Here is a 207,500-nt window from a genome sequence, read left to right on the forward strand (position 1 = left end):
GGGGCATCTGTACTGTTGAGTCAGAACCTTAACAATCAGCATTAAGTTCATATTGGGGGGGGGGCATCTGTACTGTTGAGTCAGAACCTTAGCAATCAGCATTAAGTTCATATGGGGGGTGGCATCTGTACTGTTGAGTCAGAACCTTAACAATCAGCATTAAGTTCATATTGGGGGGGGGGGGCATCTGTACTGTTGAATCAGAACCTTAACAATCAGCATTAAGTTCATATGGGGGGGCATCTGTACTGTTGAGTCAGAACCTTAACAATCAGCATTAAGTTCATATTGGGGGGGGGCATCTGTACTGTTGAGTCAGTTTATAAAACAATCTGTAGTTTATAAACAATCTGTAGTTTATACAACAACCTGTAGTTTATACAACAATCTGTAGTTTATACAACAATCTGTAGTTTATACAACAATCTGTAGTTTATACAACAATCTGTAGTTTATAAAACAATCTGTAGTTTATACAACAATCTGTAGTTTATACAACAATCTGTAGTTTATACAACAATCTGTAGTTTATATAATTTACACAACTTCAACATAATTTTTCACCTGTAGCTTTTTGGGGGCCCCAAGCTAGATTTGTACTGGTATGCAGCCCTAGGACAAGTCAACTGGAACAAAGTCTCGTTGTTATCTGGTAAATATTGAAAATCTAATGAGGTGAAAGAAGTATCATACAAACAACCTACCCTGTAAAGACATTTATTATACACAGATTTAAAATATCTATCGATAACAAATGTGTATTTTGTGGTTGTGACCCAGAACTGGGACTCTTCTTATATCAGTGTGAGTCAGAAGATGTTGGAGTGAGTCAGATGATGTTGGAGTGAGTCAGATGATGTTGGAGTGAGGAGTGAGTCAGATGATGTTGGAGTGAGTCATATGATGTTGGAGTGAGTCAGAAGATGTTGGAGTGAGTAAGAAGATGTTAGAGTAAGTTCAAAGATGTTGCAGTGAGGAGTGAGTCAGAAGAAGTTGGAGTGAGTTAGAAGATGTTGGAGTGAGTCAGAAGATGTTGGAGTGAGTCAGAAGATGTTGGAGTGAGGAGTGAGTCAGAAGATATTGGAGTGAGTCAGAAGATGTTGGAGTGAGTTCGAAGATGTTGGAGTGAGTCAGAAGATGTTGGAGTGAGTCAGAAGATATTGGAGTGAGTTAGAAGATATTGGAGTGAGTCAGAAGATGTTGGAGTGAGTCAGAAGATATTGGAGTGAGTTAGAAGATATTGGAGTGAGTCAGAAGATGTTGGAGTGAGTCAGAAGATATTGGAGTGAGTTAGAAGATATTGGAGTGAGTCAGAAGATATTGGAGTGAGTCAGAAGATGTTGGAGTGAGTCAGAAGATGTTGGAGTGAGTTAGAAGATATTGGAGTGAGTCAGAAGATGTTGGAGTGAGTTAGAAGATGTTGGAGTGAGTCAGAAGATATTGGAGGGAGTTAGAAGATGTTGGAGTGAGTCAGAAGATGTTGGAGTGAGGAGTGAGTCAGAAGATATTGGAGTGAGTCAGAAGATGTTGGAGTGAGTCAGAAGATGTTGGAGTGAGTTAGAAGATATTGGAGTGAGTCAGAAGATGTTGGAGTGAGGAGTGAGTCAGAAGATGTTGGAGTGAGTCAGAAGATGTTGGAGTGAGGAGTGAGTCAGAAGATATTGGAGTGAGTCAGAAGATGTTGGAGTGAGGAGTGAGTCAGAAGATGTTGGAGTGAGTCAGAATATGTTGGAGTGAGTCAGAAGATGTTGGAGTGAGTCAGAATATGTTGGAGTGAGGAGTGAGTCAGAAGTTGTTGGAGTGAGTCAGAAGATGTTGGAGTGAGTTAGAAGATATTGGAGTGAGTCAGAAGATGTTGGAGTGAGTCAGAAGATATTGGAGTGAGTTAGAAGATATTGGAGTGAGTCAGAAGATGTTGGAGTGAGTCAGAAGATGTTGGAGTGAGTCAGAAGATATTGGAGTGAGTTAGAAGATATTGGAGTGAGTCAGAAGATGTTGGAGTGAGTCAGAATATGTTGGAGTGAGTTAGAAGATATTGGAGTGAGTCAGAAGATGTTGGAGTGAGTCAGAAGATGTTGGAGTGAGGAGTGAGTCAGAAGATATTGGAGTGAGTCAGAAGATGTTGGAGTGAGGAGTGAGTCAGAAGATGTTGGAGTGAGTTCGAAGATGTTGGAGTGAGTCAGAAGATGTTGGAGTGAGTCAGAAGATGTTGGAGTGAGTCAGAAGATGTTGGAGTGAGTCAGAAGATATTGGAGTGAGTTAGAAGATATTGGAGTGAGTTAGAAGATATTGGAGTGAGTCAGAAGATGTTGGAGTGAGTCAGAAGATGTTGGAGTGAGTCAGAAGATATTGGAGGGAGTCAGAAGATGTTGGAGTGAGTCAGAAGATGTTGGAGTGAGTCAGAAGATGTTGGAGTGAGTTAGAAGATGTTGGAGTGAGTCAGAAGATGTTGGAGTGAGTCAGAAGAAGTTGGAGTGAGTCAGAAGATGTTGGAGTGAGTCAGAAGATGTTATTTGAAAAGAAACGACTATTAATGTTAATCTGAGAGACTGTTATTATGTGTTATTGTGATCCAAATGATACGGACCCTGATATAACTTACATTGTTAATGTGTTTATCTTTCATGGAAGATTCTTCATCCATAAAACGAAGTGGACAAAGAACAAACCCCTCTTCACATTATTTAAGATATAATTTAAATATTATTTAGAATTGATCGGTAAATCTAAAAAACAGAAAAGCAATACACACCATAAAACATCTTAACAAATTGAAAATGTATCTCGATATGTAAAACCCCCGTCTGTCAGGTTTATGTACTCTGGTTTGTGTAAAACCCCCGTCTGTCAGGTTTATGTACTCTGGTTTGTGTAAAACCCCCGTCTGTTAGGTTTATGTACTCTTGTTTGTGTAAAACCCCCGTCTGTCAGGTTTATGTACTCTGGTTTGTGTAAAACCCCCGTCTGTCAGGTTTATGTACTCTGGTTTGTGTAAAACCCCCGTCTGTTAGGTTTATGTACTCTGGTTTGTGTAAAACCCCCGTCTGTTAGGTTTATGTACTCTGGTTTGTGTAAAACCCTTGTCTGTTAGGTTTATGTACTCTGGTTTGTGTAAAACCCTTGTCTGTTAGGTTTATGTACTCTGGTTTGTGTAAAACCCCCGTCTGTTAGGTTTATGTACTCTGGTTTGTGTAAAACCCTTGTCTGTTAGGTTTATGTACTCTGGTTTGTGTAAAACCCCCGTCTGTCAGGTTTATGTACTCTGGTTTGTATATTTCTGTTTTTGTATTTATTGTGTTCATAAAACAACGTAAAATAAAATATGAAGGCCGACAGGGCAGATTAAATGTCCACTTTCCAGTCAATCCAGCAGGGAGCGCTCTATCATTGTCAATGTTTATCCTAATTACTTGGGAACGGATCTAACGTTAACCGTCTTAATTGGCGGGTGTCAATTAACAAATGAGCAAAAAACATTAGCATACCTAATTAGACTATCAATACGCGATTCCTCAGTTAATATTAGGCTTCGCCCAGCATTTTTTTTCCCCCTCCCAAGTGTTTAGTAAGTTTACGGTTTCCGCCGAACTAGCAGTTTGAATCGTCTCAGTTTAACTGCTGTGCCAGCTGTAGCTCTGTCTATTTCCATCTCATGAGTCACTCATTCTCAACTTCCAGCAGCAGTTCCAACCCCTCACACTCCGCTTCCTGATACCTGACGTCACACGGTCACCGCAAGGGGTTGTCCGCTGGTGTGTTCTGTACAGCAACAGTTTCCCTTTTAACACCGAGAGAAAGAGCGTCAAGCGGGGAAGAACAAGTCGCCGCGTTTTCCTTCTTTATTTTAAAATGGAAGTTTAGGACAAGGGGAATATATCCGCAGGGCCACAGCTCTACACCGCGACTGACAGCAGAGAAACGTTATCCCCAGCCGGCTGAGGAAAAGCAATGGCCATTATAACCTGCCGAGTGCAGTATCTGGAGGACTCGGACCCTTTCGTCTGTACCAACTTCCCGGAGCCACGGAGACCGCCGCCCTATGATCTGGACGAAAACATCGCCTTGATTGAGCAGATAGCCGGGGTTCACAAACTCCTGGAGGCACCGCTGAAGGTAAGTTTTAAATTGGACAGCCTTATCGTCTTTCTAAAATAAATTGGTGCGTTCGGATAATATGCTGAAAGCCACCAGCAGCCGACCTACACAGGTGTGATCCCCCATGGTGATTGACTGGCTGATTGACTGGCTGACTAACCCTAACCCATGGTCATGTCATCCACAAGACGGGGTATCCTTGTCAAAAGGAGCCTACCGGTACTTGATTGACAGTCCAGTTGTTGCATATTTCAAAAAGAAGGTAGCCTTTATAAATGAATAACTTACCTCGGGAAAGTTATCTAAACTTGAACATGCAGGTGAATAGATAGTTGATCAAGGACTGTTTCATTATCTAGATTGCTGAAGTTTGTTGAGTAAAACATATTTAGCTAAAATACAAATGTTGATTTAACCCCTCTTTGTTAACCCCCTTCCAACTCCTCTCTGTTAACCCAACCCCCATCCAACCCCTCTGTGTTAACCCCCTTCCAACCCCTCTGTGTTAAGCCCCTTCCAACCCCTCTGTGTTAAGCCCCTTCCAACCCCTCTGTGTTAACCCCCTTCCAACCCCTCTGTGTTAACCCCCTTCCAACCCCTCTGTGTTAACCCAACCCCTCCAACCCCTCTGTGTTAACCCAACCCCTCTGTGTTAACCCAACCCCTCCAACCCCTCTGTGTTAACCCCCTTCCAACCCCTCTGTGTTAACCCCCTTCCAACCCCTCTGTGTTAACCCAACCCCTCCAACCCCTCTGTGTTAACCCAACCCCTCCAACCCCTCTGTGTTAACCCAACCCCTCCAACCCCTCTGTGTTAACCCAACCCCTCTGTGTTAACCCAACCCCTCTGTGTTAACCCAACCCCTCTGTGTTAACCCCCTTCCAACCCCTCTGTGTTAACCCCCTTCCAACCCCTCTGTGTTAACCCCCTTCCAACTCCTCTGTGTTAACCCCCTTCCAACCCCTCTGTGTTAACACTAACCCCCTTCCAACCCCTCTGTGTTAACCCCCTTCCAACCCCTCTGTGTTAACCCCCTTCCAACCCCTCTGGGTTAACCCCCTTCCAACCCCTCTGTGTTAACCCAACCCCTCCAACCCCTCTGTGTTAACCCAACCCCTCTGTGTTAACCCAACCCCTCTGTGTTAACCCAACCCCTCTGTGTTAACCCAACCCCTCTGTGTTAACCCCCTTCCAACCCCTCTGTGTTAACACTAACCCCCTTCCAACCCCTCTGTGTTAACACTAACCCCCTTCCAACCCCTCTGTGTTAACCCCCTTCCAACCCCTCTGTGTTAACCCCCTTCCAACCCCTCTGTGTTAACACTAACCCCCTTCCAACCCCTCTGTGTTAACCCCCCTCCAACCCCTCTGTGTTAACCCCCTTCCAACCCCTCTGTGTTAACACTAACCCCCTTCCAACCCCTCTGTGTTAACCCCCCTCCAACCCCTCACAACCCTGTATTTCTCCTCGGTGCATGATTAAAAACTAGAGACTACTTGTCTCCTTTTAAAAACATTCCTTTACAAATCTGCCTAATCACTCCCTTGCCCCGGGGTGAGTCCCGCCAGATCCCAAATGGCACCCTATTCCCTTTATAGTGCTCTACCCTAAGGGCTCTTGGTCAACAATAGTGCACTAGGTAGGGAATAGGGTGCCATGTGGGATGTAAACAGATACTTCCCGGGCTGTTAGAGAGATAGCATGGAAATGTCCATAATGTCTAAACCTGTCTTGTATCAGATTAATGAGTCTTAACAGTTATTTCAGCGTCGTAGGACTAAACAATGATGGTTTCTTTTGTTGCTCTGTTCCTTATAGTTTGTTTTTTGTGGGAATTGTGTTTTTATTATCTCAACATAATATTAACATAATAACCGGAATGTTTTTTTTCCCTCTGTTCTTCGTTTTAGTTTGTTAGTATATTATGGGAAAGTGTTTTCTGGATCAGTCGGTGTTTTGACCCCCCCTCTCTTCCTCTCTGGATGTCAGTTTAGTCTAAGTGGAGTTAATACCCAAGGAAAGGGTGGGATCTGTAAACACGATACGCTGCAGATACCAGCCCTGTATGTACCAGCTCTAGATGCACCAGTCTGGTACCAGCCCTATATGCACCAGTCTGGTACCAGCCCTAGATGTACCAGCTCTAGATGCACCAGTCTGGTACCAGCCCTATATGCACCAGTCTGGTACCAGCCCTATATGTACCAGCCCTATATGCCCCAGTCTGGTACCAGCCCTATATGCACCTGCCCTATATGCACCAGTCTGGTACCAGCCCTGGATGCACCAGCCCTGTATGCACCAGCCCTGTATGCACCAGCCCTATATGCACCAGCCCTATATGCACCTGCCCTGTATGCACCAGTCTGGCACCAGCCCTATATGCACCAGCCCTGTATGCACCAGTCTGATACCAGCCCTATATGTACCAGCCCTATATGTACCAGCCCTATATGTACCAGCCCTATATGTACCAGCCCTATATGTACCAGCCCTATATGTACCATCTCTATATGCACCAGTATTATATGCACCGGTCTTATATGCACCGGTCTTATATGTACCAACCCTATATGTACCCGTCTGGTACCAGCCCTATATGTACCAGCCCTATATGTACCAGCCCTATATGCACCTGCCCTATATGCACCAGTCTGGTACCAGCCCTAGATGCACCAGCCCTATATGCACCAGCCCTGTATGCACCAGTCTGGTACCAGCCCTATATGCACCAGCCCTATATGCACCAGTCTGGTACCATCCCTATATGCACCAGTCTGGTACCAGCCCTATATGCACCAGTCTGGTACCAGCCCTATATGCACCAGGCCTATATGCACCAGCCCTATATGTACCAGCCCTTTATGCACCAGTCTGGTACCAGCCCTATATGCACCAGTCTGGTACCAGCCCTATATGCACCAGGCCTATATGCACCAGCCCTATATGTACCAGCCCTATATGTACCATCCCTATATGCACCAGTCTGGTACCAGCCCTATATGTACCAGCCCTATATGTACCAGCCCTATATGCACCAGTCTGGTACCAGCCCTATATGCACCAGCCCTATATGCACCAGCCTTATATGCACCAGTCTGGTACCAGCCCTATATGTACCAGCCCTATATGTACCAGTCTGGTACCAGCCCTATATGTACCAGTCTGGTACCAGCCCTTTGCTATGAGACTCAAAATTGATCTCAGGTGCTTCCTGTTTCCATTGATCATCCTTGAGATGTTTCTACAACTTGATTGGAGTCCACCTGTGGTAAATTCAACTGACATGATTGGACATGATTTGGAAAGGCACTCACCTGTCTATATAAGGTCCCACAGTTGACAGTTCATGTCAGAGCAAAAACCAATCCATGAGGTCGAAGGAATTGTCCGTAGAGCTCCGAGACAGGATTGTGTCTAGGCACAGATCTGGGGAAGGGTACCAAAACATTTCTGCAGCATTGGCGGTCCTCAAGAACACAGTGGCCTCCATCATTCTAAAATGGAAGAAGTATGGAACCACCAAGACTCTTCCTAGAGCTGGCCACCCAGCCAAACTGAGTAATCAGGGAAGAAGGGCCTTGGTCAGGGAGGTGACCAAGAACCGGATGGTCACTTTGACAGAGCTCCAGAGTTCCTCTGTGGAGATAGGAGAACCTTCTAGAAGGATAACCATCTCTGCAGCACTCCACCAATCAGGCCTTTATGGTAGAGTGGCCAGACGGAAGCCACTCCTCAGTAAAATGCCCATGACAGCCCACTTTGAATTTTCTAAAAGGCACCTAAAGACTCTCAGACCACGAGAAACAAGATTCTCTGGTCTGATGAAACCAAGATTGAACCCTTTGGCCTGAATGCCAAGTGTCACATCTGGAGGAAACCTGGCACCATCCCTACGGTGAAGCATGGTGGTGGCATCATGCTGTGGTGATGTTTTTCAGCTGCAAGAACTGGGAGACTAGTCAGGATCGAGGGAAAGATGAACGGACCAAACTACAGAAAACCTGCTCCAGAACGTTCAGGACCTCAGGCGGGGTCAAAGGTTCACCTTCCAACAGGACAACGACGCTAAGCGCAAAGCCAAGACAACGCAGGAGTGACTTTGGGACAAATCTCTGAATGTGCTTGAGTGGCCCAGCCAGAGCCCGGACTCATTGTACCTAAAATATATGTGTAAACATGTATACGCAGGGCCCAGCTGTCAGAGACCTTGGTCTCAGTCTGTGTTCCTTGTTGAAATAAAGGTATAATATTTGAATCCGATCTAACATCTCTGGGGAGACCTGTGCAGCGACGCTCCCCATCCAACCTGACAGAGCTTGAGAGGATCTCTGGAGAAGAATGGGAGAAACTCTCCAAATACAGGTGTGCCAAGCTTGTAGCGTCATACCCAAGAAGACTTGAGGCTGTAATCGCTGCCAAAGGTGCTTCGACAAAGTACTGAGTAAAGGTTCTGAATACTTAAATGTGATGATTTGTATTTTTAGTAAATTAGCTAAACTTTCTAAATGTATTTTGGCTTTGTAATTATGGGGTATTGTGATGTCATTATGGGGTATTGTGATGTCATTATGGGGTATTGTGATGTCATTATGGGGTATTGTGATGTCATTATGGGGTATTGTGATGTCATTATGGGGTATTGTGCATAGATTGGGGGGGGGGGGGGGGGCGATTTAATCATTTTTAGAATAAGGCTGTAACGTAACAATGTGGAAAAAGTGAAGGGGTCTGAATTCTTTCTGAATGCACTGTAGTGCACTAACTTTACAGACGTATTGCACACCTATGGGAGACTAGTCAGGTTGCTATTTGGGACACATCAAGGCATGGGAAGCCACAGGCACTATTGGAATAGTGTGGATGGTATTATAATAGTGTAATATTATGGTGAGATCAGGTATTAGAATGCTGCTTCCTCCTAGTTCTAGTCTGGTCCCAGATCAGGTATTAGAATGCTGCTTCCTCCTAGTTCTAGTCTGGTCCCAGATCAGGTATTAGAATGCTGCTTCCTCCTAGTTCTAGTCTGGTCCCAGATCAGGTATTAGAATGCTGCTTCCTCCTAGTTCTAGTCTGGTCCCAGATCAGGTATTAGAATGCTGCTTCCTCCTAGTTCTAGTCTGGTCCCAGATCAGGTATTAGAATGCTGCTTCCTCCTAGTTCTAGTCTGGTCCCAGATCAGGTATTAGAATGCTGCTTCCTCCTAGTTCTAGCCTGGTCCCAGATCAGGTATTAGAATGCTGCTTCCTCCTAGTTCTAGTCTGGTCCCAGATCAGGTATTAGAATGCTGCTTCTTCCTAGTTCTAGTCTGGTCCCAGATCAGGTATTAGAATGCTGCTTCCTCCTAGTTCTAGCCTGGTCCCAGATCAGGTTGTACTCTTGCGAACTCCGTTACTTATTGAAGTCACAGTTGCTGAAGGAGTTGACAGAGCAGAAACCGACCCAGGCTAGCTTCCTCCCTCCTCAAGCTGAAGGAGTTGAGATAGCAGAAACCGACCCAGGCTAGCTTCCTCCCCCCTCAAGCTGAAGGAGCAGAAACAGACCCAGGCTAGCTTCCTCCCCCCCCCCCTCCCCCCTCAAGCTGAAGGAGCAGAAACAGACCCAGGCTAGCTCCCCCCCCCCCCCCCCCTCAAGCTGAAGGAGCAGAAACCGACCCAGGCTAGCTTCCTCCCTCCTCAAGCTGAAGGAGCAGAAACCGACCCAGGCTAGCTTCCTCCCTCCTCAAGCTGAGGGAGCAGAAACAGACCCTGGCTAGCTTCCTCCCCCCTAAAGCTGAAGGAGCAGAAACAGACCCAGGCTAGCTTCCTCCCCCCTAAAGCTGAAGGAGCAGAAACAGACCCAGGCTAGCTTCCTCCCCCCTAAAGCTGAAGGAGCAGAAACAGACCCAGGCTAGATTCCTCCCCCCTCAAGCTGAAGGAGCAGAAACAGACCCAGGCTAGCTTCCTCCCCCCTCAAGCTGAAGGAGCAGAAACAGACCCAGGCTAGCTTCCTCCCCCCTCAAGCTGAAGGAGCAGAAACAGACCCAGGCTAGCTTCCTCCCTCCTCAAGCTGAAGGAGCAGAAACAGACCCAGGCTAGCTTCCTCCCTCCTCAAGCTGAAGGAGCAGAAACAGACCCAGGCTAGCTTCCTCCCTCCTCAAGCTGAAGGAGCAGAAACAGACCCAGGCTAGCTTCCTCCCTCCTCAAGCTGAAGGAGCAGAAACAGACCCAGGCTAGCTTCCTCCCCTCCTCAAGCTGAAGGAGCAGAAACAGACCCAGGCTATCTTCCTCCCTCCTCAAGCATGGTGCTTACTGGAGCTCAGTTCCTTCTGCAGTGTTTGGATACCTGGTTAATTGTGGTATGCTTGGTTTTTATTTTTTTTCTTCCTTGGTTGGCATTGTTGTCATTCTGTCAAGACAATCTGGATTGGTTGGTATTTAAAGGTTGTGAGGCTGCATAATGTGATCATGTCTGTGGAAAGTATGTAACCTACTGTACATGTCTACAGTTTAGACACATCTACTCATTCAAGGGTTTTCTTTATTTTTACTATTTTCTACATTGTAGAATAATAGTGAAGACATCAAAACTATGACATAACACATATGGAATCATGTAGTAACCAAAAAAGTGTTAAACAAATCAAAATATATTTGAGATTGTTCAAAGTAGCCACTCTTTGCATGCTCTTGGCACACTCCTAACCAGCTTCACCTGGAATGCTTTTCCAACCGTCTAGAAGGAGTTACCACATTATGCTGAGCATTTGTCGGCTGCTTTTCCTTCACTCTGCGGTCCGACTCATCCCAAACCATCTCGATTGGGTTGAGGTTGGGTGATTGTGGAGGCCAGGTCATCTGATGCAGGACTCTATCACTCTCCTTCTTGAACAAATAGCCCTTACACAGCCTGGAGGTGTGTTGGGTCATTGTCCTGGTAGCCATGCTGGTTAAGTGTGCCTTGAATTCTAAATAAATCACTGACAGTGTCACCAGCAAAGCACCCCCACACCATCACACCACCTCCTCTATGCTTCACGTTGGGAACTACACATGCGCCGAACACAAGTGTAGACTTTACCGTGAAATGCTTTACTGACAAGCCGTTAACCAACAGTGTAGACCTTACTGTGAAATGCTGACTGACAAGCCCTTAACCGACAGTGCAGTTCAAGAAGAATAAAATATTTACCAAGTAGACTAAAATAAAAAGTCACACAATAAGAATAACAATGTGGTACAGAGTCAATGTGGAGGCTATATACAGGGTATTACGGTACAGAGTCAATGTGGAGGCTATATACAGGGTATTACGGTACAGAGTCAATGTGGAGGCTATATACAGGGTATTACTGTACAGAGTCAATGTGGAGGCTATATACAGGGTATTACGGTACAGAGTCAATGTGGAGACTATATACAGGGTATTACGGTACAGAGTCAATGTGGAGGCTATATACAGGGTATTACGGTACAGAGTCAATGTGGAGGCTATATACAGGGTATTACGGTACAGAGTCAATGTGGAGGCTATATACAGGGGGTACCGGTACAGAGTTAATGTGGAGGCTATACACAGGGTGTTACGGTACAGAGTCAATGTGGAGACTATATACAGGGTATTACGGTACTGAGTCAATGTGGAGGCTATACACAGGGTGTTACGGTACAGAGTCAATGTGGAGACTATATACAGGGTATTACGGTACTGAGTCAATGTGGAGGCTATACACAGGGTGTTACGGTACAGAGTCAATGTGGAGACTATATACAGGGTATTACGGTACAGAGTCAATGTGGAGGCTATATACAGGGTGTTACGGTACAGAGTCAATGTGGAGGCTATATACAGGGTATTACGGTACAGAGTCAATGTGGAGGCTATATACAGGGTATTACGGTACAGAGTCAATGTGGAGGCTATATACAGGGTATTACGGTACAGAGTCAATGTGGAGGCTATATACAGGGTATTACGGTACAGAGTCAATGTGGAGACTATATACAGGGTATTACGGTACAGAGTCAATGTGGAGACTATATACAGGGTATTACGGTACAGAGTCAATGTGGAGACTATATACAGGGGGTACCGGTACAGAGTCAATGTGGAGGCTATATACAGGTGGTACCGGTACAGAGTCAATGTGGAGGCTATATACAGGGGGTACCGGTACAGAGTCAATGTAGAGGCTATATACAGGGGGTACCGGTACTGAGTGAATGTGGAGGCTATATACAGGGGGTACCGAGTCAGTGTGGAGACTATATACAGGGGGTACCTGTACAGAGTCAATGTGGAGGCTATATTATATACAGGGGGCACCGGTACCGAGTCAGTGTGGAGGCTATATACAGGGTATTACGGTACCGAGTCAGTGTGGAGGCTATATACAGGGGGTACCGGTACAGAGTCGGTATGCGGGGGTACAGTTTAGTTGAGGTAATTTGTACATGTAGGTGGGGGTGAAGTGACTATGCGTAGATAATAAACAGCGAGTAGCAGCAGTGTACAAGGAGGTGTCGACGTAAATTGTCTGGTGGCGATTTTTATGAATTGCAGTCTAATGGCTTCGGGGGTAGAAGCTGTTGAGGAGTCTTTTGGTCCTAGACTTGTCTTTACCTTAGGTGACTGGAGTCTCTGACAATTTTCTGGGTTTTCCTCTGACACATCCTGGTATAGAGGTCCTGGATGGCAGGAAGCTTGGCCCCAGTGATGTACTGTGCCGTTCCCACTACCCTCTGTAGCGCCTTGCGGTCAGATGCCGAGCATTTGCCATACCAGGTGGTGATGCAACCGGTCAGGATGCTCTCGATGGTGCAGCTGTAGAACCTTTTGCGGGTCTGGGGACCCATGTCGAATCTTTTCAGTCTCCTGAAGGGTCTAATGCACATTGGTGGTGGTTCTTGGCCCAAGCAAGTCTGTTCTTCTTATTGGTGTCCTTTAGTAGTGGGTTTCTCTGCAGTAATTCAACCATGAAGGCCTGATTCACACAGTCTGTAGAAAGCAGGTAGCCTATGCCTGTATATTCCATATAAAGTGAAGGCCTGATTCACACAGTCTGTAGAAAGCAGGTAGCCTATGCCTGTATATTCCATAGAAAGTGAAAGGCTGTTGTATCCTGACTCAGAACAACAGCTCGGAGGGGGGGGGGCTCAGGAACAATGCCTGTGTAATCAAGCTGATGACATCATCAATGCTAGACATAGAGAGTATTTATTCTAACCTCTGAATCAGATGGAAGACGGACTCTTTCTATGTTAGAACAATGATACCAATGTAAAGATATCAAAATTAGCCTCCCGAGTGGCGCAGTGGTCTAAGACACTGCATCGCAGTGCTAGCTTTGCCACTAGAGATTTTGGGTTCGAGTCCAGGCTCTGTCGCAGCCGGCCGCGACCGGGAGACCCACCGGGCGGTGCAAGCGTCGTCCGGGTTAGGGGAGGGTTTGACCGGCAGGGATGTTCTTGTCCCATCGCTCACTAGCGACTCCTGTGGCGGCCCGGGTGTAGTGCACGCTGACACGGTCGCCAGGTGGACGGTTGTTTCCTCCGACACATTGGTGTGGCTGGCTTCCGGGTTAAAGTGGGCATTGTGTCACGAAGCAGTGCGGCTTGGTTGGGTTGTGTTTCGGAGGACGCACGGCTCTCGACCTTCGCCTCTCCCGAGTTCTTACCGGAGTTGCAGCGATGAGACAAAACTGTAACTACCAATTGAAGGTTAAAAAAACAAGTAATAAAATATGAAAATAGTCTCTCCTGTTGTTGTTGTTGTTGTTGACTAATGTTGACTGTGTTTATGCCTGTTTGCGTAAATATTTCACTACACCCCGCTAACATGGCTGTCCCTGTCTTTGTTCCGCCCCAGTTGGAGGAGTGTGCTCTGCAGATGGCCCCCAATGGGAACTACCTGGACCTGGACCTGTCTCTGGGGGAACAGAAAGATGATGTGGAACAGCTCTATGACGACGTGGGGTAAGGACACCTCTCCTCCTCTCCCTTCCTCCTTCTGGTTTACCTTTCCTTCACTGATCTCCTCCTCTCCTTTCCTCCTTCCGGTTTACCTTTCCTTCACTGATCTCCTTCTCTCCTTTCCTTCTCTCCTCTCTTTGACCTTTCCTTCACTGAGCTCCTTCTCTCCTTTCCTTCTCTCCTTTTCGTACACACTCACACGTAAACGCATACGTTTTTTTCTGCCAGCTCAGACAATCATGTAGGGAAACAGGAAACCCCTGTCAGACAGTTCTACAGCAACACAACATGAAGACACAGTCAGGGTGTCAGTCATGTAGGGAAACCCCTGTCACTTCTTTCATTCAGGGTGAACTATGAGTTCATCAGCAACATGAAGACACAGTCAGGGTGTTTCAGGGTGAACCATGAGTTCTACAGCAACATGAAGACACAGTCAGGGTGAACTATAATTTCTACAGCAACATGAAGACACAGTCAGGGTGAACTATAATTTCTACAGCAACATGAAGACACAGTCAGGGTGTTTCAGGGTGAACCATGAGTTCTACAGCAACATGACAGGGTCAGGGTTCCTAGTCGTTGATGCTACAGTATCTCTGTCTGTCTTCTGTCCAAGCTGAGTTTCCAGCTGAGTTTAACAGGCCTTGTCCATGTTGCAAGATGAAGTGAGTCATTTTACTGAGATAGGAAATGTCACTGACTGGAGAGATGCCACGTAGGAGTTAGGTAGAGAGAGGGACTTTACTGATGAAGACATTGTGTTAGTTTTAGGTGTGAAATGCAGAATGATTGGACCAGTTCCTGTCCAAGTTGTCTTTCTACTGTGCTTCAGTAGTAATCCAGCTTTCTATCCACCAGTCTCCTTCTCTGTGTAGGGCATTCTAGAGCTGTGTAGGGCATTCTAGAGCTGTGTAGGACATTCTAGAGCTGTGTAGGACATTCTAGAGCATTCTAGAGTAGTGTAGAACATTCTAGAGAAATGTAGAACAGTGGTTCCCAACTTTTTCTGGTTACTGTGCCACCAACTGCATTTCGCTCTGCCCTGAATTACCCCTCGTGTATTTTACCAGTAGGCCTTTGGTCTCGCGAGTCTTCTCAAGTACCCCCCTGAGGATAGGCCAAGTACCCCCCTGAGGATAGGCCAAGTACCCCCCTGAGGATAGGCCAAGTACCCCCCTGAGGATAGGCCAAGTACCCCCCTGAGGATAGGCCAAGTACCCCCCTGAGGATAGGCCAAGTACCCCCCTGAGGATAGGCCAAGTACCCCCCTGAGGATAGGCCAAGTACCCCCCTGAGGATAGGCCAAGTACCGATAGGCCAAGTACCCCCCGGAGGATAGGCCAAGTACCCCCCGGAGGATAGGCCAAGTACCCCCCGGAGGATAGGCCAAGTACCCCCCGGAGGATAGACCAAGTAACCCCCCCGAGGATAGGCCAAGTACCCCCCCCCCCCCTCCTGAGGATAGGCCAAGTACCCCCCCCCCCCCCCCCCCCCTGAGGATAGGCCAAGTACCCCCCCCCTGAGGATAGGCCAAGTATCCCCAGGGGTCATAGTATCCCTAGTTGGGACTCATTGGTGTTGAGCATGGAGCTGTGAGGAGAGATGCTGGGTGTCTCATGGAGCTGTGAGGAGAGATGCTGGGTAACACGGTGTTCTGCTGTGCTTCAGTCTCTCTCTGTTGCTCATGTCCAGGCGGGTGTGTCAGTCATCATGTCCCTGTGATCTCTTGCCACTCTCCTCACATCTCAATCAGCTAGAGGAAACGCAGAGGGAGAAGGAAGGGGCAGAAACACACACATACACGCAGACAGACGTATGGCCACGTGAAAACACACACACACTCCACCAGCTAGTTGCTCGAGTGGAAAGGTGTCAAGTTCCAACAGACAACCGTATTATTGTTAATGACAAGCTAGTCCTCTTTAAACTCACAGGATGAAAATAGAGTCTGGGGGGGAAGTGTGAAAAATACCTTTCTAGAACACAGGTAGATGTGATTACTACATAGAACCATTCTAGAGGACTAAAGACCTTTCTAGAAGACAGATGTGATTACTACATAGAACCATTCTAGAGGACTAAAGACCTTTCTAGAAGACAGATGTGATTACTACACAGAACCATTCTGGAGGACTAAAGACCTTTCTAGAAGACAGGAAGGTGTGATGAGACTGCGGGACATACGAGTCTGTCAGTGGGTTGATACGGGGGACATTCGAGACTGGGGGACCTACGAGTCTGTCAGTGGGATGAGACTGGGGGACATACGAGACTGTCAGTGGGTTGATACGGGGGGACATACGAGTCTGTCGGTGGGTAGAGACTGGGGGACATACGAGACTGTCGGTGGGTTGGTACTGGGGGACATACGAGACTGTCGGTGGGTTGGTACTGGGGGACATACGAGTCTGTCGGTGGGTTGGTACTGGGGGACATACGAGTCTGTCGGTGGGTTGGTACTGGGGGACATACGAGTCTGTCGGTGGGTTGGTACTCATACAAAACGTTTCCTCCTCCGTATTCATATAGACATCAAGTACGTTTCTCCCCAGAACAGACTGTGATTGTCTTACTGCAACTAGCGCTGTTTATCATCTATGGGCCCCATTCATTAACTTGTGCCTGAATCTGATTTGAATCTGATTTGACCTCACAAAGCCTTCTGTCTTTCCTCTCTAGTTCACATGACGTTGTCTGCATCCCACATAGCACCCTCTTCTCTATACAGAACACTACCTTTCGCTAGAGCCCTATGGGAATAAGGTGCTATTTGGGATGTAGACAGAGGTGTTTTGTCCCGCTGTTCCCTGTGACGGTGACTTTCTCTCGCCCCTCCGCAGGAGGCGGGGCCCGGATCATTCATATCCACATCCCCTCAGTCTAGAAGCAGCAGCTACATCCCCTCAGTCTAGAAGCAGCAGCTACATCCCCTCAGTCTAGAAGCAGCAGCTACATCACCTCAGTCTAGAAGCAGCAGCTACATCACCTCAGTCTAGAAGCAGCAGCTACATCACCTCAGTCTAGAAGCAGCAGCTACATCACCTCAGTCTAGAAGCAGCAGCTACATCACCTCAGGCTAGAAGCAGCAGCTACATCCCCTCAGGCTAGAAGCAGCAGCAGCAGCAGCTACATCCCCTCAGGCTAGCAGCAGCAGCAGCAGCTACATCCCCTCAGGCTAGAAGCAGCAGCAGCAGCTACATCACCTCAGTCTAGAAGCAGCAGCAGCAGCTACATCACCTCAGTCTAGAAGCAGCAGCAGCTACATCCCCTCAGGCTAGAAGCAGCAGCAGCAGCTACATCCCCTCAGGCTAGAAGCAGCAGCTACATCACCTCAGTCTAGAAGCAGCAGCAGCAGCTACATCACCTCAGTCTAGAAGCAGCAGCAGCAGCTACATCACCTCAGTCTAGAAGCAGCAGCAGCTACATCCCCTCAGTCTAGAAGCAGCAGCAGCGACATCACCTCAGTCTAGAAGCAGCAGCAGCGACATCCCCTCAGTCTAGAAGCAGCAGCTACATCACCTCAGTCTAGAAGCAGCAGCAGCGACATCACCTCAGTCTAGAAGCAGCAGCAGCAGCGACATCCCCTCAGTCTAGAAGCAGCAGCAGCGACATCACCTCAGTCTAGAAGCAGCAGCAGCGACATCACCTCAGTCTAGAAGCAGCAGCAGCAGCGACATCACCTCAGTCTAGAAGCAGCAGCAGCAGCGACATCACCTCAGTCTAGAAGCAGCAGCAGCTACATCACCTCAGTCTAGAAGCAGCAGCAGCTACATCAGCAGCTACATCACCTCAATCTAGAAGCAGCAGCAGCTACATCACCTCAGTCTAGAAGCAGCAGCAGCTACATCAGCAGCTACATCACCTCAATCTAGAAGCAGCAGCAGCTACAACACCTCAGTCTAGAAGCAGCAGCAGGCTGACAACATGAATGGGAGAGACCTACCTGCCTCCTAAAATGACCGAACCGACTCTGAGGGGAAAACGTCACGATCAGACATCTGTAGTGTGTTTGATTTGGAAGCAGGTCTCCCCTGTTAGAACTACTGGGACATGTTACCTATGTTGTGGTTGAAGCCGGAGTCCTTGTCAGCCTCCCAAATGCCAGCCCTTTCCCCCTTTTTATAGTCCACTACTTTTGACCCGGGGGCCTTTAGGTCTCTGGCCACAAGTAGTACACTGTTTAGGGCATAGGCTGCCATTTGTGACACACCCCTGGTTAACTGGTCTTATGAACATGGAGATCACAGGAGAGCTGGGACAAGGGCACGTTGTGTGGAACAGTGTGTGGTCACACAGCTGAAATACTGGGAGGGAGAGAGGGAGGGGAGGGGAGGGAGGGAGGGGAGGGGAGGGAGGGAGGGAGAGGGAGGGAGGGAGGGGAGGGAGGGAGGGAGAGGGAGGGAGGGGAGGGAGGGAGGGAGAGGGAGGGAGGGAGAGGGAGGGAGGGAGGGAGGGAGGGAGGGAGGGAGGGAGGGAGGGAGAGGGAGGGAGGAGGAGGAGGGGGGGGTTGGCACAGAAGAAATACGTCATTTGAAGGACCTGGAAAACGGCAGGGTGCTAATTGTCATGTGAGTGGGTCAACTTGTATATGTGATGAAGATGTTAAGATTTGATGACACACACACACACACACACACACACACACACACACCCTGACACAGCATAGTCTCCATACCTCTCTGCTCTTCTCCTCTGCTCTCCTCCAGAATCTTTCATAGTATATAATCCCTGCTGGACCAGCCGTCACAGCCAGGCCATTGTTGTGTTTATTGTGATGGCACTCAGGGTAGCAGGAGATATCTACAGTCTAGCCCCGTCTGTTTCAGCACTCAGACAGAGGAGAATCTCAACTCTGTGAACCTCTCCAGCACTCAGACAGAGGGAAATCTCAACTCCGTGAACCTCTCCAGCACTCAGACAGAGGAGAATCTCAACTCCGTGAACCTCTGAGCACTCAGACAGAGGGGAATCTCAACTCCGTGAACCTCTCCAGCACTCAGACAGAGGGAAATCTCAACTCCGTGAACCTCTCCAGCACTCAGACAGAGGAGAATCTCAACTCCGTGAACCTCTCCAGCACTCAGACAGAGGGGAATCTCAACTCCGTGAACCTCTCCAGCACTCAGACAGAGGAGAATCTCAACTCCGTGAACCTCTCCAGCACTCAGACAGAGGAGAATCTCATCTCCGTGAACCTCTCCAGCACTCAGACAGAGGAGAATCTCAACTCCGTGAACCTCTCCAGCACTCAGACAGAGGAGAGCCACGTCCTCTGTGCTCCGTTCCCCTGGCAGTAGGCCGTATTGAGCCCTGTCCTCTGGGCACCGTTCCCCTGGCAGTAGGCCGTATTGAGCCCCGTCCTCTGGGCACCGTTCCCCTGGCAGTAGGCCGTATTGAGCCCCGTCCTCTGGGCACCGTTCCCCTGGCAGTAGGCTGCATTGAGCCACGTCCTCTGGGCACCGTTCCCCTGGCAGTAGGCTGCATTGAGCCACGTCCTCTGGGCTCCGTTCCCCTGGCAGTAGGCTGCATTGAGCCACATCCTCTGGGCTCCGTTCCCCTGGCAGTAGGCCGTATTGAGCCACGTCCTCTGGGCTCCGTTCCCCTGGCAGTAGGCCGTATTGAGCCACGTCCTCTGGGCACCGTTCCCCTGGCAGTAGGCTGTATTGAGCCCCGTCCTCTGGGCTCCGTTCCCCTGGCAGTAGGCCGTATTGAGCCCCGTCCTCTGGGCTTCAGGCTCCGTTCCCCTGGCAGTAGGACGTATTGAGTCACGTCCTCTCCATAGATATTTCTCACTATGACCTGATGTTATTGACAAACTGATACTGTCACTTCTTTATCGTCCGACTAGCCTTCTCTCTCTCTCCTCTTCACTAAAGTATTCTCTCTCTCCTCTTCACTAAAGTATCCTCTCTCTCCTCTATTCACTAAAGTATTCTCTCTCTCCTCCGCTCTCTCTCCTCTATTCACTAAAGTATTCTCTCCTCTTCACTAAAGTATTCTCTCTCTCTCTCCACAGTAGAGGGAAGAAGCCCATCCTGATCCTGAGAACTCAGCTATCTGTCAGAGTCCACTCCATTCTAGGTAAGATCCTGCTCCTCCTTTTCCATCCCTCTGTCCCACTTGAAATTAAGTCCATATCTGTAATGGACTCAGCCACCGTGGCCTCCAGTGACCAAGTCCCTAATGTCTTCCTATTCCTGATAAGGTTCTGGACAAAGTAGTGTAGTATATAGGGAATAGGCTGCCATTTGGGATCCTTCCAGTAGCTTCCATTGACCTCTATGAGATGTAACTCTCCATGTGGGATCCTTCCAGTAGCTTCCATTGGTCTCTATGAGCTGTAACTCTCCATTTGGGATCCTTCCAGTAGCTTCCATTGACCTCTATGAGCTGTAACTCTCCAGTTGGGATCCTTCCAGTAGCTTCCATTGGTCTCTATGAGCTGTAACTCTCCATTTGGGATCCTTCCAGTAGCTTCCATTGGTCTCTATGAGATGTAACTCTCCATTTGGGATCCTTCCAGTAGCTTCCATTGACCTCTATGAGCTGTAACTCTCCAGTTGGGATCCTTCCAGTAGCTTCCATTGGCCTCTATGAGCTGTAACTCTCCATTTGGGATCCTTCCAGTAGCTTCCATTGGCCTCTATGAGCTGTAACTCTCCATTTGGGATCCTTCCATTGGTCTCTATGAAATGTAACTCTCCATTTGGGATCCTTCCAGTAGCTTCCATTGGTCTCTATGAGATGTAACTCTCCATTTGGGATCCTTCCAGTTGCTTCCATTGGTCTCTATGAGATGTAACTCTCCATTTGGGATCCTTCCAATAGCTTCCATTGGTCTCTATGAGATGTAACTCTCCATTTGTCACCGCAGCGCTGACATCATCATCATCACACTCCTCTTAACTCCTCTTTTCCACTCCAGGCGTAAAACTGTTTTATTTTCCAAGTGCATTGTGGGTAAGGGGGAAAAAAAATGCCCCCGCCCGTCCAAGGCAGTAGTGTTTAACTGGCTCCGATGATTCTTCTGGAGTTTTCTTTCCCTATAAACCCCCCCGACTCAGATCTTCCCCCTTTCCATTAATCCACCAGTGTTTCCAACCAGTGACGTCAGCAGCGGTCTAATGTTCTGCTGACTGCTGCAGTTTATTGTAGTAGGTGCAGCTGATGGCCGTATAATTACATAGTCATTTAAAAAAAAAACTTATGTCCCTTTTTAAATGTACTACCTCTGTACGAACTGTGATGCTGAAGTTGAGCTAGACTATATTTCATTGTGGTTCAGGGAAAAAAAACATTGCTTGTTTGATGAGAAACCTTGCCTGAGACCTAAAGACTGAGGCTTCAGCTCAGCAGGCCTTGTATTAGCTCTCTGAGAGAATGTCTCAAGGCTTCAGCTCAGCAGGCCTTGTATCAGGTCTCTGAGAGGATGTCAAGGCTTCAGCTCAGCAGGCCTTGTATCAGGTCTCTGAGAGGATGTCAAGGCTTCAGCTCAGCAGGCCTGGTATCAGCTCTCTGAGAGAATGTCTCAAGGCTTCAGCTCAGCAGGCCTTGTATCAGGTCTCTGAGAGGATGTCAAGGCTTCAGCTCAGCAGGCCTTGTATCAGGTCTCTGAGAGGATGTCAAGGCTTCAGCTCAGCAGGCCTTGTATCAGCTCTCTGAGATAATGTCTCAAGGCTTCAGCTCAGCAGGCCGACACAGTCTTCAAACACGTATACCCGTGGTCCTGGACTGGTCCGGAACACGTGTGTGTGTGTGTGTGTGTATATATATACTAGTGGTTCTGGACTGGTCCGGAACACGTGAGCACACTGAGACCTGACTCGGACCACCCATAGAGAGAGAGACAGAGACAGGTAGTGCCAAGTGTAAACAAACAAGATGCCAAGTCATTATACCTTGGAGCTGTAGCAGAGTGGGCAAGATGCTAAGTCATTATACCTTGGAGCTGTAGCAGAGTGGGCGAGATGCTGACATGTCATTATTCATTTCCTACTTCTTAAAGTGGCTTTGTGTGTACTGTAGTTTAGTATAACTCCTCCTGACTTGTCCAGGCCTGTAGCTCCTGACAGTCTGTTCCCTACTGTTCCACAGGGTTATAGTATGGAGCTGGCCCCCTGTTCCCCACTGTTCCACAGGGTTATAGTATAGAGCTGGCCCCCTGTTCCACAGGGTTATAGTATGGAGCTGGGCCCCTGTTCCCTACTGTTCCACAGGGTTAAAGTATGGAGCTGGCCCCCTGTTCCACAGGGTTATAGTATGGAGCTGGCCCCCTGTTCCCTACTGTTCCACAGGGTTATAGTATGGAGCTGGTCCCCTGTTCCACAGGGTTATAGTATGGAGCTGGCCCCCTGTTCCCTACTGTTCCACAGGGTTATAGTATGGAGCTAGCCCCCTGTTCCCTACTGTTCCACAGGGTTATAGTATGGAGCTGGCCCCCTGTTCCACAGGGTTATAGTATGGAGCTGGGCCCCTGTTCCCTACTGTTCCACAGGGTTATAGTATGGAGCTGGTCCCCTGTTCCACAGGGTTATAGTATGGAGCTGGCCCCCTGTTCCACAGGGTTATAGTATGGAGCTGGGCCCCTGTTCCCTACTGTTCCACAGGGTTAAAGTATGGAGCTGGCCCCCTGTTCCACAGGGTTATAGTATGGAGCTGGCCCCCTGTTCCCTACTGTTCCACAGGGTTATAGTATGGAGCTGGTCCCCTGTTCCACAGGGTTACAGTATGGAGCTGGCCCCCTGTTCCACAGGGTTATAGTATGGAGCTGGCCCCCTGTTCCCTACTGTTCCACAGGGTTATAGTATGGAGCTGGCCCCCTGTTCCCTACTGTTCCACAGGGTTATAGTATGGAGCTGGCCCCCTGTTCCACAGGGTTATAGTATGGAGCTGGCCCCCTGTTCCCCACTGTTCCACAGGGTTATAGTATGGAGCTGGCCCCCTGTTCCACAGGGTTATAGTATGGAGCTGGCCCCCTGTTCCACAGGGTTATAGTATGGAGCTGGCCCCCTGTTCCCTACTGTTCCACAGGGTTATAGTATGGAGCTGGCCCCCTGTTCCACAGGGTTATAGTATGGAGCTGGCCCCCTGTTCCCTACTGTTCCACAGGGTTATAGTATGGAGCTGGCCCCCTGTTCCCTACTGTTCCACAGGGTTATAGTATGGAGCTGGCCCCCTGTTCCCTACTGTTCCACAGGGTTATAGTATGGAGCTGGGCCCCTGTTCCCCACTGTTCCACAGGGTTATAGTATTGAGCTGGCCCCCTGTTCCACAGGGTTATAGTATGGAGCTGGCCCCCTGTTCCCTACTGTTCCACAGGGTTATAGTATGGAGCTGGCCCCCTGTTCCACAGGGTTATAGTATGGAGCTGGCCCCCTGTTCCCTACTGTTCCACAGGGTTATAGTATGGAGCTGGCCCCCTGTTCCCTACTGTTCCACAGGGTTATAGTATGGAGCTGGTCCCCTGTTCCACAGGGTTATAGTATGGAGCTGGCCCCCTGTTCCACAGGGTTATAGTATGGAGCTGGCCCCCTGTTCCCTACTGTTCCACAGGGTTATAGTATGGAGCTGGCCCCCTGTTCCCTACTGTTCCACAGGGTTATAGTATGTAGCTGGCCCCCTGTTCCCTACTGTTCCACAGGGTTATAGTATGGAGCTGGTCCCCTGTTCCACAGGGTTATAGTATGGAGCTGGCCCCCTGTTCCCTACTGTTCCACAGGGTTATAGTATGGAGCTGGCCCCCTGTTCCACAGGGTTATAGTATGGAGCTGGCCCCCTGTTCCACAGGGTTATAGTATGGAGCTGGCCCCCTGTTCCCTACTGTTCCACAGGGTTATAGTATGGAGCAGGCCCCCTGTTCCACAGGGTTATAGTATGGAGCTGGCCCCCTGTTCCACAGGGTTATAGTATGGAGCTGGCCCCCTGTTCCACAGGGTTATAGTATGGAGCTGGCCCCCTGTTCCCTACTGTTCCACAGGGTTATAGTATGGAGCAGGCCCCCTGTTCCACAGGGTTATAGTATGGAGCTGGCCCCCTGTTCCACAGGGTTATAGTATGGAGCTGGCCCCCTGTTCCACAGGGTTATAGTATGGAGCTGGCCCCCTGTTCCACAGGGTTATAGTATGGAGCTGGCCCCCTGTTCCACAGGGTTATAGTATGGAGCTGGCCCCCTGTTCCACAGGGTTATAGTATGGAGCTGGCCCCCTGTTCCACAGGGTTATAGTATGGAGCTAGCCCCCTGTTCCCTACTGTTCCACAGGGTTATAGTATGGAGCTGGCCCCCTGTTCCCTACTGTTCCACAGGGTTATAGTATGGAGCTGGCCCCCTGTTCCCTACTGTTCCACAGGGTTATAGTATTGAGCTGGCCCCCTGTTCCACAGGGTTACAGTATGGAGCTGGGCCCCTGTTCCCTACTGTTCCACAGGGTTATAGTATGGAGCTGGCCCCCTGTTCCACAGGGTTATAGTATGGAGCTGGCCCCCTGTTCCCTACTGTTCCACAGGGTTATAGTATGGAGCTGGCCCCCTGTTCCCTACTGTTCCACAGGGTTATAGTATGGAGCTGGCCCCCTGTTCCCTACTGTTCCACAGGGTTATAGTATGGAGCTGGCCCCCTGTTCCACAGGGTTATAGTATGGAGCTGGCCCCCTGTTCCACAGGGTTATAGTATGGAGCTAGCCCCCTGTTCCACAGGGTTATAGTATGGAGCTGGCCCCCTGTTCCACAGGGTTATAGTATGGAGCTGGCCCCCTGTTCCACAGGGTTATAGTATGGAGCTGGCCCCCTGTTCCACAGGGTTATAGTATGGAGCTGGGCCCCTGTTCCCTACTGTTCCACAGGGTTATAGTATGGAGCTGGCCCCCTGTTCCCTACTGTTCCACAGGGTTATAGTATGGAGCTGGCCCCCTGTTCCACAGGGTTATAGTATGGAGCTGGCCCCCTGTTCCCTACTGTTCCACAGGGTTATAGTATGGAGCTGGCCCAGCTGACTCAGGAAGTGACTGTACAGTTGTAGTCTAGCTGACTCAGGAAGTGACTGTACAGTTGTAGTCTAGCTGACTCAGGAAGTGACTGTACAGTTGTAGTCTAGCTGACTCAGGAAGTGACTGTACAGTTGTAGTCTAGCTGACTCAGGAAGTGACTGTACAGTTGTAGTCTAGCTGACTCAGGAAGTGACTGTGCAGTTGTAGTCCAGCTGACTCAGGAAGTGACTGTGCAGTTGTAGTCTAGCTGACTCAGGAAGTGACTGTACAGTTGTAGTCTAGCTGACTCAGGAAGTGACTGTACAGTTGTAGTTGAGTCAGGAAGTGACTGTATTGTCCGTGAGGTTAAAGTGTGAGGGTCAATCCCCAACCTAACCTAACCCTAACCTCTGCAGTCATCGGTTGACTAAACGGTTGGAGACCTATGTTGCATATTGTTTTCACAGGTCATGTGTCTGATGGCTAGGCGTGCGATACATTCTTCTAGCCCCTGTTCTATCAAACTCTGTTCAGCGTGGGTAATGATTTGGATAGACGTTTCCTTTTTATTAAAAGACGTTCCTGTGGAGAGTTTGTCCAGGTGGTTATTGCAGACTGAGTGAACAGGAGAGTATCTTTTTAAGTGAAGAGAGAAATGTGGTTCACCCTGAAAGACTGCTTCTTTATATAGGTCAACAACACCTGCCCGTACTGGATCAACAATATTCAACAGTATTCTGTAGCTCTGACAGCTCTGTCTGACTCTATACACTAGAGGGAAGAATGTGGGGAGCTTGGCGACGTCTTACTGCTACCCCCTGTATTGATGCACAGACAATGTTTGCTTCTCAAATGGAGCCCTATTCCCTATATAGTGCACTACATTAGACCAGAGCCCTATTCCCTATATAGTGGTATTACTATAGACCAGAGCCCTATTCCCTATATAGTGGTACTACTATAGACCAGAGCACTATTCCCTATATAGTACACTACATTAGACCAGAGCCCTATTCCCTATATAGTGGTATTACTATAGACCAGAGCCCTATTCCCTATATAGTGGTACTACTATAGACCAGAGCCCTATTCCCTATATAGTGGTACTACTATAGACCAGAGCCCTATTCCCTATATAGTGGTACTACATTAGACCAGAGCCCTATTCCCTATATAGTGGTATTACTATAGACCAGACCCCTATTCCCTATATAGTGGTACTACTATAGACCAGACCCCTATTCCCTATATAGTGGTACTACTATAGACCAGAGCCCTATTCCCTATATAGTGGTACTACTATAGACCAGAGCCCTATTCCCTATATAGTGGTACTACTATAGACCAGAGCCCTATTCCCTATATAGTGGTACTACTATAGACCAGAGCCCTATTCCCTATATAGTGGTACTACTATAGACCAGAGCCCTATTCCCTATATAGTGGTACTACTATAGACCAGAGCCCTATTCCCTATATAGTGGTACTACTATAGACCAGAGCCCTATTCCCTATATAGTGGTACTACTATAGACCAGAGCCCTATTCCCTATATAGTGGTACTACTATAGACCAGAGCCCTATTCCCTATATAGTGGTACTACTATAGACCAGAGCCCTATTCCCTATATAGTGGTACTACTATAGACCAGGGCCCTATTCCCTATATAGTGGTACTACTATAGACCAGAGCCCTATTCCCTATATAGTGCACTACATTAGACCAGAGCCCTATTCCCTATATAGTGGTATTACTATAGACCAGAGCCCTATTCCCTATATAGTGGTACTACTATAGACCAGAGCACTATTCCCTATATAGTACACTACATTAGACCAGAGCCCTATTCCCTATATAGTGGTATTACTATAGACCAGAGCCCTATTCCCTATATAGTGGTACTACTATAGACCAGAGCCCTATTCCCTATATAGTGGTACTACTATAGACCAGAGCCCTATTCCCTATATAGTGGTACTACATTAGACCAGAGCCCTATTCCCTATATAGTGGTATTACTATAGACCAGACCCCTATTCCCTATATAGTGGTACTACTATAGACCAGACCCCTATTCCCTATATAGTGGTACTACTATAGACCAGAGCCCTATTCCCTATATAGTGCACTACATTAGACCAGAGCCCTATTCCCTATATAGTGGTACTACTATAGACCAGAGCCCATTCCCTATATAGTGCACTACATTAGACCAGAGCCCTATTCCCTATATAGTGCACTACTATAGACCAGAGCCCTATTCCCTATATAGTGGTACTACTATAGACCAGAGCCCATTCCCTATATAGTGCACTACATTAGACCAGAGCCCTATTCCCTATATAGTGCACTACTATAGACCAGAGCCCTATTCCCTATATAGTGGTACTACTATAGACCAGAGCCCATTCCCTATATAGTGCACTACATTAGACCAGAGCCCTATTCCCTATATAGTGCACTACTATAGACCAGAGCCCTATTCCCTATATAGTGGTACTACTATAGACCAGAGCCCATTCCCTATATAGTGCACTACATTAGACCAGACCCCTATTCCCTATATAGTGCACTACTATAGACCAGAGCCCTATTCCCTATATAGTGGTACTACTATAGACCAGAGCCCATTCCCTATATAGTGCACTACATTAGACCAGGGCCCATTCCCTATATAGTGCACTACATTAGACCAGGGCCCTATTCCCTATATAGTGCACTACTTTAGACCAGAGCCCTATTCCCTATATAGTGGTACTACTATAGACCAGAGCCCTATTCCCTATATAGTGGTACTACTATAGACCAGAGCCCTATTCCCTATATAGTGGTACTACTATAGACCAGAGCCCTATTCCCTATATAGTGGTACTACTATAGACCAGAGCCCATTCCCTATATAGTTCACTACATTAGACCAGAGCCCTATTCCCTATATAGTGCACTACTATAGACCAGAGCCCTATTCCCTATATAGTGGTACTACTATAGACCAGAGCCCATTCCCTATATAGTGCACTACATTAGACCAGGGCCCATTCCCTATATAGTGCACTACATTAGACCAGGGCCCATTCCCTATATAGTGCACTACTATAGACCAGAGCCCTATTCCCTATATAGTGGTACTACTATAGACCAGAGCCCTATTCCCTATATAGTGGTACTACTATAGACCAGAGTCCTATTCCCTATATAGTGGTACTACTATAGACCAGAACCCTATTCCCTATATAGTGGTACTACTATAGACCAGAGCCCTATTCCCTAAATAGTGGTACTACTATAGACCAGAGCCCTATTCCCTATATAGTGGTACTACTATAGACCAGAGCCCTATTCCCTATATAGTGGTACTACTATAGACCAGAGCCCTATTCCCTATATAGTGGTACTACTTTAGACCAGAGCCCTATTCCCTATATAGTGGTACTACTATAGACCAGACCCCTATTCCCTATATAGTGGTACTACTATAGACCAGAGCCCTATTCCCTAAATAGTGGTACTACTATAGACCAGAGCCCTATTCCCTATATAGTGGTACTACTATAGACCAGAGCCCTATTCCCTATATAGTGGTACTACTATAGACCAGAGCCCTATTCCCTATATAGTGGTACTACTTTAGACCAGAGCCCTATTCCCTATATAGTGGTACTACTATAGACCAGAGTCCTATTCCCTATATAGTGGTACTACTATAGACCAGAGCCCTATTCCCTATATAGTGGTACTACTATAGACCAGGGCCCTATTCCCTATATAGTGGTACTACTATAGACCAGAGCCCTATTCCCTATATAGTGGTACTACTATAGACCAGACCCCTATTCCCTATATAGTGGTACTACTATAGACCAGACCCCTATTCCCTAAATAGTGGTACTACTATAGACCAGAGCCCTATTCCCTATATAGTGGTACTACTATAGACCAGAGCCCTATTCCCTATATAGTGGTACTACTATAGACCAGAGCCCTATTCCCTATATAGTGGTACTACTTTAGACCAGAGCCCTATTCCCTATATAGTGGTACTACTATAGACCAGACCCCTATTCCCTATATAGTGGTACTACTATAGACCAGAGCCCTATTCCCTAAATAGTGGTACTACTATAGACCAGAGCCCTATTCCCTATATAGTGGTACTACTATAGACCAGAGCCCTATTCCCTATATAGTGGTACTACTATAGACCAGAGCCCTATTCCCTATATAGTGGTACTACTTTAGACCAGAGCCCTATTCCCTATATAGTGGTACTACTATAGACCAGAGTCCTATTCCCTATATAGTGGTACTACTATAGACCAGAGCCCTATTCCCTATATAGTGGTACTACTATAGACCAGGGCCCTATTCCCTATATAGTGGTACTACTATAGACCAGAGCCCTATTCCCTATATAGTGGTACTACTATAGACCAGGGCCCTATTCCCTATATAGTGGTACTACTATAGACCAGACCCCTATTCCCTATATAGTGCATTACTTTTGAACAGAGCCTGGCACTATATAGGGTATAATTTGGAACGCAGGCAATACTCCTTGGGAAGTAGAACGGTTTCCCCCAACTCATTTTGTTAGCAGCTGACTGGCTATTCTGAAATGACTCGGTCACTGTTGATACTGAGGTTTTATATCCACTATTCTGAAATGACTCGGTCACTGTTGATACTGAGGTTTTATATCCACTATTCTGAAATGACTCGGTCACTGTTGGTACTGAGGTTTAATATCCACTATTCTGAAATGACTCGGTCACTGTTGATACTGGGGTTTAATATCCACTATTCTGAAATGACTCGGTCACTGTTGATACTGAGGTTTTATATCCACTATTCTGAAATGACTCGGTCACTGTTGATACTGAGGTTTTATATCCACTATTCTGAAATGACTCGGTCACTGTTGATACTGAGGTTTTATATCCACTATTCTGAAATGACTCGGTCACTGTTGATACTGAGGTTTTATATCCACTATTCTGAAATGACTCGGTCACTGTTGGTACTGAGGTTTTATATCCACTATTCTGAAATGACTCGGTCACTGTTGATACTGGGGTTTTATATCCACTATTCTGAAATGACTCGGTCACTGTTGATACTGTAAGGAGGTTTAATCATGAGACTTTGAAAAGAAACCTTTCTCTTTCTTAGAGGGAGGAGTGTTTTAAATGTTTACTGCTTCCACTGTTTCTCCATGTTGTTTATTTTATTTTGAGTTCTCTAGGAGTGAGTCACATCCTGGTTTGGTTTCCCTTTCTGGTTTCCCTCTTCAAGTAGATGAGGCTTTCCCCTCCTTTTTCTTTTCCTGTGAGTAGAGCTGGCTTCCCTCCAAGTAGGAGAGGCTTTTACTGTGAGTAGAGCTGGCTTCCCTCCAAGTAGGAGAGGGTTTTACTGTGAGTAGAGCTGGCTTCCCTCCAAGTAGGAGAGGCTTTTACTGTGAGTAGAGCTGGCTTCCCTCCAAGTAGGAGAGGGTTTTACTGTGAGTAGAGCTGGCTTCCCTCCAAGTAAGAGAGGCTTTTACTGTGAGTAGAGCTGGCTTCCCTCCAAGTAGGAGAGGGTTTTACTGTGAGTAGAGCTGGCTTCCCTCCAAGTAGGAGAGGGTTTTACTGTGAGTAGAGCTGGCTTCCCTCCAAGTAGGAGTGGGTTTTCCTGTGAGTAGAGCTGGCTTCCCTCCAAGTAGGAGAGGGTTTTACTGTGAGTAGAGCTGGCTTCCCTCCAAGTAGGAGAGGGTTTTACTGTGAGTAGAGCTGGCTTCCCTCCAAGTAGGAGTGGGTTTTCCTGTGAGTAGAGCTGGCTTCCCTCCAAGTAGGAGAGGGTTTTACTGTGAGTAGAGCTGGCTTCCCTCCAAGTAAGAGAGGGTTTTACTGTGAGTAGAGCTGGCTTCCCTCCAAGTAGGAGAGAGTTTTCCTGTGAGTAGAGCTGGCTTCCTTCCAAGTAGGAGAGGGTTTTCCTGTGAGTAGAGCTGGCTTCCCTCCAAGTAGAAGAGGGTTTTCCTGTGAGTAGAGCTGGCTTCCCTCCAAGTAGGAGAGGGTTTTACTGTGAGTAGAGCTGGCTTCCCTCCAAGTAGGAGAGGGTTTTCCTGTGAGTAGAGCTGGCTTCCCTCCAAGTAGGAGAGGGTTTTACTGTGAGTAGAGCTGGCTTCCCTCCAAGTAGGAGAGGGTTTTACTGTGAGTAGAGCTGGCTTCCCTCCAAGTAGGAGAGGGTTTTCCTGTGAGTAGAGCTGGCTTCCCTCCAAGTAGGAGAGGGTTTTACTGTGAGTAGAGTAATCTGGTCATCTTTTACCATCAGCACAGCTATCAGTCTATGTAGTAGTCTACATAGTGACCATACATACCATAGTAATATGACTGAGTAGTCTACATAGTGATATGACTGAGTAGTCTACATAGTGACCATACATACCATAGTAATAGGACTGAGTAGTCTACATAGTGACCATACATACCATAGTAATATATGACTGAGTAGTCTACATAGTGACCATACATACCATAGTAATATGACTGAGTAGTCCTCATAGTGACCATACATACCATAGTAATATATGACTGATTAGTCTACATAGTGACCATACATACCATAGTAATATGACTGAGTAGTCTACATAGTGACCATACATACCATAGTAATATGACTGAGTAGTCTACATAGTGACCATACATACTGTAGTAATATGACTGAGTAGTCTACATAGTGATATGGCTGAGTAGTCTACATAGTAATATGACTGAGTAGTCTACATAGTGACCATACATACCATAGTAATATGACTGAGTAGTCTACATAGTGACCATACATACTGTAGTAATATGACTGAGTAGTCTACATAGTGGTATGACTGATTAGTCTACATAGTAATATGACTGAGTAGTCTACATAGTGACCATACATACCATAGTAATATGACTGAGTAGTCTACATAGTGACCATACATACTGTAGTAATATGACTGAGTAGTCTACATAGTGGTATGACTGAGTAGTCTACATAGTAATATGACTGAGTAGTCTACATAGTGACCATACATACCATAGTAATATGACTGAGTAGTCTACATAGTGACCATACATACCATAGTAATATGACTGAGTCGTCTACATAGTGACCAAACATACTGTAGTAATATGACTGAGTAGTCTACATAGTGATATGACTGAGTAGTCTACATAGTGATATGACTGAGTAGTCTACATAGTGACCATACATACCATAGTAATATGACTGAGTAGTCTACATAGTGACCATACATACTGTAGTAATATGACTGAGTAGTCTACATAGTGATATGACTGAGTAGTCTACATAGTGACCATACATACCATAGTAATATGACTGAGTAGTCTACATAGTAATATGACTGAGTAGTCTACATAGTGGTATGACTGAGTAGTCTACATAGTGACCATACATACCATAGTAATATGACTGAGTAGTCTACATAGTGACCATACATACCATAGTAATATGACTGAGTAGTCTACATAGTGACCATACATACCATAGTAATATGACTGAGTAGTCTACATAGTGACCATACATACCATAGTAATATGACTGAGTAGTCTACATAGTGACCATACATACTGTAGTAATATGACTGAGTAGTCTACATAGTAATATGACTGAGTAGTCTACATAGTGACCATACATACCATAGTAATATGACTGAGTAGTCTACATAGTGACCATACATACCATAGTAATATGACTGAGTAGTCTACATAGTGATATGACTGAGTAGTCTACATAGTAATATGACTGAGTAGTCTACATAGTGATATGACTGAGTAGTCTACATAGTGATATGACTGAGTAGTCTACATAGTAATATGACTGAGTAGTCTACATAGTAATATGACTGAGTAGTCTACATAGTAATATGACTGAGTAGTCTACATAGTGACCATACATACCATAGTAATATGACTGAGTAGTCCTCATAGTGACCATACATACCATAGTAATATGACTGAGTAGTCTACATAGTGACCATACATACCATAGTAATATGACTGAGTAGTCCTCATAGTGACCATACATACCATAGTAATATGACTGAGTAGTCTACATAGTGACCATACATACCATAGTAATATGACTGAGTAGTCCTCATAGTGACCATACATACCATAGTAATATGACTGAGTAGTCTACATAGTGACCATACATACCATAGTAATATGACTGAGTAGTCTACATAGTGACTATACATACCATAGTAATATGACTGAGTAGTCTACATAGTGACCATACATACCATAGTAATATGACTGAGTAGTCTACATAGTGACCATACATACCATAGTAATATGACTGAGTAGTCTACATAGTGACCATACATACCATAGTAATATGACTGAGTAGTCTACATAGTGACCATACATACCATAGTAATATGACTGAGTAGTCTACATAGTGACCATACATACCATAGTAATATGACTGAGTAGTCTACATAGTAATATGACTGAGTAGTCTACATAGTGACCATACATACCATAGTAATATGACTGAGTAGTCTACATAGTGACCATACATACCATAGTAATATGACTGAGTAGTCTACATAGTGACCTGAGTAGTCTACATAGTGACCATAGTAATATGACGGAGTAGTCTACATAGTAATATGACTGAGTAGTCTACATAGTGACCATACATACCATAGTAATATGACTGAGTAGTCTACATAGTGACCATACATACCATAGTAATATGACTGAGTAGTCTACATAGTGACCATACATACCATAGTAATATGACTGAGTAGTCTACATAGTGACCATACATACCATAGTGATATGACTGAGTAGTCTACATAGTGACCATACATACCATAGTAATATGACTGAGTAGTCTACATAGTGACCATACATACCATAGTGATATGACTGAGTAGTCTACATAGTGACCATACATACTGTAGTAATATGACTGAGTAGTCTACATAGTAATATGACTGAGTAGTCTACATAGTGACCATACATACCATAGTAATATGACTGAGTAGTCTACATAGTGACCATACATACCATAGTAATATGACTGAGTAGTCTACATAGCTATATGACTGAGTAGTCTACATAGTAATATGACTGAGTAGTCTACATAGTGATATGACTGAGTAGTCTACATAGTGATATGACTGAGTAGTCTACATAGTAATATGACTGAGTAGTCTACATAGTAATATGACTGAGTAGTCTACATAGTAATATGACTGAGTAGTCTACATAGTGACCATACATACCATAGTAATATGACTGAGTAGTCCTCATAGTGACCATACATACCATAGTAATATGACTGAGTAGTCTACATAGTGACCATACATACCATAGTAATATGACTGAGTAGTCCTCATAGTGACCATACATACCATAGTAATATGACTGAGTAGTCTACATAGTGACCATACATACCATAGTAATATGACTGAGTAGTCCTCATAGTGACCATACATACCATAGTAATATGACTGAGTAGTCTACATAGTGACCATACATACCATAGTAATATGACTGAGTAGTCTACATAGTGACTATACATACCATAGTAATATGACTGAGTAGTCTACATAGTGACCATACATACCATAGTAATATGACTGAGTAGTCTACATAGTGACCATACATACCATAGTAATATGACTGAGTAGTCTACATAGTGACCATACATACCATAGTAATATGACTGAGTAGTCTACATAGTGACCATACATACCATAGTAATATGACTGAGTAGTCTACATAGTGACCATACATACCATAGTAATATGACTGAGTAGTCTACATAGTGATATGACTGAGTAGTCTACATAGTGATATGACTGAGTAGTCTACGTATTAATATGACTGAGTAGTCTACATAGTGACCATACATACCATAGTAATATGACTGAGTAGTCTACATAGTAATATGACTGAGTAGTCTACATAGTGACCATACATACCATAGTAATATGACTGAGTAGTCTACATAGTGACCATACATACCATAGTAATATGACTGAGTAGTCTACATAGTGACCATACATACCATAGTAATATGACTGAGTAGTCTACATAGTAATATGACTGAGTAGTCTACATAGTGACCATACATACCATAGTAATATGACTGAGTAGTCTACATAGTGACCATACATACCATAGTAATATGACTGAGTAGTCTACATAGTGACCATACATACCATAGTAATATGACTGAGTAGTCTACATAGTGACCATACATACCATAGTGATATGACTGAGTAGTCTACATAGTGACCATACATACCATAGTAATATGACTGAGTAGTCTACATAGTGACCATACATACCATAGTGATATGACTGAGTAGTCTACATAGTGACCATACATACCATAGTAATATGACTGAGTAGTCTACATAGTGACCATACATACTGTAGTAATATGACTGAGTAGTCTACATAGTAATATGACTGAGTAGTCTACATAGTGATATGACTGAGTAGTCTACATAGTGATATGACTGAGTAGTCTACATAGTAATATGACTGAGTAGTCTACATAGTGACCATACATACCATAGTAATATGACTGAGTAGTCTACATAGTGACCATACATACCATAGTAATATGACTGAGTAGTCTACATAGTGACCATACATACCATAGTAATATGACTGAGTAGTCTACATAGTGACCATACATACCATAGTAATATGACTGAGTAGTCTACATAGTGACCATACATACCATAGTAATATGACTGAGTAGTCTACATAGTGACCATACATACCATAGTAATATGACTGAGTAGTCTACATAGTGACCATACATACCATAGTGATATGACTGAGTAATCTACATAGTAATATGACTGAGTAGTCTACATAGTGACCATACATACCATAGTAATATGACTGAGTAGTCTACATAGTGATATGACTGAGTAGTCTACATAGTGACCATGCATACCATAGTAATATGACTAAGTAGTCTACATAGTGACCCTACATACCATAGTTAAGTCACTTCAGTCATATTACAAGGTAGATTGGACTAAGACACTTTAGTTTCCTGTTCAGTCAATTGGTTCTGAACACACACACACACACACACACACACACACACACACACACACACACACACACACACACATTCACACACACACACACACTACTCTGCCCTGAGAACTCACGTATGCACACACACACACTACTCTGCCCTGAGAACTCACGTATGCACACACACACACACAAACACACACTACTCTGCCCTGAGAACTCACGTATGCACACACACACTACTCTGCCCTGAGAACTCACGTATACACACACACACACACTACTCTGCCCTGAGAACTCACGTATACACACACACACAGACAGACTGTCCCAGAACACACTGTGACCACCTCACATGACTATAGTTTAGGCCTTTAGCCAGGACTAGAGTGTTCCATTGGTTCAACATGGTCTGCCTCCCCAATGGCACCCTATTCTGTAATATAGTGCACTATATTAGTTATGGGCCCATAGAGTAATACATTTGATATCGTGAATAGGATGCTGTTTGGGACACAGCCATGTTTACTGTCTGTGCCAGCTGGCCAGTCCTCAGGGTCTTATGGGAAATTATTTGCCCCCTATAGCCTCCTAAAAGGACTGGAGTGGAGAATGTCATCAATGACTGAGGCCTTTTTAGATAGACTGGCAGGGCCCCTGGGCTGCTGTGTTGTTCTGGTACTTTTAGAAAGACTAGCAGGGCCCCTGGGCTGCTGTTCTGTTCTGGTACTTTTAGAAAGACTAGCAGGGCCCCTGGGCTGCTGTTCTGTTCTGGTACTTTAGAAACACTAGACTGGCAGGGCCCCTGGGCTGATGTGTTGTTCTGGTACTTTTAGAAAGACTGGCAGGGCCCCTGGACTGCTGTTCTGTTCTGGTACTTTAGAAACACTAGACTGGCAGGGCCCCTGGGCTGATGTGTTGTTCTGGTACTTTTAGAAAGACTGGCAGGGCCCCTGGACTGCTGTGTTCTGGTACTTTTAGAAAGACTGGCAGGGCCCCTGGGCTGCTGTGTTGTTCTGGTACTTTTAGAAACACTAGACTGGCAGGGCCCCTGGGCTGCTGTGTTGTTCTGGTACTTTTAGAAACACTAGACTGGCAGGGCCCCTGGACTGCTGTGTTGTTCTGGTACTTTTAGAAAGACTGGCAGGGCCCCTGGACTGCTGTGTTGTTCTGGTACTTTTAGAAACACTAGACTGGCAGGGCCCCTGGACTGCTGTGTTGTTCTGGTACTTTTAGAAAGACTGGCAGGGCCCCTGGACAATAGAGAGGGGGGGAAGACATGGACAATAGAGAGGGGGGGGAACATGGACAATAGAGAGAGGGGGGGGAACATGGACAATAGAGAGAGGGGGGGGAACATGGACAATAGAGAGAGGGGGGGAACATGGACAATAGAGAGAGGGGGGGGAACATGGACAATAGAGAGAGGGGGGGGAACATGGACAATAGAGAGAGGGGGGGGAACATGGACAATAGAGAGGGGGGGGGGGGACATGGACAAGAGAGGGGGGGGGGGACATGGACAATAGAGAGGGGGGGGGACATGGACAATAGAGAGGGGGGGGGAACATGGACAATAGAGAGGGGGGGGAACATGGACACTAGAGAGTAGGGAACATGGACACTAGAGAGTAGGGAACATGGACAATACAGAGGGGGGAACATGGACAATAGAGTTGGTATTCATTGAGGACTGAGGCTTTTTAGAGAATAGACTGGGCTGGTACTATAGCTATGTCCCAATTCTCCACCCTTTTCCTGAAGTGTACACTGTGTACACACACTCCGCCATGAATGAATGAATTCCATGTCCGTCTCAGATCTCCCGTTGGCGACCCATCCCTTATGGGATTTAAAGGGATTGGTGTAAGCATTGGGAGGAGGGAGCTTCCACCATTTTTGGGGGTTAAATCCATGCAAGAAAGTGTGTACAAAGTGTACACTTTGGGAGAAGGGTGGAGAATCAGGACATAGCCTTTTGAGGTGTTCTGAAGAAGGGTGGGGAGGGAATCTGAGGTGATTTTAAAAAAGGCTGACAGTGTCATTACTGTTGACTCGCTGCCATTCTGTTGTTAAAGGACAGGTGAAACATGTAGGGACTATTCCCATTCTGTTGTTAAAGGACAGGTGAAACATGTAGGGACTATTCCCATTCTGTTGTTAAAGGACAGGTGGAACATGTAGGGACTATTCCCATTCTGTTGTTAAAGGACAGGTGGAACATGTAGGGACTATTCCCATTCTGTTGTTAAAGGACAGGTGGAACATGTAGGGACTATTCCCATTCTGTTGTTAAAGGACAGGTGGAACATGTAGGGACTATTCCCATTCTGTTGTTAAAGGACAGGTGGAACATGTAGGGACTATTCCCATTCTGTTGTTAAAGGACAGGTGGAACATGTAGGGACCATTTCATGATGTTTCTGGTAACTGTGGGCTGGAACAGTTCCCTGTTATAACAAGCATGTGAGAACATATCTATATAGTTAGTGCAGTACTTTTTAGCCAGAGACTCATAAGGGTTCTCCGTTAGGAATAGGCACTAGTCTGCTTCCTACATCACACCCTATTCCCTGGTTAGGGCACTACTTTTAACCAGAGACTCCATTAGGAATAGGCACTAGTCTGCTTCCTATATCACGCCCTATTCCCTGGTTAGGGCACTACTTTTAACCAGAGACTCCATTAGGACTAGGCACTAGTCTGCTTCCTAAATCACACCCTATTCCCTGGATTAGGGGACCTTTTTGTGCTCTCACTTTGATGCCCTGGCCTTAAGTGCTGCTCTATGTAGAGAATAGGGTCCCATTTTCAGAGTGGTCCCTAAACAGAAACTATACGTGTGCTTGAGTTGTTGTTTCTGCAGGATGTTCCTCCCTGACGCTGTACGTTACTGTGCCTGGAACTGACTCGGAGTCAGTCTTATCTCCTGCTCTGTTGTTCGTTACTGTGCCTGGAACTGACTCGGAGTCAGTCTTATCTCCTGCTCTGTTGTTCGTTACTGTGCCTGGAACTGACTCGGAGTCAGTCTTATCTCCTGCTCTGTTGTTCGTTACTGTGCCTGGAACTGACTCGGAGTCAGTCTTATCTCCTGCTCTGTTGTTCGTTACTGTGCCTGGAACTGACTCGGAGTCAGTCTTATCTCCTGCTCTGTTGTTCGTTACTGTGCCTGGAACTGACTCGGAGTCAGTCTTATCTCCTGCTCTGTTGTTCGTTACTGTGCCTGGAACTGACTCGGAGTCAAGTCAGTCTTATCTCCTGCTCTGCTGTTCCTTTGTTGTGCTGTGATTTGCTGACGACACACTGCTTCCTGTTGTTGCCTGGCTGTGTGTCAATATGCTGAGTTGAAATTGCAGACCGTTCACCTTTTCCCTACTTTGGGAGGGACGTTAGACCGTTCCTCCAATCAGAATCTTTCCAGGTCCTTGATATCCTCACTTATGGACTGTCCTCTTCAATTCAAACCACATTTTTTTCAATGGAGACTGAAAATGCCATTTCTTTGTGGATTTTTGATGTGTTGCTTGGCGTCCATTGTCCTGCTGGAAAATGACAGTTGTGGATTTGTGAAGTCTCCTAGCAGTTTTGACTAAAATGTCCTGTTACTGGGTAGTTCATGATCCTGTTGACCTTAACAAGGGCCCCATAACATCAAGGACCCCTCACCATATTTTACAGGAGGTATGTCCCATAACATCAAGGACCCCTCACCATATTTTACAGGAGGTATGTCACATAACATCACGGACCCCTCACCATATTTTACAGGAAGTATACCCCATAACATCAAGGACCCCTCACCATATTTTACAGGAGGTATGTCCCATAACATCAAGGACCCCTCACCATATTTTACAGGAGGTATGTCACATAACATTAAGGACCCCTCACCATATTTTACAGGAGGTATGAAGTTCTTTTCTGCGGAGGATTCCTCTTTTCGATGCCACTGGTGTCCGTGGCCAAAGAGCCTAATTTTCCTGTAATTTTACCAAAACACCGGTCCCAATCCAAGTGCCAAACGCCGTTTAGCCAACGCCGTTTAGCCAACGGCGCCAATAATTATGGACCTGATTTCAGGGTGCCAATAATTATGGACCTGATTTAGGATGCCAATAATTATGGACCTGATTTAGGGTGCCAATAATTATGGACCTGATTTAGGGTGCCAATAATTATGGACCTGATTTAGGGTGCCAATAATTATGGACCTGATTTAGGGTGCCAATAATTATGGACCTGATTTAGGATGCCAATAATTATGGACCTGATTATAGGGTGCCAATAATTATGAACCTGATTTAGGGTGCCAATAATTATGGACCTGATTATAGGGTGCCAATAATTATGAACCTGATTTAGGGTGCCAATAATTATGGACCTGATTTAGGGTGCCAATAATTATGGACCTGATTATAGTTACTTTACTGGGCTTGTTTGTTCTTGGGAGTTTTTAGTCTTTTGGAGCACAAGTCCAGACAGCCATGTGCAATCATTTCCTTTAGATGAGTCACCTTCAAAGAATACACACTGTGATGGGGCAATGTGTGTGTGTGTGTGTGTGTGTGTGTGTGAACACACTTGGCTAGAACGCTGATGATGATGGTCACATTTACCAATGTGACCATGGGTGTGCCTCTAATGGCACCCTATGCCCTATGTAGTGCCCTACTTTCGACCAGGGCCGTAGGTTAGGGCACCCTATTCCCTATGTAGTGCCCTACTTTCGACCAGGGCCGTAGGGAAGGTTCTAGAAGGAGCCACATTGAGTTGGGGTTAGGGAAGGTTCTAGAAGGAGCCACATTGGGTTAGGGAAGGTTCTAGAAGGAACCACATTGAATTAGGATTAGGGAATGTTCTAGAAGGAGCCACATTGAGTTGGGGTTAGGGAAGGTTCTAGAAGGAACCACATTGAATTAGGATTAGGGAATGTTCTAGAAGGAGCCACATTGAGTTGGGGTTAGGGAAGGTTCTAGAAGGAGCCACATTGGGTTAGGGAAGGTTCTAGAAGGAGTCACATTGAGTTAGGGTTAGACTACAGAGGGCTCATGGTCTGTGAGTCTGATCTCTGTGATCTCTGACATGGAGGCATAGATCAGACTCATTTAAATACAGAGACAGGAAATGCCAAACTAGCTAATCATATCTGGGTCAACTCCACAGGGCAAAGGCCTCCTGTCTCTCTCTCTCTCTCTTTCTGTCTCTCTCTCTCTTTCTGTCTCTCTCTCTCTTTCTGTCTCTCTCTCTCTCTTTCTGTCTCTCTCTCTTTCTGTCTCTCTCTCTCTTTCTGTCTCTCTCTCTGGCTTTTTCTCCATCTCTCATTCTAGGTTGTGTAATCTTTCTTACCTTGAAACTCATGTAATTGACTTGTTATCATACTTGGGTAATGTACATGGCAGTTGGGATAGATGTTGGAACACTAGCCTACTTGTTTGTTAAACTCTTATCAAAGGACTTTAATTTCCCTCCTCCCACACAGCCTGCAAGGGCTCCGTTCCACAATGCTGCAGTTTCAGAGATCACCAATCACCTGGGCCTCGCCTGGGCCTCGCCTGGGCCTCGCCTGGGCCTCGCCTGGGCCTCGCCTGGCCGTCGCCTGGGCCTCGCCTGGGCCTCGCCTGGGCCTCGCCTGGCCCTCGCCTGGCCCTCGCCTGGCCCTCGCCTGGCCCTCGCCTGGCCCTCGCCTGGCCCTCGCCTGGCCCTCGCCTGGGCCTCGCCTGGCCCTCGCCTGGCCCTCGCCTGGCCCTCGCCTGGCCCTCGCCTGGCCCTCGCTGGCCGTTAGCGACAGTGACTAAGTTCATGGCAGGGTACTGGGTGGAGGCCAGCTAGCGACAGTGACTAAGTTCATGGCAGGGTACTGGGTGGAGGCCAGCTAGCGACAGTGACTAAGTTCATGGCAGGGTACTGGGTGGAGGCCAGCTAGCGACAGTGACTAAGTTCATGGCAGGGTACTGGGTGGAGGCCAGCTAGCGACAGTGACTAAGTTCATGGCAGGGTACTGGGTGGAGGCAGGCTATTGATTTGATATTTAACAGTCTGATGGCCTTGAGATAGAAGCTGTTATTCAGTCTCTCGGTCCCTGCTTTTATGCACCTGTACTGACCTCGCCTTCTAGTTGGTAACGGGGTGAACAGGCAGTGGCTCGGCTGGTTGATGTCCTTGATGATCTTCTAGTTGGTAACGGGGTGAACAGGCAGTGGCTCGGCTGGTTGATGTCCTTGATGATCTTCTAGATGATAGCGGAGTGAACAGGCAGTGGCTCGGCTGGTTGATGTCCTTGATGATCTTCTAGATGATAGCGGAGTGAACAGGCAGTGGCTCGGCTGGTTGATGTCCTTGATGATCTTCTAGATGATAGCGGAGTGAACAGGCAGTGGCTCGGCTGGTTGATGTCCTTGATGATCTTCTAGATGGTAGCGGAGTGAACAGGCAGTGGCTCGGCTGGTTGATGTCCTTGATGATCTTCTAGATGATAGCGGGGAGAACAGGCAGTGGCTCGGCTGGTTGATGTCCTTGATGATCTTCTAGATGATAGCGGGGTGAAGAGGCAGTGGCTCGGCTGGTTGATGTCCTTGATGATCTTCTAGATGATAACGGGGTGAACAGGCAGTGGCTCGGCTGGTTGATGTCCTTGATGATCTTCTAGATGATAGCGGAGTGAACAGGCAGTGGCTCGGCTGGTTGATGTCCTTGATGATCTTCTAGATGATAGCGGGGTGAACAGGCAGTGGCTCGGCTGGTCTCCTGTGAAGTATTGACTCGCGACCTACGGCCTCGTTCCCTGATACGGGTCTCACCTACTCCCATCTCCCCTGCAGCCCCCCAATAGCAGAGACTGCCCCCCCCCCCCCCAGACTGCCCCCCCCAGACTGCCCCCCCCCAGACTGCCCCTCCCAGACTGCCCCCCCCCCCCCCCCCCCCCCACCAGGCTCCACCCAGACTGATCCTCCCAGACTGCTCCTCCCAGTCTGCCCCCCTAGGCTCTTCCCAGACTGCCCCCCCCCCACCAGGCTCCACCCAGACTGATCCTCCCAGACTGCTCCTCCCAGTCTGCCCCCCTAGGCTCTTCCCAGACTGCCCCCTCCCCCCTAGGCTCCTCCCAGACTGCCCCCTCTCCCCCAGGTTCCTCCCAGACTGCCCCCAGCTTCCACACCTAGTAGGTAAAGGCTGTCAAAAGGCAATCTATCGATGGCTGGTCAGGGCCTCCACACCCAGCTGACAGAGGCTATATCCATCTATTTTGTCATGGCTGAGGTGTTTTAGTTTGATCTCCAGGGCTGTGGTCAGAGGTGAGGTATTTCTCTCTTCCCTGTGACACACGGCTCCTGGCTCCTGTGGTGGAGTTGCATGGTTTCATGCTATTGGTGCTCGTCTTGTTGTCTCATCAGTCTTCTCTTCCTTAGATCACTTGCCCCCTTATCAGCTGGCGTTGTTCCTTGGGCAGAATTCCAAATCAATTCCTAGCCAGTAGCCACTCCTGTAAACCTGAAGACATTAGACATGTGTGAGCAATTTACCCTACTGCTTACTTAACCCAATGCTTTCAGATCTGATAGACCGGTCAGCAAGCAGGGTCTAGGGATATTCAGTGATGAGCTCAGGTCTTCTTGGATAGCTCTTCTTCTCAGCCCTCTCAGCTGTTGTTGTGGACCCCCCCGGCATCCGCCAAGCGCCCCTCTTTAATGATGTGGTTTGGGACGAGGTCAGGGCCGGGCAGTGCTGTGTTTGGGTCAGGGTCACGTGTTGTTGCTGTGTGACTCATCTGCCCTGTTTATCACCCTGTATACACACACCGTATCAGTATCAGAGGCATTAGCTAGTTTTACACCCGAGCCCAGTGGCCTTGAGACTCCATCCATAGCTCAGCCACTCCTGTCTCTATATATCCTGTCTCTTTCCACGGCCTGACTCTCTACGTATCCTGTCTCTTTCCACGGCCTGACTCTCTACGTATCCTGTCTCTTTCTACGGCCTGACTCTCTACGTATCCTGTCTCTTTCCACGGCCTGACTCTCTTTCCACGGCCTGACTCTCTACGTATCCTGTCTCTTTCCATGGCCTGACTCTCTACGTGTCCTGTCTCTTTCCACGGCCTGACTCTCTACGTGTCCTGTCTCTTTCTACAGCCTGACTCTCTACGTGTCCTGTCTCTTTCTACGTATCCTGTCTCTTTCTACAGCCTGACTCTCTACGTATCCTGTCTCTTTCTACGTATCCTGTCTCTTTCTACGGCCTGACTCTCTACGTGTCCTGTCTCTTTCTACGGCCTGACTCTCTACGTGTCCTGTCTCTTTCCACGGCCTGACTCTCTTTCCACGGCCTGACTCTCTACGTATCCTGTCTCTTTCCACGGCCTGACTCTCTACGTATCCTGTCTCTTTCTACGGCCTGACTCTCTCCGTATCCTGTCTCTTTCCATGGCCTGACTCTCTACGTATCCTGTCTCTTTCCACGGCCCGACTCTCTACGTATCCTGTCTCTTTCCACGGACTGACTCTCTACGTATCCTGTCTTTTTCCACGGCCTGACTCTCTACGTATCCTGTCTTTTTCCACGGCCTGACTCTCTACGTATCCTGTCTCTTTCCACGGCCTGACTCTCTACGTATCCTGTCTCTTTCCACGGCCTGACTCTCTACGTATCCTGTCTCTTTCCACGGCCTGACTCTCTACGTGTCCTGTCTCTTTCCACGGACTGACTCTCTACGTATCCTGTCTCTTTCCACGGCCTGACTCTCGTCTCTACACAGTTTATTCTGGAAGTTTCAGACCCCTTCCCTTTTCCACATGTTGTTAAGTGACAGCCATATTCTAAAATAGATTAAATAAAAACATTTCCTCATCAATCTGCAAACAATACCTCGTTATGACAAAAATAAAACAAGTTTTTAGAAATGTTTGCAAAGGTATTAAAAATAAAATAAACACTTTTAAAACACCTTATTTACATAAGTATTCAGACGCTTTGCAATGAGACTCTAAATTGAGCTCAGGTGCATCCTGTTTCCATTGATCATCCTTGAGCTGTTTCTACAACTTGATTGGAGTCCACCTGTGGTAAATTAAATTGATTGGACATGATTTGGAAAGGCACACACCTGGCTATGTTGGATCCCATAGTTGACAGTGCATGTCAGAGCAAAAACCAAGCCATGAGGTCGAAGGAATTGTCCGTAGAGCTCCAAGACAGAATTGTGTCGAGGTACAGATCTGGGGAAGGGTAGCAAAAAATTTCTGCAGCATTGAAGGTCCCCAAGAACACAGTGGCCTCCATCATTCTTTAATGGAAAGAAGCTTGGAACCACCAAGAGTCATCGGGAGAGAAGGGCCTTGGTCAGGGAGGTGACCAAGATCCCGATGGTCACTCTGACAGAGCTCCAGAGTTCCTCTGTGGAGAAGGGAGAACCTTCCAGAAGGACAAGCATCTCTGCACCAATCAGACCTTTATGGTGGAGTGGCCAGACGGAAGCCACTCCTCAGTAAAAGGCAAATGACAGCCCGCTTGGAGTTTGGGGTTTGAACCTAAAAGACTGACCATGAGAAACCAGATTCTCTGGTCTCAATGAAACCAAGATTGAACTCTTTGGCCTGAATGCCAAGCGTCACGTCTGGAGGAGACCTGGCACCATCCCTACGGTGAAACATGGTGGTGGCAGCATCATGCTGTGGAGATGTTTTTCAGCTGGGACTGGGAGACTTGTCAGGTACGATGGAATTATGAACGGAGCAAAGTACAGAGAGATCCTTGATGAAAACCTGCTCCAAAGTGCTCAGGACCTCAAACTGGGGCAAAGGTTCACCTTCCAACAGGACAACGACCCTAAGCACACAGCCAAGACAACGCAGGAGTGGCTTTGGGACAAGTCTATGAATGTCCTTGAGTGGCCCGGACTTGAACCCGATCTAACATCTCGGGAGAGACCTGAAAATAGCTGTGCAGCGGCGCTCCCCATCCAACCTGACAGAGCTTGAGAGGAAACTCCCCAAATACAGGTGTGCCAAGCTTGTAGCTTCACACCCAAGATGACTGGAGGCTGTAATCGCTGCCAAAGTGCTTCAACAAAGTACTGAGTAAAGGGTCTGAATACTGATGTACATGTGATATATAACTTATTTTCTATTTTTTACAAGCATTTCTAAAAAAAAACTTTTTATTTAGTTTTGTCATTGTGTGGTATTGTATATTTAGATTAATGGGGGAAATGATTTAATCCATTTTAGAATAAGGCTGTAACGTAACAACGTGGGGGGAAATCAAGGGGTCTGAAAACTTTCTGAATGCCACTGTGTTCTCTGGCTTGGACTCAGAGGTCAGAGAGTTGGCAGCGTACACGGAGATATGAGATGTGGTGGTGGTGGTGTGTTCTGCCATTAGAAACACCCACAACATACTTTGATTTTCTGGGAGAAGCAGCTAATCCTTCTCCATGTGTGCCCTGCTCATGACTCCTGAACAATGACGTGATCTGACCTGTTGAATGTATGGAATGTTCTCGTTGGAGTGATTCCAGATACCTCGTCCTCCTGTATCCTAAACATGACTGTCAGATCAGGAGAGAGTGGAGCAGGTATCCAGATACCTTGTCCTCCTGTATCCTAAACATAACAACAGTCAGATCAGGAGAGAGTGGAGCAGGTATCCAGATACCTCATCCTCCTGTATCCTAAACATAACTGTCAGATCAGGGGAGAGTGGAGCAGGAATCCAGATACCTTGTCCTCCTTTATCCTAAACATAACAACAGTCAGATCAGGAGAGAGTAGAGCAGGAATCCAGATACCTCGTCCTCCTGTATCCTAAACATAACAGTCAGATCAGGGGAGAGTGGAGCAGGTATCCTGATACCTCGTCCTCCTGTATCCTAAACATAACAACAGTCAGAACAGGGGAAAGTGGAGCAGGTATCCAGATACATTGTCCTCCTGTATCCTAAACATAACTGTCAGATCAGGAGAGAGTGGAGCAGGTATCCAGATACCTCGTCCTCCTGTAGCCTAAACATAACAACAGTCAGATCAGGGGAGAGTGGAGCAGGTATCCTGATACCTCGTCGTCCTGTATCCTAAACATAACAACAGTCAGATCAGGGGAGAGTGGAGCAGGTATCCAGATACCTCGTCCTCCTGTATCCTAAACATAACAACAGTCAGATCAGGGGAGAGTGGAGCAGGTATCCAGATACCTCGTCCTCCTGTAGCCTAAACATAACAGTCAGATCAGGGGAGAGTGGAGCAGGTATCCAGATACCTCGTCCTCCTGTAGCCTAAACATAACAGTCAGATCAGGGGAGAGTGGAGCAGGTATCCAGATACCTCATCCTCCTGTAGCCTAAACATGACTGTCAGATCAGGAGAGAGTGGAGCAGGTATACCTCGACTTTCACTTAACAGACCTGGCCCAGGTCTGACCTGAGTCAGTGTTTTATGTGTTTCACCCTGCCAGATAACAGGGTCCAGGTCTGACCTGAGTCAGTGTTTTATGTGTTTCACCCTGCCAGATAACAGGGCCCAGTATTGTTACAATGCTTTCCCCACCGTGTGTTTCTAGAGAGCAGTTCACTATGTAATAACATTAACTTAAGCGCTTATCGCAAATGAAAAAGCTGGCAGGACTGACAGAGTTCTTCCTGACGTTGCTGCTCTTGGCGAGGCTCAACAGAACAGGCTGCTGTCCAATCAAATTAGCCCAGTACCACACACCTCCTGAGGGAAAGATGGTATTGGGATGTTTTTGTTGGATCTTTTTTGTTGATTGGCCAATTGGTTTGCTTTAAACCAAGCAGGGGGTTTGTGTTGTTGGTTGTCTTGGTTTCTTCGTTGACGCCCGCTCAGTTCCAGTCAACTGACACGTTGTACTGTAGTTGAATTCAATGCTTTTAAGGAGTGGTTGTGTTGCCTTGAAGTTCATCTTGGTATCTCTGGACTCTGAGGTTGTAGCTAATCTTAGTAGCTCCAGAGGGTTTGTGTTGTCAAAGGTAGCTGTGGGCGGGGTCTGTGGGCGGGGTCTGTGGGCGGGGTCTGTGGGCGGGGTCTGTGGGCGGGGTCTGTGGGCTGGGTCTGTGGGCTGGCTCTATGGGCGGGGTCTGTGGGCAGGGTCTGTGGGCTGGCTCTATGGGCGGGGTCTGTGGGCGGGGTCTCTTGGCTCGGTCTGTGGACTGGGTATACACGTCTATCTTCAGTGGGTTAGTGATGATCACTATCAGATGGCATTGTGCTGCTAAGCTGAGTAAAGTAGTGCCAGATGCCTAGCAGCAACAGCAGTAGCAGCCGAATCCTAGCCCTGTGGCCACAGCCATTATCACATTATCCATGGATGCTGAAACACATTGTACGTCATTGTATAGCGTGTCACGGTGCTACCGGGCTGAAAGAACACACTGTACGTCATCATATAGCGTGTCACGGTGCTAACGGACTGAAAGAACACACTGTACGTCATCATATAGCGTGTCACGGTGCTACCGGGCTGAAAAAACACACTATTGGCGAAGAGGGTTTTTGTTGAACTCGGGGTCTAGACTAGTGGAACTGTCTCTCGGGGTCTAGACTAGTGGAACTGTCTCTCGGGGTCTAGACTAGGGGAACTGTCTCTCGGGGTCTAGACTAGGGGAACTGTCTCTCGGGGTCTAGACTAGGGGAACTGTCTCTCGGGGTCTAGACTAGGGGAACTGTCTCTCGGGGTCTAGACTAGGGGAACTGTCTCTCGGGGTCTGGACTAGTGGAACTGTCTCTCGGGGTCTAGACTAGGGGAACTGTCTCTCGGGGTCTAGACTAGTGGAACTGTCTCTCGGGGTCTAGACTAGTGGAACTGTCTCTCGGGGTCTAGACTAGTGGAACTGTCTCTCGGGGTCTAGACTAGTGGAACTGTCTCTCGGGGTCTGCAGTGAGTCTTACTGATTTGGCAGGAAGTGTGTTTTGCAAGTACTCCTTTGACTGTTATGGTGGTGGTGGTGGTGTTGATGATGATGATGGACTATGTTCCTGTTCTCACTGACTCATGGACCTGGTTGTGTGTGTGTGTGTGTGTGTGTGTGTATAGTGTGTGTATAGTGTGCTACTTATGATGAACAGCCCTAACGGCACCCTATGGGCCCTGGTCAATAGTGGTTAGTGGTCCACTATGGGAATAGGGTCTCATTGGGAGAGCAGACCTGTAGCTGTAGTCTGGGTAGGGCTACGGTATATCACCAGGTAGGTGGTAACAGCTCCTATAACTGTAGACTGGGTAGGGCTACGGTATATCACCAGGTAGGTGGTAACAGCTCCTATAACTGTAGACTGGGTAGACTGGGTAGGGCTACGATATATCACCAGGTAGGTGGTAACAGCTCCTATAACTGTAGACTGGGTAGACTGGGTAGGGCTACGGTATATCACCAGGTAGGTGGTAACAGCTCCTATAACTGCAGACTGGGTAGGGCTACGGTATATCACCAGGTAGGTGGTAACAGGCTCTTGTAACTGTAGACTGGGTAGGGCTACGGTATATCACCAGGTAGGTGGTAACAGCTCCTATAACTGTAGACTGGGTAGACTGGGTAGGGCTACGGTATATCACCAGGTAGGTGGTAACAGGATCCTATAACTGTAGACTGGGTAGACTGGGTAGGGCTACGGTATATCACCAGGTAGGTGGTAACAGGTTCCTATAACTGTAGACTGGGTAGGGCTACGGTATATCACCAGGTAGGTGGTAACAGGATCCTATAACTGTAGACTGGGTAGGGCTACGGTATATCACCAGGTAGGTGGTAACAGCTCCTATAACTGTAGACTGGGTAGACTGGGTAGGGCTACGGTATATCACCAGGTAGGTGGTAACAGGTTCCTATAACTGTAGACTGGGTAGGGCTACGGTATATCACCAGGTAGGTGGTAACAGGATCCTATAACTGTAGACTGGGTAGACTGGGTAGGGCTACGGTATATCACCAGGTAGGTGGTAACAGCTCCTATAACTGTAGACTGGGTAGACTGGGTAGGGCTACGGTATATCACCAGGTAGGTGGTAACAGGATCCTATAACTGTAGACTGGGTAGACTGGGTAGGGCTACGGTATATCACCAGGTAGGTGGTAACAGGTTCCTATAACTGTAGACTGGGTAGGGCTACGGTATATCACCAGGTAGGTGGTAACAGGATCCTATAACTGTAGACTGGGTAGGGCTACGGTATATCACCAGGTAGGTGGTAACAGCTCCTATAACTGTAGACTGGGTAGACTGGGTAGGGCTACGGTATATCACCAGGTAGGTGGTAACAGGTTCCTATAACTGTAGACTGGGTAGGGCTACGGTATATCACCAGGTAGGTGGTAACAGGATCCTATAACTGTAGACTGGGTAGACTGGGTAGGGCTACGGTATATCACCAGGTAGGTGGTAACAGCTCCTATAACTGTAGACTGGGTAGACTGGGTAGGGCTACGGTATATCACCAGGTAGGTGGTAACAGGATCCTATAACTGTAGACTGGGTAGGGCTACGGTATATCACCAGGTAGGTGGTAACAGGCTCCTATAACTGTAGACTGGGTAGGGCTACGGTATATCACCAGGTAGGTGGTAACAGCTCCTATAACTGTAGACTGGGTAGGGCTACGGTATATCACCAGGTAGGTGGTAACAGCTCCTATAACTGTAGACTGGGTAGACTGGGTAGGGCTACGGTATATCAGCAGGTAGGTGGTAACAGCTCCTATAACTGTAGACTGGGTAGGGCTACGGTATATCACCAGGTAGGTGGTAACAGCTCCTATAACTGTAGACTGGGTAGACTGGGAAGGGCTACAGGCTCCAGCAGCTTTGAAGGAGTGACTTGCCAAACGATCACATTTCATTATCAGTCTGGCCTTCGACAGCTGCTGAACTGAACCTATTTACTGCGTCCCCAATGGCACCACAGTCCCCTTTTGTAGTGCACTACTCTTTTCCAGGACCAATAGGGAATAGGGTGCACTACTCTTTTCCAGGACCAATAGGGAATAGGGTGCACTACTCTTGACCAGGACCAATAGGGAATAGGGTGCACTACTCTTTTCCAGGACCAATAGGGAATAGGGTGCACTACTCTTTTCCAGAACCAATAGGGAATAGGGTGCACTACTCTTGACCAGGACCAATAGGGAGTAGGGTGCACTACTTTTGACTAGGACCAATAGGGAATAGGGTGCACTACTATTGACCAGGACCAATAGGGTGCACTACTATTGACCAGGACCAATAGGGTGCACTACTTTTGACCAGGACCAATAGGGAATAGGGTGCACTACTCTTTTCCAGGACCAATAGGGAATAGGGTGCACTACCCTTTTCCAGGACCAATAGGGTGCACTACTCTTTTCCAGGACCAATAGGGAATAGGGTGCACTACCCTTTTCCAGGACCAATAGGGTGCACTACTCTTTTCCAGGACCAATAGGGAATAGGGTGCACTACTCTTGACCAGGACCAATAGGGAGTAGGGTGCACTACTTTTGACCAGGACCAATATGGAATAGGGTGCACTACTATTGACCAGGACCAATAGGGTGCACTACTATTGACCAGGACCAATAGGGTGCACTACTTTTGACCAGGACCAATAGGGAATAGGGTGCACTACTGTTGACCAGGACCAATAGGTTGACCTACTTTTGACCAGGACCAATAGGGAATAGGGTGCACTACTTTTGACCAGGACCAATAGGGAATAGGGTGCACTACTGTTGACTAGGACCAATAGGGAATAGGGTGGACTACTGTTGACCAGGACCAATAGGGAATAGGGTGCACTACTGTTGACTAGGACCAATAGGGAATAGGGTGCACTCCTTTGGACCAGGACCAATAGGGAATAGGGTGCACTACTGTTGACCAGGACCAATAGGGAATAGGGTGCACTACTGTTGACCAGGACCAATAGGGAACAGGGTGCACTACTGTTGACTAGGACCAATAGGGAATAGGGTGCACTCCTTTGGACCAGGACCAATAGGGAATAGGGTGCACTACTTTTGACCAGGACCAATAGGGAATAGGGTGCACTACTTTTGACTAGGACCAATAGGGAATAGGGTGCACTCCTTTGGACCAGGACCAATAGGGAATAGGGTTCCATTTGAGAGTCATCCCTTGGCCTTGGTATTGGTCCTCCCAGATTGTGGGAATAACTCAGATTGTTCTGCTCTGCAACATGTTTGGCAGCTCATAGAAGAATGCTGTTATTTTTAATGACCTGGGACTCTGTGTTGTTTTTGTGCTGTTTCCTTATACGGAGCTTAGTTTTTATATATTGAGCCTCACCTTGACACTGGTTGTATGTAGTGTATGTACTTTTGACCAGAGTCCCTAGTGCGCTATTAAGGGAATTAGAGTCTACCAGCCTCTCTCCCTCTCTCTTTGTGTAGGAACATGCGGAGTGTCCAGACCCGGGTTTAAAAACTATTTTGAAATCATTTAAAATGCGGTGTATATGTGCTTGATTGAGCTTGCCTGACTTAATGGACCAATTAAATAGTCCCAAAACTGTAAACCCTGCCCATAACCGCCCCACCCCTCCTCCTCCCCCCTCCTTTCACCCTCCTCTCCTGTTAGAAGCCCTCTCCTCCTCCTCCCCCCTCCCTCCTCTCCTGTTAGAAGCCCTCTCATCCTCCTCCTTTTCCCCCTCCCTTCTCCCTCCTCTCCTGTTGGAAGCCCTCTCCTCCTCCTCCTCCACCCTCCCTTCTCCCTCCTCTCCTGTTAGAAGCCCTGGGGTGAGATCCACCGCTCTGAAGAGACTGACTGGGGGTTAGATCCACCGCTCTGAAGAGACTGACTGGGGGTTAGATCCACCGCTCTGAAGAGACTGACTGGGGGTTAGATCCACCGCTCTGAAGAGACTGACTGGGGGTTAGATCCACCGCTCTGAAGAGACTGACTGGGGGTTAGATCCACCGCTCTGAAGAGACTGACTGGGGGTTAGATCCACCGCTCTGAAGAGACTGACTGGGGGTTAGATCCACCGCTCTGAAGAGACTGACTGGGGGTTAGATCCACCGCTCTGAAGAGACTGACTGGGGGTTAGATCCACCGCTCTGAAGAGACTGACTGGGGGTTAGATCCACCGCTCTGAAGACACTGACTGGGGGTTAGATCCACCGCTCTGAAGACACTGACTGGGGGTTAGATCCACCGCTCTGAAGAGACTGACTGGGGGTTAGATCCACCGCTCTGAAGAGACTGACTGGGGGTTAGATCCACCGCTCTGAAGAGACTGACTGGGGGTTAGATCCACCGCTCTGAAGAGACTGACTGGGGGTTAGATCCACCGCTCTGAAGAGACTGACTGGTCTTAGTTCCACCAAATATATTAGCCACAGACAACTCTCCCTGACACCAGAATGAATGTCTCTCTCTTGGCTATTAGTACCTGCCTTCACCCTCTCCTCCTCCCGGGCCCCTCTGGGCTCCAGAGGGAACCGCTCATCTCACCCTGACTAAACTCATTGTGTCTGACTCTAGGAATGTGCTGATCCTCTAGACTCTCTGCTCTGCTCACAAGTGTTATCTTTCTCTCTCTCTCTATCTTGCTCTGATCTGACCTCACTCTTTTCTGACCATGATTCCGTCAGGGGAATGAGAAGGTAGCAGGATGGTGGTTCCCCCAGGGGAATGAGAAGGTAGCAGGATGGTTCCGTCAGGGGAATGAGAAGGTAGCAGGATGGTTCCGCCAGGGGAATGAGAAGGTAGCAGGATGGTTCCGTCAGGGGAATGAGAAGGTAGCAAGATGGTTCCGTCAGGGGAATGAGAAGGTAGCAGGATGGTTCTGTCAGGGGAATGAGAAGGTAGCAGGATGGTGGTTCCCCCAGGGGAATGAGAAGGTAGCAGGATGGTTCTGTCAGGGGAATGAGAAGGTAGCAGGATGGTTCTGTCAGGGGAATGAGAAGGTAGCAGGATGGTTCTGTCAGGGGAATGAGAAGGTAGCAGGATGGTTCCGTCAGGGGAATGAGAAGGTAGCAGGATGGTTCCGCCAGGGGAATGAGAAGGTAGCAGGATGATTCCGTCAGGGGAATGAGAAGGTAGCAGGATGGTTCCGCCAGGGGAATGAGAAGGTGGCAGGATGGTGGTTCCCCCAGGGGAATGAGAAGGTGGCAGGATGGTGGTTCCCCCAGGGGAATGAGAAGGTAGCAGGATGAGGGTTCCGTCAGGGGAATGAGAAGGTAGCAGGATGGTGGTTCCGCCAGGGGAATGAGAAGGTAGCAGGATGGTTCTGTCAGGGGAATGAGAAGGTAGCAGGATGGTGGTTCCCCCAGGGGAATGAGAAGGTAGCAGGATGGTTCTGTCAGGGGAATGAGAAGGTAGCAGGATGGTGGTTCCCCCAGGGGAATGAGAAGGTAGCAGGATGATGGTTCTGTCAGGGGAATGAGAAGGTAGCAGGATGGTGGTTCCGCCAGGGGAATGAGAAGGTAGCAGGATGGTTCTGTCAGGGGAATGAGAAGGTAGCAGGATGGTGGTTCCCCCAGGGGAATGAGAAGGTAGCAGGATGATGGTTCTGTCAGGGGAATGAGAAGGTAGCAGGATGGTGGTTCCGCCAGGGGAATGAGAAGGTAGCAGGATGGTTCTGTCAGGGGAATGAGAAGGTAGCAGGATGGTGGTTCCCCCAGGGGAATGAGAAGGTAGCAGGATGGTTCCGCCAGGGGAATGAGAAGGTAGCAGGATGGTTCTGTCAGGGGAATGAGAAGGTAGCAGGATGGTGGTTCCCCCAGGGGAATGAGAAGGTAGCAGGATGGTTCTGCCAGGGGAATGAGAAGGTAGCAGGATGGTTCTGTCAGGGGAATGAGAAGGTAGCAGGATGGTGGTTCCCCCAGGGGAATGAGAAGGTAGCAGGATGGTGGTTCCCCCAGGGGAATGAGAAGGTAGCAGGATGGTGGTTCTGCCAGGGGAATGAGAAGGTAGCAGGATGATGGTTCCATCAGGGGAATGAGAAGGTAGCAGGATGATGGTTCCGTCAGGGGAATGAGAAGGTAGCAGGATGGTGGTTCCGCCAGGGGAATGAGAAGGTAGCAGGATGGTTCTGTCAGGGGAATGAGAAGGTAGCAGGATATGGATAATGTAGTAGATTATAGATGTCCTGTCTGTGGCTGGTAGTGTCCCAGTTGTAATGTCTGTGGTTAATATAGTATATTGGACTCCTGAGACATGGATCTGATGCCCACATGCGTAAAGGAAAAAGCCCAGGGCACAGAAATGAGAAAAGGCCGAGCTGAAAATAGTTGGTCCTCATCCGTGTGTCAGACTCTTTATTTATAAACTCTGACTTGGGAAAAGATTTCTACTGCTGATCGCCAGTCCAAAGTTGGGACCCTATTGCCTATATAGTGCATAATGGCCCATAGGGCTCTGGTCTAAAGTAGTGCACTATATAGGGAATAGGGTTCCATAGGGCTCTGATCAATAGTAGTGCACTAAATAGGGAATAGGGTTCCATAGGACACATTCAGTATCACATGACAGGGCCTGTGATGAGCACTTGGCTGTTATCATATTATATAATATTAGACTGATGTAACCACATGACAGGGCCTGTGAAGAGGACTTGGCTGTTATCATATTATATAATATTAGACTGATGTAATCAATCAATCAATGTGTATTTATAAAGGAGATGTCACAAAGTGCTGTACAGAAACCCAGTCTAAAACCTCAAACAGCAATGCAGATGTAGAACCATTTCCCACCAGTCTCTCTTGTTATTGTATTGAGTACTGTAGCCTACTGCTGGGTCAGCCACTGTCACATGACGAGGCCAGTAGAGAGCGGTCCGCTGTCACATGACGAGGCCAGTAGAGAGCGGTCCACTGTCACATGACGAGGCCAGTAGAGAGCCGTCCACTGTCACATGACGAGGCCAGTAGAGAGAGCGGTCCACTGTCACATGACGAGGCCAGTAGAGAGCGGTCCGCTGTCACATGACGAGGCCAGTAGAGAGCGGTCCACTGTCACATGACGAGGCCAGTAGAGAGAGCGGTCCACTGTCACATGACGAGGCCAGTAGAGAGCCGTCCACTGTCACATGACGAGGTCAGTAGAGAGCGGTCCGCTGTCACATGACGAGGCCAGTAGAGAGAGCGGTCCGCTGTCACATGACGAGGCCAGTAGAGAGCGGTCCGCTGTCACATGACGAGGCCAGTAGAGAGCGGTCCGCTGTCACATGACGAGGCCAGTAGAGAGCGATCCACTTCGTTTTATATAATCCCGTAATAATAAGTAATGTATTAGACAAGTCAGAGAAGTTCCCACCATTCTGTATGACTAAGTCATAGTCATTGGCAGAATGACTCCTGCGCTATGGGCCAATCTCCTCCCTGTTTCTGTAGTGAGACAGCTTGATGTAGCAGGACACCCCCTGGACAGGACACTAGTCTATCTCCTGTTTCTGTAGTGAGACAGCTTGATGGACAGGACACCCCCTGGACAGGACACTAGTCTATCTCCTGTTTCTGTAGAGAGGCAGCTTGATGTAGCAGGACACCCCCTGGACAGGACACTGATGTAGCAGGACACCCCCTGGACAGGACACTGATGTAGCAGGACACCCCCTGGACAGGACACTGATGTAGCAGGAAACCCCCTGGACAGGACACTGATGTAGCAGGACACCCCCTGGACAGGACACTGATGTAGCAGGACACCCCCTGGACAGGACACTGATGTAGCAGGACACCCCCTGGACAGGACACTGATGTAGCAGGACACCCCCTGGACAGGACACTGATGTAGCAGGACACCCCCTGGACAGGACACTGATGTAGCAGGACACCCCCTGGACAGGACACTGATGTAGCAGGACACCCCCTGGACAGGACACTAGTCTGTCAGAGTATTGTTGAGTACATATCCAGCTGGTCTGTTTATTAATCTACATTCTAGGCCTTTCTTCCTCTTTTCTAAATGGTGTCTATTTGTGTTGGGAGCATCCTGCCTGCTGCTCTACTGATAACACTGTGTGTGTGTGTGTGCACGCTGTGTGTGTGTGTGTGTGTGTGTGTGTGTGCACCCATGCTTGTATCCTTTAGTTTTGTGCTTGTGTGGTTGATTAGTCTCCTTCCCAGCATCCGTCTTCTCCTCTAAGAGATTCTAGTGTTGTCTTCTATACAGAGCAGCTTCCTGTGATATAGCATGTCTGTCAGATATAGCAGCTCTCTGTGATATAGTGTCTGTCAGATATAGCAGCTCTCTGTGATATAGTGTCTGTCAGATATAGCAGCTCTCTGTGATATAGTGTCTGTCAGATATAGCAGCTCTCTGTGATATAGTGTCTGTCAGATATAGCAGCTCTCTGTGATATAGTGTCTGTCAGATATAGCAGCTCTCTGTGATATAGTGTCTGTCAGATATAGCAGCTCTCTGATATAGTGTCTGTCAGATATAGCAGCTCTCTGTGATATAGTGTCTGTCAGATATAGCAGCTCTCTGTGATATAGTGTCTGTCAGATATAGCAGCTCTCTGTGATATAGTGTCTGTCAGATATAGCAGCTCTCTGTGATATAGTGTCTGTCAGATATAGCAGCTCTCTGTGATATAGTGTCTGTCAGATATAGCAGCTCTCTGTGATATAGTGTCTGTCAGATATAGCAGCTCTCTGTGATATAGTGTCTGTCAGATATAGCAGCTCTCTGTGATATAGTGTCTGTCAGATATATAGTATAGCAGCTCTCTGTGATATAGTGTCTGTCAGATATAGCAGCTCTCTGTGATAGTGTCTGTCAGATATATAGTATAACAGCTCTCTGTGATATAGTTTCTGTCAGATATAGCAGCTCTCTGTGACATAGTGTCTGTCAGATATAGCAGCTCTCTGTGACATAGTGTCTGTCAGATATAGCAGCTCTCTGTGATATAGTGTCTGTCAGATATATAGTATAGCAGCTCTCTGTGATATAGTTTCTGTCAGATATAGCAGCTCTCTGTGATAGTGTCTGTCAGATATATAGTATAGCAGCTCTCTGTGATATAGTTTCTGTCAGATATAGCAGCTCTCTGTGACATAGTGTCTGTCAGATATAGCAGCTCTCTGTGATATAGTGTCTGTCAGATATATAGTATAGCAGCTCTCTGTGATATAGTTTCTGTCAGATATAGCAGCTCTCTGTGATAGTGTCTGTCAGATATATAGTATAGCAGCTCTCTGTGATATAGTTTCTGTCAGATATAGCAGCTCTCTGTGATAGTGTCTGTCAGATATATAGTATAGCAGCTCTCTGTGATAGTGTCTGTCAGATATATAGTATAGCAGCTCTCTGTGATATAGTGTCTGTCAGATATAGCAGCTCTCTGTGATATAGTGTCTGTCAGATATAGCAGCTCTCTGTGATATAGTGTCTGTCAGATATATAGTATAGCAGCTCTCTGTGATATAGTTTCTGTCAGATATAGCAGCTCTCTGTGATAGTGTCTGTCAGATATATAGTATAGCAGCTCTCTGTGATATAGTTTCTGTCAGATATAGCAGCTCTCTGTGATAGTGTCTGTCAGATATATAGTATAGCAGCTCTCTGTGATATAGTTTCTGTCAGATATAGCAGCTCTCTGTGATAGTGTCTGTCAGATATATAGTATAGCAGCTCTCTGTGATATAGTGTGGATCCTGTGGATCCAGCAGACGTATTTGGGTTCTGTATTGGATCCTGGGTTCTGTATTGGATCCTGGGTTCTGTATTGGATCCAGCAGACGTATCGGTGTTCTGTATTGGATCCTGGGTTCTGTATTGGATCCTGGGTTCTGTATTGGATCCTGTATTGGATCCTGGGTTCTGTATTGGATCCTGTATTGGATCCTGGGTACTGTATTGGATCCTGGGTACTGTATTGGATCTTGTGGATCCAGCAGACGTATCGGGGTTCTGTATTGGATCCTGGGTTCTGTATTGGATCCTGGGTTCTGTATTGGAACCTGGGTTCTGTATTGGATCCTGTGGATCCAGGAGATGTATTGGGGTTCTGTATTGGATCCTGGGTTCTGTATTGGATCCTGGGTTCTGTATTGGATCCTGGGTACTGTATTGGATCCTGGGTTCTGTATTGGATCCTGTGGATCCAGGAGACGTATTGGGGTTCTGTATTGGATCCTGGGTTCTGTATTGGATCCTGGGTTCTGTATTGGATCCTGTGGATCCAGGAGACGTATTGGGGTTCTGTATTGGATCCTGGGTTCTGTATTGGATCCTGGGTTCTGTATTGGATCCTGGGTACTGTATTGGATCCTGGGTTCTGTATTGGATCCTGTGGATCCAGGAGACGTATTGGGGTTCTGTATTGGATCCTGTGGATCCAGGAGACGTATTGGGGTTCTGTATTGGATCCTGGGTTCTGTATTGGATCCTGGGTTCTGTATTGGATCCTGGGTTCTGTATTGGATCCTGGGTTCTGTATTGGATCCTGTGGATCCAGGAGACGTATTGGTCTTCTGTATTGGATCCTGGGTTCTGTATTGGATCCTGGGTTCTGTATTGGATCCTGGGTTCTGTATTGGATCCTGTGGATCCAGGAGACGTATTGGGGTTCTGTATTGGATCCTGGGTTCTGTATTGGATCCTGGATTCTGTATTGGATCCTGGGTACTGTATTGGATCCTGGGTTCTGTATTTGATCCTGTGGATCCAGGAGACGTATTGGGGTTCTGTATTGGATCCTGGGTTCTGTATTGGATCCTGGGTTCTGTATTGGATCCTGGGTACTGTATTGGATCCTGGGTTCTGTATTGGATCCTGTGGATCCAGGAGACGTATTGGGGTTCTGTATTGGATCCTGTGGATCCAGGAGACGTATTGGGGTTCTGTATTGGATCCTGGGTTCTGTATTGGATCCTGGGTTCTGTATTGGATCCTGGGTACTGTATTGGATCCTGGGTTCTGTATTGGATCCTGTGGATCCAGGAGACGTATTGGGGTTCTGTATTGGATCCTGGGTTCTGTATTGGATCCTGGGTTCTGTATTGGATCCTGGGTACTGTATTGGATCCTGGGTTCTGTATTGGATCCTGTGGATCCAGGAGACGTATTGGGGTTCTGTATTGGATCCTGGGTTCTGTATTGGATCCTGTGGATCCAGGAGACGTATTGGGGTTCTGTATTGGATCCTGGGTTCTGTATTGGATCCTGTGGATCCAGGAGACGTATTGGGGTTCTGTATTGGGGTTCTGTATTGGATCCTGGGTTCTGTATTGGATCCTGGGTTCTGTATTGGATCCTGGGTTCTGTATTGGATCCTTGGTTCTGTATTGGATCCTGGGTTCTGTATTGGATCCTGTGGATCCAGGAGACGTATTGGGGTTCTGTATTGGATCCTGGGTACTGTATTGGATCCTGGGTTCTGTATTGGATCCTGTGGATCCAGGAGACGTATTGGGGTTCTGTATTGGATCCTGTGGATCCAGGAGACGTATTGGGGTTCTGTATTGGATCCTGGGTTCTGTATTGGATCCTGTGGATCCAGGAGACGTATCGGGGTTCTGTATTGGATCCTGGGTACAGTATTGGATCCTGGGTTCTGTATTGGATCCTGGGTTCTGTATTGGATCCTGGGTACTGTATTGGATCCTGGGTACTGTATTGGATCCTGGGTACTGTATTGGATCCTGGGTACTGTATTGGATCCTGGGTTCTGTATTGGATCCTGGGTACTGTATTGGATCCTGGGTTCTGTATTGGATCCTGTGGATCCAGCAGACGTATTGGGGTTCATTCCGTGTCTCCATATGGACCTCATGTACTGGAGTCAAATAACCTTCCAGTTGGACTTTCTTTCTGACGGAACCAATCAGGGTTTTCTGTCTGACGGAACCAATCAGGGTTTTCTGTCTGACGGAACCAATCAGGGTTTTCTGTCTGACGGAACCAATCAGGGTTTTCTGTCTGACGGAACCAATCAGGGTTTTCTGTCTGACGGAACCAATCAGGGTTTTCTGTCTGACGGAACCAATCAGGGTTTTCTGTTGACTGGCAGCGTTTTGAATTTACCCGCACATTTTAATAAATGTTCATTACTTTCGTCACCGGATCAGGGCTTCCGCCCAGGTCGCCGGATCAGGGCTTCCGCCCAGGTCACCGGATCAGGGCTTCCGCCCAGGTCGCCGGATCAGGGCTTCCGCCCAGGTCGCCGGATCAGGGCTTCCGCCCAGGTCGCCGGATCAGGGCTTCCGCCCAGGTCGCCGGATCAGGGCTTCCGCCCAGGTCGCCGGATCAGGGCTTCCGCCCAGGTCGCCGGATCAGGGCTTCCGCCCAGGTCGCCGGATCAGGGCTTCCGCCCAGGTCGCCGGATCAGGGCTTCCGCCCAGGTCGCCGGATCAGGGCTTCCGCCCAGGTCGCCGGATCAGGGCTTCCGCCCAGGTCGCCGGATCAGGGCTTCCGCCCAGGTCGCCGGATCAGGGCTTCCACCCATGCTGCTCAGAATGCCAGAAATCACATTTTGTTTATGGTAATTAAGAACATGCATATCTGATGCAACAGCGTGCGTCATTCTTACTGAATTCCGATGAGCAATTTGAAATGTGAAATGAAGTAAATATAATTACATTTCCCAAATCATATTGCCTAAATAGCTTGGCCTCTACTGGCCCCTCTGGCCTCTACTAGTTTCTACTGTCTACTGGCTTCTCTGATCTCTACTGGCCCCTCTGGCCTCTACTAGTTTCTACTGTCTACTGGCTTCTCTGATCTCTACTGGCTTCTCTGATCTCTACTGGCCCCTCTGGCCTCTACTAGTTTCTACTGTCTACTGGCTTCTCTGATCTCTACTGGCTTCTCTGATCTCTACTGGCCCCTCTGGCCTCTACTAGTTTCTACTGTCTACTGGCTTCTCTGATCTCTACTGGCTTCTGTACTCCTGCCTCTCTGTTCTCTGTACTCTGGCCTCTTTGGGCTGTTCTGGCCTCTCTGGCTCTGTACTCTGGCCTCTTTGGGCTGTTCTGGCCCCTACTGGCCTCTCTGGCTCTGTACTCTGGCCTCTTTGGGCTGTTCTGGCCCCTACTGGCCTCTCTGGCTCTGTACTCTGGCCTCTTTGGGCTGTTCTGGCCCCTACTGGCCTCTCTGTTCTCTCTACTCTGGCCTCTTTGGGCTGTTCTGGCCCCTACTGGCCTCTCTGTTCTCTGTACTCTGGCCTCTTTGGGCTGTTCTGGCCCCTACTGGCCTCTCTGTTCTCTGTACTCTGGCCTCTTTGGGCTGTTCTGGCCTCTGGCTCTGTACTCTGGCCTCTTTGGGCTGTTCTGGCCCCTACTGGCCTCTCTGGCTCTGTACTCTGGCCTCTTTGGGCTGTTCTGGCCCCTACTGGCCTCTGTTCTCTGTACTCTGGCCTCTTTGGGCTGTTCTGGCCCCTACTGGCCTCTCTGGCTCTGTACTCTGGCCTCTTTGGGCTGTTCTGGCCCCTACTGGCCTCTCTGTTCTCTCTACTCTGGCCTCTTTGGGCTGTTCTGGCCCCTACTGGCCTCTCTGGCTCTGTACTCTGGCCTCTTTGGGCTGTTCTGGCCCCTACTGGCCTCTCTGTTCTCTCTACTCTGGCCTCTTTGGGCTGTTCTGGCCCCTACTGGCCTCTCTGTTCTCTGTACTCTGGCCTCTTTGGGCTGTTCTGGCCCCTACTGGCCTCTCTGTTCTCTGTACTCTGGCCTCTTTGGGCTGTTCTGGCCTCTGGCTCTGTACTCTGGCCTCTTTGGGCTGTTCTGGCCCCTACTGGCCTCTCTGGCTCTGTACTCTGGCCTCTTTGGGCTGTTCTGGCCCCTACTGGCCTCTGTTCTCTGTACTCTGGCCTCTTTGGGCTGTTCTGGCCCCTACTGGCCTCTCTGGCTCTGTACTCTGGCCTCTTTGGGCTGTTCTGGCCCCTACTGGCCTCTCTGTTCTCTCTACTCTGGCCTCTTTGGGCTGTTCTGGCCCCTACTGGCCTCTCTGTTCTCTGTACTCTGGCCTCTTTGGGCTGTTCTGGCCCCTACTGGCCTCTCTGTTCTCTGTACTCGTCCACCCCCCACTTCCTTCCTTCCTTTCCTTCCTTCCTTTTCCTTCCTCAGCTCCTCTTATAGTGTGAACTCTGCTTCCTGCACTGTGCTGTCATCTGCTATCTCTCTTAGCTCAGTGTCCTGTCATCAGGATCAGTTTGACCTGCCGATATGTTACTCTGCATGACGCCGCAGCACAACATGAACCCAGGTATCTAAGACTTAGCTGGCAGTGTCAGTTCAAGCAGGACAACGGTAGACAGTTGCTGAACAATCCAATATGTTTTTAAACATTCCTTAGTAGTAAAGAATAAACAGTAATGTAGATGTGTTTTACAGTGCCAGGTGTTCAGCTGACAAATGAGACTGGTCGTTATTTACCCGTCTGTACGGGTAAACATCTTTTATAGTTACACCATCGTTGTTCTGTTCATTTCCCATGTCAGTTTTATATTTGATTTCACCTTCATTTAACCAGGTAGGCTAGTTGAGAACACCTTTATTTAACCAGGTAGGCTAGTTGAGAACACCTTTATTTAACCAGGTAGGCTAGTTGAGAACACGTTCTCATTTACAACTGCGACCCTGACCAAGATGAAGCAAAGCAGTTCGACACAAACAACAACAGAGTTACGCATGGAGCAAACAATAAACAAGGCAATAACACAAACAAGTCCATGACACATAAGAGAAAAGACAGTCTATATGCAGTGTGTGCAAAAGGCATGAGGAGGTGGGCAATAAATAGGCCATAGGAGTGAATAATTACAATTTAGAAGATTAACACTGGAGTGATAGATGAGCAGATGATGATGTGTAAGTAGAGATACTGGTGTGCAAAAGAGCAGAAAAGTAAATAAAAACAGTATGGGGATGAGGTAGGTAGATTGGGTGGGCTATTTACAGATGGACTATCAGAATCATAAAACACGGGATGAGATGTTAACTGTCCATTGTGCCAATAGATGGTGTGCACTCACATGAGAGATGGACTATGTACAGCTGCAGTGATCGGGTTAGCTGCTCAGATAGATGATGTTTAAAGTTGGTGAGGGAAATAAGTCTCCAACTTCAGCGATCTTTGCAATTCGTTCCAGTCACTGGCAGTAGAGAACTGGAAGGAAAGGAGGCCAAATGAGGTGTCTACCTCTGCCTGACAACAGAGAGAAGCAGGACAACAGAACTCTGTTTCCCATGTCAGTCCTCTACTCTGCCTGACAACAGAACTCTGTTTCCCATGTCAGTCCTCTACTCTGCCTGACAACAGAACTCTGACCCCTTAGAGGAAGAAACAGGAAGTGTCCATATTCCGTTTTGGAAAACCCCACCGGTCGTCGTCCTGAGTTAAATGGATGCTGATTGTGTTGTTTGGTGTCTGGGGACGTGACTCTCTTTCAGAAGCCAAGCAAGGAGTCGCTGTTAAAGGATCTACTGATGATATGGAGGCTGCATCCTCATGTTTTAGATACGGGTCGTAGGGAGGATGTTATAACGTATTGAGGATGTTAGGGAGGATGTTACCATAAGGTATTGATACGGGTCGTAGGGAGGATGTTACCATACAGTATTGATACGGGTCGTAGGGAGGATGTTACCATAAGGTATTGATTGATATGGGTCGTAGGGAGGATGTTATCATATAGTATTGATACGGGTCGTAGGGAGGATGTTACCATACAGTATTGATACGGGTCGTAGGGAGGATGTTACCATAAGGTATTGATATGGGTCGTAGGGAGGATGTTATCATATAGTATTGATACGGGTTGTAGGGAGGATGTTACCATACAGTATCGATACGGGTCGTAGGGAGGATGTTATCATATAGTATTGATACGGGTCGTAGGGAGGATGTTACCATACAGTATTGATACGGGTCGTAGGGAGGATGTTACCATACAGTATTGATACGGGTCGTAGGGAGGATGTTACCATACAGTATTGATACGGGTCGTAGGGAGGATGTTACCATAAGGTATTGATACGGGTCGTAGGGAGGATGTTACCATAAGGTATTGATACGGGTCGTAGGGAGGATGTTACCATTATGTATTGATACGGGTCGTAGGGAGGATGTTACCATAATGTATTGATACGGGTCGTGGGGAGGATGTTACCATAATGTATTGATACGGGTCGTAGGGAGGATGTTACCATAAAGTATTGATACGGGTCGTAGGGAGGATGTTACCATAATGTATTGATACGGGTCGTGGGGAGGATGTTATAAAGTATTGATACGGGTCGTAGGGAGGATGTTACCATAAAGTACTGATACGGGTCAGTTTGAGGATGTTACCATAAGGTATTGATACGGGTCGTGGGGAGGATGTTTTCATAATGTATTGATACGGGTCGTAGGGAGGATGTTATCATATAGTATTGATACGGGTCGTATGGAGGATGTTATCATATAGTATTGATACGGGTCGTAGGGAGGATGTTATCATATAGTATTGATACGGGTCGTAGGGAGGATGTTATCATATAGTATTGCTACGGGTCGTAGGGAGGATGTTACCATAAGGTATTGATACGGGTCGTAGGGAGGATGTTACCATAAGGTATTGATACGGGTCGTAGGGATGATGTTATCATAAAGTATTGATACGGGTCGTTGGGAGGATGTAAATCACATTCCTGAACACTGATAGGCCACTAGATACTGTCTGATCTGTGTAAATCACATTCCTGAACACTGATAGGCCACTAGATACTGTCTGATCTGTGTAAATCACATTCCTGAACACTGATAGGCCACTAGATATTGTCTGATCTGTGTAAATCACATTCCTGCACACTGATAGGCTACTAGATACTGCCTAATCTGTGTAAATCACATTCCTGAACACAGATAGGCCACTAGAAACTGCCTGATCTGTGGTGTTCAGTGTTGTTTAGGGGTTGTTGGTATCCATGGTGACAGCAGTGAATGGTGGTAGTACGCCAAGCATGGTTTACTGCTATGACCACATCTGTCTGTGTGTGTGTGTGTGTGTGTCACAATATTTGCAATACAAACACACACACACACACACACACACACACGGATCCCCTGCGGTGTGTAACCACAGCCACGGCTCATAATCTTCTGACAGTTGTTTAGATGGCTGGTTTCTCTCTCTGAAAGGAGATATGCTCTGTCTCTCTGTGTCTATCTTTCGGTCTGAACTTGATCTACTGCAGAGTCTGAATCTGGGCTTTACAGTCTTGAGGCTCCACGTCTCAAGGTTTCAGAGTAGAAGTACTGATTTATGATCAGTTCTGCCTTTTTAGGTCCCAAATTAATCAGATTGCATGGACAGGTGGTGTGGGACGTCTCCCCGGTCGTGTGGGGACGTCTCCCCGGTCGTGTGGGGACGTCTCCCCGGTCGTCTCCCCGGCCGTGTGGGGACGTCTCCCCGGCCGTGTGGGGTCGTCTCCCCGGCCGTGTGGGGTCGTCTCCCCGGCCGTGTGGGGTCGTCTCCCCGGTCGTGTGGGGTCGTCTCCCCGGTCGTGTGGGGTCGTCTCCCCGGTCGTGTGGGGTCGTCTCCCCGGCCGTGTGGGGACGTCTCCCCGGTCGTCTCCCCGGCCGTGTGGGGACGTCTCCCCGGTCGTCTCCCCGGCCGTGTGGGGACGTCTCCCCGGCCGTGTGGGGACGTCTCCCCGGTCGTCTCCCCGGTCGTGTGGGGACGTCTCCCCGGCCGTGTGGGGACGTCTCCCCGGCCGTGTGGGGACGTCTCCCCGGCCGTGTGGGGACGTCTCCCCGGTCGTCTCCCCGGTCGTGTGGGGACGTCTCCCCGGTCGTGTGGGATGTTATTGTTAACCTCATCACTTTGATCTCTTTCAGAGAAGCTGTACAACTCTCATGGACCTGAGCTCCGGAGGTCCCTGTTCTCCCTCAAGCAGCTCTTCGAGGTAAAGACCAGTATATTATCTCTGGTAGAGACCAGCATATTATCTATGGCAGAGACCAGTATATTATCTATGGCAGAGACCAGCATATTATCTCTGGCAGAGACCAGCATATTATCTCTGGCAGAGACCAGTATATTATCTCTGGCAGAGACCAGTATATTATCTCTGGCAGAGACCAGTATATTATCTCTGGCAGAGACCAGTATATTATCTCTGGCAGAGACCAGTATATTATCTCTGGCAGAGACCAGTATATTATCTAGAGAGCGAGGGGGGAGACTGGGAGAGAGCGAGGGGAGAGACTGGGAGTGGGAGAGAGCGAGGGGAGAGACTGGGAGTGGGAGAGAGCGAGGGGAGAGACTGGGAGAGGGAGAGAGCGAGGGGAGAGACTGGGAGAGGGAGAGAGCGAGGGAGGAGACTGGGAGAGGGAGAGAGCGAGGGGGGAGACTGGGAGAGAGAGAGAGAGGGGGGAGATGGGGGGAGACGGAGAGAGAGGGGGGAGATGGGGAGATTGGGAGAGAGAGAGAGTGAGGGGGAGACGGAGAGAGAGAGAGAGCGAGGGGGGAGACTGGGAGAGAGAGAGCGAGGGGGGGGGAGACTGGGAGAGAGAGCGAGGGGGAGACTGGGAGAGAGAGAGCAAGGGGGGAGACAAAGAGAGAGAGAGGGAGAGAGAGAGCAAGGGGGGAGACAAAGAGAGAGAGAGAGAGAGAGAGAGAGAGAGAGAGAGAGAGAGGGAGGAGACTGGGAGAGAGAGCACATGCCAGTCATGCCAGAGACTTCATTGTAATCATTTGAGAGATGAAGGCTTGATAATTGAAGGTGACGTAAATGTACAGGCCGTGTCCCCAATAGGGTTGTGTGGAGAAGCTAACAGTTTGTTTGTTTTACATCCGTTGAGAATGACAATAGTTCCTCATGTACGTTGAAAATCCTTCCCAGCGGTCTCTCCCTTTTCCAGAACCACTCAGCAGCGTGAAACAGGGAAATGTGTCCTGCTCTGATCCAGTGGAAACGTCCTCAAACAGGGACCTACCTGACTACTTCTTATCAGTGCTTGACTTGGACTGAAACAGGTTACCCGGTACTCATTTCTGGGTGCTGGTACCGGTTTTATATTTAGGGACAGGAAATAGTTTTTGAGCTAATATTCTATATCAGAGGGAACAGGAGCTCCAGCTGTAGAACATGTTTGAGGTGCCGGTACTCGGCTCCGGTGAGCTCCTGCCAAAGGTCAAGCACCGCTTTTTATCGCCTTGATCAAATGGTCTCCAGCTGTGTCTGTCCAGAGCTCACTGGGCAGGGACACTCTGAGGGACCAGGATAGGTGATACAATGTTGCAAGTTTACTAGTGAGACCTTCAGGCTGGAGCCATTTTTAGTTAATAGTTGAATCAATGTTGCTAGTTTGTTGGTGAGACCTTCAGGTTGGAGCCATTTTTAGTTAATAGTTGATACAATGTTGCTGGTGAGACCTTCAGGCTGGAGCCATTTTTAGTTAATAGTTGATACAATGTTGCTGGTGAGACCTTCAGGTTGGAGCCATTTTTAGTTAATAGTTGATACAATGTTGCTGGTGAGACCTTCAGGTTGGAGCCATTTTTAGTTAATAGTTGATACAATGTTGCTAGTTTGTTGGTGAGACCTTCAGGTTGGAGCCATTTTTAGTTAATAGTTGATACAATGTTGCTGGTGAGACCTTCAGGCTGGAGTCATTTTTAGTTAATAGTTGATACAATGTTGCTGGTGAGACCTTCAGGTTGGAGCCATTTTTAGTTAATAGTTGATACAATGTTGCTAGTTTGTTGGTGAGACCTTCAGGCTGGAGCCATTTTTAGTTAATAGTTGATACAATGTTGCTGGTGAGACCTTCAGGCTGGAGCCATTTTTAGTTAATAGTTGATACAATGTTGCTGGTTCGTTGCAGAAAGGCTGTGTGTGTTTTATTTTTATCAGGATATTTTCTACCTGCAGGATGCAATATTTTAATCTGTTGGCTTTTTATGGAGGCTGTTTTTACATAGTTGCCAATGGCAACAGAAGTTACTTTTTAGGTTTGTCATTTACATTCTGGATAGAGTTTTGATTAACTACATGACAATGTTTTTGAGATACTTTTGTGTGTATCTAAAATACAAAATACACTATATACAAAAGTATGTGGACACCCCTTTAATTTAGTGGATTCGGCTAATACAGCCAAACCCGTTGCTGACAGGTGTATAAAATCGAGCACACCGCCCATGCAATCTCCATAGACAAATATTGGCTGTAGAATGGGCCGTACTGAAGAGCTCAGTGACTTTCAACGTGGCACCGTCACAGGATGTCATCTTTCCAACAAGTCAGTTCGTCAAATTTCTGCCCAGTTACATCTGCCCCGGGCCAGCTGTAAGTGCTGTTATTGTGAAGTGGAAACATCTAGAAGCAGCTCAGCCACACAAGCGTGGCCGCTGAGCGCTGAAGCCCGTAGCACGTAAAGAATCATCTGTCCTCGGTTGCAACACACTACTCTAGTGTGCGGGGAACATTTAACTGTCTGTTTGGGGTCTAAACTGTGTCTATGCAGGAGTTCTATGACATGGTATCCTCTCTGTTAACAATCTGCTGTGTGGTTGTGGTGTGTTGTAGGACGATAAAGACCTGGTGCCAGAGTTTGTGAATTCAGAAGGCTTGACGTGTTTCATCAAGGTTGGAGCGGAGGCCGACCACAACTATCAGAACTACATTCTCCGAGGTGAGTACGATCTCAACAATAATTTTAATTTAACCTTTTAACTAGGCAAGAACGACAGATTTTTACCTTGTCAGCTCAGGGATTCGATCCAGCAACCTTTTGGTTACTAGTCCAACACTCTAACCACTAGACTACCTGCTGGTTACTAGTCCAATGCTCTAACCACGAGACTACCTGCCTGCCCCACTCATCTAACAGACTCACCTACCTTATATATCACTTTAATAGTTTTCTCATATGTACATATTTCAGAACAAGTTTGCAATGAATGTTACACAGTAAATAAATACCTCGATACTTTTACAATTATTAGTGTTACCAATCAGAACAAAGATACTGAGGATACTGAACGTTAGGGCTTTAGTATCGTGATACTGAGGACGCTGAACGTCAGGGCTTTAGTATCGTGATACTGAATGTCAGGGCTTTAGTATCGTGATACTGAGGATGCTGAACGTCAGGGCTTTAGTATCGTGATACTGAGGATACTGAACGTTAGGGCTTTAGTATCGTGATACTGAGGATACTGAACGTTAGGGCTTTAGTATCGTGATACTGAATGTCAGGGCTTTAGTATCGTGATACTGAGGATGCTGAACGTCAGGGCTTTAGTATCGTGATACTGAGGATACTGAACGTTAGGGCTTTAGTATCGTGATACTGAATGTCAGGGCTTTAGTATCGTGATACTGAGGATGCTGAACGTTAGGGCTTTAGTATCGTGATACTGAATGTCAGGGCTTTAGTATCGTGATACTGAGGATGCTGAACGTCAGGGCTTTAGTATCGTGATACTGAGGATACTGAACGTTAGGGCTTTAGTATCGTGATACTGAATGTCAGGGCTTTAGTATTGTGATGCTGAACGTTAGGGCTTTAGTATCGTGATACTTCTATAATTATGACTGTTACCGATCAGAACAAAGATACCGAGGATACTGAACGTTAGGGCTTTAGTATCGTGATACTGAACGTTAGGGCTTTAGTATCGTGATACTGAGGACACTGAACGTCAGGGCTTCAGTATCGTGATACTGAACGTCAGGGCTTTAGTATCGTGATACTGAACGTTAAGGCTATAGTATCGTGATACTGAGGACACTGAACGTCAGGGCTTCAGTATCGTGATACTGAACGTCAGGGCTTTAGTATCGTGATACTGAACGTTAAGGCTATAGTATCGTGATACTGAGGACACTGAACGTCAGGGCTTTAGTATCGTGATACTGAGGACACTGAACGTTAGGGCTTTAGTATCGTGATACTGAGGATACTGAACGTTAGGGCTTTAGCATCATGATACTGAAAGTTAGGGCTTTAGTATCGTGATACTTATACAATTATTACTGTTACCGATCAGAACAAAGATACTGAGGAGACTGAACGTTAGGGCTTTAGTATCGTGATACTGAGGACGCTGAACGTCAGGGCTTTAGTATCGTGATACTGAACGTCAGGGCTTTAGTATCGTGATACTGAACGTTAAGGCTATAGTATCGTGATACTGAGGACACTGAACGTCAGGGCTTTAGTATCGTGATACTGAGGACCCTGAACGTCAGGGCTTTAGTATTGTGATACTGAACGTCAGGGCTTTAGTATCGTGATACTGAACGTCAGGGCTTTAGTATTGTGATACTGAACGTTAGGGCTTTAGTATCGTGATACTGAGGACGCTGAACGTTAGGGCTTTAGTATCATGATACTGAGGATACTGAACGTTAGGTCTTTAGTATCATGATACTGAGGATACTGAACGTCGGGGCTTTAGTATCATGATACTGAACGTTAGGGCTTTAATATCATGATACTGAGGATACTGAACGTTAGGGCTTTAGTATCATGATACTGAGGATACTGAACGTTAGGGCTTTAGTATTGTGATACTGAGGATACTGAATGTCAGGGCTTTAGTATCGTGATACTGAGGATGCTGAACGCCAGGGCTTTAGTATCGTGATACTTATACAATTATTACTGTTACCGATCAGAACAAAGATACCGAGGATACTGAACGTTAGGGCTTTAGTATCGTGATACTGAGGACACTGAACGTCAGGGCTTTAGTATCGTGATACTGAGGACACTGAACGTTAGGGCTTTAGTATCGTGATACTGAGGATACTGAACGTTAGGGCTTTAGCATCATGATACTGAAAGTTAGGGCTTTAGTATCGTGATACTGAGGACACTGAACGTCAGGGCTTCAGTATCGTGATACTGAACGTCAGGGCTTTAGTATCGTGATACTGAACGTTAAGGCTATAGTATCGTGATACTGAGGACACTGAACGTCAGGGCTTTAGTATCGTGATACTGAGGACACTGAACGTCAGGGCTTTAGTATCGTGATACTGAGGACCCTGAACGTCAGGGCTTTAGTATCGTGATACTGAACGTCAGGGCTTTAGTATCGTGATACTGAGGACGCTGAACGTCAGGGCTTTAGTATCGTGATACTGAGGACGCTGAACGTTAGGGCTTTAGCATCGTGATACTGAACGTCAGGGCTTTAGTATCGTGATGCTGAACGTTAGGGCTTTAGTATCGTGATACTTCTACAATTATTACTGTTATCGATCAGAACAAAGATACTGAGGATACTGAACGTCAGGGCTTTAGTATCGTGATACTGAGGATACTGAACGTTAGGGCTTTAATATCATGATACTGAGGATACTGAACGTTAGGGCTTTAGTATCATGATACTGAGGATACTGAACGTTAGGGCTTTAGTATCATGATACTGAATGTCAGGGCTTTAGTATCATGATACTGAGGATACTGAACGTTAGGGCTTTAGTATCATGATACTGAGGATACTGAACGTTAGGGCTTTAATATCATGATACTGAGGATACTGAACGTTAGGGCTTTAGTATCATGATACTGAGGATACTGAACGTTAGGGCTTTAGTATTGTGATACTGAGGATACTGAATGTCAGGGCTTTAGTATCGTGATACTGAGGACACTGAGCGTCAGGGCTTTAATATCATGATACTGAGGATACTGAACGTTAGGGCTTTAGTATCATGATACTGAGGATACTGAACGTTAGGGCTTTAGTATTGTGATACTGAGGATACTGAATGTCAGGGCTTTAGTATCGTGATACTGAGCATGCTGAACGCCAGGGCTTTAGTATCGTGATACTTATACAATTATTACTGTTACCGATCAGAACAAAGATACTGAGGAGACTGAACGTTAGGGCTTTAGTATCGTGATACTGAGGACGCTGAACGTCAGGGCTTTAGTATCGTGATACTGAGGACGCTGAACGTCAGGGCTTTAGTATCGTGATACTGAACGTTAAGGCTATAGTATCGTGATACTGAGGACACTGAACGTCAGGGCTTTAGTATCGTGATACTGAGGACCCTGAACGTCAGGGCTTTAGTATCGTGATACTGAACGTCAGGGCTTTAGTATCGTGATACTGAACGTCAGGGCTTTAGTATTGTGATACTGAACGTTAGGGCTTTAGTATCGTGATACTGAGGACGCTGAACGTTAGGGCTTTAGTATCATGATACTGAGGATACTGAACGTTAGGGCTTTAGTATCATGATACTGAGGATACTGAACGTCGGGGCTTTAGTATCATGATACTGAACGTTTGGGCTTTAATATCATGATACTGAGGATACTGAACGTTAGGGCTTTAGTATCATGATACTGAGGATACTGAACGTTAGGGCTTTAGTATTGTGATACTGAGGATACTGAATGTCAGGGCTTTAGTATCGTGATACTGAGGATGCTGAACGCCAGGGCTTTAGTATCGTGATACTTATACAATTATTACTGTTACCGATCAGAACAAAGATACTGAGGAGACTGAACGTCGGGGCTTTAGTATCGTGATACTGAATGTCAGGGCTTTAGTATCGTGATACTGAGGATACTGAACGTTAGGGCTTTAGTATCGTGATACTGAGGACGCTGAACGTCAGGGCTTTAGTATCGTGATACTGAGGACCCTGAACGTCAGGGCTTTAGTATCGTGATACTGAACGTCAGGGCTTTAGTATTGTGATACTGAACGTTAGGGCTTTAGTATCGTGATACTGAGGACGCTGAACGTTAGGGCTTTATTATCATGATACTGAGGATACTGAACGTTAGGGCTTTAGTATCGTGATACTGAGGACGCTGAACGCCGGGGCTTTAGTATCATGATACTGAACGTTAGGGCTTTAGTATCATGATACTGAGGATACTGAAGGTTAGGGCTTTAGTATCGTGATACTGATAATACTGAACGTCAGGGCTTTAGTATCGTGATACTGAGGATGCTGAACGTCAGGGCTTTAGTATCGTGACACTGAACGTCAGGGCTTTAGTATCGTGACACTGAACGTCAGGGCTTTAGTATCGTGACACTGAACGTCAGGGCTTTAGTGTCTTTGTGTAGCAGCTCCTAATCTGATTTTTGTGTAGCAGCTCCTAATCTGATCTTTGTGTTACAGCCCTCAGTCAGATCATGCTGTTTGTAGATGGGATGAACGGTGTGATCGACCACAATGACACTGTTCAGTGGCTCTACACTCTCAGTGGCAGTCTGGTGGGTATTACATACAGTAGAGACCTGACCGCAGTGTACACACACACACACACACACACACACAGACACACAGAGAGTCTACTGTCCGTAATGTCAGAGAGAGAGAGAGTCTACAGAGAGAGTCTACTGTCCGTAATGTCAGAGAGAGTCTACTGTCCGTGATGTCAGAGAGAGTCTACTGTCCGTAATGTCAGAGAGAGTCTACTGTCCGTAATGTCAGAGAGAGTCTACTGTCCGTCATGTCAGAGAGAATCTACTGTCCGTCATGTCAGAGAGAGAGAGTCTACTGTCCGTCATGTCAGAGAGAGAGTCTACTGTCCGTCATGTCAGAGAGAGAGTCTACTGTCCGTAATGTCAGAGAGAGAGTCTACTGTCCGTAATGTTAGAGAGAGTCTACTGTCCGTAATGTCAGAGAGAGAGTCTACTGTCCGTAATGTCAGAGAGAGTCTACTGTCCGTAATGTCAGAGAGAGTCTACTGTCCGTAATGTCAGAGAGAGAGAGTCTACTGTCCGTAATGTCAGAGAGAGAGAGTCTACTGTCCGTAATGTCAGAGAGAGAGAGTCTACTGTCCGTAATGTCAGAGAGAGTCTACTGTCCGTAATGTCAGAGAGAGTCTACTGTCCGTAATGTCAGAGAGAGTCTACTGTCCGTAATGTCAGAGAGAGTGTCTACTGTCCGTAATGTCAGAGAGAGAGTCTACTGTCCGTAATGTCAGAGAGAGAGTCTACTGTCCGTAATGTCAGAGAGAGAGTCTACTGTCCGTAATGTCAGAGAGAGAGTCTACTGTCCGTCATGTCAGAGAGAGAGTCTACTGTCCGTAATGTCAGAGAGAGAGAGTCTACTGTCCGTAATGTCAGAGAGAGAGAGTCTACTGTCCGTAATGTCAGAGAGAGAGTCTACTGTCCGTAATGTCAGAGAGAGAGTCTACTGTCCGTAATGTCAGAGAGAGAGTCTACCGTCCGTAATGTCAGAGAGAGAGTCTACCGTCCGTAATGTCAGAGAGAGAGTCTACCGTCCGTAATGTCCGAGAGAGAGTCTACCGTCCTTGATGTCAGAGAGAGTCTACTGTCCGTAATGTCAGAGAGAGAGTCTACTGTCCGTAATGTCAGAGAGAGTCTACTGTCCGTAATGTCAGAGAGAGTCTACCGTCCGTAATGTCAGAGAGAGTCTACCGTCCGTAATGTCAGAGAGAGTCTACCGTCCGTAATGTCAGAGAGAGTCTACCGTCCGTAATGTCAGAGAGAGAGAGTCTACCGTCCGTAATGTCAGAGAGAGAGAGTCTACCGTCCGTAATGTCAGAGAGAGAGAGTCTACCGTCCGTAATGTCAGAGAGAGAGAGTCTACCGTCCGTAATGTCAGAGAGAGAGAGTCTACCGTCCGTAATGTCAGAGAGAGAGAGTCTACCGTCCGTAATGTCAGAGAGAGAGTCTACCGTCCGTAATGTCAGAGAGAGAGTCTACTCTCCGTAATGTCAGAGAGAGAGTCTACCGTCCGTAATGTCAGAGAGAGAGTCTACTGTCCGTAATGTCAGAGAGAGTCTACTGTCCGTAATGTCAGAGAGAGAGCGTCTACTGTCCGTAATGTCAGAGAGAGAGAGTCTACTGTCCGTAATGTCAGAGAGAGAGAGTCTACTGTCCGTAATGTCAGAGAGAGAGAGTCTACTGTCCGTAATGTCAGAGAGAGTCTACTGTCCGTAATGTCAGAGAGAGTCTACTGTCCGTAATGTCAGAGAGTCTACTGTCCGTAATGTCAGAGAGAGAGTCTACTGTCCGTAATGTCAGAGAGAGAGTCTACTGTCCGTAATGTCAGAGAGAGAGTCTACTGTCCGTAATGTCAGAGAGAGAGTCTACTGTCCGTCATGTCAGAGAGAGAGTCTACTGTCCGTCATGTCAGAGAGAGAGAGTCTACTGTCCGTAATGTCAGAGAGAGAGAGTCTACTGTCCGTAATGTCAGAGAGAGAGAGTCTACTGTCCGTAATGTCAGAGAGAGAGAGTCTACTGTCCGTAATGTCAGAGAGAGAGAGTCTACTGTCCGTAATGTCAGAGAGAGAGAGTCTACTGTCCGTAATGTCAGAGAGAGAGAGTCTACTGTCCGTAATGTCAGAGAGAGTCTACTGTCCGTAATGTCAGAGAGAGAGAGTCTACTGTCCGTAATGTCAGAGAGAGAGAGTCTACTGTCCGTAATGTCAGAGAGAGAGAGTCTACCGTCCGTAATGTCAGAGAGAGAGTCTACCGTCCGTAATGTCAGAGAGAGAGTCTACCGTCCGTCATGTCAGAGAGAGAGTCTACCGTCCGTAATGTCAGAGAGAGAGAGTCTACCGTCCGTAATGTCAGAGAGAGAGTCTACCGTCCGTAATGTCAGAGAGAGAGTCTACTGTCCGTAATGTCAGAGAGTCTACTGTCCGTAATGTCAGAGAGTCTACTGTCCGTAATGTCAGAGAGAGTCTACTGTCCGTAATGTCAGAGAGATAGTCTACTGTCCGTAATGTCAGAGAGAGAGAGTCTACTGTCCGTAATGTCAGAGAGAGAGAGTCTACTGTCCGTAATGTCAGAGAGAGAGAGTCTACTGTCCGTAATGTCAGAGAGAGTCTACCGTCCGTAATGTCAGAGAGAGTCTACCGTCCGTAATGTCAGAGAGAGAGAGTCTACCGTCCGTAATGTCAGAGAGAGAGTCTACTGTCCATAATGTCAGAGAGTCTACTGTCCGTAATGTCAGAGAGAGAGTCTACTGTCCGTAATGTCAGAGAGAGAGAGTCTACTGTCCGTAATGTCAGAGAGAGAGAGTCTACTGTCCGTAATGTCAGAGAGAGAGTCTACTGTCCGTAATGTCAGAGAGAGAGAGTCTACTGTCCGTAATGTCAGAGAGAGAGAGTCTACTGTCCGTAATGTCAGAGAGAGAGAGTCTACTGTCCGTAATGTCAGAGAGAGAGAGTCTACTGTCCGTAATGTCAGAGAGAGAGAGTCTACTGTCCGTAATGTCAGAGAGAGTCTACTGTCCGTAATGTCAGAGAGAGAGAGTCTACTGTCCCCCCCCCCCCAACGCCTGCCCCCTCTCCAAAACATGCCCCACCCCTCCAAAACATGCCCCCCGCCAACGCCTGCCCCCCCTCCAAAACATGCCCCACCCCCCTGATGTCTCTAAGAGACTTAAACACTAGTGTCTCTCAGCAACTCTCTCGCTCAATATATGTTTGTAAATCAATCACCTTGCAGCTGCTATAGCTCTGATTTCAGATCTCCTTTTTAAACAGGGAAGTGAGAACAGCCAATGAGATGTGACAGATAGGACAGGGTGTGAAACTAGAATATGGTGAGAAACTCTTGTTACATAAGACTGTTAGAATGAAGACGGTTACTGTAGTGATGGAGACAAGGTTCAAGAAACTATACTGTAGTGATGGAGACAAGGTTCAAGACACTATACTGTAGTGATGGAGACAAGGTTCAAGACACTATACTGTAGTGATGGAGACAAGGTTCAAGACACTATACTGTAGTGAAGAGGTTCAATACTCTATACTGTAGTGATGGAGATGAGGTTCAAGACACTATACTGTAGTGATGGAGACGAGGTTCAAGACACTATACCGTAGTGATGAAGAGGTTCAAGACACTATACCGTAGTGATGAAGAGGTTCAAGACACTATACTGTAGTGATGGAGACAAGGTTCAAGACACTATACCGTAGTGATGAAGAGGTTCAAGACACTATACTGTAGTGATGGAGACAAGGTTCAAGACACTATACCGTAGTGATGGAGAAGAGGTTCAATACTCTATACTGTAGTGATGGAGACGAGGTTCAAGACACTATACTGTAGTGATGGAGACAAGGTTCAAGACACTATACTGTAGTGATGGAGACAAGGTTCAAGACACTATACCGTAGTGATGGAGACAAGGTTCAAGACACTATACCGTAGTGATGAAGAGGTTCAAGACACTACTGTAGTGATGGAGACAAGGTTCAAGACACTATACTGTAGTGATGTAGAGGTTCAAGACACTATACTGTAGTGATGTAGAGGTTCAAGACACTACTGTAGTGATGTAGAAGTTCAAGACACTACTGTAGTGATGTAGAGGTTCAAGACACTATACTGTAGTGATGTAGAGGTTCAAGACACTATACTGTAGTGATGTAGAGGTTCAAGACACTATACTGTAGTGATGTAGAGGTTCAAGACACTATACTGTAGTGATGTAGAGGTTCAAGACACTATACTGTAGTGAAGAGGTTGAAGACACTATACTGTAGTGAAGAGGTTGAAGACACTATACTGTAGTGAAGAGGTTGAAGACACTATACTGTAGTAAAGAGGTTGAAGACACTATACTGTAGTGAAGAGGTTGAAGACACTATACTGTAGTGAAGAGGTTGAAGACACTATACTGTAGTGAAGAGGTTCAATACACTATACTGTAGTGAAGAGGTTCAAGACACTATACTGTAGTGAAGAGGTTCAAGACACTATACTGTAGTGAAGAGGTTCAAGACACTATACTGTAGTGAAGAGGTTCAAGACACTACACTGTAGTGAAGGGGTTCAAGACACTATACTGTAGTGAAGAGGTTCAAGACACTGTACTGTAGTGAAGAGGTTCAAGACACTATACTGTAGTGTACTACATCCCCCCCCCTCCCCCACCCATTTTCACTTATTGTAATTAAATGTAGATACTTCGAATACTCTGCAATCTTATTTTACTGGGTTTGCTGGGTTCAATGGGAAATGTTGTGTATTTGAGGTGTAATATCGCCACCTTGTGGAGAAAATGTCTAACTGACTCTCTGTACTCTCTCACTCCCTCCCTCCCTCCTTCCCTTTCTCTCTCTCCTTCCTCCCTCAACATCCCTCTCTCTCTCTCTCTCGCTTTCTCTCCCTCTTTCTCTCCCTCCTCTCTCTCTCTCTCTCTTCTCTCTCTCTCTCTTCCTCCCTCTACACCCCTTCTCTCTCTCTCTCCTCTCTCCCCCCTCCTCAGTCTCGTCTGGTGGTGAAGACCGCTCTGAAGCTCCTGATAGTGTTTGTAGAGTACACAGAGTTGAACAGTCCTCTACTTATCCAGGCTGTCAACACTGTGGATGGCAAGAGAGGTACACACACACACACACACACACACACACACACACACACACACACACACACACACACACACACACACACACACAGTGCTGTTCTACTTATCCAGGCTGTCAACACTGTGGATGGCAAGAGAGGTACACAGACAGTCTCTCACACACACACCACACATACACACACACACCACACACACACACACACACACCACACATACACACACAAACACACACCACACACCACACACCACACACCACACACACACCACACACCACACACCACAAACTGATGAATCAACTGAGATCAGATGGTCTCTAAAAGACTCACTGCAACGTGTTGTACCTGCTGTGAACAGTGAACAGATGAATCAACTGAGATCAGATGGTCTCTAAAAGACTCACTGCAACGTGTTGTACCTGCTGTGAACAGTGAACAGATGAATCAACTGAGATCAGATGGTCTATAAAAGACTCACTGCAACGTGTTGTACCTGCTGTGAACAGTGAACAGATGAATCAACTGAGATCAGATGGTCTATAAAAGACTCACTGCAACGTGTTGTACCTGCTGTGAACAGATGAATCAACTGAGATCAGATGGTCTGTAAAAGACTCAACTGGACCGTGTTGTACCTGCTGTGAAACGAAGAATCAACTGAGATCAGATGGTCTCTAAAAGACTCACTGCAACGTGTTGTACCTGCTGTGAACAGTGAACAGATGAATCAACTGAGATCAGATGGTCTCTAAAAGACTCAACTGGACTTTTGTTAAACGGTTAAACATTTTACAACACCTACACATTCTCAGTTTTATTTATTTCAAAAAAATATTTTCTACATTTGTAGAATAATAGTGGAGACATCAAAACTATGAAATAACACATATGGAATCATGTAGTAACCAAACAAGGGTTAAACAAATCAAAATATATTTGAGATTCTTCAAAGTAGCCACCTTTTGCCTTGATGACAGCTGTGCACACTCTTGGCATTCTGTCAACCAGCTTCACCTGGAATGCCTTTCCAACAGTCTTGAAGGAGTTCCCACATATGCTGAGCACTTGTTGGCTGCTTTTCTTTCACTCTACGGTCCTACTCATCCCGAATCATCTCAATTGGGTTGAGGTCGTGATTGTGGAGGCCAGGTCATCTGATGCAGCACTCCATCAATCTCCTTCTTGCTAAAATAGTCCTTACACAGCCTGGAGGTGTGTTGGGTCATTGTCCTGTTGAAAAACTATTTCTTAACTAATTATAATCCCACTAAACCCAAACCAGATGGAATGGTGTATCCCCTGCAGAATTCTGTGGTAGCCATGCTGGTGAAGTGTGCCTTGAATTCTAATTTAATCACAGACAGTGTCACCAGCAAAGCACCCCCACACCTCTTCCTCCATGCTTCACGGTGGATATCATATGTTCACCCACAGCGCGTCTCACAAAGGCGGTTGGAACCAAATATCACAAATTTGTACTGATCAGACCAAAGGACAGAGTTCCACCGGTCCAGCGGTGGGCGTATCTATCTGGGAGTCAGGTGTGTGTCAGATTCATCTAAGTGTGTGTGTGTGTGTGTACATGACTACTCTAGCTCTCTGTATCTACAGGTGTGAAGCCGTGGTCATACCTGACAGAGATCCTGGAGGAGAAGAACGGATCAGACACCGAGCTGTTCATCTTAACCATGAACCTCATCAACAAGGTTAGTTAGACTGAGCTGTTCATCTTAACCATGAAGCTCATCAACAAGGTTAGACTGAGCTGTTCATCTTAACCGTGAACCTCATCAACAAGGTTAGTTAGACTGAGCTGTTCATCTTAACCATGAACCTCATCAACAAGGTTAGTTAGACTGAGCTGTTCATCTTAACCATGAACCTCATCAACAAGGTTAGACTGAGCTGTTCATCTTAACCATGAACCTCATCAACAAGGTTAGACTGAGCTGTTCACCTTAACCACGAACCTCATCAACAAGGTTAGACTGAGCTGTTCATCTTAACCATGAACCTCATCAACAAGGTTAGACTGAGCTGTTCATCTTAACCATGAACCTCATCAACAAGGTTAGTCTGAGCTGTTCACCTTAACCATGAACCTCATCAACAAAGTTAGACTGAGCTGTTCACCTTAACCATGAACCTCATCAACAAGGTTAGTTAGACTGAGCTGTTCACCTTAACCATGAACCTCATCAACAAGGTTAGTTAGACTGAGCTGTTCACCTTAACCATGAACCTCATCAACAAGGTTAGACTGAGCTGTTCATCTTAACCATGAACCTCATCAACAAGGTTAGACTGAGCTGTTCACCTTAACCATGAACCTCATCAACAAGGTTAGTTAGACTGAGCTGTTCATCTTAACCGTGAACCTCATCAACAAGGTTAGACTGAGCTGTTCACCTTAACCATGAACCTCATCAACAAGGTTAGACTGAGCTGTTCATCTTAACCATGAACCTCATCAACAAGGTTAGTTAGACTGAGCTGTTCACCTTAACCATGAACCTCATCAACAAGGTTAGACTGAGCTGTTCATCTTAACCATGAACCTCATCAACAAGGTTAGACTGAGCTGTTCACCTTAACCATGAACCTCATCAACAAGATTAGACTGAGCTGTTCATCTTAACCATGAACCTCATCAACAAGGTTAGACTGAGCTGTTCACCTTAACCATGAACCTCATCAACAAGGTTAGTTAGACTGAGCTGTTCACCTTAACCATGAACCTCATCAACAAGGTTAGACTGAGCTGTTCATCTTAACCGTGAACCTCATCAACAAGGTTAGACTGAGCTGTTCATCTTAACCGTGAACCTCATCAACAAGGTTAGACTGAGCTGTTCATCTTAACCGTGAACCTTATCAACAAGGTTAGACTGAGCTGTTCACCTTAACCATGAACCTCATCAACAAGGTTAGACTGAGCTGTTCATCTTAACCATGAACCTCATCAACAAGGTTAGTTAGACTGAGCTGTTCATCTTAACCATGAACCTCATCAACAAGGTTAGACTGAGCTGTTCACCTTAACCATGAACCTCATCAACAAGGTTAGTTAGACTGAGCTGTTCATCTTAACCGTGAACCTCATCAACAAGGTTAGACTGAGCTGTTCACCTTAACCATGAACCTCATCAACAAGGTTAGACTGAGCTGTTCATCTTAACCATGAACCTCATCAACAAGGTTAGACTGAGCTGTTCACCTTAACCATGAACCTCATCAACAAGGTTAGACTGAGCTGTTCATCTTAACCATGAACCTCATCAACAAGGTTAGACTGAGCTGTTCATCTTAACCATGAACCTCATCAACAAGGTTAGACTGAGCTGTTCACCTTAACCATGAACCTCATCAACAAGGTTAGACTGAGCTGTTCATCTTAACCATGAACCTCATCAACAAGGTTTGACTGAGCTGTTCATCTTAACCGTGAACCTCATCAACAAGGTTAGACTGAATTGTTCACCTTAACCATGAACCTCATCAACAAGGTTAGACTGAGCTGTTCATCTTAACCATGAACCTCATCAACAAGGTTAGACTGAGCTGTTCATCTTAACCATGAACCTCATCAACAAGGTTAGACTGAGCTGTTCATCTTAACCATGAACCTCATCAACAAGGTTAGACTGAGCTGTTCACCTTAACCATGAACCTCATCAACAAGGTTAGACTGAGCTGTTCATCTTAACCATGAACCTCATCAACAAGGTTAGTTAGACTGAGCTGTTCATCTTAACCATGAACCTCATCAACAAGGTCTCTGTCTCTCTCTCTCTGACTCTCTCTCTCTGACTCTCTCTCTGACTCTCTCTCTCTGACTCTCTCTCTGACTCTCTCTCTCTGACTCTCTCTCTCTGACTCTCTCTCTCTGACTCTCTGACTCTCTCTCTCTGACTCTCTGACTCTCTCTCTGTCTCTCTGTCTCTCTGTCTCTCTGTCTCTCTTTGTCTCTTTGTCTGTCTCTCTCTCTCTTTGTCTGTCTCTCTTTGTCTGTCTCTCTGTCTCTCTTTGTCTGTCTCTCTGTCTCTCTTTGTCTGTCTCTCTGTCTCTCTTTGTCTGTCTCTCTCTGTCTGTGTCTCTCTCTCTGTGTGTCTGAACTCAGACCCTTGCAGCCCTCCCGGACCAGGACTCATTCTACGACGTGACCGATTGTCTGGAACAGCAGGGGATGGAACACATTATGCACAAACATATGAGCAGCAAGGTCACTGAGCCAGACCTGAAACAGCAGTTCACCATATATGAGGTAACACACACAGAGATGTTCACCCAGGTCTTCCTCCTCTCCCTCCTTCCTCTTTTACTAACTGGAGGTTTCCTCTGTCGTGTCCAGAGGGCTCTGAGGCACGAGGACGGAGAGATGGATGCTGCTCCTCACGTTAGGAAGGAGAGGAGGAAGGTGACAGCCAGCGAACAGGAGGGCAGGAGGATCAGGAGATCCTCAGCTCAGAACCTCCCCGACATCCTCTCCTCCTCACCTACCACATCCAACACTATCTCTCCCTCCTCCACTCTCTCCCCTTCCACCCCCTCTCCTTTCTCTCCCTCCTCCTCCACTCTCTCCCCTTCCACCTCCTCCCCTTTCTCTCCCTCCTCCTCCTCTCCCTCTAACAGTCCTACAGCCGGGCTGAGTAGGACCTCCTCCCCTCTCCCCTCCTCCTCTCGTAGCGCCTCACCCCTCACCCCAACCTCCAGCCCATCAGACTCTGGTTCTCAGAGGTCCTCTCCTCTACCGCCCCCTGAGGTGACCAACGGTACTGCAGCCTCCCTGTCTCCCACCGAACAGGAGCCCAAGACAACGTCTAATCTGTAAGGAACTAACCAACACACCTGTGTGTCTCTGTGTGTCTGTGTCTCTGTGTGTCTGTGTCTCTGTGTGTCTGTGTCTCTGTGTGTCTGTGTCTCTGTGTGTGTGTGTCTCTGTGTGTGTGTGTGTGTCTCTGTGTCTCTGTGTGTGTGTGTGTGTCTCTGTGTGTGTGTGTGTGTCTCTGTGTGTGTGTGTGTGTCTCTGTGTGTGTGTGTGTGTGTGTCTCTGTGTGTGTGTGTGTCTCTGTGTGTGTGTGTGTGTGTGTCTCTGTGTGTGTGTGTGTCTCTGTGTGTGTGTGTGTGTCTGTGTGTGTGTGTGTGTCTCTGTGTGTGTGTGTGTCTCTGTGTGTGTGTGTGTCTCTGTGTGTGTGTGTGTGTCTCTGTGTGTGTGTGTGTGTCTCTGTGTGTGTGTGTCTCTGTGTGTGTGTGTGTCTGTGTGTGTGTGTCTCTGTGTGTGTGTGTGTGTCTCTGTGTGTGTGTGTGTCTCTGTGTCTCTGTGTCTCTGTGTCTGTCTGTGTGTGTGTGTGTGTGTCGCTCTGTGTGTGTGTGTGTCGCTCTGTGTGTGTGTGTGTCTCTGTGTGTGTGTGTGTCTCTGTGTGTGTGTCTCTGTGTGTGTCTGTGTGTGTGTGTGTCTGTGTGTGTGTGTGTCTGTGTGTGTGTGTGTCTGTGTGTGTGTGTGTGTGTGTCTGTGTGTGTGTGTGTGTCTGTGTGTGTGTGTGTGTCTGTGTGTGTGTGTGTCTGTGTGTGTGTGTCTCTGTGTGTGTGTGTGTGTGTGTGTGTGTGTGTGTGTGTCTCTGTGTGTGTGTGTAAGTGTGTCTGTGTGTGTCTCTGTGTGTCTCTGTGTGTCTGTGTGTGTCTCTGTGTGTCTGTGTGTGTCTGTGTGTGTGTGTGTCTCTGTGTGCCGCTCTGTGTGTGTGTGTGTGTCGCTCTGTGTGTGTGTGTGTCGCTCTGTGTGTGTGTGTGCCGCTCTGTGTGTGTGTGTGCCGCTCTGTGTGTGTGTGTGTGCCGCTCTGTGTGTGTGTGTGTGTGCCGCTCTGTGTGTGTGTGCCGCTCTGTGTGTGTGTGTGCCGCTCTGTGTGTGTGTGTGTGCCGCTCTGTGTGTGTGTGTGTGCCGCTCTGTGTGTGTGTGTGCCGCTCTGTGTGTGTGTGTGCCGCTCTGTGTGTGTGTGTGCCGCTCTGTGTGTGTGTGTCGCTCTGTGTGTGTGTGTGTGTGTGTCGCTCTGTGTGTGTGTGTGTGTGTGTCGCTCTGTGTGTGTGCGTGCGTCTGTGTGTGTGTGTGCGTGCGTCTGTGTGTGTGTGTGCGTGCGTCTCTGTGTGTGTGTGTGTGTGCGTGCGTCTCTGTGTGTGTGTGTGTGTGTGCGTGCGTCTCTGTGTGTGTGTGTGTGTGCGTGCGTCTCTGTGTGTGTGTGTGTGTGTGTGTGCGTGCGTCTCTGTGTGTGTGTGTGTGTGTGTGCGTGCGTCTCTGTGTGTGTGTGTGTGTGTGTGCGTGCGTCTCTGTGTGTGTGTGCGTGCGTCTGTGTGTGTGTGTGCGTGCGTCTCTGTGTGTGTGTGTGTGTGCGTGCGTCTCTCTCTGTGTTTGTTTCTCTGACCGCTCACCAGCATGTTGTCATGGTGACCTGCAGGCTGTGCACCAGCATGTTGTCATGGTGACCTGCAGGCTGTGCACCAGCATGTTGTCATGGTAGGTTGACCTGCAGGCCGTGGACCAGCATGTTGTCATGGTGACCTGCAGGCCGTGCACCAACATGTTGTCATGGTGACCTGCAGGCCGTGCACCAGCATGTTGTCATGGTGACCTGCAGGCCGTGCACCAGCATGTTGTCATGGTTTCTCTAGGTCTTTGTTTGTGTTGTTGCTGTAGTGCTGATTGGCTGAACGTGCTTCATGCTCTGTCTGTGTGCAGATAAATGAACGTCTGTGAATGTAGAGAACCTTCGCTGTCCAACGTTGACACGTCCTGAAGCTGTTAGGAATCAGGAGCGTAAATCCTGTTGCCCCTTTTTCCTGAAATACTTAAGTCTCTTTCTAGCTTTCTCCGTCGTGCACGATCTATCTACGTTCTGTTTCTGGGTTGCTGCTATTCTCTGTCCTCTAGCCTGTCTGTCCTCTGTCCTCTAGCCTGTCTGTCCTCTAGCCTGTCTGTCCTCTAGCCTGTCTGTCCTCTAGCCTGTCTGTCCTCTAGCCTGTCTGTCCTCTAGCCTGTCTGTCCTCTAGCCTGTCTGTCTGTCTGGTGTTGTGGGTCTGTCTGCCTCCTTGGTTTCTCATTTGGTGTTAACCCTCTTTTCGATTGTGTCTGAAATATATGGCACCCTATTCCCTATATAGTGCACTACTTTAGTCTGGGGCCCTATGGCACCCTATTCCCTACATACAGTGCCTTGCGAAAGTATTCGGCCCCCTTGAACTTTGCGACCTTTTGCCACATTTCAGGCTTCAAACATAAAGATATAAAACTGTATTTTTTTGTGAAGAATCAACAAGTGGGACACAATCATGAAGTGGAACGACATTTATTGGATATTTCTAACTTTTTTAACAAATCAAAAACTGAAAAATTGGGCGTGCAAAATTATTCAGCCCCTTTACTTTCAGTGCAGCAAACTCTCTCCAGAAGTTCAGTGAGGATCTCTGAATGATCCAATGTTGACCTAAATGACTAATGATGATAAATACAATCCACCTGTGTGTAATCAAGTCTCCGTATAAATGCACCTGCACTGTGATAGTCTCAGAGGTCCGTTAAAAGCGCAGAGAGCATCATGAAGAACAAGGAACACACCAGGCAGGTCCGAGATACTGTTGTGAAGAAGTTTAAAGCCGGATTTGGATACAAAAAGATTTCCCAAGCTTTAAACATCCCAAGGAGCACTGTGCAAGCGATAATATTGAAATGGAAGGAGTATCAGACCACTGCAAATCTACCAAGACCTGGCCGTCCCTCTAAACTCCCTCAGCTCATACAAGGAGAAGACTGATCAGAGATGCAGCCAAGAGGCCCATGATCACTCTGGATGAACTGCAGAGAACTGCAGAGATCTACAGCTGAGGTGGGAGACTCTGTCCATAGGACAACAATCACTCTCCTCTCTTCATCTCCTCTCTTCACCTCCTCTCTTCACTTCACCTCCTCTCTTCATCCTCTCCTCTCTTCACCTTCTCTCTCAACAATCAGTCGTATATTGCACAAATCTGGCCTTTATGGAAGAGTGGCAAGAAGAAAGCCATTTCTTAAAGATATCCATAAAAAGTGTTGTTTAAAGTTTGCCACAAGCCACCTAGGAGACACACCAAACATGTGGAAGAAGGTGCTCTGGTCAGATGAAACCAAAATTGAACTTTTTGGCAACAATGCAAAACGTTATGTTTGGCGTAAAAGCAACACAGCTCATCACCCTGAACACACCATCCCCACTGTCAAACATGGTGGTGGCAGCATCATGGTTTGGGCCTGCTTTTCTTCAGCAGGGACAGGGAAGATGGTTGAAATTGATGGGAAGATGGATGGAGCCAAATACAGGACCATTCTGGAAGAAAACCTGATGGAGTCTGCAAAAGACCTGAGACTGGGACGGAGATTTGTCTTCCAACAAGACAATGATCCAAAACATAAAGCAAAATCTACAATGGAATGGTTCAAAAATAAACATATCCAGGTGTTAGAATGGCCAAGTCAAAGTCCAGACCTGAATCCAATCGAGAATCTGTGGAAAGAACTGACAACTGCTGTTCACAAATGCTCTCCATCCAACCTCACTGAGCTCGAGCTGTTTGGCAAGGAGGAATGGAAAAAAATGTCAGTCTCTCGATGTGCAAAACTGATAGAGACATACCCCAAGCGACTTACAGCTGTAATCGCAGCAAAAGGTGGCGCTACAAAGTATTAACTTACGGGTCCTGAATAATTTTGCACGCCCAATTTTTCAGTTTTTGATTTGTTAAAAAAGTTTGAAATATCCAATAAATGTCGTTCCACTTCATGATTGTGTCCCACTTGTTGTTGATTCTTCACAAAAAAATACAGTTTTATATCTTTATGTTTGAAGCCTGAAATGTGGGAAAAGGTCGCAAAGTTCAAGGGGGCCGAATACTTTCGCAAGGCACTGTATATAGTGCACTACTTTAGGCCAGAGCCCTATGGCACCCTATTCCCTATATTGTGCTCTGGTTTAAAGTAGTGCACTATTTTGGGTGCCATCTGATAAGCAGCCATCATGAACCCATGGTTGTTACCCCTCTCCTCTCTCTCCTGTCCTGTCCTGGCCACTAGGGGGCGATCATTCCTCAGTCACCACATGTCCGCCTTGGGGATCAGTAGGAGGTCACGGCACTTTAACAAGGCTGGTTCCATCTCTGAGGAACCTGCTCCTTCTGCTTCTCGAGCCGCAAGCAGGTCTGACTACACCTCCATCACCCTCTGTCTCTCTGTCTCTCTGTCTCTCTGTCTCTCTGTCTCTCTCTGTGTCTCTCTGTGTCTCTCTGTGTCTCTCTGTGTCTCTCTGTGTCTCTCTGTGTCTCTCTGTGTCTCTCTCTGAGTCTCTCTCTGAGTCTCTCTCTGAGTCTCTCTCTGAGTCTCTCTCTGAGTCTCTCTCTGGGTCTCTCTGGGTCTCTCTGGGTCTCTCTGAGTCTCTCTGAGTCTCTCTGAGTCTCTCTGAGTCTCTCTGAGTCTCTCTGAGTCTCTCTGAGTCTCTCTGCGTCTCTCTGCGTCTCTCTGGGTCTCTCTGAGTCTCTCTCTGGGTCTCTCTGAGTCTCTCTCTGGGTCTCTCTGAGTCTCTCTCTGGGTCTCTCTGAGTCTCTCTCTGGGTCTCTCTGAGTCTCTCTCTGGGTCTCTCTGAGTCTCTCTCTGGGTCTCTCTGAGTCTCTCTCTGGGTCTCTCTGAGTCTCTCTCTGGGTCTCTCCGAGTCTCTCTGGGTCTCTCTCTCGATCTCTCTGGGTCTCTCTCTCGATCTCTCTCTCAATCTCTCTCGGTCTCTCTCGATCTCTCTGGGTCTCTCTCTCGGTCTCTCTGGGTCTCTCTCTCGGTCTCTCTGGGTCTCTCTCTCGGTCTCTCTGGGTCTCTCTGGGTCTCTCTCTGGGTCTCTCTGGGTCTCTCTCTCGGTCTCTCTGGGTCTCTCTCTGGGTCTCTCTCTCGATCTCTCTGGGTCTCTCTCTCGATCTCTCTGGGTCTCTCTCTCGATCTCTCTGGGTCTCTCTCTCGATCTCTCTGGGTCTCTCTCTCGATCTCTCTGGGTCTCTCTCTCTCTCTCTCTGTCCCTCTGTCTCTCTGTCTCTCTGGATCTCTCATTCATTCACGTACTCACCATCTCATTCACTCACTCATGTTTCTACTGTGGTAAAGTCCATTAAAGCTTCCTGAGAACCTGGGACCACAGAGGTCTGACTAATTAAAGTGGCAGTGAAAGGAGAGGATCAGTCTTAACCCACTGAAGAGGGCTTGTGCCCTGCTCTCGCCTGGTTTGAGTCCCAAATGGCACCCTATTCTCTAAATAGTGCACTACTTTTAACCAGAGCCCTATAGGGAATAGAGTTCCATTTGGGATGCAGACCAGGAGAGAGCCATGGGCTCTGGTCTAAAGTAGTGCACTACTAGTGCTCTGCCTCTGGTCTAAAGTAGTGCACTACATAAGGGAATAGGGTGCGATTTGGGACTCTGCTCTGTGCTTTAACACAGCTGGAGAAAAGCACTTAGTTCATCCTTTCTCTTAGATGATGTCAGCCTAGTCAACAGGTATTCAGGAGAGGACCGGTTCAGTAATGTTGTCTGGTGATGTCAGCCTGGACAGGAGGTATTCAGGAGAAGACCGGTTCAGTAATGTTGTCTGGTGATGTCAGCCTGGACAGGAGGTATTCAGGAGAGGACCGGTTCATTAATGTTGTCCGGTGATGTCAGCCTGGACAGGAGGTATTCAGGAGAGGACCGGTTCAGTAATGTTGTCTGGTGATGTCAGCCTGGACAGGAGGTATTCAGGAGAGGACCGGTTCAGTAATGTTGTCTGGTGATGTCAGCCTGGACAGGAGGTATTCAGGAGAGGACCGGTTCAGTAATGTTGTCTGGTGATGTCAGCCTGGACAGGAGGTATTCAGTAGAGGACCGGTTCAGTAATGTTGTCTGGTGATGTCAGCCTGGTCAACAGGTATTCAGGAGAGGACCGGTTCAGTAATGTTGTCTGTTGATGTCAGCCTGGACAGGAGGTATTCAGGAGAGGGCCGGTTCAGTAATGTTGTCTGGTGATGTCAGCCTAGTCAACAGGTATTCAGGAGAGGACCGGTTCAGTAATGTTGTCTGGTGATGTCAGCCTGGACAGGAGGTATTCAGGAGAGGACCGGTTCAGTAATGTTGTCTGGTGATGTCAGCCTGGACAGGAGGTATTCAGGAGAGGACCGGTTCAGTAATGTTGTCTGGTGATGTCAGCCTGGACAGGAGGTATTCAGGAGAGGACCGGTTCAGTAATGTTGTCTGGTGATGTCAGCCTGGACAGGAGGTATTCAGGAGGGGACCGGTTCAGTAATGTTGTCTGGTGATGTCAGCCTGGACAGGAGGTATTCAGGAGAGGACCGGTTCAGTAATGTTGTCTGGTGATGTCAGCCTGGACAGGAGGTATTCAGGAGAGGACCGGTTCAGTAATGTTGTCTGGTGATGTCAGCCTGGACAGGAGGTATTCAGGAGAGGACCGGTTCAGTAATGTTGTCTGGTGATGTCAGCCTGGACAGGAGGTATTCAGTAGAGTGTCTCCAATGTATCCAATGTCTCCAGATACAGTCACTAGCTAGTTAAACCAATGTCTCCAGATACAGTCACTAGCTAGTTAAACCAATGTCTCCAGATACTAGTTGGGTCCAGTCACTAGCTAGTTAAACCAATGTCTCCAGATACTAGTTCAGTCACTAGCTAGCTATACCAATGTCTCCAGATACTAGTTCAGTCCCTAGCTAGTTAAACCAATGTCTCCAGATACTAGTTGAGTCCAGTCACTAGCTAGTTAAACCAATGTCTCTAGACACTAGTTCAGTCACTAGCTAGCTAAACCAATGTCTCCAGATACTAGTTCAGTCACTAGCTAGCTAAACCAATGTCTCCAGATACTAGTTCAGTCACTAGCTAGCTAAACCAATGTCTCCAGATACTGGTTGAGTCCAGTCACTAGCTAGTTAAACCAATGTCTCTAGACACTAGATTAGTCACTAGCTAGCTAAACCAATGTCTCCAGATACTAGTTCAGTCACTAGCTAGCTAAACCAATGTCTCCAGATACTAGTTCAGTCACTAGCTAGCTAAACCAATGTCTCCAGATACTGGTTGAGTCCAGTCACTAGCTAGTTAAACCAATGTCTCCAGATACTAGTTGAGTCCAGTCACTAGCTAGTTAAACCAATGTCTCCAGATACTAGTTCAGTCACTAGCTAGTTAAACCAATGTCTCCAGATACTAGTTCTGTCACTAGCTAGCTAAACCTATGTCTCCAGATACTAGTTGAGTCCAGTCACTAGCTAGCTTAACCAATGTCTCCAGATACTAGTTCAGTCACTAGCTAGTTAAACCATTGTCTCCTGATACTAGTTGAGTCCAGTCACTAGCTAGTTAAGGACACCCTCCACTGTGACTGACATCATGTGTGACCGCTCACAGTCCCACACACTGACAAACTAGCGCCTGCTGGAAAAACAAGTTACAACTATTCTGTCTCGTAGAAACGATGAGGCACTCACACACACACACACACACAAACAAAGACACACACACTCACACACACACACACACACACAAACAAAGACACACACAAACACACACACACACTCACACATACTCACACACACTCTCGCTCACACAAACACCCTTTTTCTCTCTCTGCACCCCCCTTGTTTTGGAGCCCTGTCTCAGAGGAGTAACAGGAAACACTTTTGTGTGGAGACGCTGAAGTGTGTGTTGTGTACTGCTGTTGCCTTGGCAACCCTTGCTCCTCACTCTCTCCCTCTGTGTGTGTTTTTCCCTCCCGTCCGTCGGCCCGTCCTCAGCCCGTCTCCTACTGACTTGGCTGGCCCTGAGAAGCAACAGCAGCCCCAGACGGTCCCGGTGCAACACGGGAACAAGACAGAGAGGAACACCTTCAGGTGAGTTCTGATACTGAACAGACTGGGGGGACAGAGACCAGGGGACAGAGACCAGGGGACAGAGACCAGGGGACAGAGACCAAATGAAATCAAATGTATTTATATAGCCCTTCGTACATCAGCTGATATCTCAAAGTGCTGTACAGAGACCGGGGGGGACAGAGACCGGGGGGGACAGAGACCGGTGCGGACAGAGACCGGTGCGGACAGAGACCAGGGGACAGAGACCAAATGAAATCAAATGTATTTATATAGCCCTTCGTACATCAGCTGATATCTCAAAGTGCTGTACAGAGACCGGGGGGGCCAGAGACCGGGGGGGCCAGAGACCGGGGGGGACAGAGACCGGGGGGGACAGAGACGTTTATCAGCGTTATGATGAAAGCAGGGGGGGGGTTAAATACCTGCTGAGGGTCACTGTTGTTATGATGAAAGCGGGGGGGGGGGTTTATACCTGCTGAGGGTCACTGTTGTTATGATGAAAGCAGGGGGGGGGGGGGGGGTATATACCTGCTGAGGGTCACTGTTGTTATGATGAAAGCGGGGGGGGGGGTTTATACCTGCTGAGGGTCACTGTTGTTATGATGAAAGCGGGGGGGGGGGGGGTATATACCTGCTGAGGGTCACTGTTGTTATGATGAAAGCAGGGGGGGGGGTATATTCCTGCTGAGGGTCACTGTTGTTATGATGAAAGCAGGGGGGGGTTATATACCTGCTGAGGGTCACTGTTATTATGATGAAAGCAGGGGGGGGGGGTTGTTATATACCTGCTGGGGGGGGGAGGTTATATACCTGCTGAGGGTCACTGTTGTTATGATGAAAGCAGGGGGGGGGGGGGGGGTTTATATACCTGCTGAGGGTCACTGTTGTTATAATGAAAGCAGGGGGGAGGGGGGGGTTATATACCTGCTGAGGGTCACTGTTATTATGATGAAAGCGGGGGGGGGGGGGGGGGTTATATACCTTCCAGTGTTGTTTCACTAATAGGAATAGCCATCACACATTGTTATAGATAACCTTCACCAGTGTTTGGCAGAGTGGTGACTAGTATATTATTTGAGATGCCTGATGTCCACATTGAGCTTTTAAATGCGCTGCTGTTTTGGATGGACAACCAGCTCACTGACATGACATCATTTGTTGGTGATCATTTTAAGAGACATCGTCTTTTGTCTTCAACCTCCCTTTGTTTCTGCTAGATGTTATAAATAGTGAGTGTCTAATGGTTTGTGTCATTGACTCTACATCATCTTTACTGAATTACCAGTCCTAACTTCCCTCTCTATTCATGTCAGCTTTGTCTCTGACTCTCTCTCCCCCTTCTGTGTGTTTTACTCCCTCTTTCCTCTTCTGTCTCTCTCTCTTCCTCCTTCCCTCTCTCCTGTCCTCATCTTCCCTCTCTCCTGTCCTCATCTTCCCTCTCTCCTGTCCTCCTCCTTTCCCTCTCTCCTGTCCTCCTCCTTTCCCTCTCTCCTGTCCTCCTCCTTTCCCTCTCTCCTGTCCTCCTCCTTTCCTTCTCTCCTGTCCTCCTCCTCCCCTCTCTCCTGTCCTCATCTTCCCTCTCTCCTGTCCTCATCTTCCCTCTCTCCTGTCCTCATCTTCCCTCTCTCCTGTCCTCATCTTCCCTCTCTCCTGTCCTCATCTTCCCTCTCTCCTGTCCTCATCTTCCCTCTCTCCTGTCCTCCTCCTTTCCCTCTCTCCTGTCCTCCTCCTTTCCCTCTCTCCTGTCCTCCTCCTTTCCCTCTCTCCTGTCCTCCTCCTCCCCTCTCTCCTGTCCTCCTCCTCTCCTGTCCTCCTCCTCTCCTGTCCTCCTCCTCTCCTGTCCTCCTCCTCTCCTGTCCTCCTCCTCCCCTCTCTCCTGTCCTCCTCCTTCCCCTCTCTCCTGTCCTCCTCCTCCTTCCCCTCTCTCCTCTCCTGTCCTCCTCCTCCTTCCCCTCTCTCCTGTCCTCCTCCTCCTTCCCCTCTCTTCCTCTCTCCTCTCTCCTCTCTTCCTTCTCTCCTCCTCCTTCATAATGTCTGGTTGCCATCCTGATCTCTTTCCTTGCTGTTGTGGTTGCCCAAAATTCCTCTCGCCCTCCCTCCCTCCCGCCCTCCCTCCCTCCGTCCATTCTTCCTCTCCTTGTGCAGCTCTGAGCAGGCCAGCCACAGTGCCGTTTGGTGAGTAGCCCTCTGCACGGCCAAAGAATGTGACTTTCTGTGAGGTGCTGTTGTGATTTTAAATCATTATGATAGTTAGTCATTTAAAGGAATGAGACAGAGAGAGAGCGGGAACGAGATGGAGGAAGAGAGGAGGGAAGGATGGAGGGAGGAAGAGGGGGAGGGATTAAGCATGGATGAGGGAGGGAGGGAGGGAGGGAGGGAGGGAGGGAGGGAGGGAGGGAGGATGAAGCATGGATGGGGAGGGAGGGAGGATGAAGCATGGATGGATGGGGAGGGAGGGAGGGAGGGAGGGAGGGAGGGAGGGAGGATGAAGCATGGATGAGAAGGGAGGGAGGGAGGGAGGGAGGGAGCATGGATGAGGAGGGAGGGAGGGAGGGAGGCGCCACGCTGTTCAGACTTCCTGACAACAACCAACAGATGGACCCGTCAATTCAAATCCCCAATTAGAGACTTGTATTCAGGCCTTATGTAAGAGGGCTGGTACGTTAGCTTTATAGCTAAAGAGGTTTACCATATTCTGGTACGTTAGCTTTATAGCTAAAGAGGTTTACCATATTCTGTCACTGGTACGTTAGCTTTATAGCTAAAGAGGGTTACCATATTCTGGTACGTTAGCTTTATAGCTAAAGAGGGTTACCATATTCTGTCACTGGTACGTTAGCTTTCTAGCTAAAGAGGTTTACCATATTCTGGTACGTTAGCTTCATAGCTAAAGAGGGTTACCATATTCTGTCACTGGGTACAGTATCTAGCATCACATTGAGGCTTAATTATGGTATAACATACAATATAAATGATTGTAACACCCCATTCTGTTGATAGAACCATATAGGGCAAAAGGTTTAATACCCGGAGCAAGACTGATTCTGGCAACGGGTGAAACAACATTGGAAAAATGCTTGCTACGCTGCTCCAATTTTCAGCTATTTTCTTTCCCTGGCCTGTCTCTGTTTCTGTTCAGATGTTTAAACCCTCTCTTCTCTTTCCTGCCTCTGTTTCTGTTCAGATGTTTAAACCCTCTCTTTTATTTCCCTGGCCTGCCTCTGTTTCTGTTCAGATGTTTAAACCCTCTCTTCTCTGTCCTGCCTCTGTTTCTGTTCAGATGTTTAAACCCTCTCTTCTCTTTCCCTGGTCTGCCTCTGTTTCTGTTCAGATGTTTAAACCCTCTCTTCTCTTTCCCTGGTCTGCCTCTGTTTCTGTTCAGATGTTTAAACCCTCTCTTCTCTTTCCTGCCTCTGTTTCTGTTCAGATGTTTAAACCCTCTCTTCTCTTTCCTGCCTCTGTTTCTGTTCAGATGTTTAAACCCTCTCTTCTCTTTCCTGCCTCTGTTTCTGTTCAGATGTTTAAACCCTCTCTTCTCTTTCCCTGGCCTGCCTCGGTTTCTGTTCAGATGTTTAAACCCTCTCTTCTCTTTCCCTGGCCTGCCTCTGTTTCTGTTCAGATGTTTAAACCCTCTCTTCTCTTTCCTGTCTCTGTTTCTGTTCAGATGTTTAAACCCTCTCTTCTCTTTCCCTGGCCTGTCTCTGTTTCTGTTCAGATGTGTAAACCCTCTCTTCTCTTTCCCTGGCCTGCCTCTGTTCAGATGTTTAAACCCTCTCTTCTCTTTCCCTGGCCTGTCTCTGTTTCTGTTCAGATGTTTAAACCCTCTCTTCTCTTTCCCTGGCCTGCCTCTGTTTCTGTTCAGATGTTTAAACCCTCTCTTCTCTTTCCCTGGCCTGTCTCTGTTTCTGTTCAGACATTTAAACCCTCTCTTCTCTTTCCTGTTTCTGTTCAGATGTTTAAACCCTCTCTTCTCTTTCCCTGGCCTGCCTCTGTTCAGATGTTTAAACCCTCTCTTCTCTTTCCCTGGCCTGTCTCTGTTTCTGTTCAGATGTTTAAACCCTCTCTTCTCTTTCCCTGGCCTGCCTCTGTTTCTGTTCAGATGTTTAAACCCTCTCTTTTCTTTCCCTGGCCTGCCTCTGTTTCTGTTCAGATGTTTAAACCCTCTCTTCTCTTTCCTGCCTCTGTTTCTGTTCAGATGTTTAAACCCTCTCTTCTCTTTCCCTGGTCTGCCTCTGTTTCTGTTCAGATGTTTAAACCCTCTCTTCTCTTTCCCTGGTCTGCCTCTGTTTCTGTTCAGATGTTTAAACCATATCTTCTCTTTCCTGCCTCTGTTTCTGTTCAGATGTTTAAACCCTCTCTTCTCTTTCCTGCCTCTGTTTCTGTTCAGATGTTTAAACCCTCTCTTCTCTTTCCCTGGCCTGCCTCGGTTTCTGTTCAGATGTTTAAACCCTCTCTTCTCTTTCCCTGGCCTGTCTCTGTTTCTGTTCAGATGTTTAAACCCTCTCTTCTCTTTCCTGTCTCTGTTTCTGTTCAGATGTTTAAACCCTCTCTTCTCTTTCCCTGGCCTGTCTCTGTTTCTGTTCAGATGTTTAAACCCTCTCTTCTCTTTCCCTGGCCTGCCTCTGTTCAGATGTTTAAACCCTCTCTTCTCTTTCCCTGGCCTGTCTCTGTTTCTGTTCAGATGTTTAAACCCTCTCTTCTCTTTCCCTGGCCTGTCTCTGTTTCTGTTCAGATGTTTAAACCCTCTCTTCTCTTTCCCTGGCCTGTCTCTGTTTCTGTTCAGATGTTTAAACCCTCTCTTCTCTTTCCCTGGCCTGCCTCTGTTTCTGTTCAGATGTTTAAACCCTCTCTTCTCTTTCCCTGGCCTGTCTCTGTTTCTGTTCAGACGTTTAAACCCTCTCTTCTCTTTCCTGTTTCTGTTCAGATGTTTAAACCCTCTCTTCTCTTTCCCTGGCCTGCCTCTGTTTCTGTTCAGATGTTTAAACCCTCTCTTCTCTTTCCTGCCTCTGTTTCTGTTTAAACCCTCTCTTCTCTTTCCCTGGCCTGCCTCTGTTTCTGTTCAGAACCTCTCTTCTTTTTCCCTGGCCTGACTCTGTTTCTGTTCAGAACCTCTCTTCTCTTTCCCTGGCCTGCCTCTGTTTCTGTTCAGATGTTTAAACCCTCTCTTTTCTTTCCCTGGCCTGCCTCTGTTTCTGTTCAGATGTTTAAAACCCTCTCTTCTCTGTCCTGCCTCTGTTTCTGTTCAGATGTTTAAACCCTCTCTTCTCTTTCCCTGGTCTGCCTCTGTTTCTGTTCAGATGTTTAAACCCTCTCTTCTCTTTCCCTGGTCTGCCTCTGTTTCTGTTCAGATGTTTAAACCCTCTCTTCTCTTTCCTGCCTCTGTTTCTGTTCAGATGTTTAAACCCTCTCTTCTCTTTCCTGCCTCTGTTTCTGTTCAGATGTTTAAACCCTCTCTTCTCTTTCCTGCCTCTGTTTCTGTTCAGATGTTTAAACCCTCTCTTCTCTTTCCCTGGCCTGCCTCGGTTTCTGTTCAGATGTTTAAACCCTCTCTTCTCTTTCCCTGGCCTGCCTCTGTTTCTGTTCAGAACCTCTCTTCTTTTTCCCTGGCCTGACTCTGTTTCTGTTCAGAACCTCTCTTCTCTTTCCCTGGCCTGCCTCTGTTTCTGTTCAGATGTTTAAACCCTCTCTTTTCTTTCCCTGGCCTGCCTCTGTTTCTGTTCAGATGTTTAAACCCTCTCTTCTCTGTCCTGCCTCTGTTTCTGTTCAGATGTTTAAACCCTCTCTTCTCTTTCCCTGGTCTGCCTCTGTTTCTGTTCAGATGTTTAAACCCTCTCTTCTCTTTCCCTGGTCTGCCTCTGTTTCTGTTCAGATGTTTAAACCCTCTCTTCTCTTTCCTGCCTCTGTTTCTGTTCAGATGTTTAAACCCTCTCTTCTCTTTCCTGCCTCTGTTTCTGTTCAGATGTTTAAACCCTCTCTTCTCTTTCCTGCCTCTGTTTCTGTTCAGATGTTTAAACCCTCTCTTCTCTTTCCCTGGCCTGCCTCGGTTTCTGTTCAGATGTTTAAACCCTCTCTTCTCTTTCCCTGGCCTGCCTCTGTTTCTGTTCAGATGTTTAAACCCTCTCTTCTCTTTCCTGCCTCTGTTTCTGTTCAGATGTTTAAACCCTCTCTTCTCTTTCCTGTCTCTGTTTCTGTTCAGATGTTTAAACCCTCTCTTCTCTTTCCCTGGCCTGTCTCTGTTTCTGTTCAGATGTTTAAACCCTCTCTTCTCTTTCCTGTTTCTGTTCAGATGTTTAAACCCTCTCTTCTCTTTCCCTGGCCTGCCTCTGTTTCTGTTCAGATGTTTAAACCCTCTCTTCTCTTTCCCTGGCCTGTCTCTGTTTCTGTTCAGATGTTTAAACCCTCTCTTCTCTTTCCCTGGCCTGCCTCTGTTTCTGTTCAGATGTTTAAACCCTCTCTTCTCTTTCCCTGGCCTGCCTCTGTTTCTGTTCAGACGTTTAAACCCTCTCTTCTCTTTCCTGTTTCTGTTCAGATGTTTAAACCCTCTCTTCTCTTTCCCTGGCCTGCCTCTGTTTCTGTTCAGATGTTTAAACCCTCTCTTTTCTTTCCCTGGCCTGCCTCTGTTTCTGTTCAGATGTTTAAACCCTCTCTTCTCTTTCCTGCCTCTGTTTCTGTTCAGATGTTTAAACCCTCTCTTCTCTTTCCCTGGTCTGCCTCTGTTTCTGTTCAGATGTTTAAACCCTCTCTTCTCTTTCCCTGGTCTGCCTCTGTTTCTGTTCAGATGTTTAAACCATCTCTTCTCTTTCCTGCCTCTGTTTCTGTTCAGATGTTTAAACCCTCTCTTCTCTTTCCTGCCTCTGTTTCTGTTCAGATGTTTAAACCCTCTCTTCTCTTTCCTGCCTCTGTTTCTGTTCAGATGTTTAAACCCTCTCTTCTCTTTCCCTGGCCTGCCTCGGTTTCTGTTCAGATGTTTAAACCCTCTCTTCTCTTTCCCTGGCCTGCCTCTGTTTCTGTTCAGATGTTTAAACCCTCTCTTCTCTTTCCTGTCTCTGTTTCTGTTCAGATGTTTAAACCCTCTCTTCTCTTTCCCTGGCCTGTCTCTGTTTCTGTTCAGATGTTTAAACCCTCTCTTCTCTTTCCCTGGCCTGTCTCTGTTTCTGTTCAGATGTTTAAACCCTCTCTTCTCTTTCCCTGGCCTGCCTCTGTTTCTGTTCAGATGTTTAAACCCTCTCTTCTCTTTCCCTGGCCTGTCTCTGTTTCTGTTCAGACGTTTAAACCCTCTCTTCTCTTTCCTGTTTCTGTTCAGATGTTTAAACCCTCTCTTCTCTTTCCCTGGCCTGCCTCTGTTTCTGTTCAGATGTTTAAACCCTCTCTTCTCTTTCCTGTCTCTGTTTCTGTTTAAACCCTCTCTTCTCTTTCCCTGGCCTGCCTCTGTTTCTGTTCAGAACCTCTCTTCTTTTTCCCTGGCCTGACTCTGTTTCTGTTCAGAACCTCTCTTCTCTTTCCCTGGCCTGCCTCTGTTTCTGTTCAGATGTTTAAACCCTCTCTTTTCTTTCCCTGGCCTGCCTCTGTTTCTGTTCAGATGTTTAAACCCTCTCTTCTCTGTCCTGCCTCTGTTTCTGTTCAGATGTTTAAACCCTCTCTTCTCTTTCCCTGGTCTGCCTCTGTTTCTGTTCAGATGTTTAAACCCTCTCTTCTCTTTCCCTGGTCTGCCTCTGTTTCTGTTCAGATGTTTAAACCCTCTCTTCTCTTTCCTGCCTCTGTTTCTGTTCAGATGTTTAAACACTCTCTTCTCTTTACTGCCTCTGTTTCTGTTCAGATGTATAAACCCTCTCTTCTCTTTCCTGCCTCTGTTTCTGTTCAGATGTTTAAACCCTCTCTTCTCTTTCCCTGGCCTGCCTCGGTTTCTGTTCAGATGTTTAAACCCTCTCTTCTCTTTCCCTGGCCTGCCTCTGTTTCTGTTCAGATGTTTAAACCCTCTCTTCTCTTTCCTGTCTCTGTTTCTGTTCAGATGTTTAAACCCTCTCTTCTCTTTCCCTGGCCTGTCTCTGTTTCTGTTCAGATGTTTAAACCCTCTCTTCTCTTTCCTGTTTCTGTTCAGATGTTTAAACCCTCTCTTCTCTTTCCCTGGCCTGCCTCTGTTTCTGTTCAGATGTTTAAACCCTCTCTTCTCTTTCCCTGGCCTGTTTCTGTTCAGATGTTTAAACCCTCTCTTCTCTTTCCCTGGCCTGCCTCTGTTTCTGTTCAGATGTTTAAACCCTCTCTTCTCTTTCCCTGGCCTGCCTCTGTTTCTGTTCAGACGTTTAAACCCTCTCTTCTCTTTCCTGTTTCTGTTCAGATGTTTAAACCCTCTCTTCTCTTTCCCTGGCCTGCCTCTGTTTCTGTTCAGATGTTTAAACCCTCTCTTTTCTTTCCCTGGCCTGCCTCTGTTTCTGTTCAGATGTTTAAACCCTCTCTTCTCTTTCCTGCCTCTGTTTCTGTTCAGATGTTTAAACCCTCTCTTCTCTTTCCCTGGTCTGCCTCTGTTTCTGTTCAGATGTTTAAACCCTCTCTTCTCTTTCCCTGGTCTGCCTCTGTTTCTGTTCAGATGTTTAAACCATCTCTTCTCTTTCCTGCCTCTGTTTCTGTTCAGATGTTTAAACCCTCTCTTCTCTTTCCTGCCTCTGTTTCTGTTCAGATGTTTAAACCCTCTCTTCTCTTTCCTGCCTCTGTTTCTGTTCAGATGTTTAAACCCTCTCTTCTCTTTCCCTGGCCTGCCTCGGTTTCTGTTCAGATGTTTAAACCCTCTCTTCTCTTTCCCTGGCCTGCCTCTGTTTCTGTTCAGATGTTTAAACCCTCTCTTCTCTTTCCTGTCTCTGTTTCTGTTCAGATGTTTAAACCCTCTCTTCTCTTTCCCTGGCCTGTCTCTGTTTCTGTTCAGATGTTTAAACCCTCTCTTCTCTTTCCCTGGCCTGTCTCTGTTTCTGTTCAGATGTTTAAACCCTCTCTTCTCTTTCCCTGGCCTGTCTCTGTTTCTGTTCAGATGTTTAAACCCTCTCTTCTCTTTCCCTGGCCTGCCTCTGTTTCTGTTCAGATGTTTAAACCCTCTCTTCTCTTTCCCTGGCCTGTCTCTGTTTCTGTTCAGACGTTTAAACCCTCTCTTCTCTTTCCTGTTTCTGTTCAGATGTTTAAACCCTCTCTTCTCTTTCCCTGGCCTGCCTCTGTTTCTGTTCAGAACCTCTCTTCTTTTTCCCTGGCCTGACTCTGTTTCTGTTCAGAACCTCTCTTCTCTTTCCCTGGCCTGCCTCTGTTTCTGTTCAGAACCTCTCTTCTCTTTCCCTGGCCTGCCTCTGTTTCTGTTTAAACCCTCTCTTCTTTTTCCCTGGCCTGCCTCTGTTTCTGTTCAGACCCTCTCTTCTCTTTCCCTGGCCTGCCTCTGTTTCTGTTCAGAACCTCTCTTCTCTTTCCCTGGCCTGCCTCTGTTTCTGTTCAGATGTTTAAACCCTCTCTTCTCTTTCCTGCCTCTGTTTCTGTTCAGATGTTTAAACCCTCTCTTCTCTTTCCCTGGCCTGCCTCGGTTTCTGTTCAGATGTTTAAACCCTCTCTTCTCTTTCCCTGGCCTGTCTCTGTTTCTGTTCAGATGTTTAAACCCTCTCTTCTCTTTCCCTGGCCTGTCTCTGTTTCTGTTCAGATGTTTAAACCCTCTCTTCTCTTTCCCTGGCCTGCCTCTGTTCAGATGTTTAAACCCTCTCTTCTCTTTCCCTGGCCTGTCTCTGTTTCTGTTCAGATGTTTAAACCCTCTCTTCTCTTTCCCTGGCCTGTCTCTGTTTCTGTTCAGATGTTTAAACCCTCTCTTCTCTTTCCCTGGCCTGCCTCTGTTTCTGTTCAGATGTTTAAACCCTCTCTTCTCTTTCCCTGGCCTGTCTCTGTTTCTGTTCAGATGTTTAAACCCTCTCTTCTCTTTCCCTGGCCTGTCTCTGTTCAGATGTTTAAACCCTCTCTTCTCTTTCCCTGGCCTGCCTCTGTTTCTGTTCAGATGTTTAAACCCTCTCTTCTCTTTCCCTGGCCTGTCTCTGTTTCTGTTCAGACGTTTAAACCCTCTCTTCTCTTTCCTGTTTCTGTTCAGATGTTTAAACCCTCTCTTCTCTTTCCCTGGCCTGCCTCTGTTTCTGTTCAGATGTTTAAACCCTCTCTTCTCTTTCCTGCCTCTGTTTCTGTTTAAACCCTCTCTTCTCTTTCCCTGGCCTGCCTCTGTTTCTGTTCAGAACCTCTCTTCTTTTTCCCTGGCCTGACTCTGTTTCTGTTCAGAACCTCTCTTCTCTTTCCCTGGCCTGCCTCTGTTTCTGTTCAGAACCTCTCTTCTCTTTCCCTGGCCTGCCTCCGTTTCTGTTTAAACCCTCTCTTCTCTTTCCCTGGCCTGCCTCTGTTTCTGTTCAGAACCTCTCTTCTAATAATTTTGCACGCCCAATTTTTCAGTTTTTGATTTGTTAAAAAAGTTTGAAATATCCAATAAATGTTGTTCCACTTCATGATTGTGTCCCACTTGTTGTTGATTCTTCACAAAAAAATACAGTTTTATATCTTTGTGGTTGAAGCCTGAAATGTGGCAAAAGGTCGCAAAGTTCAAGGGGGCCGAATACTTTCGCAAGGCACTGTATATGAGGAGCTTGGAGACCAGGGTTACCATGCTCACTGTCTCTGTCTATATGAGGAGCTTGGAGACCAGGGTTACCATGCTCACTGTCTCTGTCTATATGAGGAGCTTGGAGACCAGGGTTACCATGCTCATTGTCTCTGTCTATATGAGGAGCTTGGAGACCAGGGTTACCATGCTCATAATCTCATCCATCAGCCAGCACTCTGTCTATATGAGGAGCTTGGAGACCAGGGTTACCATGCTCATAATCTCATCCATCAGCCAGCACTCTGTCTATATGAGGAGCTTGGAGACCAGGGTTACCATGCTCATAATCTCATCCATCAGCCAGCACTCTGTCTATATGAGGAGCTTGGAGACCAGGGTTACCATGCTCATAATCTCATCCATCAGCCAGCACTCTGTCTATATGAGGAGCTTGGAGACCAGGGTTACCATGCTCATAATCTCATCCATCAGCCAGCTCTCTGTCTATATGAGGAGCTTGTGTGTCGTACTGTGTCGGTTGTTGGTTGATATGTACTGTAGAGGTTTAAACTAATGTTATCTCCCCAGCCCAGAGGACTGTAACGTTAATATGGACAAGCCCGTCCTCAGGAAGTTTCAGTAAGTACGGTTATGGAGCGTCATGTTGCATGATGGGAGGTGGCCGACCTGCTTTGGAGCCTGCTGCTGCTTTCTGGGAGCTTAAGGTCATGGGTGTGTTCCAAATGGCACCCTATTCCCTCATATAGTGGTACTACTACAGACCAGAGCCCTATTCCCTATATAGTGGTACTACTATAGACCAGAGCCCTATTCCCTATATAGTGGTACTACTACAGACCAGAGCCCTATTCCCTATATAGTGGTACTACTATAGACCAGAGCCCTATTCCCTATATAGTGGTACTACTATAGACCAGAGCCCTATTCCCTATATAGTGGTACTACTATAGACCAGAGCCCTATTCCCTATATAGTGGTACTACTATAGACCAGAGCCCTATTCCCTATATAGTAGTACTACTAATAGACCAGAGCCCTATTCCCTATATAGTGGCACTACTTTAGACCAGAGCCCTATTCCCTATATAGTGGTACTACTCTAGACCAGAGCCCTATTCCCTATATAGTGGTACTACTCTAGACCAGAGCCCTATTCCGTATATAGTGGTACTACTATAGACCAGAGCCCTATTCCCTATATAGTGGTACTACTATAGACCAGAGCCCTATTCCCTATATAGTGGTACTACTATAGACCAGAGCCCTATTCCCTATATAGTGGTACTACTCTAGACCAGAGCCCTGTTCCCTATATAGTGGTACTACTCTAGACCAGAGCCCTGTTCCCTATATAGTGGTACTACTATAGACCAGAGCCCTATTCCCTAATATAGTGGTACTACTATAGACCAGAGCCCTATTCCCTAATATAGTGGTACTACTATAGACCAGGGCCCTATTCCCTATATAGTGGTACTACTATAGACCAGGGCCCTATTCCCTAATATAGTGGTACTACTTTAGACCAGAGCCCTATTCCCTATATAGTGGTACTACTTTAGACCAGAGCCCTATTCCCTATATAGTGGTACTACAATAGACCAGAGCCCTATTCCCTAATATAGTGGTACTACTTTAGACCAGAGCCCTATTCCCTAATATAGTGGTACTACTTTAGACCAGAGCCAATAGGGTTTTAATGGTCAACAGGACTATGTATTGAATAGGGTGCCAAATGGGACATAGCCTGGGTGTTATGGTGTGTTGGCGTCCATTTTGAAATGGTGTGTTGATATTAACGGTGTTGTGTGGGGTCTGCGGTTTATGATTTAAAGTCCGGTTCAACCAATCAATTTAACAGGGTTTTAATCATGAACATTGATTGACAGGTTCAAGACACAGACGGAGCAGAATGAAGCTAAAGGGAAACGTCATGCTCAACATCTAGAGTAGCTAATGCTAATCCCAGAACACCATTTCCCACCACCATGCTAGAGTAGCTAATGCTAATCCCAGAACACCATTTCCCACCACCATGCTAGAGTAGCTAATGCTAATCCCAGAACACCATTTCCCACCACCATGCTAGAGTAGCTAATGCTAATCCCAGAACACCATTCCCATCACCATGCTAGAGTAGCTAATGCTAATCCCAGAACACCATTTCCCACCACCATGCTAGAGTAGCTAATGCTAATCCCAGAACACCATTTCCCACCACCATGCTAGAGTAGCTAATGCTAATCCCAGAACACCATTTCCCATCACCATGCTAGAGTAGCTAATGCTAATCCCAGAACACCATTTCCCACCACCATGCTAGAGTAGCTAATGCTAATCTCAGAACACCATTTCCCACCACCATGCTAGAGTAGCTAATGCTAATCCCAGAACACCATTTCCCACCACCATGCTAGAGTAGCTAATGCTAATCCCAGAACACCATTTCCCACCACCATGCCAGAGTAGCTAATGCTAATCCCAGAACACCATTTCCCACCACCATGCTAGAGTAGCTAATGCTAATCCCAGAACACCATTTCCCACCACCATGCTAGAGTAGCTAATGCTAATCCCAGAACACCATTTCCCACCACCATGCTAGAGTAGCTAATGCTAATCCCAGAACACCATTTCCCACCACCATGCTAGAGTAGCTAATGCTAATCCCGGATGTTCCCTATTGCGTTCAGCCAATCAGATTGCAGCAGTCTGTTTTTTTTCACCCCCAGGTCTGATTTGTTTTAGAACTCTCTAGCGTGGACCGGGACTAGCATTAGCTACTCTAGCATGGTGTTCCTGGACTAGCATTAGCTACTCTAGCATGGTGTTCCTGGACTAGCATTAGCTACTCTAGCATGGTGTTCCTGGATTAGCATTAGCTACTCTAGCATGGTGTTCCTGGATTAGCATTAGCTACTCTAGCATGGTGTTCCTGGATTAGCATTAGCTACTCTAGCATGGTGTTCCTGGACTAGCATTAGCTACTCTAGCATGGTGTTCCTGGATTAGCATTAGCTACACTAGCATGGTGTTCCTGGATTAGCAGTAGCTACTCTAGGATGGTGTTCCTGGATTAGCATTAGCTACTCTAGCATGGTGTTCCTGGATTAGCATTAGCTACTCTAGCATGGTGTTCCTGGATTAGCATTAGCTACTCTAGCATGGTGTTCCTGGATTAGCATTAGCTACTCTAGCATGGTCTTCCTGGATTAGCATTAGCTACTCTAGCATGGTCTTCCTGGATTAGCATTAGCTACTCTAGCATGGTGTTCCTGGATTAGCATTAGCTACTCTAGCATGGTGTTCCTGGATTAGCATTAGCAGCCTCAATGAGTTTTTTATGTACGAACCGGTCCACAGGGGATATGAGGCTATATTGCATTACAGTCCCTTTGGACGGTAAAATGAAATGACTCAATACTTAACTCGGGAGATTAAAGCAGTAAATCTGAGTGATGTATCGCAGTGATCCAGGGGGCCTGTTTTATCTGGAGTAGCTGCCCGCCCCTGCTGAGCCCTCGCCTGGGGAGGGAGGGAGAGTGAGTCCCTGGTGTGGTGGGTGTGGTGGTTGGCTTGGCTTCCGTCGCTGGCTAGGACCTTGCCATCTGAGAGCGCTGGGCAGCGTATCTGTGGCAGGGGCCGAGGAATGTAATGGCTATCACAGCCATGCTGCAGGGTATGGTATCTGTTCTGGGGAATGAACATCAAATTATTTTGGTTATAAATGATATTTGTGTATTTCCAGACTATAATCAGTTTGTCTGATTCAGGTCCTGTGGGTTTTCTCTCTCTCTTCTAATCTGTCTGATCTAATCTATCGTTTTGTTGCTGTGATCCTGGGTGATTTTGGTTTTTGCCATGCTTGCCCCGTAATGGTGTGGTCGACGCCCCTCCATGGCGGCTCAGTCACCTCCAGTTACCTCCGTGTCTGTGTTCCTGTAGAGGCACCTTCCTCCGCAACCTGGTCGCCACCCAGTGGGAGAAGACGAGTAGGAGCCAACACGAGAAGCTCCAGGATGACCCCATAGTCACGTCCCCCAGGGAAGAGGAGGAGACCTCACCTGCAGACAGCAGCCCCAGTACACCCACCGAAGGTACAGTACCCTAACCCTGCCATACCCTCGTCCTCTAGCCCAAATACCCCAGCTGAAACCAGCCCCTACCCTAGCCCCAGGTACAGTACCCCCTAACAGCCGGACTCTGGAAACATCTCTCCTCTCAGGCCCTCGTTGAGCTGTCCTAATTATTAGTGACATGCACATGGTGCTCGGTGTGGTCGCCAAGCGCTTTGTGCGTCATCACAACACCCTCAGAATGAGGAAGTGTTGTCGGGAGCGAGAGGAGGCTGATCCTCGCTCCTTATCCAGTCCAATTGGAGAGTACCAGGCCCTGCAGTGGCAGACAGGGGCAGGACGTTACCTAACATAGCCTCAACTCACGCTGGGAAGGTTCGAGAGTTTCTCATTAGAGACCTGGAATAGAGGAGGAGTAGTTACTGAGGAGGAATAGACCTGGAATAGTTACTGAGGAGGAATAGACCTGGAATAGTTACTGAGGAGGAGTAGACCTGGAATAGTTACTGAGGAGGAGTAGACCTGGAATAGTAACAGTTACTGAGGAGGAATAGACCTGGAATAGAGGAGGAATAGACCTGGAATAGTTACTGAGGAGGAGTAGACCTGGAATAGTTACTGAGGAGGAGTAGACCTGGAATAGTTACTGAGGAGGAGTAGACCTGGAATAGTAACAGTTACTGAGGAGGAATAGACCTGGAATAGTCATAGTTACTGAGGGGGAATATACCTGGAATAGTTACTGAGGAATAATAGACCTGGAATAGTTAATAGTTACTGAGGAGGAATAGACCTGGAATAGTTACTGAGGAGGAATAGACCTGGAATAGTAACAGTTATTGAGGAGGAATAGACCTGGAACAGTTACTGAGGAGGAATAGACGTGGAATAGTTACTGAGGAGGAATAGACATGGAATAGTTACTGAGGAGGAATAGACGTGGAATAGTTACTGAGGAGGAATAGACATGGAATAGTTACTGAGGAGGAATAGACGTGGAATAGTTACTGAGGAGGAATAGACGTGGAATAGTTACTGAGGAGGAATAGACGTGGAATAGTTACTGAGGAGGAATAGACGTGGAATAGTTACTGAGGAGGAATAGACGTGGAATAGTTACTGAGGAGGAATAGACGTGGAATAGTTACTGAGGAGGAATAGACCTGGACTAGTTAATAGTTACTGAGGAGGAATAGACCTGGAATAGTTACTGAGGAGGAATAGACCTGGAATAGTGACTGAGGAGGGGCAGAAGTTTGTTGTGATTCCACGTGACCTGACCAGGAAACCCCCAGAAGAAAAGCTCTTCGCTCTGTCCGGACGGGGTTCGTTTTACTGGGACGGGGTTCGTTTTACTGGGACGGGGTTCGTTTTACTGGGACGGGGTTCGTTTTACTGGGACGGGGTTCGTTTTACTGGGACGGGGTTCGTTTTACTGGGACGGGGTTCGTTTTACTGGGACGGGGTTCGTTTTACTGGGACGGGGTTCGTTTTACTGGGACGGGGTTCGTTTTACTGGGACGGGGTTCGTTTTACTGGGACGGGGTTCGTTTTACTGGGACAGGTCGGGTAATGAAATGATGTGCATGAGCACAAAACACCACATATATTATTTTAGTCCTTTGCAAATCTGCCGTCAGTGGTTTCTACATGGCGGGAGAGTCACTATTCCAGCCAGAATAACCTTCTGTTTTCCTGACCAACTCCAAGGCCCTCTGATAATACTAGTTTTCCTGACCAACTCCAAGGCCCTCTGATAATACTAGTTTTCCAGACCAACTCCAAGGCCCTCTGATAATACTAGTTTTCCTGACCAACTCCAAGGCCCTCTGATAATACTAGTTTTCCAGACCAACTCCAAGGCCCTCTGATAATACTAGTTTTCCTGACCAACTCCAAGGCCCTCTGATAATACTAGTTCTGTGCCATTGACATTTTTGAGAGACTTTACAGGGTTTGATAAGTGCTGCTTTGCAGTTTGAGAAAGAAAACCAATAACTCATTTGATGAATTGCTTAAAACAAAGTGCATTATATTTCATAAGAACGGCTCACATTTATCAACTTTAACAGCGAACGTTTTTGTGCCAAATAACTGAATTTGAACATCACCAAATCCTTAAATGTCATTAGATGTGAGATGAAGTAGGTTATTGTGTCTATTTAATGAAACACTCTGATGTCGGCACTAGATCTCAAAGCAGGGCATCACTGATTCCCTACTGAGCTTAAACTTTTTGGAAACTTCGTTTTCTCATCCATATAAACACATCTCAAGTGTCAGTGTGTTGTTCAGGAGCTCACGTCAGGGGGATGGGGGGGGGCGGGGCGTCTACTGTGAATCACTAACATAAGTATTAGGATAACACTTCCTCCAGTGATATATTATGGGGACACCTGTACATTATCACACTTCCTCCAGTGATATATTATGGGGACACCTCTACATTATCACACTTCAGTGATATATTATGGGGACCCCTGTACATTATCACACTTCTTCCAGTGATATATTATGGGGGACACCTGTACATTATCACACTTCCTCCAGTGATATATTATGGGGACACCTCTACATTATCACACTTCAGTGATATATTATGGGGACCCCTGTACATTATCACACTTCTTCCAGTGGTATATTATGGGGGACACCTGTACATTATCACACCTCCTCCAGTGATATATTATGGGGACACCTCTACATTATCACACTTCAGTGATATATTATGGGGACCCCTCTACATTATCACACTTCCTCCAGTGGTATATTATGGGGACACCTCTACATTATCACACTTCAATGATATATTATGGGGACACCTCTACATTATCACAATCATTATCATTACCTCTCTCTCTCTCTCGCCTCTCTCTCTCTCTCTCTCTCTCTCTCTCGCCTCTCTCTCTCTCGCGCCTCTCTCTCTCTCTCTCTCGCCTCTCTCTCTCTCTCGCCTCTCTCTCGCCTCTCTCTCGCCACTCTCTCTCTCTCTCGCCTCTCTCTCGCCTCTCTCTCTCTCTCGCCACTCTCTCTCTCTCTCGCCACTCTCTCTCTCTCTCGCCTCTCTCTCTCTCCACTCTCTCTCTCTCTCGCCACTCTCTCTCTCTCTCGCCACTCTCTCTCTCTCTCGCCTCTCTCTCTCTCTCGCCTCTCTCTCTCTCTCGCCACTCTCTCTCTCTCTCGCCACTCTCTCTCTCTCTCGCCACTCTCTCTCTCTCTCGCCACTCTCTCTCTCTCTCGCCACTCTCTCTCTCTCGCCACTCTCTCTCTCTCTCGCCACTCTCTCTCTCTCTCGCCACTCTCTCTCTCTCTCGCCACTCTCTCTCTCTCGCCACTCTCTCTCTCGCCACTCTCTCTCTCTCTCGCCACTCTCTCTCTCTCTCTCGCCACTCTCTCTCTCTCTCTCGCCACTCTCTCTCTCTCTCTCGCCACTCTCTCTCTCTCGCCACTCTCTCTCTCTCGCCACTCTCTCTCTCTCGCCACTCTCTCTCTCTCTCTCTCTCTCTCTCGCCTCTCTCTCTCTCTCTCTCTCTCTCTCTCTCTCTCTCTCTCTGTGTCTCTCTGTCTCTGTCTCTCTCTCTCTGTCTCTGTCTCTCTCTCTCTGTCTCTGTCTCTCTCTCTCTGTCTCTGTCTCTGTCTCTGTCTCTCTCTCTGTCTCTCTCTCTGTCTCTCTCTCTGTCTCTCTCTCTGTCTCTCTCTCTGTCTCTCTCTCTGTCTCTCTCTCTGTCTCTCTCTCTGTCTCTCTCTCTGTCTCTCTGTCTCTCTCTCTCTCTCTCTCTCTCTCGTCTCTCTCTCGCCACTGTCTCTCGCCTCTCTCTCTCTCTGTCTCTCTCTCTCTCTCTCTCTCTCTCTCTCTCTCTCGCCACGCTCTCTCTCTCTCGCCACGCTCTCTCTCTCTCTCGCCTCTCTCTCTCTTTCGCCTCTCTCTCTCTCGTGTGTCTCCTCTCTCTCTCTTTTTGCACACACGCACTCAGACAAGTGAAAAGACTTTGGCAGAGGGCCTTTCACATTGAAGTTGAATGTGAGTCTGGGGGGTCATTTCTCTGAAGTACGTTATGCTCTGCCAGTAACATTTCAAATGGAAATTCACTCATACATTATTTAAAATGTAGTTGATTCAGTTGTGAATGTTTTTAGTTATTGTTTTGTGTGTGTGTATGTGTGTGTGTGTGTGTGTGTGTGTGTGTGTGTGTGTCAACAGCCCCGTTCCAGGCCAGCGGTGCAGAAACGGGGCCCCAGCCAGAGCTCCACACAGGGGGGCAGGTCTCAGGAGAGACTGGCCCCATCCAGAGAACCCTGGAGCAGCCTGACCCAGCAGACACCCAGGCGACCCATAATGATCCAGGCAAGAGATTAACATCCAACCCTCCTCCGAAATCTTCTGCCCCTTCCCCCTCTGCCCCTTCCCCCTCTGCCCCTTCCCCCTCTGCCCCTTCCCCCTCTGCCCCCTTCCCCCTCTGACCCTTCCCCCTCTGACCCTTCCCCCTCTGCCCCTTCCCCCTCTGACCCTTCCCCCTCTGACCCTTCCCCCTCTGCCCCTTCTCCTCTGCCCCTTCTCCTCTGCCCCTTCTCCTCTGCCCCTTCTCCTCTGCCCCTTCTCCTCTGCCCCTTCTCCTCTGCCCCTTCTCCTCTGCCCCTTCCCCCTCTGCCCCTTCCCCCTCTGCCCCTTCCCCCTCTGCCCCTTCCCCCTCTGCCCCTTCCCCCTCTGCCCCTTCCCCCTCTGCCCCTTCCCCCTCTGCCCCTTCCCCCTCTGCCCCTTCCCCCTCTGCCCCTTCCCCCTCTGCCCCTTCCCCCTCTGCCCCTTCCCTCTCTGACCCTTCCCTCTCTGACCCTTCCAGGCAGTTAACCCACTGTTCCTAGGCCGTCATTGAAAATAAGAATTTGTTCTTAACTGACTTGCCTAGTTAAATAAAGGTTAAAAATATATATATATATATATTTATAGATATATCTCTAATGCTGTGTGTGTGAATATGATGATCCCCTCCTGCCCTGTAGGTGTCAGTGTCCAACAGAAAAACCTCTGCAACAAGAAGAAGTTCATGCTGAACATGCTCTACGCCAATAACTCCTCTGGGTCTTCAGGGGAGCTTCCGTCAGGCACCAACCCTGACCCCAACCTCGACCCCGAGGAGAGCCTCTCCGGAGAGCCAGAGGACCACAGAGGGCTGGGCAGGGCTGGTAGCAGTGTGAAGGAACGTCTATCTAGCCTCAAGGTAGGAATTCATTACTGTCTTTTTTTATATCAATGTTCTGACTTTATTGAACAGAGAGAGGATGACGATGGGGATCTGTTCTGACTTTATTGAATAGAGAGAGGATGACAATGGGGATCTGTTCTGACTTTATTGAACAGAGAGAGGATGACAGTGGGGATCTGTTCTGACTTTATTGAACAGAATAAGGAAGACGGTGAGGATCTGTTCTGACTTTATTGAACAGATAGAGGATGACAGTGAGGATCTGTTCTGACTTTATTGAACAGATAGAGGATGACGGTGGGGATCTGTTCTGACTTTATTGAACAGAGAGAGGAAGACAGTGGGGATCTGTTCTGACTTTATTGAACAGAGACAGGAAGACAGTGGGGATCTGTTCTGACTATTGAACAGAATAAGGAAGACGGTGGGGATCTGTTCTGACTTTATTGAACAGATAGAGGAAGACGGTGGGGATCTGTTCTGACTTTATTGAACAGATAGAGGAAGACAGTGGGGATCTGTTTTGACTTTATTGAACAGAATAAGGAAGACGGTGGGGATCTGTTCTGACTTTATTGAACAGATAGAGGAAGACGGTGGGGACCTGTTCTGACTTTATTGAACCGATAGAGGGAGGAAGACAGTGGGGATCTGTTCTGACTTTATTGAACAGATAGAGGAAGACAGTGGGGATCTGTTCTGACTTTATTGAACAGATAGAGGAAGACAGTGGGGATCTGTTCTGACTTTATTGAACAGATAGAGGAAGACAGTGAGGATCTGTTCTGACTTTATTTAACCGATAGAGGGAGGAAGACAGTGGGGATCTGTTCTGACTTTATTGAACAGATAGAGGGAGACAGTGAGGAAGATACAGAGAGGTTGTGTCAAGGTTGTCTGGCTACCCAAACTCCTTGCTCAGACAAATGCTAGGCCACGCCCACGGACGTCAGACACTTATCCGCAATGAGTCTGGATCCGAGTACCTCCCCGACCAATTTCTGGAACGTGAACAAATTCTAACTGTTCTGATTGGTCCTAGAAACCAATGGGTTGTTGCCAGAGCCAGAACACATGTGAGTAAAGCAGCGTTTTGAAAATGGTCATTCTTTTTGACACTCTGATTGGTTAGAGATGATCCAATCACTGAGGACTTTGTTTTGTACAACACCCCTTTTTATTGTTTCTTTTATTACATTTTTTTTTATTTCTCCCCAAAATCCCTGGTTTCCGATTGGTAGTTACAGTCTTGTCTCATCGCTGCAACTCTCATACGGTCACAACCCAACCAGGCCGCACTGCTTCTTGACACAAGGCCCACTTAACCCGGAAGCCACCCGCACCAATGTGTCAGAGGAAACAACCGTACACCTGGCGACCTGGTCAGCGTGCACTACGCCCAGCCCGCCACAGGAGTCGCTAGAGCCGGCCAAATCCTGAAACTGGCTGGGACTGGTACACCACCCTAGGTAGAGGAGACATGAGGCCTGACACTGTGGCTGGGACTGGTACACCACCCTAGGTAGAGTAATGAGGCCTGACACTGTGGCTGGGACTGGTACACCACCCTAGGTAGAGGAGACATGACACTGTGGCTGGGACTGGTACACCACCCTAGGTAGAGTAATGAGGCCTGACACTGTGGCTGGGACTGGTACACCACCCTAGGTAGAGGAGACATGACACTGTGGCTGGGACTGGTACACCACCCTAGGTAGAGTAATGAGGCCTGACACTGTGGCTGGGACTGGTACACCACCCTAGGTAGAGTAATGAGGCCTGACACTGTGGCTGGGACTGGTACACCACCCTAGGTAGAGTAATGAGGCCTGGCACTGGCTGGGACTGGTACACCACCCTGGGACTGGCACACCACCCTAGGTAGAGGAGACATGACACTGTGGCTGGGACTGGTACACCACCCTAGGTAGAGTAATGAGGCCTGACACTGTGGCTGGGACTGGTACACCACCCTGGGACTGGTACACCACCCTAGGTAGAGGAGACATGAGGCCTGACACTGTGGCTGGGACTGGTACACCACCCTAGGTAGAGTAATGAGGCCTGACACTGTGGCTGAGACTGGTACACCACCCTAGGTAGAGTAATGAGGCCTGACACTGTGGCTGGGACTGGTACACCACCCTAGGTAGAGTAATGAGGCCTGACACTGTGGCTGGGACTGGTACACCACCCTAGGTAGAGTAATGAGGCCTGACACTGTGGCTGGGACTGGTACACCACCCTAGGTAGAGTAATGAGGCCTGACACTGTGGCTAGGACTGGTACACCACCCTAGGTAGAGGAGACATGACACTGTGGCTGAGACTGGTACACCACCCTAGGTAGAGTAATGAGGCCTGACACTGTGGCTGGGACTGGTACACCACCCTAGGTAGAGGAGACATGGCACTGTGGCTGAGACTGGTACACCACCCTAGGTAGAGTAATGAGGCCTGGCACTGTGGCTGGGACTGGTACACCACCCTGGGACTGGTACACCACCCTAGGTAGAGGAGACATGACACTGTGGCTGGGACTGGTACACCACCCTAGGTAGAGGAGACATGACACTGTGGCTGAGACTGGTACACCACCCTAGGTAGAGTAATGAGGCCTGGCACTGTGGCTGGGACTGGTACACCACCCTAGGTAGAGTAATGAGGCCTGACACTGTGGCTGGGACTGGTACACCACCCTAGGTAGAGTAATGAGGCCTGACACTGTGGCTGGGACTGGTACACCACCCTAGGTAGAGTAATGAGGCCTGACACTGTGGCTGGGACTGGTACACCACCCTGGGACTGGTACACCACCCTAGGTAGAGTAATGAGGCCTGACACTGTGGCTGGGACTGGTACACCACCCTAGGTAGAGTAATGAGGCCTGACACTGTGTCTGGGACTGGTACACCACCCTGGGACTGGTGAACAGCTGAACACATGCTGACTGATCTATAGCAGAGTTAGAGAGATGAACACATGCTGACTGATCTATAGCAGAGTTACACAGCTGAACACATGCTGACTGATCTATAGCAGAGTTACAGCTGAACACATGCTGACTGATCTATAGCAGAGTTAGAGATGAACACATGCTGCCTGATCTATAGCAGAGTTAGAGCTGAACACATGCTGACTGATCTATAGCAGAGTTACACAGCTGAACACATGCTGACTGATCTATAGCAGAGTTAGAGATGAACACATGCTGACTGACCTATAGCAGAGTTACACAGCTGAACACATGCTGACTGATCTATAGCAGAGTTAGAGATGAACACATGCTGACTGATCTATAGCAGAGTTACACAGCTGAACACATGCTGACTGATCTATAGCAGAGTTACACAGCTGAACACATGCTGACTGGTCTAAAGCAGAGTTACACAGCTGAACACATGCTGACTGATCTATAGCAGAGTTAGAGATGAACACATGCTGACTGACCTATAGCAGAGTTACACAGCTGAACACATGCTGACTGATCTATAGCAGAGTTAGAGATGAACACATGCTGACTGATCTATAGCAGAGTTACACAGCTGAACACATGCTGACTGGTCTAAAGCAGAGTTACACAGCTGAACACATGCTGACTGATCTATAGCAGAGTTAGAGATGAACACATGCTGACTGATCTATAGCAGAGTTAGAGATGAACACATGCTGACTGATCTATAGCAGAGTTAGAGATGAACACATGCTGACTGATCTATAGCAGAGTTACACAGCTGAACACATGCTGACTGATCTATAGCAGAGTTACACACCTGAACACATGCTGACTGATCTATAGCAGAGTTACACAGCTGAACACATGCTGACTGATCTATAGCAGAGTTACACAGCTGAACACATGCTGACTGATCTATAGCAGAGTTAGAGATGAACACATGCTGACTGATCTATAGCAGAGTTGCACAGCTGAACACATGCTGACTGATCTATAGCAGAGTTACACAGCTGAACACATGCTGACTGATATATAGCAGAGTTACACAGCTGAACACATGCTGACTGATCTATAGCAGAGTTAGAGATGAACACATGCTGACTGATCTATAGCAGAGTTACACAGCTGAACACATGCTGACTGATCTATAGCAGAGTTAGAGATGAACACATGCTGACTGATCTATAGCAGAGTTAGAGATGAACACATGCTGACTGATCTATAGCAGAGTTACACAGCTGAACACATGCTGACTGATCTATAGCAGAGTTACACACCTGAACACATGCTGACTGATCTATAGCAGTTACACAGCTGAACACATGCTGACTGATCTATAGCAGAGTTACACAGCTGAACACATGCTGACTGATCTATAGCAGAGTTAGAAATGAACACATGCTGACTGATCTATAGCAGAGTTGCACAGCTGAACACATGCTGACTGATCTATAGCAGAGTTACACAGCTGAACACATGCTGACTGATCTATAGCAGAGTTAGAGATGAACACATGCTGACTGATCTATAGCAGAGTTAGAGATGAACACATGCTGACTGATCTATAGCAGAGTTACACAGCTGAACACATGCTGACTGATCTATAGAAGAGTTACACAGCTGAACACATGCTGACTGATCTATAGCAGAGTTACACAGCTGAACACATGCTGACTGATCTATAGCAGAGTTACACAGCTGAACACATGCTGACTGATCTATAGCAGAGTTACACAGCTAAACACATGCTGACTGATCTATAGCAGAGTTAGAGCTGAACACATGCTGACTGATCTATAGCAGAGTTACACAGCTGAACACATGCTGACTGATCTATAGCAGAGTTACACAGCTAAACACATGCTGACTGATCTATAGCAGAGTTAGAGATGAACACATGCTGACTGATCTATAGCAGAGTTACACAGCTGAACACATGCTGACTGATCTATAGCAGAGTTAGAGCTGAACACATGCTGACTGATCTATAGCAGAGTTACACAGCTGAACACATGCTGACTGATCTATAGCAGAGTTACACAGCTGAACACATGCTGACTGATCTATAGCAGAGTTACACAGCTGAACACATGCTGACTGATCTATAGCAGAGTTACACAGCTGAACACATGCTGACTGATCTATAGCAGAGTTAGAGATGAACACATGCTGACTGATCTATAGCAGAGTTACACAGCTGAACACATGCTGACTGATCTATAGCAGAGTTAGAGATGAACACATGCTGACTGATCTATAGCAGAGTTAGAGATGAACACATGCTGACTGATCTATAGCAGAGTTGAAATGCATTACTGATCCGTTCCCCCAGGCCCAGCAGGCCCAGCCTCTACCCAGCGAGGACAGCAGTTCCAGGAGGGCAGAGCTGCAGGGTCTGGGTGGCAGTGCCCAGGCGGCGCGGGCCAGGCTGGCAGAGGAGCAGCAGCACAGGCGTGTCCGGCCGCAGTACAGCATCGACGCAGAGACCCACTCCCGAAACCTGGAGAAAACCCAGATGACCCCACTGGCCAGGGACAGACAGACGGACGCCTGGGACCAGCTCCAACCCAGCTCCAAAGCCCTGAAGATTAAAGACCTGGACTTCTCCGACCTCATGGAGGAGGAGGACATAGATGTCCTGGACGTGGACGTCTTCGACGTGGGTGTTGGTCGGCCCGGTGGTGGTGGTGGCATCCCACCTCCTCCTCCACCTATTCCTGGACTAGCCTCCGCTCCTCCTCCTCCTCCTCCTCCCCCCGGGGCTCCGTTTATGAGTATCCCTCCTCCACCTCCTCCCCCACCGGGTGGAGGTCTCTGCTCCCCTCCACCACCTCCTCCTGGAGCTCCCCCTTCCTCCTCCTCCTCCTCCTCCCAGACTCCAGACCCGGCCTTTGCCAAGAAGAGGAAGACGGTCAAGTTGTTCTGGAAGGAACTCAAACAGTCAGACAGTCCCAGGAAGTGTAAATTCGGACGCGGGACGGTGTGGGCGTCCCTGGATAAGGTCACCGTGGATACGGCCAAGCTGGAACACCTGTTTGAGTCCAAGGCCAAGGAGCTACCCGTGGCTCTAAAGGTGAGGCATTACATCAGCTCGGAAGTCAAAAGATCAGATTCCATGTGTTTTTGTTGCTGTTTACACATGAAGGAAAATATCAGATAATTGGCAAAAGATGTAAATTGGACTGTCTGTGTAAACCATGTTAAGCTGTCTCAAGTATTTCAAACCAGGAATGAAGTAAAATTAATATTAACTGTTATCTCTGTTGGTGAAATGACTGGTGACTTGACTGGTGACTTGACTGGTGACTTGACTGGTGACTTGACTGGTGACTTAACTGGTGACTTAACTGGTGACTTGACTGGTGACTTGACTGGTGACTTGACCGGTGACTTGACCGGTGACTTGACCGGTGACTTGACCGGTGACTTGACCGGTGACTTGACCGGTGACTTGACCGGTGACTTGACCGGTGGCTTGACTGGTGACTTGACTGGTGACTTGACTGGTGACTTGACTGGTGACTTGACTGGTGACTTGACTGGTGACTTGACCGGTGACTTGACCGGTGACTTGACCGGTGACTTGACCGGTGACTTGACCAGTGACTTGACTGGAGAATTGACTGGTGAATTGACCGGTGAATTGAATCTTTTCTATGTTGTTTGTCCCTGCAGAAAGGATCAGAAGTGAAGAAAGCAGAGATTCTGGTGTTGGACTCTAAGAGGAGTAACAGCATCAACATCGGCATGACTGTACTACCAGCTGTCCACGTCATCAAGACCGCCATCCTCAACTTTGACGAGTTCGCCATCAACAAGGAGGGCATCGAGGTGATACTGTCTTTCTACCACCAGGTGGCGCTGTTACCATTTAGAATCACTGTTGAATAGGATCTGTAGGTGCTGTTTACACCAGGACCAGAGCACTCAGACATTGAACATCGGTGACCTGCGAAGGGTTCAGGAGGAGAAGTACACTATTTCTCTAGTGTGGTTGAATTAATGTTTACTGTCCACGATGTATACCTGAACATCTCTCTGTTAGCACCTTCTTTTGTGTTATAACAACATGTCTACTACTCACACTTTCTTAGTCCTCTGATTTTCCTTTCACTGTGGTACAAATCCATGCCTCCAGTCCTCTGTTCCAGTCATCCCCCTGTCTCTCTTCTCCCTCTAGAAACACCATGCCTCTAGTCCTCTGTTCCAGTCATCCCCCTCTCTCTTCTCACTCTAGAAACACCATGCCTCTAGTCCTCTGTTCCAGTCATCCCCCTCTCTCTCTTCTCCCTCTAGAAACACCATGCCTCTAGTCCTCTGTTCCAGTCATCCCCCTCTCTCTCTTCTCCCTCTAGAAACACCATACCTCTAGTCCTCTGTTCCAGTCATCCCTCTCTCTCTTCTCACTCTAGAAACATCATGCCTCTAGTCCTCTGTTCCAGTCATCCCCCTCTCTCTTCTCCCTCTAGAAACACCATGCCTCTAGTCCTCTGTTCCAGTCATCCCCCTGTCTCTCTCTTCTCCCTCTAGAAACACCATGCCTCTAGTCCTCTGTTCCAGTCATCCCTCTCTCTCTCTTCTCCCTCTAGAAACACCATGCCTCTAGTCCTCTGTTCCAGTCATCCCTCTCTCTCTCTTCTCCCTCTAGAAACACCATGCCTCCAGTCCTCTGTTCCAGTCACCCCCCTCTCTCTTCTCCCTCTAGAAACACCATGCCTCTAGTCCTCTGTTCTAGTCATCCCCCTGTCTCTCTCTTCTCCCTCTAGAAACACCATGCCTCTAGTCCTCTGTTCCAGTCATCCCTCTCTCTCTCTTCTCCCTCTAGAAACACCATGCCTCTAGTCCTCTGTTCCAGTCATCCCTCTCTCTCTCTTCTCCCTCTAGAAACACCATGCCTCCAGTCCTCTGTTCCAGTCATCCCCCTCTCTCTTCTCCCTCTAGAAACACCATGTCTCTAGTCCTCTGTTCCAGTCATCCCTCTCTCTCTTCTCCCTCTAGAAACACCATGCCTCCAGTCCTCTGTTCGTCATCCCTCTCTCTCTTCTCCCTCTAGAAACACCATGCCTCTAGTCCTCTGTTCCAGTCATCTCTCTCTCTCTTCTCCCTCTAGAAACACCATGCCTCTAGTCCTCTGCTCCAGTCATCCCTCTCTCTTTTCCCTCTAGAAACACCATGCCTCCAGTCCTCTGTTCCAGTCATCCCCCTCTCTCTCTCTTCTCCCTCTAGAAACACCATGTCTCTAGTCCTCTGTTCCAGTCATCCCCCTCTCTCTCTCTTCTCCCTCTAGAAACACCATGCCTCTAATCCTCTGTTCCAGTCATCCCTCTCTCTCTTCTCCCTCTAGAAACACCATGCCTCTAGTCCTCTGTTCTAGTCATCCCCCTCTCTCTCTTCTCCCTCTAGAAACACCATGCCTCTAGTCCTCTGTTCCAGTCATCCCTCTCTCTCTTCTCCCTCTAGAAACGCCATGCCTCTAGTCCTCTGTTCCAGTCACCCCCCTCTCTCTCTTCTCACTCTAGAAACACCATGCCTCTAGTCCTCTGTTCCAGTCATCCCCCTCTCTCTCTTCCCCCTCTAGAAACACCATGCCTCCAGTCCTCTGTTTGTCATCCCCCTCTCTCTCTTCCCCCTCTAGAAACACCATGCCACCTCCTCTAACTCCAGTCATCTGTTGTCTTGTAGAAAATCCTGACGATGACTCCTTCGGAGGAGGAGAAACAGAAGATCCAGGAGGCTCAGCTGGCCAACCCGGACGTCCCCCTGGGCTCAGCAGAACAGTTCCTCCTCACCCTGTCCTCCATCAGTGGCCTCAGCGCTCGGCTACAGCTCTGGGCCTTCAAACTCAACTATGAAACCCTGGAGAAGGTAGGATCGGGGGGGGGGGGGGGGGGCTTCGAGCCTTGGATTGCAGTCTGTTCTGCTCTCATTATGGAATAGTCCTCGTGCCTCCTGCAGAAACTGATCTAGGACCAGGCTAGTGTTCTGCTAGTCTCATTATGGAATAGTTCTCCTGCAGAAACTGATCTAGGACCAGGCTAGTGTTCTGCTCGTCTCTACACAGCTGTACATCATCTTCACGCTCCTCCTGTCATCTGTCATCATGTGCTGTAGGAACCACGAGTATCCAACACCTCCCCAGGAGAACAGCGTTAGTCAGTGTGTCAGACAGGCAGCTCAACAACAGCTGAATATTGTCCTCGTGGGTTATGGGTGGGATGAGGAGAGAGAATATGAACGGTCTGCCCAGGATCGGCAGATTCTGTTCTGACGCACGCACGCACGCACGCACGCACGCACGCACGCACGCACGCACACACACACACACACACCTCTGCAGTGGCCTGTGACTCCTCACTGACTGCCTGTTTTAGCCTGTTTCATGCAGTTTGTTTCCCCCTGAATGTTGTTCCTCTCTTCGTCTCTGTACAGGAGATAGCTGAGCCTCTCTTCCCCCTGAATGTTGTTCATCTCTTCGTCTCTGTACAGGAGATAGCTGAGCCTCTCTTCCCCCTGAATGTTGTTCCTCTCTTCGTCTCTGTACAGGAGATAGCTGAGCCTCTCTCCCCCCTGAATGTCGTCCCTCTCTTCGTCTCTGTACAGGAGATAGCTGAGCCTCTCTTCCCCCTGAATGTTGTTCATCTCTTCGTCTCTGTACAGGAGATAGCTGAGCCTCTCTCCCCCCCTGAATGTTGTTCCTCTCTTCGTCTCTGTACAGGAGATAGCTGAGCCTCTCTTCGTCTCTGTACAGGAGATAGCTGAGCCTCTCTTCGTCTCTGTACAGGAGATAGCTGAGCCTCTCTCCCCCTAAATGTTGTTCCTCTCTTCGTCTCTGTACAGGAGATAGCTGAGCCTCTCTCCCCCCCTGAATGTTGTTCCTCTCTTCGTCTCTGTACAGGAGATAGCTGAGCCTCTCTTCCTCCCTGAATGTCGTCCCTCTCTTCGTCTCTGTACAGGAGATAGCTGAGCCTCTCTTCCCCCCTGAATGTTGTTCCTCTCTTCGTCTCTGTACAGGAGATAGCTGTTCCTCTCTTCGTCTCTGTACAGGAGATAGCTGAGCCTCTCTCCCCCCTGAATGTTGTTCCTCTCATCGTCTCTGTACAGGAGATAGCTGAGCCTCTCTCCCCCCCTGAATGTTGTTCCTCTCTTCGTCTCTGTACAGGAGATAGCTGAGCCTCTCTTCCCCCCTGAATGTCGTCCCTCTCTTTGTCTCTGTACAGGAGATAGCTGTTCCTCTCTTCGTCTCTGTACAGGAGATAGCTGAGCCTCTCTTCCCCCCTGAATGTTGTTCCTCTCTTCGTCTCTGTACAGGAGATAGCTGAGCCTCTCTCCCCCCTGAATGTTGTTCCTCTCTTCGTCTCTGTACAGGAGATAGCTGAGCCTCTCTCCCCCCTGAATGTCGTCCCTCTCATCGTCTCTGTACAGGAGATAGCTGAGCCTCTCTCCCCCCTGAATGTCGTCCCTCTCATCGTCTCTGTACAGGAGATAGCTGAGCCTCTCTCCCCCCTGAATGTTGTTCCTCTCTTCGTCTCTGTACAGGAGATAGCGGAGCCTCTCTTCGACCTGAAACTAGGCATGGAGCAGCTCGCCAAAAACAAAACCTTTAAGCGTATCCTAGCAACGCTTTTGGCCATTGGAAACTTCCTCAACAGTACCAGTGTAAGTGTGTTCTTCCTGTCTGCGTCCCAAACCCTGTTTCCTGTATAGGGCACTACTGTTGACCAGGGCCCATAGGGCTGTATAGGGCACTACTGTTGACCAGGGCCCATAGGGCTGTATAGGGCACTACTGTTGACCAGGGCCCATTGGGCTGAATAGGGCACTACTGTTGACCAGGGCCCATAGGGCTGTATAGGGCACTACTGTTGACCAGGGCCCATAGGGCTGTATAGTGCACTACTGTTGACCAGGGCCCATAGGGCTGTATAGGGCACTACTGTTGACCAGGGCCCATAGGGCTGTATAGGGCACTACTGTTGACCAGGGCCCATAGGGCTGTATAGTGCACTACTGTTGACCAGGGCCCATAGGGCTGTATAGGGCACTACTGTTGACCAGGGCCCATAGGGCTGTATAGGGCACTACTGTTGACCAGGGCCCATAGGGCTGTATAGGGCACTACTGTTGACCAGGGCCCATAGGGCTGTATAGGGCACTACTGTTGACCAGGGCCCATAGGGCTGTATAGGGCACTACTGTTGACCAGGGCCCATAGGGCTGTATAGGGCACTACTGTTGACCAGGGCCCATAGGGCTGTATAGGGCACTACTGTTGACCAGGGCCCATTGGGCTGTATAGGGCACTACTGTTGACCAGGGCCCATAGGGCTGTATAGGGCACTACTGTTGACCAGGGCCCATAGGGCTGTATAGGGCACTACTGTTGACCAGGGCCCATAGGGCTGTATAGGGCACTACTGTTGACCAGGGCCCATAGGGCTGTATAGTGCACTACTGTTGACCAGGGCCCATAGGGCTGTATAGGGCACTACTGTTGACCAGGGCCCATAGGGCTGAATAGGGCACTACTTCCTGTGTTTGAGGGGGAGGGGTGCAAAAAACATCTACTTCCTGTGTTTGAAAAAAATCCACTTGTCACTCAACGTGACGACCGTGGAAATGTTTGTGTAATGACCTGTCAAACACTGAGGAAATGGGGTCAGAGGAAACACCCATCAGTCCAGTTTTAGAGCAGAGAGAACTGCACATCATTCAGGTTGTTCAGATAACCATACCTCACTCGGGGAAGGTTTTAGTCAGAGATTTAACACATCGTCTCCACACACATCACGAGAAAGACAAAGACACGTTTATTTCATTTTTGTTGGAATTTTTTAAAAAGTAATCATTTAATACAGTTGAAAAGTTTTGTTAATTTAATGATAGGCAAATCAAATACACCTGGTGTATTTATGCAAATGAGGCACTCATTATTTCCTTTATTTCAACACAAAATATACAGAAATATACCTGATACAATAAAATGTATATATGAGTGCATCATTTTTTATATATTTTTTATATTTGACTATAAATTCAATACTTCAATTCCCACCGAAATCCCTCAACTCTGTTCAGTGTCTGTGCCAATTTGATTTGCTTATAATTCTGTCTGTTGGATTATAAACATTGTAAAAGTTTTAAAACCCTTTTTTCTAAAAACGATTCCAATGACTGAAGGGATTAGATTGAACCAACTGATAATAGGTGAACTACGTGCTGTCTGGAGCAGAGAGCTTAATGTCTTGGTACACATCACCTGTCTGGAGCAGAGAGCTTAATGTCTTGGTACACATCACCTGTCTGGAGCAGAGGGCTTAATGTCTTGGTACACATCACCTGTCTGGAGCAGAGAGCTTAATGTCTTGGTACACATCACCTGTCTGGAGCAGAGGGCTTCATGTCTTGGTACACATCACCTGTCTGGAGCAGAGGGATTCATGTCTTGGTACACATCACCTGTCTGGAGCAGAGGGCTTCATGTCTTGGTACACATCACCTGTCTGGAGCAGAGGGCTTAATGTCTTGGTACACATCACCTGTCTGGAGCAGAGGGCTTAATGTCTTGGTACACATCACCTGTCTGGAGCAGAGGGCTTAATGTCTTGGTACACATCACCTGTCTGGAGCAGAGAGCTTAATGTCTTGGTACACATCACCTGTCTGGAGCAGAGGGCTTCATGTCTTGGTACACATCACCTGTCTGGAGCAGAGGGATTCATGTCTTGGTACACATCACCTGTCTGGAGCAGAGGGCTTCATGTCTTGGTACACATCACCTGTCTGGAGCAGAGGGCTTAATGTCTTGGTACACATCACCTGTCTGGAGCAGAGGGCTTAATGTCTTGGTACACATCACCTGTCTGGAGCAGAGGGCTTAATGTCTTGGTACACATCACCTGTCTGGAGCAGAGGGCTTAATGTCTTGGTACACATCACCTGTCTGGAGCAGAGGGCTTAATGTCTTGGTACACATCACCTGTCTGGAGCAGAGGGCTTAATGTCTTGGTACACATCACCTGTCTGGAGCAGAGGGATTCATGTCTTGGTACACATCACCTGTCTGGAGCAGAGGGATTCATGTCTTGGTACACATCACCTGTCTGGAGCAGAGGGCTTAATGTCTTGGTACACATCACCTGTCTGGAGCAGAGGGCTTAATGTCTTGGTACACATCACCTGTCTGGAGCAGAGGGCTTAATGTCTTGGTACACATCACCTGTCTGGAGCAGAGGGCTTAATGTCTTGGTACACATCACCTGTCTGGAGCAGAGGGCTTAATGTCTTGGTACACATCACCTGTCTGGAGCAGAGGGCTTAATGTCTTGGTACACATCACCTGTCTGGAGCAGAGGGATTCATGTCTTGGTACACATCACCTGTCTGGAGCAGAGGGATTCATGTCTTGGTACACATCACCTGTCTGGAGCAGAGGGCTTAATGTCTTGGTACACATCACCTGTCTGGAGCAGAGGGCTTAATGTCTTGGTACACATCACCTGTCTGGAGCAGAGGGCTTAATGTCTTGGTACACATCACCTGTCTGGAGCAGAGGGCTTAATGTCTTGGTACACATCACCTGTCTGGAGCAGAGGGCTTAATGTCTTGGTACACATCACCTGTCTGGAGCAGAGGGCTTAATGTCTTGGTACACATCACCTGTCTGGAGCAGAGGGCTTAATGTCTTGGTACACATCACCTGTCTGGAGCAGAGGGCTTAATGTCTTGGTACACATCACCTGTCTGGAGCAGAGGGCTTAATGTCTTGGTACACATCACCTGTCTGGAGCAGAGAGCTTAATGTCTTGGTACACATCACCTGTCTGGAGCAGAGGGCTTAATGTCTTGGTACACATCACCTGTCTGGAGCAGAGGGCTTAATGTCTTGGTACACATCACCTGTCTGGAGCAGAGGGCTTAATGTCTTGGTACACATCACCTGTCTGGAGCAGAGGGCTTAATGTCTTGGTACACATCACCTGTCTGGAGCAGAGGGCTTAATGTCTTGGTACACATCACCTGTCTGGAGCAGAGAGCTTAATGTCTTGGTACACATCACCTGTCTGGAGCAGAGGGCTTAATGTCTTGGTACACATCACCTGTCTGGAGCAGAGGGCTTAATGTCTTGGTACACATCACCTGTCTGGAGCAGAGGGCTTAATGTCTTGGTACACATCACCTGTCTGGAGCAGAGGGCTTAATGTCTTGGTACACATCACCTGTCTGGAGCAGAGGGCTTAATGTCTTGGTACACATCACCTGTCTGGAGCAGAGGGCTTAATGTCTTGGTACACATCACCTGTCTGGAGCAGAGGGCTTAATGTCTTGGTACACATCACCTGTCTGGAGCAGAGGGCTTAATGTCTTGGTACACATCACCTGTCTGGAGCAGAGGGCTTAATGTCTTGGTACACATCACCTGTCTGGAGCAGAGGGCTTAATGTCTTGGTACACATCACCTGTCTGGAGCAGAGGGCTTAATGTCTTGGTACACATCACCTGTCTGGAGCAGAGGGCTTAATGTCTTGGTACACATCACCTGTCTGGAGCAGAGGGCTTAATGTCTTGGTACACATCACCTGTCTGGAGCAGAGGGCTTAATGTCTTGGTACACATCACCTGTCTGGAGCAGAGGGATTAATGTCTTGTTACACATCACCTGTCTGGAGCAGAGGGATTAATGTCTTGGTACACATCACCTGTCTGGAGCAGAGGGCTTAATGTCTTGGTACACATCACCTGTCTGGAGCAGAGGGCTTAATGTCTTGGTACACACCACCTGTCTGGAGCAGAGGGCTTAATGTCTTGGTACACATCACCTGTCTGGAGCAGAGGGCTTAATGTCTTGGTACACATCACCTGTCTGGAGCAGAGGGCTTAATGTCTTGGTACACATCACCTGTCTGGAGCAGAGGGCTTAATGTCTTGGTACACATCACCTGTCTGGAGCAGAGGGCTTAATGTCTTGGTACACATCACCTGTCTGGAGCAGAGGGCTTAATGTCTTGGTACACATCACCTGTCTGGAGCAGAGGGCTTAATGTCTTGGTACACATCACCTGTCTGGAGCAGAGGGCTTAATGTCTTGGTACACATCACCTGTCTGGAGCAGAGGGCTTAATGTCTTGGTACACATCACCTGTCTGGAGCAGAGGGATTAATGTCTTGGTACACATCACCTGTCTGGAGCAGAGGGCTTAATGTCTTGGTACACATCACCTGTCTGGAGCAGAGGGATTAATGTCTTGGTACACATCACCTGTCTGGAGCAGAGAGATTAATGTCTTGGTACACATCACCTGTCTGGCTTCACAAGGACTTGGTTGAGCTGATGAGAAGATGTTTATCCTAAAGCAGGAAGCAGGAAACAGTTCAGTAGGGTATATTTACTGTTTATTGTTAGATGGGTTGATTGCTGTAGTTTTGACTCTAATGTAGTTTACTGTCATATCACCTGCCTGCCTCTCTCTGTCTGATTTTCTGTCTGTACGTGTCTCTCTCTCTCTCTCCCTCTCTCTCTCTCTCTCTCTCTGTCTCTCTCTCTCTCTCTCTCTGTCTCTCTCTCTCTCTCCCTCTCTCTCTCTCTCTCTCTCTGTCTCTCTCTCTCTCTCTCTCTGTCTCTCTCTGTCTCTCTCTGTCTCTCTCTGTCTCTCTCTCTCTCTCTCTGTCTCTCTCTCTCCCCCTCTCTCTGTCCCCCTCTCTCTCTGTCCCCCTCTCTCTCTGTCCCCCTCTCTCTCTCTGTCCCCCTTTCTCTGTCCCCCTCTCTCTGTCCCCCTCTCTCTGTCCCCCTCTCTCTGTCCCCCTCTCTCGGTCCCCCTCTCTCTGTCCCCCTCTCTCTGTCCCCCTCTCTCTGTCCCCCTCTCTCTGTCCCCCTCTCTCGGTCCCCCTCTCTCGGTCCCCCTCTCTCGGTCCCCCTCTCTCGGTCCCCCTCTCTCGGTCTCTCTCTCTCTGTCTCTCTGTCCCCCCCTCTGTCTCTCTCTCTCTCTCTGTCCCCCTCTCTCTGTCCCCCTCTCTCTGTCCCCCTCTCTCTGTCCCCCTCTCTCTGTCCCCCTCTCTCTGTCTCTCTGCCCCCCACTCTCTGCCCCCCTCTCTCTGCCCCCCTCTCTCTGTCCCCCTCTCTCTGTCCCCCTCTCTCTGTCTCTCTGTCTCTCTGTCCCCCACTCTGTCTCTCTCTCTCTGCCCCCCCTCTCTGTCTCTCTGCAGGCTAAAGGTTTTGAGCTGAACTACTTGGAGAAGGTAACTGAGGTGAAGGATACGGTCCACAGACAGTCTCTACTCCATCACACCTGCAACTTCCTGGTGGACAACTACACCGACACCTCAGACGTGTACTCCGAGATCCCCTCCATCACACGCTCTGCTAGAGTAAGTCTCCCTATAGAGGGGGGGCCTGGGTAAAAGTAGTGACATCACACGCTCTGCTAGAGTAAGTCTCCCTATAGAGGGGGGGCCTGGGTAAAAGTAGTGACATCACACGCTCTGCTAGAGTAAGTCTCCCTATAGGGAGGGAGGGGGGGGGGGGGTACCCTGGATAGAAGTAGTGCTCTAGAAAAATCAACGACTCTGCTTCGTCTCTCCCCCACACACACAGATTCATGGGATTTAAATATAGTTTGATCTAGTTTAATTAGAACAGGCTTCTTTGGGTAGTAGGTTCTATGAAGCAGACCTTACAGTGAAATGCTGAATACAACAGGTGTAGAAGACCTCACAGTGAAATGCTGAATACAACAGGTGTAGTAGACCTCACAGTGAAATGCTGAATACAACAGGTGTAGTAGACCTCACAGTGAAATGCTGAATACAACAGGTGTAGTAGACCTCACAGTGAACTGCTGAATACAACAGGTGTAGTAGACCTCACAGTGAAATGATGAATACAACAGGTGTAGTAGACCTTACAGTGAAATGCTGAATACAACAGGTGTAGTAGACCTCACAGTGAAATGCTGAATACAACAGGTGTAGTAGACCTCACAGTGAAATGATGAATACAACAGGTGTAGTAGACCTTACAGTGAAATGCTGAATACAACAGGTGTAGGTAGACCTTACAGTGAAATGCTGAATACAACAGGTGTAGTAGACCTTACAGTGAAATGCTGAATACAACAGGTGTAGTAGACCTCACAGTGAAATGCTGAATACAACAGGTGTACTAGGCCTCACAGTGAAATGCTGAATACAACAGGTGTAGTAGACCTCACAGTGAAATGCTGAATACAACAGGTGTAGTAGACCTCACAGTGAAATGCTGAATACAACAGGTGTAGTAGACCTTACAGTGAAATGCTGAATACAACAGGTGTAGTAGACCTCACAGTGAAATGCTGAATACAACAGGTGTAGTAGACCTCACAGTGAAATGCTGAATACAACAGGTGTAGTAGACCTCACAGTGAAATGCTGAATACAACAGGTGTAGTAGACCTCACAGTGAAATGCTGAATACAACAGGTGTAGTAGACCTCACAGTGAAATGCTGAATACAACAGGTGTAGTAGACCTCACAGTGAAATGCTGAATACAACAGGTGTAGTAGACCTTACAGTGAAATGCTGAATACAACAGGTGTAGTAGACCTCACAGTGAAATGTTTACTTACAAGCCCTTAACCAACAATGCTGTGTAAAAAAATACAGATAAGAAATAAAAGTTACAATTAATTAAAGAGCAGTAAAATAACAATAGAGAGACTTTATTACAGTAAAATAACAATAGAGACTAGATACAGGGGGGATGTCTAATCCTCATTTGGGCTGTTGGATGGAGGACTAGTCAGACTGATTCCCACAATGGACCTGTTGTGTAAAACCCTGTCTCACACTTTCACACTGTCTGTCCCTCTGTCTGTCTGTCCCTCTGTCTGTCTGTCCCTCCTGTCTTGTCCGGCCGTCCCTGTCTGTCCCTCTGTCTGTCTGTCCCTCTGTCTGTCTGTACCCCTGTCCCTCTGTCTGTCTGTCTGTCCCTCCTGTCTTGTCCGGCCGTCCCTGTCTGTCCCTCTGTCCCTCCCTCCTGTCTTGTCCGGCCATCCCTCTGTCTGTCTGTCTCTGTCTTGTCTCTCTCTCTCTGTCTGTCTCTCCACCTCCATGTCTCCAGGTGGAGTTTGAGCAGCTGTCAGATAGCCTGGTTCAGCTGGAGAGGAAGTGTAAGACATCGTGGGACAATCTAAAGGTGATGTCTAAACACGAGACCAAGGCCCTCCTGAAGAACAGGTTGACAGAGTTCCTTAAAGACTGTACAGAGAGGATCATTATCCTGAAGGTGGTTCACAGACGCATCATCAACAGGTGACTGACACACACCCACACTGGACACACACACACCCACACTGGACACACACACACACACACACACACACACACACACACACACACACACACACACACACACACACACACACACACACACACACACACATACAGGACACACACACACATACAGGACACACACACATACAGCACACACACACACACACACACGTGGGGCCTTTCAGACAAACCACATTCACTGAGACACATAAACAGAAGAGGAATTCTAGTTGTATGATGATGTAGGTCATTGGCTTCCATGACGGGAAATCATTCCACACTTCTAACTACAACATGAATATCCCTTACCCTGTAAAACCTCTCTCCCCTCGCTCTCTTCTTTCTCTCTTCTCTCTCGCTCTTCTCTTTCTCTCTTCTCTCTCTCACTCTCCTCTCTCTCTCTTTCTCTCTCTCACTCTCTTCTCCCCTCGCTCTTTTCTCTTTCTCTCTTCTCTCTCTTTCTCCCTACCTCTCTCTCTTTCTCCCTACCTCTCTCTCTTTCTCCCTACCTCTCTCTCTTTCTCCCTACCTCTCTCTCTCTCCCTACCCCTCTCTCTCCCTACCCCTCCCTTTCCCTACCCCTCTCCCTCTCCCTACCCCTCTCCCTACCCCTCTCTCTCTCTACCCCTCTCTCTCTTTCTCTCTCTCCCTACCCCTCCCTCTCTTTCTCTCTCTCTCTCTCTCTCTCTCTCCCTACCCCTCCCTCTTTCCCTCTCCCTCCCTTCTCTCTCAGGTTCCATTCCTTCCTGCTGTACCTAGGTCAGCCATCCTACTCTGTCCGGGACACTAAGGTGACCCACTTCTGTAAGATTATCAGTGAGTTTTCTCTGGAGTACCGGACCACCAGGGAGAGGGTCCTGACCCAGAAACACAAGCGGGCTACCCACAGAGAACGCACCAAGACCAGGGGAAAGATGATCACTGAGGTGGGTCTGGGGTGTAGGTCTGAGGGTAGAGGGTAAGGCTAGGTCTGGGTGTAGAGGGTAAGGCTAGGTCTGAGGGTAAGGCTATGTCTGGGGGTAGAGGGTAGGGCTAGGTCTGGGGGTAGAGGGTAGGGCTAGGTCTGGGGGTAGAGGGTAGGGCTAGGTCTGGGGGTAGAGGGTAGGGCTAGGTCTGGGGGTAGAGGGTAGGGCTAGGTCTGGGGGTAGAGGGTAGGGCTAGGTCTGGGGATAGAGGGTAGGGCTAGGTCTGGGGGTAGAGGGTAGGGCTAGGTCTGGGGGTAGAGGGTAGGGCTAGGTCTGGGGGTAGGGCTAGGTCTGGGGGTAGGGCTAGGTCTGGGGGTAGGGCTAGGTCTGGGGGTAGGGCTAGGTCTGGGGGTAGGGCTAGGTCTGGGGGTAGGGCTAGGTCTGGGGGTAGGGCTAGGTCTGGGGGTAGGGCTAGGTCTGGGGGTAGGGCTAGGTCTGGGGGTAGGGCTAGGTCTGGGGGTAGGGCTAGGTCTGGGGGTAGGGCTAGGTCTGGGGGTAGGGCTAGGTCTGGGGGTAGAGGGTAGATCTGGGGGTAGGGCTAGGTCTGGGGGTAGGGCTAGGTCTGGGGGTAGAGTGTAGGGCTAGGTCTGGGGGTAGGGCTAGGTCTGGGGGTAGAGGGTAGGGCTAGGTCTGGGGGTAGAGGGTAGGGCTAGGTCTGGGGGTAGAGTGTAGGGCTAGGTCTGGGGGTAGGGCTAGGTCTGATGGTAGGGCTAGGTCTGGGGGTAGAGGGTAGGGCTAGGTCTGAGGGTAGAGGGTAGGGCTAGGTCTGGGGGTAGAGTGTAGGGCTAGGTCTGGGGGTAGAGCTAGGCTGTGGGGATAGGGCTGGGGGGTAGGGCTTAGAGAAGGGCTAGGTTTGGGTCTGGGGGTAGAGCTAGGGGTGTAGAGGCACCTTATGGCTTTATTAAACCACACTAATGCTTTATTAAACCTGGCTTTATTAAACCTGGCTTTATTAAACCTGGCTTTATTAAACCTGGCTTTATTAAAACCACACTAATGCTTTATTAAACCTGGCTTTATTAAACCTGGCTTTATTAAACCTGGCTTTATTAAACCTGGCTTTATTAAACCTGGCTTTATTAAACCACACTAATGCTTTATTAAACCTGGCTTTATTAAACCTGGCTTTATTAAACCACACTAATGCTTTATTAAACCTGGCTTTATTAAACCTGGCTTTATTAAATCTGCCTTCACACATTGACATTTTCTCATTTAAAATGCAAAGTGGATTTCAGAAGTCATTACCCTTCCTCTACATTTTACACCAGTGTCTGAATCCATGCTGCCCCTCCCTCCCTCCCTCCCTCCCTCCCTCCCTCCCTCCCTCCCTCCCTCCCTCCCTCTCTCTCCTCCTCTCACTTTCTCCCTTCCCCCCCCTCTCTCTCTCTTTCTCCCTTCCTCCTTCTCCCCCCCTCTCTCTCTCTCTCCTCCTCTCTCCGTTCCTCTCCCCCCCCTCTCTCCTCCCCACTCTCAGACAGAGAAGTTCTCGGGGGTGGTGTCTCCCCAGTCCCAGGACAGCCCCTCCCTTGGCTCCAGGCCTACAGAGCCAGATCCAGATCCAGCCCAGGAGGAGCATGACAACATGAAGAACGTGCTCAACACCTCCAGCGGTACCGAACACCAGGGGAACCTGCGCCGCAACCGGGGCTACCGCAGTAAGACACACAGGGACGCAGACACACCAATACACACACCCCCAGCAGGACCTCTGTCTGCTAACATGGTGCTCACTCTGGAATGGGTTGGTATTTCAAGCATAATGAAGAGGAATAAATCCATGCATCCCAGCAGTCTCTGGAGGGAACTAAATATATATATATATACACACACACACACACACACACACACACACACACACACACTATCGTTCAAAAGTTTGGGGTCACTTAGAAATGTCCTTGTTTATCAAAGAAAAGCTAAAAAATGTGTTTATTAAAACTGATCAGAAACACAGTGTCGACATTGTTAATGTTGTAAATGACTATTGTAGCTGGAAACATCTGATTTTTAATGGAATATCTACATAGGCGTTCGGAGGCCCATTATCAGCAACCATCACTCCTGTGTTCCAATGACACGTTGTGTTAGCTAATCCAAGTTTATCATTTTTAAAAAGGCTAATTGATCATTAGAAAACCCTTTTTTGCAATTATGTTAGAACAGTTGAAAACTGTTGTGCTGATTTTAAAGAAGCAATCTAGTTTGATAAACAGACGCCTCACAAGTCCTAAACTGGCCTTCTTTAGACTAGTAGAGTATCTGGAGCATCAGCATTTGTGGGTTCGATTACAGGCTCAAAATGGCCAGAAACAAAGACCTTTCTTCTGAAACTCGTCAGTCTATTCTTGTTCTGAGAAATGAAGGCTATTCCGTGCGAGAAATTACCTAGAAACTGAATATCTCGTACAACACTGTGTACTACTCCCTTCACAGAACAGCGCAAACTGGCTCTAACCAGAAGAGAAAGAGGAGTGGGAGGCCGGTGCACAACTTAGCAAGAGGACAAGTACATTAGAGTCTGAGAAACAGGCTTCTCACAAGTCCTCAACTGGCAGCTTCATTAAATAGTACCCACAAAACACCAGTCTCAAGGTCAACAGTGAAGAGGCGACTCCGGGATGCTGGCCTTCTAGGCAGAGTTGCAAAGAAAAGGCCATATCTCAGAACACAGAAGTGGACAGAGGAACTCTTGGATTAGCTAGCATAAATTAATTAGCTTTTTAAAATGATAACCTTGGATTATCTAACACAACGTGCCATTGGAACACAGGAGTGATGGTTGCTGATAATGAGCCTCTGTACGCCTATGTAGATATTCCATTACAAATCTGCCGTTTCCAGCTACAATAGTCATTTACAACATTAACAATGTCTGCACCGTATTTCTAATCATGTTTAATGTTATTTTAATAATGGACAAAAGCCTGCTTTTCTTTCAAAAACAAGAACATTTCTAAGTGACCCCAAACTTTTGAATGGTAGTGTACAGTCGTGGCCAAAAGTTTTGAGAATGACACAAATATTAATTTCCACAAAGTTTGCTCCTTCAGTGCCTTTAGATATTTTTGTCAGATGTTACTATGGATACTGAAGTATAATTACAAGCATTTCATAGGTGTCAAAGGCTTTAATTGACAATTACATGAAGTTGATGCAAAGAGTCAATATTTGTAGTGTTGAACCTTCTTTTCAAGACCTCTGCAATCCGCCCCTGGCATGCTGTCAATTAACTTCTGGGCCACATTCTGACGGATGGCAGCCCATTCTTGCATAATCAATACTTGGAGTTTGTCAGAATTTGTGGGGTTTTGTTTGTCCACCCGCCTCTTGAGGATTGACCACAAATTCTCAATGGGATTAAGGTCTGGGGAGTTTCCTGGCCATGGACCAAAAAATAGCGATGTTTTGTTCCCCGAGCCACTTAGTTTTTTGCCTTATGGCAAGGTGCTCCATCATGCTGGAAGAGGCATTGTTCATCACCAAACTGTTCCTGGATGGTTGGGAGAAGTTGCTCTCGGAGGACGTGTTGGTACCATTCTTTATTCATGGCTGTGTTCTTAGGCAACACTGTGAGTGAGCCGACTCCCTTGGCTGAGAAGCAACCCCACACATGAATGGTCTCAGGATGCTTTACTGTTGGCATGACACAGGACTGATGGTAGCGCTCACCTTGTCTTCTCCGGACAAGCTTTTATCTGGATACTCCAAACAATCGGAAAGGGGATTCATCAGAGAAAATGACTTTACCCCAGTCCTCAGCAGTCTGTACCTTTTGCAGAGTATCAGTCTGTCCCTGATGTTTTTCCTGGAGAGAAGTGGCTTCTTTGCTGCCCTTCTTGACACCAGGCCATCCTCCAAATGTCTTCACCTCACTGTGCGTGCAGATGCACTCACACCTGCCTGCTGCCATTCCTGAGCAAGCTCTGTACTGGTGTGCCCCGGTGTGCCCCGATCCCGCAGTTGAATCAACTTTAGGAGACGGTCCTGGCACTTGCTGGACTTTCTTGGGCACCCTGAAGCCTTCTTCACAACAATTGGACCGCTCTCCTTGAAGTTCTTGATTATCCGATAAATGGTTGATTTAGGTGCAATCTTACTGGCAGCAATATCCTTGCTTGTGAAGCCCTTTTTGTGCAAAGCAATGATGACGGCACGTGTTTCCTTACAGTTTACCATGGTTGACAGAGTAAGAACAATGATTCCAAGCACCACCCTTCTTTTGAAGCTTCCAGTCTGTTATTCGAACTCAATCAGCATGACAGAGTGATCTCCAGCCTTGTCCTCATCAACACTCACACCTGTGTTAACGAGAGAATCACTGACATGATGTCAGCAATTAATTGCAAAGTCCCTCTTTGCCATGCAAATAAACTGAATCCCCCAAAAAACATTTCCACTGCATTTCAGCCCTGCCTAATCACTCTTCATAACATTCTGGAGTATATGCAGATTGCCATCATACAAACTGAGGCAAGCAGACTTTGTGCAAATTAATATTTGTGTCATTCTCAAAACTTTTGGCCACGACTGTATATACTATTCAATTCTACAGATATACTATTATACTATACGACATTACTCATCCTGATATTTATACATTTCTTAATTCCATTATTTTACTTTTTGATGTGTGCATTGTTAGATATTACTGCACTGTTGGAGCTAGAAACACAAGCAATTCACTACAATACTCAATACACCTCAATACATATTTATACATCACCAATACATCACCAATACATCTGTTAAATATATTAATACATCACCAATACATCTGTTAAATATATTAATACAACACCAATACATCACCAATACATCTGTTAAATATATTAATACATCACCAATACATCTGTTAAATATATTAATACAACACCAATACATCACCAATACATCTGTTAAATATATTAATACAACACCAATACATCTGTTAAATATATTAATACATCACCAATACATCTGTTAAATATATTAATACAACACCAATACATCACCAATACATCTGTTAAATATATTAATACATCACCAATACATCTGTTAAATATATTAATACAACACCAATACATCTGTTAAATATATTAATACAACACCAATACATCTGTTAAATATATTAATACAACACCAATACATCACCAATACATCTGTTAAATATATTAATACAACACCAATACATCACCAATACATCTGTTAAATATATTAATACAACACCAATACATCTGTTAAATATATTAATACAACACCAATACATCACCAATACATCTGTTAAATATATTAATACAACACCAATACATCACCAATACATCTGTTAAATATATTAATACATCACCAATACATCTGTTAAATATATTAATACAACACCAATACATCACCAATACATCTGTTAAATATATTAATACAACACCAATACATCTGTTAAATATATTAATACAACACCAATACATCTGTTAAATATATTAATACAACACCAATACATCTGTTAAATATATTAATACAACACCAATACATCTGTTAAATATATTAATACAACACCAATACATCTGTTAAATATATTAATACAACACCAATACATCACCAATACATCTGTTAAATATATTAATACAACACCAATACATCACCAATACATCTGTTAAATATATTAATACAACACCAATACATCTGTTAAATATATTAATACAACACCAATACATCTGTTAAATATATTAATACAACACCAATACATCTGTTAAATATATTAATACAACACCAATACATCTGTTAAATATATTAATACAACACCAATACATCTGTTAAATATATTAATACATCACCAATACATCTGTTAAATATATTAATACAACACCAATACATCTGTTAAATATATTAATACAACACCAATACATCACCAATACATCTGTTAAATATATTAATACAACACCAATACATCTGTTAAATATATTAATACAACACCAATACATCTGTTAAATATATTAATACAACACCAATACATCACCAATACATCTGTTAAATATATTAATACAACACCAATACAACACCAATACATCTGTTAAATATATTAATACAACACCAATACATCTGTTAAATATATTAATACATCACCAATACATCTGTTAAATATATTAATACAACACCAATACATCACCAATACATCTGTTAAATATATTAATACAACACCAATACATCTGTTAAATATATTAATACAACACCAATACATCTGTTAAATATATTAATACAACACCAATACATCTGTTAAATATATTAATACAACACCAATACATCTGTTAAATATATTAATACAACACCAATACATCTGTTAAATATATTAATACATCACCAATACATCTGTTAAATATATTAATACAACACCAATACATCTGTTAAATATATTAATACAACACCAATACATCACCAATACATCTGTTAAATATATTAATACAACACCAATACATCTGTTAAATATATTAATACAACACCAATACATCTGTTAAATATATTAATACAACACCAATACATCACCAATACATCTGTTAAATATATTAATACAACACCAATACAACACCAATACATCTGTTAAATATATTAATACATCACCAATACATCTGTTAAATATATTAATACAACACCAATACATCACCAATACATCTGTTAAATATATTAATACAACACCAATACATCACCAATACATCTGTTAAATATATTAATACAACACCAATACATCTGTTAAATATATTAATACATCACCAATACATCTGTTAAATATATTAATACAACACCAATACATCACCAATATATCTGTTAAATATATTAATACATCACCAATACAACTGTTAAATATATTAATACAACACCAATACAACTGTTAAATATATTAATACAACACCAATACATCTGTTAAATATATTTATACAACACCAATACATCACCAATACATCTGTTAAATATATTAATACAACACCAATACATCACCAATACATCTGTTAAATATATTAATACAACACCAATACATCTGTTAAATATATTAATACATCACCAATACATCTGTTAAATATATTAATACATCACCAATACATCTGTTAAATATATTAATACAACACCAATACATCACCAATACATCTGTTAAATATATTAATACATCACCAATACATCTGTTAAATATATTAATACATCACCAATACATCTGTTAAATATATTAATACAACACCAATACATCACCAATACATCTGTTAAATATATTAATACATCACCAATACATCTGTTAAATATATTAATACATCACCAATACATCTGTTAAATATATTAATACAACACCAATACATCTGTTAAATATATTAATACATCACCAATACAACACCAATACATCTGTTAAATATATTAATACATCACCAATACATCTGTTAAATATATTAATACAACACCAATACATCACCAATATATCTGTTAAATATATTAATACATCACCAATACATCACCAATACATCTGTTAAATATATTAATACATCACCAATACATCTGTTAAATATATTAATACATCACCAATACATCTGTTAAATATATTAATACAACACCAATACATCTGTTAAATATATTAATACATCACCAATACAACACCAATACATCTGTTAAATATATTAATACATCACCAATACATCTGTTAAATATATTAATACAACACCAATACATCACCAATATATCTGTTAAATATATTAATACATCACCAATACATCACCAATACATCTGTTAAATATATTAATACATCACCAATACATCTGTTAAATATATTAATACAACACCAATACATCACCAATACATCTGTTAAATATATTAATACAACACCAATACATCACCAATACATCTGTTAAATATATTAATACAACACCAATACATCACCAATACATCTGTTAAATATATTAATACATCACCAATACATCTGTTAAATATATTAATACATCACCAATACATCTGTTAAATATATTAATACATCACCAATACATCACCAATACATCTGTTAAATATATTAATACAACACCAATACATCTGTTAAATATATTAATACAACACCAATACATCTGTTAAATATATTAATACATCACCAATACATCTGTTAAATATATTAATACAACACCAATACATCACCAATACATCTGTTAAATATATTAATACATCACCAATACATCACCAATACATCTGTTAAATATATTAATACATCACCAATACATCACCAATACATCTGTTAAATATATTAATACAACACCAATACATCTGTTAAATATATTAATACATCACCAATACATCTGTTAAATATATTAATACAACACCAATACATCACCAATACATCTGTTAAATATATTAATACAACACCAATACAACTGTTAAATACAACCAATAAAATGTTATGTTTGTTTTCTCCTCTTCTAATGCTTCTTCCCCATTTTAAATAAAGTTTGATTTGAAATTCCTTCCCCATTTTAAATAGTTTGATTTGAAATTCCTTCCCCATTTTAAATAAAGTTTGATTTGAAATTCCTTCCCCATTTTAAATAAAGTTTGATTTGAAATTCCTTCCCCATTTTAAATAAAGTTTGATTTGAATTCCTTCCCCATTTTAAATAAAGTTTGATTTGAATTCCTTCCCCATTTTAAATAAAGTTTGATTTGATTTCGTCCCCCATTTTAAATAAAGTTTGATTTGATTTCGTCCCCCATTTTAAATAAAGTTTGATTTGATTTCGTCCCCATTTTAAATAAAGTTTGATTTGATTTCATCTCCATTTTAAATAATGTTTGATTTGATTTCGTCCCCATTTTAAATAAAAGTTTGATTTGATTTCGTCCCCAGGTCTAGGCCCAGTTAGTTCATCCCAGATGTCTGTAGCCAAAGAGGACAGTGCTAGCTCCCAGGATGATGCTACGGATGAGATCATGGATCGGCTAGTCAAGTCTGTTACCAGGAGCCCCTCAGAGAGGCCGTCCAGCCCCAAGACACGCAAACGCTCCCGCCTCAACAGGAAGTCGTGTGAGTACTACAACATGGAGGGGAGGGGCCTTTAAGTAGACCAGAGCCAGTTGTTGAATTGATCCCTTCAACTAAACTAAACTCTCTCTGTTTCTTCACCTGTTATTTCCCAAGTGATCTGCTCTGAATGTAGAGAGGCTGCTGTACTACCATTCCATACAGCTCCCACTGTTCATCACTAGCCTTGTAGGTGTGCAGGCTTTTGTTCAAGCCCAGCACCTAATTAAAACATATATATATATAGTGTTTGGCTGGAACAAAAGACGTCCACTCTGTAGTCCACTCTGTAGTCTTACTAGACGAGGCTTAGTGACTACTGTCTTCCCTCCACTCTGTAGTCCTACTAGACGAGGCTTGGTGACTACTGTCTTCCCTCCACTCTGTAGTCCACTGTAGTCCACTCTGTAGTCCAACTAGACGAGGCTTGGTGACTACTGTCTTGCCTCCACTGTAGTCCTACTAGACGAGGCTTGGTGACGACTGTCTTCCCTCCACTCTGTAGTCCTACTAGACGAGGCTTGGTGACTACTGTCTTCCCTCCACTCTGTAGTCCACTCTGTAGTCCACTCTGTAGTCCTACTAGACGAGGCTTGGTGACGACTGTCTTCCCTCCACTCTGTAGTCCTACTAGACGAGGCTTGGTGACTACTGTCTTCCCTCCACTCTGTAGTCCACTCTGTAGTCCACTCTGTAGTCCTACTAGACGAGGCTTGGTGACGACTGTCTTCCCTCCACTCTGTAGTCCTACTAGACAAGGCTTGGTGACTACTGTCTTCCCTCCTCTCTGTAGTCCTACTAGACGAGGCTTGGTGACTACGGTCTTCAGTCCACTCTGTAGTCCTACTAGACGAGGCTTGGTGACTACTGTCTTCCCTCCACTCTGTAGTCCTACTAGACCAGGCTTGGTGACTACTGTCTTCCCTCCACTCTGTAGTCCTACTAGACGAGGCTTGGTGACTACTGTCTTCCCTCCACTCTGTAGTCCACTGTAGTCCACTCTGTAGTCCAACTAGACGAGGCTTGGTGACTACTGTCTTCCCTCCACTCTGTAGTCCTACTAGACGAGGCTTGGTGACTACTGTCTTCCCTCCACTCTGTAGTCCTACTAGACGAGGCTTGGTGACTACTGTCTTCCCTCCACTCTGTAGTCCACTGTAGTCCACTCTGTAGTCCTACTAGACGAGACTTGGTGACTACTGTCTTCCCTCCACTCTGTAGTCCTACTAGACGAGGCTTGGTGACTACTGTCTTCGTCCACTCTGTAGTCCTACTAGACGAGGCTTGGTGACTACTGTCTTCCCTCCACTCTGTAGTCCTACTAGACGAGGCTTGGTGACTACTGTCTTCCCTCCACTCTGTAGTCCTACTAGACGAGGCTTGGTGACTACTGTCTTCCCTCCTCTCTGCAGTCCTACTAGACGAGGCTTGGTGCTTGGTGACTACGGTCTTCAGTCCACTCTGTAGTCCTACTAGACGAGGCTTGGTGACTACTGTCTTCCCTCCACTCTGTAGTCCTACTAGATGAGGCTTGGTGACTACTGTCTTCCCTCCTCTCTGTAGTCCTACTAGACGAGGCTTGGTGACTACTGTCTTCCCTCCACTCTGTAGGCCTACTAGACGAGGCTTGGTGACTACTGTCTTCCCTCCACTCTGTAGTCCTACTAGACGAGGCTTGGTGACTACTGTCTTCCCTCCACTCTGTAGTCCTACTAGACGAGGCTTGGTGACTACTGTCTTCCCTCCACTCTGTAGTCCTACTAGACGAGGCTTGGTGACTACTTTCTTCCCTCCACTCTGTAGTCCTACTAGACGAGGCTTGGTGACTACTGTCTTCCCTCCACTCTGTAGTCCTACTAGACGAGGCTTGGTGACTACTGTCTTCCCTCCACACTGTAGTCCACTCTGTAGTCCACTCTGTAGTCCTACTAGATGAGGCTTGGTGACTACTGTCTTCCCTCCACTCTGTAGTCCACTCTGTAGTCCACTCTGTAGTCCTACTAGACGAGGCTTGGTGACTACTGTCTTCCCTCCACTCTGTAGTCCTACTAGACGAGGCTTGGTGACTACGGTCTTCCCTCCTCTCTGTAGTCCTACTAGACGAGGCTTGGTGACTACTGTCTTCCCTCCTCTCTGTAGTCCTACTAGACGAGGCTTGGTGACTACTGTCTTCCCTCCACTCTGTAGTCCTACTAGACGAGGCTTGGTGACTACTGTCTTCCCTCCACTCTGTAGTCCTACTAGACGAGGCTTGGTGACTACTGTCTTCCCTCCACTCTGTAGTCCTACTAGACGAGGCTTGGTGACTACGGTCTTCCCTCCACTCTGTAGTCCTACTAGACGAGGCTTGGTGACTACTGTCTTCCCTCCACTCTGTAGTCCTACTAGACGAGGCTTGGTGACTACTGTCTTCCCTCCTCTCTGTAGTCCTACTAGACGAGGCTTGGTGACTACTGTCTTCCCTCCACTCTGTAGTCCTACTAGACAAGGCTTGGTGACTACTGTCTTCCCTCCACTCTGTAGTCCACTCTGTAGTCCTACTAGACGAGGCTTGGTGACTACTGTCTTCCCTCCACTCTGTAGTCCTACTAGACGAGGCTTGGTGACTACGGTCTTCCCTCCTCTCTGTAGTCCTACTAGACGAGGCTTGGTGACTACTGTCTTCCCTCCTCTCTGTAGTCCTACTAGACGAGGCTTGGTGACTACTGTCTTCCCTCCACTCTGTAGTCCTACTAGACGAGGCTTGGTGACTACTGTCTTCCCTCCACTCTGTAGTCCTACTAGACAAGGCTTGGTGACTACTGTCTTCCCTCCACTCTGTAGTCCTACTAGACGAGGCTTGGTGACTACGGTCTTCCCTCCACTCTGTAGTCCTACTAGACGAGGCTTGGTGACTACTGTCTTCCCTCCTCTCTGTAGTCCTACTAGACGAGGCTTGGTGACTACGGTCTTCCCTCCACTCTGTAGTCCTACTAGACGAGGCTTGGTGACTACGGTCTTCCCTCCACTCTGTAGTCCTACTAGACGAAGCTTGGTGACTACGGTCTTCCCTCCACTCTGTAGTCCTACTAGACGAGGCTTGGTGACTACTGTCTTCCCTCCACTCTGTAGTCCTACTAGACGAGGCTTGGTTACTACTGTCTTCCCTCCTCTCTGTAGTCCTACTAGACAAGGCTTGGTGACTACGGTCTTCCCTCCACTCTGTAGTCCTACTAGACGAGGCTTGGTGACTACGGTCTTCCCTCCACTCTGTAGTCCTACTAGACGAGGCTTGGTGACTACGGTCTTCCCTCCACTCTGTAGTCCTACTAGACGAGGCTTGGTGACTACTGTCTTCCCTCCACTCTGTAGTCCTACTAGACGAGGCTTGGTGACTACTGTCTTCCCTCCACTCTGTAGTCCAACTAGACGAGGCTTGGTGACTACTGTCTTCCCTCCTCTCTGTAGTCCTACTAGACGAGGCTTGGTGACTACGGTCTTCCCTCCACTCTGTAGTCCTACTAGACGAGGCTTGGTGACTACTGTCTTCCCTCCACTCTTTAGTCCTACTAGACGAGGCTTGGTGACTACGGTCTTCCCTCCACTCTGTAGTCCTACTAGACGAGGCTTGGTGACTACTGTCTTCCCTCCACTCTGTAGTCCAACTAGACAAGGCTTGGTGACTACTGTCTTCCCTCCACTATGTAGTCCAACTAGACGAGGCTTGGTGACTACTGTCTTCCCTCCTCTCTGTAGTCCTACTAGACGAGGCTTGGTGACTACTGTCTTCCCTCCTCTCTGTAGTCCTACTAGACGAGGCTTGGTGACTACTGTCTTCCCTCCACTCTGTAGTCCTACTAGACGAGGCTTGGTGACTACTGTCTTCCCTCCACTCTGTAGTCCTACTAGACGAGGCTTGGTGACTACGGTCTTCCCTCCACTCTGTAGTCCTACTAGACGAGGCTTGGTGACTACTGTCTTCCCTCCACTCTGTAGTCCTACTAGACGAGGCTTGGTGACTACTGTCTTCCCTCCACTCTGTAGTCCTACTAGACGAGGCTTGGTGACTACTGTCTTCCCTCCACTCTGTAGTCCTACTAGACGAGGCTTGGTGACTACTGTCTTCCATCTTGGTCTCATTGTGATTCCACCTCCTGTACCTGAAAAGGGTCAAGGCTAGATGTGTGACACCACTAAGGGATAAGCCCTTTTGTCCCTGTCTGTGTCTCTATGTCCTTGTGTGTCCATCCACAGTATGATGTGTGTCCATAACAGAGGTTTATATGGACAACAGAGCGTTATCTCCCTGGGCCCATAATATCTCTGTTGTTAGTTCCTCTCTAAAGATATCAGAACTATATAGTAAATACCCAGCTTTTCATTCTCCCAGAAATGAAGAACTGATACCTGTTCTGTTCTCAACTGACATCCTGACGTTTCAGTAACGTGTACAAGAACCTTCACAAAATGGTACCCTGCCGGGCCCAGTGGTCTATAGTAATACCACTATATAGGGAATAGGGCTCTGGTCTATAGTAGTGTACTATATAGGGAATAGGGCTCTGGTCTATAGTAGTGCACTATATAGGGAATAGGGCTCTGGTCTATAGTAGTACCACTATATAGAGAATAGGGTTCTGGTCTAAAGTAGTACACTATATAGGGAATAGGGCTCTGGTCTATAGTAGTACCACTATATAGGGAATAGGGCTCTGGTCTATAGTAGTACCACTATATAGGGAATAGGGCTCTGGTCTATAGTAGTACCACTATATAGGGAATAGGGCTCTGGTCTATAGTAGTACCACTATATAGGGAATAGGGCCCTGGTCTATAGTAGTGTACTATATAGGGAATAGGGCTCTGGTCTATAGTAGTACCACTATATAGGGAATAGGGCTCTGGTCTATAGTAGTACCACTATATAGGGAATAGGGCTCTGGTCTACAGTAGTACCACTATATAGGGAATAGGGCTCTGGTCTATAGTAGTACCACTATATAGGGAATAGGGCTCTGGTCTATAGTAGTACCACTATATAGGGAATAGGGCTCTGGTCTCCTGGACCAGTGGGAGGTGTGAAATGTTTGTTGTTTTTTTATCCCTGAGACGCGTTGACATGGTAACGTACGTGTGTGTGTGTGTGTGTGTGTGTGTGTGCATTGTTCTCATTTAGTTTGACATGGTGTTTCTGTGTGTTGCAGTGAGGAGGACTCTGAAGAGCGGACTAAGTGTTGACGTGGTTCAGGCTCTGGGACTCAGCAACAAGACTGGAGACCAGCTCTGAACACACAGAGAGACCTACACTGACTGGAGACAAGCTCTGAACACACAGAGAGACCTACACAGACTGGAGACAAGCTCTGAACACACAGAGAGACCTACACAGACTGGAGACCAGCTCTGAACACACAGAGAGACCTACACAGACTGGAGACAAGCTCTGAACACACAGAGAGACCTACACAGACTGGAGACAAGCTCTGAACACACAGAGAGACCTACACAGACTGGAGACCAGCTCTGAACACACAGAGAGACCTACACAGACTGGAGACAAGCTCTGAACACACAGAGACCTACACAGACTGGAGACAAGCTCTGAACACACAGAGAGACCTACACAGACTGGAGACAAGCTCTGAACACACAGAGAGACCTACACAGACTGGAGACCAGCTCTGAACACACAGAGAGACCTACACAGACTGGAGACAAGCTCTGAACACACAGAGACCTACACAGACTGGAGACAAGCTCTGAACACACAGAGAGACCTACACAGACTGGAGACCAGCTCTGAACACACAGAGAGACCTACACAGACTGGAGACAAGCTCTGAACACACAGAGACCTACACAGACTGGAGACAAGCTCTGAACACACAGAGAGACCTACACAGACTGGAGACCAGCTCTGAACACACAGAGAGACCTACACAGACCGACTGAGACACAGTACTAACACACAGACAGTACTACCAGACACACACACACACACACACACACACACACACACAGTACTACCAGACACACCAGCCATGAAGAGGAAGGATGAAGCTTGTACCACACACAGAGACACAGCACTACCAGACACACACACACACACACAGCATTACCAGACACAAACACACACACACACACACAGCACTACCAGACACACCAGCCATGAAGAGGAAGGATGAAACTCGTACCACACACAGAGACACAGCACTACCAGACACACACACACACAGCACTACCAGACACACACACACACACACAGCACTACCAGACACACACACACACAGCACTACCAGACACACCAGCCATGAAGAGGAAGGATGAAGCTCGTACCACACACAGCACTACCAGACACACACACACACACACAGCACTACCAGACACACCAGCCATGAAGAGGAAGGATGAAGCTCGTACCGAGGGCCTGGATCTTAGAAAGTCCTAATGTGACAGAAAGAAGAGACAGTACATGTAGGAAGGACATGCTGGTGCTCACTACAGTAGCCCCGCCCCCGCCCCTCCCACAATGCTTTGGGCTTGTTCCTGTCTCACTACAGTAGCCCCCCCCGCCCCTCCCACAATGCTTTGGGCTTGTTCCTGTCTCACTACAGTATCCCCCCGCCCCTCCCACAATGCTTTGGGCTTGTTCCTGTCTCACTACAAAACAACCGTGTATATGTTACAGGAAGACGTGAGAACTCTTGTTCATCTGGAGTCTCCGGACAGAGAACCTGGCAGAACAAGTGTTTCAGGTGTGGAGTTAAATATTCAGATGTTTTGGTGTTGTAAACATCCTGACGTATCATATTGAAGAGATATATACAGTGTGATGGACATTTAACTGAACATTAAGGACAGACGTCACTATATTTTAAAGGTTATACTGTGTATCTGGAGTCAGGGTGGTGGGGTGGAGGGGTAACAGGATGTTTTAGTCAGGAAGTGGTTGAATATAAACTCTGGTGTTATTATTCTAATGGATCCGATGTTATTAACTTTATATAATTATAGATAGTCTGTTCTATATAGAGGTTATGTTGAGTCTGGTCTCAGACCACACACACATACACACTCACTCACACCGAGAGAGAGACGTCTCAGACACACACCGAGAGAGACGTCTCACATGACACACTCACACTCACACACACACACACACACACACACACACACACACTCACACAGAGAGAGAGACGTCTCGGACACACACACAGAGAGAGAGACGTCTCAATCGAGAGATGAGGTGATCTGATCTAGACAGAGGACATATGAACCAGGTCACATGCCCATATTATTTATCACACACAGAGACCTTGTTTCACGGTTAATATTTGGACCCCACGAGGGTGGGGGATGTGTGTAGTGTGTGTTTGGTGAGTCTAGGTACGGTGTGTTGTATTTTACCCGCCCCATCCTACTTCAGTTCAAGAGGGTTGATTTGTTCCATCACAAACACACACCTTTATATAGAACCGTATAGAACAACCTCTGGTCATGTAGAACAGTATAGAACAACCTCTGGTCATATAGAACAGTATAGAACAACCTCTGGTCATATAGAACAGTATAGAACAACCTCTGGTCATATAGAACAGTATAGAACAACCTCTGGTCATGTAGAACAGTATAGAACAACCTCTGGTCATATAGAATAACCTCTGGTCATATAGAACAGTATAGAACAACCTCTGGTCATGTAGAACAGTATAGAACAATCTCTGGTCATATAGAACAACCTATGGTCATGTAGAACAGTATAGAACAACCTCTGGTCATGTAGAACAGTATAGAACAACCTCTGGTCATGTAGAACAACCTCTGGTCATATAGAACAGTATAGAACAACCTCTGGTCATATAGAACAACCTCTGGTCATATAGAACAGTATAGAACAACCTCTGGTCATGTAGAACAACCTCTGGTCATGTAGAACAACCTCTGGTCATATAGAACAACCTCTGGTCATGTAGAACAGTATAGAACAACCTCTGGTCATATAGAACAACCTCTGGTCATATAGAACAACCTCTGGTCATGTAGAACAGTATAGAACAACCTCTGGTCATATAGAACAACCTCTGGTCATATAGAACAACCTCTGGTCATATAGAACAACCTCTGGTCATGTAGAACAGTATAGAACAATCTCTGGTCATGTAGAACAGTATAGAACAATCTCTGGTCATATAGAACAGTATAGAACAACCTCTGGTCATGTAGAACAATCTCTGGTCATATAGAACAATCTCTGGTCATGTAGAACAGTATAGAACAACCTCTGGTCATGTAGAACAGTATAGAACAATCTCTGGTCATATAGAACAGTATAGAACAACCTCTGGTTATGTAGAACAATCTCTGGTCATATAGAACAATCTCTGGTCATATAGAACAACCTCTGGTCATGTTGAACAATCTCTGGTCATATAGAACAGTATAGAACAACCTCTGGTCATATAGAACAGTATAGAACAACCTCTGGTCATGTAGAACAGTATAGAACAACCTCTGGTCATATAGAACAGTATAGAACAACCTCTGGTCATGTAGAACAACCTCTGGTCATGTAGAACAACCTCTGGTCATGTAGAACAACCTCTGGTCATATAGAACAACCTCTGGTCATATAGAACAACCTCTGGTCATATAGAACAGTATAGAACAACCTCTGGTCATATAGAACAGTATAGAACAACCTCTGGTCATATAGAACAGTATAGAACAACCTCTGGTCATGTAGAACAACCTCTGGTCATGTAGAACAACCTCTGGTCATGTAGAACAACCTCTGGTCATATAGAACAACCTCTGGTCATGTAGAACAGTATAGAACAACCTCTGGCCATATAGAACAACCTCTGGTCATGTAGAACAACCTCTGGTCATGTAGAACAACCTCTGGTCATGTAGAACAACCTCTGGTCATATAGAACAACCTCTGGTCATATAGAACAACCTCTGGTCATATAGAACAACCTCTGGTCATATAGAACAGTATAGAACAACCTCTGGTCATGTAGAACAGTATAGAACAATCTCTGGTCATATAGAACAACCTCTGGTCATATAGAACAACCTCTGGTCATATAGAACAACCTCTGGTCATATAGAACAACCTCTGGTCATATAGAACAGTATAGAACAACCTCTGGTCATGTAGAACAGTATAGAACAATCTCTGGTCATATAGAACAACCTCTGGTCATATAGAACAACCTCTGGTCATATAGAACAACCTCTGGTCATGTAGAACAGTATAGAACAACCTCTGGTCATATAGAACAGTATAGAACAACCTCTGGTCATATAGAACAACCTCTGGTCATGTAGAACAGTATAGAACAACCTCTGGTCATATAGAACAGTATAGAACAACCTCTGGTCATGTAGAACAACCTCTGGTCATGTAGAACAACCTCTGGTCATGTAGAACAGTATAGAACAACCTCTGGTCATATAGAACAACCTCTGGTCATATAGAACAGTATAGAACAACCTCTGGTCATGTAGAACAACCTCTGGTCATATAGAACAGTATAGAACAACCTCTGGTCATATAGAACAACCTCTGGTCATGCAGAACAGTATAGAACAACCTCTGGTCATGTAGAACAACCTCTGGTCATATAGAACAGTATAGAACAACCTCTGGTCATATAGAACAGTATAGAACAACGTCTGGTCATGTAGAACAGTATAGAACAACCTCTGGTCATATAGAACAACCTCTGGTCATGTAGAACAGTATAGAACAACCTCTGGTCATATAGAACAACCTCTGGTCATGTAGAACAGTATAGAACAACCTCTGGTCATATAGAACAGTATAGAACAACCTCTGGTCATGTAGAACAACCTCTGGTCATATAGAACAGTATAGAACAACCTCTGGTTATATAGAACAGTATAGAACAACCTCTGGTCATATAGAACAACCTCTGGTCATATAGAACAACCTCTGGTCATGTAGAACAGTATAGAACAACCTCTGGTTATATAGAACAGTATAGAACAACCTCTGGTCATATAGAACAGTATAGAACAACCTCTGGTTATATAGAACAGTATAGAACAACCTCTGGTCATATAGAACAACCTCTGGTCATGTAGAACAGTATAGAACAACCTCTGGTTATATAGAACAGTATAGAACAACCTCTGGTCATATAGAACAGTATAGAACAACCTCTGGTCATGTAGAACAACCTCTGGTCATGTAGAACAACCTCTGGTCATGTAGAACAACCTCTGGTCATATAGAACAACCTCTGGTCATGTAGAACAGTATAGAACAACCTCTGGCCATATAGAACAACCTCTGGTCATGTAGAACAACCTCTGGTCATGTAGAACAACCTCTGGTCATGTAGAACAACCTCTGGTCATATAGAACAACCTCTGGTCATATAGAACAACCTCTGGTCATATAGAACAACCTCTGGTCATATAGAACAGTATAGAACAACCTCTGGTCATGTAGAACAGTATAGAACAATCTCTGGTCATATAGAACAACCTCTGGTCATATAGAACAACCTCTGGTCATATAGAACAACCTCTGGTCATATAGAACAACCTCTGGTCATATAGAACAGTATAGAACAACCTCTGGTCATGTAGAACAGTATAGAACAATCTCTGGTCATATAGAACAACCTCTGGTCATATAGAACAACCTCTGGTCATATAGAACAACCTCTGGTCATGTAGAACAGTATAGAACAACCTCTGGTCATATAGAACAGTATAGAACAACCTCTGGTCATATAGAACAACCTCTGGTCATGTAGAACAGTATAGAACAACCTCTGGTCATATAGAACAGTATAGAACAACCTCTGGTCATGTAGAACAACCTCTGGTCATGTAGAACAACCTCTGGTCATGTAGAACAGTATAGAACAACCTCTGGTCATATAGAACAACCTCTGGTCATATAGAACAGTATAGAACAACCTCTGGTCATGTAGAACAACCTCTGGTCATATAGAACAGTATAGAACAACCTCTGGTCATATAGAACAACCTCTGGTCATGCAGAACAGTATAGAACAACCTCTGGTCATGTAGAACAACCTCTGGTCATATAGAACAGTATAGAACAACCTCTGGTCATATAGAACAGTATAGAACAACGTCTGGTCATGTAGAACAGTATAGAACAACCTCTGGTCATATAGAACAACCTCTGGTCATGTAGAACAGTATAGAACAACCTCTGGTCATATAGAACAACCTCTGGTCATGTAGAACAGTATAGAACAACCTCTGGTCATATAGAACAGTATAGAACAACCTCTGGTCATGTAGAACAACCTCTGGTCATATAGAACAGTATAGAACAACCTCTGGTTATATAGAACAGTATAGAACAACCTCTGGTCATATAGAACAACCTCTGGTCATATAGAACAACCTCTGGTCATGTAGAACAGTATAGAACAACCTCTGGTTATATAGAACAGTATAGAACAACCTCTGGTCATATAGAACAGTATAGAACAACCTCTGGTTATATAGAACAGTATAGAACAACCTCTGGTCATATAGAACAACCTCTGGTCATATAGAACAACCTCTGGTCATGTAGATGTCTTTTCTAAATGCAATCCTTTAAGGGCAGTGTTGTGAAGGAAGTTGTGACTATGATATGTCCAGAATAAAGACATTTGCCTATTTGCACAGGGAGGTGGGGTATGATACAATAGCAAGGATAATACTGTCATGACTTCACTATTTCTGATCACGTGTTCACTACCGGTAGTTGAATTGAGTACAGGTGTCTGTACCTGTGTGTGTATACCTGTGTGTATACCTGTGTGTGTACCTGTGTGTGTTGAGGTGTGTGTACCTGTGTGTGTACCTGTGTATTGAATTGTTAATACCTGTGTGCATACCTGTGTGTATTGAGGTGTGTATACCTGTGTGTCTACCTGTGTGTATTGAGGTGTGTCTACCTGTGTGTATAGAGGTGTGTATAGAGGTGTGTATAGAGGTGTGTATAGAGGTGTGTATTGAGGTGTGTATTGAGGTGTGTCTACCTGTGTGTATTGAGTTGTTAATACCTGTGTGTATACCTGTGTGTCTACCTGTGTGTATTGAGGTGTGTATTGAGGTGTGTATTGAGGTGTGTATTGAGGCGTGTATTGAGGCGTGTATTGAGGTGTGTCTACCTGTGTGTATTGAGTTGTTAATACCTGTGTGTATACCTGTGTGTATTGAGGTGTGTCTACCTGTGTGTATTGAGGTGTGTATTGAGGTGTGTATAGAGGTGTATATAGAGGTGTGTGTACCTGTGTGTATTGAGTTGGTAATACCTGTGTGTATACCTGTGTGTCTACCTGTGTGTATTGAGGTGTGTATTGAGGTGTGTATTGAGGTGTGTCTACCTGTGTGTATTGAGTTGTTAATACCTGTGTGTATACCTGTGTGTATTGAGGTGTGTCTACCTGTGTGTATACCTGTGTGTATTGAGGTGTGTATTGAGGTGTGTATTGAGGTGTGTATAGAGGTGTATATAGAGGTGTGTGTGTACCTGTGTGTATTGAGTTGGTAATACCTGTGTGTATATGAAGTATGTTTATTCTAGGTGAATGCGTACTGCATGTTGTTTACACATTCACTATTTCCTGTAGATATATGTACTCCACGGGTGTGTCCCAAATCACACCCTATTCCCTTTACACAGTCCCAAATCACACCCTATTCCCTATATACAGTCCCAAATCACACCCTATTCCCTATACACAGTCCCAAATCACACCCTATTCCCTATATACAGTAGTTCCACGACTGTGCCCCAAATCACACCCTATTCCCTATATACAGTCCCAAATCACACCCTATTCCCTATAAACAGTCCCAAATCACTCCCTATATACAGTCCCATATCACACCCTATTCCCTATACACAGTCCCATATCACACCCTATTCCCTATATACAGTCCCAAATCACACCCTATTCCCTATATACAGTCCCAAATCACACCCTATTCCCTATATACAGTCCCAAATCACACCCTATTCCCTATATACAGTAGTTCCACGATTATGTCCCAAATCGCACCCTATTCCCTATATACAGTAGTTCCACGATTATGTCCCAAATCACACCCTATTCCCTATATACAGTAGTTCCACGATTATGTCCCAAATCACACCCTATTCCCTATATACAGTAGTTCCACGCCGGTGTCTCAAATCGCACCCTATTCCCTATATACAGTCCCAAATCGCACCCTATTCCCTATATACAGTAGTACATACTTTTGGCTCTGTTTAAAAGTACTGCAATATGTAGGGAGAGAAGGGTACCATTTTAAAACGTACCCCACTTCTGTCCCTATTCTGAGGCACATATGTTAAACATACCCCCCCCCCCCCCCTCCTCCTCTGAATGTTTTCTGGTTATTAACCCCTCTTCCTCCTCTCTGAATGTTTTCTGGTTATTAACCCCTCTTCCTCCTCTGAATGTTTTCTCCTTATTAACCCTCTTCCTCCTCTGAATGTTTTCTCCTTATTAACCCTCTTCCTCCTCTGAATGTTTTCTCCTTATAACCCTCTTCCTCCTCTGAATGTTTTCTCCTTATTAACCCTCTTCCTCCTCTGAATGTTTTCTCCTTATTAACCCCTCTTCCTCCTCTCAATGTTTTCTCCTTATTAACCCCTCTTCCTCCTCTCTGAATGTTTTCTCCTCATTAACCCCTGTTTGAAATGTATTTGAACCTTCCGATGAAGATATCCTGCTATTGTACGACACAGTGTTCTGCCTGCTGTTACAATGTTTTTAAATAGAGAATTAAAGTGGCCTTTCTATTGTTACGACGATGGCCGTGTTATGGAACCATGTGTGTGTCTGTGTGGACACGATGGCCTTATTATGGAACCATGTGTGTGTCTGTGTGGACACGATGGCTGTATTATGGAACCATGTGTGTGTCTGTGTGGACACGATGGCTGTATTATGGAACCATGTGTGTGTCTGTGTGGACACGATGGCCGTATTATGGAACCATGTGTGTGTCTGTGTGGACACGATGGCCGTGTTATGGAACCATGTGTGTGTCTGTGTGGGACACAGGAGCGACGGCAAACTGTAACTAAATGCTCAAATGGTTGTAATAATGTCTAATTGAAATCCTTATTTTAATAGTGTTTTATTGTCATATGTTTCCCAACTGAATAATTAAAAAAAACATCTTCAAGCATACCGTCTACTGTACCAATGTTATTCTTTCACTGCGATTGTGTTGGGTTACATTTGCCTTGTGGCTCTAGTAGTAAACTGTCTCAAACTTTCACAGGATGCTATCGTCTTTCACAGAATACTACGGTCAAGAGTAGTCGTCTTTCACAGAATGATAGTCAGGACTAGTCATCTTTCACAGAATGCTGCAGTCAGGAGCAGTCATCTTTCACAGAATGACAGTCAGGAGTAGTCATCTTTAAAAACAATACATTGACAGCTCTTAGATCCGCACACTGCTATGGCCCGTGCGCATGTAATGGCTCTTTAACGGGGCTCGGTCTAGCGGTTCTTAGAGTTTGGGTCACGTGCCAAGATCGGCTATGCCAGCCGGTAGAGGCTCGACTGTGTTACCGCTAGCGTACCGCTTAATGAGAGAGTGAAAGAGAGAGAGAGGTGTTGTTGATATTGTACACTGGTGACAGGTATCGTCCCTTACGTCGTGTCCTTCTTATCTTACCTCCGGTACTCCCCTTGATGGTGTGTATAAAGAGAGAATAGAAGATGACGCGAGGCTGAGTGAGTTTAACGGGAAGATGCTCCTCGTCAGTGTGCCTGTGCTCCTTCTGCTTTCGGTAGTCGGTAAAGATGCGGCTGACCTCCCCGCGACAGAGGTGTCGTTTCTTCCGGACCTGGAGCTGCGTAGCGGGGGACAACCCGGTCCGTCGCTACCCGCTTCTCCGACCACCTCTCTAGACCGCTTCCAGGTTCAGCCCCGGGAGGAGTATGCCTCGCCGGGTATTGCCTTGCCCCGGTCCGCCGAGGAACCGTCCGCGACCACGGAGGACGGCGGCGAGTCGCACCGCCACGGCGGGGGGTTTCAGATGGTGCAGTGGGAATGGAGCTATGTTCAGACGCCTTACATTATCGCTATATGGATCCTGGTGGCCAGCGTCGCGAAAATCCGTAAGTGGGGACATTTGACCCTATTCTCTGAATGTACTGGCATTATAACCGAGTTACCAAGCAACCATTTGCTGTTTGTGATATCCCGCAGTCTATAAAAGCTATTTTAGCAAACCGATAAATATGGCTATGACACATGCAGGGCTGTTTTAGTCTATTTGACGATCTTAAACTATTTTAAACGTAAAGTTCGATGTAACAGGAATGACCAGCGACACTAAAGATAAGTCATTCTAGATGAATGGTCAGCTAGGTATTTACAGAGAAGTCCTTCTAGATGAATGGTCAGCTAGGTATTTATAGAGAAGTCCTTCTAGATGAATGGTCAGCTAGGTATTTACAGAGAAGTCCTTCTAGATGAATGGTCAGCTAGGTATTTACAGAGAAGTCCTTCTAGATGAATGGTCAGCTAGGTATTTACAGAGAAGTCCTTCTAGATGAATGGTCAGCTAGGTATTTATAGAGAAGTCCTTCTAGATGAATGGTCAGCTAGGTATTTACAGAGAAGTCCTTCTAGATGAATGGTCAGCTAGGTATTTACAGAGAAGTCCTTCTAGATGAATGGTCAGCTAGGTATTTACAGAGAAGTCCTTCTAGATGAATGGTCAGCTAGGTATTTATAGAGAAGTCCTTCTAGATGAATGGTCAGCTAGGTATTTATAGAGAAGTCCTTCTAGATGAATGGTCAGCTAGGTATTTATAGAGAAGTCCTTCTAGATGAATGGTCAGCTAGGTATTTATAGAGAAGTCCTTCTAGATGAATGGTCAGCTAGGTATTTAAAGAGAAGTCCTTCTAGATGAATGGTCAGCTAGGTATTTATAGAGAAGTCCTTCTAGATGAATGGTCAGCTAGGTATTTACAGAGAAGTCCTTCTAGATGAATGGTCAGCTAGGTATTTACAGAGAAGTCCTTCTAGATTAATGATCAGCTAGGTATTTACAGAGAAGTCCTTCTAGATTAATGATCAGCTAGGTATTTATAGAGAAGTCCTTCTAGATGAATGGTCAGCTAGGTATTTATAGAGAAGTCCTTCTAGATTAATGATCAGCTAGGTATTTACAGAGAAGTCCTTCTAGATGAATGGTCAGCTAGGTATTTAAAGAGAAGTCCTAGATGTAATGGTCAGCTAGGTATTTAAAGAGAAGTCCTAGATGTAATGGTCAGCTAGGTATTTAAAGAGAAGTCCTAGATGTAATGGTCAGCTAGGTATTTATAGAGAAGTCCTTCTAGATGAATGGTCAGCTAGGTATTTACAGAGAAGTCCTTCTAGATGAATGGTCAGCTAGGTATTTACAGAGAAGTCCTTCTAGATTAATGATCAGCTAGGTATTTATAGAGAAGTCCTTCTAGATGAATGGTCAGCTAGGTATTTACAGAGAAGTCCTTCTAGATTAATGATCAGCTAGGTATTTATAGAGAAGTCCTTCTAGATTAATGGTCAGCTAGGTATTTACAGAGAAGTCCTTCTAGATGAATGGTCAGCTAGGTATTTAAAGAGAAGTCCTTCTAGATTAATGATCAGCTAGGTATTTATAGAGAAGTCCTTCTAGATGAATGGTCAGCTAGGTATTTACAGAGAAGTCCTTATAGATGAATGGTCAGCTAGGTATTTACAGAGAAGTCCTTCTAGATGAATGGTCAGCTAGGTATTTATAGAGAAGTCCTTCTAGATGAATGGTCAGCTATGTATTTATAGAGAAGTCCATCTAGATGTAATGGTCAGCTAGGTACAGTGGGGCAAAAAAATATTTAGTCAGCCACCAATTGTGCAAGTTCTCCCACTTAAAAAGATGAGAGAGGCCTGTAATTTTCATCATAGGTACACTTCAACTATGGCAGACAAAATGAGAAAAAAAATCCAGAAAATCACATTGTAGGATTTTTTAATTAATTTATTTGCAAATTATGGTGGAAAATAAGGCCTCTCTCATCTTTTTAAGTGGGAGAACTTGCACACTTGGTGGCTGACTAAATACTTGTTTGCCCCACTGTATGTGCATGTTACATGTTACTTAATGGGTTGGTTATGTGGGCTTCCTCTAACCAATCGCTTTCTACTACATATAATAATAATACGATTAAATTAAATCTCTACATTAAAAAAAAAACAAGTTTTATCAATTCCGGTCATTCCAATACATGTAATACCCCTTGATCTTCAAGAATAGTATTTATTGTTTGCCGAATAGTTTTACCTGAGCAGAACCCCGTAAAACGAAGGAAGTATGACCCAGTCCCATTCTGTTGTTTGTCAGTGTGTTGTCATGGAGAACTGATTGGGGCTCGTTGATTCGGGTTGAAAAATAAATGCTTCGCTCATGGATTGGCTGGCTTTGAGCACTGCTGAAAAGTGCTATTTTACATGTGATACATGAATGTCATGCGCTGAATTTGCTACAGACCTCTTGTTTACCTTTTAGTTGGTGACAATTTGATATCTTGATAATATGCAGCTGTTTAAAGGGGAACTCCACAGATGAGACAATAACAAAACGGCCGCCCGCCTCTGTTTTAGTGAAAAGCTGAGGGATGGGGCATGGAGAAATATATCCACTCTCAGATTAAACAGACAGAGCAGTGGATACAAGGACTGACCATCCATGATATCAACATTATAGTTATAACCATGTTATGAGACTATACAGGACTGACCATCCATGATATCAACATTATAGTTATAACCATGTTATGAGACTATACAGGACTGACCATCCAAGATATCAACATTATAGTTATAACCATGTTATGAGGCTATACAGGACTGGCCATCCATGATATCAACATTATAGTTATAACCATGTTATGAGGCTATACAGGACTGACCATCCATGATATCAACATTATAGTTATAACCATGTTATGAGGCTATACAGGACTGACCATCCATGATATCAACATTATAGTTATAACCATGTTATGAGGCTATACAGGACTGACCATCCATGATGTCAACGTTATAGTTATAACCATGTTATGAGGCTATACAAGGACTGACCATCCATGATATCAACATTATAGTTATAACCATGTTATGAGGCTATACAGGACTGACCATCCATGATATCAACATTATAGTTATAACCATGTTATGAGGCTATACAGGACTGACCATCCATGATATCAACATTATAGTTATAACCATGTTATGAGGCTATACAGGACTGACCATCCATGATATCAACATTATAGTTATAACCATGTTATGAGGCTATACAGGACTGACCATCCATGATGTCAACGTTATAGTTATAACCATGTTATGAGGCTATACAGGACTGACCATCCATGATATCAACATTATAGTTATAACCATGTTATGAGACTATATAGGACCATCCATGATATCAACATTATAGTTATAACCATGTTATGAGGCTATACAGGACTGACCATCCATGATATCAACATTATAGTTATAACCATGTTATGAGACTATACAGGACTGACCATCCATGATATCAACATTATAGTTATAACCATGTTATGAGGCTATACAGGACTGACCATCCATGATATCAACATTATAGTTATAACCATGTTATGAGGCTATACAGGACTGAACATCCATGATATCAACATTATAGTTATAACCATGTTATGAGGCTATACAGGACTGACCATCCATGATATCAACATTATAGTTATAACCATGTTATGAGACTATACAGGACTGACCATCCATGATATCAACATTATAGTTATAACCATGTTATGAGGCTATACAGGATTGAGCATCCATGATATCAACATTATAGTTATAACCATGTTATGAGGCTATACAGGACTGACCATCCATGATATCAACATTATAGTTATAACCATGTTATGAGACTATACAGGACTGACCATCCATGATATCAACATTATAGTTACAACCATGTTATGAGGCTATACAGGAATGACCATCCATGATATCAACATTATAGTTATAACCATGTTATGAGACTATACAGGACTGACCATCCATGATATCAACATTATAGTTATAACCATGTTATGAGGCTATACAGGACTGACCATCCATGATATCAACATTATAGTTATAGTAGTACCAATACTACTACCATCTCTACTGTACCAATACTACTACCATCTCTACTGTACCAATACTACTACCACCTCAACTGTACCAGTACTACTACCATCTCTACTGTACCAGTACCAATACTACTACCATCTCTACTGTACCAATACTACTACCATCTCTACTGTACCAGTACTACTACCACCTCTACTGTACCAATACTACTACCATCTCTACTGTACCAATACTACTACCACCTCTACTGTACCAGTACCAATACTACTACCATCTCTACTGTACCAGTACTACTACCATCTCTACTGTACCAGTACTACTACCATCTCTACTGTACCAGTACTACTACCATCTCTACTGTACCAGTACCCATACTACTACCATCTCTACTGTACCCATACTACTACCATCTCTACTGTACCAATACTACTACCATCTCTACTGTACCAATACTACTACCATCTCTACTGTACCAGTACTACTACCATCTCTACTGTACCAGTACTACTACCATCTCTACTGTACCAGTACTACTACCATCTCTACTGTACCAATACTACTACCATCTCTACTGTACCAATACTACTACCACCTCTACTGTACCAATACTACTACCATCTCTACTGTACCAGTACTACTACCATCTATACTGTACCAGTACTACTACCATCTCTACTGTACCAGTACCAATACTACTACCATCTCTACCGTACCAATACTACTACCATCTCTACTGTACCAATACTACTACCATCTCTACTGTACCAATACTACTACCACCTCTACTGTACCAATACTACTACCACCTCTACTGTACCAATACTACTACCACCTCTACTGTACCAATACTACTACCATCTCTACTGTACCAGTACTACTACCATCTCTACTGTACCAGTACCACTACCACCTCTACTGTACCAATACTACTACCATCTCTACTGTACCAGTACTACTACCATCTATACTGTACCAGTACTACTACCATCTATACTGTACCAGTACTACTACCATCTCTACTGTACCAGTACTACTACCACCTCTACTGTACCAGTACTACTACCATCTCTACTGTACCAGTACTACTACCATCTCTACTACACCAATACTACTACCACCTCTACTGTACCAATACTACTACCATCTCTACTGTACCAGTACTACTACCATCTCTACTGTACCAATACTACTACCATCTCTACTGTACCAGTACTACTACCATCTATACTGTACCAGTACTACTACCATCTCTACTGTACCAGTACTACTACCATCTCTACTGTACCAGTACTACTACCACCTCTACTGTACCAGTACTACTACCACCTCAACTGTACCAGTACTACTACCATCTCTACTGTACCAGTACTACTACCATCTCTACTGTACCAGTACTACTACCATCTCTACTGTACCAGTACTACTACCATCTCTACTGTACCAGTACTACTACCATCTCTACTGTACCAGTACTACTACCATCTCTACTGTACCAGTACTACTAGCGTCTCTGAATACAACAGGTGTAGAGCTTACAGTGAAATGTTTACCTACAAGCCCAACAATGCAGTTTTCAGAAAAATACCTAAACAAAAGTAAGAGATAAGAAAAACAAATAATTGTTTAGCTGCCTGACACAGCCAGTGAGACCCAAACAATGGGACTAGCAGCTCCTTCATATGTCAACTCTCTCTCTCTGTCCCTCTATACTCTCTCTCTGCCTTACACAGCCAGTGTCCTCTCTCTCTGTCCCTCTATACTCTCTCTCTGCCTGACACAGCCAGTGAGACCCAAACAATGGGACTAGCAGCTCCTTCATATGTCAACTCTCTCTCTCTGTCCCTCTATACTCTCTCTCTGCCTTACACAGCCAGTGTCCTCTCTCTCTGTCCCTCTATACTCTCTCTCTGCCTGACACAGCCAGTGAGACCCAAACAATGGGACTAGCAGCTCCTTCAATATGTCTGGTCTCTGTCCTCTCTCTCTGTCCCTCTATACTCTCTCTCTGCCTGACACAGCCAGTGAGACCCAAACAATGGGACTAGCAGCTCCTTCAATATGTCTGGTCTCTGTCCTCTCTCTCTGTCCCTCTATCCTCTCTCTCTGTCCCTCTATTCTCTCTCTCTCTGTCCCTTTATCCTCTCTCTCTGCCTGACACAGCCAGTGTCCTCTCTCTCTGTCCCTCTATTCTCTCTCTCTGTCCCTCTATCTTCTCTCTCTGCCTGACACAGCCAGTGTCCTCTCTCTCTGTCCCTCTATACTCTCTCTCTGCCTGACACAGCCAGTGAGACCCAAACAATGGGACTAGCAGCTCCTTCATATGTCAACTCTCTCTCTCTCTCTCTGTCCCTATATCCTCTCTCTCTCTGTCCCTCTATCCTCTCTTTCTCTGTCCCTCTATCCTCTCTTTCTCTGTCCCTCTATCCTCTCTCTCTGTCCCTCTGTCCCCTCTCTCTCTGTCCCTCTGTCCTCTCTCTCTGTCCCTCTGTCCTCTCTCTCTGTCCCTCTGTCCTCTCTCTCTGTCCCTCTATCCTCTCTCTCTGTCCCTCTGTCCTCTCTCTCTGTCCCTCTATCCTCTCTCTCTGTCCCTCTATCCTCTCTCTCTGTCCCTCTATCCTCTCTCTCTGTCCCTCTATCCTCTCTCTGTCCCTCTATCCTGTCTCTCTGTCCCTCTATCCTCTGTCTTTCTGTCCCTCTATCCTCTCTCTCTCTGTCCCTCTATCCTCTCTCTCTGTCCCTCTATCCTCTCTCTCTATGCCCCTCTATCCTGTCTCTCTGCCCCTCTATCCTGTCTCTCTGTCCCTCTATCCTCTCTCTATGTCCCTCTATTCTGTCTCTGTCCCTCTATTATCTCTCTCGGTCCCTCTATCCTCTCTCTCTGTCCCTCTATCCCCTCTCTCTGTCCCTCTATCTCGGTCCCTCTATCCTCTCTCTCTGTCCCTCTATCCTCTCTCTGTGTCCCTCTATCCTCTCTCTGTCCCTCAATCCTGTATCTCTGTCCCTCTATCCTCTCTCTCTATCCTCTCTCTCTGTCCCTCTATACTCTCTCTATCTTTTTCCCTGCTGTGTTTCTCCCTGCAGTGTTTCTCCCTGCAGTGTTTCTCCCTGCTGTGTTTCTCCCTCTCTCTCCCTGCTGTGTTTCTCCCTGCTGTGTTTCTCCCTGCAGTGTTTCTCCCTCTCTCTCCCTGCTGTGTTTCTCCCTCTCTCTCCCTGCTGTGTTTCTCCCTGCAGTGTTTCTCCCTCTCTCTCCCTGCAGTGTTTCTCCCTCTCTCTCCCTGCAGTGTTTCTCCCTCTCTCTCCCTGCAGTGTTTCTCCCTCTCTCTCCCTGCTGTGTTTCTCCCTCTCTCTCCCTGCTGTTTCTCTCCCTGCAGTGTTTCTCCCTCTTTCTCCCTGCTGTGTTTCTCCCTGTAGTGTTTCTCCCTCTCTCTCCCTGCTGTGTTTCTCCCTCTCTCTCCCTGCTGTGTTTCTCCCTGCAGTGTTTCTCCCTCTCTCTCCCTGCTGTGTCTCTCCCTGCTGTGTTTCTCCCTCTCTCTCCCTGCAGTGTTCTCCCTCTCTCTCCCTGCAGTGTTTCTCCCTCTCTCTCCCTGCTGTGTTTCTCCCTGCTGTGTTTCTCCCTGCTGTGTTTCTCCCTGCTGTGTTTTTCCCTGCAGTGTTTCTCCCTCTTTCTCCCTGCTGTGTTTCCCCCTGCTGTGTTTCTCCCTCTCTCTCCCTGCTGTGTTTCTCCCTCTCTCTCCCTGCAGTGTTTCTCCCTCTCTCTCCCTGCAGTGTTTCTCCCTCTCTCTCCCTGCTGTGTTTCTCCCTCTCTCTCCCTGCAGTGTTTCTCCCTCTCTCTCCCTGCAGTGTTTCTCCCTCTCTCCCCCTGCTGTGTTTCTCCCTCTCTCTCCCTGCTGTGTTTCTCCCTCTCTCTCCCTGCAGTGTTTCTCCCTCTCTCTCCCTGCAGTGTTTCTCCCTCTCTCCCCCTGCTGTGTTTCTCCCTCTCTCTCCCTGCTGTTTCTCTCCCTGCAGTGTTTCTCCCTCTCTCTCCCTGCTGTGTCTCTCCCTGCTGTGTTTCTCCCTCTCTCTCCCTGCAGTGTTCTCCCTCTCTCTCCCTGCAGTGTTTCTCCCTCTCTCTCCCTGCTGTGTTTCTCCCTGCTGTGTTTCTCCCTGCTGTGTTTCTCCCTGCTGTGTTTTTCCCTGCAGTGTTTCTCCCTCTTTCTCCCTGCTGTGTTTCCCCCTGCTGTGTTTCTCCCTCTCTCTCCCTGCTGTGTTTCTCCCTCTCTCTCCCTGCAGTGTTTCTCCCTCTCTCTCCCTGCAGTGTTTCTCCCTCTCTCTCCCTGCTGTGTTTCTCCCTCTCTCTCCCTGCAGTGTTTCTCCCTCTCTCTCCCTGCAGTGTTTCTCCCTCTCTCCCCCTGCTGTGTTTCTCCCTCTCTCTCCCTGCAGTGTTTCTCCCTGCTGTGTTTCTCCCTCTCTCTCCCTGCAGTGTTTCCCCCTGCTGTGTTTCTCCCTCTCTCTCCCTGCTGTGTTTCTCCCTCTCTCTCCCTGCTGTGTTTCTCCCTCTCTCTCCCTGCAGTGTTTCTCCCTCTCTCTCCCTGCAGTGTTTCTCCCTCTCTCTCCCTGCAGTGTTTCTCCCTCTCTCTCCCTGCAGTGTTTCTCCCTCTCTCTCCCTGCAGTGTTTCTCCCTCTCTCTCCCTGCTGTGTCTCTCCCTGCAGTGTTTCTCCCTGCAGTGTTTCTCCCTCTCTCTCCCTGCTGTGTTTCTCCCTCTCTCTCCCTGCAGTGTTTCTCCCTCTCTCTCCCTGCAGTGTTTCTCCCTCTCTCTCCCTGCAGTGTTTCTCCCTCTCTCTCCCTGCTGTGTTTCTCCCTCTCTCTCCCTGCAGTGTTTCTCCCTGCTGTTTCTCTCCCTGCAGTGTTTCTCCCTCTTTCTCCCTGCTGTGTTTCTCCCTGCAGTGTTTCTCCCTCTCTCTCCCTGCTGTGTTTCTCCCTCTCTCTCCCTGCTGTGTTTCTCCCTGCAGTGTTTCTCCCTCTCTCTCCCTGCTGTCTCTCTCCCTGCTGTGTTTCTCCCTCACTCTCCCTGCAGTGTTTCTCCCTCTCTCTCCCTGCTGTGTTTCTCCCTGCTGTGTTTCTCCCTGCTGTGTTTCTCCCTGCTGTGTTTTTCCCTGCAGTGTTTCTCCCTCTTTCTCCCTGCTGTGTTTCCCCCTGCAGTGTTTCTCCCTCTCTCTCCCTGCTGTGTTTCTCCCTCTCTCTCCCTGCAGTGTTTCTCCCTCTCTCTCCCTGCAGTGTTTCTCCCTCTCTCTCCCTGCAGTGTTTCTCCCTCTCTCTCCCTGCTGTGTTTCTCCCTCTCTCTCCCTGCTGTGTTTCTCCCTCTCTCTCCCTGCAGTGTTTCTCCCTCTCTCTCCCTGCTGTGTTTCTCCCTCTCTCTCCCTGCTGTATTTCTCCCTGCTGTGTTTCTCCCTCTCTCTCCCTGCAGTGTTTCTCCCTCTCTCTCCCTGCTGTGTTTCTCCCTCTCTCTCCCTGCTGTATTTCTCCCTGCTGTGTTTCTCCCTCTCTCCCCCTGCAGTGTTTCTCCCTCTCTCTCCCTGCAGTGTTTCTCCCTCTCTCTCCCTGCTGTGTTTCTCCCTCTCTCTCCCTGCAGTGTTTCTCCCTCTCTCTCCCTGCTGTGTTTCTCCCTGCAGTGTTTCTCCCTCTCTCTCCCTGCAGTGTTTCTCCCTCTCTCTCCCTGCAGTGTTTCTCCCTCTCTCTCCCTGCTGTGTTTCTCCCTGCAGTGTTTCTCCCTCTCTCTCCCTGCAGTGTTTCTCCCTCTCTCTCCCTGCTGTGTTTCTCCCTGCAGTGTTTCTCCCTCTCTCTCCCTGCTGTGTTTCTCCCTCTCTCTCCCTGCTGTGTTTCTCCCTCTCTCTCCCTGCTGTGTTTCTCCCTCTCTCTCCCTGCAGTGTTTCTCCCTCTCTCTCCCTGCTGTGTTTCTCCCTGCAGTGTTTCTCCCTCTCTCTCCCTGCAGTGTTTCTCCCTCTCTCTCCCTGCAGTGTTTCTCCCTCTCTCTCCCTGCAGTGTTTCTCCCTCTCTCTCCCTGCACTGTTTCTCCCTCTCTCTCCCTGCAGTGTTTCTCCCTCTCTCTCCCTGCAGTGTTTCTCCCTCTCTCTCCCTGCTCTGTGTCAACTATATAGGGAATAGTATGCCATTTAGGATGTACCCTGTGAGATGCTCTCCTGAATAGTAGCTTGGAATACATAAAGGTGCTTATGTAATGGCAGAGAATGGATGGTCTCTGCAGTGAGGTGCTGTCTGCCATAACACCTACAGTGCAGTGCATTATGGGACCTGGTCAGATGTAGTGCATTATGGGACCTGGTCAGATGTAGTGCATTATGGGACCTGGTCAGATGTAGTGCATTATGGGACCTGGTCAGATGTAGTGCGTTATGGGACCTGGTCAGATGTAGTGCGTTATGGGACCTGGTCAGATGTAGTGCATTATGGGACCTGGTCAGATGTAGTGCATTATGGGACCTGGTCAGATGTAGTGCATTATGGGACCTGGTCAGATGTAGTGCATTATGGGACCTGGTCAGATGTAGTGCATTATGGGACCTGGTCAGATGTAGTGCATTATGGGACCTGTTCAGATGTAGTGCATTATGGGACCTGGTCAGATGTAGTGCGTTATGGGACCTGGTCAGATGTAGTGCGTTATGGGACCTGGTCAGATGTAGTGCATTATGGGACCTGGTCAGATGTAGTGCATTATGGGACCTGGTCAGATGTAGTGCATTATGGGACCTGGTCAGATGTAGTGCATTATGGGACCTGGTCAGATGTAGTGCATTATGGGACCTGGTCAGATGTAGTGCATTATGGGACCTGTTCAGATGTAGTGCATTATGGGACCTGGTCAGATGTAGTGCGTTATGGGACCTGGTCAGATGTAGTGCGTTATGGGACCTGGTCAGATGTAGTGCGTTATGGGACCTGGTCAGATGTAGTGCATTATGGGACCTGGTCAGATGTAGTGCATTATGGGACCTGGTCAGATGTAGTGCATTATGGGACCTGGTCAGATGTAGTGCATTATGGGACCTGGTCAGATGTAGTGCGTTATGGGACCTGGTCAGATGTAGTGCGTTATGGGACCTGGTCAGATGTAGTGCGTTATGGGACCTGGTCAGATGTAGTGCATTATGGGACCTGGTCAGATGTAGTGCATTATGGGACCTGGTCAGATGTAGTGCATTATGGGACCTGTTCAGATGTAGTGCATTATGGGACCTGGTCAGATGTAGTGCATTATGGGACCTGGTCAGATGTAGTGCATTATGGGACCTGGTGTACCTATTTATTTTACCTTTATTTAACTAGGCAAGTCAGTTAAGAACAAATTCTTATTTTCAGTGACGGCCTACCGGGGAACAGTGGGTTAACTGCCTTGTTCAGGGGAACAGTGGGTTAACTGCCTTGTACAGGGGAACAGTGGGTTAACTGCCTTGTTCAGGGGAACAGTGGGTTAACAGCCTTGTTCAGGGGAACAGTGGGTTAACTGCCTTGTTCAGGGGAACAGTGGGTTAACTGCCTTGTTCAGGGGAACAGTGGGTTAACTGCCTTGTTCAGGGGAACAGTGGGTTAACTGCCTTGTTCAGGGGAACAGTGGGTTAACTGCCTTGTTCAGGGGCAGAATGACAGATTTTTACCTTGTCAGCTCGGGGATTCGATCTCACAACCTTTCGGTTACTAGTACAAAGCTCTAACCACTAGTCTACCTGCCACCCCTCCACTCTAACCACTAGGCTACCTGCCACCCCTCCACTCTAACCACTAGTCTACCTGCCGTCCCTCCACTCTAACCACTAGGCTACCTGCCTCCCCTCCACTCTAACCACTAGTCTACCTGCCGCCCCTCCACTCTAACCACTAGTCTACCTGCCGCCCCTCCACTCTAACCACTAGGCTACCTGCCACCCCTCCACTCTAACCACTAGACTACCTGCCGCCCCTCCACTCTAACCACTAGGCTACCTGCCTCCCCTCCACTCTAACCACTAGTCTACCTGCCGCCCCTCCACTCTAACCACTAGTCTACCTGCCGCCCCTCCACTCTAACCACTAGGCTACCTGCCACCCCTCCACTCTAACCACTAGTCTACCTGCCGTCCCTCCACTCTAACCACTAGGCTACCTGCCTCCCCTCCACTCTAACCACTAGGCTACCTGCCGCCCCTCCACTCTAACCACTAGTCTACCTGCCGCCCCTCCACTCTAACCACTAGTCTACCTGCCGTCCCTCCACTCTAACCCCTAGGCTACCTGCCGTCCCTCCACTCTACCCACTAGTCTAGCTGCCGCCCCAGTATAAAGAGAGAAGCCATTTGGGGTAATCTGTTGTCAGGGTATTTGTCATTCTGACCTCATGTTGCCATGGTTACCTCAGGAGGGCAGCTAATAGACAGTCCTGATGAACAAAACCTAATCTACCTCAGGAGACTGAAAAGATTTGGCATGGGTCCTCAGATCCTCAAAAGGTTTTACAGCTGCACCATCGAGAGCATCCTGACGGGTTGCATCACTGCCTGGTATGGCAACTGCTCGGCCTCCGACCGCAAGGCACTACCGAGGGTAGTGCGTACGGCCCAGTACATCACCAGGGCCAAGCTTCCTGCCATTCAGGACCTCTATACCAGGTGGTGTCAGAGGAAGGCCCTAAAAATTGTCAAAGCCACCAGCCTCTAGACTGTTCTCTCTCTGTCCCTCTCTCTCTGTCCCTCTCTCTCCCCTCTCTAGTCTCTCTGTCTCTCTGTCCCTCTCTCTCCCATCTCTCTCTCTCTACTCTCTCTCTCTCTCTACTCTCTCTCTCTGTTCTCTCTCTCCCCTCTCTCTCTGTTATCTCTCTCCCCTCTCTCCCTCTCCTCTCTCTCTCCATCTATTCTCTCTCTTTGTCTCCCCTCTCTCTCTCCTCTCTATCTGTCCATCTCTCTCTCCTCTCTCTGTCCCTCTCTCTCCTCTCTCTCTGTCCCTCTCTCTCTCCTCTCTGTCCCTCTCTCTCTCCTCTCTCTTTCTCCTCTCTCTCCTCTCTCTCTCTCTTCTCTCCTCTCTCTCCTTTATCTTTCTCTCTCTCTCTCTCTCTCTCTCTCTCTCTCTCTCTCTCTCTCTCTCTCTCTCTCTCTCTCTCTCCTCTCTCTCTCTCTCTCCTCTCTCTCTCTCCTCTCTCTATCCCCTCCCTCGCTTCTCTATCTCTCTCCTCTCTCCCCTCTCTCTCCCCTTTCTCTATCTATTCTCTCTCCCTCTATATTCTGTCTCTCGTTATCTATCTTCTCTCTTTGCTTTCTCTCCCCCTCCCTCTCTCATCATCTTTCTCTCTCCTCTCTCTCCTTTCTCTCTCTCTCTCTCTCTCTCTCTCTCTCTCTCTCTCTCCTCTCTCCCTTCCCCCTCCTCTCTCTCCTCTCTCTCCCCTCTCTCCCCTCTCTCTCTCCTCTCTCTCCTCTCTCTCTCTCTTCTCTCCTCTCTCTCCTTTATCTTTCTCTCTCTCTCTCTCTCTCCTCTCTCTATCCCCTCCCTCGCTTCTCTATCTCTCTCTCCTCTCTCTCCTCTCTCTCCTTTATCTTTCTCTCTTATCTTTCTTTCCCTCTCTCTCCTCTCTCTCTCTCTTCTCTCCTCTCTCCTTTATCTTTCTCTCTCTCTCTCTCCTCTCTCTCTCTCCTCTCTCTATCCCCTCCCTCACTTCTCTATCTCCCTCTCCTCTCTCTCCTCTCTCTCTCCTCCTCTCTCTCCACCTCTCTCTCCTCTCTCTCTCTCTTCTCTCCTTTATCTATCCCCTCCCTCGCTTCTCTATCTCTCTCTCCTCTCTCTCCTCTCTCTCATCTCTCTCCCCTTTCTCTATCTATTCTCTCTCCCTCTATATTCTGTCTCTCGTTATCTATCTTCTATCTTTGCTTTATCTCTCCCCCTCCCTCTCTCATCTATCTCTCTCCTATCTCTCTCCCTCTCTCTCTGCATGTCTATTTCTATCTCTCTATTCTTGTCCTCTCTCTCTCTCTCTCTCCTCTATTGGCATGATAAGTCAGTAAGTGACATTGCCAAAGAAAGGAGAACACAGAGAGAACACAGTGTAGTTAATTATAGTTCTCATTGACTCCTATATTATGCAGTTTTACCTTCCTCTGTTCTGACAGTACCCGAATAAGTCTCTCTGGAGTTTAGCAGACTGAGCTGAGGACAGTCTGTTCTCCATGGGCTAACAGGTAACAGTCTCTCTGGGGTTTAGCAGACTGAGCTGAGGACAGTCTGTTCTCCATGGACTAACAGGTATCAGTCTCTCTGGGGTTTAGCAGACTGAGCTGAGGACAGTCTGTTCTCCATGGGCTAACAGGTAACAGTCTCTCTGGGGTTTAGCAGACTGAGCTGAGGACAGTCTGTTCTCCATGGGCTAACAGGTATCAGTCTCTCTGGGGTTTAGCAGACTGAGCTGAGGACAGTCTGTTCTCCATGGGCTAACAGGTAACAGTCTCTCTTATAATTCACCCTGCCGTCACCTTCTTCTGGTCGTAAAATAACCCAAGAACTTCCAATGTACCAGCTGTCAGTCTTAGAGCCCACCCTACATTCAGTCACTGTCTGTCCCTCAGGAGACATCTGTCTGTCCCTCAGGAGACATCTGTCTGTCCCTCAGGAGACATCTGTCTGTCCCTCAGGAGACATCTGTCTGTCCCTCAGGAGACATCTGGCTGTCCCTCAGGAGATATCTGGCTGTCCCTCAGGAGACATCTGGCTGTCCCTCAGGAGACATCTGTCTGTCCCTCAGGAGACATCTGTCTGTCCCTCAGGTTGTATCAGGAGACATCTAGCTGCTAAAACACGGCATGTTGATTTCTCTTCAGACATTTAGGTTTTCTAATTCTTCGTATTATTTAATAATTTTTGGGGAAGAATGAATTTGTTATGTCAGAATATGTGTCACAGTTTGACAGATAATGCAGCCCTGTTTCTATCTCTTTGTGGGGGCAGAATGAGCACAGCCTGTCCTCTCTAGGCCAGGTCTACCAGCCTGTCCTCTCTGGGCAGCCAGGTCTACCAGCCTGTCCTCTCTGGGCAGCCAGGTCTACCAGCCTGTCCTCTCTGGGCAGCCATGTCTACCAGCCTGTCCTCTCTGGGCAGCCAGGTTTACCAGCCTGTCCTCTCTGGGCAGCCAGGTTTACCAGCCTGTCCTCTCTGGGCCAGGTCTACCAGACTGTGCTCGCTGAGTCTGTACATAGTTAGTGTTTTCCATCAATCACGGTGGTCAAATAGTCTGCAACCATCTACTCTCTGTTTTAGAGCCAAATAACATTGAAGCATTTTTTGTGTGATTTCTTTTCCAATAGGTGATATATGTTTGCTTTGTGCTGTCCTGAGGGAGACTTGTCTGGGTTGGGAGTGGTTAGTTTATTGGACCTTGGAACCAGGTGGCTGATTGGGACTCTTCTCTACAGTCACCTCTTGGCAGTTGAGGGCTTTGTAATGGGGGGGGGGGGGGGGGGTCAGGTGTTTATAAATTAATTTAACATTTGGTGACTCTTTTCTGGATATTAATCAGAAGAGAGAATTGGCCTGATTCTGTTGCTAGGAGTTTTTCCCTACACTGCCATATAGTGGACCCCACAATGCCGTATAGTGGACCCCACACTGCCGTATAGTGGACCCCACACTGCCATATAGTGGACCCCACACTGCCATATAGTGGACCCCATACTTCACTGCCATATAGTGGACCCCACACTGCCATATAGTGGACCCCACACTGCCATATAGTGGACCCCACACTGCCATATAGTGGACCCCACACTGCCGTATAGTGGACCCCACACTGCCGTATAGTGGACCCCACACTGCCGTATAGTGGACCCCACACTGCCATATAGTGGACCCCACACTGCCATATAGTGCACCCATATAGTGTACCCCACACTGCCGTATAGTGGACCCCACACTGCCATATAGTGGACCCCACACTGCCATATAGTGGACCCATATAGTGGACCCCACACTGCCGTATAGTGGACCCCACACTGCCATATAGTGGATCCCACACTGCCATATAGTGGACCCCACACTGCCATATAGTGGACCCCACACTGCCATATAGTGGACCCCACACTGCCATATAGTGGACCCCACACTGCCATATAGTGGACCCATATAGCGGACCGCACACTGCCGTATAGTGGACCCCATACTTCACTGCCATATAGTGGACCCCATACTTCACTGCCATATAGTGGACCCCACACTGCCATATAGTGGACCCCACACTGCCATATAGTGGACCCCACACCACCATATAGTGGACAACACACCGACATATAGTGGACCCCACACTGCCATATAGTGGACAACACACTGCCGTATAGTGGACCCCACAATGCCATATAGTGGACAATACACTGACATATAGTGGACCCCACACTGCCATATAGTGGACCTCACACTGCCATATAGTGGACCCCACAATGCCATATAGTGGACCCCACACTGCCATATAGTGGACCCCATACTTTACTGCCATATAGTGGACCCTATACTTCACTGCCATATAGTGGACCCTATACTTCACTGCCATATAGTGGACCCCATACTTCACTGCCATATAGTGGACCCCATACTTCACTGCCATATAGTGGACCCCATACTTCACTGCCGTATAGTGGACCCCACACTGCCGTATAGTGGAACCCACACTGCCGTATAGTGGACAACACAATGCCATATAGTGGACCCCACACTGCCGTATAGTGGACCCCATACTTCACTGCCATATAGTGGACCCCACACTGCCATATAGTGGACCCCACACCGCCATATAGTGGACAATACACTGACATATAGTGGACCCCACACTGCCATATAGTGGACCTCACACTGCCATATAGTGGACCCCACAATGCCATATAGTGGACCCCACACTGCCATATAGTGGACCCCATACTTCACTGCCATATAGTGGACCCCATACTTCACTGCCATATAGTGGACCCTATACTTCACTGCCATATAGTGGACCCCATACTTCACTGCCATATAGTGGACCCCATACTTCACTGCCATATAGTGGACCCCATACTTCACTGCCGTATAGTGGACCCCACACTGCCGTATAGTGGAACCCACACTGCCGTATAGTGGACAACACACTGCCATATAGTGGACCCCACACTGCCGTATAGTGGACCCATATAGCGGACCCCACACTGCCATATAGTGGACCCCACACTGCCGTATAGTGGACCCCACACTGCCATATAGTGGACCCCATACTTCACTGCCATATAGTGGACCCCATACTTCACTGCCGTATAGTGGACCCCATACTTCACTGCCATATAGTGGACCCCACACTGCCATATAGTGGACCCCACACTGCAATATAGTGGACCCCACACTGCCATATAGTGGACCCCATACTTCACTGCCATATAGTGGACCCCATACTTCACTGCCGTATAGTGGACCCCACACTGCCGTATAGTGGACCCATATAGCGGACCCCACACTGCCATATAGTGGACCCCAAACTGCCATATAGTGGACCCCACACTGCCATATAGTGGACCCCACACTGCCATATAGTGGACCCCACACCACCATATAGTGGACAACACACCGACATATAGTGGACCCCACACTGCCATATAGTGGACAACACACTGCCGTATAGTGGACCCCATACTTCACTGCCATATAGTGGACCCCATACTTCACTGCCATATAGTGGACCCCATACTTCACTGCCATATAGTGGACCCCACACTGCCATATAGTGGACCCCACACTGCCATATAGTGGACCCCACACCGCCATATAGTGGACAATACACTGACATATAGTGGACCCCACACTGCCGTATAGTGGACCCCACACTGCCATATAGTGGACCCCACACTGCCATATAGTGGACCCATATAGCGGACCGCACACTGCCGTATAGTGGACCCCATACTTCACTGCCGTATAGTGGACCCCATACTTCACTGCCATATAGTGGACCCCACACTGCCATATAGTGGACCCCACACTGCCATATAGTGGACCCATATAGCGGACCGCACACTGCCATATAGTGGACCCCATACTTCACTGCCGTATAGTGGACCCCATACTTCACTGCCATATAGTGGACCCCACACTGCCATATAGTGGACCCCACACTGCCATATAGTGGACCCCACACCACCATATAGTGGACAATACACTGACATATAGTGGACCCCATACTGCAGTAAGTGGACCCCACACTGCCATATAGTGGACCCCACACCGCCATATAGTGGACCCCACACCGCCATATAGTGGACAATACACTGACATATAGTGGACCCCACACTGCCATATAGTGGACCTCACACTGCCATATAGTGGACCCCACAATGCCATATAGTGGACCCCACACTGCCATATAGTGGACCCCACACTGCCATATAGTGGACCCCATACTTCACTGCCATATAGTGGACCCCATACTTCACTGCCATATAGTGGACCCCATACTTCACTGCCATATAGTGGACCCCACACTACCATATAGTGGACCCCATACTTCACTGCCATATAGTGGACCCCATACTTCACTGCCATATAGTGGACCCCACACTGCAGTAAGTGGACCCCACACTGCCATATAGTGGACCCCACACCGCCATATAGTGGACCCCATACTTCACTGCCATATAGTGGACCCCACACTGCAGTAAGTGGACCCCACACTGCCATATAGTGGACCCCACACCGCCATATAGTGGACCCCACACCGCCATATAGTGGACAATACACTGACATATAGTGGACCCCACACTGCCATATAGTGGACCTCACACTGCCATATAGTGGACCCCACAATGCCATATAGTGGACCCCACACTGCCATATAGTGGACCCCATACTTCACTGCCATATAGTGGACCCCATACTTCACTGCCATATAGTGGACCCCATACTTCACTGCCATATAGTGGACCCCACACTACCATATAGTGGACCCCATACTTCACTGCCATATAGTGGAACCCATACTTCACTGCCATATAGTGGACCCCATACTTCACTGCCGTATAGTGGACCCCACACTGCCGTATAGTGGACCCATATAGCGGACCCCACACTGCCATATAGTGGACCCCACACTGCCATATAGTGGACCCCACACTGCCGTATAGTGGACCCCACACTGCCATATAGTGGACCCATATAGCGGACCCCACAATGCCATATAGTGGACCCCACACTGCCATATAGTGGATCCCACACTGCCATATAGTGGACCCCACACTGCCATATAGTGGACCCCATACTTCACTGCCGTATAGTGGACCCCACACTGCCGTATAGTGGACCCATATAGCGGACCCCACACTGCCATATAGTGGACCCCACACTGCCATATAGTGGATCCCACACTGCCATATAGTGGACCCCACACTGCCATATAGTGGACCCATATAGCGGACCCCACAATGCCATATAGTGGACCCCACACTGCCATATAGTGGATCCCACACTGCCATATAGTGGACCCCACACTGCCATATACTGGACCTCACACTGCCATATAGTGGACCCCACACTGCCATATAGTGGACCCCACACTGCCATATAGTGGACCCCATACTTCACTGCCATATAGTGGACCCCACACTGCCATATAGTGGACCCCACACTGCCATATAGTGGACCCCACACTGCCATATAGTGGACCCCACACTGCCGTATAGTGGACCCCACACTGCCGTATAGTGGACCCCACACTGCCATATAGTGGACCCCACACTGCCATATAGTGGACCCCACACTGCCATATAGTGGACCCCACACTGCCATATAGTGGACCCCATACTTCACTGCCGTATAGTGGACCCCACACTGCCGTATAGTGGACCCATATAGCGGACCCCACACTGCCATATAGTGGACCCCACACTGCCATATAGTGGACCCCACACTGCCATATAGTGGACCCCACACTGCCATATAGTGGACCCCACACTGCCATATAGTGGACCCATATAGCGGACCCCACAATGCCATATAGTGGACCCCACACTGCCATATAGTGGATCCCACACTGCCATATAGTGGACCCCACACTGCCATATACTGGACCTCACACTGCCATATAGTGGACCCCACACTGCCATATAGTGGACCCCTTACTTCACTGCCATATAGTGGACCCCTTACTTCACTGCCATATAGTGGACCCCACACTGCCATATAGTGGACCCCACACTGCCATATAGTGGACCCCACACTGCCATATAGTGGACCCCACACTGCCGTATAGTGGACCCCACACTGCCATATAGTGGACCCCACACTGCCATATAGTGGACCCCACACTGCCGTATAGTGGACAACACACTGCCATATAGTGGAGCAGCAGTATAGAGCTGATCAGTGTATTAGAGGAGGAGGAGGCAGCAGTATAGAGCTGATCAGTGTATTAGAGGAGGAGGAGCCAGCAGTATAGAGCTGACCAGTGTATTAGAGGAGGAGGAGGCAGCAGTATAGAGCTGATCAGTGTAGTAGAGGAGGAGGAGGCAGCAGTATAGAGCTGATCAGTGTATTAGAGGAGGAGGAGGAGGAGGAGGCAGCAGTATAGAGCTGATCAGTGTATTAGAGGAGGAGGCAGTATAGAGCTGATCAGTGTATTAGAGGAGGAGGCAGTATAGAGCTGATCAGTGTTAGAGGAGGAGGAGGAGGCAGCAGTATAGATCTGATCAGTTTATTAGAGGAGGAGGAGGCAGCAGTATAGAGCTGATCAGTGTATTAGAGGAGGGGGCGGCAGTATAGAGCTGATCAGTGTATTAGAGGAGGAGGCAGTATAGAGCTGATCAGTGTATTAGAGGAGGAGGCAGTATAGAGCTGATCAGTGTTAGAGGAGGAGGAGGAGGCAGCAGTATAGAGCTGATCAGTGTATTAGAGGAGGAGGCAGTATAGAGCTGATCAGTGTATTAGAGGAGGAGGCAGTATAGAGCTGATCAGTGTTAGAGGAGGAGGAGGAGGCAGCAGTATAGAGCTGATCAGTGTATTAGAGGAGGAGGCAGCAGTATAGAGCTGATCAGTGTATTAGAGGAGGAGGAGGCAGCAGTATAGAGCTGATCAGTGTATTAGAGGAGGAGGGGGCAGCAATATAGAGCTGATCAGAGTATTAGAGGAGGGGGGGGGCAGCAGTATAGAGCTGATCAGTGTATTATAGGAGGAGGCAGTATAGAGCTGATCAGTGTATTAGAGGAGGAGGCAGTATAGAGCTGACCAGTGTTAGAGGAGGAGGAGGAGGCAGCAGTATAGAGCTGATCAGTGTATTAGAGGAGGAGGCAGCAGTATAGAGCTGATCAGTGTATTAGAGGAGGAGGAGGCAGCAGTATAGAGCTGATCAGTGTATTAGAGGAGGAGGGGGCAGCAATATAGAGCTGATCAGAGTATTAGAGGAGGGGGGGGGGCAGCAGTATAGACCTGATCAGTGTATTAGAGGGGGCAGCAGTATAGAGCTGACCAGTGTATTAGAGGAGGAGGGGGCAGCAGTATAGAGCTGATCAGTGTATTAGAGGAGGGGGCAGCAGTATAGAGCTGATCAGTGTATTAGAGGAGGAGGAGGCAGCAGTATAGAGCTGATCAGTGTAGTAGAGGAGGAGGAGGCAGCAGTATAGAGCTGACCAGTGTATTAGAGGGGGCAGCAGTATAGAGCTGACCAGTGTATTAGAGGAGGAGGAGGCAGCAGTATAGAGCTGATCAGTGTAGTAGAGGAGGAGGAGGCAGCAGTATAGAGCTGATCAGTGTATTAGAGGAGGAGGAGGCAGCAGTATAGAGCTCATCAGTGTATTAGAGGGGGCAGCAGTATAGAGCTGATCAGTGTATTATAGGAGGAGGGGGCAGCAGTATAGAGCTAATCAGTGTATTAGAGGAGGAGGAGGCAGCAGTATAGAGCTGATCAGTGTAGTAGAGGAGGAGGAGGCAGCAGTATAGAGCTGATCAGTGTATTAGAGGAGGAGGAGGCAGCAGTATAGAGCTGATCAGTGTATTAGAGGAGGAGGCAGCAGTATAGAGCTGATCAGTGTATTAGAGGGGGCAGCAGTATAGAGTTGATCAGTGTATTAGAGGAGGGGGCAGCAGTATAGAGCTGATCAGTGTATTAGAGGAGGGGGCAGCAGTATAGAGCTGGTTAGTGTATTAGAGGAGGAGGAGGCAGCAGTATAGAGCTGATCAGTGTAGTAGAGGAGGTGGAGGCAGCAGTATAGAGCTGATCAGTGTATTAGAGGAGGAGGAGGCAGCAGTATAGAGCTCATCAGTGTATTAGAGGAGGAGGAGGCAGCAGTATAGAGCTGATCAGTGTATTAGAGGAGGAGGGGGCAGCAGTATAGAGCTGATCAGTTTATTAGAGGAGGAGGCAGCAGTATAGAGCTGATCAGTGTATTAGAGGAGGAGGGGGCAGCAGTATAGAGCTGATCAGTGTATTAGAGGAGGAGGAGGCAGCAGTATAGAGCTGATCAGTGTATTAGAGGAGGAGGAGGCAGCAGTATAGAGCTGATCAGTTTATTAGAGGAGGAGGAGGAGGCAGCAGTATAGAGCTGATCAGTGTATTATAGGAGGAGGAGGCAGCAGTATAGAGCTGATCAGTGTATTAGAGGAGGAGGAGGCAGCAGTATAGAGCTGATCAGTGTATTAGAGGGGGAGGGAGCAGCAGTATAGAGCTGATCAGTGTATTAGAGGAGGAGGAGGCAGTATAGAGCTGGTTAGTGTATTAGAGGAGGAGGAGGCAGCAGTATAGAGCTGATCAGTGTATTAGAAGAGGAGGGGGCAGCAGTATAGAGCTGATCAGTGTATTAGAGGAGGAGGAGGCAGCAGTATAGAGCTGATCAGTGTATTAGAGGAGGAGGAGGCAGCAGTATAGAGCTGATCAGTGTATTAGAAGAGGAGGGGGCAGCAGTATAGAGCTGATCAGTGTATTAGAAGAGGAGGAGGCAGCAGTATAGAGCTGGTTAGTGTATTGGAGGAGGAGAAGGCAGCAGTATAGAGCTGATCAGTGTATTAGAGGAGGAGGAGGCAGCAGTATAGAGCTGATCAGTGTATTAGAGGAGGAGGAGGCAAGGCCTGCTGTGAGACATCAGATATCAGACATCAGAGAGAGCAGAGATAGAACAGGCCCACACACACACACACACACACACACAACAGGCCTACACTAACAAACACACACACACACACACCAGGCTAACACACACACACACACACACACACACACACACACACACACACCAGGCTAACACACACACACACACCAGGCTAACACACACACACGTACACTCACCCAGCCACACAGCAGTCCTAGTTGAAATAGTAAAGATGTAATCCAGAAGAAGCCCTCAGTGGTGTTGCTGAATATCATTATGGACTTGTTCCTCTTTATGGAACTACTGGCCCAAACACACACGTGGTTTTGATGTGTCCTTATAAATGTGGTTTTGATGTGTCCTTATCAATGTGGTTTTGATGTGTCCTTATCAATGTGGTTTTGATGTGTCCTTATCAATGTGGTTTTGATGTGTCCTTATCAATGTGGTGTTTATGTGTCCTTATCAATGTGGTTTTTATGTGTCCTTATCAATGTGGTTTTGATGTGTCCTTATCAATGTGGTTTTTATGTGTCCTTATAAATGTGGTGTTTATGTGTCCTTATCAATGTGGTTTTTATGTGTCCTTATAGATGTGGTTTTGATGTGTCCTTATCAATGTGGTTTTGATGTGTCCTTATAGATGTGGTTTTGATGTGTCCTTATCAATGTGGTTTTTATGTGTCCTTATAAATGTGGTTTTGATGTGTCCTTATCAATGTGGTTTTTATGTGTCCTTATAGATGTGGTTTTTATGTGTCCTTATCAATGTGGTTTTTATGTGTCCTTATCAATGTGGTTTTGATGTGTCCTTATCAATGTGGTTTTGATGTGTCCTTATCAATGTGGTTTTTATATGTCCTTATAAATGTGGTTTTTATGTGTCCTTATAAATGTGGTTTTTATGTGTCCTTATCAATGTGGTTTTTATGTGTCCTTATAGATGTGGTTTTTATGTGTCCTTATCAATGTGGTTTTTATGTGTCCTTATCAATGTGGTTTTTATGTGTCCTTATCAATGTGGTTTTGATGTGTCCTTATAAATGTGGTTTTGATGTGTCCTTATCAATGTGGTTTTTATGTGTCCTTATCAATGTGGTGTTTATGTGTCCTTATAAATGTGGTTTTTATGTGTCCTTATCAATGTGTTTTTTATGTGTCCTTATCAATGTGGTTTTGATGTGTCCTTATCAATGTGGTTTTGATGTGTCCTTATCAATGTGGTTTTGATGTGTCCTTATCAATGTGGTTTTATGTGTCCTTATCAATGTGGTTTTGATGTGTCCTTATCAATGTGGTTTTGATGTGTCCTTATCAATGTGGTTTTGATGTGTCCTTATCAATGTGGTTTTTATGTGTCCTTATCAATGTGGTTTTTATGTGTCCTTATAAATGTGGTTTTTATGTGTCCTTATCAATGTGGTTTTTATGTGTCCTTATAAATGTGGTTTTTATGTGTCCTTATAGATGTGGTTTTTATATGTCGTTACAAATTTTTTTTTAAATGTATTTACACATTATTTTTATGATGCAAGTCATTATTTACAATGACGGTCTACCCCGGCCAAACACTAACCAGGACGACGCTGGGCCAATTGTGCACCGCCCTATGGGACTCCCAGTCACTGCCGGTTGTGATACAGCTTGGAATTGAACCAGGGTCTGTAGTGACGCCTCTAGCACTGAGATGCAGTGCCTTAGACCGCTGTGATACAGCCTGGAATCGAACCAGGGTCTGTAGTACCTTAGACCACTGTGATACAGCCCGGGATTGAACCAGGGTCTGTAGTACCTTAGTCCCTTCAGGAGCCCCTAAATGTGGTTTAATGTGTCGTGATAAACGTGTAGGTCGCTAGTCAGTTTTGCAGAGGGGCAGCTGGTACTGTTGATGACGACATGGAAATGTAGGTGTGGGTGTGAACTGTGTGTGTGTGGGTGGGTGGGGGGTCATCAGAGAGAGCAGAGATAGAACAGGCACACACACACACACACCAGGCACACACACACATACACACACACACACCAGGCCCACACTAACACACACACATACACACACCAGGCACACACACCAGGCACAAACATCACTAACACACAAACATTACTAAACACACACATCACTAACACACACACACACAGTGGCCATGAACTGAGCTCTACATGAGTGATGTCATACTAACTAGGCAGCACAGCTCTTATATCTCATTACGGCCTGATTATCGATTACCATAGTAACCCCTTACTGTTAGGGAACACCAGGAGGTTTCCATATGCTGGGTTCTCTACCTCAGTCTCAGTATCTCAGACCCTGTCCACTACACTGAAGTGTTGGGTTCTCTACCTCAGTCTCAGTATCTCAGACCCTGTCCACTACATTGAAGTGTTGGGTTCTCTACCTCAGTCTCAGTATCTCAGACACTGTCCACTACATTGAAGTGTTGGGTTCTCTACCTCAGTATCTCAGACCCTGTCCACTACATTGAAGTGTTGGGTTCTCTACCTCAGTATCTCAGACCCTGTCCACTACATTGAAGTGTTGGTTCTCTACCTCAGTCTCAGTATCTCAGACACTGTCCACTACATTGAAGTGTTGGGTTCTCTACCTCAGTCTCAGTATCTCAGACACTGTCCACTACATTGAAGTGTTGGGTTCTCTACCTCAGTCTCAGTATCTCAGACACTGTCCACTACATTGAAGTGTTGGGTTCTCTACCTCACAGTATCTCAGACACTGTCCACTACATTGAAGTGTTGGGTTCTCTACCTCAGTCTCAGTATCTCAGACACTGTCCACTACATTGAAGTGTTGGGTTCTCTATCTCAGTATCTCAGACACTGCCCACTACATTGAAGTGTTGGGTTCTCTACCTCAGTCTCAGTATCTCAGACACTGTCCACTACATTGAAGTGTTGGGTTCTCTACCTCAGTCTCAGTTTCTCAGACACTGTCCACTACATTGAAGTGTTGGGTTCTCTACCTCAGTCTCAGTATCTCAGACACTGTCCACTACATTGAAGTGTTGGGTTCTCTACCTCAGTCTCAGTATCTCAGACACTGTCCACTACATTGAAGTGTTGGGTTCTCTACCTCAGTATCTCAGACACTGTCCACTACATTGAAGTGTTGGGTTCTCTACCTCAGTCTCAGTATCTCAGACACTGTCCACTACATTGAAGTGTTGGGTTCTCTACCTCAGTCTCAGTATCTCAGACACTGTCCACTACATTGAAGTGTTGGGTTCTCTACCTCAGTATGTCAGACACTGTCCACTACATTGAAGTGTTGGGTTCTCTACCTCAGTCTCAGTATCTCAGACACTGTCCACTACATTGAAGTGTTGGGTTCTCTACCTCAGTCTCAGTATCTCAGACACTGTCCACTACATTGAAGTGTTGGGTTCTCTACCTCAGTATGTCAGACACTGTCCACTACATTGAAGTGTTGGGTTCTCTACCTCAGTCTCAGTATCTCAGACACTGTCCACTACATTGAAGTGTTGGGTTCTCTACCTCAGTCTCAGTATCTCAGACACTGTCCACTACATTGAAGTGTTGGGTTCTCTACCTCACAGTATCTCAGACTTGTTTTCTTCCATTGATTATCTTTTCCATTCTATATTCTGACTAGTTTGTTTCTTTCCCTGCCGTGCTGTGGCACCACAATGTCTGAGACAGATTAGGTAGGACGCCATTGGGACCTCTGAATAGATGGGACAGATTAGGTAGGGCCCCATTGGGACCTCTAAATAGATGGGACAGATTAGGTAGGGCCCCATTTGGGACCTCTGAATAGATGGGACAGATTAGGTAGGGCCCCATTTGGGACCTCTGAATAGATGGGACAGATTAGGTAGGGCCCCATTTGGGACCTCTGAATAGATGGGACAGATTAGGTAGGGCCCCATTGGGACCTCTAAATAGATGGGACAGATTAGGTAGGATGCCATTGGGACCTCTGAATAGATGGGACAGATTAGGTAGAGCCCCATTGGGACCTCTGAATGTCTGGGACAGATTAGGTAGGGCCCCATTGGGACCTCTGAATAGATGGGACAGATTAGGTAGGGCCCCATTGGGACCTCTGAATGTCTGGGACAGATTAGGTAGGGCCCCATTGGGACCTCTGAATAGATGGGACAGATTAGGTAGGGCCCCATTGGAACCTCTGAATGTCTGGGACAGATTAGGTAGGGCGCAATTGGGACCTCTGAATAGATGGGACAGATTAGGTAGGACGCCATTGGGACCTCTGAATAGATGGGACAGATTAGGTAGGGCGCAATTGGGACATCTGAATAGATGGGACAGATTAGGTAGGGCGCAATTGGGACCTCTGAATGTCTGGGACAGATTAGGTAGGGCTCCATTGGGACCTCTGAATGTCTGGGACAGATTAGGTAGGGCCCCATTGGGACCTCTGAATAGATGGGACAGATTAGGTAGGATGCCATTGGGACCTCTGAATAGATGGGACAGATTAGGTTAGGACGCCATTGGGACCTCTGAATAGATGGGACAGATTAGGTAGGGCGCAATTGGGACCTCTGAATAGATGGGACAGATTAGGTAGGGCGCCATTGGGACCTCTGCCATGTAGCTCTAGTGTGTGTGTGTGTGTGTGTGTGTGTGTGTGTGTGTGTGTGTGTGTGTGTGTGGTGCAGAGCTCTCAGCGTACCGTCTCTCCACATTGACACATTTCAAATTCCAAGGGAACCCACTTCATCCATCGCTCTGTTCAGCTTCCTTCTCTTCTGTGTTCGTTCTGGAATTGTTTCGTAATGCAGCAGATGGCTGTCTGGGGTCTTGGCGACAGTGATGAGAACAGACTGATAACTGATGTACTGTAGCTGATGTGATAGTGTTGACAGTAGTGATGGAACAAGAGAACAGACTGATATACTGTAGCTGATGTGATAGTGTTGACAGTAGTGATGGAACAAGAGAACAGACTGATAACTGATGTACTGTAGCTGATGTGATAGTGTTGACAGTAGTGATGGAACAAGAGATCAGACTGATATACTGTAGCCGATGTGATAGTGTTGACAGTAGTGATAGAACAAGAGAACAGACTGATAACTGATGTACTGTAGCTGATGTGATAGTGTTGACAGTAGTGATGGAACAAGAGAACAGACTGATAACTGATATACTGTAGCTGATGTGATAGTGTTGACAGTAGTGATGGAACAAGAGATCAGACTGATATACTGTAGCCGATGTGATAGTGTTGACAGTAGTGATAGAACAAGAGAACAGACTGATAACTGATGTACTGTAGCTGATGTGATAGTGTTGACAGTAGTGATGGAACAAGAGAACATACTGATATACTGTAGCCGATGTGATGGTGTTGACAGTAGTGATAGAACAAGAGAACATACTGATATACTGTAGCCGATGTGATGGTGTTGACAGTAGTGATGGAACAAGAGAACAGACTGATATACTGTAGCTGATGTGATGGTGTTGACAGTAGTGTGTTGATAGTAGTGTGTTGACAGTAGTGTTTTGACAGTAGTGTGTTGACAGTAGTGTGTTGACAGTAGTGTGTTGACAGTAGTGTGTTGACAGTAGTGTGTTGACAGTAGTGTGTTGACAGTAGTGTGTTGACAGTAGTGATGGCAGAAAAAACACACAATGTGTTTGAAAAGTATTCAGACCCCTTGACTTTTTTAAACATTTTGTTATGTTGCAGCCTTTAATCAGCAATCTACACACAATAACCCATAATGACATCACAATAACCCATAATGACATCACAATACCCCATAATGACATCACAATACCCCATAATGACATCACAATACCCCATAATGACATCACAATACCCCATAATGACATCACAATACCCCATAATGACATCACAATACCCCATAATGACATCACAATACCCCATAATGACATCACAATAACCCATAATGACATCACAATAACATCACAATACCCCATAATGACATCACAATACCCCATAATGACATCACAATAACCCATAATGACATCACAATACCCCATAATGACATCACAATACCCCATAATGACATCACAATAACCCATAATGACATCACAATAACCCATAATGACATCACAATACCCCATAATGACATCACAATAACCCATAATGACATCACAATAACCCATAATGACATCACAATACCCCATAATGACATCACAATACCCCATAATGACATCACAATAACCCATAATGACATCACAATAACCCATAATGACAAAGCGAAAACAGGTTTTTGGAAATATTTGCAAATGTATTAAAAATAAAAATCTGAAATACCTTATTTCCATAAATATGGTGCATCCTATTTCCATTGATCATCCTTGAGAGCCTGGTACTATCTGATGTGATTCTGCTGGGCCTGGTACCATCTGATGTGATTCTGCTGGGCCTGGTACTATCTGATGTGATTATCCTGGGCCTGGTACTATCTGATGTGATTCTGCTGGGCCTGGTACCATCTGATGTGATTCTGCTGGGCCTGGTACCATCTGATGTGATTCTGCTGGGCCTGGTGTTATCTGATGTGATTCTGCTGGGCCTGGTACCATCTGATGTGATTCTGCTGGGCCTGGTACCATCTGATGTGATTCTGCTGGGCCTGGTACCATCTGATGTGATTCTGCTGGACCTGGTACTATCTGATGTGATTCTGCTGGGCCTGGTACTATCTGATGTGTGTATATGATAGCTACCTATATGATAGCTGTGTTTAAATGTGTCTGTGTTCCTCTCCTCTCCTTTCTCCTCTCTCCTTTCTTCTACTGTCATATGTCCTCTCCCCTCCTCTCCCCTCCCCTCCCCTCCCCTCCCCTCCCCTCCCCTCCCCTCTCCTCCTCTCCTATCCTCTCCTCCCCTCCCCTCTCCTCTCCTCTCCTCCTATCCTCTCTCCTCTCCTCTCCTATCCTCTCTCCTCTCCTCTCCTCTTCTCTTCTCTCCTCTCCTCCTCTCCTATCTCCTCTCCCCTCTCCTCTCTCTCCTCCTCTCCTCTCCTCTCCTCTCTCCTCTCCAGTGTTCCACTTCTCCCAGCGGTTCACCACGGTGGTCCCAGAGAGCTGTATGTTGATCTTACTGGGCCTGGTACTGGGTGGCATCGTACTGCTGACCAGTAAGAAACAGCTGTACCAGCTAGAGCCTGGCCTCTTCTTCCTCTTCCTCCTGCCCACCATCGTAGGTAGGTGCCTTCTCTCTGGGGGGGAAATCTCAACTGCATCTCCCTCGATTCCTCACAAGTTAACAGGTCATTGTACTCTGTATCCTGTGCAAATGACAGATCATGTTCTGCTTTAATTTAGGTGACGCCGGGTATTTCATGCCCGCGAGGCTCTTCTTTGACAATCTGGGAGCCATCTTACTGTATGCTGTGGTGGGAACTCTCTGGAATGCCTTCTGTACAGGCTTCTGCCTCTACGGGGTCAAACTGCTGGGGATCATAGGTGAGTCAAGCCGCTGGGGGGGTCAGAGGTGAGTCAAGCTGCGGGGGGTCAGAGGTGAGTCAAGCCGCTGGGGGGTCAGAGGTGAGTCAAGCCGCTGGGGGGTCAGAGGTGAGTCAAGCCGCTGGGGGGTCAGAGGTGAGTCAAGCCCCCGGGGGTCAGAGATGAGTCAAGCCGCTGGGGGTTCAGAGGTGAGTCAAGCCGCTGGGGGTTCAGAGGTGAGTCATGCCGCTGGGGGGTCAGAGGTGAGTCAAGCTGCTGGGGGGTCAGAGGTGAGTCAAGCTGCTGGGGGGTCAGAGGTGAGTCAAGCTGCTGGGGGGTCAGAGGTGAGTCAAGCTGCTGGGGGGGTCAGAGGTGAGTCAACCTGCTGGGGATCATAGGTGAGTCAAGCTGCTGGGGGGGTCAGAGGTGAGTCAAGCCGCTGGGGGTCATAGGTGAGTCAAGCTGCTGGGGGTCAGAGGTGAGTCAAGCTGCTGGGGGTCAGAGGTGAGTCAAGCTGCTGGGGGGTCAGAGGTGAGTCAAGCTGCTGGGGGTCACAGGTGAGTCAAACTGCTGGGGATCATAGGTGAGTCAAGCCGCTGGGGGGGTCAGAGGTGAGTCAAGCCGCTGGGGGTCAGAGGTGAGTCGAACTGCTGGGTGTCAGAGTTGAGTCAAGCCGCTGGGGGTCAGAGGTGAGTCAAGCCGCCGGGGGTCCGAGGTGAGTCAAGCCGCTGGGGGGCCAATAGCCGCTGGGGGGCCAATAGGCTGTACCCTTACAGTTTAGACAGTAACCAATAGGCTGTACCCTGACAGTTTAGACAGTAGCCAATAGGCTGTATCCTGACAGTTTAGACAGTAGCCAATAGGCTGTACCCTGACAGTTTAGACAGTAGCCAATAGACTGTATCCTGACAGTTTAGACAGTAGCCAATAGGCTGTACCCTTACAGTTTAGACGGTAGCCAATAGGCTGTACCCTGACAGTTTAGACAGTAGCCAATAGACTGTATCCTGACAGTTTAGACAGTAGCCAATAGGCTGTATGTAAAATGTGTCTCTGTGTGTTCAGACCAGAAGGTTCAGGCAGGTCTGATGTGTCTCTCTGTTCAGACCAGAAGGTTCAGGCAGGTCTGATGTGTCTCTGTTCCGACCAGAAGGTTCAGGCAGGTCTGATGTGTCTCTGTGTGTTCAGACCAGAAGGTTCAGGCAGGTCTGATGTGTCTCTGTTCAGACCAGAAGGTTCAGGCAGGTCTGATGTGTCTCTCTGTTCAGACCAGAAGGTTCAGGCAGGTCTGATATGTCTCTCTGTTCAGACCAGAAGGTTCAGGCAGGTCTGATGTGTCTCTCTGTTCAGACCAGAAGGTTCAGGCAGGTCTGATGTGTCTCTGTTCAGACCAGAAGGTTTAGGCAGGTCTGATGTATCTCTCTGTTCAGACCAGAAGGTTTAGGCAGGTCTGATGTGTCTCTCTGTTCAGACCAGAAGGTTCAGGCAGGTCTGATGTGTCTCTCTGTTCAGACCAGAAGGTTCAGGCAGGTCTGATGTGTCTCTCTGTTCAGACCAGAAGGTTCAGGCAGGTCTGATGTGTCTCTCTGTTCAGACCAGAAGGTTCAGGCAGGTCTGATGTGTCTCTCTGTTCAGACCAGAAGGTTCAGGCAGGTCTGATGTGTCTCTGTGTGTTCAGACCAGAAGGTTCCGGCAGGTCTGATGTGTCTCTGTGTGTTCAGACCAGAAGGTTCAGGCAGGTCTGATGTGTCTCTCTGTTCAGGTCTGATGTGTCTCTGTGTGTTCAGACCAGAAGGTTCAGGCAGGTCTGATGTGTCTCTGTTCAGACCAGAAGGTTCAGGCAGGTCTGATGTGTCTCTGTGTGTTCAGACCAGAAGGTTCAGGCAGGTCTGATGTGTCTCTGTTCAGACCAGAAGGTTCAGGCAGGTCTGATGTGTCTCTGTGTGTTCAGACCAGAAGGTTCAGGCAGGTCTGATGGAGTTCCTGTTGTTTGGGGCGTTGATCTCTGCGGTGGACCCAGTGGCGGTGCTGGCCGTGTTCGAGGAGGTCCACGTCAACGAGACTCTCTTCATCATCGTCTTCGGAGAGTCCCTGCTCAACGACGCCGTCACCGTGGTGAGTCAGCTGTAACTCGGATGTAACTCACACACACCTTACTAACTGTATAGAACACCAACACTACATAGAACAACACCGTGGTGAGTCACACACACTATATAGAACAACACCGTGGTGAGTCACACACACTCTATAGAACAACACCGTGGTGAGTCACACACACTATATAGAACAACACCACTCTATAGAACAACACCACTATATAGAACAACACCACTATATAGAACAACACCGTGGTGAGTCACACACACTCTATAGAACAACACCACTATATAGAACAACACCGTGGTGAGTCACACACACTCTATAGAACAACACCACTATATAGAACAACACCGTGGTGAGTCACACACACTCTATAGAACAACACCGTGGTGAGTCACACACACTATATAGAACAACACCGTGGTGAGTCACACACACTCTATAGAACAACACCACTATATAGAACAACACCGTGGTGAGTCACACACACTCTATAGAACAACACCACTATATAGAACAACACCGTGGTGAGTCACACACACTCTATAGAACAACACCGTGGTGAGTCACACACACTCTATAGAACAACACCGTGGTGAGTCACACACACTATATAGAACAACACCGTGGTGAGTCACACACACTCTATAGAACAACACCGTGGTGAGTCACACACACTCTATAGAACAACACCACTCTATAGAACACCACCGTGGTGAGTCACACACACTATATAGAACAACACCGTGGTGAGTCACACACACTCTATAGAACAACACCGTGGTGAGTCACACACACTCTATAGAACAACACCGTGGTGAGTCACACACACTCACGCTGGCTCACGTTCAAACAATGAAGCCCCAAAGCAACAGACAAACTGACATACTGGTTGATTCCTCCCCCTGCGCTGGGAAAGGAGGGTTTTACAGACAGGTAACCATAGAGACAGGGACGCGTTGAAGGTCAGTGGGGGGGGGGGGGGTTCACCAGTTTCACTAGTCTCAATCTGCATCCCAACATGGCACCCTATTGGTCTATAGTAGTACCACTATATAGGGAATAGGGCTCTGGTCTATAGTAGTACCACTATATAGGGAATAGGGCTCTGGTCTATAGTAGTACCACTATATAGGGAATAGGGCTCTGGTCTATAGTAGTACCACTATATAGGGAATAGGGCTCTGGTCTATAGTAGTACCACTATATAGGGGATAGGGCTCTGGTCTAAAGTAGTGTACTATATAGGGAATAGGGCTCTGGTCTAAAGTAGTACCACTATATAGGGAATAGGGCTCTGGTCTATAGTAGTACCACTATATAGGGAATAGGGCTCTGGTCTATAGTAGTACCACTATATAGGGAATAGGGCTCTGGTCTATAGTAGTACCACTATATAGGGGATAGGGCTCTGGTCTAAAGTAGTGTACTATATAGGGAATAGGGCTCTGGTCTAAAGTAGTACCACTATATAGGGAATAGGGCTCTGGTCTATAGTAGTACCACTATATAGGGAATAGGGCTCTGGTCTATAGTAGTACCACTATATAGGGGGCTCTGGTCTATAGTAGTACCACTATATAGGGAATAGGGCTCTGGTCTATAGTAGTACCACTATATAGGGAATAGGGTGCCATTTGGGGCACAACCCATTGCACACCTGGAGCTCTGAAGGGGAGGGGAGGGGGGCTGATCTGGCCCATTGTAGCCTCGCCATCACATCTCTACACACACACACACACACACACACACACACACAAAAGCTGTGTTCAGGCTCTGTTGAGATGTTCAGACTGGGTGATAAATCTTATAAATGAACAAGACCAAGGCTGACTGGCTGATAAATCTTATAAATGAACATGGATAAGACAGAGTCTGTCTCTCTCTCTCTGTCGGTCTCTCTGTCTGTCTCTGTCTCTCTCTCTCTCTCTCTCTCTCTTTCGCACTCTCTCTCTCTTTATCTCTCTCTTTCTCTCTCTCGTTCTCTCTTTCTCACTCTCTCTCTCTCTCTCTCTCTCTCTCTCTCTCTCTGTCCCCCCTCTCATCTCTCTCTCTCTCTCTCTCTGTGTCCCCTCTCTTCTCTCGCTGTCCCCCCTCTCTTCTCTCTCTCTCTCTCTCTCTCTCTCTCTGTCCCCCCTCTCTTCTCTCTCTCTCTCTCTGTCCCCCCTCTCTTCTCTCTCTCTCTCTCTGTCCCCCCTCTCTTCTCTCTCTCTCTCTGTCCCCCTCTCTTCTCTCTCTCTCTCTCTCTGTCCCCCCTCTCTTCTCTCTCTCTCTCTCTGTCCCCCCTCTCTTCTCTCTCTCTCTCTCTGTGTCCCCTCTCTTCTCTCTCTGTCCCCCCTCTCTTCTCTCTCTCTCTCTCTCTCTCTGTCCCCCCTCTCTTCTCTCTCTCTCTCTCTGTGTCCCCTCTCTTCTCTCTCTGTCCCCCCTCTCTTCTCTCTCTCTCTGTCCCCCCTCTCTTCTCTCTCTCTCTCTCTCTCTCTCTCTCTCTGTCCCCCCTCTCTTCTCTCTCTCTCTCTCTGTCCCCCCTCTCTTCTCTCTCTCTCTCTCTCTCTCTCTCTCTCTGTCCCCCCTCTCTTCTCTCTCTCTCTCTCTGTCCCCCCTCTCTTCTCTCTCTCTCTCTCTGTCCCCCCTCTCTTCTCTCTCTCTCTCTCTCTGTCCCCCCTCTCTTCTCTCTCTCTCTCTCTGTCCCCCCTCTCTTCTCTCTCTCTCTCTCTCTGTCCCCCCTCTCTTCTCTCTCTCTCTCTCTGTCCCCCCTCTCTTTTCTCTCCCCCTCTCTTCTCTCTCTCGCTCTCCCCCCCCCTCTCTGTTTGTCCCCCCCCTCTCTGTTTGTCCCTAGCCAACCCACTAAACCCGCCACAACAAGCTCCTTTTGTTTATATGACCTGTGACCTTACATTTGGTGAAGTACCCAGGATTTAGAGAGCGATCACGATTACCCTCTCACGATCACGCCCAGCAGCCCTTATTAAAACACCTCACAACGCTATATAGAACACCAACACTATATAGAACACCAACACTATATAGAACACCAACACCATCTAGAACACCAACACTATATAGAACACCAACACTATATAGAACACCAACACTATATAGAACACCAACACCATCTAGAACACCAACACTATATAGAACACCAACACTATATAGAACACCAACACTATATAGAACACCAACACTATATAGAACACCAACACTATATAGAACACCAACACTATATAGAACACCAACACTATATAGAACACCAACACTATATAGAACACCAACGCCATCTAGAACACCAACACTATATAGAACACCAACGCCATCTAGAACACCAACACTATATAGAACACCAACACTATATAGAACACCAACACCATCTAGAACACCAACACTATATAGAACACCAACGCCATCTAGAACACCAACACTATATAGAACACCAACACTATATAGAACACCGACACTATATAGAACACCAACACTATATAGAACACCAACACCATCTAGAACAGCAACACCATCTAGAACACCAACACTATATAGAACAACCAACGCCATCTAGAACACCAACACTATATAGAACACCAACGCTATATAGAACACCGACACTATATAGAACACCGACACTATATAGAACACCAACACTATATAGAACACCAACACCAACACTATATAGAACACCAACACTATATAGAACACCAACACCGACACTATATAGAACACCAACACTATATAGAACACCAACACCATCTAGAACAGCAACACCATCTAGAACACCAACACTATATAGAACACCAACACTATATAGAACACCAACACTATATACAACACCAACACCATCTAGAACACCAACACCATCTAGAACAGCAACACCATCTAGAACACCAACACTATATAGAACAACCAACGCCATCTAGAACACCAACACTATATAGAACACCAACACTATATAGAACACCAACGCTATATAGAACACCGACACTATATAGAACACCGACACTATATAGAACACCAACACTATATAGAACACCAACACTATATAGAACACCAACACCAACACTATATAGAACACCAACACTATATAGAACACCAACACTATATACAACACCAACACTATATAGAACACCAACACTATATAGAACACCAACACCAACACTATATAGAACACCAACACTATATAGAACACCAACACTATATACAACACCAACACTATATAGAACACCAACACTATATAGAACACCAACACTATATAGAACACCGACACTATATAGAACACCGACACTATATAGAACACCGACACTGTATAGAACACCGACACTATATAGAACACCAACACTATATAGAACACCAACACTATATAGAACACCAACACTATATAGAACACCAACACTATATAGAACACCAACACCAACACTATATAGAACACCAACACTATATAGAACACCAACACTATATAGAACACCAACACTATATAGAACACCAACACTATATAGAACACCAACACTATATAGAACACCAACACTATATAGAACACCGACACTATATAGAACACCGACACTATATAGAACACCGACACTGTATAGAACACCGACACTATATAGAACACCAACACTATATAGAACACCAACACTATATAGAACACCAACACTACATAGAACACCAACACCAACACTATATAGAACACCAACACTATATAGAACACCAACACTATATAGAACACTGTGCTCTGTGCTGCCCTCCTCTACTACGTTCAACTCTGGGTCAGTTTAATCATCTACTCTCTGTTAGGAATAATTCACGAGGTTCAGTGTCCAATCCCTCTTCTCTTGGCAAATCTCTCCTCAACACTCTGAAATGGGATCCAAATATTCCCCTGGTCAGCATCGATGCTGCACAGCAGTAACAACAAGACTAGTATTGTCCCGGTCAGCTTCGATGCTGCACAGCAATAACAGCAAGACTAGTATTGTCCTGGTCAGCATCGATGCTGCAGAGCAATAACAACAAGACTAGTATTGTCCTGGTCAGCATCGATGCTGCAGAGCAAGACTAGTATTGTCCCGGTCAGCATCGATGCTGCAGAGCAATAACAACAAGACTAGTATTGTCCTGGTCAGCATCGATGCTGCAGAGCAATAACAGCAAGACTAGTATTGTCCTGGTCAGCATCGATGCTGCACAGCAATAACAACAAGACTAGTATTGTCCTGGTCAGCATCGATGCTGCAGAGCAAGACTAGTATTGTCCTGGTCAGCATCGATGCTGCAGAGCAAGACTAGTAGTGTCCCGGTCAGCTTCGACGCTGCACAGCAAGACTAGTATTGTCCTGGTCAGCATCGATGCTGCAGAGCAATAACAACAAGACTAGTATTGTCCCGGTCAGCATCGATGCTGCAGAGCAATAACAGCAAGACTAGTATTGTCCCGGTCAGCATCGATGCTGCAGAGCAATAACAGCAAGACTAGTATTGTCCTGGTCAGCATCGATGCTGCACAGCGATAACAACAAGACTAGTATTGTCCTGGTCAGCATCGATGCTGCACAGCGATAACAACAAGACTAGTATTGTCCCACTAGCTATATGGATCAGCGGACTAGGACTGAGGGGCCAGCAAGGGACCCTGTTAGCTAGCCACAAACCGAAATACTATCTGAAATAATTTTCAAATACTGTATCTGTGCTTGATTGAGCTGGTCTGTTGCGATTGAACCGATGGAAAAGTCTGAAATGTTCACTACCATGTCCACCTGGCACGCAAATCCTGAAGCAAACACTATCTGGTTAACCGTACTCCGCCCCCCCCCCCCCCGGGTCTGGTAAAACCATAATCCGCCCCCCCAGGTCTGGTAAACCATAATCCGCCCCCCCCAGGTCTGGTAAACCATACTCCGCCCCCCCCAGGTCTGGTAAACCATACTCCCCCCCCCCCCCCCACCGGGTCTGGTAAACCATACTCCCCCCCCCCCCCCCCCCCCCACCGGGTCTGGTAAACCATACTCCCCCCCCCCCCCCCCCCCCCGGGTCTGGTAAACCATACTCCACCCCCCCCCCCCCCCCCCCAGGTCTGGTAAACCATACTCCCCCCCCCCCCCCCAGGTCTGGTAAACCATACTTCCCCCCCCCCCCCCCCCCCCCAGGTCTGGTAAACCATACTCCCCCCCCCCCCACCGGGTCTGGTAAACCATACTCCCCCCCCCCCCCAGGTCTGGTAAACCGTACTCCGTTTCCCTCCCCCCTCCCCCCCAGGTCTGGTAAACCGTACTCCGTTTCCCTCCCCCCTCCCCCCCAGGTCTGGTAAACCGTACTCCGTTTCCTCCCCCCCAGGTCTGGTAAACCGTACTCCGTTTCCCTCCCCCCCCAGGTCTGGTAAACCGTACTCCGTTTCCTCCCCCCCAGGTCTGGTTAACTGTACTCCACCCCCCCCCCCCAGGTCTGGTAAACCATACTCCGTTTCCCTCCCCCCCAGGTCTCAAGCTCAGGCTTATTTGATGAGAAATGTAAGCAGCTTTGCTCTTGGGTTTCTGTCGTAGTAGGCCGTGAGACACATTAGAAAGTCTATTCACGTTGTTTACCCCAGGCCTTTAATAGTGGATCAGGGTTATAACCAAACCCAGGTCTTTAATAGTGGATCAGGGTTATAACCAGCCTTTAATAGTGGATCAGGGTTATAACCAGCCTTTAATAGTGGATCAGGGTTATAACCAGCCTTTAATAGTGGATCAGGGTTATAACCATTCTTTAATAGTGGATCAGGGTTATAACCAAACCCAGGTCTTTAATAGTGGATCAGGGTTATAACCAGCCTTTAATAGTGGATCAGGGTTATAACCAGCCATTAATAGTGGATCAGGGTTATAATCAACCCCAGGCCTTTAATAGTGGATCAGGGTTATAACCAGCCTTTAATAGTGGATCAGGGTTATAACCAACCCCAGGCCTTTAATAGTGGATCAGGGTTATAACCAGCCTTTAATAGTGGATCAGGGTTATAACCAACCCCAAGCATTGAATAGTGGATCAGGGTTATAACCAACCCCAGGCCTTTAATAGTGGATCAGGGTTATAACCAACCCCAGGCCTTTAATAGTGGATCAGGGTTATAACCAGCCTTTAATAGTGGATCAGGGTTATAACCAGCCTTTAATAGTGGATCAGGGTTATAACCAACCCCAGGCCTTTAATAGTGGATCAGGGTTATAACCAACCCCAGGCCTTTAATAGTGGATCAGGGTTATAACCAACCCCAGGCCTTTAATAGTGGATCAGGGTTATAACCAACCCCAGGCCTTTAATAGTGGATCAGGGTTATAACCAGCCTTTAATAGTGGATCAGGGTTATAACCAGCCTTTAATAGTGGATCAGGGTTATAACCAACCCCAGGCCTTTAATAGTGGATCAGGGTTATAACCAACCCCAGGCCTTTAATAGTGGATCAGGGTTATAACCAACCCCAGGCCTTTAATAGTGGATCAGGGTTATAACCAACCCCAGGCCTTTAATAGTGGATCAGGGTTATAACCAACCCCAGGCCTTTAATAGTGGATGAGGGTTATAACCAGCCTTTAATAGTGGATCAGGGTTATAACCAGCCTTTAATAGTGGATCAGGGTTATAACCAACCCCAGGCCTTTAATAGTGGATCAGGGTTATAACCAGCCTTTAATAGTGGATCAGGGTTATAACCAGCCTTTAATAGTGGATCAGGGTTATAACCAACCCCAGGCCTTTAATAGTGGATCAGGGTTATAACCAACCCCAGGCCTTTAATAGTGGATCAGGGTTATAACCAGCCTTTAATAGTGGATCAGGGTTATAACCAGCCTTTAATAGTGGATCAGGGTTATAACCAGCCTTTAATAGTGGACCAGGGTTATAACCAGCCTTTAATAGTGGATCAGGGTTATAACCAGCCTTTAATAGTGGATCAGGGTTATAACCAGCCTTTAATAGTGGATCAGGGTTATAACCAGCCTTTAATAGTGGAGCAGGGTTATAACCAGCCTTTAATAGTGGATCAGGGTTATAACCAACCCCAGGCCTTTAATAGTGGATCAGGGTTATAACCAACCCCAGGCCTTTAATAGTGGATCAGGGTTATAACCAACCCCAGGCCTTTAATAGTGGATCAGGGTTATAACCAACCACAGGCCTTTAATAGTGGATCAGGGTTATAACCAGCCTTTAATAGTGGATCAGGGTTATAACCAACCCCAGGCCTTTAATAGTGGACCAGGGTTATAACCAACCCCAGGCCTTTAATAGTGGATCAGGGTTATAACCAGCCTTTAATAGTGGATCAGGGTTATAACAAGCCTTTAATAGTGGATTAGGGTTATAACCAACCCCAGGCCTTTAATAGTGGATCAGGGTTATAACCAACCCCAGGCCTTTAATAGTGGATCAGGGTTATAACCAACCCCAGGCCTTTAATAGTGGATCAGGGTTATAACCAACCCCAGGCCTTTAATAGTGGATCAGGGTTATAACCAGTCCCAGGCCTTTAATAGTGGATCAGGGTTATAACCAGCCTTTAATAGTGGATTAGGGTTATAACCAAACCCAGTCCTTTAATAGTGGATCAGGGTTATAACCAGCCTTTAATAGTGGATCAGGGTTATAATCAACCCCAGGCCTTTAATAGTGGATCAGGGTTATAACCAGCCTTTAATAGTGGATCAGGGTTATAACCAGCCTTTAATAGTGGATCAGGGTTATAACCAGCCTTTAATAGTGGATCAGGGTTATAACCAGCCTTTAATAGTGGATCAGGGTTATAACCAGCCTTTAATAGTGGAGCAGGGTTATAACCAGCCTTTAATAGTGGATCAGGGTTATAACCAACCCCAGGCCTTTAATAGTGGATCAGGGTTATAACCAGTCTTTAATAGTGGATCAGGGTTATAACCAACCCCAGGCCTTTAATAGTGGATCAGGGTTATAACCAACCCCAGGTCTTTAATAGTGGATCAGGGTTATAACCAGCCTTTAATAGTGGATCAGGGTTATAACCAGCCTTTAATAGTGGATCAGGGTTATAACCAACCCCAGTCCTTTAATAGTGGATCAGGGTCATAACCAACCCCAGGTCTTTAATAGTGGATCAGGGTTATAATCAGCCTTTAATAGTGGATCAGGGTTATAACCATTCTTTAATAGTGGATCAGGGTTATAACCAACCCCAGGCATTTAATAGTGGATCAGGGTTATAACCAACCCCCAGGCCTTTAATAGTGGATCAGGGTTATAACCAGCCTTTAATAGTGGATCAGGGTTATAACCAAACCCAGGCCTTTAATAGTGGATCAGGGTTATAACCAGCCTTTAATAGTGGATCAGGGTTATAACCAACCCCAGGCCTTTAATAGTGGATCAGGGTTATAACCAGCCCCAGGCCTTTAATAGTGGATCAGGGTTATAACCAGCCTTTAATAGTGGATCAGGGTTATAACCAACCCCAGGCCTTTAATAGTGGATCAGGGTTATAACCAGCCTTTAATAGTGGATCAGGGTTATAACCAGCCTTTAATAGTGGATCGGGGTTATAACCAACCCCAGGCCTTTAATAGTGGATCAGGGTTATAACCAACCCCAGGTCTTTAATAGTGGATCAGGGTTATAACCAGCCTTAATAGTGGATCAGGGTTATAACCAAACCCAGGTCTTTAATAGTGGATCAGGGTTATTACCAGCCTTTAATAGTGGATCAGGGTTATAACCACCCTCAGGCCTTTAATAGTGGATCAGGGTTATAACCAGCCTTTAATAGTGGATCAGGGTTATAACCACCCTCAGGCCCTTAATAGTGGATCAGGGTTATTACCAGCCTTTAATAGTGGATCAGGGTTATAACCAACCCCAGGTCTTTAATAGTGGATCAGGGTTATAACCAGCCTTTAATAGTGGATCAGGGTTATAACCAACCCCAGGTCTTTAATAGTAGATCAGGGTTATAACCAGCCTTTAATAGTGGATCAGGGTTATAACCAAGCCCAAGACCTTTAATAGTAGATCAGGGTTATAACCAGCCCCAGGCCTGCAGTGCTGCAGTATGCTGTGCACCACCAATAAGTAGCACCCACCTGTATAGAGAATGCATTGTGTTATGGAGAGAGTTACAAAGACAATCTCCTGATGATGTCATGTCTCCTCCTCTGCAGGTGTTGTATAAGGTGTACATGTCCTTCGTGGAGGTGGGCCCTGAGAATGTTCAGACAGCTGACTATTTCAAAGGAGTGGGTGAGGATGAGTTCTGGTGTTTAGCTGTAGTCTGTGTTTAGCTGTAGTCTGTGTTAGCTGTAGTCTGTGTTAGCTGTAGTCTGTGTTTAGCTGTAGTCTGTGTTAGCTGTAGTCTGTGTTAGCTGTAGTCTGTGTTTAGCTGTAGTCTGTGTTAGCTGTAGTCTGTGTTTAGCTGTAGTCTGTGTTAGCTGTAGTCTGTGTTTAGCTGTAGTCTGTGTTTAGCTGTAGTCTGTGTTAGCTGTAGTCTGTGTTAGCTGTAGTCTGTGTTAGCTCTAGTCTGTGTTAGCTCTAGTCTGTGTTTAGCTGTAGTCTGTGTTTAGCTGTAGTCTGTGTTAGCTGTAGTCTGTGTTTAGCTGTAGTCTGTGTTAGCTGTAGTCTGTGTTAGCTGTAGTCTGTGTTAGCTGTAGTCTGTGTTAGCTCTAGTCTGTATTAGCTGTAGTCTGTGTTTAGCTGTAGTCTGTGTTTAGCTGTAGTCTGTGTTAGCTGTAGTCTGTGTTAGTTCTAGTCTGTGTTTAGCTGTAGTCTGTGTTAGCTGTAGTCTGTGTTAGCTGTAGTCTGTGTTAGCTGTAGTCTGTGTTAGCTGTAGTCTGTGTTAGCTGTAGTCTGTGTTAGCTGTAGTCTGTGTTAGCTCTAGTCTGTGTTTAGCTCTAGTCTGTGTTTAGCTGTAGTCTGTGTTAGCTGTAGTCTGTGTTAGCTGTAGTCTGTGTTAGCTGTAGTCTGTGTTAGCTGTAGTCTGTGTTAGCTGTAGTCTGTGTTAGCTGTAGTCTCTGTTTAGCTGTAGTCTGTGTTAGCTGTAGTCTGTGTTAGCTGTAGTCTGTGTTAGCTGTCGTCTATTTACACATACACTATGCTCTGCATAGCCACTATGAGACCTCTCCTGATGTCCTGTCTCTGAACCTAAAGACTCTCCCACGTCCCCTGTGCCTCCTCTCTTCCTCCTCCCCTCTCTCTCCACCCTTCCTCCTCCCCTCTCCCTCCACCCTTCCTCTCTCCCCCTCCACCCTTCCTCCTCCTCCCCCTCTTCCTCCCTGTCTCCCTACACCCTTCCTCCTCCACCTCCCCATCTTCCTCCTCCTTTCTCCTCTTCATCCCTTTCTCCCCATCTTCCTCCACCCCTCTCCTCTTCCTCCCTGTCTCCCCATCTTCCTCCACCCCTCTCCTCTTCCTCCCTGTCTCCCTCCACCCTTCCTCCTCCACCTCCCCATCTTCCTCATCCCTTCTCCTCTTCCTCCCTGTCTCCCCATCTTCCTCCACCCCTCTCCTCTTCCTCCCTGTCTCCCTCCACCCTTCCTCCTCACCCTCCTCCACCTCCCCCCCTCTCCTCTTCCTCCCTGTCTCCCTCCACCCTTCCTCCTCCACCTCCCCATCTTCCTCATCCCTTCTCCTCTTCCTCCCTGTCTCCCCATCTTCCTCCACCCCTCTCCTCTTCCTCCCTGTCTACCTCCACCCTTCCTCCTCCCCCTCCTCCTCCCCATCTTCGTCCTTCTCTCCCTCCTCTCCCTCCTCAGCCTCATTCCTCATCGTCAGTATTGGGGGGACCATGGTGGGTCTGATCTTTGCTGCTCTCCTAGCCTTCATCACACGTTTCACCAAGAAGGTCCGCATCATTGAGCCTCTATTGGTCTTCCTCATGGTCTACCTGGCCTACCTCACCGCTGAGCTCTTCTCTCTGTCCGCCATCTTGTCGTGAGTACATCTTTAGTATGTGTTCTAGAAATCACCACAGAAACTGTGATGGTCTGTACTCAAAAATATGTTGCATTTAAACTCACTTCATTTTTCTATTTTATTTTTTATTCCGCTGTCATTAGTCTGTGTGTGTGTGTGTGTGTGTGTGTGTGTGTGTGTGTGTGTGTGTGTGTGTGTGTGTGTGTGTGTGTGTGTGTGTGTGTGTGTGCAAGAAGGGAAAAAATGCAAATTTATTTTTATTTTTTTTTCAAAAACTGAAATACCTCATTTACATAAGTATTCAGACCCTTTGTTATGAGACTCTAATTTGATCTCAGGTGCATCCTGTTTCCATTGATCATCCTTGAGATGTTTCTACAACTTGATTGGAGTCCACCTGTGGTAAATTAAATTGATTGGACATGATTTTGGAAAGGCACACACCTGTCTATACAACGTCCCACAGTTGACAGTGGATGTCAGAGCAAAAACCAAGCCGTGAGATCGAATGAATTGTCCGTAGAGCTCCGAGACAGCATTGTGTCGAGGCACAGATCTGGGGAAGGGTACCAAAACATTTCTGCAGCATTGAAGGTCCTCAAGAACACAGTGGCCTCCATCATTCTTAAATGGAAGAAGTTTGGAACCACCAAGACTCTTCCCAGAGCTGGCTGCCCAGTGGAGAAGGGCCTTGGTCAGGGAGGTGGCCAAGAACCTGATGGTCACTCTGACAGAGCTCCAGACTTCCTCTGTGGAGATGGGAGAACATTCCAGAAAGACAAGCATCTCTGCAGCACTCCACCAATCAGGCCTTTAAGGTAGAGTGGCTAGATGGAAGCCATTCCTCAGTAAAAGGCACATGAGAGCCCGCTTGGAGTTTGCCAAAAGGCACCTAATTGACTCTCAGACCATAAGAAACAAGATTCTCTGGTCTGATGAAACCAAGATTGAACTCTTTGGCCTGAATGCTAAGCATCATGTCTGGAAGAAAATTGGCACCACCCCCACGGTGAAGCATGGCGGTGGCAGCGTCATGCTGTGGGGATGTTTTTCAGTGGCAGGGACTGGGAGACTAGTCAGCTCGAGGGAAAGATGAACGGAGCAAAGTACAGCGAGATCCTTGATGAAAGCCAGAGTGCTCAGGACCTCAGACTGGGTCTGAATACTTTCCAAAGGCGCTGTATATGGGGGGGGGGGGGGGGGGGTGTCAGTGGGTACATGTATATGGATGTGTGTGTATAGACCTACATTAAAATACAATCACTGTATGTTACAATCTAAACATCACAACAGGACCTATCCTCCCTATAGACCTACATTACAATACAACCACTGTACAGTGCCTTGCGAAAGTATTTGGCCCCCTTGAACTTTGCGACCTTTTGCCACATTTCAGGCTTCAAACATAAAGATATAAAACTGTATTTTTTTGTGAAGAATCAACAACAAGTGGGACACAATCATGAAGTGGAACGACATTTATTGGATATTTCAAACTTTTTTAACAAATCAAAAACTGAAAAATTGGGCGTGCAAAATTATTCAGCCCCCTTAAGTTAATACTTTGTAGCGCCACCTTTTGCTGCGATTACAGCTGTAAGTCGCTTGGGGTATGTCTCTATCAGTTTTGCACATCGAGAGACTGACATTTTTTCCCATTCCTCCTTGCAAAACAGCTCGAGCTCAGTGAGGTTGGATGGAGAGCATTTGTGAACAGCAGTTTTCTTTCTTTCCACAGATTCTCGATTGGATTCAGGTCTGGACTTTGACTTGGCCATTCTAACACCTGGATATGTTTATTTTTGAACCATTCCATTGTAGATTTTGCTTTATGTTTTGGATCATTGTCTTGTTGGAAGACAAATCTCCGTCCCAGTCTCAGGTCTTTTGCAGACTCCATCAGGTTTTCTTCCAGAATGGTCCTGTATTTGGCTCCATCCATCTTCCCATCAATTTTAACCATGTCGTTCCACTTCATGATTGTGTCCCACTTGTTGTTGATTCTTCACAAAAAAATACAGTTTTATATCTTTATGTTTGAAGCCTGAAATGTGGCAAAAGGTCGCAAAGTTCAAGGGGGCCGAATACTTTCTCAAGGCACTGTATGTTACAATATGAACAGCTCAACAGGACCCATCTTCCCTACAGACCTACAATACAATACAACCACTCTGTTACAATATGAACATCTCCACAGGACCTATCCTCCCTATAGACCTACATTAAAATACAACCACTGTATGTTACAATATGAACATCTCCACAGGACCTATCCTCCCTATAGACCTACATTACAATACAACCACTGTATGTTACAATATGAACATCTCCACAGGACCTATCCTCCCTATAGACCTACATTACAATACAACCAACATGCAAACAATACAGTTGTAAACATGTAATAGGTTTTTGTTGCATCACTGATTCTACGTGTCAGTGTGAATCATGTCTCATATCTCCCCCTTCATAACATTACAGTTGTATAGCTAACAGGCTGTGTGTTTGTAGATGGACTGAGGTAGGTAGATTGTATAGCCAACAGGCTGTGTGTTTGTAGATGGACTGAGGTAGGTAGATTGTATAGCCAACAGGCTGTGTGTTTGTAGATGGACTGAGGTAGGTAGATTGTATAGCTAACAGGCTGTGTGTTTGTAGATGGACTGAGGTAGGTAGATTGTATAGCCAACAGGCTGTGTGTTTGTAGATGGACTGAGGTAGGTAGATTGTATAGCTAACAGGCTGTGTGCTTGTAGATGGACTGAGGTAGGTAGATTGTATAGCCAACAGGCTGTGTGTTTGTAGATGGACTGAGGTAGGTAGATTGTATATCCAACAGGCTGTGTGTTTGTAGATGGACTGAGGTAGGTAGATTGTATATCCAACAGGCTGTGTGTTTGTAGATGGACTGAGGTAGGTAGATTGTATATCCAACAGGCTGTGTGCTTGTAGATGGACTGAGGTAGGTAGATTGTATATCTAACAGGCTGTGTGTTTGTAGATGGACTGAGGTAGGTAGATTGTATAGCTAACAGGCTGTGTGTTTGTAGATGGACTGAGGTAGGTAGATTGTATAGCTAACAGGCTGTGTGCTTGTAGATGGACTGAGGTGAATGAACCTACAGCAGCCAAAGTGATAATGGCTGGGGTCATTTTGGCTTGTTTTGCTGTTCTCCAAATAGCATTTTAGAGATTTTAAATTGTATAGAAATGCAGTAAATGAGCTTCAATTTTCAAAAATGTCCTCTTCCGGACTTCACTCAAACTCAAACCCTGGTTAAGGCCCTGGGCTCAGGTTCTCTAAACCCTCTTTAGAAGGAATGTCTTCTAAACTGCCATGTTTTTCTCTTAACTATAGACTTAAGAAGAAAGTTCAGCAAAGTTGCAATTCCTCAAAAAGGTTCTTGGAAAATTCTCTTTCGCTGTTTTCTTATGTTTCTCCTTAAAGCAAAAAGTTAAGAAATTTATATTCTTGAAAATAAAGTTTGTGGTAAATATTTTTAAATTCCAAGATAGCTAAACCATTGTCTTAAACTCTGGGCAGTGAGAGAAAACAGCTCGTGAAAATCAATTGTACATAATTCACTCTCAAACTATATCTGAAAGTTTCAGTATTGATCATTTTAAGTATTGATCATTTTATTAAGTATTGATAATTTTTTTGCCATCGCTAGCTAGCTCGATAGCTAAATTGGTTGCCTAGCAACAAACATCTTAAGAAGACACGTATAAGAAGATGTTTGAGGAGTTTGTAAGAAAATCATAAAATCTTAAGATATTGTTGAGGAATTGCACTTACTTACTCTTATGAACTTCTTAATTTTTTTGCATTTAAGAAGTGTTTTGTGAATCTGGACCGTGGTCCTCTCCTGTCCTCTGTCTCTCTCTCTCTCTCTCTCTCCACCTTCAGAATGACGTTCTGTGGTATCGGCTGTAACAAGTACGTGGAGGCCAACATATCCCAGAAATCTCGTACCACGGTGAAGTACACGATGAAAACCCTGGCCAGCATCGCCGAAACCATCATCTTCATCTTCCTGGGCATCTCAGCCGTGGACAAATCTAAGTGGGCCTGGGACACAGGACTCATCTCCTGTACGCTCATCTTCATCTTCGTCTTCAGGGCCCTGGGTAGGTGTGCCGCCTTACTAAACATTGATTCAGTACCCAGCGTTGTTACTCTACACGTAGCTGAAGGTGAATCTCAATACTATACTACTATGTATCAGGGATTGCAGCCCCCTGGGTAAGAGTGGACCTACGCAGCACAAAGAGAGGAGTCTTCTCTGTCCTTAATGTGGATTTATTTGACCAACATTCTTGTCTGAGAGAGCCTTTCGTCAGGGTGCTTGTCTGGAGAGAGCCTTTCGTCAGGGTGCTTGTCTGAAGAGCCTTTCGTCAGAGTGCTTGTCTGACAGAGCCTTTCGTCAGGGTGCTTGTCTGAGAGAGCCTTTCGTCAGGGTGCTTCTCTGAAGAGCCTTTCGTCAGGGTGCTTGTCTGAGATAGCCTTTCGTCAGGGTGCTTCTCTGAAGAGCCTTTCGTCAGGGTGCTTGTCTGAGAGAGAGCCTTTCGTCAGGGTGCTTGCTTTACACACAGATACTGAACAGAGTCTTGAGGATCCAGCGTGTTTTATCAGTGATCGGGCCTCTCTATAAAACCTTTAATGCCAAACAGATGATAAAATAATCACTCATTCAATTAACTCCAAAACGTGTCTGAATATCTGCCGTCCTTTATCAATAATCAGGACTCTGTACTCAATGATGAGTCTGAGGATGTATTGGCACGACTTCATTTATACTGTGGGGGGGGGGGGGGGGGGGGGATAAGAATTATACTGTAGCTGTTGGATTCTCTGTCTATGATCTCTTTCAGGTGTGGTCATGCAGACCTGGGTGTTGAACTGGTTCCGCCTCGTCCCATTGGACAAGATCGACCAGGTGGTGATGTCGTACGGTGGCCTGCGAGGGGCGGTGGCGTTTGCCTTGGTGGTGCTGCTGGACGCAGAACGGGTCCCGGCTAAAGACTACTTCGTGGCCACAACCATCATAGTGGTTTTCTTCACTGTGATGTTCCAGGTAAAGTATTTACTAGAGATATTTTAATACATATTTTATACTAGAGATATTTTAATACCAGAGATATTTTAATACTAGAGATATTTTAATACTAGAGATATTTTTATAGATATTTTAATACCAGAGATATTTTAATACAAGCCATATTTTAATACTAGAGATATTTTAATACTAGAGATATTTTAATACAAGCCATATTTTAATACTAGAGATATTTTAATACTAGAGATATTTTAATACCAGAGATATTTTAATACCAGAGATATTTTATACTATATATATTTTAATACTAGAGATATTTTAATACCAGAGATATTTTAATACAAGCCATATTTTAATACTAGATATATTTTAATACTAGAGATATTTTAATACTAGATATATTTTAATACTAGAGATATTTTAATACCAGAGATATTTTATACTATATATATTTTTATACTAGAGATATTTTAATAGATATTTTAATACAAGCCATATTTTAATACTAGAGATATTTTAATACTAGATATATTTTAATACTAGATATATTTTAATACCAGAGATATTTTATACTATATATATTTTTATACTAGAGATATTTTAATAGATATTTTAATACTAGATATATTTTAAAACTAGAGATATTTTAATACTAGAGATATTTTAATACTAGATATTTTAATACTAGAGATATTTTATACTATATATATTTTAATACTAGAGATATTTTAAAACTAGAGATTTTTATACTAGAGATATTTTAATAGATATTTTATACTAGAGATATTTTAATAGATATTTTAATACTAGATATATTTTAATACTAGAGATATTTTAAAACCAGAGATTTTTATACTAGAGATATTTTAATAGATATTTTATACTATATATATATTTTTATACTATATATATTTTTATACTAGAGATATTTTAAAAGATATTTTAATACTAGAGATATTTTAATAGATATTTTAATACTAGATATATTTTTATACTAGAGATATTTTAATAGATATTTTATACTAGAGATATTTTAATACCAGAGATATTTTAATACTAGAAATATTTTAATACCAGAGATATTTTAAAACTAGAGATGTCTGGACATAAGTCTGGACACTGACTGTAGTCTATTATAATAGTAACTGAAGTCTGGACACTGGCTGTAGTCTATTATGATAGTAACTGAAGTCTGGACACTGACTGTAGTCTATTATAATAGTAACTGAAGTCTGGACACTGACTGTAGGTCTCATGTAGTCTATTATAATAGTAACTGAAGTCTGGACACTGACTGTAGTCTATTATAATATTAACTGAAGTCTGGACACTAACTGTAGGTCTCATGTAGTCTATTATAATAGTAACTGAAGTCTGGACACTGACTGTAGGTCTCATGTAGTCTATTATAATAGTAACTGAAGTCTGGACACTGACTGTAGTCTATTATAATAGTAACTGAAGTCTGGACACTGACTGTAGTCTATTATAATATTAACTGAAGTCTGGACACTGACTGTAGTCTATTATAATAGTAACTGAAGTCTGGACACTGACTGTAGGTCTCATGTAGTCTATTATAATAGTAACTGAAGTCTGGACACTGACTGTAGTCTATTATAATAGTAACTGAAGTCTGGACACTGACTGTAGGTCTCATGTAGTCTATTATAATAGTAACTGAAGTCTGGACACTGACTGTAGTCTATTATAATAGTATCTGAAGTCTGGACACTAACTGTAGGTCTCATGTAGTCTATTATAATAGTAACTGAAGTCTGGACACTGACTGTAGTCTATTATAATAGTAACTGAAGTCTGGACACTGACTGTAGTCTATTATAATATTAACTGAAGTCTGGACACTGACTGTAGTCTATTATAATAGTAACTGAAGTCTGGACACTGACTGTAGGTCTCATGTAGTCTATTATAATAGTAACTGAAGTCTGGACACTGACTGTAGTCTATTATAATAGTAACTGAAGTCTGGACACTGACTGTAGGTCTCATGTAGTCTATTATAATAGTAACTGAAGTCTGGACACTGACTGTAGTCTATTATAATAGTAACTGAAGTCTGGACACTGACTGTAGGTCTCATGTAGTCTATTATAATAGTAACTGAAGTCTGGACACTGACTGTAGTCTATTATAATAGTAACTGAAGTCTGGACACTGACTGTAGTCCTCATGTAGTCTATTATAATAGTAACTGAAGTCTGGACACTGACTGTAGTCTATTATAATAGTAACTGAAGTCTGGACACTGACTGTAGGTCTCATGTAGTCTATTATAATAGTAACTGAAGTCTGGACACTGGCTGTAGTCTATTATGATAGTAACTGAAGTCTGGACACTGACTGTAGTCTATTATAATAGTAACTGAAGTCTGGACACTGACTGTAGGTCTCATGTAGTCTA

General features: G+C 46.6%; 2 protein-coding genes across 8 annotated transcripts in view; both read left to right on the forward strand.

Annotated features, from left to right (window-relative positions):
- The first annotated feature begins 3,731 nt into the window (after positions 1 to 3,731).
- On the forward strand, positions 3,732 to 147,284 carry LOC139384528 (FH1/FH2 domain-containing protein 1-like). 7 transcript variants are annotated; one of them, XM_071129357.1, is made up of 27 exons: positions 3,732 to 4,113; positions 13,944 to 14,050; positions 20,067 to 20,131; positions 66,833 to 66,900; positions 69,529 to 69,634; positions 74,110 to 74,204; positions 79,189 to 79,300; positions 80,892 to 80,986; positions 83,401 to 83,544; positions 83,632 to 84,107; positions 88,372 to 88,494; positions 92,115 to 92,210; positions 94,338 to 94,367; positions 103,381 to 103,431; positions 106,759 to 106,910; positions 111,091 to 111,234; positions 111,888 to 112,105; positions 117,378 to 118,118; positions 118,721 to 118,876; positions 120,728 to 120,910; positions 122,582 to 122,701; positions 128,246 to 128,407; positions 130,142 to 130,332; positions 131,087 to 131,279; positions 132,796 to 132,976; positions 140,152 to 140,328; positions 145,509 to 145,755. In XM_071129357.1, exons 1-27 carry the CDS (start codon positions 3,949 to 3,951, stop codon positions 145,589 to 145,591), a joined length of 4,434 nt encoding a protein of 1,477 aa, XP_070985458.1. In that variant the 5' UTR covers positions 3,732 to 3,948; the 3' UTR covers positions 145,592 to 145,755. The 7 variants fall into 7 exon arrangements, with proteins under 7 accessions (XP_070985458.1, XP_070985459.1, XP_070985461.1 ...); XM_071129358.1 differs by lacking the exon at positions 94,338 to 94,367; XM_071129360.1 differs by lacking the exon at positions 88,372 to 88,494.
- A 7,805-nt stretch (positions 147,285 to 155,089) lies between these two features.
- The window catches only part of LOC139384436 (sodium/hydrogen exchanger 5-like), a 76,521-nt gene continuing 24,110 nt past the window's right edge, over positions 155,090 to 207,500 (forward strand). The window contains exons 1-8 of the mRNA XM_071129201.1: positions 155,090 to 155,459; positions 185,614 to 185,775; positions 185,897 to 186,037; positions 187,968 to 188,131; positions 198,269 to 198,347; positions 199,856 to 200,033; positions 203,926 to 204,146; positions 204,891 to 205,093. Coding sequence (XP_070985302.1) covers positions 155,090 to 155,459; positions 185,614 to 185,775; positions 185,897 to 186,037; positions 187,968 to 188,131; positions 198,269 to 198,347; positions 199,856 to 200,033; positions 203,926 to 204,146; positions 204,891 to 205,093 — 1,518 coding nt within the window. The remainder of the gene's footprint in view (positions 155,460 to 185,613; positions 185,776 to 185,896; positions 186,038 to 187,967; positions 188,132 to 198,268; positions 198,348 to 199,855; positions 200,034 to 203,925; positions 204,147 to 204,890; positions 205,094 to 207,500) is intronic.

The sequence above is a fragment of the Oncorhynchus clarkii genome, chromosome 26 (genome assembly GCF_045791955.1).
Source record: "Oncorhynchus clarkii lewisi isolate Uvic-CL-2024 chromosome 26, UVic_Ocla_1.0, whole genome shotgun sequence".
NCBI lineage: Eukaryota > Metazoa > Chordata > Actinopteri > Salmoniformes > Salmonidae > Oncorhynchus > Oncorhynchus clarkii.

Coding starts and splice junctions, on each gene's coding strand:
- LOC139384528 (XM_071129357.1), top strand. CDS start 3,949: ATGGCCATTATAACCTGCCGAGTGCAGTATCTGGAGGACTCGGACCCT. Junction 80,987..83,400: donor CCATGAACCTCATCAACAAG/GTTAGTTAGACT, acceptor GTCTGAACTCAG/ACCCTTGCAGCCCTCCCGGA. Junction 122,702..128,245: donor ACTTCCTCAACAGTACCAGT/GTAAGTGTGTTC, acceptor GTCTCTCTGCAG/GCTAAAGGTTTTGAGCTGAA.